The 288,358-nt window shown below is 37.1% G+C and overlaps 2 protein-coding genes across 3 annotated transcripts; both read right to left on the bottom strand.

The window, feature by feature from the left end:
• Positions 1–66,636: 66,636 nt before the first annotated feature.
• On the bottom strand, positions 66,637–134,440 carry CALCRL (calcitonin receptor like receptor). The gene is made up of 14 exons (XM_075153689.1): positions 134,182–134,440; positions 104,117–104,304; positions 98,081–98,180; positions 96,902–97,046; positions 95,303–95,413; positions 94,240–94,352; positions 90,150–90,241; positions 84,437–84,563; positions 82,593–82,746; positions 81,286–81,346; positions 81,100–81,166; positions 77,108–77,326; positions 76,708–76,749; positions 66,637–70,136 (listed from the first exon to the last, which is right to left on the bottom strand). Exons 3-14 carry the CDS (start codon positions 98,129–98,131, stop codon positions 69,915–69,917), a joined length of 1,404 nt encoding a protein of 467 aa, XP_075009790.1. The 5' UTR covers positions 98,132–98,180; positions 104,117–104,304; positions 134,182–134,440; the 3' UTR covers positions 66,637–69,914.
• A 7,307-nt stretch (positions 134,441–141,747) lies between these two features.
• TFPI (tissue factor pathway inhibitor) lies at positions 141,748–186,067 on the bottom strand. 2 transcript variants are annotated; one of them, XM_075153687.1, is made up of 10 exons: positions 185,844–186,067; positions 173,643–173,762; positions 163,866–164,066; positions 154,924–154,962; positions 151,584–151,760; positions 149,908–150,003; positions 149,337–149,429; positions 143,272–143,379; positions 142,379–142,561; positions 141,748–142,035 (listed from the first exon to the last, which is right to left on the bottom strand). In XM_075153687.1, the coding sequence occupies exons 2-10, from the start codon at positions 173,755–173,757 to the stop codon at positions 141,923–141,925; spliced, it is 1,125 nt and encodes a 374-aa protein (XP_075009788.1). In that variant the 5' UTR covers positions 173,758–173,762; positions 185,844–186,067; the 3' UTR covers positions 141,748–141,922. The 2 variants fall into 2 exon arrangements, with proteins under 2 accessions (XP_075009788.1, XP_075009789.1); XM_075153688.1 differs by lacking the exon at positions 143,272–143,379 and having other exon boundaries at positions 185,844–186,066.
• Positions 186,068–288,358: the final 102,291 nt, after the last annotated feature.

The following is a 288,358-nucleotide window of genomic DNA, read 5'->3' as shown; positions in this document are numbered from 1 at the left end:
CTTGGTATAAGCATTTAAATCTCTGTAATAAGATACCAAGACAGTGCATCTTCACTAGGTCTTTGCTTTAGATCAGGAGTGCAGTTTTGAAGTGAATCTCCCTGTTGTTCACCCTTACTGTGCAATGGCTCACATTGCAGAGCAGCCAATGCCTAACAAATAAAATTAAAATGGAAAGCATGCTCCAGAAGCACACTGGAAAAAATTGCTATTGTGTTTATATTTTTATAACCATTTGAGGCCAATGTGTGAGTCCAAGGAGGGGCTGAGAACATTTCAAGTTGCCTGCTGATTCTGGGTTGCTTTGAAACTTGCTGAATAGATAGCCCTGGAAGTCTGCCAAAGTTACAGCCAAAGTTGCAGCAAATGGCTCAGAATATTTTGCTGGAAAGGTACGTTTGTTACTGGAAAAACCAACAGCATATTCAAAGAAAGTAGCACAGAGACAATATACTCTGATTTTGTGGAAAAGCTGGTAGCTTTTCAGGTAATTCATGGGCTGAAAAGATGGTGTGAACATTGAGTAATAAATCCTCTGTCTTCTGTTGTTTATTTTCAGGGAAACAATCTTTGTAAATATGATTTTATTAAGGAAGTATGAAACACTCTTAGCAATTTCTCCTGCTAGTAGCAGTACTATTTCTCCTCTGCCCATAGAACTATGGATATGAGTCAAAGAAGCATATGTGGGCCCAGTCTGAATTGCTTCTCCGTGTAGATCCACACACATATCGTGGGACCAGGTCCTTGTTGAGGGTATTTTGTGCTAAAGAGGTCCTGTTAGCCTCTGACTCTAGCACCTCCAAACAAACCTTTCCTAGCCTAAGTGCTCAGCTAAAAAAGAGAAACTCTCAATTAAAATCAGAACTAAATAATTTGGCTCAGAAAGAAAAGAATAATTACAGAATGATTTAAAAAGAAGTACAGAAGATCTGACTGGTCATTTGCCTTTTCGCTTTTCATTTTTATTCTAGTCTGCCAAAGCAGTTTTGAAACCATATGGCATCTTTTTGACTCAGATGGCAAATAATAGGTCACAGAAACCAAGTGTTGGGCCATGCTTCCTTGCTTTTACTTTACCTCACATGGTGGTCTTCCAAGACCAAGACTATATACAGTTAGATAGGTAAGTACAAAGTTTGGCTCTCTCTTGTATTCAGTGTTTCATAGGGACGTGACTTCTGCTATAGTTCGTTGCCTAATAGCTTCTTCTGAATTTTTGGTGTAGGAACAGGCATGGGGTTTTACAATTGTGTTACTGCACTCCAGTATTCTGGCCAAGCATGAGTGCATGGCACTGCACAGTGCTTGTGGAGGAGAACTGCAGTCTTATGTGCCCCCTCTGCTAAGTCAGCTTGCAGATGTACTTTTATACAGAACCCACTGAATAATGCTTGATAAATAAAATAACAGCTTGCTGGTAACCATTTTTCTGTGTATCTTCTGGTATCTGTGCATCCAGCTCCCATTGGTAAATCTGTGTTTTGTTAAAATTATCCTTTGTCAGTGTCGTGGTTTAACCCCAGCCAACAACTAAGCACCACACAGCTGCTCGCTCACTCCCCCTCCCCCCCCCGTGGGATGGGGGAGAGGATCAGAAGGGTAAAAGTGAGAAAACTCATGGGTTGAGATAAAGACAGTTTAATAGGTAAAAAAAAAAACATGCATGCAAGCAAAGCAAAACAAGGAATTCATTCACTACTTCCCATCGATAGGCAGGTGTTCAGCCACCTCCAGAAAAACAGGGCTCCATCACACATGATGGTTACTTGGGAAGACAAATGCTGTAACTCCAAATGTCCCCCCCCTTTCTTCTTCTTCTCCCAGCTTTATATGCTGAGCATGACATCATATGGTAGGGAATATCCCTTTGGTCAGTTGGGGTCAGCTGTCCCAGCTGTGTCCCCTCCCAACTCCTTGTGCACCCCCAGCTTACTCGTTGGCGGAGTGGTGTGAGAAGCAGAAAAGGCCTTGACTCTGTGTAAGCACTGCTCAGCAGTAACTAAAACATCCCTGTATTATCAACATGGTTTTCAGCACAAATCCAAAACATAGTCCCCATACTAGCTACTATAAAGAAAATTAACTCTATCCCAGACAAAACCAGCACAGTGAGTTAAAAACCTTCAAAGTTTTACTTTTCGCCACTGCTAAAGAGTTAGTGATTTAACTATTTATGATGGGAAGCATATGTTGCCTTTTAGCCAACTGACAATAGCATTAAGAAATTACAATGCAACTATTTTACTTTCAGCACATTGCTCTGAATTAATGTGAGGCAGGAAAATAAAGAACTGACTACAGTAATTGCTTTTGAAACATCACTTTGGATTTAGAACAATCAATGTGACAGAGGATTTCTTGAATACAACAATTTAATTAACAGAATTTATTGGTTGGCTCTGCAATCTGCACTTAATTACTTAATTTGTGTTGGGACCATTCATTAGAAAGAATAATGTCATATTTTTGTGATGCTATTTTTAAATCCTGTATAACCTGTCAAGTAATAGATCTTATCTTAGTTCCAAGATTAGATTTCTTCTGTATTATTACATTATAAAACTCTTACAAAACTTGATATCAAAATTAAATTAGTTAAATGTTAATTACTGTTTGTTCTTTCCTGAAAGAGAATTGTGGACTGGCTCTTTCGGTTGTAAAATTCTGTCTTGGAGAAAGTTAATTTCATTAGAACAGTTCTGATGCATCTTTTGGCTGATAAGTGACGATATCACTTTGAATCTCAGAGGAGAAATCCTTAATATCAACCAAAAACTAAACAAGTGTTCTGTTTAATACCAGATTTACAAGGGGACATATCTAAATATCTTACAAATTCTATGCTGCAGGGTCCTTTGCAATTAGTTCTCCCAAAGAATCTTTCAAAAACAGTCTGTTTAAACTTTTATTGCCATTACTTCTTGTTTGCTTTGTTGTAATAACATCTATGTTTGTGAATGAGTACTGCATATTCACTTTGATAGTCAGTGTAATCATGTAATAAAAGGACAGCTTCTACCCCCAGAGAATTCATCGTAGACCTTATCATCTGCAGTGCTGCATGTGCAGTATGTGCCAAAACTACCTCTCTTCTAGTACAGTCTTCAACCTATTGGGAAACTGAATAGGCATTATTTATAGTATTCTTTCTATTTAATTTCTGTTTCATACTTGAATGTTTGTTTTTAATAATAACAAATACATTTCAGTCCCTGGGCAGTCACTAGGGCTCTGATCCTGAAAAACGTTAGATGGAGTGATCTCAGGATCAACAGTAATAGCAATTAGAAAGATTCACATGAGTTGAATGTTGTCTTTCAAAGCTTCCAACTTTATCCACAGGATTGGTTTCTTTCATGATTTGCAAAAACAAAGAATGAAGCTGGGTATGATTATATGGAGTTTTTAGTCATAGGTGAGCTGAGCTAATTACATTTACCATGGAAAACATGAAAAATGAAAAACAGAAAGAAAATGATAATGTAAGAGATGAATCCTTGGCAGAAACTGATGGCATTTAAGAATCACTTAGTTTCTTACAGAAATGTTAGCTACTTTTGTAAGTCATTTTGCATATTTTAAGTATTTAATGAAGCTGTATAAAAGTTTTTATATAACTTCTGTTTGATTAAACCAACTCTTTGTTCTCTTTTCACTGAGCCAGAGCATGCTATGTTTATCATACACTCACCAATATAAGCAAATTGTATCAAAGAGACTTTTTTTGTGCTATACTTGCAAAAATTCTGGGAGCAGCCCCAGCTCTGAGTGCACTTCCTACCATTGTCATAAATCACTAGCTAGATGTTTTGCCTTACTTGGGAAATTCTTTTGTAAATCAATGGTTGCACTGAAATCTGTTGTTTATGAAAGTATGGTGAGATCTATGCTCTGAGGTTTTTAGTTTTTCTGGGAGTCAAACAACATATTTTTTTGCTTCCTCTCCACCCAGTTTGTGTGATATTTCCATTTCAAAGGAAATTTTAAATACTCTAAACTGCATAATTATTGATGTTTCAGCAATAAGCTTGGAGCAGCTTAATGTTGTGTTCATTTTGTGATAAATTGATTTTTTTTTTAAACTCTTACCACTGCTTCTATTTTGAAATGCAGGCTGTTCTGCTGTGAAATAGCTCTTAATTACAAAGTTATACAGATGTCATATTTTGAGTTCAAATTTCCCATTTCTTTGTTAGCTGACTTTATTTTAATTCACCCACTGTGTCTAAATCCTGGGTAGTAAGCATTCTTGGCAGGGATTATCATTGTACAAATGAAGTTTGTTATTTGTTCATATAATATTTAGCGTTGTTGGGAGGGGTTGTAGAAATTGTACATATTAGAAACAACTAATCACAGTTGATCATATTTTCTGGACAAAAATTCTTGTAAGTCCAGCTATTTGTCTTGCTGTGTCTCTTTTGAAATAATCCTAAATCATACGGAGAGTTCACGGCTATTTTAGTGAAATATGAATAGTAACAGTATTATTGAAATTATTTAAATGAAAGTAAGAATACTATTTTAAAGAATGGTTTTGTCAATTATTAATAGATGTAACTGACATTGGAAATCTTCACTGGTACATTTTTAAATGTGACAAATACTGTTCTCAGTTGTATGTTTGCATTTCCCAGCACATACTTAACAAATATAAAAAAATGTGGCATTACAGAGTTTAGCTATGGTACAGATTGCTATTTTTTTGAGGCAAACTCGATTTAAAAGATAATCTTATAACATTGTCAGCACTTGTTCTTGATCATTTATTCCCCCCCTTCTGAGATGGAGGTCATAGTCCCCTCAGTTCTGCAAACTTGAGTGTTAGCATGAAAATGCTGTGAAACTAATCAGTGAAGTGAGCCTTAAATGAGCTTAAAAAAAGCTCTTTCTAAAAAACATTTACTTGGGTGTTTTATTTATTTGTTTTTTAAACCAGACCATTTGCCTATTCAGTTTAGAGTGCAGCTGCCCAAACCATTGAATCAATGCAACTGAGGACGCAGTAACGTCCGGAAAGGTTGAGTCAGCAAGATGGAAGGCCTTGGAACATGCTTAGTTCAGAATAAAGTTTTATGGGCATAAAAAAAGCCCTTTATAATAACCCGGTTCATCGTAATTACTCTTTGGGTTTATACTGATCAGTACAAGCAAATTTTCCTTAGGGCTTTATCCTGTTTTCTTCAAGATAACAGCAATTCCCATTGATCTCAGGCTTTTCCCTGTCTGTTTCCACAGTGTATTCAGGGATATTATTGTAGCATAATAAGACAAATTGTTTTCCATAGAGAGTTTTAATCTGTGACTTCATAAATTGAAGCGTTTTCACAACGTATTTGTAGATTCATTGAGAGTAAGAATTGACCAAAAAGAAGCGAATAGGTTCAGGTCATTAGAATATAATTCACAGAGCTTCAAATAGTTAAACTCTGCTCCTGATGGTAATTTCAGGAGCTGTCAAACTGACTGTTCTCTGTGATTATATGTACTAAGCAGTTTAAATAATTACTCAGTATTTCTTAAGAAGGCCCTCTTCAAAGGGCAAAATAACACTTTCTGAAAACACTGTAAATCTTACAATGTTCTGACAGACACTATTTTCAAAATGTATATTTCAAATAAAACTAAGAAAAATAAAATGGTAACCTATGGACCCTCCGCAACCTGAATATGTAGGGTATGTTTTACGTGTTGTATGTACTAACATTTACTCCAAATTAATACAGATCTTAAGATATTCTCAGTATAAATATACAAAGTGCTATAATTGTCAGACAAAAGGTCTGTCTAATTATGTACCTTTCTCTGAAGGCACTTAATAGCAGATGCTTGGGAGGGTAGTAGAAAAACATGACAGTGAGTGGAGTGATTCTATCCAGTGTTTGTAAATCTTTTCAAAGATTACTCATCAAACCAAAGTAGCACTTCAAATATATAATATCTTGGTATACATACAACATCTTTACAATCAGAACACAAGAGATAGAGGTCTGTTATGATGGGCCCAAATACTTTTGTGTTAGGCACCATACAAGCACATAACAAGAAAACCTTTACTCCCCTTCCCTCTTCCGTTGAGCATGAAAGCTTTGATATTAACAGCTTAACTCCACTGCCAACGTAATTTATTTTATCAGTAACAATTCTGGAAAACAAATGTGGATAATAAAAAAAATTTTAAAACCCTACCTGTTTTCTGCAGCTTCTGAGAATTTTCTTTAATTCATCGTTGTCCTCATAAGCAGAAATGGAATCTGTAATGAAATAATATAGAAGACTTTTCCAGAAGAGAAGTAATTGAAATCAGCTTTAAAATTCATTATTTTCTTCATTACCACTGCTTCACATTACTTTGAAAATTGTTAGCTTAAAAACATTTTTCATATCACTGCTGTGAACTCCAATACACTAATATAAACATGAAATAGTGCATCTAGGAAAAAGCGGTCTATCCAAATCCTCCACTGAATTGAAATCATCAGATTGTGCCATGCCATTTTTTTGTGTCAGAGCCCAGCTAATAATAAAATGTCAGAATATAGAATGTAGAGCTTTGCTGGCAGAATAAGCCTGAGGCTTATTGATGAAATCTCTGCATTTTCAGGCTCCGTGAGGTTGATTACAGGATAAGAAAGGGCAGAAATTTTCTGTTCGTAAGAAAATACATATATTTGTAAAATACTTCTTCTGAAATATTTATTCTGAAATTGAAAACATTTTCTTCCCAAATTTGCATTGTTCCCTCTCATACAAAATCCATTAGTAAGGTAAGCGCTTTTTCTTACAGCCAGCTTTAAGATTAATCAAAGGGAAAGCATGCTTCTGTAAACTCAGCTGAGTCACATTTGTTCATTTCACGCCAGACCTGCAGCACCATTTTGCCTTATGCTTTATTTTATCAGAAAGGTTTGTGAAAAAATATTCACTCACAGTCTTTCTCTTCTGTAGCAAATGAAAACAGAAGTCTTCATAGAACCATAGAATCATTAAGGTTGGAAAAGACCTCTAAGATCATCGAGTCCAACTGCCAACCCAACACTACCATGCCTACTAAACCATGTCTCTAAGCACCTCATCTACACGTCTTTTAAATACTTCCAGGGTTGGTGACTCAACCACTTCCCTGGGCAGCCTGTTCCAAGGCCTGACCACTCTTTCAGTAAAGAAAGTTTTCCTAATGTCCAATCTAAACCTCCCCTGGCACAACTTGAGGCCATTTTCTCTCGTCCTATCGCTATTTACTTGGGAGAAGAGACCAGCACCCACCTCGCTACAACCTCCTTTCAGGTAGTTGTAGAGCGCAATGAGGTCTCCCCTGAGCCTTCTCTTCTCCAGGCTAAACAGTCCCAGTTCCCTCAGCCACTCCTCATCAGACTTGTTCTCCAGACCCTTCACCAGCTTCGTTGCCCTTCTCTGGACACGCTCCAGCACCTCAATGTCCTTCTTGTAATGAGGGGCTCAAAACTGAACACAGTATTCAAGGTGCAGCCAGTGCTGAGTACAGGGGCACGATCACCTCCCTACTCTTGCTCGTCACACTATTTCTGATACAGGCCAGGATGCCATTGGCCTTCTTGGCCACCTGGGCACACTGCCGGCTCATGTTCAGCTGGCTGTCAACCAGCACCCCCAGGTCCTTTTCCTCTGGGCAGCTTTCCAGCCACTCTTCCCCAACCCTGTAGCGTTGCCTGGGGTTGTTGTGGCCGAAGTGTAGGACCCGGCACTTGACCTTGTTGAACCTCATACAGTTGGCCTCAGCCCATCGATCCAGCCTGTCCAGGTCCCTCTGCAGAGCCTTCCTACCCTCAAGCAGATCAACACTCCCTCCCAACTTGGTGTCGTCTGCAAACTTACTGAGGGAGCACTCGATCCCCTCATCCACATCATTGATAAAGATATTGAACAGGACCGGCCCCAGTACTGAGCCCTGGGGAACACCGCTCGTGACTGGCCACCAACTGGATTTAACTCCGTTGACCACAACTCTCTGGGCTCGGCCGTCCAGCCAGTTTTTTACCCAGGGAAGAATGTACCTGTCTAAGCCGTGAGCCACCAGCTTCTCTAGGATAATGCCATGGGAGACAGTGTCAAAGGCCTTACTGAAGTCCAGGCAGACCACATCCACAGCCTGTCCCTCATCCACTAGGCAGGTCACCTGGTCATAGAAGGAGATCAGGTTGGTCAAGCAGGACCTGCCTTCCATGAACCCATGTTGGCTGGGCCTGATCCCCTGGTTGTCCCGGACATGGCTTGTGAACGCCCTCAAAACGAACCACTCCATAATCTTCCCCGGCACCGAGGTCAGGCTGACAGGCCTGTAGTTCCCTGGATCCTCCTTCTGGCCGTTCTTGTAGATGGGCGTCACATTGGCAAGCCTTCAGTCGTCTGGGACCTCCTCAGTTAACCAGGACTGCTGGTAAATGATGGAGAGTGGCTTGGCAAGCTCCTCCGCCAGCTCCCTCAGTACCCTCGGGTGGATCCCATCCGGCCCCATAGACTTGTGAGCGTCCAGGTGACATAGCAGGTCGTTCATGGGGTGAATGAAAGAGGCAACGTTTCTTAAACTGCTTCTGATTAATTATTTTAATAGGAATCTTTACAATAGACAGTAGGGGGAAACTGGGTTCTTTTGTCTGCCTTTTTCCTAGAGCATTCCCCTATATACGTTCAAGTTGTTAATACTGAAGTACTTCCTTTCTCCATCTTATAAGACTGAACATGAACAGTGATGCTGAGTCCTTTTTGGTAGTACTACTGGTTTTTAGCAGAGCTTTTTTAGCTTTAAATTTGAGAAGAGGAACACCAAATTTCACTGAGAGGACAGCGTAGGTTTGATGAAACTGCTCTATGATTTATTATCTGTGGTTGTTAAGACATCTTGTTTTATACCCATCCTAACTGTGGGTTTGGAAATACATATTTCCTGTTATACTGAAGTCACTGGCTCATTTTGTATTGTCTGACAGCTGTCAATGTGCTGACCTAAAGCTTTATTCAAGGCTGTAGTGACAGACTAGATGTTGCATATTTGTCTGTGATCTGTCTTAATGTATGTTTCTGTAGTGATAGAAATTGCCTGTTGTGATGAAGCTTCTAGATATCTTGGTAGTCAGCTAGGTCACCTGTGGCTGCACCGTTGTTGACAATACAATGTCTGCATCCGAATGTTGTCTGAAGGAGTTTTATGATGTGACTGTTGCATTATTATTATTAGCAGAAGTAAAACAAACAAACAAACGTTTTACAACTATGGAGTTATTGAATGAATGTCAAAGGCATCATTTAATCACAGGTTAACATCCAAGAGTACAACTACCTATTAAGAACCTGTGGTTCTGTAGATCCAGCTGGGAATTTAGCAGGATTTCTAGATTTTTTTTTTCTGGCAAAATCAAACATACACTGAAGAACGCCTTTCTCAAGACATTGCACTGCTGATATTGTTTGGATCCAGCAAGTGGAAAAAATACAGTAAAGTAGCACTCAGTGGCACTGCCACTCAGTGGCCACCTTTCTGACTTTTGTAAAGTCCTCTGTCTCAGTCAGACAGAACTGGTTTCTATAGATAGAGAAAATTATTAGAAAAGGATGAGATACAGATGTATTTTTCTGTGCCTCAAAACTTAGTCTTACGGGAATTTGGTTTGAATATTTATTCTTAGTCCTCTTGGCTTGGTTCTTTTCTCTGTGAAGTTGAACTTGCAGTTGATAAATCCTTCAGAGATCTAAACAAAGACTTAAAGTATCAACGAACTTAGCATCTAATTTAGCAATTACAAACTTGAAAAACATAGCAAAGTGTTAAGGATTTCTCTTCCAGACTAGAGCTCTAGAATATCCTGACCATAAGGTTCAACAGCTAATTAAAAAAAAAAAAAAAAAAGTTTGCCCTAGGAATTATCTTTCTGAAGCTGATTTCTGACTAGAAGTTTCATTATTAAGGTTCTTTTTAGAGAATTTTCTGTTACATCAGTTTGACTTGGGTTTGAACTCTGTTCCAGAGGTGAATATTCAGTGCTGCAAAGTGAGTGCTCCACCCAATGCACTGATTATTCAGGTTCAGGAGATTTGTTTTCCAAATTTTCCACCCAAAGTGTAGGGACAGAACACTTGGGATGACACAACTACTTTCTGTATTTGTGGGAACTGTTGCTATGAGCAGATCCTAATCCCATATGTAATGTTTCATTTGCAGAAAACAAAAAAACCTAACTCCCCACACACTATCCAAATAACAAAGAATTATGTATGACTGTTCTTAAATAATTTGAGTTTGTCCAGAGCACTTGATTGCTTGATAACCTTGAAGCAACTTGAAGATGTTAACTTATTATTTGATAACCTGTGCAAATAGTATTGTCTCAGATTGAGTCCTCACACCAAAGAAATCTGGACCAGAAAACTCGTGTAATTCCTGCTTTAACTGAAGGATTGAGTAGCCATAGTAATAGAAAGTTCCTTTTTGTCTTCAGTGCTTTCTCCTTAGACTGTGGTTGTGAAGCTATGCTGTTGTCATAACTTTGAACTTCTCTGAGCAAAATGCTGACTATATGAAGCTTAAATCAAAATTTATGGCAAGTGCAGATCAGTTTAGCTGAGTAAGGTAAAAGCTTGAAGCTGTAGAGTATGCATCCTTGGAGACAACTGGATAAGGCCTTGGACAACCTGCTCTAGTTGATGCTGCTTTTACAGGAGGATTGGACTAATTGATCTCCAGAGGTCCCTTCCAACTTCAGCCATTCTATGCACCTGTGATTTTATGCTGTGTAATTGAATTTTTTTTTTCCTGTATGGGAATGTGTGAAATTAGACATGTGATCTTTGCAGTGTGGCCGGTGTTACACATAAAGGAAATGTGATGAAGACAGAGAAGTAAAAAGAATGTAGATCATTAATAAAGCATGATTACATTTTATTGTCCAACTTCTTTACTTTTGCTGGTTTTCAAAGTCCAAAATATTTAAGGTGAAAAGTCAGTGTTATCCTCTCAGAGTGACCTTTTGCATACGCAGATTATAGACTGTTTAACACAGTCATATTTGCATGAAGCCCACAACACCTGTTTGACATACAGCCTATTTTAACATACTGAGCCTCGAATCTAAAATATTGCTCTAAACTTACAGCATAATCAGTGAGTTACCATTGTACAAAAAAGGCACAGTTATTAGGAGAACCTGTAGAAATGACCTTGGAAATTGCAATAATGGATATGTCTTTCAGTAATGTTTTGGAAAGCAAAAGTGTGCTAGTAGTGGGAGTTATTTATTAATTTTCATAATTGGTGTCATTTTGTCAGTAGTTAATGCTAAAAAGAGGAGGAATGTAACTAAAAAGGTTGATGCATGTAATTTATGGAACAGAACCCAAGTGTTTAAGTTGTCTGAATATAATGTTTTAATGTGAGGTCTTGGTGTTAGTCCTTTAATTTTTTTTCTTGCAGAGTTCTGTAACTGCAAGTTTGACAGTTACCTTGTGAGATGGATAAATGTCTCAGTGGAAACTGCATGACCTGTATAAACACAATTGAAAGAGGGAAATACAGATTCTGGCTAGTCCCTAATCACAATCATTTTAACATTCCTTCACAGTGTCTTTCGGGCCACTGGTGTAACTTTTACTCTTGGGCAATTCTTCTTTCTCCAGATTCTCAGGGGTATTTGAAATGATCTCTTTAGGTAGTGTTCACTTTAACAGTGTGTGTCAATTAAGTAAGCATTAAAAGGAAGATTTACACTGTGTCAAGTAAATCTAGGCAAAAAGGAGAGTGTTTTGTTGTTTCTGAGTATTTTAGAATTTGAAAAAGTTACCTTTTTAGACAATTTCTCATACTGAGAAATATGTGTTTTAAAGCACATTATGCTTTCAAAAAAATTAGAATAGTTATGATTTTTTTAAAACAATGCTTGCCTGACTTGAATTTCAATGATATTTTACTTACTGTTCCTGATTCCACCTCTACAGGTGTCATTGAAATAAGAAATAGACACTTCATGGGTTTCTTTCTTTTTCCTGATGTTCGAAGTCCCCCATTCAAAACTTTCTTATCTTCAGTATGAGACTGAGGGCAAAATGGGAGGTTATAACAGCACTTATGAGGAAAGAAAAATAAACAGTTCAGATGTGTTTTGAATTTATTTTTGATGCCTGGAGTTACAGGATTAATGCTTATTGTAACCATCTTGCTTCTGGATCTTGCGTGGGTTTCTAGGTTAGGCTTTGTGTGAGAGGTTTGCACCACTAAAGGGTGAGGATTTGCACTGATTCTTAGATAAAGAGGATGTTTCTGGGCTAAGCTTAAGTTGCTACAACCATGGACCAGCTGGTGTGGTATAGGGCTAGTGCGGGATTAGAAATTATTAGAAATGTCTCTTCTAATTAGAATGAGAAAGGTCTAGAGAGTTGAAATATGGAAGCTAGGAAGAGGTACCTTTCTTTCTCCTCTCTTTCAATGGTTTCTGAATTTTCTGTTATATTTCTGTCAGAATGACTCATTAACTATGAAACGCGGAGACATATTTAGATAAAGTTACTACAGAATTTCCAGCCTGTTGCAACAGATTAAAATCAGACCTTTGCCCGAGAAGGTCTGCCAGGGAGAGCCCAAGGCTTTGCTCAGGGAAATGGTAGCTATTGCCAGCAACAGTAGAGTGGTAAAAGGCAGAATTTAGAGAGTGGGGAAAAGGCAAGCCATTCCTGAAATACATCTAACAATAACATCTTTTTACAGATCAGCCTCCCTCAGCGGAGCCTGGAACTCTGAGTGCATCATCTTGGTATCCTTATTACATAAAAAGTTATTATAATGAGGCAAATGAGGATACTTGGAGGGAAGGGGTTATAGGGAAATATATAGCAAGATGGGATGGGTTCCTCTATGTTTGGTACCAATTGTTGAAACCTGACAAGAATTGTGAAATAAAAATTAATGAAGAGTTGGTTTCTTTCCATCCCTTAACTGCAAAGAAAATGGAATACACTGGCAGCTTGAGGTTTCACTTTATTACCCTTCTGTGTTGCTTAAAATAGCAACACTTTTTGCTGATTTCAAGATAATTGAGTTTTTAAATGCACTTATCCTATCTTTTTCCCTTTTTCTGGTGTATTAGGGAAAGTGAGCAATCAAGGAACAAATCATAAAATCATAGAATAGTTTGGGTTGGAAGAGACCTTTAAAGGTCATCTAGTCCACCCCCCCTGCAATGAGCAGGGTCATCTTCAACTAGATCAGGTTGCTCAGAGCCCCGTCCAACCTGACCTTGACGGTTTCCAGGAATGGGATATCTACCACCTCTCTGGGCACCCTGTTCCAGTGTTTCACCACCCTCATTGTAAAACATTTCTTCCTTATATCTAGTCTAAATCTACGCTCTTTTAGTTTAAAACTATTCCCCTTGTCCTATCACAACAGGCCTTACTAAAAAGTCTGTCCCCATCTTTCTTATAAGCCCCCTTTAAGTACTGAAAGGCTGCAATAAGGTCTCCCTGGAGCCTTCTCTTCTCCAGGCTAACTGGAGTTGAATAACCCAACTCTCTCAGCCTTTCCTCATAGGAGAGGCGTTCCATCCCTCTGATCATTTTTGTGGCCCTCCTCTGGACCCGCCCCAACAGGTCCATGTCTTTCCTGTACTGAGGACTCCAGAGCTGGATGCAGTACTGCAGGTGGGGTCTCACCACAGTGGAGTAGAGGGGCAGAATCACCTCCCTCGACCTGCTGGCCATGCTTCTTTTGATGCAGGCCAGGATACGGTTGGCTTTCTGGGCTGTGAGCACACATTGTCAGCTCATGTCCAGCTTTTCATCGACCAGTACCCCCGAGTCCTTCTCCATAGGGCTGCTCTCAATCCCTTCATCTCCCAGCCTGTATTGATAGCGGGGGTTGCCCCAGCCGAGGTGCAGGACCTTGCATTTGGCCTTGTTGAACTTCATGAAGTTCATACGGGCCCTCTTCTCGAGTTTTTCCAGGTCCCTCTGGATGGCATCCTATCTCTCAGGTGTGTCGACTGCACCACTCAGCTTGGTGTTGTCTGCAAACTTGCTGAGTGTGCACTCGATTCCACTGTCTATGTCATTGATGAAGATATTAAACAGTACTGGTGCCAATATGGACCCCTGAATGAATTGTACAATGTATCCAATGCCTATAGAACAGAAACTCAGAGTAGAAGTACATACACTTTGAAGAATATAAAATACCTACATTTCAAAATTAAACAATCAGTTGAAAACAGTCAGTTGGATCAAGATGGGGTGGGGGAGAGAGAAAAAACATTTTTTTGGTCAGATTTCTCTGCACCTTTTAATTATGCAGACCTAGTGTAATATAGTATCACTATATTTGTTAAGAATAATTGAGTGGTTTAAATCTAAGCTCTGCATTTTGTTAATAGTCTTTTATTATTTATTTTTATTTGTTGCCTTTGACGTCATTGCCACTTATGCTGGTGCTAAAGTCTTACACCATTCCTTCCGAACTGGTCTTTGAATAGCTTCTGATCCTGAACTGCAGTAAAATCTTTATATGCAGGTGCTCCTGTGGTCTGGGTATTCATTTATGTGGCTCATGGAGCTGGATTCTCTCATTTATGTCAAAATTCATGATGGTGTTTCATTATGGTGAGATGAATTACCTTCCATCACTCTGTTGCCTGTTAGGGAGCATATATGATTTTTAAGCAGCCTTAGTTAGGTGAGGCATGTGTGATTTCTTGATATTGTGGCATGATTCTTCCAGCCTCTGTGACAACTTAAGTCTCAGAAACAGGAGCAGGCAGTTTTATAAATAATCTCAACCTTTCTGCTTTCTACTTCCATATAAGTTGTCCAAATGAAAGTGAACGTCCCTGGAGAAATGTCCAAAATATTACATTCTATTCTCCCAGCATCCTATTTTTGATAGTATCAGAAGTGTTTTGTTCTTAATGCACGTGAATAAGCTTCCTGCAGACAGACAGCCTCCATTAATGGAGTATTTTTATTTCCTATTTCATTTCCTTTGTAATAGACCATAAGACCAGTAGGTACTGTACCTCGGGTTGTGCTTATTTGATAGTACAAAATGGCTTACTGGACAATAAGAATGTCTGAAGAAGTAACTTGAAAAAGTGTTTTGTCGCATAGAGTAGTGATAATTTGTTCTGGATTGTATGTATTAGTTTTCTGTTTTGAGTATTTAAAGTAGCTTAAACAATTACCTGTTTGCAAAAATGGCCTTTCTTAGTAACAACCACCCTACAGATATCTGAAGCTGAACACACAAAACCAGAGGCAGAAAGCTGCAGGACGTTTCCTATAAGCGTGTCAGAACAGTTAGGGTCATGTTAATAAAAGTAGACTTTCAGCTACTAAACTGAGTTTTGGATTGCTGATCCGTGAGCTGCTTGCAGTCCAGACACTTGAGTATAAAAAAAATATTTTGAGAGAATCCTGAAGTGATTCTTGCTACTGTAACTACTTGGAATTGCTTTTGACTTTTGGATGATTAGCTCTTCTTTAGTACAATGACCTTTGCTTACTGGTGAACAAGGCTGGGCAACAGAGCTTTCCTTTGACTTTTAAAAAATATTTTTAGATCAGATCAAAACTTAATAACTCTTAAAGCTAAGTCACATGAGGGTGATATTTACAATGGAGAAGAACTGGGGTTTTGTTTACATTTTTGAACCTTTAAGTCCTTACCTTGTATATGTTATTTACATTAAAAGCTGAGAAATGCCTGTAGCTGGGCTGAAGAATAAGGAACTTAGTCTTATTCTTCAGCCCAGCTATAGGCAGAAGTGGTGAAATGAAAAATATTCTTTGAACAGCACCAGAATTTTGCCAGTATCTACAGACAATCATTTTGGTCTACATACTGTATCACATGGAAATGTTTCTTTGTTCTAATTTTCTTTAATAATAAAATCTCTTAAGCCGTAATTATATGTTTTCTCCTTCAGCATGGGAAAACTAATTATAGAGAAGAATGGTGATTTCATTGTCTGCTTGACACCTACCAAAGAAAAAAAATCAGTTACATATGCTGTGAAATATTTCTGTCAGAGTGACAATCAGTCCATTCATTTAGTGCACTGTCATGTGTCTTCTATAGGTTAATACTTCATTTATTACGCATTTTTTACAAAAATGAACCTTAATATCCTAGATATAATCCAGATTGAATATATATAAATAAGGAGTACTTTTAAGTGTGGAGTATTTTTAAGTGTGGAATGCATCAGTTTTGAGGATTTTAAAAAAATGCTTCTTGAAAACTATAAGGGTATAATCAGAGTACAAAGGTACATGATCACTCCTCCTCAGTAATCAGTAAATGTGCGTATTTATGTCTGATTATGTCATGGGAAATTCAAGGTCATATCAAGCTTAGTGCTAAAAATAGAAATGTAAGAGGAAGCATTTTCCTTGTTTTTTTTTCCTTTTAACATCTAGCTTTTTTTTTTTTCATTTTCAAACATACTGTAATGCAAGTCAGGCTCATTTTAAGGTTGTAAGTGAAGATAAAAATATCATCACAGTATGCATCTGGTCTCACCAGGGTAGTTTTAATCGTCCTTAGAAGTTGTAGTACTAGAAGAACCAAAGGGAAATGAAAAAAAGAGTTCTTTGACATCAGTTTTAGAACTCAGCAAAACAGAATTCTCCACTGTCCCCGGACTGGGTTTCAGAGAGTTCTTCTTTTAGAATTAGAGTGGTTGAGGTTGCAAGGGACCTGTTGAGATCGTCTAGTTAAACGCCCCTACTCAAAGCAGCATCAACTGGAACAGGTTGTCCAGGGCCATCTCCATTTTGACTGTCTCCAAGGATGGAGACTCCACAACCTCTCTGGGCAACCTGTTCCAGTGTTTGACCACCCTCACAGTGGTTCAGTAGGAGGAACTAAACCTGAATAAAATATTGGAAGTTGGTCTAATGACTATGTATCTTTTGACAAAGAATGTCAATTCTGTATCTATCAGCATATATTCATAGCAATGTTGTGTTAGTTTTGCAGTTGTACACTGTTGTGTAGATCAAACTGTGTGTATGGCAACTATATGCAACCAGTAGCTTGGCTTAAGTTAAATGGTCTTACAAGCAGCCATTTGCCCTATTTGCATCAATGGTAAAAAAGTTCAGTATTTAAGTATTGTTTGAACAATATTTCTAGCATTTTAAAAATTTTTCTTCTCTCTCCAACTTGGCCTTGGTTTATTAGTTACAGGAAGTCAAATTTAATTTCCAAAAAGCACCCAACTTTGCTGTTTATTTGAACTTTATGTCATTATCTGAACTTTTCAAGTATCTTGAGATTGCATAGTTGTACTGTAAACATCATGAGAATAGGCTTGTACTGGCTTTCTTAAGATTTAATACTTTCGACTTCTTATGGTAGAACGTTGATCTTGACCATTGTATTATTCATTTAAAATTATGGTAATTAATTTTATAAATTGCATGTACTAACAGAATTTTCAGGGTCTGAAATAGAAATAGAGAGAAAGAACAAGTCTTTTAGATAAGTTCCAAAGCCTTTGGATAAGGCTGTTTTCTATAATACCTTAAAAGGAAATACACAAAGATGTTCATCATTTTTAGAAAACCTCTGAAATGTCTGCTCTGTGTTCCTTCCATGAATCAATTCTTTTGGAAAGCTTCAAGATCTCCGTAATATGCGAATGCTGTGGGGGTAACTTGTGTGGCCTTACACAGAAGGAAGGTTCTGAAATGCCCCAGGGGAGGGACTTGGCCTGGAACTTCTTTGCATGGTTCTGTTGTTCAAGCAAAGATTGAGCAATCTCAGTATTGTTGAAGGGAGAGATGCTGGGCAGAGTACTAAATTGCTAATGTGCATTCTAACTTGTGTGGTACAATATTGTGGAAAAATTGGTAGCAGTGAAGAAAACTCACTTCACCTCTCTGTGAGGACAAGGAATGTGGTAGACAGAAATCTGGCAGAGCAAGGGTGGTGTTATTTGATAAAAGCCACAGCAATCTCTGTCTCTCTCCCCACTCACACCCCCTGCCCTTCTCCTTCAGTAGTACAACTGCAAGTGTGTAGTTTTATGTCAGTTCTAGGGAGCAACTCGCTCTTTGTGGTCAATTTTGTGGTAACAAACTTCAGGGATGGGCATAGGAATGTATTCTTTCTCCAAAGTCAATGCAGATCTGAAGGCACTAAAAGTCTTTTTTATGGTTTGTTCTTAAGTCTGGCTGTAAATACAACAGAGAAGAACTGAAACTAAATCAAATATTGTTTTAATTTTACAATTTAAAGGATATGCAACTTTAGCGTTTGTGTTACACACGCAAAAATTACACAGGGACATTAAAAAAAAAGAGCAACTTCGTGATTTTATTTAAGTGCATTTTTAACAGCATGTGCTTTTTGGTCAGCACATTCTGGTTTAGATAAACACTGTGTTGGCAAATGGTGAGTGACAAGGAGTGGCCAGTTAGCAGTTAGCATGTAATCACTGAATGAGTCATGAAACCAATATTATAATAATTATGCCACTATGAGATCAGGTTTGCAAAGCCCCACATCTGCAAATACACAAGCCAGTGACTGAGAAGGTTTGTTGTTTGGTTTTTCTTCAATGTAAGTGAATTGCAAAAAGACACCTGTAAAATAAATCAATCACACTGAAATGAGGGATGATAAAATGCAAGTGCCTCCTAGCTGCAGACAGCAGACATGCTGACTATTGGTTTTGTGGGTGATTTATGATACAATGAAAAATACCTGTTGTATTTTGTGGTTACAAACAGGTTGATAAGGGTACAAGGCCAAGCTAGGATTTTCCAGTTGTTGGTGCCATCCTGGCAGTGCAAAAAAATCCACAAGTCTCACATATAAGCAATCTGGACTTACTGTGAAGAAAACCCCTTAATGGTAATAGCCAACAAGGCCCATTACATGTTTGTTTATGATGCCAGTCTGCAATGCATAATTGTATATGATGAACATAAAAGGATGTGTTTAAAGCACTGATGGGCAGCAAGAAGGGACAGTCCAGACCTCAGTACTGGGAGGCCTGGATGACCTTTCTTTTATGATGGTTCAAGAACATCCTATCAGGATTTGACCCTTAGCACTGTGTTTTTATAATCACAGATCATCACACTGTGTGTAATGCCTTAAGAAGGGTCCCAATAGAATAATTGACTCTGTTTATTGTCCTGGATACTTGAGAAGTTTGCTCATCCAACCTGAAACTTTATGCTTGGGTCTGTGTATATTTAGGAGAGCTTTTCATATGTATTTTGATTTTTCTTTAAACAAGGCTTTTCAGAATTTGCCTGTTGCTGTTCAGAATCGAACTCTGATTTAATTTGTGGGAATTTCAATGATGAAAAAAGGAGAAAAAAGTAAAAACCTCCTTATTGATATTGCTATTATTATTATTATCCAAATTAAAAAAATCTGATGGTGTGGGAGTTGGATTTAAACATTAGGGGGGCACAGTTTCAATTTAATTTGCTGTATGTAGGTAAACCTCTTAATTTCTGAAATACGCCAATTCTTTGTGCAGTAGTCATTGCCAATGCACATTTTCAATATTTAGTGATGCAAATGTGTAAAAAGTTGTTGCAACTTTTTAGAAATTTTGAAAATCAATTTACACATCATTTAAAGTTGGGATGGCTTCTCCATGCCTAATTGTGCCTGAAGGATGTAAGTCAGATGTAGAATAACTAATACTAAGCTGGTATGTGGTTAGATGTGAAATCAAAATTAGATATTCTGTTTTAACCCCTCTCTTTTTTTTATGTTTGGTTGAATGCAAGTAGTGTCTGTTTATAAAGAAGTGATTAGTTCTAGAGAACTACTTATTCCCCTCATTAAATCATATTTGTTGAAACAGAATAATTTACATAGTAATTAATTGTGATATTACATATAGTGGGCTGTTATTTTGATTGAGAAATAAGCCTCTGGAGCAGATGCACTGTTGCTGAGAAAAAAGTTTCCCTTTGGATTCGTAAGTAAGGCAAGTGTGGAAAAAATAATGTAGAAAAGACTCACAGAACTGTTGTTATTTACTAAGTTCTTTTACTGAGTTTGTTTTGAAAGATATGAAGAGCAAATTGACCAGCTGCATTTTTGCTTGTTTAATAAAGGATTTCACGGCAACTTGGCTGGCAGGTCAAGTGCCTATTATTTTTGCTTTATCTTAATTCAGCAAAACCCAAAAACATGATATCAAGCAACAAATTACTGTTAGAAAAGTGACTTATATGCTTGGAGCCGTATACATCGTATTATTTGGAGTTTGTGGTAATGTTTCATGACTGATGATTAATTGCATAGGCAAAGGGTTATTAAAGGAAGCAGTAACTCAGCTGACAGTAGTTTGTTTCTTTTCCAAAAATTGCATATAATTGCATATACTTGGGAATGCTGACATAGTTATTCATTGATTGCAAGCATTAAAACTCGACTTAAGTTAATGAGCGCAATTTTTGAAGATTATAATCCCAAGAGCTGCCATTATTTCTGCTGTTTGAAATAAATACATCTATTCACACAGTGACAATAAGTTTTAAACTAGGAAAAGTTCATGAAGGAAGGAATTCAGAAGCAGTCTGTGGCACCACACTAGTTTCTACTACTCAGGAATCTGATTCACATTTTTAAAAAATGTATTTTGTTTGGGGCAATCCATAATTTAAGGAATAGTTAATTGGTAGGTATGAATGAATCTGGTTAAAAATAACATAATGTTAAAATGAAACTGTGAAAACATTCTTGGAATAAAGTGTCTCCCTGCAGCTTCTGGGGAAGCTGGAACTGGTGAAGGAGGTGCTCCAGTAAATAGGAAACAGAATGAAAATGCTTCTCCAGCATCAGTCATTTGGTGAATAATCCAGACTACTTTGTTCTTTTGCTCTGTGTTCATTTTCACATGTGCTATAAGCCAGCAACTATAAAAGCAAACTTAATTGTTTTGCTTCCCTTTTTGGTCAAGTCATTCCCTTAACTTCTCAGGACTGGAGGATGTGCCTTACTTATGATCCACATATTTTCTGATGACAGTTAACCCCGTTCTCTGATCCAGTGAGAGGCAGAAAGCAAGTTTATTTCCAGGTTTATGACAAATTTTTGTTCTGCTGTCTGTCCCTCTTCTTGCCCAAGCAGAGTGGAGAGGCAGGCTTTCCAGCATGTGGGCTGATTTATGCCATGTGTTTGAAGCTTGGAAATTATAGCTGCTTTTCTTCACTGCCTGATTTTCACTTTCCAGGAATCTCGTTTCATAGAAAGAAGCTATTATTTCTTGTGAGGTTTCCATCCTAGTTTCAAATAATAAGGAGATCAGAATAAGAACAGTAGAGACTTTCATCTCCATTTCAAAACCTTGTGTACATAGACATGTCATTACAGTTTGAAATTTCCTCTTCCAATTTTATGAGACTTTTCTTTCATTCCTAAGGGATATGAGGGCTTCTCCTTTCCCTATAATATGAAGAAGGAAAAAAAGTGATGCTATCGAAGTATTTTGAGGTATTCTGGTTGTGAAACAGTCCAGAGAACATAAAGGCAGTCATTTACTTGTCCATGGGGAGGCAAAGAAAAAGAAAGAAAAGTGACTGTAGAAACAAATAGAAACATATGAGCAAGCCTTTTCCAAGATAATTCCCAGATCATAATCCTCTCTGTGACAGGAGAGGCTAGTTTGCTGACAGAGAAAGACATGCTAGCCACAAATGCAGTCTAATAATATATGAATATTGCCTTAATACTTACTTCAGGTCAACCTTTAAAACAAGTCTTCTCAAAATTCAGACTAAGATTTAGGAAACCTGAGAAGGTATTGAAATCTGTTAATAAAATGTTTTATGTAGCTCTGTTTCCAGCTTTTTAATTTATATTATTGTAAACTTTTGAAGGTTTTTTTGTTTGGGTTTTTTTGTTGTTTTTTTAGCATCTTTGAAGTAATTTTGAAGTGTGGAAAACTAATAGGTTGGTTGTTTGTCAAAATAGATGTTTCACCCTTGACTATAAAATGATGATGATTGGTCACATGGAACAGAGCAAACTGCAGAATTCACCTCAGAATGTTTTTGTCCAGAGCACAACAGGAGAAACTTATTGGGATGTGAACATAATCTGGAATTTAGTGGAATGTTCAGTTGAACCACCATTCCCATTTAATTTGGAATATTCAAATACTTTATTCAATCACTTTTGGTTTTAGACAGTGAAGAGGTAAATACAAATCAATTAGTCTTTTTTAGATCAATGATCATGAACATGTTGTTTAGCCTACATGCAAATGGATGAACTACTTTGCTTTAAAGCTTTTTAAAACTATCTAATCCTGGGAAGCTGGAGCCTGCAATTTTCTGCATACCAGCTTTAATAATGACTAATGAATTATAGCTGTGGTGTAGCAGCTTCTTTTGTGCAAGCAAGATATCTTAATATAAACAGCTCACTTTTCTCATTAAAGTAATTATTGAGTCAAAGTAATCGTTTCAAATCTGTTGCAGTTCTGCTCTGGAATGCTGTTCAGAATCAATGCAGCAAAGCACTGAAACATGCTTATGAATGAATTCTCAAAAAAAAATTTGGAGCCTGCCTGGAGAATCCTTACAGGAATGGGGCCGTTTGGGCAGAAATTGTGCATTTCTTTGCAAGCTCCATTCTTCCTTGAGTGATCACCTTTAGTTTCTTGAGGCAGAGATCCATGGAGGTCCATGCAGCCAGAAAAGCTTCCCGCTCCCTAGTCCATTTGATGATTCTACCTCTTTAGATGGGATGCAGAGCAAAGAGCAACAATTCAGGTAAAATTACCTTAGGTGTTGAATTCAGACAAGTTTGGCAGGAGAACATCATTGTGAGGGATGGATATCAATTGGATACTGATGCTCTTCAGATCCAGCCACGTAATTTCCACAGGACCTTAGCAAATATATCTCTTTAAAATGACAGGAAGAGAAGGTTGAGGACACAGATGGAACAGACTTTTTCACTGCTCTCCTTCTCTCATAGTTTTCCAGCTCAAGTTTCTGTGCCATTTTATTTAATCCTCTGTTTAATTTCTATAGCAATAGAAAGCTATGCTTGTCCATACAAGAAACAAAACAGCTTACTCCCTGACAACAGAAATCAACCTCTCACAAAGCATACAGCTAGTTCAACAACTAACACACAGCAACAAAGCATGCAATTATTTCACAAATTTTCAGTTTTATAAACAATATTGAAGAGATAATTAATATTGAAGCTAGTCTTATACAGAAAACACAAGGATGTTCACAAGCAAGGAGGATTCAGTCTTTGAAATACCCAAACTTGTTCTGTCACTTGTTCAGTGCTTTTTTCTTTTTAAATGGAAATGTGCTATAAACACCACTTCTCAGTTGCACATAGGCAGGCTTATTTAGATTGTGCTATTTATGACATTATAATTGGAATAAGAAATGATCAAGATAAATATGAATAGTATGGGTAATAGAATACAATAAATATCTTGAAGAACCTTTGCCATCCTTTGAACATCATTTATGCTTACTGTTGAAAGCCCAATGAAGGCAAAAATAAATATCCGGGTTACAGTATGCAAGTAAATTCTTGGATGGTCTGGAGCACAGGAGGGTAAAAACTCTCTAAAATAATGGAGAAAAGTGTAGCAAAACCCATCATCTGGTACCTGACAAGGGAAAAATTAAAAGAGAAATTAAATGCAAATTATGAACATCAAGGGGTGATGAAATAGCTTATGATATAAGCAATGATTTCTCCCTTCTCTAGTCTCTTCAATTCAAGAGTTGCTGTTTTTTTTTGTCTGGCAGAATTCATTTTTTCTTGTTACAAAAATAAAACTACATGGTAGTCAACCATGCAAATATGTTTCTGATCAGATTGCCTTAAGTGCTAGTTCATAAACTACAGCAAATGAACAGCTGGTTCTCATAGACCTCTGTTGCCTCTGCACTCTTTTGGAGGATGGATGGCAGGTCTTGGTTAACCTTCTTAGCTGCTATAAGCTATGTTCATGAATCAGAACTCTTGAGTTACTTAAATCTGAAATCTCTTCACATTATGTTGCATCTTAGAAATCTAAAGAAATATTACTTCTTCAAAACTCAGATTCAGTCGCATTTCTCCCACAAAGCATCTACAGTGGTCATGTTATTGTTACAAAAAGTAAGAAATCAGAACAGTCTGCTTGAAAGATCATTGAGATGATTAAGGAGAAATGAAGTGTGAAAGTCAGCACAGGACTGGGTACTTGCAATGCGCCCGCAGAGCCTTGCCATGGTAGAGATGTGTATCGGGGTTTGTTTTTTGAGGCTTCATAGATCAAAATACAGTGTTGGCAGTGCTAAGTAACTTGTGAAAAGCAGTATCTGCTGTCCTAGTTCAAACAGGTCATTATTGTCCATGAACAAATATGAAGCTGACAAATAGCGACTGCTAAGCTTCCTTTTAGTTATTCTCTTGGCCTGAATCCTAAAGACACTACATTACTAGTACAGAAATGGAGTCTTGGGGATTGTTTTAAGTGCTGAAGACTCCCTCCCTTAACTTACTTCCTCCTTTATCAGAGACACAGCTGATTAGATAGGAAAGCATGCTGGCTGGCGCCTTCCCATCCCGCTTGTTTTTGTACCTCACTGCTGTGTTGTGCTGGGTCATGTTCCTATTCATTTTTCATGACCTTTCCTCATTACACCGTTTTTAATTGCAGCTTGTTTCTGTGACCTTGGAGTCCTACAAACCAATCCAAAACTGTATTTTTAAGTTACCTTCTGAAAAGGTTGGAAACACGAGGACATTTTTCCGCAAAGAATTTTGTGTGTATGTGTAGCTTTTACTTTTTTATCATATGCTATTTGGCTCAGTGCTGTAGACTGTTTTTGCAGCCTGCTAGCAACTTGATGAATTCTGGTGTTGAATGATTCTCGTTTACAAATGTTTTATATTTGGTATACATGTGGCTGTTTTATAAAAAACTAAATAATCAACTAATTTTGCGTAAATATCTGTCTTTGTTTCAGTCCCACTGCTTTGCTGCTTGTTTCTATACTGACTTTTTGTGTTTATGCCTCTCTCAAAATCATGCTGCTCTAGTGACTTTGAACTCACACCTGTTTATTGCAGCCACAAACAAATTAGATTGTGTTGAACCTATGCTATAGGCAATAAACTAAATTAAAAATTTACCTATATACCTTTTGATGTGCTTTACCACATTTAGATACCCTTGAATAGATATTTTATTTTGATTTTTGGATTTGTTTCATGTTTTATTCACAAGTTCCCTATGCAAACTTTCAGTTGATACTCAAGTAGTTTAAGAAGTATTGTGATCCTTTATTGATGAAGAAATGGATTATTACTCATTAAAACGACTTCCTTCCCATCTAAACCCATCTTCCTATCAGGTTAAGAGCCAAAAAAGGAAGATGTGGAAATTGTACACTATGTTTTGAGAAAATACTAAGTATGTCTACCTGTATAAGAGTACAAGAACATATTGTTATAGATGTGTTCTCCCTGTATTCTAAGTGGGCCGGATGTGAGGCACGTCTGGCCAGGAGTTGTGTAACCTAATTTATGTGGCACTGAGCCTGAGTTAACATACCTTGCCTCTCAGCATCCAGTTAACTTTGCTGCATGACTTCCGGATTGGAGCTTTCTCAGAGCTGATGAGCTGGGTGGAGTGTATACACGATTGTCCGTACACGGTCATGTCAACATGCACTTAATGCTCCCTGGAAGGGATTTAGAGTGGAGGTATGAGCATTCTGTGTGTAGACAGTACAAGCCTTATACAACACTCTTGCGCTGTCTTTAAGTTGCTATTTCTAATGTTAGGGCCTAGCATTAGGTATAACCTTTAGGTTAGGGGTCTGATGCTTGGATGCATTGGGTTCTTACAGCTCTCCCTAAAGGTGGAAGAGAGAAAAAAAAAAGATGGAAAATCTGGATTCATTCAGATGCCTACATTTGGATAGAAGTTGCCTTACCATAGGTATTTAAATCTGTCATTTCTGATGTTCATGTATTTTATTATAAAATCCTGTACTACATGCAGAGGCAGATGCAACCTTGATGTAAATGGGAGGATTCTTGGAGCTAAATGTCCTCTTTAGTTGGTATCCATGCCTCAGAGGCAAATTAGACTTCCTTGTACTTCACCAATGGCTCTTCTTTTCCACATCTCCTCCTACTTTGCTAGTTCATCTGCAGAAGGAAAGGGGCCGGGATGTTTCAGCACCTCTTTGTGTAATTTCAGTTCTTTGGAGCCATTGACTGCTGCTGTAAATCAGAACGGTCTTGGGGTTGAAGTAGAAGGACAGTAGTCACAAGATACAGGGATGCAAACATTTGTTTTATTCTGTGTATCTCCGCTTTCTAATGGCAACAATACTTTGAATCATAATAACATGAATAGTAGAGTACCTAATCATAAAATTCCTTTGAATAAAACCTTGCTGCTCATGTTCATAAAAAAAGGTAGGGTTTTTTTCCCCCCGAATGAATTCAAGTATATTTGAAAGGCAGAACGTTCATTTAGAAGTATGTAGAGCTCCAGCATAATTTAAAATTTTGCTTCTGTTAATTCTAGCTTTACTTTCATGTGGTGATTGCAAAGGTAATACTTCTTTTCTAGAAGGACATGTTTCTTCTTTTTCTTAAAAATAGTAGATGAATGCAGGCTTTTGACACTAATAACTAGTGCTGAGAGAAGTATTTTTCTGTGGTCAATTGCTTTGGAATGAAACATGGTTTTTAAGTTTCTCAGAGGATTCGCTCTAATAGGATAAACAACTGCAGTCAGAGCTAACATTTATGCCTGTCAGCCTTTACACTGCCAAATGGTTAAATATTAGTATATCACATATATCAACTTTGTTTCTTAAAATAATATTGGCTCTTATTACAGTACCTTTGTTAAGTACCTGCTGGCCCCAAAAGATTCAATTCCACTGAGGTTTTGTTACGGCAGCGGCAAAACAATCTTTTGTCTTATAGCTAAAGCACAAATATAAAATTACAGGAAGAATTTTGAAGAGAACTTACGGTTAACAAAAATATGCTGCTACTGAAGTTAAGGGGAAGTTTGTCTTCTATTTCAGCTGAAACATAGCAAGTCCCTTGTCAATAGCTTTTGAAAATCTCTCTGAAAAGATGAAAAGAAAATTATTTAAAAGAAATGGAATTGTATATTCTTTCAACCCTTTATTGCTTCCTTTGCAACTTGAAAAACCTATTAAACCTGACTAAAAACAACAACAACAACAAACTTGGTTCATTAACTGCCATCAGTTCAAGGTCTTTGACTGACTCCCTTAGGCACTGATGCAGGCTCCTACTAATTAAGCATGTAAAGAACATATGATTTGTTCTTAGAAAGTATTTTTCATAATTAATTAGAGCAATCTAATAAAAACATGTAATTTTTCTAGCAGGAGATGTCACTTTTTGAAGTGCTAGGTAACTAAGGGAAGGAAGTAATATTTGATAAATTTTATTCTCTTTCATTTTTTCAAAAGGATCATGAAAATATACCTCTTTAACTTCTCTCAAAACATATAATTTGGTGTAAGTCAAGTTTATGATGAAGAGACAGTGTCTGTTTTAAGGAGATGAAAGCTTCATTCCTTGTAATGACATTGTGGAAGAGGCTAAAAAATGAGTAATTACCTACTGCTTATGGTGCTACTCAATAGTAATCACTGTACCAAAGGATAATCCAAACAAAGCCTTCCTCATCATTCCTGGAAACAGCTCCCATTGTTCTTGTTCTGGCTGCTTCTGATGATGTAAGGTAATAATGGGCAGTAACGCTTTTCATGCTAAATGTTTCTGAGAATCCCACATTTGTGAAACAGACTGAAAGATAATAAGAAAGTCAAAAGAAGTTTAGAGTATTTTCTTACCCAATCCCTGAGCATGCCTGAGCACATCTCCTGTGTAGTCCCTTTTAAGAATTAAAACTATGTTTGATCTCTGTAGAAGACATAAATATACAGCCTAAGAAGAATGGGCTGGACATTGACAACAGCAGGACCTGAGAATAATTTCCTTTAAGTAAATGGGCTATATGAATATGATTTATTTATTCAGTTCATACAGAGACTCTCTTCTTTTCTTAACAGTCACTATGAAAACAATTTATTTTAATATGCAACAAAAGAGGCAAATTTGTTTCCAGTCAAATCTAATGTTTTGTTCAACTTGTATATCTTTTTTTAATGCCAGTTTCAGCCAGCTCTAATAAAAATGAAGAGGTTGCTCAAAACCAACCAGGCAAGGGCGTTTCCTTCTGTCTGCAACATTGTAAATAAGCGGTTAATGGGATGGTTGGGGCGCCTGAGATTCAGTGTCTGCATTAGAACTCATGCTTTCATTCTTTGGTGCAATTAATGCTTTCATATTTTATATAAAATAGAATTATTTCTGCAGGAGGGAGTGCTTTTTTATGGGTACTGTAGAGTATAAGAATCTCCTGTAGGAGACCACGGAATCAAGAGGACCGTTTGATTGAAATATTTGTTCTGACTCATCACAGAGAGGCGTTGACCCTAATTCCCAAATATCCTGGCTGTGCCATTTGAGTTCTGGATTATAAAGTGGAAGGTGAATGGCGACACTTTGCTTTCATTTATTTTAACTGGTTTTGTGAATTTAGTCCCTTAAAATGAGACCCATTTCAACACTTTCCCCCCCATTCCTTCTCTCCTGTCCTCCCCCCTTTCTTCTTTCTCTCCCCTTTTCTTTACATCTTTCTTCCTGTTTAGCAAATTCAGATCAAATACAATAATGTTTTCAGGGAAATTTTTGGCTTTCCAGCATTTGTACTCAGTTATAAAATTATCATGAGAAGCTGAATATAAGCAACATTTATGGTATGTTATACATACTCATACCCAATAGTTATATTGATTTGATAAGGACAGAGTTTGTAGGCAGAGTTGCTTATCTCTTTTTTTTTTACTTCACTTACATTTTTTCTTTATTTTGTTTTATTATTTTATAGTCTATTTCCACCAATAAAAATGGTCACTGGCATACAATGCAAATTGCCTATTGTTCAGATTTTAGGCAGTACAAGATTTAGTTTATTAATTTCATTGAAATGGATGAAACTAATCACAACATAAAAATGTTGTTTGCTTTTCAGTATTAGATGCTTACTTAGTAATTTGGCAGATACAACAAGTAAGGAGGGTATTTCCTGATGGTTGACAATTCATTGAGTTGAGTGCCAACAGCAAATCCGAAATCCCTTAACTGCCATTAATTAATTACCAGGAAATACCCGGCTCGGGTGGAGTGGGTCATTATGCTTCTATTCCATGTAAAACTGTGAAGGGTGAAAACAAATCAAAATAATGTACAAAGTGGATTGTACAAAGCTAGTACAGAGACCAAACTCTGTATATTCACGGTAGTTATACAGTGACACAAATAGGCCGTCACAGATGCCCTATTCACAAGCACAGCTCAGAGACATAAAGCCAGAACTTCAAGGTGCCTTTAGGTTTAGAACTGCAATGGGTGTAACCAGGATGTATGTTTACAATGGAATAGCATTTTCTAAAATGCACAAGTGAACAATGAAAATGTCTCCTAGAAGACTGCCTTCTAACCCATGTTCTTTAAAGATTACATTTTATATTCATGTTTGAGAATGATTTTGCTTGTTGATACTTCAAAGCAAGGGTACTTATTCACACAGGATAAAATTAGGTTACAAAAACTGTTGCAAGATACCAGGATTGCTAAAATGTGTCTCCGAGTTTTCTTTGGTTATTTTAGATTACAGTCTACAGTTGCTCATTTAGTACCGTAAATTGCTTTACTAATAAAGATGAAAGTATAGGCAGTCCGTGATAGCAAATCGTATCTATTTCACTCAAATTATACCGTTATTTTGCAATATTTCAAAGGAAAAAGGAGGGAAAAAAAAGATCTTTTTTCCCCAACATTTCCTCTTCCGAGACCTCCATGTAATCATTAACCAAGAGAAATCTTATTTTTTATTAAATTAGAATCCTAGTCTAAGGCATGAGGAAGATGTGATTTAGAGAGTTTATGGTTCTAAGATAGGTGAGACGTATTACAGTTGTTTCTGCTTATACAAGTCCAAGTCAGATGACAACCAAATTCAGAGGGCTAGTTTTAATTTCTTATAATAAGCATAGCCACTCTTCTGGTGACAATAAACACAGGTAAATAAAAATGGATACAGGTGCATTTCATATTATCTTAGACTACATAAAGATTTTTATTCTGGTTTTGTGGATGGTTTTGTTGGCTAGCTTAGCTTTTCAAAGTAGGTTATAATTTACTATTTTTGTAAATTGTTTTTATTGGTTTATGTTGTAACTTTCAGAGGAGCTTTCCTCTCCCCTCCTCTCTCCTTCAAGAGTGATATAGAGTTTTGGAATTCCATATTTGGAATGTACTTACATGTACATAGTCAAAGTTCAGCATTTCAAATGCTTTGGGAGCCCAAACCTATTTCAAACTAGAATAATAAAGATTATTAAAGGGAAGAAACATATTTATCCCTGACACATTTCATAACAGGACAGAGTATATATGCAGTTATACTGATCATTTTATCATTTCCATTTTTTAAAATTCCCATTAGTATGTACAAACTTGTCTTAAATACAAGAAATCCAGGAGTGCAATTTAGACAACAAGGACATTCTAAGTACTTAGGACTTTCACATAAATTTTTATTAAATAAAATCAGAATTTGGTGAGGATTTTGCAAGATCACTTTGTGTACACCAAGACTCTTCATACTGTTCAGAAATAGATTTGACAGAACATCCGAATTTGCGTTAATCAAGGAACGGTTCCCCCACTGTTCTTCATCTGGATGTGCAATAATTTTTTTCCACGTCCTGGCAGCATCAACACCTGGTGCTTGAGGCCTACAACTTTTGCACCATTGGACTTTCAACAATGCATGTGCAGAGATAGGAAAGTTATTTTAGGCGGTGGTGCAGGAGTGGAGACGCAAATGGTATGGAGAAAGAAAGGGGGAACTGTAGGAAGTGTACAGCAAAATAGTGCATTTCCTTATATTTATGAAATAAGTGAGTTCCCACACATTACTTTTGACTGGAATTGTGTTATATTTTTTGAAGAACCCTTGAGAATCAGTTGACACCAGGGATAGATAACTCATGGAGCCCCTGGAACCTTGCCTTTTCTCTAATAAAATAATTCAGATTTGTTTTTCCAGGGTGCTGTGTCTCAGCAAAATTTTACCACATTAAGGAAGAAAGGGAATTCTAATTTATCTTAAAAAACCTGAAGAATACTACTGTTATTCAATGGCTAGTTGTTTAAATTTAAACAATGTTTAAATGGGACAGGAAAAAACTACCGATAAGAAACAATGTAGTCTAATGGTAAAGATACTATGATTGTAAACTTTTCAGTGATCGTTCAGTGATCACGTACTTTCATAACAGAACAAGATATCTTGTACTTATAAATGAAGGGTGGATATTACTGCATAAATGACATACAATGCCTTTCAAGCTCTTTGTTTAGATGCTGTTTAAATATGCAGCTCAAATCCCACTGTCACTGAAGTGAGTGATATAACTTCAAAGAGAGCAAGAACACACCCGCTTTATCTGATCTAATAGAGATACAATGGGACAATGAATACAAGAACATTTTTATTTTTTCAGATGTAAACTTAAGGGTAAGGAAGGAATGTATTGTATTGCTCTGTTTTCCCTGTGGGACACACCTAGCAAATATTGTAGATTTTGTTTGCAACCAGATCCCTTTCAGGAGATTCAGCCATATTTCTTTTTAACTAGAAGTCTAAATTACATTTCTGTTGAAAAAGCTAATATTATATGGCCTAAAACTCAGAGCTACTGATACCCTAGCCCTGTCCTAATCGGAATACATTCTTAATCAGAAAAACTGACCAAGCATTTGAAATTTAGTCTCTCTTTACCAACACAGTTATCTTTCCTAGAAAATGCAGGGAGAGTCCATTTGAGTACCATTGGAGATCAAAAATAATTAATTGTTTACCTAAACTAAAGGCAAATGATTGATATTATAGTATGCATTACAGAAAAATATGTCCTTCATGTTTCTTGTAGGTGGTACTTTTTTTTTTAATCTTTCCTTATTCAAAGCTGCTTTGGATCTAGTCAGAATAGTTACGTTGTCCCCTGATTATTTTGTTCCATTTTGTTGTATTGCATGTATTGCAGTGTAAAAAAAGGATACTGTCCTTAATATATAGATATATATAGATACTCTGCCAATGTCCTTAAGGACAATTCCATTGGCTTTGTGCAGTAATGAAATAAAAAAGGCTAAGTTTATTCAGGCAGTAAGATAAACTTATTCTTTTTGGAAAAAAAAAAAAAAGTTGTATAACCTCTTGATAAGTCTTTCTGTGAATAGATAGATAAGACGACACATGTTTTACAAGCTTCTGACACACAGCTGTTCTGCCAGACTATTATTTCATGCAGCAAAAAGTGAAGCACTGGCAAGTTTGCACAATGATGCACTTGACCATGACTTAATAAAACCCATTTTGAAGCTCGTGAGACTTTGAGGATAGAAATGGCATATAGAAATATATGCTTTGTAACTTATCCAGTACAATGATTAGGGCTACTGTTACAGGAATAATAGTTCTTGCTGAGACAAGGAACAGGAAAAGGTTCTAAAATTGCTGATAGAAATCTTGGAATTGGATTCTTACAGATTTCTTTGGTCGTCTTGGCATTTTATTTCATTATTGCATACTGAAGCTTACTAGGAAATTAGATAATGTATAGATTTTATTTATTATACCCATTGTAATACAGTTAAGTATGTATCTGATTCAGTTTGCAAATATAAAATGTTTTTTATGTTATTTCAGTTCAGAAAGGTATTGAAGTGTGTGGGAGTGAATATGAGAATATTACTTTAATTTTTTATATGTACTGTTATCCAGTAACTTTCCCATCATATTGATTGTTTGTACATTTAACTTGGACCAAATTACCCTAGCATTTAAATGAGTCTCTGGATGTGAAACTTTCAAGTGCTTTTTTTTTTTTAAACTTAACTTTACTAAAAATCTTTACTAAGATTTTTCAGTTTTAACTTTGTTGTTCTCTTCACCAATATCACATGTTCCCTTAGATGCTGTGTAAGTATTTATTCTCTAGCATAAATGATGATAAATTTAGTAAAATATTTGGTTTTTCTTCTAATCATTGGTAAAGACATATTCTATTCAAAAGACACATACATTTTTATGAGGCTTATTTTTAGACCAGTGCTTTAATGTCCATGTGATAGATCCTTTGCTGGTGTAAATCAGTGGAAATATATAAGATGACATCCTCTGGTGATCTAACACTAGGACCTCCTCCCACATCCCTTATAGGAGAAGGACTTTTATCTTCAGCACCTTTACTACTGCCAAAATAAGTAAGACAGCACACAGCTCAGAATTCGTATCTTGTGGTGTTTGTAGGTTTAGCAGTCATGGGATAAAAGTTATGTTGTTTTCACCAGTAAACCAGACAACTTGATTGTATGTATCATTGGCACATGTTGTCAAGACAATTTCAAGGCAGTTGCATGCACTAAAAAAAATAGTATAGTACTTTACTGAATTCAGTTCAGCCTACTATTTTTATGCTTAATGTATAAAATAATAATTATGAAAAAAATCTTTTCTGTGACATGAAATAATTTGCTATTATACTTGACTTGCACATTTTAAATTCTTTTGTCATTACTCTGCCTTTTTTACTGATTTTCAGCTGTCTTTATCATCTACTATTCATAACTTACTTTTTTGCCTGAAGGGACTCTCCTTGCTTTAGAGACAATGGCAATTGTCTGGTATTAATTCTAACTTCTAAACAAAGACAAGTGGTAGCCTTTCTGCTACCAAAATATTATCAGTATATTTATTGTATGTGGTAGGAAAACTTCAGGTTTAATCTGAAGCTATATCCTGCAGGATTATATGTATGCATATGCACACCAAAGTTAATCCTACTGGAAATAAAAAAAAACGAATGCAAGTCTTCCCATCTCTACGTCAGTCTGTACAGCTCAAAGCAAAAATTTACATTGATATTTCTGAGAAGGTATAAAGTATTTAGATTTTTTCCCTTTTAATGTTAGCTACATGTGTAAGGGCTAGACTGAGTAAGGGGCTAGTTTTGTCTAAGAATTAAGTCCTCAAAGTAGACTCTAGACATAAGGATAATTTACCATAAAATACACACATCTTGAAGAAGGGTCAGAATTAAAGGTTTATTTAAGTGGGCTGTAACGATCAATCGGCTATCATCTTATTCCACCGTGTGAAACGTATTCTTTTTACTCAAAAAGAGAGGTAGAGACATGCTAGCTGCTGTAAAAGCTGAAGCTGAAAGGAAGAGATGCATATTTGAACTCCCATGGTTGGAGGAGAGAGTTGATTGTTATACAAATTCTATATTTGTTCACCTCTATATTTCCTTCATTGAAAATGGAAGTTGCAAGAATCATATTTTGCAGGACTCAGATCTTGTTAGTGTATGTTAGACAACGTTCTGAATCTGATGACTGAATCAAGCGTCAAAAGGTAGAGGACAAACATTTAATTTCTGATTCCTAATTGGGTTTAGGTGAGCACTGCACTGGAAGTGGACAAGGAGTTGCTCTGACCTCTGGATATTCTGGAGCTGGATAGATACAGAAATCTGTCACTTGTGTCAATGCACAAACCACTCTAGTTTCAGCAGCAAAAGTGAGTGTTTGGTATGTCAGTTTGAAATTTGAATGACTTTGTTTCATGCAGTTCTTCCACAGGGTTCGTTAGGCCTTTGTAAGCTTAGCTGTAATCCTTTGTATGACTCTAGAAAATTTTAGTTATTTATTAACTTAAGTTTAGCTTTCCTTCCAAGTAACCTTACAGTTCTAAAAAGGCAAAGATGTCATATGATGGGTATTTTATTCCAGGGATACGTACAATTCAGGTCAATGGAAGACATCACTTTTAAATAACACCTTGAAGAGATTCTTCTGCTTCCACTATCTCCTCTCACCATAATCCTTTCATATGCTGATAAATATGATTTTTTAAATGGCAAAGAAACTATAACATTCATGATCATTATTTGACTTGTTCCCGGCTTTATAACACATTCATATCACCTTTTCATCCCAAATCAGATCCTAAAATTTCCCTCTCCCTTATTATTTCTGATTCTACTTAACTTATTTGTTTACTCAGAATGCAGAGACTTCCATTAATATGTTACAATTGTCATGTAATTGAGGAACACCAGTTTTCAGATACTTTTTCAAACAGATAAAATGTATGTGACTATCTAACACTCAGTTGCAAAGCAATGGAAATGTTCTTTGCTTTTGATTATAAAGTTTTGGGCTTTTGTTTTGGCAGGTTCCTCATCAATATGTAAAGGATCTGTAGCATTCACTGATGATCTCACAAGTGACATATGTCTTATTCTATTCCCTGTGTTTTCTTGCTTTACTTCATCAGTTATGTCATTCTTTGATGCTTTTCCTATTGCATTCTCATCACTTTTCTTATCTCTTTCCACATTTGTTTCCTTGTGGCATTACCTCATTCAGCACATTACACCCTCCAAGTTCCTTGACAGCTTCTAGATTAATTTCTTTTTTTCTTTTATGTAAAGGTTTTGTTTAGCCTTTGATTTATTTTCCTCTTGTGCCAGTTCCTTTCCTGCAATTTCAGTTGTACAGTGCTCTTTCAGTGGTATTAAGAATTCCCTGTGTTTACTGGAATGCACACCATTAGGATATTTCATAGTCACTTTCTGGGATTTTCTATTCCTCTGTTTCTACCATTTGTTATTACATCTGGACTTAAATTCTTGTTAAGCTCAACTGCATTTGATTCAGGACATGCATGATTTTTAAATATACTGAGATCCTCTAATCAAAACTTATTTTTCAAGTAATTTCTCAAGCAAGGTTGTTCTACACCCTGCTCCACGCACTCTGTCTTTCTCCACCCCCCCCCCATATATGACTTGCCCCTTCTTAAAATGCTTTTTATCATTTCTTTAATTCATAGATAAACAGAAGCATAGTTTTCCATACCACTGGTTCTTTTAGCATAAATTATTGTCAAAGAATAATTTTTGAGATTGCCCAAAGTAGGTATAGAGCTTGTGCTAAAAACAAGGGAAGAAATATTTCCCCCATGAAACTCCATTAATTTATAGACAATGACTTTGAACTCTTGTTTCAGAAAATCTCTTTTTTCCCTTGTTATAAATTACTTATTAGCAATGTAAATTTTTCATAGGTTTATTAGAACTTCATTTGAGTCTTTGTGTCATTTCAATGTTAAAGGCATTGTGGATATTAAAGATTATGAAAAAACATGGCTAACCAAACATATTTATGGCAGGAAAGTATGTGAAAATATAACAATATTTGACACTATTTTTGCTAGTGTGAAAATACCACTATTTGAGCGAAATTTCCTGATATTAATGAACTTATTCAAAATAAATAAAACTTTCAGAGGAAGCAGGCTTAGATTGACTTGTGACAAAAACAAAGGGAGATCTGTTTCATTCAGAATTTTGTATTACATTGTTTTACTCTCGGTGAATTAAATGTTTAACATGTCCTACAGCCTTAAAAATAACATAACATGTTTCATATTAAGATACTGTAATTTTCCATTAAAACATCATATATATTGAAAATTAGCACCTTTCCCTTCATTACGAAAGCTGGGAAAACTCACTGGAATTTATAATCTAGGTTTAAATTCAAATAATATTGCCAAAAGGAAGAAAAAGAAAGAAGAGCTGCACTTTCCTATGATGGCTATGAACTTACGCTTTTAAATTGGAATTGCAATGAAATGTCAGTGATGCTAACTGTCTGAAGTGTCTGAGTGATGCTGCACACTAAACCAATCTTTACATATTGCTTGAAACTTCCTAAGTAGAACAGACCACGTTTCATGAATAACTTCACTTTTATTTCTTTCATTTTTAAAATATTGTATGCATTTTTGCAAATATGGCATTTTTTCCTCTTTATTTATTTTTACCTAATTGGGACAGGTGAAATTGCAGTCCAAAAGTTGGAGACAGAGTTAAATCTTCTTTCTAACTGTAGGCACAGAATTTAATCTATTAGGGGAACATTTCCACCTTTTTATGCCTCCATTTCCTCACTCTGAAGATGTACTAGACAAGACCAGCCATGGCTAAAAATGACATTAAATTTGGAATCTTTACTAGAGTTCACCCAAGCTACGCTGAGGTACATCCTTTCATTAGAAAATGTGCTAGTTTCAAATTCTTCATTGCTTTAGGTAGAATTAATACTTTTTTCCAGAAATATATCTTTCTTCTGCAGTGTTTATTTTACTCTCTTTATATTTTTGTGTTTGTATATTTCTTTTCTAAGTTTTGGAAGAGGAACTAATGATTTTATTGCTACGGAAGACAAACTGCAACAACCTTTATGCAACAATCATGTTTGGTTTTGATGTGGTTGTTTTCAGTTTTTATCATTTTTTCCTTTGTCATTGAGTTTTCACAGTGGGAGGGGGGACTATACAGTAAGCTATAATTATGAAGCCTATGGAAAAGCAGGGGTAGTAAAGGATAAACACAGTATCCTGTTAGGAAACACTGCTTTATAGGCAAAAAAAAAAAAAAAGTTCTCCTAGATCAATATTTGACAAAGAATATTTGTTGTGCATGTGTTTAAAATCAGTTTCTAGCAGCAGTAGCACAGTTCACTTGTTCCTGCCTTGGGCTGTATCTTGTCATTTTACATACTGATCTTGCAATGATTTCTATTCAATTTTTTATGCATGGCAATGAAGTCTTATTGGCAGTACTTAAATTTGCAGTGGAGGGCATAAGTCAATTCTTCCCCACTCCAAGCTTCCTTCCAAAGACAGGAAGCTTGTGCCCTGGGATGCAGGAACCTTGTACAGTCAAAGAGGTGCGGGTGAGAAAGCAGATGGATCAGTAGGAAAGCAGAGCAAGCAGTAAGATGTATGCAAAGGTCAGTCTAACTGCAACCTGAGAATCCCTGTTGTGAATGAGGATAGACTCTATTTTCTCTGGCTCTGTGTCAGCACAAAAGAAGAACTTTTGCCTACGTGCCTTCAGTCTAAGAAAACTGAGTCAATATTCTGTCAACACAGCAGGACCAACATGACCCATGTTTCATGCCTGAAAGCCACAGTACTTTCAAGGTAGAAGTGGCTTCACGCTGAACCCCTGCAAGGCTAGTCCTTAATGGGAATATCTGGCCCAGAGAAATATTAGGTAACACTCCACTGCTTTGGCTTTTGTTGTGAATAGTATGTCAGTTGTAAGAAAAGGTGGTGTTTACACCTCTATTAATCCCCTGAGCAAGGATTTAATGAAAGATGTTGATTGGGACGTCCATTAATTTTAATGAGATTTCCGATTGGGAGTGTTAGCCCCAGAAGACACTAATATTTTTAATGCACTCATTCTAATGTTTCTTAAGGCTACTGTCAGGATCCATAATGGAAATATGTTAACAGGAAGCAGGATTCCCATGTATCCATAGTAAGTCTGAAGGGTCCATAATCATTTACAGGTTCTCAGTGTAGGCAGGAAGGTCTTGTCTAGAGTTCACATGAAGCAAAAGTAGACATGCTCTGAAGAAAACCAAATAATGAAGACAATTCTGAGAATGTGTTCTTGAGTGAATTTGACTCTATGTTTGTTTGTAATATGTATAAACATGAAGGGATAAAAGGGAGTGCCTGAATGAGAACTATTGTTAGGAAAAGCAAAACTCTCTGCAGAATAGGAAAAAACAACTAAAGAACTAAAACAAACTAAAAAACAAAGGGTAAGCAGGTGCAGAACCTGGAAAAAGAAAAAATTGACGTTTATTTAAACATTTTAAAATTTAAAAACAGAGATTTAAAAGTAAGTCTCTGTTTCCTTATTGTTCTGAAGAACCAGAATATAATTTACACTGATTTACTCCCCTCCTCTTTGATGCTTTGAACTGCCAGATTGCAACTGGCAGTGATTCATTTTGATGATGAGAGGGTCATTTTCCTCTAACTTTGAATTGTCTTCTTTTTCTTTGCTTCCTCTTACATGGGTCTCTACTTCTTCCTTATTTATGCGGTTCAATAAGGATTTAGGAACTTTATATATTGTAGGTTTTAGCCTTAAAAAATGGATATTGTGATGAATATTTCCATTGTTACTAGTAAAACAAGCAATCGTTTAGAAAACCCAAACAAAATCCAAGCCACAGGGGAACTAGACATATATAGTAAGAAAGTGCTTCTGCCATGAAGATTTTCTATTTTGAAGGGACCAAATAATAAGAGAAATGTTATTATCTCATTTAAGAATGTGGGATGAAGAACAGAGCAATGAAGTGACTTGCCTAATGGTTTAGGTCTGAGCTAGGAATAGAATCCAGACTGCCTGACTCCCCAGTCAGGGCATTAAACCAGATTGCCCTTCTCTCCTCCGTGAGCAATAAGTGAGGGCTACCTGTTTAACAGCCTGGATTTGATGAAATATATACACTGTATATTTTGCCTAATGAATTGTGTTTTACCATAATGGTTTTTTTTTTTAAAGAATTAATGTAACTCATTAATGACAAATTATTTATAGGCTCAACGTGCCACTGCTGGAATGATACTTCTTCCTAATCAAGGTGACTGTATCATGTCAGAAGACACTGGTATTTATTTTTCAGGGAATAAGCACCAGAAAATGCTGCACAGGGTGTTTTTTCCTATGCAGCAGCCCTTGTTAACATTTACCCCTGAAACACATGGTCTAAGCCTGAAGGAGTGAAAATAAATTTGTCACCTCTAATATGGTTTAGAATACAGATGCAAAACTCCATTTTTTTGGAGTTAGTATTGTCTAGTGTACTGCAGAGAACTCATCCTTTAAAACCAGCCATGGTGATATAGCAATATAAGTCCTAAGGAAATATTCTTACAATTTACCTCTATAAAATAAATTATCCAATTATGAATTAGAATTAGAACTTCATCCCTGCTGGAGGCTGAATTAGGTAGATATTAGCTTGAGAAATAAAAAACTTGGAAAAACCTGCCTGGCATGCTGACTCTTTCAACTGACCTTAAGGAAGGTATATCCAAGGCAGAAATTTAAAAATTACCTAAAATTAAAAATTAAACTAAACAATGTTTAGAACACACTGGAACTCCCAGAAAAGAAGAAGAAATTTGTTACCTAATTCCATAGAAAGTGTATAGAAAGGTGAGCTGTAAGATATGTAGAGATGGGGATTTAAGTGGGACCTTCTTTCCTTAGTACAATAACTGTGATAAAAGTTGGAGTTTGCACACTACATATTCCCAGACATGTCCCTCATGATGTTGGTTGGCATTGAGAGAGGAAGGGTCATCCTGTAACAGCAGAAGTTTCACTCAGTGTTTAGTTGGATACTTGGTTGTGGAACCAACAAAAAACCAGATGTGGAACAAGGTTCTCAACCAGCTAACAGGAGGGAGAAGACAAACAAGTTGTTAAAGCTGAGTCCTTGATGTGCTGGCCAGTTCGTCCTCATGTACTGGAGAGGGAGGATGCGGGATATTTCTTTGAAGAACAGGTGTAAATTGTATTTGGCAAACTGCTCTCTATGATCTTCCTAATGGCATTAGCCAGAGAGCTACTAGCTGGGAACATGCGTATAGAAATTAGACCATATTAGAAACCTACTTGCAGTAGTTGAATTTTGATTAAGTTGCTATGTAAGTCCAATTTCTCCCCATCCCACCAGCTCTTTCTCTAAAAGGCTTTCTCTGTTGTTCAAGAATAGGTATTTTCATTGTTTAGGATTATTCCCTAAAACCTTGTGTTTATTTATATGACCGGAAAATGGTAAAAATGAGTAAAGACTTTTACAGGTACACTTTTTTTTGTTCCAGTTATGCCTTGAATATTACTCTTTTGAGTAGACCAAATTGTTCTGCAAATTTTTATCTCTCCTGTGCATTTTTTTTTCTTTTTCACTCAAACTATGGCTCCAGTCTAGCTGCTTTATTTGTTTTCTTCATTAAAAATATACTTTCTACTGTAGCTTTTTTTTGGTTCTAGTTAAGTCTTATAAAAATTAATTTGTTACAAGGAATATATATGTGGTGTCATTGCAAGATAGAAACATAGATAAATTTCCAGCATAGGAAGGGTAGATAGAACCATTCATCATATTAAAGTTTCCTGATAACTCTTCTTATATGATTGCATTTTCTGCTGCTTATAACTTTATGAAACTCTGATTTTGGGTATTTATTTTCTTTTTTAGATGTCTGCCTCAGTCTGAGATTTCATTAAAAAAATACAGCCAAAATGTTTTAGACATTTCCAACGAGCTGGAAAGACACGCTGAATTGCAGAAGAATTTCAAAGGTCCCCACTGGTTTTGAAATCTCTCCAGAGATGATTGCTAATATTGATGAAATGGTAGGTGTTTTTTTTTTTTTTCCTTTTCACAATTCAATGAGGTTTTAACCATAGTCCATTCTGGGAGATGCCAAAGCTAATTACCCTGTGTGCCTTTGTAGCATATCCAACCTGAACACTATTATTATTTTACATTTTCGTTGTGGTTGCACACATAGTCCTCAGCCAATTTGTACAAGCACCAACAATGAGTGTCTGCTGCAAAGAATCATGAAATTCTGAAAGTATGTCCTAAGCCCTCTTAAAAAAACAGGCCTTTTCACAGCACCTCAGAGAGAGATCCCCTAAATACTTAAAATTACTTTCAATACTGTTAAAAAAATCAGAGTAGTTCAACTATTCCTATCATTCTTTCAAGTTTTTGGAGTGGTAATAAGAGACCTCATGGATTCTGTATTCATTTCTTTAAATACTATATTTATGGCAGTGGTAATCAAAACTTCAGAGTTCATATCTGTTGTTCCAAGTTATATTCACCTCTTATGTATATTACTACCTAACATGAGCAGGAGGAGTCACCTTTGACTTTTTTTAATTCTCTCTTTTTTTCCCTTTTTTCTTTTTTTTTAAACAATTCTCTTGTTTTCAACAGCAGCATATGAATTCCTATGAGTTTTGCAGTAATTTTAAAATTTTAACTTTTCTTAAAGACGATGTGAAGAAGTCTCCTGTGATATACACATCTCATGCAATGGGACATTGAGCTGCTGCAGTAAAAGTTAAAGAACTGAAGAAATCAAAACAGCCAGGTAAATGCTATCTTATATTGACAAAGATTGAATTGCAATATGTTGGTGTTTTTATCCACAATTTTTATGATCAAGTTCTTAATCTGATGTAAATCAGTTAATTGCAATGGAGCTATACTGACACAAACCAGCTGTAAAGCTTTTGGTGATTTCCATAAATTACACCCTGGCTTCCAAGTACGGCTGTTTTTAGTTTTATAAATCAAAGCCCAACCAGTGAGTTTTGGCTGCTCTGAGAGATAGCATCGTAAACTCTTGTCACTCCCAAAACATCTTGCCCTGAGCAGAGAGGTGAAGTGTATTGACTGAAGTATATAGAGCAGCTTACAACACATTTATTGGAGATCTAGGATCTGCTCTCCCTTTCATTATGAAATAGAAGTTTTCGTACATTTATGGAAACTCTTTTCATTATTTTTGCAAAGTGGAACACTTTCAACAGGCAAAATTTACACCTACTCAAGGGATAATATTCTGAGAGCTCTGTACATTTCTTACAAGTGGAAAATACCTTGAGATTTAGTCATGGTATTATAGATTATATCAGAAAGAAGCAGGGGTTTGTTGTTAAAGGAGTTGGGTCATCTGTGATAAAAGATAGTCAGAGATTTCATTACAGAGAAGCATTTATGTATCTAAGTTGCTTTACCAAAGTTGAATCTATTGTAGCAGTAGGTTTAAAAACATAAATGAATTGTAAATTAAAGAGCAAGAAAATAGAAAAAGAATTGAAGTAACTGAGTACATTTGTACTTTTTTAAGAACAATGGCACTTTTTCATGCGTGAATTGGCAATATTTCATAAATATGCATATTCAATAACTATATAAATAGTAGGATGGATAAGCCTTAATTTGATTGGATTTCATCTTTTACTGTTATCCTAGTAGTAGTTCACATTTTTTGATGGTCAGCATTTTGGACCCACTTTTATAATCTTTTCCACACTAGTGAGCAATCACCTTAGCAAATAGTTTTGTTGCTGGAGTCAATAGGATTAATCATTCTAACGATGTGCTCAATAAAGAGTTCCAAAATTGAGCCCTTCACCCTTGCACTGTGTGTGACTAGGGAGCTCTCTTTTCTTCCCTTTAAAGAACATTGCAAGCTTTTACTAATTTGCCGTTTTGAACCATTAGGTTCAAAAACCTAATGTATGTAATAAGTAAAAAAGGAAATGTTAAGAAAACAGAAAAATGTTTGTAGATCTGTCAAGTTATTTTAAGCTTTGGAAATGATCTCATAATATTGAAAAATAAAAAGGAATGTGAATGACTTTAGTAAAAGGTGAGAAGTCGAACTGGTATAATTTTTTCTCCTGATAGAATTCCCAATCTTTTTGATGAATGATTCAAAGGAAATTGTTGTCCTTATAATTTAAAACCATAACCAATGATTAATTGTCTGATTTTTGGAAATGATGTTGTTAGCAATTTTCTCATTATGGTGTATCAATATGTCTGACAATGGGTAACATAAACAGAGCAATACAAGAAATAACCCATTGTGCATTTTTTTTGGTGTGTATTTCAGAGCACAGCTCTTGTCCCCACTATCAAAGCATGAGATCATGTTTAACTGCAATCTCTTATTTACCACAGGGGTTTGTTCCAAACAAACCCCATCTTTTCTTCCTTCCAGCATTTGAAGCCGTTTTCATCAGCTACTCTGATGGTCAGATTACTCATCCTCATCTGAGTCCTATTCTCCCTATATCTATGATAACTAATTAAACAGTAAATTAACACATATATTAATATATGACATGCCTCAGTAATAGTGCATGAGGTCCTGTAATTCTTTTTTGTACCTCTGTTCTTCTTCTTGTACTTATTTTTTATTCATTGGATCACTTATCAACTAAGATTATAAATTCTTCTTTGACTGTTATCAGAAAAAAGATTTATTTGATCTGGGGAATTTATTGCTTAATAAAAGCAGGAGAATACTCAGGAGAATCAGCGAAAAGAATCTCTTTTTCCTGAGAGTGTTATGTTGGACAATTTTGAATTTCCAAAAACATAAGTATCATCTGGTTCCTGGAAATAAATCTTGAGGCGTTACAAATTTCTTCTTCAGCAAACTGGCAAAATTCGAACAAAATAAAAATGCCTTTGACAAAGAGAAATTAGTCCCAAAGTTAAATTGCAAAGTTTGAGAAGTACATGTTATTAATATAACAATTCTGCTTTTAAAGTAAATAGTGAAATGATATTTTAGAAATCATGGTTTTTTCACAGCCTTCCTGGCTTCTCTTTTTCTCTACAGCTGGCTTCCAATTGGTTTAGTATTTGACATCAAGCGCATTTCTAAATGAATTCTGAAGAATGACTTGGGAATTGTCAGATGATGGAAGATCAATCTCAGATGCCCTTAATAAAAAGGCAAAAAAGCTTGGGTTTGATGCTTTCTGAAATACAGGTATTGGCTGATAGAGCAGAATTACATTACCATATCAAAATGTTCCAGGTTAAAAGACATGAATGATATCACATAAAATTATATTTTCCTGTTTAAGTAGGATAGCAAATGAAAATTCACTTTTACTTTTGTTCAATTAGACATACATCTTGGGAAAAATTCACCTAAAGTACTTGACCTTTAAAAATCTGGTTCAGTTGTTAAAAAGTCCATTTAGCAAACTCTACTGCCTTTTGTCAAAAAATGGGCTGAGAGTTTTATATGGCACGTAAAGCTCCATTTTTACATTGGATAGCTTGGTGAGTTTCCCAAGAAGTCACTAAGAGCCTGTGAATGTTCAGTAGTTCTATCCAAAACAAGGTTATAAAAAGGGACACAGTTTTGAAACTGATGCTCAGAATTATGTGTACAGTTCTTTGTCATTCTTTGACACAAATATTCCATGCTTATTTTGGATCTTTTGTGATATATGGAGCACTACATATATTTAGAATCAAATCCTTTGGAATCAACATCAAATATAACAGGGCTGATGTAAAGGCACAAACTCTGGCCTTTCACAATGTCAGTTCGTAAGATCAGCTGATCAATAAATTTGATCCAAAGCCTTTAAAGACACTTTCCTGAACATTTCAAAGCAATCTGTTTTTGCACTGACATTGTATACCAAAGAAGCTGTTTTGGTGTGATTCATATCCTGGTGTTTATAAACACTGTGATAATTTCTGCACCAAATGATGTTTCAACTAAATGTGGAAGAAATGAACAATATATGTTCTTAAATATCCTCATGTTAACATGTTCCATCTTGAAATTCAATAATTGAGTGTTTACCATTCTAACTGAGATCAGTCTTTTATGACTCTCTAGTTAAAGTAACTCACCATCATACAGTGCTGTTACTTTGTACTGCTCCATCGGTTTCATAGGCTTTGCAAGGCACTGGCTATACAAACCTATGGACAGATTACTCTGGTTGCCCTAGCCATCCTAATTCAATTTGTGCAGAATGTTGCCAGTAAGATAATTTACTATGCGCATCAGTCAGACAGTATCCTTCTTCTCACTTCTTTCTTTCTAACTTCTCAAATGACACTGTTTTTCAATATGTTTGGCTAACATACCTACAGGCTTTTTCCCTAAGTCAAGTTATCAACTAATTGCTATTAGCTTGAATATGGTAATAAAAATTAGTTACCTTATTATTGGCTAGAATTTTCTGATTTTCCTGATTTTTGTTTCAGTTTGGTTTGGGTTTTTTCCAGTTTGGTTTGGGTTTTTTTTTTTTTGCGGGGGGGAGGGGGAGACGGAGGCAGGGCTGGGTTTTTTGTTTCTCTCTTTGGTTTTGGGGTTTTTTTGTTTGCTTGTTTGTTTTCTGATAAAACTGTAGACTCTCTAGTGTAAAGGCAGTGTCTCTCCAGATTCCTACAGCACGTATCCTGATCTTTTATGGAGTTTTGAATGTTACAGAATACAAATAAATGGTGATAATAAATAACAATCTACTCATTTAAGCACCGATTATCACTATTAAGGTGGAGTTAATAATGGTTTTGTGTGAGAGTTCATTCTGGGTGAAAAAAATCCTAACAATAAAAAGCACATCATCTCTTACTGTAGCCAAATATTTGTAAACTGAAGTTGCTGAGAGCCTAAGTGGTAACAGTCATCTTGCAAACAGATGGACAGTCCTGTGTTTGTGAACTTTTGCCCTAGGAAGCAAGAGGGTAAAGGAAAGGATGGAGGAGAAAATAGAAGAAATGCTCAGTAATTATTACTTAATGGACAGTATTACCTTGCAATTATTGTTTCATTAAGGCACATGTGTATAATAAATCTTTAGAAATAGTCTCAGAGTAATTCAGATACAGCAGGTAGTTGTCATTTTGAAAATTGCCATTCTTAACCACAATAAACAGAGTGACAGAGTGGTGTGCTTGACTATTAATAATGTCATAGATTAAATTACATTCTATAAACAGAAATTTACACTCTGTACTTTCAACAGAACTGAAAAATAATTTAAAATTTGAAATAAAGAGACTGTACTTTTTATCTCTTTAAATCTTCTACTTTGAAGTCTAAATCAATTACATTCATAGGGTTTGTGAAAGTGTCTTAGTGTGGTCTAAAATTTAGGTGAGAAGGTAATGTATTTAAGAATGATCACTTTGCTGTGCAGTAATGTTAAGTGCTCCTCTATTTTAAAGAGTGAACTTAATTGCAGAATATTTTCATTTTTGATGTTCTAGAATTTCCTATACATCTTGGATGCCATTAATGCAGGTTGTTGGTTTCATACAGTTGTGAAACAGGATGTAAAATACCTAACAGTGAATACTAACAACCTGCATTAACGGCATCCAAGATGTATAAGGGATGCCACACTGTTTCATACACAGTGAAATAATTACCACTTTCAAATCTGGTTAGGTAAGAAATATTTTCTACAGAGATTCATACATGAAATCTATCAATGGTTTTGTTCATTACTTTGTGCTTTCTGAAATATGCTTTATTATCTTGCAGCAGCCTAACATGCTCATCACATCTCTCTCAAACTCCACTGACATTATTCCTCCAACCATTACAAATTGTCCACAGGCTATCACCGTAACCACCAAGGCATATCCAGTATGAGTCAGCTGGGAACAACCTGAAATTAGTGACAACGGTAGAGATGCTTCTATACCCAATGCCTCCTGCTTCCAGTACAGAACTTGTTGGGTTCCGTATACAGCCCATGATGTAGCTGGAAACACAGCCTTTTACCGGTTTAAAGTAATCATCAAAAGTAAGTGCTATCTTAGGGTAAGGCTTAACAAATTTGATTCTGGATACTGCTGCCTCTTTCATGGTTCAGTTTCCAGTACCAAACTTAGTGTCTGTGTTTGTTTCTATGCACAGTTTGATATCAGGTCCACTATACCAAACAGCATGAATATTTTAGGTTTAAAAATATTTTTCTGCCTAAAAGTTTTGATGCTAGTGAACCAGCTCCTTCATGGAGTATCACTTTATTATTCAGGGAAACACTTGTTTACTAGGGAATAATTTTTATAAAAACTGTTATTTTACCATTTGTTTGAGTCATAATCAGTTGAGGGCTTCGGTGACCAATGACCTCTAGCTGTCTTCACTGCAGTCTGATCACTGTGCTTGATGCTGTGGACAGGCTCCGGTAATGTTTGTATTCTCACTAATAAAGCCCTGCATTTACACAGTGAGGATTTCCAACATTTTAGAATGCAATAATGAAATACGCTGAGCAATAATGTGATGTACTATCTCAAATACACATTTGCTTGGAAAGCTATTGCTGTTGTTGCAGCCCCTCTGTGTAGCATTCTGCTCATGTGGATATTCTCTTTAAGCACTTCATTACAAAGTCTGGTCACTTGTTCAACAAAGGTAAGTTTAAAGTAGTTTAAGCTGTGTAACCAGGCTCAGGCTTTGTGCCAAAGTAACTGAGGTATGCCTAGAAAGGCCATTATGCCTTTCTTCAGTAGGAGAGGGCCAAGAGGGTGGTAGATTTGGTAAAGAACATTTGTGAATTATTACTTCCACTTGAGAGTCTATCATCTCCTGTAACACAGAAGTTTTTAAACTAATTTAAGAGTGTTCCCATAAAGGATTGATAGCTTTTAAGCATTAAATTGATTATCAATCCTGTTTGTGTAGCTAAGCACTCTAATATGCAGAAACAGAATGCTTTCTAGTCAGCGGAACTTTTTGAGAAGTTTTTCAAGCTTATTGCTCTAAATTCAATGAGCATTTTTAAAATGCAACCAAATGTTCTGAATTAAGGTCATAACATTGAAAAAGTAGTTACTATAAAAGTGAAAAAAAGAAGGCTACTTCCTCTGGCTTGGCTTCTTATAGAAGACAAAGCATGACTACAAAGGTTCATTGACATGATGGCAGAACATGAAAGAAGTTTATCGAGGATGGGAACTACTTCCAATAAAACATCAGGAATGGCTTTAATAGAACTTCCAAAAAGCTTTTTGAGATGTTTGGGGTTTGCATGTTCTCTTTGATTTCAGGTATATTAAGCATATTAAACATATTCAGCACTACTTAGTCTTATATTCTATAAATATAATCATTTGACCGGCTTTTTAAATTCTGTGAGAATAGTCTTATGCTTATTTCATTGTGAGTTTCAGATGGAAGTTGTGGTTTCTTGGGGTTTCTTATATGTACATGTATTTTAAACATATTTTATGAAAATACAATTTATTACTTGCCAAACCTGAGCAGGATTTCACTTTGGGGAGGAAAATAAAAACAAATATTAAGTTTGAAGGTAGTGTTAATATCTTTGACAGTGGTTTGCTGTAAATCATTTTACCTCTTCGAATGTAGAAATCTGAATGCTACAGTAAATTCATAATGTTTTTAGTTGGCTTGTACATATTGTTTAGGAATAAAGTAATAACATGGGTTGTCTTAGCCAGAATAATACTGCATCAATTGTGACCAGCCAAGACGACTGGGTTATTCAAGCTCTCTCACTTATTTATTTTAGAAAATTAGTTTGGCTGCTTATCAGGAAGTGACTTCAGTAAGGAAGCGCAGTAATTCAATTATCAAACACTCCTTTTTCTAACTCTTCCAACAAAATGCATATGAACTCATTGTAAGAAAAACATTTATTTGCAGCTTCTTGTCTTCAATAACTCATTACGTTACGTGCAGCATGATTCACCCTAGAAGGTTTATCTGTCTGGGGGGACGCAGGGGGAAGAATGAAAAATTCTAAGAGCACCTAAAATATATCATTTCGTTGTAGGCAGTGATACTACTTCCAGGCAAAGTTGCTCAGTCATCTGTTTGGAGGAAATTCCTCCAGCCCCTGGGCCTCGTACCCTTTGTTCCTGATCGTCTTGAAACAAGCAATCAGAAAATCTCTAGCTTGGGGACCATATTGTCCCCAGGGCTGCTGTTTGTCAAATATTGAATTTGGATTGCTGAAATTGCAATGTGTCCTTGAAGATTGTGGTTAATACATTTTAAGGAACTGAAATAATGATAAAAATTGGAGAACATTCAGAGCAATTCACAGTCACTGTTCAAAGTTCACACTCTGTTGCTCTCAGTGAGAAGGAAAAGAGCCATACGAGAGTAAATTCACAAAAATACATGAGAGGCAGCACAAGTATCTTTCTTAAGAGGAAATCTAGCTTTGGCGAAAGCTTCTGATGTCTATGGGTAATTTTTTTTTTTTGCCACTTTTTACTTTCTTTACTTCATACACATAAATTCACAAAAAATAATTACCCATACTATGGGTTCAAAAAAACCAGCGTCCAATTAATCTGTATTTTCATTTTGGTAGACAAGTCATCTTTACTCCACTTTCAGTGTTATGCATGGCTTCAACATACAACTGCTTAACCTCTGTGAATAGTGTGACAGATAAGCTCATCATATATTGATGAAGTTGGAAAGAACCCCTTATTTTTTTTTAATATCAATTTAAAGTATAGGGACCATCTGGAAGTTTTGTGACTAAGAACACATAGCCTCTCCAATATACTTTTCATGCGTGGTCAGCAATGTGCCAGCAAGATTTGTTAAGTACCCATTCTGCAGGTAACATGAAGAAAGCTGTAAGCAGAGCCTAGCACTCCTGTGTCTATAGTTGGATATTTATCATTCTGGGGGGAAATACAGAGAAACGATAATAGGCACTTTGTTGTAGGAGAGAACAAAAGCATCCAAAGAGCCGTGTTGTATGAACAAACTCAAAATAATTAAATAAGTAAGAAAGGGAATATTTTCACTTCTTTAAAAAAATATAATTTGAAAGATAGCTACGTCAGATATTTTTCAACAGTTGTTACTTTTCTATACTAATTTAAAGAAACAGGCAGAATACAAACTTGTGGCCTTTTGGACTCTCCTTTGCCAGTAGGCTGCAATTTTACTCCTCAGCACTTCAGATATGTTGCTGAACACAAGGCAAATGTAATAGTAGAGGTATTCAGGTAGAAACCTAAAGGAGGAAACAGGAGATCATCACAGAGGCTCAGAACAACATTGGAAAGAAACAGGCATGTCAGCCTATAGCTAAACGATAATGTAATTTATGATACTGGATATAATAATCTTGGGGAAGAGGTGAATGCGCAAAGATTTATAAGTAGGTCAAAGCAAGCGTCCTGCCTGCCTCAGCTGCCAGAGTGTATTGATTCCTTTGGAAGGGTGCCTTTATGGAGACATATTTGCTTAACCTAGCTGCATGAATCAGCAATCTGACACTGCTGCTTTGCAATGGGATGAAAGCTGGACTGAGGTCTTAGTGACTAGTCTGAGTAATTATGTTACTGGGACAACAAGTGCAAACTTCAGCTGTTTGGAGACCTTTCCAAGAAGAATACTGGCACAGCCCTGCTATAAACAAAGCTGGAGTTTTGCAGCTTGTGCATCACAGACACTAACAAATCTTAGTGCTATTGGACGGGGTGAACCTTAGTGCAGGTTGGACGGGGCTCTGAGCAACCTGATCTAGTTGAAGATATCCCTGCCCACAGCAGGGGGGTTGGACTAGATGACCTTTAAAGGTCCCCTCCAACCCAAACTATTCCATGATTCTATGATTGTGATCAGAAAAAGAAAAATATTTGTAATCTAATTGGGTTGGGCTGGGGGAAAAAAGTCTGGAGTCATGGAAGGACCATGTTGTTTGCAACAGTCTGAAAGGAAAAAAATTCTCTTGCAAAAATTACCCTGGCAAAATAAATCCTTTCCAAGAGTAGACAGATGAGTGTTTTAGATACAAAAGCATGATTTGCAAATTGAATATAAATCTGAAATGGTTTAAGGATTTGAGTGCACCGGCTAAAAGGACAAAGCCCAAAGTATCTGTTTGCTTTGAATGACATCAGAAAACACAGAACAGACCCGCAGTTGTCTTATTTTGGCTAAAATATGAATGCTATATTCAAGATTTCTTGATAAAATCTCAAACTATTGCTCAAGGTGAGAAACTCCAAAATGTTATTAAAGATGTTAAGACAGTTTGCTGTTATCTCCTGAAGGGTGTTACATACATATCATTATATAAGTTAACTGTTATCAGATTGAGAGTACTATGTAAATTGGAGGAGGTGTTTGTTTAAAGCCATTGAGGAGGTATGTATCTTCCTTAATACCAGAAATTAGATACATTTAAATAACCTGCTTAATTGCAAGTCTATGTATGTACTGCATAATGCTAAAATACATGAGAAAAACTATGAAGTAGGCATTAGCTGTTTTTCAGCTGAAATGGGACAGGATACCCACTAGAAGGAGTTAACCAACACAGTAGATCTGCTTTGTTATATCCAGTGTGTAAATAGAATAGTACAGAAACACTGATAACGTGGTTTCGCCGCTGAGAGGCCAGTGTTGTGGGAGGACAGTCAACTTTGTGAGGGCAGCTGGGGCTGGAGCTGTGGGTAGTAACATAAACTACTGAGGCATAATGCTTTAGAGCTCATTCAACACCGCTGTTACAGACTCATCATAAAGCTTAAATAGTGTGTTTGAAGGGAGTTAAGAAAAACAAATCTATCCAGAGCCTTTGAAAGATGGCTCTAGAACCTGAAGAAAACAGCTGGTAGGAAAGTAGGAGTTTGCATTTAAAGCAGATCTGAACACTAGATAAGACTGTGTTATTTATAAGATAGACCTACACTGCAATCAGGGATTTAAAAAGAGGGATCTGCACCAGCAATTAAAGCATCTGTGATGAGAATAGCTTTAATCTACTGAGTTTGAAATGATATGACATGTTGACAAAAGGAAAATGTCAGGGAAAAATAAACCCAACGTATATTGGCTGTAATGACAAAATACCAGAGAGAAGGGAATATGGGAAATTTTAGCATTTCAGAATTTTGCTTTTTGTGTTCCGTATTTTTTGATGAGTGTTACGTATTTTCATTTTGTGTTCCACATTTTATCATAGTCTCTTAAAAATAATGACCTTCTCTCCCGGCAAAATCATTTTTTAGTGAGTAACTTCAACTTGTTCACAAAGTAAACAATTCTTTCCTCACTATTTCCTCAATATTTGGAAATTGCCATGCAGTAAATAGCTTTAAAAAAAAAAAAAGGTTAAAAGGATTCATTTCTTAGAGGGGAGTTTAGTTACTGTATTTCTTCTGGCGCGATGGAAATGGAGTTTAAGCTGTAACATTTGTTTTATTGCCACTCAATTTAGAACCTGATCTTTTATGTACTAACAACCCCCTCTGATGGAGACCCCAGCAGCAAAAGGAACAAACAGCAGCAATTCTGCATCCTGTTCCATATGAAGGGCACTGATTTCCACCAAAAAGTGCAGGTCTGGCATATTTCTGTCAGACTTCTTATATGACAAATTTCTCTCATTTGGATGTAGCCTGGCAGACGACAAAGCATCACATATCAGAAGCTTGCATAGGTAAGGCAGTCTTGAAAATTTCAATGGATTTGATTGCTTAGAGCTTTTTGCTGATTGAAAGCTCATTGATTAATGCATTCAGTTGCTGTTAAAGAAAACCACATCGAATGAGTATGACCTAAATTGAGAAAAGAATGGGTTTGTTTCTTTGTCTCCAAGTAGGCTGCCTCTTGGGTGAAGATTCTGATGTCAGCTATGCTAAAGTGTATTGAGTTCAGAAGAGTTACATGGGAATAAAGCCAAAATTACTGGGGAATTGGCTTGAGTATATAGCCTTCTTTAATGCTCTTGCAAACACTGGTTGCAATTTCTGTGCTTTTGTGCATTTTGTGTCACACAGATTTTTAGTGACACAGTTCTTGAAGGCTTAAATATAAGCTTTCTGCAACATTTGTTTCATTGTGTCTTTCAGCAAACCCAGATATCTTCACTTTTTTTGTCTAGAAAAATGATAAGCTAGTACAGTACACTTTTACTATCATGACTCTTTTCTGAATGGTGGGCCATACCAGATAGGGATTCATGTGGCAATTGTACAAGAACAATAACTTTTAGCACAAAATAATTAAACAAAGATTCTTCAAGGACCTCATATAAGGGATGCTGATTTATAGATCCAAGATATGCCCTGGAGTCTTGGAGAGCCTCATGTTTTGCTTCCCCATTAGCTACTGATGGGATGATTGTGCTTGGAAATTTGACAGAGTAGATATTCCAGAAAAATTATTTATGGTTAAAATGTTTTGTTCCAACATGAATAAAGCAAATTGAGAATAAAAACACACAACCGTCTTTTATTCTGGAGGAACAGTGTCCACAAGGGGAGTTCTGGAATAACTAGTCTGCAATAGCTATTGCGGTAAACTGCCGGTGTATGAACCACTTGCTGATGGATATTATAGTGGCTTTTTAAAAAAACCTTTTTAAAAAAAAAACATTAGATGTTGAAAAGAACATCTTGGCTCTTAGAACAGAGCCAAGATAGACTCAAAGGAGGCAAGAAAACTAAATATTTAAACAAAAGAGGACAAGAATATGTTTGGCTCTGTTCAAATTCACATGAGAGGTGGAAGTCTCAAGGAGCTCTTCTCTTGCGGATGTTCCTATATGGCTTCCAGAAAAGAGTAAGAGCAGCAGACAGTGTCAGCTAAAAAGGATACCTGAACTAGTTTACTGTCAAGATGGCTGGATGGTCACAAACCTTCACTGAACTGACAGGTAAAAATGGATCTTGTCATAAGTATTTAGCTCTGAGAGTTCAGGTCCTGCCTACGGCTTTCAGGAGCTCTGGCAGAACAGGTGCACCTCTGTTACACTCCTATTGCAAGCTTCAGTAGGTCTGAGGCTCACATCTTCTTGTGATTGCAGACTTCAGAGGCAGTTAAACTAATCTGCAGATGAATTGACTTTGAATCTCAAAGCAAAGCAGAATAATTTTAATGACACATAGTTGGAGGGGATATAATATTGTAATTCCCTATCACATGGCCATGCTAAGTATTTACAGATGATGAAGAAAGCTTGCAAAAATAAAACGACAAGTTCAAAGCAAGTGGGGAAAAGCAAGATCTTTTTTGCTGAATTGTGCTTTCTGTCATCACCGAAATGAGAACATGCTGCTCACACTGTCTTTGTTACTGAGGGGGATCTCAAGTTCTCAATTTTTAAACAGCTATTTATACTGAAAAGCAATACTATATATCAGAAAAGTCTGTTCGGCCTTTTTCTGCATTCAAAAGAACATACTGGATCATATTTCATGTATCTTTAGTATATTCCTTAAGCTGCATTGTTTGAAAAAATAGAGTATGAAGATGATGATACAGTAATATCTGCCAGGATGGTCCTTTAAATTTAAACATCATTCTTTCTAATGCAATGAAGTGTAATCTTGGACCTGTAATTATCAAGCAGCAGTGCATTATCTGGACTGTTCAAAGTCATGCTGAGTCCAGAAAAGCAGATTCACTACAGTATCCTGAAGATGGTTGCAATAAGGCAGCAGATAAAAACCCTCTAATTTTAGCAACAGTGGAATACGTTTTTGCCAGGTAGCGCTCTGTTCTTTCCAGTTGCACCCTGAAGCCAGATGTACATATAGTGATTTTAATACATCACATATTTCAGTTCATTGTGGGCCTGGAAACATAATACAATAGGCCTGGAAAAGGTAATAATTTGGGAGTTTTCTGAAAGCACTGTTAATTTGATTTTTCATTGTGTATTTTAATGTACTTCAGAGCATATTCTCTCCCTTTGTGGTAACTCACATTCTCCAGTAAATGTCAGTTATTTGTGACTTGAATATATGATTCTTTAAGTGTATCTTGCTAAACACACAGCCTGTCCATCAGTATGCACAGACAACTATCATGCCCTTGATTAGAGAACACACCTCTATTGTCAGTTTTAAAAATCTGATGTTTTTCCTGCATGTAGGTGATAATAAGCTTTCAGAGGCTTCTTCAAATAAATGCTCTGAAAGAAATGTATAGGACTTCAAACAAGTATAGAGCAGAACCTATAGGAAAGTTAAGACGAACACAGAGACTGCAGGGTCAGCTTGTCAAATGCAATTGAGCACATTAGTTGAAATCTATGGTCTCGTAGTGGTTGTTAAGAAGTTGGTGAATGGAACATGCCAAAAAGGTAGACTACATAGATGCTGCTAATTTGTGAATGTGATGGCAATACTAATTCAAGGGTTAAGTGGAAGCAAGCAGGGCAAATTTGATTTTTTTTTTTAATTTAATGATGCACATCCACATGTATTTAATCCAAACCTGTGATAGTTCTGTACAATTTAGTTAGTTACAGTTCAGAGTGAACGATTGCTAGACTAGCTGTTCTCATTTTATTCATATGTTGTTGTTTTCAGCTGCAACCAAGGGAGGCATCATTAAAAAAGAAAGTATTTTCAACCTTTAAAAAGATCGTGCTCACTTCTAGACAGTTAGGTTGGTCTAGACATCTTATTTAAACTGCTTTACCTAAGTCTATGGGAACTTTCTTACCTAGTCTAGAAACAGGACATAGTATTTAAACTACAGTAAATACCTTCAACAGTAAATATTGCTTTAACAGAAATAGGAATGATTTCTTTATCTTGGCATCCATTGTAGGGAACTGGGCTGAATGGCTAAGGAGTTCATCATGTGGAATCACTGTAGTTAAAGCCAGATGATATTATGTTGTGAATAAAAGAAGGGGCCAGGGGAGTTCAAGTAAAGGAAAAGGAAAAAGAGAAGAACGTGTAGAGTTGCTACCCTACCCTTTCTCTTAAGCATATGAGCTGTGCCCACTGGTGCTAATGACAGAAGCATCAGGCTCCCTTTTAACATTTCCTCTCATCAGCATGTGTGTGCCTGGAAAGCAAGCGGAGAATGTCTGTAAATAGAGGGATATGCAATTTTTCTTTATTCTAAAGTACAATTCTTTTGCAATGATAGAAGAGAGACTCTTTTTGGACTTATATCACCCACAGTCCATATCTGTACAAGTTTTATGTTTGGTGGTTTTTTTTTTTGGTAGCACTGCTCCATAGCTATGCATGCTAATATTATCTTTGTATATTTGCAGTATAGCCACTGGCTCGCAGAGTGTTCATACCGTCTATGCATGTTTAGTAATTTTATGCTTTATTTATTTTATGCTTCTGCTGGACTAGAAATATGATGATTTCTTAGATTTGTCTGGCTTTCAACTTGCAGCTGCCTCTGCATGTAGAAACTGATGGGGATTCCTTCTCCCTTCAGTTGTTTCAACAGCATTAAAAAGGCATAAATGTGGAGTGATTGAGGAGAAGGCCAGAGATTCCACAGCACAGTGAGGAGAGTGCAGCCAGAAAACCATCTCAGTGCATTCTTTGTTGCAGGAAGGCACAATGCCAGTTATTCCCCAGTGCCAGACAAGTCTACTGAGGAAATGGATGTGAGTTAAAGACTCTCTGATGCTTCGCTTCCTTCATTCCTGTGGCAAGTGTACCTCAGCTGAAATGGAAAGTCAGTGAGGGCTAGTGACTGGCCTACTGCCCTCCTCCTGTGGTCCTGGTGCAGCCGGTGGGGTTGGGGAAAAGATGCTAGGCTGGAGCAGCATTACCTCCAGTTCCCAAGACCTTTGAATATAGCTGGTGAAAGGGAAAGTATTTTGCAGGGATGTGGATACCCGCTGGTTGCTGGTCTTTGGTGATACTAAGAAATGAGGGGAGGATTTTACTTGGAAGAATAAAAAAAATCATGCCTCTCAGTGATCTACTGAGATCTGAGGTGGTGGGAAGGAGAGTAAGGTGTAAAACTCAAAATATTTTGCTAGAACTTACATTAAATGTGTATTTTACCACTTTAAGTGCTCTTATTTCTAAAAAAAAACACATTACATGACTTTTCCATTACATAATGAAATAAAATAACTGTATGTAGTGCTGTTATTGTCTGCAACAAAAACACATTTCCAGAATTCTGGTGCTAACATGTTTTCATTTTTGCTTTCAATATTTTTCTTATTTCTGTGAAAGATTCCTGATTCAACTTTCTTCATTAAGAACTGCTTATATTTCAATTACAGATCATTCTAATCAACTTTTTAATTATGGCTAGAGCAGGCTATTTACAGCGCTCCTGACTGTTATAAACAAGTCCCTGTGGGAAAAAAAAAGAAAAAGAAGAGGTGATTAGCTTTAAATGAAAATGAAAAACAGCTATGGTCATTTTCCAGTGTCAAAAAGAAAGGGAAACATTTTCTATACCTCATAGCAAATACAGACCTGGACTGGAAAGGACTGTTTGGGTCAGAGTCCAAACCTTGAAATTATCTGAAATTGAATTAGTTTTACCATAGGTATTTGCTATGAAGGTTTTGAAGGAATTGATATTCTAACTTTCTAAATTCTTGTAGTTAGTCCATTGCATCATCTGGATAAAGTGTATCACAATTATGTTAAACTGAGATGCTTTTTCTAGGAGTTGTGAATATGAAAAACAAGACAGTATCATTGTACCGTATTACAAACCACAGAATAGTAATACAACTTTATTATGATTTTTCAAGTCATCTAAGTCTGAGATCTCTTGCTGTGAATTTTGTTCTTGTCACAGATTCTGAAGTATCCATGGTGATTATCTGCCCACTGAATATTGAAACAGACCCTTGAACAAGGAAACTTCTACTGTCATCATCTGCCCGAAATGTGACGGAAGGAGCCAGTGCTTGAAGACTGCTCCCGGAGTCCATTAGGAATCACAAGATGGGAGTCCCTTGTGAGTAACAGAAACAAATCGGGTGGCGGACACTATTCTGTGGAATATATGGCCAGAGATCCTTCTGGGAAACGTAGCCAAATGCACTTTTGAGCTCTCTGTTAAATGCATGTAGTTAGCTCATATTCAAGGTTAGTTAAGTAAAATGTGATTAAGTATTTGTGTTCCTAGCTCTTCATGATGTTTAAGGTCTCACATCCAGTGGAACTTAGGGGACAAAGTCATTATCATTTCATAGAATCATAGAATCATACAGGTTGGAAAAGACCTCTAAGATCATCGTGTCCAACTGTCAACCCAACACACCATGCCCACTACACCATGTCCCTAAGTGCCTCATCTACACGTCTTTTAAATACTTCCAGGGATGGTGACTCCACCACTTCCCTGGGCAGCCTGTTCCAAGGCCTGATCACTCTTTCGGTAAAGAAATTTCTCCTAATGTCCAATCTAAACCTCCCTTGGCGCAACTTGAGGCCATTTCCTCTTGTCCTATCGCTAGTTACTTGGGAGAAGAGACCAACACCCACCTCCTACAACCTCCTTTCAGGGAGTTGTAGAGCGTGATGAGGTCTCCCCTCAGCCTCCTCTTCTCCAGACTAAACAACCCCAGTTCCCTCAGCCACTCCTCATCAGACTTGTGCTCCAGGCCCTTCACCAGCTTCGTTGCCCTTCTCTGGACACGCTCCAGCACCTCCATGTCCTTCTTGTAGTGAGGGGCCCAGAACTGAACACAGTATTCGAGGTGCGGCCTCACTAGTGCCGAGTACAGGGGCACGATCACCTCCCTACTCCTGCTGGCCACACTATTCCTAATACAGGCCAAGATGCCATTGGCCTTCTTGGCCACCTGAGCACACTGCCGGCTCATGTTCAGCCAGCTGTCAATCAGCACCCCCAGGTCCTTTTCCTCTGGGCAGCTTTCCAGCCACTCTTCCCCAAGCCTGTAGCGTTGCATGGGGTTGTTGTGGCCGAAGTGCAGGACCCGGCACTTGGCCTTGTTGAACCTCATACAGTTGGCCTCAGCCCATCGATCCAGCCTGTCCAGGTCCCTCTGCAGAGCGTTCCTACCCTCCAGCAGATCAACACTCCCTCCCAACTTGGTGTCATCTGCAAACTTACTGAGGGAGCACTCGATCCCCTCATCCAGATCATTGATAAAGATATTGAACAGGACCGGCCCCAGTACTGAGCCCTGGGGAACACCGCTCGTGACCGGCCGCCAACTGGATTTGACTCCGTTGACCACAACTCTCTGGGCTCGGCCGTCCAGCCAGTTTTTTACCCAGCAAAGAGTGCACCTGTCTAGGCCGTGAGCCGCCAGCTTCTTTAGGAGAATGCTGTGGGAGACAGTGTCAAAGGCTTTACTGAAGTCCACAGCCTGTCCCTCATCCACTAGGCAGGTCACCTCGTCATAGAAGGAGATCAGGTTGGTCAAGCAGGACCTGCCTTCCATGAACCCATGCTGGCTGGGCCTGATCCTCTGGTTGTCCCGGACATGGCTCATGAGCGCCCTCAAAACGAACCGCTCCATGATCTTCCCCGGCACCGAGGTCAGACTGACCGGCCTGTAGTTCCCCGGATCCTCCTTCCGGCCCTTCTTATACATGGGCGTCACATTGGCGAGCCTCCAGTCATCCGGGACTTCCCCAGTTAACCAGGACTGCTGGTAAATGATGGAGAGTGGCTTGGCAAGCTCCTCCGCCAGCTCCCTCAGTACCCTCGGGTGGATCCCCATCCGGCCCCATAGACTTATGAATGTCCAGGTGGCGTAGCAGGTCATTAACTTCTTCCTCTTGGATTATGGGGGGTTTATCCCGAAGGGATCAAAAGGGACTTCAGGGCGCTGGGGTGACTGGTGGGAGGATCGGGAACACAGGTAGTGTTTTCCTCGATCCCTTTAGTGGCGGGGAGGAATACTGAAGGGAACAGGAAAACTCATCGGATCAACACGTGGCTTAGGGGCTGGTGCCATCGGCAGAATTTTGGCTTCTTTGACTAGGGGGAGGTTTACACGGCACCGGGCCTGCTGGCGACGGACGGAGTTCAGCTGTCTCACAGGGGGAAAAGGATTCTCGCGTATGAGTTGGCGGGGCTCATCGAGAGGGCTTTAAACTAGATTCGAAGGGGGAAGGGGATAAAACCAGGCTCACTAGAGAAGAGCCTAGGGACCGCATGCCAATGTTGGGGGAGAAATTGGCAGCCCAGCTCAAGTGCATCTATACCAATGCACGTAGCATGGGCTGCAAGCAGGAGGAGCTGGAAGTCATTGTGCAGCAGGGTAGCTATGACTTAGTCGCCATCACGGAAACATGGTGGGATGAGTCTCACGATTGGAGTGCTGCAATGGATGGCTATAAGCTCTTCAGAATGGACAGGCGAGGAAGGAGAGGCGGTGGGGTAGCCCTGTATGTTAGGGAGTGCTTTGACTGTCTAGAGCTCAATGGTAGTGATGACGAGGTCGAGTGCTTGTGGGTAAGGATGAGGGCGAAGGCCAACAAGGTATCCTGTTGGAAGTCTGTTATAGACCACCTAGCCAGGATGAGGAGGCAGATGAAATATTCTACAAGAGGCTGGCAGAAGTCTCCCAGTTGCTAGCCCTTGTTCTCGTGGGGGACTTCAACTTTCCGGATGTCTGCTGGAAATACCACACGGCAGAGAGGAAACAGTCGAGGAGGTTCCTGGAGTGTGTGGAGGATAACTTCCTGACGCAGCTGGTAAGCGAGCCCACTAGGGGAGGTGCCTCACTTGACCTGCTGTTCACAAACCGAGAAGGACTGGTGGGAGATGTGGTGGTCGGAGGCTGGCTTGGGCTTAGCGACCATGAAATGGTAGAATTCTCGATACTTGGTGAAGTAAAGAGGGGGGCCAGCAAAACCGCTACCATGGACTTCCGGAGGGCGGACTTTGGCCACAAGGGACGCCAGCACCTGTGTTCACCTCTTTTTCCTTTGTGGCATTTTTTGGTTTGTCACTGATTGTGCAACCTGAATTTCCAGAAAAGCTTGATCATCTTAAATCAGGAATTAACAATGATGTGTAAGCACTTTTTCAGAAAACATGCTTTAGAGGCTTTGATTTTTCTGTATTTATGTTCTGTTAAATTCACATAAAACAATGTATTAAGCTTTATATGCATTAGCACTAATCAGAAGGTATTTTCCCTTTGTTACAGTTTTCATTTAGAAAGTGCTGAGTTTTGTTGAGGGGAAGAAAACTTTATAATAGTCATCAGGAATTGTAGTTGCAAATATCTTCACAATTTAGTGTGCACATTTTTATTTTGGGTAGTGATAAAACTGAGTTTAATTTAAAAATCAATCCTATATGTCATTTGTCTCAAATAACGCATGAACTCCATGTGGATTAATATAAATTCTTCATTTAGGCAATATGTTTTAGAAGTTATTAAAAATATACAGTGTGGGATGATAGATAATAATTCTAATTATAAACAGGGGGCTGTCAGCTCTGAACTTCCAGTCAGGCTCTTGTTAGAGTTTAGAGACAGGCTCCTGAAAAAGAAAATGTTTACAGTGTATAAGGATGAAGTGACAGGGAAAAAAATTTTGCTTTGTCCATTGATTATTATTTATAGGAGTAGCATATGTAAAAATAGACCTTATTCAGGCTTTTCTGTGAGATTTGAAAAAGGTTAATTGTTTTTTTTTCCTAAGGTTTTTGTGTCCAGACCTGTGTTGGCTTATGTGTTAAATGCATTTTGTGTGTTATTGCTATTTCAATATAAGTAAGAATTATCCTGCTGTTCCTAAAGGGTTCCTAAACTCTATACTGATTGCTTCTGGCCTGGTATAATAGCTGGCATTGTAGCTTTACGTAGTCTTCATAGCAGCCTTCAGCAGCCACATGCCTGTAGACTGTGGAATGCGTGTGTCAGCACATCCACCTGCTTTCCCCCATCCTCCACTTGCCTATTCTAGTTTCAAGTATGGGTTTGAACACAAATTGTTGCACCAAACAAAATGTGTTATGATGCAGAGGTTTGCATTTAGTTTCAGCTTGTCCTTTCTCAAAAGGTTAATAATGACTCTCAATGAATAGAGCCCACACTGTAGTCCAACACTAGCTACAAAGAAGCTTACTCATGTTCACTAGGGTTTTAATTTTAATTCTGTTACTTTAATTCTGTTAATTTATCCTCAGTGCGCAGTAGATCAGTTTGCAGGCTTAGTGTTAACAATAGGAATTATTCACTTTGGCATGTATTTAGTCCACTAGTTCAAAATGAATTTTGTATTTTCTTTGCACATTTTTTTTAGAATCAGATAACTATAAAAAGCTAAAACTTTGGATTAGAACTTTTACTTCAATGGTGACTGCCATGAGAAGACTGTACAAGATATACTAGTAGAGCACTTGGAATATTTTCAAAGGATTTAATCTTCATATCTTGGAGAGAGTGGGCTGGTATTCTCTGGCAATAGGTGATATGAAATTGGTTGGGGTTTTTTTCATTTTATTTTCTAGTGTATTTGTTCGCATGTCAAAATATTACAAGGCTACTTGTTCTGTAAGAGCATTTCCTCTTTTAAAATTATGTATAAAATGTAAGAATCACTGTTTACTCTCATCTACAGAGGTTAGGAGGTTATGTTTTATTTTTCTTTCAGGAGCAAAATACTGTGTTTACATGCTTTTAGGCACATACACTCCAATGGCAAATGCTACTGTGGATATAATTTGTGTTCTAGTGCTGGGCATAAGGACAAAATGTTGTAGGCAGTAACATTTGGATTTGGGGGACTGGCTTTACTTCTCTTTCTCTATAGTTACTTACATAAAAGGATAAAATGATTGTTAAATGTAACAGTTTGAACTCTGTATATGCAGATACAGAGAATCTGTATTACCAAGAAGCAGTAAGTGGTATCAGTAGGTATTGGTAGAAAACAGTAAGCCATATGCTTACCTGGAGTAATAGATATAAATTAGTATTAGTAGAGTCTGTAACAATTCCCACTGACATTCGGTCCTAGGAACTAGAGATAGACAAAGTAACCGGAATTACAGGATCCTGCTCAAAAGTCAGGAATCAGAGTGGGGAGATTGTGCATTTGTGGACTGGACATTAGCATGCTTTAAATATGGGTATCATACACACAGTAGTATTAAGACCCAGTGTTAAGATCCCTGTATGTTCAAATATTGCTTGTCTTAATTAGGCAGTCTTATTTTCTTTTTTTCTTGAATACATTTCTTTAGCTCAGGATTGCTTATATACTTTAGCTGAAATGAGATTTCGGAATGAAGTTGTTTTAAAGGACAATGATTTCTTCCTCTTCCTTCTCCACTTTCAACCACTACCACACATCCTTTCCTGACATCCAACCTCCAAAGGATTCTGTCTCACTTGAAGCAAACAGAGGCACAGTTTTTATTACCTTTTTTTTTTAAAGGTTTTAAAAAATACTGTTCTTTAGCTTGCCAAGAAATACAGAGCTAGGCTAAACAATTGAGTCCAATACAACCTTCCCTAATTCAGTTTCCACATTATTTTGAGCATTTTTTTAAAGTCAATCACCATTCTCTGTTTTGTACATATCTTCCCTTCTAAATTGTGAAGTGACCCTCTTCACTATCTGTCTTCTAGAGTGGTTTCAGCTCTGTGTGCAATGAAAATATATTCTCCTTTCTGTTATTTTGTTTGTCTCCTAAACCCACAACCCCATAAATCCCTTAAGCTCTGTAGGCTTTAATTGTTTTTAAAAAAAGGGTTGATGACCCATTTATGTATTCTTTTGTTTGAGTAATTATTGACTTTCACTTTCATTTTCCCCAAAAAGTAAATATAGGAAAAAATTAGCTTTTCTTCCTTGTTTTTTTTTTTCCCCCAGAGCTGCCAAATAGGTCCAATGAGGTCCTCCATCATTCCTTGTCCTAAGCACAACTTTAATCCATCAATTGGACACAGGCTATGTCACAACATTATCACTGGTTAAACCGCTTAATCCATCTTTCAGCTTTTTCACATGGACAATGAGGTATGAATTCTTACTACTATGTGTAAAGAATTTGAAAAGTTTTAGATTTCAAAAAAAGAATAAGAAGTGCAGTGTACTTACCAGCACTTACTTGCTGTTTTGGTATATAACATATACTAAAGTGATTTATAGAACTTAGAAGTATATAAAAATAATTGAACTAGTCAGTCATAGCTTATTACAGTTATAACTATTGTATCACAGCTCAACAGAACTGAAATTTAATTATCAATTAAGGTAAGACTTCTAGCTGTATTTCTGTCTGTTCTGGGTTATATTACCTCCCATTTGGAAATAAGTTAAGGGTGTAGGGCCATGGCAATTCTTACTATAGCAAGGCCTTTAATAGCAATAGCAAATAAATTACCAAGTGTTAGTTTGGGTTTTTTTTTGCCCTTAGTTGAAATTTTTTGTGCTATCTTAGCTTTTAACCTTGTGTCACAAGGAAACTGTAAACAGAGTTGTCATATCTGCTCATTTGTAAACCAAATCTCTGAAATGAGGAAATTCAGGCTAAGTGCAGTATTGAACTGCTTTTCATGGCTGTAAGCTAGCTAATAGCAAAGAACCATGTTTGTTTGTTGACCTAACTAAGACTTAACAATTCTAAATGGTGATTTCCTGTACGCTTTTTAATAAAAGTCTGCTGAAGGAGAGGAGTCTGCTGGCATTTCTTGAACTGTGATCCATACCTTCAGTTCACCCAGACATAAAGTCTGGGGGCAGCAGTCTGAGACGAAAAACAATGCAGACAGGTTATGGGTTATTCTAAAGTTGTTTTGCCAGTTGTTTAGCAGCTATGGTAGAAACTCACTCAAATAAGTTAATAACAAAAAATTGAAGCAGGTAAGCAGTCCAGCTCTAAATTTAATGGGATTTGCTCAAAGGCATACAAAAAGAACACCTTTCCGGTTTTGGATGACTGACCAAGTTAAACAGAATTCCTGCAGGTTGCACTTGAAAACAGATGCCTAAATTTCATGTGTCATCATTGTAGGTAGAAGCACACTTAACCCGGTTAGCTTAAGAAACTTAGACCTGCAACAGTGTAGAGAGACCCGAGTTGGCCCAATGTAACTACAATTGTAATGCTTCCCCACTAGAGCTGCTACGCCTATAGATTGCTGTGGCTAGTGCCTGTGCTGAAGTGCAAGTTGGGTGAGCAATAACTTGAGTTAAGCTGTAGATTAAGTGCCCGTGTACTTTGACATTTCCCCTATCTATATTAGAGTGGTTTGATCATCAGCCGATGCCATTCAAAAGTTTAGCAATAACATGCTGATATGCATCTCTCTAAAGTCAGATAGGCTTCAGTGTTCAAAGAACAGACTCAATTCTACAGATTTAAAACATACCTGTCATTCATAGCTTTTGGATAGACACCATCAGTTCTAAGGGGGCGGGGGCAGGGTAAATCTCACTCATTTTTTCTATTGCTTTACTTTTTGTAGGTCTGACAGAACAAAACAGCTTCTGCATAGATAAGTCTCTTTGGTTGAGATTTGGTTGAACACCATGTTGAGAGAACTCCACCTAGACTGACAGAATGAAGAAGATAGATACATTTACTTTAGTCTCTACTTTGCTGCCAGCTCATGATGGAACAGAAAATTTGGCTTCTTAGCATAAGTGAGTATTAATAACTTTTTATTAAAAGGCAGATTCAAGAGACAAGAAATAGGAATATGAAGCTTTTGAGTAAATAATTTTAAGTGCAGCCATCTCATGTTAAGTCATCTATGCAAGCTTTCTCCAGAAATGCAACACTATTATGCATTAAAAATGTAAGTATTAAATAAACAAACACTTAAAAACTGAATAATTTTAGTAACTCTATGTAATGACTTTCTCCCTGGGTTAATATTTAATTAACACACACTTAAGACATCTGTGAAAGCCTAGTTTAGATCAGCTTTGTTATTTCTGTATTACAGCACAAGAGATCTGAATAAATGTAGTAATATTTTATTGATCACAAACATAATACTTCTTTCAGCAATTAAAATGCATGATGATTCATATGAACAAAGTGAAAATAAAGAAAAAACAAAAAATAACTTCACATTTTTTCCCTTTCATTCTTAGTGTAAGCAATAAATACAATGCTATAGCTTCTATTAATCTTATTTACATAGTACAATACTTGAATGTTGCCTGGTTTCCAGCCCAAATGTTTCATGACATGAAAAAGAGTATGTGTTGCAGCATTTCTACAGCCAAATACTCTAATAGATCATCACAATGAAGAAATACATAGCATAAATGCTAACATTAAAAAAACAAACAAACAACTGACGGGACCCTGCAATCGAGCGTTTTATTAACTGAAGACAGTAGCATTAAAAAGAGACATTCCCTCTCATAGAATACTAACATGCTGGTATTACAGATACCAAATATAGGACAAGTATTTCTGTAGCCCCTGTAGATTGATACAATAAATCCTCACTAAATAACAAAAAAATAAAGAGCGAATAATAACAGATAACTGTTTGCATGTTCAAAGGAATCTCACAGCCCCACCAAAACAGAGTTTACTTCCATCCTAGAGAATACAGATAAGGACTACAACATTCTGTAAAGTAGAAAATAAGCCATGAGAAATCAGCATAAGGATTTGATTTCATTTTATTGTGACAGAAAAACATTTTAAGAAGCAGACCCTTCTCTTGGTAGTGTAGGAACTGAAGAAGGTGAGGTAGGAAGGCAAAATACGGGATTTATATTTTCCAATGCAAAATAGGAAATAGGTTAGTTAACCTCATGAGGAGGGGGGAAATGTAGCTCTCTTATGCCATGTAACCCTCTACAGCCACAAACATATTCTTGCACATCCAGCTGGATATGTGTTTCTTTTCCAAAGTGAAGACAGACAAGTGCCTAGAAGCATGCTGTGATTGTCCACCTAGAAGTAGGATGATTTCAGTGGAAAAACAAATTTCCCTCCTAAAATACCATTACAAGTTTCTCTAACAGAGGACAGGGAGCAATTAGCAACTACTACTTTGCCTTAAATGATAAAAATTTATAGGCTATTAAATTTGAGCTGCCTAGCTGAGAGGGAAGCTTAATTCAAAATCGAATATTGTATCACACGCTAAACCGTCACATATGTTTTAATTACAACAACCCACCAGGTACCATTGAAATAATTGTCTGATAATATGCCATAAAGGACTTCAAAGCACTTTTAAATGGACAGATGTCTGCCTGGGCTTTGATTCTCAGCTGGTACCCATTGATTCTGAAAATGGAACTCAAGACAGATTTATACCAGTTGATGATCTGGTCCCCCAAATGTAAAGCTGCTATACCAGAGCAGGGATTTTCTGCACCACTAATATTTTCAAAACAGATTTTAGCACAGATTTTAAGTAATGCTACATAGATCAGCAAGCAGAATTGTAAGTAACCTCTAATCATGTTGTAGCAGATACTGTCACTGTATTCTTACAATTTAAGAGATTGTGACAACCGATTGCCAGATTTCACACTATAGTACAGAATCCAACCGATTTTCAAATCATTCCCATCAATGAACCAGACAGCCTTGCAGAAGAACAGAAATCTTGATTTGTGCATCCTAGCTGAGATTCTATATTATGAAACTAAATCATTAATAAAACACTTTCTAAATTCAAACTCCAGACATAAGAACTGTAAAAAACTACAGAAAGGTGCAAGTGGCATGAACTTACTGCATCCTCCTAACGTTTTCCTTCTAAATACAAAGCATTTAAAGCCTTATGAAGTCACAAACCAATAAACACTGTGACAGCAAATTAACTAGATGCTAATGAAGCTTACAGAAAGGCTACTGACAAAAATGTTTAAATGTTAAAATCAAGTTGTTCATATACAAAATTAAGTATTTAAAACTGAAGTGGTCTCAGAAAGAACTGTCTTTCATTTTTTTGACTGGCTTACATGCACCAGATATACATTAATTAGCATAATAGTCTATCAATTCCAGCATCTACTTTTCTTTACTTTGGGTTTTTTTTTTCCTCACTTGAAGTAAAGGAAGTGAGGAAAACTGAAAAATAAACCAATAAACCCTTTTTCTACTTTTGTGACTTTTAGTAAGAATTTTCCAAACTCACCTCATATCATGCCCTCATTCTTGAACATTTTTGTAATTTCACTTAAGAAAACTACTATTTCTTTAAAGCATAAAGATTTACAAAACATAGATTGCTATAAAGACCCATTTTCTCAAGACCTTCCTGACAACCTCCTCATTTTCAGTGAGACCTTTATTCACCAGTAAAACCAAAGAAACAACTGATAAAGTACTGTTCTAAGCTAAGTAACTGAGATAGAGATTCAGAATCAAGCACTCCAAAATAATATTAAAATTCTCAATCCATAATGTTTTGAACCTTTGTAAGACAAACTTTATATTGGATTTTCCAAATAATGACAATTACTAACATTAGTTTGCTTGATTATTCTGAATCTCATACACTGGCTTTAAAGGTAGTATGTCATTTGCACTGCGTTCAGTCTTGCATGCTTTTCTCAGACAAAAAAAGCCACAAAATTAATCAAAACTTTGCCCCAAGAATGAAGGAATAAATTATCAAGCATATGGCCAGGGAAATACTTAAAAATAAAACAAAACAAGATGACTACAACAAATTCTGTACATGATCTTTTCCCAGTTGAGTAAATTCCTTAATCACACAGTGAAGTTCCATCAGCTTCAATTATGTATTAGAGTCTGGAAGGATTTACACTTATTCAGGTTACTACTTTTCTTTCTGGCCTCTTTGATCTTGTCTGTGTTAAAGCCAATAAGAAACTTCCATAAACTTGAGAAGAAGGAGACAGTCCTGTATATGCTAAAATAGTTTAAATAACATTGCTCAAAGCTTGCTGTAAAATATTACATCGCAGTACAGAAGTAAGTAGTGTCTCAGATTTGTACTGATTGACTTGCTTGATTTAAAATAGTGGAAAATACAAACCGACCAAACCAAACCAAACCATCAATATCTTTGACCAAACCAAACCATCAATATCTTTGAGTCTGTTATCTCAGACTACCTGTTGGGCTTTTTTGACAGTCAAATGCTGGACACAAAATTAACCTGGACAATCTATTGTTATTATTGCACCTTCTTGAACCATTTTCCTTTGTTCTGTTTTAGGTTGAATTAAGACAATACGGTATGGTATTTACACTCTAAGATTCTATAGGCAAATGAAGAGGCTTCAACACAACATAGTCTTATACAAACTTCCAAGAAAATAAGAAATCCTTCATTGATTCCCTTTGCAAAAAATTGCCAACTTTGTCTACACAGTAGAAACTGAAGAGGCAAAGTTTGTATCCTTATATAAATGCACATACATATATAGATATATATATGTACAGATGTCCATACTATATAGATACAGAGAAACACAAACATATGTATATATGCATATATATACATACATATGAAAAATGTGTTGGTTTAGTTTGCATCATTCAGGACAATAACATATCCCAAGTTAGGTAAAATCTTCTGGCCGTGAAGTCATTAAATCAAACTTGGAGTTCACAAGGATAAACACACTGGCATATGCCAAGTCAACCATACAGCTTTTCAGTTTTTAAAACAACACTGTCCATGTCATGGTAGCCCTTCCCATTTAAATGTTCACTGGTGCAGTCGTGATTGTAGCTGTAGCCTTGAACATCACTGATTGACGATACGGTGTAGGAAGCAGTGCGCATAGCATCCGAGTGGCTGAAGCTGTGCTCAAATTGGATTTTGTACTGATTCCAGTGTCTTCTCAAAACAGCTTGGACCTATGCCAGAAAACAAAAAGAAATGCACATAAAACACTTGGAAAGATATCATTGGACTTCATTCTTTGATGCCATAATAAATGTGTCTAAGCAAGTTAGGTAGTAAGGCTCAGTAATTCCGGAAAATTGGGGTACCTACATGTGATCTGTCACATGAGATGTTCTGAAAGATTTACAATTTAAATAGCCATTATTCTTTGGCAAATTTGGTGTGAAATAATTACATTTTACAATTCTAGTGTACTAATTGCTCAGAAGGAGCAGCAGCAGCACAGTTTTCTGCTTTCTCCCCTGTGGACTGAAGTCCAGTGTGCACAGGCGAAAAAGGTCATTTATATTCAAAAGGCCACATCCTCAGCAGCTGTAAATTCTTATACTCTCAACAAACCATAATTTACATTTGCTACGGTTAGAATTATAGAATCATTTAGGTTTGAAAAGACCTTTAAGATCATGCAGTCCAACCGTTAAACTAGCACTGCCAAGTCCACCACTAAACCATGACCCTAAGCACATCTACACGTCTTTTAAATACCTTCAGGGATGGTGACTCAACCACTTCCCTGGCAGCCTGTTCCAATGCTTGACCACCCTTTTGGTGAAGAAATTTTTCCTAATATCCAATCTAAACCTCCCCTGGTGCAACTTGCGGCCATTTCCTTTTGTCCTATCGGTTGTTACTTGGGAGAAGAGACCAACACCCACCTCGCTACAACCTCCTTTCAGGTAGTTGTAGAGAGCGATAAGGTCTCCCCTGAGCCTCCTTTTCTCCAGGCTAAACAACCCCAGTTCCCTCAGCCGCTCCTCATCAGACTTGTGCTCTTCACCAGCTTCATTGCCCTACTGGCACAAGAAAGACTGCCTTAATTTCTGACCATACCTTAATCAAATGAATAGAAGGAAAATTTCCCAAACTCCGTATTTCTACCAGGGTTAAAAATAAAGCTGATAAAATAGCTGAAGGCTCCAGCTGGTTTACATGTCTCCAGTGAAAGGATGTTATGTTTATCATCCTTCGTCTCCTACAAGATGGTTAAACACCTGTGCATATTGGATTGATGAAGTGTCACATTCATGAAATTCACATGGAATTAGTCTTTCAGTGAAGATGCCAAGTGAGGAATGCTAAGAATGGTAATAGCTATTGTTGTTGCTTTTTCAAGAGATTTTTTTTTTATGTTAAAAAACCTGCCCACAGATCATGAATATTTAATTTCCTCTTCAGCCACACTTTGTACACAAAATATTCCTCCATTGACTGGCAAGGCACTGACTTTCAAGAAATGCTGGGAGTGACACTGACACTCACTTTTATCCAGTAGTGCACCCTAAATCACAGACCTCATTCACAAGCGTGACCTTCATTTCACTTTGTTACATACAAAAGAACTAAACAATGAACAGTGATTCCCCCAGTTAAATGTTGATATTGTGGGTAAATATTTTTTAGGATTTTCCATATGTCTTCAGGCTTTCTTTTGTTTCCCTAACACAATGTCTTCTTTTGTCTAATTTTACTCTGGCTTTAATTATGGAGAAGAAAAAGAAAAAAAAAAAAAGAAAAGGGATGTAATTTTTAGACTTCCTGCAGTCTAGTATCAGAATCCTCTGTTTAAAGGAGACTTCATATTTCTCAAAATCCTTACAAAGAAAATGTAAAGGAGTAAAGGAAGAAGTATCATGTGAGTAACATAAGAAAGTAGTATTTTAGGACAAAGGAGATGATGTCTTACTATTCATAAAACCATTCCGATCCATTCAAAACAACTAAACACAAATCTACAAACACTGAAGAGAAATCAAATGTTTTAATACTTCTGAGTATCTGATCTTATTGCTCTTCATATCAAAATTCTGTATTTCTTCTGAGTCTAAATGGAGAGTTCTTCTTTCATCACAGGAAGTTTTTGATTAATTAATTTGCATTGCATAGCAATATATAGCCTTAAATCTTCACATGGGTTGAATCCATTTCCTGTAATCCCTCATAAAGCCAAGAGAAGAGGCATATTCAAAATTCCATCTTTCCCAAGAAGGAAGCTTGGAATTTATTTTTAAATCATATCCATCAATCATAATGCATATCACTAAGCTATGTTCCATTTGTTCTCCTTTCCATAGTTAATTAACTCAGTGTTTAGATCAGTGTTTTATTGCAGACGCACACACAAAAAATTACATATTGAGCAATATTTTCACTTTAGAAAAGATGGGCTTGAGATAGGTAAACGTCAGCAACTGCAATTAAATGGCTTAGCCAAGGTCAAGGAAGTCTATTAGCAGAGCTGCGAAATAAACTAGAATTGCCAAGTTGCAAAAAAGCCTCTCCCACACTTCCTCCTGGTTGCTTCAGTAACACTTATTTGTTCATCTTATTTTCAATTGTTAATAATATTTGTAAACCAGTCCTAAAGGATATTAGTCTCCATACCTCAAGACAGCCATCAGTATTCCTGCAAGACAAGTGGCATTGGGCTACTTCTGGGGAGAAAACAGCCTGTTTAGCTTGCTCTCTGGCCAGTGACAGATTACTATAAATAGTGTTTCCTGTATGGGCAAACACTGTTTCCTCTATGCCCGCCCCAGTGCCCATCCTGCTCTCTCGGTGCATTTCTAACTAAGCCATATATTTCTGGCATTCTTCCCAAAGCCTCTCCATTACTGCTGAATCAGTATTTCACCTCTGTCCTACTACATGTCTATTCTTTTAGGGTGTTACATCCGTTCATTTATTATTACCATCTTTCAGTCTTCTCTAAATCGTCCAATCAATCATTTAGAGAAGATGGAAAAAAAAAAATCAATGAGACAACTAATTTTCACCACTAATTATACTCTGTTTAACAATATCCATGTCTACCCATGAAGTGAAACCAGAAATTTTATCACTCTTTCCTCAGCTTTGTGCAGTTGCACAGAGCTGTAAATTCAGCTTAGGAGGGGTAGCGTTTTGTTACTTTGTTATAATAAAGGGTATTAAGCAATGCATTTAATGAAAGAAATTAACATAATAAATATAATTGTATTTCTCAGTCATTAATAGAGATGCCAGTTCCAGCTGGAAGATTCTTGGTTTCTCACCTTATTAGTTAGTAATGGCTCTTTTTGATGATTTTTCATGAAGGGTCCTTCCAATCAGCTCTTTAACATACTAGTAGCTTGAAGTTCAATATAGCACAAATTAAACAGCTCAGTAGCCAACAAGGAGAAAAAAAAAAACACAACACAACCTCACCTATTGATAAAAGGATTGTATAATCCTGCAGACCTGAGACCATAATCTTTACTGCAACATTTCTATAGACCAGTGGAAGGAATGAAAAAAACCCAAACCCCACAAATCTTACATGGATAATGTTATTAATAGCTCAATAGGAATCTTTCTACTGATTTATCAGAGATCTGGGGACAAGTTTTTCCTCTGACTGCAGCCTGTGTCACCACAAAGGCCGCTCTAGTCCAACTCAAACTGGAAAACATGATGAGGTAGTCGAGAAGCATCTTACCCTGCGGGATGCTGGGACATAAGCAGAATGTGAGTGTGCTTAAGGAAGTCCTGTCACAGAAGATAAAGATGAAGGGTTTGCATGTACGCCCTTGTCTACAGGAGGTTTGGGACAAAGAGCTGCAGTGCATGTTAGAACTGGATTTGACAGACTATCCCTGGCTGCGCTGCTCAAGAAGTTTGGAGATGTTCCTTAGCTACAGTCAGCAGGACATACCAGCTATTTTTCCTACATTTCTCAGTTTCTTTTCACTAGAGCTCTCTGCTAGCAGACCACTTTTTTTCCCTTTTTCGCCAGAAGTGGCCTGCAAGCCACCACTTGAACAGGGTTTGGCTCCTGATATTTGGAACAGAAAACATTAAAAGGTACAGCAGCAGTTGGGAAATGCTAAGATTTAGACAGAAAGAAATTAGTGCTTTTAACATTGTTAATTGCTAATATCCCACTGGAAATTCTTTGCCCCATTGTCAGTGTCAATTCCAATATCGGTATTCACCTTGAAACCATAGACTTGCTGAAGACAAGAGTTAACATGACTCTCTGATGCCTATCATTTTGTACAGTCTCTAATGAGGTGTTGCCATGACAGGTGATGATAAAGAAGCATCCTGTACACAATAGCTAAGCCGCAGTTGCAGGCTTTGTTCAGGCATTGTTATGACAGCAACAGACTATAATGGCAACAGAATACCTGTGTGCCTGCAGGCTCGCATGCCAGAAGCAGAATCTTTTAGTAGACAAAGGAAACTTTTTTTTTTCTGTGCAGACATTTTTTCCTAACTACACTGTCATTCCCCCCATGGATTTCCTTACTGATACAGTTGTTTATAAAGCAATAAATCCCTTGAACAAAGTGTAATAAAAAAGAAAGTGAATAGTGGTCATTGAAGCACTGAACCCAAAACTGGTTTAAAAATTAATTAAATTTCCACTCTATATAGAGCAAATACAGACTTGTATGTTTAACTGACACAGCATAGGGTCTAAAAATTAAATGCATACATTAATAAATGTTAAAATGGCTAAATCCATCTTTTAACATTATCCTGCTGGCAGATGTTCAAGAAGTGATTAATCTGTTACCATTTGTAGGAGTTGTGGAAGAGCTCATCTTTTACCACTAATCAGCCCATGGTGAATTTAGGATACTGAATTAGTGGGATGAGTCAGGTTGGCTTTTCTTACACAGCAAAAGAGGATGTGTGAAAATGTGAGTTTGTAACAATGGAATATTAACAGATACAATTCTTACTGATTGTATCATATTTTAAAATTAGGGTTTCAACTTGTTTAAGTAATAAAGTAGCCTCAGAAGATCTACAAGGATTAAAAGGCAGAACTGAGCAGTAGACAATGTTGTTTCATAGAAACTACAGAGATTTCAAGGTTCCCGCCCCCCCCCCCCCCCCATTTTGCACTGGAGCAGAACAAATTCTCTGTTTGATTTTTTCCAAGTATCTGTTTTTAGAAGGCATTCTGAACAATAAAATTTAGAAGGGAAAGAGTGTGTGAAATACCAATGCTGACTGTGGGCAATTGATCAAATCACATCCAGAACGCTTAATGATGTGTTCTGCTTTGAATCAAATACATATGCAGGGACTTGAACCTGGATCTACTTTATGTTAAAACCAGTTCAAAACCACTGCCCCATGCCCACTAAACTGTGAGAAAGCCTCTCTTAATCTTTTCTGCCTCCTTGGCAGGAAAAAAAAAATAATCATTGAGACTCATGCATTTCAGGGGGAATAAAAATGAACCTTGAAACCCCACGGAAGTTTCATGGCAATTCAGTCAGCTTCAGACTTAGGAAGAGAAGGAAGGGGGATCTGCATGAATCAATTCTAGTATTAGCCAAATATTTACCTGTAAGTAAATATTACTGTCCAATAACATTATATAAGCACACTGATACAATTTTATAACATCTGATAAAAGAAACTAAGGGTTCAGTCACATGAAAAGATCTGGTTACTCCCCCACATCTGCTTACAGCCATATACTGCAACTGCACTAAACGTAGAACAAATGAACAAAGAGACATGTAGGAATAGGTGTAGGATTGTAATTGTTCCTCTGCCAAAAATGTTGGAAAAGTACCAATTAGTTTTTTGGTGGGGTGTTTTTGTTCATTTATCGGGTTTTTTTTGGGGGGGGAAGTGTTCACAAGCAAGAGCCATATTAACAATTCTGTATATAAATATTTTCTCCTTTCTACCACTTTGATCTCTGACACTGTAAGGCCCGGTAAGTGTACTCTCAAGTACAGCTTGGGGGCCAGAGTTTCTAGATGAAAGTCATTGTGTGCACTCCAGAGTTACTGGACCTTGATCTATTCAAGATAACAGCAAAGCTTGTTAGCTTCAACAGAATCAGTACTATAGATTACTGAAATACTGAAATCTTCTAACCTAAGAATAAAGAAGTTTGTTCTTGGAATTGACTGATTATGGTTTCTTAAAAGTGACTTCTTATTCACAAAAATTTCTGACCCAAGCACAATAAGCTATTAAGCTCTGATTTTTTGAATTATATTTTTCAGCTGTGCTAAAAAAGAGGTTTTCCAAACTTCAGCCTAAAATTTTCCCAAAAGCTGTCATAACACAACAGTACCCCAGCACAACAACACATATGCAATATGCTCTATTCCTGCTGCAGAAAGACCAAATACAGTGATTCTCCAGTGATATACAGCTTCTAACATAGACAAATATACCTTCTGGATGTTGAATTACATTTTACTTCTATATGATATTTATTGAGGATTTATATCAAAGTGACAAGTGTCTTCAGTTCCTTATATAATCAAGAGACACATATATTGTTCAGCACGAAAGAGTCAGTCCTAAAGAACTTAACGATGCCAGGAATGATGCATAGTCTTTCCCAAGCCCTGCTCTTGGCAGCCAGATTTTCTTTCTTAAATTATTTTTTACCTGACAAAGTTAGATTTAGAAAATTTTAAAAAATTATTTCAAAATTACCATCTCTTTAATTGCTGAAACAAAACAAAAACATATAAAATAGGAAAAGTATTATAAATATATTAAAAACTGTTACTCTACCTCTCCATTAAAGAAGCAGAAAATCGTAGCTACCAGTAAACCCTGTAAAATAAAAATAAAAAGATTCCGCTTTATTTCACATGCATGTTTCCAGGTTTGAGATAATTAGAGGTTCCTGATAAAATTCAGGTATAGATAGCAAAGAAAATGTAGTACAAATCTAAACTTGGTGAATTATTTCTAAAAATACATTACTAAAAAGTATTGGGCCAGCTATCTACCATGATGTTTCTTTCCTTTAAGAAATGAAAATTCAGCATAATGAGAAAGTTAAAGTCATTTATAAGAATATTGCATGAAGGTCTTTAAAAATCAAAATGACACGATCATTTCTCTTATTTGCTTCACATGCCAACTGCTATCTAGCTTAAGTGAGCAAAAATTGTTTAATGCTTCCTACCTGGTAGTGCATAAGGATGTGCATCACATAGTCATACACTTCCTCAGCGATCCGGCCTTCTGGTCGCCATGGAAACAGCACAAATTCAATGCCAAGTAGTGGAACAAGAATCAGGGTAGCTCTCACTGCTTTCATGTACAGATTGGATTCTGCCTTGTGGGTGTCTTTCAGCTTGGTTATGAGAACACGAACGATATTTAGCAGGAAGAAGAGATTCACCTGTCGGAAAAGAAAATTACATTGAAGATAGCCTGAAAAATAATCCTACACACTGTTTTGTGATACTAAAAATCAGAAACTCAGGAAAACTCATACTACATGGATAGCATTGTGATTGTACAATAAACATAAGTTAAAACTCATTGAAAACACCTTTAAGTAACTGAGTGTGGCTCTAACATCTAATATCTACATCTGTTCCTCTAACTTATTAAGCAAGTGTCCATCCAGATAACCGTCGGTCTTCCAGTGTTAACAATCCACGCACCTTTCTCTCTGCTATCACAATAACAGTACACAGGTGAATGATTTGGTTTTTTTAAATGGTTATGTCTTTTTAGGTTGGTCAAGAAAGAGGATGACACTCTTCCCTCTTTGTATTTAAATATGGTTCTTCAAAAAGCTACTCGATGATCTTAGAGGTCTTTTCCAACCTTAATGATCCTATGATTCTATGATTCCTATAGTACACATAGACAATAAATCTTTCCTCCATTTCTAAATTTAATCCTTCTCAAATCTACTAGTTCAACATCAACATGTCTCAAACACAGAGTTTTCAGCCCTCTTGTGTTTTGGTAGCATGGTTATCAGTATTATTCCTGTAATACTATCCTTGAATGCTAACTGAAGATGAAAGTTGCAGCAGCCAGGAGTAAAACACCACCCAGCAAACTATTTCATTTACAACACACTGAAACGCACAGAATTTTTCTAATTTTTCCACTTACCCACCAAAACCAAAAAGCACAAAAATAAGCATTCAGAGAGTTTGCAAATAGATATTAGGGCAAACAGAAAAGATGAATGAGGCAAAGCAGAGGACAGAGTTGAGAAGAAGAGTATAAGTGTCAGTAATGACAATGTCAGTCTGCAGCACCAATTTTTGATGAATATCTCTTCTGTCACAAAATATAGTAAGATTAGGATGAACTGAATTCTTAATTAGAGTGATGAAAATAGGTCTTGATGTTAGCAAGGTAGTGAGTGGATTTTTACATTTAAGCAAAAGTAGGCCAGTGGAACTACTCTCCTATATATTATCATCACATTGACTGTGATGGTTTGGAAAGCCTCACAAGTCCTGTTGTGCTTGCTGCAGTATGAACACATAGTAAAATACCGGCAGCTCCACAGTGACCTGAAAATTGAACCGGGCAAAACGCAACCTATGTTTGCTCCCATTTCCAGTTTCTTTGGCAGGGATCTGACCACAGTTATGTAAAACAGGGAGAGTAAAAACAGCATTATTGTTAACTTTATGTAATTGTAGGATTTTCAGTGATGTACAAGAGTTAAATTCCCATTGGCTCCTGCCAACTCTCCCTGGCACCCACTTGACAGTCCTTTTCATGTTCTTTGAGATCTTGCTCTGCAAGTAGAAACAGTGTCTTCTCCCTTGTTATCTAATTTGCAGTTTAATATTGTTGCTTAAACGCAAGCAGGTCATGCTTAGTAAAGTGTGAAAATTGTATCTGGCAAGCAAGCTGCTTAAGCAAATGAGGGTTCTGTTCACAAAGCCTAAACACATGCATTTCATCTAATGTCTTCATCTCTGGCTTGTCTTTTCTGAATTGACATATTACAATTTTTTGTTACCAGAAAGGAAAGCAACTCCTTTAAGGTACTTTCACATCACAGGCAAGATGTGTAGTTGTGTTTAATCTTTGTTATTCTTACAGGGTTTTCAAATAAATTTACCAATTGTAGTGAGGTAAGAAAAATGCAAGAGAAACACTGTCAGTCAGCTCATGAAATATCAAGTTATGCATATTTGTAAATTGCAAAGAGAATGGACAAAGATTCTGCCCAAACCAACCCCACAGAGGTGATTATTTTGCCTCCCGTAAAATCAAAGGACATTATTAGTGTTGTCTTGAATGGAAAGACGACTTGACAGTTTGGGACTGATCCAGTACATTTGAAACCAGTAGGAGTCTTGCCACTGTTTTCAGTGTGACTTTGTGGAGGCCACTGCTGGGAAGGAGAAAATGATCTTACACCCCAAAATGATGTTACTTCATGGAAGATGGTATAGACTCATAACTTTTACACTAATTTTTCTGTTGTTATTTAAGCAAGCTCTGACTAATACAAATTATATTTCAGCTTTAAAGAGCTTTACTTAAGTGATATATCTGTGAAGAGACACCTGGACAAAAGAAGGAACAACCCACAAGGCAATGCAGAATGGCATACATTTTCTGGGTGAAATACAGCAGCACTGAAGTGAGCAAAAAAACCCTATCCCTTTCTGTGAAAACAGGATTTCACCTTCTGTGTAAATCAGAGAGAAGAAAAGTTGAAAGGATTTAGAATTGGTTTTAAGTTTACAGATTAGAGCACTAGTTGAAGTGTTTTAACATTAACATATACAGCAGACCTAACAGGACAAGGGATTATCAGTAATAATTCACACCCCAAGGACCATGCATCTCAATAATTTCATGGGGACTGCCTCTGGCTTCCCACGCAGAGGAGCTCAGGTGTATCATAGTATCAACACAATCTTCAAAATGTAAGTTCACCAGCTAATTTCACTGTGAATGAAAATGGGAGTCACAAGAACCACAGGATTTATGCAATGATTTTCAGAGAGAATTCTCTATGCACAGAAGGCCCTCTGCAAATATTCATTAACAATTTAACAGAAGAGGAAGTTCATATAGATCAGAAACTGAAATTATTTCCAAAAAGTTACTTAATGTTTTCTTTCTTAATGAATTTCCTTGCAAGAACTGAAAAGTCAGTAGGCATACACACAATACCTTTGCCAGATCAGTTTGAAGTTTCTGTTACAGTAAAAGAGATGACTGTTATATATAGTCAGCATATAGACTGCTTCTACACTGCAACATTCTCTGCATTACGCATTCATAGATATTAATTATATAGATAATTGGTAAGTAGGTACATATTAGTATTTTCTTTTATTATGCACCTATTTCTATTTAGCAATAATCTATTGACTGAATTTCGTAGGTTAAATAATAAGTCCTAGAATAATTGAAGTACAACATTGATTTTTATACAGTGGAGTCTTCAGTTGCTTACTTAGTATTTAATGTCTTCAGTAGCAAACATTCATGTAATAGAGCTGGCATTAACTTGGCGTGTAAGACAGAACACTGTGCTCTAAGAGTTCATGAAGACTAATGAAGCAGAGGAGTTGCCATACCCCGGTGGCCAAAGCACACATTGCTAGATTAGTATCAGACCAGGGGCAGTCACAGATACTTGGCAGAACTATTTTCACTGGTTCTTTTCCAAGGGCCTGCTCTAGTTTCTCTCCATCCTGTATTCCCACCCACAGTGAGTCCTGACATTCAAGAGTCCTCTTTCTGAACCTCAGTGAGGTGCAGTCTGGTAGTTGTTTGGCCACATTAGCACAGTGACACAATGATGCTTGTAGTAGGGTCAACCTGGCAAATGGCCTGGGCAGTGAGAAAGCATTCTCAGCTAAAGGAAGGATTTGAACATGGCCTTCCAGTACTCCAGATAATATTTAGTCCTTCCTTGTCACTAGCATCTAAGTGGAATGATAATCAACATTGCAAAACCTGAGTTTCTCAAAGGACCAGGGGTACAGCTCCTTAATAAGGCCAAGACTTGTTTATCTGATTTGTCTAAGGCACCTACTGGGTTAAATGAGAGTCCTACGAATGACAGTGACCTCTAAATGTTAGCTTTAGGTTCTTACCAACTGTATAAGCCCATGAAAAACAGCCAGAAAACAAATAAGAAAAGCAAATTATTATCTGAAAAATGCCTACCAACAGAGCAGCACAAATAGGGCCATGGATGATGTACAGCAGATGAGTATCAGAGCTGATCCAACAACTAGAGAAAACAAACGGGGAAAGAAAAAAACATTTGGCATTTTATTATCTGTTGTATTCCTTTTTTCCCCCTTAAAGAAAATATAACAGTTTTGCACAGCAAGTTGAGATTCTACTTACTTGTCATTATAATATAAACTTCTAGCAACGGCATGTATGCAGGCAGGGATCAGTGGAAAACCTGTGAAGAAAAAACAATGTTTTCTTCATATATAAACCTGGCTAATAACTAAGTAAACTTGCATCTCCTGCTGGAATCTTCTCTATTTTCACCTCATCCAAACTATATACCTGCAGAGCAAATAAAGTAACAGGGACCAATTCTGTTTCTATTTTCTCAGATTTCTTTCAGAGGAGTGTATGAAACCTTATTCCCATTGTTTTACCAGGAAATCCATACTAACACATAGAAAGAAAAGGCAAATCAAATTACAAATTTTTAGAATGTAACAATCAATTTTCGTTAACACAGATGTTTTTCAGACTGCAATCTTCAATAAAGCTAAATAGGTAAGTAATATTAAAAAGGTAATTGTATATACGACCATAGCTTTAACAGTATGATTAGGAATGTTGACTATGTCCTTGCTGATACTTCTTGGGCATTCAGAAAACAAGGTCACCTGCAAAAAAATTTGAAAAGAGACTCTGGAAATCAGGCCGAATTCAAATTCTAAAAAGAATAAACAAATTAGTTATCTGGGGTTCTTGACACCCTGGTGGTATCTAATTTTCAGAAACTGCTGAGCACTTATGATCTTTTAACCACGTCTCAGTTGTGTCTGTAGTGGGACAGCTAGCGACCCAGGTACCAAGTCACGGTATAGTTGAATGTGCCAATACACTGAAGCTGAGGAGAAAGTCCTCACTTGCACTTTGTGAACATGCTGTTGTGCATTATCTGAAATGACCAGGTTTGGCTTGTTAGTTTTGATGCTGATATTACTTGAGACCTTCAGCTACAGCTATTCTGTATTTTCTTAGTGAACAATACAGGTCAAATGGAACTGCTGAAAAAATAAATCCTTGGCCATCTCTAACTCAGTTCTGACCCTCCACCCTAGACATGGCGAGACTTCTCTGAAAACAAACATTCATTCCTGAATAAACATCTTTGGGATGAGGAACAATGAATAATTACTTCTTAATGTCTTTTTTATAATAGGAGGCTATTTTCTCTATACAAAGGAGGAGTCGCTTCCTGACTCCAGAAATCCATAATCTCTCTTTCAGCAAAGATAGAGGTACATACAACTTCCTACGTTAACATTTCTAAGCCTGTTAAAACATTGCAGACAAAGAAGAGGGGTGTGTCATCGTTGTTCAAAGCTACCAGCTCAGAGAATCAAAAGGACAGATGTTCAAATTCCCATGAAAAGGAGTAAGAATTGCATTAGCCTGAAAATACAGAATGTGAAATTGCATACCCCAGCCAAGAAGGTAATACCACATCAAGTGTTGTTTCTCAGCAAAAACAGCCACCACAATGAGAGTATGCAGGTAAATGCCTTCACACAGCATCCAAAAGTAGTTGCAACCCATTAGGTACAGGTAGATGAACTGTGACACTTTGCAACTAACCTGTAGAAAAAAAACAGAGTACAATATAAATTTTTAAGTTCCAAAAATCTCAGAGCTTTATTTGCAAAATGGAAAAAAAATACTGCTCGAGTCAAATGTTAATGTTTATTCTGTTTTTTACTACAATTACTTTTTTTTTTTAAATAGAATTTTCATGAAATTACAATTCCATACTTTATGGTGACAAAAAAGTTGGTAACTGAGTCTGTATTTTTATTATTCAAACATGAGGACCTTGAGATCCTCAACCATGATAGCAGAAAGCTGTAATGATATTTTCCCTTATTGCAAATATTGCCACATTTGACCATTCCAATCAATAGGGAATCCTTAAATTAGCTGATGGTTACTGCACAAGAAAATGTACTTTGGTGAGGGTAATGCCCTCTCGGTTTTACCAATCACAACATATAACTACTCTAGAGAATGATTTGTATTTAGGGACATGGTGTAGTGGGCATGGTGTGTTGGGTTGATGGTTGGACTCGATGATCTTAGAGCTCTTTCCAACCTTAATGATTCTATGATTCTATGATTCTGTGTATTTTTAAAACGCTTACAATACTTCCAATTTTAACCTAGTCATAACTGCTCTTAGGACCAGTTGAGAACTTGCATAGTAGGTTCTGGAAGGAAGCTCCCTTGTTGGCATATATTTGTATTTAGCTTCATTCAAAAGATATTCTTCAATTGAAATGTTATAACTTATTGTGCAGACTAAAATGTGAGGTTGTGAAAAAGGAGCAATAGGTAACTTGCAGATTCCGACACAGTAGATCCTTTTTTTTCCTCCTTCTGAAATTGCTGTGTGTTTGATTGATCTATTTCACCTAGCTTAAAACAAACCAAAAATCAATATTGTTTTACCATGTTCTGCTACCTAACTCATTTGATGATGATTATTAGCAGCTATCTCAAGCCTATTTTCCAGTACTTTGCTGAGCTTTTACAGGAGAAAGAGAATTTATCTTTTTATTTGATTCAGCTTCTGGAGTTTTGCCTGACTTTCACAGAATTTAAATTTATCTTCCAGGTTTAAATAAAAATAAAGCCATAGTTAGGGATTTGTTTGTTTATGTATTTCATTTTCAGGCTCTTCTGTTGCTATAACTCCTAGCCTTTTGGGAGAGGCTACTGATTCACACTTGCCCCAGTATTATCAGGAAATGAGAGAGAAAAAAATCAGACCTGAATGGACAGCTTTTTTATTTTGCTTTTTACTTTTGGAATATAAGGGTCAGCTTTATCTCCCTTCACAAAAAAACCTAATTCTTCTCATTTCAACTGAAGATGGCAAAGTTAAAGCCATAGGAAAGTAGCTGACATCCAAAATACACTCCAAAGCTTTTTTCACTGCCCTTCCTTGGTGAATTCAACTGTCATAACCTCACTGACATCACTGAGAATAGGCTACTTTCTTGCAGTTGTTTCAGTGCAAAGGTGACTTATACAATTTCAGAAGAGCAGTTCAGTGTGCTCTGTTTCTACTATTTCAAAACCTCAAATGTGAAATGCCCAAATCATTGTTAGACATCTGTTGTAATATGTAACATGAATACATTGTTACTGAACATTTTAACTTCGCTATATACAACATTTCATCAAGTATTCATGTCCCATTTATCTCTTCTGCATTGCTGATGTTTTTCACATACAAATCAACAACACTGCCAAATATACTTTCACTTACTGGATTAGTTGCAACTAACTCCTGATTGTTGGCAACTGCAGTCAGTGAAATTATTGTCACAACAGAGTTGCAAACAAAAGAGAAAAATAGATTTTTATGCAGGGTAATCCTTTGACAACTCAAGCTCCTAGAAAAGAGAAACAAGAACAAATGAATACACGGGGAGACAACTGTGTGTACTTGGGGACAACTGTGAGATTTTTAAATATTAGAGCTCTTTATTTTATTAAGAAGTCTTACATCAATCCTTTCTTCAGCTCCAGTTCAAATTTGATAGAATGATGTGAAAGGTAACATCTTTCCTTAAATGCCAACAGGAGGCAAAGCAAGTACATTCAGTTCCAATATGTTTACAGTGAAGGACCTGCTTTGTAGTGGCTACTAAAAAAGATTTGAATAGCAATAGTATAACATGTTTCAGAAGATTTATACCTTTTTTTTGTTAGTACCTGAAGAATTTCCCAATTAACTATCATAACTGAGCTTGAAGAAGCTGTCTTATCCTATGTTTCCATTTACCCAAACCTATTAAGATTTTCTAAGGATAATTCTCTTTTATTCACATTCTTGTAATTTTTCTTCCTTAATCCTATAGCTATTTACCCAAATAAGTAAAATAACTCAAATCTTATCTTGACTTCTGTATATAACTAAGTTATGAACAGTATATAGAATACAATTACAAAAAGGAATATATAACCGCATTTAATTGTGTTAATTTTCAAGGTTTGCTTTTAATCTTGCAATAAAATTAAAGAGAAAAATATCTTTGGAAGGGCTTTCTTTTTTTTTTAAACAGAGATTCAATAATAGTAAATAATACTAGAAGTTGAACAGTCGCAGCAGATTTCTGTTTATCTGCCATTCTAGAGAAAGCAGGTCTAACTTAGTTCCATTCCAAGAGGCAGGAGTGCTTCTCATTCAAGTTTTTCCAAAGAAATTCAGCTTTACAGACAGACACAAAAGAAGATACAAAGCCTATGTGGATATAAAAACAATTCAGATCATTGGGATATTAAGGCTTAATGCTCAAAATTCCCAAAAGATCAAGTAACATCCATTTTGTTATGAAAGCAGATGATCAGTTTACAAAGTTGGGTAAAAATGATTCTTTTAGATTTGAGCTAGGGGGTGCGCAGCACATATGAGCAAACTGACTCGATCAAAGTCATACAGCAGGTCAGTGCCAGCAGTCAGGAACACAGCCCGGTTTTGCAGGGTTAGCATTGCTCAGAGAAACATCTCCCACATGCAAAGCCTGTGGTACTGTGGTCACTCTCAGGAAACACTAGTTGGTTACTTCGGAGAAAGCATCTACTGAAGCCTGAGTCTGTGCTTTATAACCGCACCTACCTACCTCCATTTTATAGCCAGCAATACGGGGTGTAGTTGATTGACAAAATGAAATGACTAACTGGAGGAGAAAAATCTATCACTTACACAGGCAACTGCTCTTCACTGTTAGAGAAATCAGAAATACATTGACAAGGTCAGCAGGAGACAAGTCTAAATTGTCACATGGGGGAAAAAAAGAAGTTTTCTACCCTTTTCAAATAGCATGCCTGGAAGAAAAGATAAAGTATGGACATTGGTGATTCATTTTTTATTCAGGAGGGCAGGAGGGAGAAGAACTTTATATTTTAACAAAGAAATGCAGATATGGAATAGTCACAAAAGCTGGAGGAGTATATTGAAAACTCTTGAGAACATGACAGATGAAACAAGAAACAAAATGACCCCACTGAACAAAAGAGACAGTCAAAAAAGACTGCACTTCTTGGTTGCATTCTTTGCAATTAGCACAAGAAGAGCGTATGAAGCTCCCTGCAGATACCTGGAGTAAGTTAACAGGTTCAGATACGCACAGTGCAATACCATGAATCAGGCAGAGTTTCTGCAGGTCAAGCCTTGGAGCCCTGAGACATTCTAAGCCTCATGTCACTAAATATGGGGGAAGGAAACCACTCTAGAAACCAGTGCTGCCACGCAGGAACTACCCTACGTGAAACTCTGGTTGCCAAGTGTTATTTATCTGAAGGAAACAGAAAAGAAAAAGTGTCCAAAATACAGAACAGAGGTTTGAATATGAATTAAGTGATAAAGTATATTCCATTAGGCTTTTTTAAATTTTATTTTTGTCTTTCATTTTAATGCCCCAAATGCATAAAGCTTTGATTATTATGATATGCAGTTTTTTATGTTCTTTGAAAATGTATTTTTATATGTGTCTTTTTTTCCTGTATGGTTTATATATGAAAAGAGGGGCAACACTAGTTTCCAGCTAAGAGCTTTGTGTAAACAAGTCCTGAAGAACTCTGGAATTCTGTCTGCTTATTGTTAAGAATCAATGTGCAGACAAGGAAAAGCACATACAGCTAATGGGGCCATCTCTCAGGGTCATCCAGCAGCTGTTCCTGCTGAATATTCAAACACACCCATCCACACCCACCTCCACCCATGCATAAAAAGATTGAAAAGATCACCGGACAAGAAACAAGAAAGCAAGACTAATGACATTTAAAAATGAAGACTGCTTTTGGTAATAAAAGGATTTTTTCCTAAGCCTCCCTACCGTCCCTCTTCTGTTACCCTTCTTATATTCCTTTTTCTGACTGTTTTTCTTAATGACATAATATCCTTTAATCACTTAATTCTCATAATTATGATCTAAGAACATTTGAATGACCTACCCCTGGGTTAAACCATGTGCAGTAAAATAAAAACAGACCTCCTCGTAATTACCTATTTCCCTTCCTATTTTGACTCCTGTATGTCTTGGGCATTAGGGAAAAATTCATTTCTCCAATACTTCTCCAAAAGAAAAAAGGTAACATTTTCAAAAGCCCCCAGATGTGTTTGAGAACTAATTTTTTAAGGTATTCAAATACTGCAAAATTCAACCAGTGAGATCCATATATGCACCTAAGGGAATTATCCGTTCAGCTGAAATTAACTTAAAGTGACTTAGGAACCTCCTATCTCTCTATCAATCTATCATTCAGTTGTTTGCCTGCTCTTTAAGCATAGTGTTGCTATCCTCTGTGAGTGCTGTCATGTGATTTGACATGATGCTTGATCAACAACAACTCCTTTATTTCAGGTGGGCTTTTTTTGTTTGGTTGGTTTGGTTTTTGTTTGGGTTGGGGGAGGGGGCATCTTTAAAATTATAGCTCCCCTTTCTTTGAATTCACTGTTTTTTTAAAGTTTTCTCTTGCCTTGTTTTTCTTTCTTTACGAAAACCATACAACTATTTTAACAAAAGATTCATAATAAACACATGTATGATCTAGAGTATGTAACAGAAGGAGAAAGCAGAGCCACTGCAAGAAGTTACTTTTGTGTGTCATAGATGAATTTTCAGAGAGGAGGATCGGAGTTCCAAGTTTATAGCCCATTTTATGCTATTAAACTAAGAACTCCAATCCATTTGAGGAACACAAGTCACAAACTTGTCCAATGACAGAATTTTCTGAAGAAAAAACAGAATTTCAAATGAAAAAATAAAATGCACAAAAACATTTTAATCTTAAAAAAAAATTCATTCAAAACCCAAATAGTTGATATTTGAAAAGCTGAAGATATTTGAAAAAACCTGTCATTTTTCCTGTGGAGAAAAGTACCACCTTTCTAGTCAAACCTAAAGATATTTTAATGGTCAACAATCCAGCAAATTTTGTCTGGAAACTATGAATCGACTAAAAGAATAAATATTTTGGAAACATGACAAATTCAAAGGCTCCCCCACACAATAGTAAAAAAAAAAGTCCACCTGTTAAAAGTATGAATAATTATACAAGCTTCAGCCAATACATAATACATCCTGGTATTAATCTGGATCCTTAAATACCCTTCTGGTACTAAAAATACTTTAGAGGAACTGTACATCCCAAGAGAACAGCTTATAGAGGACTTTCTTTAGCTTCCTTTAAATTTTGTAATTTCTTTTTATATCCCAACATAACCACAGTCTAGAAAATGTGGTTTGTGGGTCTGGATTAATTCCATGTGGTTCTCTGAGGAGAGATGATCCTTCTACCAGAGGGAGAAAAAAATCCCTGGAGGGTTAGACAAACATGACATAACGGTAGCAAAGCAGATCACCTGCTTTTGCAGTAAGTGACACAAGCCAAGATGAAATCGGCTTGGTTTTCATATTGTAGTACAGAAAAATCATGCTTTACTGTCTCTGAACTTTTAAAATCATATTGTATTCCAAATCTTTTTGTTTTCTCCTAAGAAGTCTATGTCAAAGCATTTTTCCTGTCACATTAGATATTTAGTCTCTTAAACTTTTTGCGACATTTATAGCAACAGTATAGCCCTTTTTTATGCAAAATCAAGCTTCTTAAAAAGACTCAGCCATTTCACATGTTGATTTTGTGGAGGGAAAGTGAATTTGGAAATGGTAAGCATTGTTTTTACAGGTTATATGCAAATAAATTCATTAAAAAACACAAATGTTTTCATTTTTCCTCACGAAAAGAAGTCAGAAAAAGCTGAAAAGTCATCTTGAATATTGGATTTCATAAAGAGATGCTACAAAGTTGAAACACTCCGGTTTGTTGGGGATTTGTGGAAATGTTGTCCCAGAACCTGGGGAAATAATGCATATCTAAATTGGAAACACTATATTCAGCCAGATGTGACTAAAAAGGATAATTTTTAATCAGATATCTGCTACCCCTATGTAATCAATGTCCAGAGCATGAGAAAAGCAAAATCTGAGCTAGCCCCACAGTTGCTGGTGTATATGCTATTCATATTTAAATGTTAGGAACAAAAAAAAAAAAGATGGAGTGAGACAGTAAGGTATAGTGTTAAGAAATAAGTAAGACCGTAGAGCAGATCTATATTGTCCAATGAAAAACAATGCAGAAATAAATGCCAGTTAACAAGGAAAGCCTACACTGTGCAGTGCAGCATTTGGCGGAGATAACAACTTGTCTCTCTCAGCTTTGCTCATGTGGCAACACTCCTGGTTTCACCTCTACTAAGCCTCACCATCTTCTTAAAAAAAAAAAAAAAGTGTCTTTCATGAGAAACAAAACTAAGTTCACAAAATGTGAAGCAATAAGAAGACTAATTTTGAAAGACCTGTGCATTATATGACAGTGGTGATATGGTGATACACTGCTCAAACTTTCTTTCAGAAAGGTAACAATAACTGTTAGTCCATGGATATGACATAACGGCCATAGACATAATACAGCGAATAAAAAAAAAACAGGATTATTTTTATTATTCCCATTCCTACTGTAGCTCTTAGCCTTACTTTCTTTACAATTTATCATATTTTGTGGCTACCTACTTTTGAATGTTACTGTACCTATTGTATGTCATCAGTATTCTGGTTTCCATTTGCTCTTTAGTTTGGTTGATGCTTGACATATCCACACTGTAATTTATTATTAAAGAAAAAAAAAACAAAACAAAACACAAACGCAAAACAAACAAACAAACAAAATTTTTCCCATTTTCCCATTTCCTATTTTCAATATATTCTACACTTTTTGGTTTGCAGATTTGGGATTTTAGGTTTCTGAGAAAGAAACCTAAAATTTTATTACATTTTATTACAATGCCAAACCAATATACTGACTTTCTTCACCTTCTTGCTCCACCTAATTTCATTGGGATGGCTGGTGTGTCAAAGTATTGAAACTAGGATTGTTGCAACCACTGATATGTAGTAAAGGATTTTAAATATACTTACTTAAAATAAAAGAATATGCCAAGAGAAATCAGAAGTGATGCAATTGAAAGACCATGTCCGATGATGGCCAAGTAATACAAATTCAGAGCAGTCTGCAATAAAAGAGCAAAACCAAGCACCTGTGATGCATACAGAACTATTGTTGATAAAGCACATACTTATACATCTCTTCTGCATATAAAAGGAACACAATAGGATTAAGAAAATAAAAACATTACAGATAATGATGAGTCAAGTCTAGAATCCCACAAATCAACATCTTACTAAAATCTCTTTCTGTAGGACAAACAACAGATTTGTTGAAATCATGACTAGAACTTACCTCTTATCAGTTAAAACATTAGGTTTCTAATATGTACTGTTATGTTTTTTCTGAGTATTTACATAAATGTGGCTATTAATGTTACTGCACTGGGTGCATTCCTGTCTGAGGCTTGATTCATGTATTAACACAACTCTTAAGTAAAACATGTGCTTCCTATATGAATTTATGTATTTTTTCCTCATAGAAGGTTTTTTCTTATCATTTAAAGATACTTCCTTCAAAGCAAACTGTGATTATGATATTGGAAATTTAGTTTTCATTTGGCATTTAAGAAAGGGTGTGAAAAAAATTAACAATGACTCAAAAATAGTGAAGACTAAACAGTCTTGTTAAATAAGCCTACAGCCAAATTATAGAATTATGAAAAGCTGGGTAGATACAAAAGCTAAAAATGAGGAACTGGTAAATGAATATTTGGAATATACACAACACGTTATCATTAATTCTTTGAATTAATAAATATATTAAATTCCACTAGTAACAAACCCCTGTTTTCAGTCACGGAATCTGCCTCACAAGATTTCTCTTGTTGAATTAAATGTAAGATTATCATTTTGCACATAAGGAAATTAAGATTTTCAAGTTGAACCTTATATTATCACAATAAGACTATCTGGAGTCTATACGAAGAATTAGAGCACACACACAAATGCTCATGTACTCCAAACTCTATGTATCCTCTGAACATATTATTCCAGTTTAAGATAGACTAACTGCAGCTTGCTACATATATTGACTTTTGAAATAATATAAAAAGATTCCAGGTAAGGCTTTAAGAAGGTTGTAAGATGAGACAAAGGTACCTCTTTGTACATGCTAGAATTTTTCAAATTATTGTTATTTTAAAAAATGAGATAACTTTAAAAAAAAAAAAAAGAAAAAAAAAGCTATGCTTTTAAGTTTAAGTGAAACTTTCATAAAACTTTGGAAGTGAGAAAAAACAAGAGTTACCCCTGAAATGCTAAAGTTTGGCTACATATACATAATGACAGCCTTTCTATGACAGGTCCATACCCCATATCACCGCCTCATTCAGTGACCAGTTTAGGCAAAGGTGCATGTTAAAGATTTAGAAGATTTCCACACAATTTAAACCTGACACGAAACAGTGGTACAGCAGAGACTGCTGATGAGGGCAATAACAATAAGAATTGAACAATGGACAACAGTCACATTTATTGTGCATTATCTAACCTGCCTCCTGAGCAAAATGAAAAGATAATGTTGTTTAATATAACACCACATAGAACTGTAGCAAGTAGTAAGGCTTTCTTCGGAGCTATTATTCTATTTAAACAATAGCTTTTGATGCATAACAGAGTTGAAATATGCCGGCAAAACAGCATGAGGGAAACTAGCTCATTATTCATAAAGAAGGATGGATGCATGGATCTTCTGTCTGAATAATATTCTCTCAGTTTCCAGCCAAATATTAGCAAGAACCAATGAATTATAGCATCTCTGCTAGTAGAATTAAACTGCCATTAGCGTATTCAATGTCTCATGATTTGAAAAAAAGCAATACAAAAGTGCCTTATTATTGTCTATTACCACCTTTTCTCAATATGTTTTTTAGGTAAATACCCTAAAGCAGTCTTGATAACAATGATGCAGGCAGTTAGGATCTCTAATAGATGTCAGTATTCTTGACACAACCTGCTATTATTCTGCTATTATTTTCCACGAGGTCCAAATTAATTTACAGTCTATCCTGACCTGCATTTTATATTCCCAGTTCTTGGACATTTACAGTTTCAATTTACTGCTTCTTCCCATGACTGAATGTTTCACAAACATAAAAAATATCAGTGGGCATACAATTGGGGAGGGTAGGGGGTGTGCAAAATATACAATTTTGCCCATTATATCCTCACTTATCACAGAATATCTCAGAAAGAGGGCATTTGGAGGTTTACCAGATTTTTTTTTTTAATTATTTTTATTTTTCTAAATCTGTCAATGGATGGACATCTTCAAGATAAACTGAAGTCTATAAAAATACCATCTATACATATACCCACATGGTATGTGTGTATATAGAGTCTACCTTTGATACATAGAAACAACTCTCTCAAAGCATTTTGCTGCCTGGCCTGAGATAATTTTGGATGCTTGCAAAATTTCACTTAAATAAACTCGAAGTATAGGTTTTCTATTCATGTGAGGAGCTTAATATCTCAAAAACTGAAAAAATGGCACTTGGGAGCCAGGACACAAGACATACATAGGAAAAGGATCACAAGGAAAAACAAACCCTATCTAACACTTGGAATCATGGAATAGTTTGGTTCAGAAGGGACCTTTAAAGGTCATCTAGTCCAATGCCCCTGCAGTAAGCAGGGACATCTTCAACTAGATCAGGTTGCTCAGAGCCCCGTCCAACCTGACCTTGACTGTTTCCAGGAACGGGGCATCTACCACCTCTCTGGGCAACCTGTTCCAGTGTTTCACCACCCTCATTGTAAAACACTCCTTCCTTATATCTAGTCTAAGTCTGCCCTCTTTTAGTTTAAAACCATTCCCCCTTGTCCTGTCACAACAGGCCCTGCTAAAAAGTCTATCCCCATCTTTCTTATAAGCCCCCTTTAAGTACTGAAAGGCTGCAATAAGGTCTCCCCGAAGCCTTCTCTTCTCCAGCCTGAATAAACCCAACTCTCTCAGCCTTTCTTTATAGGAGAGGTGTTTCATCCCTCTGATAATTTTTGTGGTCCTCCTCTGGACCTGCTCCAACAGGTCCATGTCTTTCCTGTGCTGAGGGCTCCAGAGCTGGATGCAGTACTGCAGGTGGGGTCTCACCAGAGCAGAGTAGAGAGGCAGAATCACCTCCCTCGACCTGCTGGCCATGCTTCTTTTGGTACAGGCCAGGATACGGTTGGCCTTCTGGGCTGCAAGCGCACATTGCCAGCTCATGTCCAGCTTTTTGTCCACCAGTACCCTCAATCCCTTCATCCCCCAGCCTGTATTGATACCAGGGGTTGTCCCGACCCAGGTGCCCAACCCTGCATTTGGCCTTGCTGAACCTGAAAAATGAGGTTCACATGGGCCCACTTCTCAAGCTTGTCCAGGTCCCTCTGGATGGCATCCCATCCCTCAGGTGTATCAACTTCTCATCATTTACTTCCCTTTGGCCTCCAAAGATCCTGTGGTGAATCCACTCAACTACAGCTTCCCTACACTTTTGTAAAAAAGAAAAGATTAGCTCTGCTTTTCACACTGGGGAAAAAAAACCAAAACCAACACATCCGAACTCTGCTTAAATCTGCATTGAAGATGTATTAATCCCAAATAAAATTTTGGTTGTGCACCTGCTGAAAAATCTGTCACTATGAGTTAATTGGATAAACCCATGCACTCAGCATGTCATCCAGAGATGTGCAAACCTCCTGCAGTTCTGCTGAACTTAGACCCTAATGAAAAATTACAGAGCAAAACGTAAAGGTCTGCTCTTACAAGACATACACTTTGCTTACCAGAGGATGACTGTGGATGACCTAGACAAGTACTAGTACCTACACATTTAAAATACCCATAAACAAAAATATGATCACATTATTAAAGCAGTTGAAATCAGCCGTAAAAGACAAAGCAGGTGGGTTGGGTTTTTTTTGAGTCCGTTTTGCACAATTCATCCTTTTTATTCAATATGCTTTCTTCTTTTTGCATTTTGATGTTGCATCAACTTTGCTGCCATTCGAGTTTTGAAACTTGTGAAATTTTTCAGATTAGTTTCTTGACAGTGGTAACATGCATTCATTCCTTTCCTACCTTCACTTTTTCATGCGTATAGATATTACACTGGGTATAGTTTGTCCATGTCCTGTTGCTTTCTGGATGTCTAAACCAATTCCCACTTGGATCACAGATCTTCGTAACTTTTTCTACAGTCAAAGTAGATGGAAAGAAAAACAAAAAAGAAAAACAAAAGAAAAACACAACAGTCAGCACTGAAGTTCTACTTCCTGATGCCTGATATTTAATGAAGAAAGACTGGCAAACAAATAACAGCTTTATTAATATAACTAGATAGACACTGCTTGTTACTATGAATTCTGAGAAACTAGAGACCATTGCTTTTGTTTAACAAGGGCAACTGTTGATGTGTTTTTCTTAAGAAAACAAATAGATTTCCCTCCTCCAACCCAGTAAGTATCAAAATATATCAAACTAAATGTTAGAGAACTACTAGATGAAGTGACAAGAATATTTAAATGGCTTGTTTAACGTCCAAGATCTAAACTGAAGTCTGATATCGTACCACTGTAAATTAGGACTCGACAGGCAGGAAAACATGAATAGAGAAACTGCTCATGAACCAAACTGGAAAATTTGTGGGACTGCATAATGATTTCTATCATCAAATAGAAAGAGGCATGAAAGGACACTGGGAAATACCAAAGGCAGCAGAAAGAGACAAAGCGTGGAAGTCTATGATATTTCCACATGCTCACAGATGCAAAGTTTAGCCTACAGAAACAGGAAAAGATTCACTTGTGGGAGAAACTCTTGTAGACTTCAGCTACTGAATTGAGGTAAAGGAGTAACTCTGCTTGTCTGTCAGAGAGAAAAGCTCATCTCTAAGAGGAAAAAAATGTGATCTAACTTCAATTCCTGTTTCCTAATCTACAGAAACCCTCAAGGACATATTTCAGAAAAGAAAACAAGTATCTTGTCAAGTGTCTTTGTGATAAAGGGAAAATGCAAATAATGGGTTTGGAGGTACTGAAATTCTGGAGCATTAGTGACTTGATTAGGGGATTGGGAGGCATCAAGCACCCAAAACCTCATTTTATTAAGAAACATGTTGATGTAGAAGCCCATGCACACTTACCTGATGGGTTGAAATCCTGAAAGTAGTCAGGACAACGCTGTACTGACACAGTTCCAGCAGCAACATCACTCCAGCACAACCAGCCATCCCATGTCCTGTTACAGTAAGGACCTGCAAACAAGTAGATACCTGATAATAAAATAACAACCCTTCTTCCATAATAGTCTTTCAAAGGTAAGATGTAAGACTGCATAAGGTAAGTTTCTCGCAGCAATGAGAAAAAAAGAAAATAGAAACATAAGAAATAACAGAAATGGTTCCTTACATGTACATTTCTTCAAACACAATTTAAAATCCGTCATCATCCACCTCGAAACAGTCTACCTCTACAATTTACAAACCTCAGATCTAGAGCACGGTAGGCAAAAAAACCTAAATCAATTCAGACCAAATAATGCACATTAACAAAGAGCTTTAAGTTTGCAAAGACCATTTTACTGAATTTATTTATATTTTGGATGTATACCAAGCCTATACATATGTTTACTAGTTCACTGAAAACACAGTGGTATCCTAGAAGCCATCAGAAAGCCTGGCTGGGAGGCAGCCACAGCTCCTCTGCCTCAGGCAGAGCTGAGCCTGCAGCGGTCATCATGGACAAACACTTCTCTAAGTCCTCCAGGGACAGGGAATCCACAGTGTCCCTTAAGACCCTGTTTCAATGCCTCATTGCACTCACACAAATTCTAACATCTAAAATAAACCTCCCTTGAGAATGAGCTGGGGTTTTATAAACAAATCCTTTCCCAAAAGACATGCAGAATGATTGACCCTCTCTACAAATTTGAAGATGTTTTTAGTATCTTCCTTCAGTTTTCTTTTTAACACTTAATAATGCCCTCCATCTCAAAGGCTGGATTTTTCAAACATCGTGTAAGTCCTTCTCTTCTCATTTGAAGATTTTCCAATTTGTCCAGATCTTTCTGAAGCTGATGCCCCAGGCTGGACATAAGCTTACACTCTCATAATCATATCCATTTCTGACCTCCAGACATTCAGTACCTCCAAAGAATCATTTCAGAAGAGAAAAAAACTCATTGTAAAAGAATGCAATTACCTCTTCTTGCCTCAAAAGCCATTCAATGTTGCCAGAAGTTATAAAGTTAGAAACAGTGAATATAGCAACAAGTAGAGTTACTGAAGTTAGCTCTGAATGAGTTATCAGAAAAAGCACTAATGACACTAAGATAATCCTCAGAGCAGGAAAATCATGTGTATCAAGATACTTTCAATTTTTAAAGCCAGACGTGACCAGGGAGACAGAGGTATTATAAGAACATGAAATGAAATAAAGTGGTAAGATTAATCAGTCATCATTTTTTAATCTGGATACCTATTTAAATTAACATTTTCTTATCTCATCAGAAATAAAAGCTTTGTGTTATATAAGAAGTGGTGCTATGGGCAGGTAATATAACATATTACTTTATCTTCATGAATCCCAAAGTGATGTTTCTAAAAAATTGTACAAATACAGTTACAGCCTGAAAAATGATTGCTACCAAGACACGAAATGAATATAACAAAGATCCTGAATTACTGTAATTGTATCTGTTGACCATTTGCCTTTGTAAAACCTTATAAGAAAATAATCTCTACCTTCTTTCCTATGAATAGGATCTTGCATAATTTTCTGGTAGCATTCATACTGTGCTGTCATAATTTTATTCCGTGTAACACTCAGTTGAGTGAAGTCCTCCGTCATATTCTGATGCCCTTCAGATGGTATAGCAGTGGCAAAAAACTAAGAGGAAAAAGACTTTTTTTTAGCAAGTCATGTACAAACTCCAATATAAACTTCTTAAACTTCAGTCTTTTTAAATGTTATATTTTAAATATTATTTTACTGAAGGAAAATTATCTTCAAAACTTATTACTGACAATATGATTTTGGTTTTTTCTGGTTAATTTAGCAATTCTTCTTACTACTGAATCTTGACAAATATTTCCTGAATGAGCATGGGGGAGTAACAATCTGCAAGATTTATAAATAATAATGGAAAAATGCATAGAAAGCACTGAGACAGTCAGAAGCATATAAACAGCTTTTGCAAAATCCAGCAAAATATATCGACATTACATTAGTCTAAAAGGCATTTGAATCAGGCCCAAAATGATCCTTTATGAAGAGCAACTTTCCGTATACTGTATGCATTGAAGCTTTTGGCTTGTTTAGAGCTATTTGGTTTCTCTATAGTCTTGTGAACCGTAAAGTCAACCCTCAGAATACCAAAAAATATTCAAAAGACATGACATCCACTTTTATTGTTATTAAAAATAATAATTAAAAAAAAAACTTAAGAAAGTGGATCTTGATCAAAACCTGAACCTTTTAAGTGCATTTTTAAAAGAAGTTTAATATTTTATGTGAAGCTACTAAACTTCATGGAAAAACAAAGCTGCAGATTGAAATACTGTACCACTGTCATAGAAGGGGTGAAATTAAAAGTTCTGAGATTGTCCTCTGAATCTGAGTTAGATGTCTCCTCCACTCTTCCTGGGGTCTGCATAGTACTGCTTATATGTCACTTGTCAACTGTTACTGTAAAGTTCTCTGCTAGCAAAGGATATGCTGGGTTCAGCAGAAGTAAATACTATTTCTGTTCCTTTACCACAGGAATTAAAAGGAGAACATAAGGTAGATAAAGATCCTGCTATGCAGAAACTACATTTGAACAGAAGATTAGTTGTTTCTGCATATCCATATTAATAATTTCTATGGTATTCTGTACACACTTATTAAAACTGGAAGCGATTTAAAAAATTCGTAAGACTCACCATAGTAACCAATAAGAAGAACAGCAAAAATGTGATCCAGTTTTTTGTCATTTTTATATTCGGTGCAGTGAATTTTGTGTCGTAGTTGAATGAACTCAAACTGCAATGGAAAAAAAGTTGGAAGAAATTTAGTAATTCATGAAAACCAAAACTGATAAAAGATTTCATATTTTCTTTCTGAATTAAAACAAATCAATGGAGGTCCTCTCAATTTTTATTCACGCATAGTGACACCATGTGATATACATGGAGATGCACAATATGATGTGAAAAAAATGCACTCAATTCAACAGCAGTGAATTCCAGCAGCAGGGTTTTTCCTGCACTGCTGCCTCCATTGCCTCAACTAACACCAATTTGCCAGAGGGTTTGTCTCAGTTGGGTAGCTGGTATCAACTCTAACAGATACATAGAAATTAGCCCTGAGATATGAGTTGACTCCTTGACATCTCTGCCTTTGGGCAACCATCGCAAACTGCAATTCAGTTTCCTCTAAAGTACACTTAGACTTTCACAAACACACACACACACAAAATTATTTCCTGTTCTCTTCATACCAGCTGATTTTTGGTTTTGCCATTTCTGGAAGAACTGATCTAGTAAGTAGCCACTTTATCTTGAAGTTACAACTTTGCAAGGATGACAATGGCAATGCAAGAATTAACTGTGAGTTGTAAAATAGTTTCTGTATCTGCAGTAGCTGTAAACTAGTTACTGTATCTGTAGTTTGAAGAAAACCGAACTGCTCAAAACAGCTATGATTGTCTTACAGTACAGACTATTCTTGGAATTGATTCTTGAAGTGTAAAATGCACCTAAAACATAAAATATACAAAATTATTTATTAAGCACCTAGACCATCTATTAAGCATACCCTTGCTGCGACAACTCCCTCAAAAGGAAGGGAAATGTGCAAGAGATTTCTCATGCAGTATTTCACTGTGTCCTAAAGTATCCTGAGAAGATCACAAAGCTGAGTCTGGAATTGAGATAAGAGCTTCTCTTCTGCTTGCATGGTAGCAAAAGACCTTTCCACATTTACATTAAGTTATTACAACTAAACCACCCTTCAAAATCTAAGTATCTCGCTGTACTAGCATTAATGAAGCTATTATCAGTCAAAATAAAGCAGACCACATCTGAGTGAGTTTAGATCTGTTGTACAGATTAATTCATTACAAATAATACACTACATACAATACTAAGCTACTTAAGACATAAAACTCACGTACCCTAAAGGTCCCTCATATACCTGGCTCAAAGATCCCACTGCTACCGAATCAAGAGGGCTGTTGGGAGCCGAGTACCTACATGCAAACCTGCCTCCTGACCCAAGCCACATTCTCCCTTGGATCACACTTGCTCTCGTCTTTGGAAGTTTTTCTTATCCAGCAGTCACGTCCTATGAGAGACTGGTGGATGACAAACAACTGATAGTACGTCGGCCAGCAGAGTTAATTTTACAAAAAGCCCATCCTTTTAAAAAACAAACAAACAAACAAACAAACAAACAACCCAACAAAAAAACCCTGTCTTAATCACAAAAAGCAAACATTCTATATCTACTTTTTTTCTGTTTTTACATTGAGACTGGGTCCTCTTAACACAACTATAATAAACAGCATTTTGTAGAATATACTGACTACAAAATATGAGATCACTGCTGTTTATTGTACAGCTTGATGAAAATATAAGAGATGTGTTGTAAAATCAGTTACTGTTGTGCCTGTTTAACCCAGACTAAAACTGTATCAGTAATCTTCCCTCTATTTTTACCACTAGCATGCAATCCTCTAATACTGATTGCTAGAAATTCCACAGGTAATTTAGCGAGACACTGAAATTCAAATATGCTGTTCTGAAGTCTCTTAAAACATTAACAGGAAGACCAATTAGCATACAGGAAATATATTCTTAGTTTGAGCTAATACTTCTCTGGAAAATCCATGTGTGATGAGAACTACAGTGAATAGATAATTGTAAAAACCACTATCTATTAACTAAAGAAATATCTAAATATCTATGTGTAGTGACTAAAGATTGACTGAAAACCAAATACAAATGGAGATATCTAAATTAGCAAAGAGGCAATATGATTTCAATTCTGCATGATAACTCCAAGGGAGATTAATTCAAACCAATCACAAGTTTCATTTATTTATAGTCGTGTCTGTTTACCTAGGAAGGGAAAAAAACCACTGGCCTTCTAAGGAAATTCGAATTAACTACTTGGTTGTAAAGTAATTGAGTAATCTTCTCTCTCTCCAAAGTATGCCACAGCACATCTGCACAGGGTTAAAACCCATAAATGATGTGCGCAGAACAAGCAAAGAGACCAATCAAGTAGAACATAGCAACCATAATTTAGTGTATGTTTTTCTATATATGTATGTAAGAGCTCAAAATAATTTTCTCTATAATAGTTCCAAAAATCCTTTTGCTAAAACAGATGTTAGAGGGCAAATTTAAAATGCATATTCAAATATTGCCCTCACTTAGCCTTGCTTATTTTTATTTATCTAATAGATACAATATCGTATAAACAAAGGCAGAATTTATCTGCTTTGATTCATGATTATTTCTGTTTCATAATATCAAAAGTCACTCCTTAGCTCGGTTCCTTCAATGGTCCAAATCTTTTCATACCTAGTGGTTTTGTATACATCTCCTATCAACTATTCCAGTATCTACTGCTAAATTATTATTTCTTCCCAAGAGAGAAAAGATTAAGTCAAGTCTATAATTCACTCTATGCTTTCCACTCATTTCTCACAGTTGCTAACGGCAAAAAACTTATATATAAAGAAAAAAAATCCTTTTTCTAAACATCATTACTTTTGGACTTCATTACAAAATGCAGGATGAAGGTCATTCAGCTGCCTATTTGGACTTCAGGAAAGGACTTCATTTCTTGCATCACTACATGAATTCATTCACTCAACGTTTATTCCAGTTAGTTTGGACAATAACTTTCACAGGAAGATTAAAAACTTTCTTAAGAATGGACAACAGAGTAGTCCATTGATTGAGGTAGCAAGCCAGTACTGCTGAGAAAGTCAGGCTGCTTTTATTAATCGTCTGTTCTGATGAGATGCAAAACAAATATAATTCTCAGAAAGTTCTCTCCCTCTCAGAGCTGGGAGGTATTAGATGCACAAGGAAAAGAAAACAATAATAAAAGAAACCCATTCTTAGGTTTCTTTAAGTAATAATGCTTTCCAAGTTGTTCTGCTATTAAACATCTTTGACAATTCTACTGTGGGAAAGAGAGGACAACTGCATTGGATTGAGATTAATCTGAGTGTATTGAATGTTAGCTTGAGGGAAAATATGGTGGAAGCTTAGACAGAATCCCCTGACTCCACTCTGTGACAGTGGGGATCTGAACAAAAGCCAGCAGGACTGTGATTTACATGATAGGTATTGAATGAAACTGTAAGTCAGTGGACACAACACTACAACTGCTAGCAGTCCTCTGGCTTAAGTATTTTCCCAGTAAAAGGAAATGTCAGTGGGAAGAAAAAGGGGAATTGTAATAGCAAATCAGATCTTCAAAATCTCACTTTTATTTTTAGTGCATGTTGTACTGAAGACTGGGATAACTTAAAAAAAATAAAACAGAACTGTCTGTTTTTCCTCTTTATTACATTCTCTGTTACCCAAATTAATGATACTCCAAAGGCCTATATTGTGTTTGTCACTGATAGCAGTGACATCTACTGAAGAAGAAAGAATTCAAAAGGAACTGCAAGCTGAACTTAGGCAAAGCAGTCACTGGTATAGCTTTAACAGATGTTCACATTTCTCTTCCTCCTGCTTTCTCTACAGAGCCATCCTGCCTCATCAGCTGTTTCTGCTTTTAACCATTTCCCATCCTCCCAAGAATAAATGTCATCCTTGCTAAGCTCCAGACACTTCCCATTTCAATGATACAGCAAAAGGGTTAAAAAAAAATAGTCAGCAAGAAAAATCATTTTTTGAACTTCAATCACCTGACCACATTTAGTACAAAAGAAAAAACACAGGCAACTTCTACCTTAAGCAGTTGCCCTTAAGTCTCCCTTTAAGTCAGAATGCAACTCTGTAGGAGTGAGATAAGAGGCAGCATCTACTTATGTCATTGCATGTATATTCATACACATGCACAAACATTTTTCACTAATTGGTAATCTTTGATTTGCCCAAGAAAAGAAAAAAACAAAACACCAACAAACCCCCAAACATTTTCAGTATAAATTACATATCTTGCAGCGTGCTATAATCTTGCAACACGGAAGTTGAACATGTGAAAATATAGATGTATAACCTTCCTCTCTGACTGAAATTGGAGGTCAGAATGGCTATTTTTTTGACCAAGCCCCCTCGCCCCTTGCTATTGTTCTAGCACCCTGATTTTGTTTTGTTGCAATATCTCTCAGAATAGCTATACATGGTATTTTGTTATTTCTGGTTCTTTTTAGATGGAGGCATACAACTCCATATTTAAAACCCCAGGCAATGTTTGGTTATTTCAGCCCAAGATACAGGCAAAACCAACAAGTTGGAAAATGCCCAACCCTTTTCAAGTGTCCCTAATTTGAATTGCTGTAGTACCCTGTTAGAAAAAAACAGTAGTCTCAAATGGAATTACAGATAGAGCCTTCACTTACATCTCCATTCACATAAACTTTCTGGGAAGGGCAGATTCTCTTCTAACTAAAACGGCTTTGCAAGTGGGCAGTACCAGCCAAACATTAATACACACCAGGTTCATTTAGTCCTGAAAGCGGACTACAAAATGTCCGACTTATCTTAGAGAGCAATGCAGGGCAATTTGGAAATCTTCCTAATCAGGTAAAAACCCCTCATTTCTGAGGAAACAATTTCTGCCAGGATTTGGACCAAACTGCTCTGATGGTATCATATAACAACTCACAGCTGTATGTGTGGCAATTACTCCATCCTCCTAATAATTACAGAGTTAAGAAGGCTCAAAAATAATAGTTATGGATCAAATGTAATGAACTCTGGGTAGCACAGTTTCACGACACTAGAATTCCCTACTCACTGCCACTCTGAATTAAGAACCAGGCATCAACCGTTACAGGCTCCTTAAACAGGTGAGACAGGAGATCAGAAGTTTGATCCTTCCTGAGACAATTTTTACAGTACAGAAGAATAAGCTCTTCACAGTTTCCAAAAGATATCATTGCACTATTCTCTTCATTCAGTTAGGGCTTGGTTTTTTCCAGTGTATTCTCCTTCACTTGAAGGAACTGGTATATTACCCAAATATGTCAGATCTGTATGTTGCTGGATTTTACAATAAACAAAATTTAACTTACTATACTGGTTTAACACACTGGTACAGTTCAATTGTGATGCTAATGGAACTGCTATAAGAAGCCATTCCTATCCCTACTGCAGTTATTCTTTCAAACCCTCAGTGTGACCTCCTCTCTTCAAATGAGACGAATGTCAGGAAAAACAGAACAACAACAACAACAAATGCTCCTAATACTATTTTGAACTCATTAGGAGTACTATGATAGATCGTTGTATGTACCACCAACTGGTAACAAGCAGCATCATAAAGACAGAACGCTGCAAAGAGCTCGTCTGAGAAATGCAGTGGCTTACAAAGGGATAAACAGAGATCCCTTCCTGCACTGCAGAACAAAGAGAGCGCATGAAGACCTCCACAAGTGAATCAGTAATTAGGAAAAGATTTGCAATATTTATATAACCACCATGAAAAGTACTATAGGAAATAAATCCCAAGTTTACAAACAAGCCAAGTTTCTTGAACCCACAGCATTGCTCACATGCATGGAGACATTATAAAAAAATGCCACACTGAAACATTCCTCCTTCTACCTTTCTTTCCAGGAGTTTTTCCTAGAGAGCAGTTGTGGCACAATGGCATTTATTCTCTTCCTGAGGATTAAAATAAATAAAGAAACAGAGCGGCATATCTCAATTTTACTGTTCTATTATTTTATAACAACTTCATCATGCATTAGGCAGTAGTTTAGCTCAGTACGAAAAATTACTCACTGTTTATTTCTTGGGCCACATGCTATACATGTCTCAAGGTCCCAGGCTTATTGCACGCAGAAAACCAGGTCTAGTTCACAAAGATGTTTCACATTTTTTATTCTCTCTATTAGCATGCAGTTTTTTTGTTTTTGTTTTTGCATCACTCTAGTTGCTTGCCAGAGGCCTTGCAGAGATTGCAGAACCATCTGTAGATAAGATTACACAGATTAAATTACTCCTGTGTACTTTTTCCCATTAATAGCTTTTGGCTACCGTTCAGCTAAGTTTTGTCTCCTGCACCCAACAGAAATTACTAGCAGCAATTGACAACATTCTTGGCCAGTTTAATAATAGCTAAAACCATACGAACCTACCATAGAGTGGTGGTGGTGCTAGTTTTTCTCAGGGAGGAGGGAACCCTTACTACTTCTGTTCAGTTCACAGGTTTGGATGACAGTGTAAATTATCCTGGGAAGAAACACCGGCTATGGAGGTCCAGTTAAAAACCAAACCAAACCAACCAACCAACAACCAGAAAAAAACCACCACAACAAAACCCTCCAAATGAGGGTTTGGAGGAGGAAACATCCACAAGGTTCTTCCCCTAGAATATTCTGCAGTTTCTGCTTTTGGGCAACGTTACTCTTCTCCACATAGCAGACTGCAGAGCTAAGATGTTTTTGTGTCTTTGTCCACCACACCGATTTTGGCTCTTTAAAACACAAATTCCACTGGTCAAAAAAGGTAAGAGTATTTCCTTCTTGATTTTACATAGACAGGTCTTCTCTTGGCCTCTGTGCTTCCAATGTTTTTCCTAGAAATTATGAAGGCTCTACCCCTCCTTCTCAAATATGATGAACTTTCTATTGACTTAAGAACATATGCAGCCAGCAGTAGCAAATGCTGCGATTGCATGTGGAAGATAGGCAAGGACTCAATTAGGGTTATAGTTACAGTTCAGCAGGATATCTAACTGTGCCAAAGAAACGCATCATATGAATGTTAAAAATATCAAAGCAAAGTAAAATTATTTAGGATAAATAAGAAAGACAATACTCCACACTTCCAAAATAATTTCACAGTGTTTTCTTGGTTATAGTATTTTCTGCCTCAAGTACTGATTATTTTATCTTCTAAACAGAAACCTCTATCAGAGTCTGATAGCGCAATACAGTATAACTTTCTTATTTCTAACCTGAAATGAGAAAGCAAGAGCTGGCAGCTAACATAAAACAACCTTTACTGCAGAAGTCAGTTCCCCAGTAATACACTACTTTACATATTTTATCAAAATACAAAAAACTCAGGATAATATTTCCCCTATTACTTACATTTTTAAAATTATAGTATTTTTTACACTGTCTTATACAGTGATACTAACACCCAAAATGCTTCCCTCTTGAGTAACTAGTTGTTAAATGAAGGCAACTGAGATTCTGGCAAAACAAATCTTTACCAACAGACTGACACGGCTTATTCTCAGAGATGCAATTGTGATTTCCAACAGTTTATATTTATTAATACCTCCAGATTTTTCAGTAAGTGCCATTTGACTATCATTCTGTAAACACTTGTTATACTTACTTTACAAGCTTAATCCTTTTCATTCCATAGCCCTAACCCAAACTGTACCTTGATGTCTAAAATCCATCAACATAGCTACGTATGTTATTAGACATAACTCACCAAGTTCAGTTCAATGTTCTGTAAGCCACGGCATTTAAATCCTGTAGCATTCACTCAAGCACAAAGAAACTTAGAAGGAAGGCTACTCTGCTGAACAAAGTCATAAAATACTGGAGTGTGTAAAAATACTGGAGTGGCCACTATCAAACACCCTAGAAAAGATTATTAACGGAAATGAAGATAACAGCAGAATAATGAATGATTAAATTCCTATAGCTGTTTGATTAAGATGATTTAGTGCTGGTACTTCTCTTTTTGCTACCGTAATAATTTCTTGCTATAGTAATTTAAAAATGTAGTTAAAAACATATTCAGTAAACTTCCCTGAAATTTCTCTTCCTCCAAAGCAATTGCCATGCTGTGGCAAGGATGTTCCAATTAACATGTTATTTTAAATATAAGGGGATTGCTCATGGCATTCTCTCTTTTCCATGGATTTCATGCTATGAAAAAGTTGGAGAGCTCCCACATTCTTCTCAGGTATATTTTAATGCCTCATTACCCTTTGCTAATCTGTATTCCTCATGTGTTCAACACCCCCCCACCCCCCATAATTGAAACTGGAGCAACATATCCAGAGACATACGCAGCAAAACTTCACGGTCCAAACATCAAAATTCATAGGGATGTGTTACTGATGTGACCGCAAACCCAATTACACAGTATAGCAAAGCATCGCAAGTATGCCACTGGAGCTATTGAATCTTCCGGCCTAAGCCCAAATTTTACTCCTTCATTCCAGATGCGTATCAAAAACAGTGAATGTGTTAAAGATTTTAGGAGAGGCCTTCAGGAAACACTGAAGGGTGTGGGGGCAGCCCTTAACTGAAGGCGGACATGGACTTCTTTGCTATGACTCTAAGGGAGAGAACAGAGGACCCTAACCACATGTCCCAATTTAGAGAAAACAAAAATGTTTTCAGTCTTGCTTTCTTCAGCATGCACCTGCTGATACTAATAACAAAAGGGTAACCTGAAAAAAAAAAAAAACAAACCCAAAAACCCACGAGTATAGTTGTGTAGATACTTATATATGGATGATGCTCTTAGTCACATGATTCAGTTTTAGGTAGTCCTACGAGGAGCAGGGAGTTGGACTCAATGATCCTTATGGGTCCCCTTCAACTTGAGATATTCTATGGTTCTATGATATATGTGAAAAATATGGTATATTCCTCCAAAGAAGATTTCTCCACCTCCAAGCAAAATTAACACTGTTCTGAATTAAAACAATGGCAGTATGAATCTATGAATTCATCAAATAGACCTTAACACTTCTATAAAAACCCTTGCTCAGATGTCTGAAGCTTTTTTCCCCAGACACTGCTGCTTAAAGGCTTCAGAGAGTGAACTGCTGCTCTGTGTACTCCTTTCAGTCAGTGTTTTTATTTAAATGACACTGTTTGATGCTGTTTACCAAGTAATGACCCAAAAGAGATCCAAAGGTTTCTTTGTGAAAATGTTTACAGCATGAAGTAATTTTCTCAACTGGCTGAGTTTTAGAAGTTTTTTGTTATTTCTTCATTGACACAGGCTAATTTTACAAGAACAGTATTTCCACAATTCAAAGACTTTTCTCAAGGTCAAAACATGGCAATGGGAATGGGAGAATGGGTTAACCAAAAGGCATCAGGACTTTTGTTTTTTTCAGAGCTTACCACTCAAGCTTTTTCTCACTGGCCCCAACCCAGTTCAGCAATTAAGCGTATTCTATGAAACTCACAGGTTTTACATCAGTTTCTTCTAGCTTCACGTGTAGAAATGTGAATATTTACACACAAATATACACAAACATGCTCTCATTCAGTTATAAATAAATTTTAATAAAGTTTTAAAATACTATTTTTAATAAATTTATTAATTTTTAGGTGGACCATGCCACATCAGCAACTCAGAGCAGGATGGGGAGGGAGCAGGTGGCCAGGAAAGGGAACTGCTTATGCCAGTATAAACATAGTGCTGCTGCAGCCACTGCATCAGAATTGGTGTCCTAACTTTGGGTTCACCATTGGTCAATGACTTGAACAGAACTGATGAACCAAATATAGATAAACTCTCCATGGAAATGTCAGAAGCACTATGGTCTTCCGATTTTGTGTTGGATTTCTTTCTTTTACTTTTTTTTTTTTTTTAAAACATAATACAAGGAATTAAAATACCCCCAAAGCAGTTTTCTTTTCACTGGCAATAATTTTGGTCTGGCTGAGAATGAAATTTCAGGTGGGTAGTTCATACTGAATATCAACATTTTCTCTCATGGGATATTTCTGATGCATTTACTATTCCAAAAAAGTTCACGTAAATTTAAGGCAGCTTTAGAAAAATTCAGCTTGGTATACTTATTCAAAACAAAATAAACCACCAGCTACTTCAAAGCCTTTACCAGGTCAACCTAAGTCACCACAGTTCAGAATGTTTCCTCTTAAATTTAAAATTTCACATGCCAGAAGTCAAAAGTGCAAGATCTGGAATATTTCACCCTTTGAATATTAGACAATACATGTTATACTGTGCTAAATTATCAAAACTACTAATTCATCCTGTAGCAAAAGCCACGAACAAGGAGCAGCCAAACCAACCTTTTGAATTCTAGTGGTCTGAAGCTTGTCTCCTTTGCTTTTAATTAGCTACAGATATTTCCTATCTTTCCCGTGCTTTTTCATCTGTTATATTCCTAAAATGGCATTTTAGCAGCAAGTGTTTTATATTGGGCTCACACAATATGAGTGAGTATGCTAGCCATAAAGGAGTTTGTGAGACTCAAGAAAGTTAAAAACCAGAAGTAGTTAATCTCAACAATATGGAAAGAAATTACCTTCTATATATTTTTTAAAGTCTAAAGCTGCATACTGGCATATGCACATCTCCTTGACACCCACACAGACACAGGTCTTGACTTCCAAGACTTCCAAGGGCCTGTACTCAGTACAGTGAAGAAGAGCAAAAGCTTGTGAATGATCTTCTAATGAAGAAAAGAATGGATGCACATACTCAAATGACAGATTAAGAACACAATGTCAAAGCTTTTGTCTCTACATTTGTAACCGGAGCTTTTCTTTTTATGCATAACTCTCCTTCTCCTCACAGACTAGCTGCAGAAATCATCTTAAGGCAGCCATAAAGTAGGCAGAGTGATAAAAGGTTTTTCTATCCTCTACCTACATCTCCTTCAAGTGAAGACATGTACCAAGATACTGCTACTGCCAATGATATTTTACATTAACATCATTTTCCATCAGTCTGAGTTAACATTAGTGTAGACAAATTGAGGAAAATAACATCAATCAATGTTTCAAAGTCTTCTAAATGGGAATTCCCTTCAGCTTCATCCACACCCTACCACACCCACAGGAATATTGACATAAGCACAACTCTGACACAGACTGAAGCATCCAGGAGTGAAGAAATACTTGTTTTGCTAGAGTTGCTGTCAATTTAAAAATTAATTACAGGATCATAGCAATTAACTAACCAGCTTAACAAAATGAGAAGTGAGATTCTTTGAACAGGAAGCAAACTGCTACCAAGTGACTACACTAACGTCTCATGGTATTTGCCCTATGCATTCCTCATTCTGATTTGAAAGTGTACATGGAGAACACAAAACAACTGGCACCAGTATAAACGCGAAAGTCTCAAAACTTTTCTTGTGTTACATACAATCCAAAAAGCACTGATGACTGTTTGGACAGTTAAATCCATATTCAACAACTAGAACACATTTATGTGGTGATCTTTACCAATTGTCTTTGACAATGTGCACTTACGTTTAAAAGAATAATTTCTCTTTTACATGAGGACAGTCTTTTAGTCTGAATATGGAGTATCTAAGTAGAAATCCTTAGCACTAACTGAAATAATACTTTTGTATATCTTTTCTGAAATACCACTTAGGTAAAATTTCTTCCACCTAAAATTGTATACATCAGTCCTTACCTGAAAGTAAGAAACGAATCCTTTTCTAATTTTCAAATTTCTCCATCAATTATCTCTTGCAAAGTCTTAATTCTTTTTTTGAAATACCAGAGATTAACAACTGCTGAGAACTGGATGGGCCCAGGTCTAAATGGCCTTATATTTCAGTTGACATCCTATTACATTTTCATGCTGTTAATAGAAAAGTGATTCTGTGCCATTGAAAAATTCTACTTGCAGAGCTTATGCTGCTGGGAAAGATGTTAAAACTTTGAAATAGGAAAAGCAGTTGTTGGGTCATCTAACAATTTAGCTGGCATGCAATCTGTAAGCCACACACATATTTGATGGTCAAGCACTGCACTATTTCACATGCTCTGAACGAGAACTGCAAGGATGACCATTACTAGGATTTCGATATTATTGCATAATTGCATTGCATATTACAGTCTTTTTACAATGCATTCCATCTGTTTCACATAGCTGTATAGTAACACTGCAGCAGAATTAAATGTATCATTGCACATTGTCACATAAAATCCTCTGCTCTTTGTGAAGCAGAGATTTAATAGACAGTGCCAGCTGCAATCTGTAGGAAGCAGTGTGAATGTTTCCATGAATTCAGTTAAAGATCATATGCTCAGGGTGTGGTCGTGGGAAAGACTAGTGTATCTTACACACAGTCCCTAAAGTCCAATTAGTGTTCTTTTAATTACAAACAGACTTTTCCATATCCTTTTGCAGTATTCCACCCTGACTTACCTGAATGCAAACCAAAATAAAATATTAGCTATAAACATTAAAAATATTACATAAATTGGACACAAAAATCACTGCCTTGATAAATTCGAGTCTCACTTGGACAAGATACTTCATGAAGATGAAATATTACATACCAAATGTAATAAAACATTACAAGCCCTATAGATACAGCAGAGAAATGAGAATCAAGCACAGCTATTCTGGTCACAAATTACATGCAAATTTTATTTATATGTCGTTTACACATTTAAGCACATTATCTCCCCTCCAAATGTAAAAAATGATAATAATATAAAGATAGAAACATGTAATGGAAAATCTCAGTTAAAGCTTGTCAAAATTGCAAGCAACTGAAAATTTCCACTGCAAGCATGGAAATGGCTTTAATATAGGTGTCCATATTTTCTGCACACTCACATCTTGCATTTATTTTCCTGGAGAAAAAAAACCACAAAATTCTCATACTGATTTCACACTTCATTAAAAAATCCCTGGTGGAAACAAAATGCATGGAATTTGATGGGAAACTTTGGTAAGGATAATGTCTACCAAAATTAAATTAAAACATATTCAATTTAGTTTGTAATTCTACAGACCAGTTCCTGTCATTGGTCTGCCAGCGTCTCAGATGCAATTGCAGTACTCACATTCACTAGTCTTGCTAACTGAGTTTAATAGCAAAGCTTGGACATCGAACTTTCAGGCACTGCTTACCTCGGACTGAGGTACCAAAAGTCACTATGAAGAAATAACCTTTGCATGCATTTTTTTTATTCTTTCCTGCAGCTTTTAACTTAATAAGACACCTTAAAAGGCTCATGTATTTTATGTGTATTTTATGCACATGTATTTTATTCAGAGAGTCTGGACTTGCACCCCTCAACTGTTACCATCTCAAAGCTGTATTTGTGTATCCTGTTCCACAGAGCATGCAAAACTTCAGATTCATCTTGCTGAGAAATTTTGTTCACAGCTGCTTGCTTGGCAGGGATTTGTTTGGGGGGGAGGGGGGCCAGAGAGAGGAGGAGAGAGACAATTTTCCAAGCAATGGGGAAAAACAGTACAAAATTTTCATCATCAATGGCCTTGACATTGCTAGAGCCAACGGAAACAACATCACCCAACTGACTCCATGCAAGGGAACCATTCAGAAACAAACAAACAAAAAATCTCCTGCATTTATTTCTATCGAGGTAGTTTATGCCAAGATTCCTTTGGTGAAATCCAGATTTCTCCTGCATTGGCTTCCTCCTGCTGTTGATAGAGCAGGATATTTGCTGAAACACAGCAGGTAACGAATGTGATATTCTGAATTAATCAGCATATAGGGTGGAGAGAGAACTCTGTTGTCTTCTGAAGCTGTAAGAACAGCTATCTTTTTTTTTCCAATGGAACTATCAAGTGCTTTATTGGTGCGACACATAACGAGCAGACATAAAATTTCTGTATTAATTCTAACTGGATACAAGTCTTGCTGGCAAATGAATTTCATAACAGGTATGTGTCTTACTGACCCTGTAAGAAATTTTATAGAAATAAAAATGCTTGGCTATTACTACAGGTCTACACCACACAAAAAATAGGTGACATTTCATGAGCCAACTTCTCATTGCCTTAACATCTCCAGGTTTCTCAAAAGAAAGGAAAATTTGCAGGAATAAAACCTGGTTGGTTTCCTCCCCACCCAGTAAATATATTTCCCTTTCTCAGGAGAGTATTAGAAAACAACTACTGCACTAGCATATTTTATAACTGCTTAATGATGAGGATAGTGTACAAAAATCACAAAATCATCGTTATTCTTCATGTTATTGTGCAACATCCCAAATCTTTACTGACTGTGCACTGCTAAACATTTGTTGCACATCATTCCAAAACTAGTGGCATTTTAATGATGGCATTAATTATTCTGGACATCGTATAAACATTTTATAGACTAGGAAGCAAAGTACTTTTTGCTTTGTTGAGGTAAAGCATAAAATGGATTAGATACAGACCCTGATCTGTACAACTAGCTATATTTGGTTTGTCCTGTTCTAAAAGACATCATCTCCAAGATATGAATTCAGTAAGTTGTTGAGATATCAGTAAGCATCATTTGCAACCACCAGACTAAGTAAATTCATTCCCATGTCGTTGCTATCAGATGACTTCTAACTTTGAAGTCATTATCAATCCTCAGGCTGTCTCATTACACCACTTTACAAGGCTATGAAGAAGAGAAGTAAACCTTAAATAGATAAAATAAATGGATAAATAAAATAAATAGATAAATAAATAGAACAAAAGAACTTTAAATCTGAAATGGCCATCACCAAAGATCTGAACTCTGAACCCCACTTGGCTGGTCATCTCTGAGGGTCAGACATTACAAGGAAGATGACCGTAAAACATCTGTTGAAAATCAGACTACCAAACTGATGGGAAATTCAGGCTAATCCAAATGTGGGAGCCAAATCAGCTACTGAAACTATATAGTGCTACCAAATGTAGAATGATTACACTATGAAGAAAATGGGTTCAGTTCTAAAATCAAGAAACAAATAAAAAAAACCCCTTCAATGTAGTTTTTCCTTTAAGGTCACAGAGAAGCACCAAGAAAGAACATAAAAGGAAGATGAGAGTAAGATAATTAAAAATACTGATCCTGAATCAAAGAGTTGAGAGTCAGTTGCTATCTTCAGTAAGGGTTTTTGAAAAAATTCCTAAGCAATGTCTGGCTTTTAAAGACATACCTACTGTGAGAGGTATTTTAGCCACCTTAATGTCTGACAGACAGTCCTGAGAATCTAAATGTCTTTCAATTGCTAATACAGATATAATTTTCATTCTCTTTCATTCATAGGAGAGAATACCAGTGAGAAGTGTAGTGTTTAGAATCAGTCTATTTTGGTTTACAGTTTTTGGCCTACAAAAACCTGCAGATAAATTTTGAAGGATATAAGGCATAAAACCCTTGATGTGTCTGAGAAAAAAAAAAATAGACAGAATTTAAGTGATTTGCCCATCACCACATTGCATGTTGTGTCACATCTGAGGTTTAAATATCCACTCAGCAAGTAGAAATGGATTTACCCTCCATTTCTGTAGGGATTGTCATCAAAGGGACTGCAAAAAGACAGTAGAAGTCCTTGGGCTAAGAGAAAATGTGGACAAATGAAAATTCAGGAAAATATAACCCAATATTTCTGCTAATAAATTATCAGTCATTTATTTTCTACACCAGTCTTTCATCTGTAACTGTACTTACCTGTCTGAAAGATGGTCTCAGACCAAAAATCTGTTCTCAGGCTATGGTTTGGACATTAATGTCTGTAGTATTGCTAGGGTCATTTTAGATGTTGGGTTTAAAGGAACATCTCCCACAAGAAATTCCCAGTATTAAGAGTTACTTGAGTGAGACAATCTACCTTAATATTCTCTTTGCACCTAAGAAACATGAAGTAGACTCTTCCCTTACAGTGAAGTGAAGGTATAATCATTACCTAAAGTGACCTCCTGCACCCAGCTCTACCCCTTTCTAATCTCTTGCTACCCATTGCAAGCACTCACGCTACAGATGGAATTGCATATAGTAGCATTGTGGATGTAGGTTTTTCAGCCATCTCAATGACGACTTACATGATGTGCCCCAAAAGCCCAAAATATACCTTCACATTGTGTACTACTTCCAATTTTCAACTGATAACTCAAGACTACCTACTTTGTACTAAATTGTAATGAAACACTAGTGCTACTTTCCACTAAATAACAGTCACCTGCAATATACAGGCATTACTAAAGATGACTTAAATACCTGATTCTAACAATCTGACAATCAGTCACATTGATTTTCCTGATTCCTTCATTTCTCCTGTAAAGCCCTAAGAGGAATTAGAAATCTATTCCTAGACACATAATCACAGAGGAATCACAGCTGTTAATCAAGCCATCGTGACCAATGAGAATCCTGAATGCAGCTCTACAGCACCCCAGACAAAATAAAAGCACCTGAAATGCATTAGGTTTTAAATACTTGTTGATTTTTAAAGTGATCACTTGGTGACAGCAGCCAAACTTATTCTCTTATTATTATTATTATAAATTATACAATTATAGTGCCAGAATGAACTATGGTGAATAAGTAGTGTGATCAGTTAAACATGTGCCAGAGGACAAGAATGTTAAGAAAGGACAGGAACCATAAGAAAATTATTATTACTTGAAAAAGAACATATTCCTAGATTAAAAATGTGAAAAATATTACAATGTAAAATAGAATACAACTTACATTAAAATAGTATGCATAATATACGTAAGAGCTAGATATCCATGTTACACCACAGGAGATTCAAAAACTAGTATCTGATAATTATCATTACTCAATATCAATTTTTAAAAGCTGCAGACATAAGATTCAAGTCTTTATTTAGATTTTGAAGCACTCTCTCAAACTAACAGTGATTTTGAACAACTCTACAGTCCTTTTAGTTGGGGAAATTTGTTCATAGTGGTCACAATACACCAAGGATTTCTCAAATCTCTGCACTCAAAACAAAACAATAGAACTGAAAGCGTGTTAAATTCAGAAGCTAATTATAGCTTTTTAAGTACCAGCACCATTAACAATTTTACCATCCAAAAAATACCCTGGGGGCATTCACACACGTGCTGGTGCAGTGGTAATGGACCTGCCTAGCTAATCATGATCATTCTTTCATTTTTAATTGATCTTTTATAATAGGAAAAGGTGAACAACACATATGAATATTGCAGAAAGTGCAAAAATACTAGAAATAAAATCACTGTGTCTCATTTTGATTTTTCTACAAACTGCTAGTAGCATAATCAGTCCCTAGTATTAACTCCATTTATATCACGGTTGCAATCTGCAAGCACACAGATGTAACTACATACATCCTGCATCTTGCCAATGCTACTCCTTACATGTATAGGTAATGAGAGACATGAAGACCAAAGGCTAAGTTCACTTGCCCGCACATAGGTTCCTAGTGTCCTTTGAGATGCCCTGCGGGTATAAGAGACATTTGGCAAACCTGGCCCCAATGTCTCCGGGGCATCCTGTATGGAGGCAGCCAGGCCTGGTGGGCTTCCCAGGCAGTAACACATGCATGTGTACTGCATAATCACATCCCACCCCAAACATATAACACTAGAAATCCTTCCCCTATTAACGTCTTCCCTATAAACAGCTTAGCTGAAGAAGCAGGAAGAAAGAAAAACAATCAAACAAACAAAAAACACACCAAAAAGTAAAATGAAAATTTGATGAAGAATAAAAAATACACATAAATACACAAAATATTTTGGGTTTCCTAGCAGTTTCACTAAAGTCACTAAGTCATTACATGCCCAGAGCAGAATCAAACACCTCAAAAACAAAGGTCATGTGAAAAGGGGGTCACACTTAAAGACTGGACCACCTCCAAAGACTGCAAAGAAAGGGCAAACTAATAAGCAAAATTTTCAAAGAAACCCCAAAAAGAGCCAGAAGAGCACTATGAAAATTTTGGGTGAGATGCCAAAGAGCTGAAACACCATTGCAGCATGGTTGTCAGAACCCAGAAGACAGCTGGAGAAACGTTGCGAACGCAACTTGTGCAGTTTTCCAGCCACTGTAATCTATTACAGTCATGAGGGCAGATGAGTGCTGTAGGCTGTGTTTAATTTGTCCTGTTTACACAGGCTTTTTTTAAAACAATATATATCAGTAACATGGACAAATGCAGAAATACGGAGTAATTTTTGCAAGAGACAGCTCCTCCCACAGTTTAAGTGACCAAAAGATTCAAATGATCTTGAAGTACAATGAGGAGGTGGAGGAAAGGGTGGTATCCTTTCACAACAGAGATTATTTTTACTTAAGTATCATTATCTGTTGAGCTTAGATGCTTGCTTCTGTGATTGTAATTGACACTGCTGGGCTTTGCGAAACAGTCCTAAAAATGGCAGCTCTGAAGGTATAATCTTATAAAAGCAGTACACCAGCACCCTTCTCTACTTCCAAAAGAGCTCAAAATACAAGAGAAATATATCTTTGTAGAGAAAATATTTGACGAAGAAATAGATATTCAAGAAGTGCCATACTTTGCTGAAATAAGACTAGGCTGTAAATCTAGATAGTCCCTTAAACAATTTGTAAGTTCTCTCATATAAAGTATTTTCACCACATAAGGAAGAGCTGAAAGGACCAAACAGATCTAGCATTAAAAAAAAAAAAAAAAATAAAAAAAAATGCATCCGCATTGCTGTATTAGGTCTAAGTTTTGCTCAAGGTCTCTTCCATGGATCTTTGATGACTGTTCAGCTGGAAATCAAGGGCCCAAGAGATTTTTTTGAAAGCAGTAAGGGATATCCTGAGTTCCAGCCAGCAGCCTAACAATACAGCTGCCAACAGCCAGAACTGTGTGAATTGTGTTCTGAACATCACTCATTACCACACTGTGTGCTTATGGAGCCTTTATATAATTGTATTTTAACTATTAAAAGTGTTTTATTTATGAAAGATGCTACACTTTAAGTAATAGGTTCCTATTCTATAAAAAAACAAACTATGATTTTGAATTACTTTTTAGTTCTCAATATATTCAGGTAGTCAGCTTTGAAAGCTACACTGTGTAATCCTAATGTATTTCTTGGAAACAAAAAATTAGGCTGTGAAATCTCTATTCGGTACTTCACTTTCATATCATTTGCATTTCACATCTGACCAGTATAACATGGAATTTTCTTTACAATAACCTGTTCTAGGCTTCAAGGCAAAAAAAAAAAAAAATCCAAAACCAAATAAAAATTAAAAAACCCACCTGGTTTATATTAAATTCTCATTGAAAACCTATGTATCTCCACTCTTTTCTACCATAAAATAGCTCAAGTGCATTTCTCTAACAACATCCTTTCTCTCCTACAGGACTGTGACAGAGGTGGAGCTGATCACTGTGGGATTGGATTAGTTTCTTGGCAAAAGTTGTTATGACGTGCTTGCTGCTACATCCTAAGGTTTGTTAGCATTCCTCATCCTAGCTGTATCTACCACATCCCATAGGGATAACTAAGGAATTCTTGCAGAAAGCTATTATCTGCGCTATGGATTCAGAATTTTGTTCTTCAGAGACACGCTTTTGCAGCATTAGCTGCATTTATGTCCAAGGGATGCAATGCTTCAATAACTTTCAGTGTTATTTGCACATTATGTCTTGTTTGTACTAAAGACCATGGAAGTAAGAAAGCAGAACTGCTTAAGTTACAGTTCTTAAGTTACAGAAAATCTACAATTTCTAGAGGCAAGTCTTAACACTCTTAACACAATTTCTCTGCCATGCAACTGTTGAAGAGCTATGAGCTGTTTTTAGAACTGTGAAAATCTGTTTGTAAGTCCTGTCATTTTTTGATGCATCCAACAGTTAATTTGGATTGGGGTCTTTTGATTTAACTGCAGAGACAGACTTGTTAAGACAACTACAAATGCGAATCTTCACACATTTATCATTCTCCCTGTGTTACTTCTCTCCTTGCAGCTTGATTAGACATTGGGAATTGACTGATCAATGTCATTTCTTCAGTGTTATTCCGCTTAAGTGCTTCTGTGACTTGTCAGTTCTCTTGGCCCAGGAGAAGCCTGGGTATGATCATGACTCTTCCCTGAAATTTTCTTCATTACAGAAACTGTGATTATATTTCTTTTACTCTTCTCCATGTTCAATTGGCCCTTATGCCATCATGAGAGAAAACAGTCACTGAAATGTAACTACCATGTCGAGGGTGTCAGAAATTATCGAAAAGCAGAATGCTTCGTGGTCACATTATTAATCCAATTCTCTTCTCAAGTTGATGTAGGAAGGAGCAAGATTAGAGTAGCTGGTGAGTACTGATTTTGTCTTCAATAATGCTAGATGCTCCAATGTTCTTTGTACACGTTTCATTACCATTCTTGGAGAACTGAAGTTGTAGTTTTAACAAGCGTACTGCCTAGCTGGCAAACATGAATTTTGTCACTATGACAAATACCATTTATGAGCAAGTAAACTTTAGAAAAATAAAAAAGAAAGTTAGGGAGCTGTTGTTGACCAAGACTTTAAACAAAACACAAGCATCCCTTCCTTTCTGTGCTAATTCTAGGAGGAGAAGGAAGTCAACACAATTAATGGCTGATAATTATAAAAATACTTTGTTACTTTATATAGCCCAGCATATACACTTGCATAAACACTAAAGATGTTTCATTCAATTGCTTTCAGTCACTGGCTTTTTAAAAGTCTGGATAATATTATACTACCTTTGTTAGATAAATTTGTTGTTAGATAAAGATAAGTGAGTTTCACAGTAGCATGCAAGTTCCCAAGACCATCAAGGAGAAATTATTTTTTCTTTATGCAAAGCATTGCAAAAATAAATTCAGTTTTAAGAAACCTTAAGAGGTGATGCATACATTTTTTTCATTTCAGGAAGCACCATGCACAAGGTACAGACAGAAGTCAAAAGAAGGATTCTGAAGCTCACTGGCCTAGATCTGATGCAAGATGGGAAATCCTCCATTTTGAGTGTAAAGTTTCCAGTTCAATTATACCTGTGAAACAACATTAAGTATTCTAAAATAAATGAAAAGCATGAGTTGCATTAGAAAAATATAATATCCCTGTGATATTCCAAAACCTGAAAACAACATGTCACTCTAACAAATCAAAAACATCTGTTTCCACAACATTAATTGGTCTTATGAGCAATTTGTTGTGGAGCCAAACTTTTAAAAACTTAAGAAAAAAAGAGTCATCAGGATTGGAGAGAAGGTGACGGTGGGAAAAAGAGAGTTCCATCCCAGTACGTGTAAACAAACTTGCTCATTTTCTTTAGTTTACTGGACACTTGGCACGTTTGTCAGTTTTACAGTACTTCTCAAGCTACAGCTACAGTTGCAAGGTACAAATATGTATAGAATATGGTATGAATAGATGGTATGATTATATATAGACCATCAGCACCTTGAAACTGCTTAAGCCAAAAAATTTCTGGTCCTCGTGTTATAAAAGTTATCCGATAGCCACTTAAAATTTGTACAAACTAGGCCACTTATTCAGTGTGGTGCGATAGCCAGGAGCAAAATCACAAATTAAGAGCAAAGGAAAACAAAATCAGGTTTATCAGCAAATATAAGCACATACCTAAACCATCTCAGACTTGAGAACAGATTATTAGTAGCAAGTCCTTTCTGACCTGACTTATTTTGGAGGCACGTGGTTTCCATTATGCTGTTTTTACTGCAGCAGATCTGAACATTAAGTGGACAGAAAAATTCTGTACAAATTTATACTAGGCAAGGTGGGAAGTGCTGAGGCTGAAGCCCAAGGATTGGGAATTGGTGAACAAATTCAGTTCATCAAATAATTAGCAGCATAGTTGAACAAGCCATATAGCCTTCTGTATACTTAATGTTCTTCCAAGTGCAAGCAAGTTCTTCCATATTATTAACAGAGTGCACATAGGCACAATAATTTATCTAGTAAGTACAATTTTGAAACTCAACTCATTAATGTTTGCTGAATTGAGGGTGATAAAAGGTGCTAGCACAGGTCTGCTCAGTGCTAAAATACTACCAGTCTACCAAGAGCTGGATTTTCCCCTCCTTATTCACAGTGAACATATTTTCATAAGCCTCTCACCTAATAGAGGAATCTTACGAACATTATTGCTATATGCAAATATTTCCTCAGAGCAGCTGCAACAATACGTAGGTGCTAGAGAAGTACATTTTCCCCAGGAAAATACATGCAACTAAATAATGACAAATTCTAAAAGACCACCCTAATACATTCTGTAGTCACAAGTTGTGCTGACCAATGTTTTTATCCTCAAATTCATCACATAGATAAAGAGTTTTTCCTCCTAAAGGCAAATTAATTTAAGCTTATGTGATAATCAAACTGTATTTTAGGAAAATATGGATGCTAATGTCATAAATAAAATTTAAACCACGCATATCTTACTAGTTTACCTATTATAGAATCAAGGAACCATAAATAGGAGTCACTACTGCATAATAATTTGTCCATATAGGTAATGTATGTCAAATGTATTTCTTTTTGAATGATTATGTTTACTGATTTATATCAGTGAAAGATGAGAAACATTTCCAGTGAGCTCAATCCTACTTCCCTGAGAAAAAAACAAAAACAAGAAACAGCACCAGCTGCTTGGCAGGACTCTGCTAGAATGATAACATGGTCTCTGAGCGCTCTTGTTCGAGCAATGGAATTAATTACCGATGAATACTAACACAGCAATAGCACTGACAACTGCATCACCTATATTGTATAGCAAACAAGCTGTTTGCTCATAGCAGCCACTGCTTTAGTACAGAGCTTTTCCAGAATTATTTTTGCATGTATTGTACTTCTAGAGTAATATTTCAACAAAGTAGTCGACTGTGTCTAAAACTATGAAACATTTATATCTAGAAAATATTTGTTAGTAAGGAGAACTTGATATAGCAATAGCATGCAAACTGATTATTAAATCTACCCGAAACTAAGCACAGAAAAAAACCATTTTCTTAAATAATATCTACCCACCAACTTGGGTTAATCTTCAGTAGTGATACAGTCATAATTAGAAAATGAGTATGAACAGATTCTATAGTTCATTCTGCAAAATTCTCATCACCCTCCACTTTAACAGACTGTTGTTCATAAAAAATGACATTTATTTCTAAAAGAATGGAGAATGATCAATCTGAATAAAAAACTATTAACAAGGGGACAAAGGAAGTTCTTACACAGCTGAGAAGACAAGAGTGAAAGAATAGAAAAGAGCTAAAATTATGCAAAAATCTTTATATAAAAAGTATCAAGGGAAGAACTGCAACCAAAAAAACCCCTAACCCCAAAACAAACAAACAAAACCACCACCAAAAACCACAAAACCACACCAAAAAACTCAACCACAAGCTCTGCTGTAATTGTGTGATTGTATAAGTACCTTCATTTTTTTGGATAATATTCCAGATTTGTTGGTCTGGAAATTTGGACAGGAATCTCATGAGAACAGGCTTTCTGATGATATTTTAGATACTCCTAGGTTATAAGCCTGCCAGAAATAATGCAAGAGCAGCCTTTTTCCATAGTATTTTGGTACTTTGATTCCAAATCCAGCAAAAGAGTAGGAACTGCAGAGGCGTGTGAACTTAAAGAAAGAGTGATCTTTCTTTCCCCGTTCCTCACCAATGTGCAATATGGTACAGCCCGAATTTTGGTGAAGACACAAGAGGACTCTGATTTCATTTGAATCACTTCACTCTTTTCTAGTTTTGAAAAAAGTAATAGTTGGTGCTATTTAAAACAAACACCTGACAGGAGTCACAGCTTTATTCAGTTTGTTACCAAATGGTTTTCTAATAAAGATCAAGGATTTCTGTCTGTCCTGAGCACTGTGTTGTGACTTCACACACAGGATTCCTGCAGCTTGCAGATATGGCTGGTAAATAAAACAGGATGTTATAAAGGTTACCTTCTTTACACAAACAAGGAAAATAGTTAATTCATTGAAAGACTGTGAAAAGGGATCTTCTATCAGTAACAATGATAACACGCTTGCTACATTTTGGAAGAAAAAAAAAAAACAACTCCGATTTTGTGTTAGTTATCCCTTAACGCTGGCTACAAAAATAGAGGTAGTTACATTCCTGCAAATGATCACATAACCAGAATTTCCGCATGTATATGTTGCACTTCTTTGAAAGAGATGCAACTTAGAAACAGGTCGTCTGATAACCATGCTCTCATGCAATCAGGATAAAGTAAGTCAAAAGGTCTACTGGGGGAAGAAGGTTTCTGGCTCAACCACCCTTTGTATTATCCATATAGGTTTGTTGAGCAAGAATTATTCTATGCTTTGTTTTATTACAATATATACTCTCAGGTTACACGTGGAAAACACAGTAAGTTCTTGCAGAGGGTTGCAGAGAAGTCGGAATCCTTCTCCTAAAGACTTGGGGATACAGACAGCTTTGGAAAGGCAACTGTCCAAGACTCTCAGAGCACAGAAAAAGAAAGGGCGCGAAGACATATTTAGAGATTATGCTACATGAAAAGAGAGTCAATAGAATCAGATAGAACACAAAGGAAATGACAATGGAAAGAATTTCACTTCAATCTTTTTTTTTGCTGTTTTTAGCTAGAAAACAAGGTCTAGATACAGGCAAATTCACAGGAGCAGCTCTGTTTTCTCTTTGAAAGCTGAGGTTTTCCAACAGTGGGGCAGGAAAGGCAGTTGAATCTCTTCAAACAGACAGCAGTTGCTCGATAACTTGATGACCTTCCTGTTAAGCCCAAAGGGCCACAAACACACAGAATCCATACGACCCGTGACATCTTCAAACACTAGAAGTTGTTAACCAAGTGCCCAATGTCAGGAAACAACTGTCTGTCTGCGACAAGCTGAGTTCATCCCCCTCTATGGGACTGGAACTAATTTATTTTCTACTAGAGTATGCTTACAATCTCTCTCTTGAGACAATCAAGAGAAAGATTTTCAGCGATCAGTTGCAGGTTACCCCACTGGAAACACAACAGAAATAATTTTTAACCACATCTGTGGTCCCTTTCCTGGCAAGACATACATCCAAGAAACCTAGTGCTCTTTCAAATGGTCACCCTCTAAGAAAACCCCGCTGATTTAAATCATCATCACACGTAATTCTTTTGACATGTTCAATGCTCCAAGCATTTAAGTGTTCACTTTAAAAAGTTACAAATGGATTCTGGAAATCCACATGTATTTCTTGGAGCTTTTTCAGTTCAAAAAACTGCTTACATATATGCACATAAGATCACGTTGTGTTTTAGGAGGAACACATAAACTATTGTAGTGTAGTTAATGTGACAAATATTGCTAATTGGCATTAATTAGTTGCTTTATTTTTACATTAAGCAGTGCACATTCCCCTTCCTATACCAAGTGATATATTAATATTCTTTGTTAAATGGATACACTTAACATTAGGCGTGGTAAATAATCACTGAGCACCCTCTATGTCTCACCTTTCAAAAGGACTAGTAGTGTGGACCCAGTGGACAAAAGACATACTTTCTCTTCAGTATTTTCTTGCCGGTCACTAGCTTTTTTCCCCCCTATTTATAACTCCCTTTAAATTGTTGCTGGTTTTGCAAACCCTTGGCCTTGTTTTGTGCTCTGCGTATCATCCATATAATTTCACTAAGTATGTGGAACTGTGTAAGTATACTACTTGCGACTTCAAGGATTTTGTAGGATTGAAGACTCAAAAGCCAAATGGAGTCAGAGAGCTGAAGAAAAACAGTTGGTGTCTGACATTTCCAATGAGCCATTTATAAAACTGGACAAAAGCTGTACAGTTTGGAAAAGCTTTTGATGATTAGCATTAATTCAAATCTCATCTACTGACACTTCATGTCAGTTAATATGTTTCTTATTCTGCAAGAACCAGACTCACATGTATATTCCTGTAGTGGCGATTCCCCCATCCTCCTTGTCCTTGCATGCAAAAGAAGGCAGCACTGAGACATGCTGTAGGATATTCAGTTGCCAGACTTCCCCCTCACAGTTCTGCTAACCTCAATACTGACCTACAGTACCCTTAGTTTTCCATTCGTTAGCCTCTATTACACAAATATAGCCCAGTATTCCAAATTAGGCTGTGTTTATTCTAAGAACACAAACAAGACCATTTTCACATCTAAGAAAATTATGTGTCTTGATTAAAGATTGAGACATTTTCATACAATGCCGAAAACATATGCAGTTTTCATCAGCATCCCAAATCCCTGTGGACTGGTTTCTAGTCTATTCTACTAATCCCTGGATCCCAATCCCAAATTCATGTCTTCCCAAATTTGACCGAATCCTCCTGCTTGAACTCTTTATTTCATATGAGCTGGAAACCTTCTTAAATGTTTGCAACGGTGCCTATTAGTGGGTGTCCTTCAGCTAGAGAATTGTTAATTTAATCACACATCACAGAAACAGTCCACAGTTGCTTCAAAGGCCCACTAGGTGCTATTTCTTATCTTCACCTTTTACATCAAACTGATGGAATTTGGATTCCAAGTGTTGGAAATTATGGGAAAAATACCCTGTATGTCAAAAAGCAGCACTGCAAATAAGCCATTTTCTTTTCAAACTTCAAAGGCAAAAAATCTTTTTAAAATGATCTATCTAGACTTTCAAATTCAACAGCCCATCATAAGTTTCTGTGATTTCATTTTGTAAGTACACTAGAGCTAATTTGCAGTTTGATAGTGAAAAATTTCCTGGCTCTTTTTCTCATTATCAATGATGATAAATAAATATGGAATACTTAGAAAATATATAAATTTATTACAAATATTGAAAAGCAGCTTTCCACAGAGCTATTAGATAAAATCTGCATTTCATCAAATTGAAGTTTGTTAGAAAATGGGCACTTCGTAGCCTTACAACACTAATAATAGGGTGCTGACAAATGAAACAAGCTGGTAAATATGAAGCTTGTTCATAACAAGATTGCACAAGAAAATATACTGTAATGACCCTGTCTTGAACATCCTGTAATAGCCCATTGTTCCTCTCTATTACTCTCATTCAGCAATTTTTTTTTAATAGCGGATGCATGGCAGCAAAGGAACCAATGTAATGTGGGATTGCACGTGCACAAATCATGGCACATAACAGAGGTGACAAAAAGACCCTGGCACACTAAGAGAAGTTCTGAGTGGGCTATTAACTGGATGTGGAGCCTTACAAAACAACCCCACATCTTTGCATAACTTGAATAAGACAAATAAAAATATTTGCCTATAAATGCCTGAAGGATTTCTAAACACTGAGAAGACAGGAGAATCATTTTACATATGAAGGGCAACAAATGACAAGAAGAATGGGAATGAAAAAGGAAAATCATAGGTTTAAATTCTGATCATGGAGTCTTATAGTCAGTACATTTAAAGTTAGCATGGTAGCAGAAATAGGAAGAATCCTTCCCTTGCATGATGAAGAAGAGATGTGGTAATAAGTATCTTCCATGTGTGACAACTGGATGTTTCACCTTCACTCTGTATGAGAAACAATGAGGGAACTTATCACCACGGTTACTGGCATCTTAACTAGATCACGTACTGAAACCCAGCATCTGCTTTTGTTGCCAAATTAAAATACTGAATAGACAATTAATTTAACTACTGTGAATTCATGTCATACACATAACTCCAAATACAGATTTCTCACCATCTAAAGGAATCTTTCAATTTATCCAAGTGGCTATGTATGTAAAGAAATGGCTTTTGACTGACCACAGGATACCTGACTCAGCTTTGTCTCTGCATTAGAAGGTCATGCTAAAGGCAACATCATTCCATTTGTTCACAGTTTACCTTCCTATGGGAACTACATTTTGAAGTTCAGGTTTTTTTTTCTTTGTGCATTTGTCATTCCTTCCATCATTTTATCTTCCTTGCTTCCTTGCTACCAGACTTCATTGTTTTACTGTTACTTAGTGCTCAAGGAAGGAGGAATTGGACAACCATCCTGTTTAAAAGCTGTAAATGTTTAAAAATATAAAAGCTTGGAAATCTAGGAAACAGAAGGGCTAAAGAAATTGTAGAAATAAAATAAAACAAAACAAACCTCTGGCTTAAGAAGTCTCACATTCCTGCATGGTATAATGCTATTTTTGAACACTTTGTTTTGGCAAATGTGCATTCCCTGAGGAAGCTGAGTTATCACAGATAACTGTCTATCATGCCAGTCTGTCTTCATTGGACAAAATGTATTTCAACAGTATCTTTTCTTCCCTTGCCTAGTCTGACTTAGAAAGTTTATTGTAATTGGTCCCTAAAATCTGCTTTGAATCTGGGCTCTTTTGGTGCTGACTTCACCCTAACCGTATACACTTAATTTTACAGATGGCAGTATGTATTGACATGCTCTGGTACCCCAGTGCCCCCGCAGAGACAGCACAAGTATTTTGCCATCCTTCCAACAAACCCTGAATTACTGCCATGTCCTTCACTGGGCTGTAATGTGACTCTAGGAAAAGCTTAGCATGTCAGCAGACTATTTTATCTCTGTAGCTCTAAATAAAAAGTGTCCAGTTAAACTACATTGGCTGAATTCTACCCTTTCATTGCATGCATAGTTTTTAGAAGAGGGATCTTCTCTAGAGAAGAAACTCCACTTGTACAATCTCTTCTGAAATAATTGGGGGAGAAGAAAAAAAAAAAAAAAAACAAAAAAAAAGAAAAAAGACCTAGGCCCAGCAGCTACCCCAGTGGTTCATGCTAAAATGTTAAAAACATCTGAATGATGTTTTTCTACCTAGTTTCTTAGGAACTCTGAAAATGCTAAGATAGCACATCCAGCACGCAGGGTGGGGGGACATAAGGCTCTTGTAAGACCGTGCTGTGACTTCTGCAATCAATCTAAGAATGACATTGTCAAGATTTGAAGACTGCTCACATCACCTCCTTTAGTCAGAAATTGAGCATTTCCAGTATGAGAAACTCAACATAAATTTAAATGAATATAAATGAATACCCAATGATTGTACTCCAGACAGAATTGTTCGATCTTCCAATTACAACCATTACTCATTTTATATAAAACCTACATTGTAATAGCAAATAGAAATGAACAAATTTTCTATTTCTACTTTGCTCACTGGTGTGTAATTGTGTCAATGTTAATTACACTTATGACATAACATGCAGAAAATGATAGAAGGAATATAACCTTTCAGATCTCCCTTAGTGAAAACTGATGGAGTCTGAGATTCCACAGCTCTGTGGGGCAAGGAGAACACTGCAATAGCAGAGGTCAACTTGATGAGAGTTCTTACTCTAATTTGTGTATTGGTTTCCAAAGTTATTCTTCTCTAGGACTATAATTTTCCCTGTTTGTTTTCAGCAGAAAGGCTTTTATTTCCTGATGCACATACACAATTAACAGATTAGAAACATTTTTCTAAAAATCCCTCTTTACCCACTCCTTCCAAAACAGAGGGAAAAAAAAAACAACAAAGGAAAAAACCCGAACAAAACCCCTCCAAAACCCACACTACACTGGCATGCACATAACCACAAGAAAGGCTACAATTTAGTTCAGTGTTTAAGTGCCCACTTAGTGTAAGCATGTGCTTTTTCCGATTGCTGCTAGCTACATAGAAAAAAAGCACAATCCTGGTGGCCTTCAATGTATTATGATGCAATAAACAACACATTTAATAAAAAATGAAGAATGCAGAATGGTGGCCATGCAAAGAGTACTTGAAGAGCACTCAGGAAAGAGCCTTAATTTTGGCTTTCCTGAACTCGTTTAAACTAACTTTTTCCCGACTAAATACTAAATCAGTTTAAAAAAGGTTACCAATCTTGATACTCTGTTACGGTACACACATCTGTTGTTCCTCTTCAAGGAAGATGACTATGAATTTCAATATAGAGTCATTTATGGAAAGGGTTCTCACCCCCACCTCCCCCTTCCAAGAAACTAGACGTGTGAAGACAGACATTTCTCTCTGAGAGGAAGGATAAGGCAGAGGTTAATTTCATCTGCATGAGCCAGCATAGGATAAGCTTTTGGAAATATTGTCAAGCCACATTCTTTAATGCCTGGCAAAGTGACTCATTCAGAGTCATCACAGGAAAGGAAGTTGAATAGAATAAAAAACGGAACAGGATGGGGGCTTAAACAGGAGAAAGAAGTGAGAGAAAGGAAACCGGATTGTTTAAAGTGGCCTGAGGTTACAAGATCTATAACGAGATGATTTTTTTAAAAAATATATATGTAAAATATATCTATGACCATGTAAAAATACATACGCACATTTATGCATATATAAAATACATGTATGTATGTATGTATTTATAAAACCCAACTTCTTTCTATTTGAAAAGAGACTTGTATTTGTGGGTTGTCTTCCAAAGCTGCCTGCTGAGGTATTTGTTTCAGTACAAGGTGACATTAACACAGTATGGGAAATAAACAAGAATCCCCTCTAGAAACCCACAAGTTTTTAATAGTCATGCTCCTATTCCACACAATATGGAATCCACAGAATATGGAGTTATATACTCATGTAAAAATCCACCAGAATGCAACAAACACATTGTTATACCATTCCCTAAAGAAACGCTCTGTGCAATAAACAAGACTTTTTTCTTTTTTTCCCCAAAAATACAGCATTGACTTTCTTGTACTAGCAACTTGGTGCAACTTGAAAAAGTTTCTCTTCTCCACATATTTTTATTGAGAAACTTTGGATAGTTAGCCACCTATCATGCCAATTTTAGCTAATTCAAACAGAAAACAATATGTAGACTGTTTCAATAAATACATTCACTTGCAGCAGCCTACTGCAGAGCACCTCTTTGGATTCATCATAACTGAAAACACATTACTTGTGCAACTAGAATTTCCATTGACAAAAAGAATAATTTTTGTTCCCAGAGAAGATGACAAAAGCATTTTTTAATATCATAAAGACAATATTCAACTGATTCCCAGCTCTTTGTTTCAAAATTGACACCTGTGAGTAAAAATTCTCATTGTGTAGTCCAATACTAACTACTGTGTCATTTTTCATGTTCAAAGGGATACACAGAAAGATGAATACACCCATTAAATCTCATAATTAAAAAAAGAAATTTAAAAATTAAAAAGGCATGCATGGTCAAAAAATTATCCTGGAAAAATGTATTAGAATAAATACTTCTAAATTCTACATCTCATCTCCCAAACAAATTTATCTCTAGTTGCGAAATGCTCCTTATTTAATCCCCAGAGTGACACCTGCTGGATTTCACTAACAGAAACGAAAGGGCAGATATCCCCATTATACAGAACATTTCAGGATAATCATTGCAAAAATGTGTCCTTTTAGTAATAAAAGTTTGTACAGTATCATATTTTTTTCTCCATTTAGGGCAGTAAATAAATACATAGATGCAATCATAGAGGAAAGAAGTATGATGTCTAAAATTCTTTTTCATTTCTGAAATACATATTTTTAAATTTATATCTAGGAAGGATTATAGAGCACAACATTGGGAGACAAACTATATTCATTTCAGATAATATTAATATGAAAAATATTTTTTAAGTCTAAAACAAGTGAGTTTTGGTATAACAAATATATTCTCAGTACATCTTTTGCTTCACTTTATGAAAGTCTACCAGCATTGCCAGTATTAAAATAATACAAAATGTATTAAAATTAATTTCCAAGATTTTACCACTGTAATGGGGGAGAAAAAAAATGAGGGGGAAATCTAAATAGTAATATAAAGAGTGACACTTTATGCTCATACAAACATCAAGGTTGTATCAAAATCAAGTATTCAAGATTCAAGCTCAGAATTATCAAAGAATATGTTGAAAAGATTATATAGTTTTTAGGAACTAAAAAGATATTCAGCCTAAACACAGCTGATGGCATATCACAGTATATGAGGTAGCTACTTTGAATATAATAATAATAATTAAAAAAATCACTAATCACTGTGTTTCACTCCTTGTCCTTGGTATTTATATGGGAAGTCAGACTGGTACGGGCTTCATTAAACAAAACTCTGCCACTAATTTTGTTTGGCATATTTTTTAAATAAGGCCTGCATGATCCAGGCATAAATCCAGAAATACAACATTGCTTTATTTTCTAAAATTCAATTAGTATCTTAATGGTCAGCTACAGCTTAATAGTGGCCAAAACTGTCCGAAGTCTTGGGTGACATCTATGCTATATTAAAAGGTAACAGCTTCAAAGACACATGCAATTTTACACCAGTTGAGAATCTGTTTTCTTTTCCTGAAGTGAGTACGTTGCTTCTCTCATGGAAAGTCCTTTTTTAATGCATTACATTCAGTTAAGTGCATTTTGAATGCATCTTTCCAAGGAAAAGCAACTCTAAATAAATCACTTCTGTGGTTTTGGACAGCATATACTGCAGCAATGATTGAAAGTGTTTGCACAGAACTAGGGCAGAAAAAGAATGACTTTGCTGGGAAAATGTAAACAGTATAAACAAGCTTGGGAGACTAAGGCAGATATGCATGAGAGATAACTGTGAAAACAAAACTTTGAAAATGCAAAAGTTTAGCCTTCCAGTTTTGCCCAGATTCTAAAATAGGACAAAAAGAAAAAGTATTGCTAAAAACAAATGCTCTAATGAAAACAAATTTAATAAGAAGATCTTATATTGTACGGCGCTGGCTGTGAAATTCTCCATTAAGATAACAGGTAAGTAATAGGCTAATTTCTGCTGTTCTTTGTGCAAGCGTATTACATTGAAAACATCAGAATTGCCAACGTGAGCACAAAAAAAAAAAAAAAGGGTTGTGAACACCTATGGAAAGCTTTCTCCTTTTTCTTTTAAATATTACAAGGAAACAACATTCAAATGTATTCAATTTAAAATATGAACACTCATGACTCATGGTTTTCTAAACAAAGGTTTAGGACTAATTTACTTTGAAAGTCTCTTTAAAAACATACATGTTCTCTCTTTAGTTGATGCATTAGGAATAATAAAAGTCAGCATGATATAGACTCACATATATTGTACATAGGAATAATACATTATACTTATTATTATATGTATAATACACATAAATACATATACAAACACACTTCCAGATTTATTTTACTTCTTAAAAGTTATTTGTTTGTCAACCCACATCTGTTTTGGTAATATAAGTATTCATTCCTTCCTTGACACAGTTGTATCAGGACATAGTTAATTCCAGAGCTCTGACAATTTGCTACACCGAAGACTTAAAATATTTCCCAGCAACAGAACAGTTACATGAGCAAGCAAGAGACTGTTTTCAATAAATGCAAAGTTTAACCGAGGAAACTACTACGTATGAAATCCAATGGCATAGCTATACATGCTTTTAGAACAGAGGTGATCGTAACACTGAGGTAATGCCAATATTGTATATACACTCTGTAGGAATGACAGCTAATCAGAAGCACAAAAGGAATTTTGCTAGCAGATCAAGAACACAGTAAACACATTGGGAACAGATGGGAACAACTTCTTAAAGAGAAATTCTATTTTGTTTTCCTAACCGTGGACTTGGACTTCTCACTGGAGAAATTCCTTCAATTGCTTTCATAAATAGCTTGTATTATGTTCAGTATTTAGTTCTATAGAAGTGACTAGATACATACTTTTAAAATATCACTGTGTACATCTTATTATTAAAAACATATTGATAGCAATAGTTTCTTCCAAATGACTATGGACTGATTTGAATTTTTTATCTGTATGATTGTGGGCCCAATCCTACCCAGCTCTTGCACATACTAGGAATGCTGTTGGAAGCAGCTGATTAACTTGAATGCACAGAATATTGAACTAAATTAGTAATAATATTGGTGCCAAAGGAAATGTATTAGTGTGCTTTCTTCCCTCAGTTTTATTCTTAATTGTATCCTAGTCTAAATCTGGATTGCAATACCCAGACAGCCCACAGAACAATACTGCATTCCCAGAGCAGGCCCCTTTATTTAGCCAGGTAAGACATTAGTCACCCAGAACGAGATACGCAGATTGACGTTTTTCAATCTGAGCATTCAAAAATTATAGAAGTTATCAAAAACCAGCTGCCAACAGACTACAGAACGTAAGTGACTGGATGGGTGATGTATGTATAATTCCTTCAACAGAAAAATACCCACATTTAGGAATATCCTGCCCTTTGACATTCAGTGGAAAAATTCCCACTGGCTCTCAGTGGGCCAGGATTTCAACAATTGTGTTGAAAAGCCTACTCAAAGGTACAAACACTACATTTCTTAATGCAGAGCAAGACTCCAGCTGATCAGGAATCCAGAGTACGGTAACATTTGGAGTTGACAGGACATACATAATGTAATTCTTGAACTTGCAATGCATGTTATGTACCCAGGTACTTAGTTTTGTCCCCTAAAAAGCACAGTCACACTGTTCTACCTCACTATCCTGCCACTGCCTTTGCTTAATCTGCAAATAATGTAGATTCTGGCATCAAACCTGCTAATGCATATATGCCTGACACTTCCTATGTGGGCAGTCCCACCGCAACCTAAACCAGTTACTTGAGAAGAGCATAAAATAAGAATCTAAATCATTTAGCTGAAATGTTTCTGAAGACAGTTGTTCCTGCTGCACTGATCATTAAAACAACATGAACACTTTTTATCTGAAGTGTCATCTTGTTTGATTTAGTATCACCAAGTGCCTTTTGTGCTGAAGATTTTCAAAGTCGGACAAAGACTTTGGGATTGCTTCTATATGCAATGAAGTTAATGAGAGTTTAAGCAGACTGCAAAAGTAAATACTGTGAAAATACAGATCATTATATTTAACTGAGAATTTCAGACAATATCGCAGCATGTGTACTTTGAAAGAAAACACATGGATTCAGATCTGGTCTTATTAGTATTTATCCAGATCTAGCGTGTCTCCTTTTAATCCATTGAAAGAATCTCAGATTCAGAGCACAACAATCAGACTTTTAGCACATCACTGATCTGAATGGGTTTAAACAGTTACATGCACTATTACTGCAAATGAATGACAAGATCCCCAGTATGCACAATATGACTGGAAAGACTGCATTGGCACGTTGTAAAAGCAGAAAAATCTGGCCCCAAGGTATCTGGCATAAGTTTATTAAGGTAGAGAACAAAAAACCCCAGCTATTTTTATTATTATTTCAATCTCAGTCCTTATAAAACATATGGATGACTAAATGAATCATTGTAGATCAAATCCAAGGGTGATTTATAGCCTATACTATTTCTTAACTATCCTTCAGAAACAAGATTGCTTTTCCTGATTCTACAGATCCATTGCTTACACACACAAGCAATTGACTAGATGTAGCAATCTCAGTAATGCAACTGTATTTGTATAAACAGAGGATATCACATCTGTTTTGGAAAGCTGAAGAAGTGGCAAGACTCTTAACTGTCTCTCAACTGATACTGGAAGGCACAGAATCACACACTTCCCACTGTTCAATAGTTTCTCAAGGAAATTAAATAGTGGACAACTACCTTTCAATAAATCAGTTCGGTGTTTGTGGGAAAAATCTCAAACAGTAGTACCCCGGCATGCATACAAGCTTCAAACTCGAGCTAACTTTTTCTCAAACAAAGAGAATGTCCAAACAAAACGGAAACTTTACCTTTTTAGTTCTGTAATTACAATACAAAACCTAATTATGAAATAACTCAAGTATAACCTCTTTCCGGTACAATAACGTCAATAAGATTAAAGGAGTATTCAGTAAGAAAATCTACACCCCTTTATCACCTAATTCAGCCTCTCTTGAAAGAGCTCCAGTTGTATTGAATTAGTCTTAAGGACCCTTTTCAAACCAATGAGCCTCTAATTCTCTCCAGATGCAAAGAGAAATTTGGTTAGCTAATATTAGAGGTTTTAGACAGAATCCTTTAAGTGCTGATTAGGGTATTTTTATCTCCCTTTCTACCTATTTATCGTTGATTACTTCCTCAAGGATATATTATAACAACACCAGTTATAAAATCAGCTCAGCTCACCGAAAATAAACGAAGCTTTTCCTCATACCCCTTTCTCCCTGCAGATTACATATCACGTGCTGAGGTTAATGTAAAAGCACGCACACACGCATAACTGTAAATGCACTGATGGCACAAAAATACTGTTTTTAGGTAAACCAATGAAACTACTTTGATCAGTACTCACCACACTGAGTTTTTACGAGAATGGTTTCAGATAAATCAGTTTGATTTCCCTTTTCAGTGAGGGAGAAAGGAGATGTTTCGTTCCCTCCCTCCCCGTCCAAATCAGAGACCTACGAAAGCCTGATCCTCCCGCTGGGTATAATCCAGTTACCGAGCCTGGTGGCTGCAGGGGGAGAGGTGCCCCCGCCGCGCCGCGCTGCGCTGCGCTCCGCGGAGAAGCGCTGCTGCGGGCAGCGCCGGGAGCGTGTCAGATTGTAAGTGAGGAGCGGCGGCAGCAGCGAAACATCAGAGCTTCCTGTTACATCACCCTGACCCCGCCTGCAGCCCGCGTTAAGTTACTTTTCTTTCTCAAATGGCATGTCCCAGGGAAGCCAGGCTCCTCTGATATTTCTAGACAGGAGCGGGGAGCTGCCTGAGTCCTGATGGTTGCCATCTGCTCTCTGACAGCATTGTTCCTGTCGGGAGACGGTCTGCCCGCACCTTGCCCGAGGTCGGCTGCCGCTCCTCCGCCCGGATAAAAGCTTGCGCTCTGAAACGAGTCGGAAGATACTCATTCGTTCTGTTGGAAAGGAGGAGACCGCGGGACCTGTCTTTTCACGTATCGAGCCAGTGAGATTCGTCCTCCTCCTCGAACTAGACCCAGAGAAATAAACCAGTTCGGACCTTTACTTGGAGACAAATAATATACAATAGCTGCATTCCTCCTTAATATGACTGACCTGACCCACCTCTGCCAGAAACTGCAGGGGCTGCATTATGTCCCATACTGTAAGTGCTGAAAAGCTCTACAGAGAAATACTTTTATTCCTCAAACGTAAAACTGCATTAAAAGTCAGAATCAAATCTTCAAATTCAAGCAAGTGCATAATTTAAAGTGCCACTTTGTTTTATACCCAAGGAAAAACCTGTATTTGAAATATCAAGGGTAGAAAAAAGGCAGCAGGAATGTTACTATTGCTGCACAGAACTCTAGGTTGCATTTTTTTAAATGCCGGTGATTTGAAAGCACAAGTATGAGCTGCCCAGTTTGAAAACTGCTGTAATTGAAGACAAAACAAAATTAATGGCAGTCCTACTAATTTAAAAGAATTTTGTATCAGGACCTAAAAATGTTTTTTTGATAGCATTTATTACTTGTTCTTTGTACAATTGATACCTGTGCTACAGATGGAATCTGTGCGCTCCAAATCAATAAACAGTTGCTGTGTGCACATGACAATACTATGCTGAACAAATGGGGAGTTCATGGAGCATCAAGCTCAAATACTATTAACACCTGTACTACCAGTACTCCTTATGGAAGGCCACCAGGACCTCAGAAAAGTTGTGGTGTCATAAGTGCTCAGCAAAATTATAGCCATTTAATTTGCTCATGAAACCAAAGTATTCTGCTTGCTTCTCACTACCTGGTGCTCATCCACTCTTTTTACCAGCAGAAACTTTTGTGGAACATGTTGTGATCTGGATGAGGGAATTCATCTGGCCATTGAAAATATTTTCCTCAAGATGAAAGCAGCAATAAACACAAAACTAAGCAAAAAAACCCAACCCAACCCAAACCAAACAAAACCAACCCCAAGCCAGGGTCAGGAAAGATCGGAAGAGGGAAAAGAGGTGCAGGAATACTTTAAATCCATATAGCCACTGGATAATACAAATTGTGAAATCACATTCTAGGGTCACTAAAAGAGCAGGCATATGACTTTAATACTTATTTGGCATATGTGAGTGTTGGTGCTTCTAGGATCTTACATCAACAGGAGAATGTTTGAGTTTTATAATCAGTGAAGAACTAAGAACTGGCACTCTAAACTTCTAGGCCATGTAAACAGATATAAGCTGGGGATTAGCTCTGATTCTGAACAGTGATGGAAATTAACTTCTCTGAAATAAACAGTGTCACCTCAGGTAGTGGAATTTCATCAGAAGTGAGCCTGGCTGCATTATTTTAGACCAATTGGGTCTAGGCTGTAGACTACAACATGGTATGTTACACACTGTAACCTAGAAAATAATCCATGTATTCCAGCCAAGCACACATGTTCAAGACAGGCATCTGAATCAGCTGGAGAGATTTATTACATAGGCCATGTTTGATCTGGAATGTCAAATTCGGTGGAGTTGTGGGGGGGTTTGGTTTTTGTTTCTTTTTTTTTTTTTTTTGGGGGGGGTGTTTGTTTGTTTGTTTTTTAGTTCAACAGTCTTCTATTCTACTTATTTAGCTGTCATTGGAACTTTCTTACTCCTACTCCACAGATATTTGAGACATCTCAGCTGGTGTAATTTACACTTCAAAGATGCAGAAGGCCCTCACACTACTTCAGCTGCCCCTTCTTGTCGCTGAAAGGCACTTAAATTACACCAATACAGACTGTCTTGGTTATCAACAGTGTGGGTGTGAGCAGTTCAAAAGGGATCTAAATGAGCACAACTGACTGTACTTTAATCAAAGAAAGCTTAAAACCATGAAAAGAAAAAAAAATCTAATTCTACCTCTTACCAGACTTTGATCTGATCTGAAAAGTTCAAGGATAAATATGGTTTTGCAAATAATGAGACTACTCATGATCGGCTATAAGAATCCCTCTCCCTAGCGTGGCAGTTGTGCCTCTCCCCTAACAACGAAGGGACCGTACAGCAGTACAGCACAGCACAGCACCGCAGTGCCTGCACGCGGCCATGCCCGGGGCAGCAGAGGCGCTAGCCGCGTCTTTCCCGACGCCGTTTGTTGCAGAGGCCTTATTCCCTGTGAAGCTCTTTCCCGCGGTGCCTTGCAGCAGCCCGTCTAGTGCCCCTGGCCCGCGGGGGGCTGCCGAGGCCCCACACCTGCGCCGTTGGCCCGGCGGCGCCCCCGCGCGCCGGTCCGTGGGGCGGCGCGGGGCCCGGCCGCGCGGCGCGGCGCTGCCACCTGGCGCGCGGTGGCCAGGCTGCGCCCGCCAGCGCCCCGCTGCAGCCTGCGGGCCGCCGGCCCGACTCCCACCAACGTTTGCACCTCAAGGAATCGGGCATACCGAGGATATCTTATGCGTATGTCGTGTTCCCCTCGAGACAGGATGACCCGCTCACACACGGTCAGTGACAAAATAGTCACATGAAAAATAACCTTGACAATTGACTCGCAATGCGGCATTACTACAGGTTCACAAGTGATTGCGGGATCAAAACCAAGGAAACTCCTCGCGTTTGGCAAATAAAATATTAAGAGTTCATGTATAAACATGTAATAACCATATTCCACTTTACTTCAACCTGGTTCTTTCTCAAGAGAAGATACCACCGAAAGCAACCAATCATGACATATAATTCTTATGTCCACTTTAATATGTTTGAAAAGTAGAATCTAGAAAGTTGAAGGCTTTCTCAAAATGTAAATAAATGTATCGGTTTTGAAATAGTAGATGGATTGGAGAAACGCTGGTTTAAATGAACTGGAAAGAAAAGAAAAGCAGGGAAGAGAAAGTAAAAAGGAGAAAAAGGAGGACATACCAGTAAAAACGTGAGGAAGAAAGAATGAATAAAAAGACTTCAAATTATTTCTCAAAGACATTTTGCTTCATCATCTGTATGGACTAAGGGCATATACCAAGTTATCGCAGGTCAGATGATATGTGGAAACTCATCAAACTTCTGTAAAATTGCTTCAGCTTGTTGGCTCCCATCATACAAAGTGGGAGAAATTTCACAGCACCCTGCTGTGCATATTTCCTCCAAAGCAACCGGGGCAGATTCTGGAATGAAATGACTGGATGAATGGACTCTAGTTAATTGGAAATGTACAGTCACTGTAACACCTTAGCATAGCTTCATTTTCTGACCTTGTCACCATTCTGCCATCCGATTCCCTATCTTTTCCCTGTGTTATGGCTCAATTATTCCCCCTTCTACATTCATCCTTTAATTATCTTTGAGAAATTCAAGATCTTTGTTTTCTTATTCTTGCATTTGGTTGTTCTGCAGATGTTGAAGATACAGGAATGAAAAGAAGTGAATGAAGAAGAAGGGCACAAAAGAAACTTCTTGTAGAGTTGATGAAGATCAGATCAGATCACACTGCTGTTTGGACTTTTTATGGGAAAAACTAATTCAATGCACTGTAGAGCTATACAAAAAAAAGATAGGAAGACAGTGGCCAAACCTAGTATGGTGGCCAAACCTAGTACGCACACCAAGAAGGGCATACACTCTCACATCAAGTCTCTTATTATAATCAGATCAGTTTTTATACAGTCTACAACATTCCAGTCTTCATTCTCATTGCACATGAGATGAATCACTTCATAATGTGATGAATCACTTCATAATGTTTTCTTAGTCAATTGAAATAGAGGTACTGTTGAGACGCTATAACTATAAAGTCTTTTTCTGTCTCAACAATGACATAAGAGATCCCTCAATGGATCACTTGTTTAATCACTGTTACTACAAAACGAATACACAAGAAGTTTCTTTAGTATAATGTAAGTAGGGGGTGGGAGAGTATGTGGGAGTACCTGTTAGTCCTGTCCTAGCTACAGCAGTTCTGGAAGAAGAGAAGACTGCATAGTCGTGGGGAGCAGCTGAGCACACTCAGTGAGGAGACCCTGTTAGTTTGCAGAAGAGCTCAGGAAGCAGATTTAGAAGAATGGGGAGCAGCCACCCAGCCAGGTTTCTGCAGGGACAGAAAGGATTTTTCCTAGACTTCCAGGGTGAATTTTGTAGGTGTTGAATCCAGGCAGCCAGGGACAAGTCACTGGACCAAGTGGGAGCCTGAAGGAGAGATACTGCCATGAAATGACACAGGGATCACAAGGCAATCTCTATACAAACAAATGGATCTATTCTTTCCTATCTATCTTTTATATCTATTGTCTCATTCAGAATATTCTGTTTTAGAAAGTTTATCATTCTGGCTTAGGATCTCATAAAACTTACAGAGTTTACAAATCCTTGTTTGTGTTCTTGGTGGGACTGCTTTAAGAAACACCATGGGCAAACCCCTTCCCCTTCCTCCCAACCGCTGCAAGGCTCCAATCAGAGTCCCATCACAACTGAAAACACCACCAGGTTTAGAGCTGCAGTCATGGCTGGGCAGAGGACACTGCCTCAAAAACAGATCTGTTCCCATCACCTTTATTTGGGCTTGATGCTGAGAAAAAACTCTCCTTGAAGAAACACTGCCACCAATAATGCAGATTCCTATAAACAATGGAGTTATCTGAATGTTGCACTCCTGTTGCTAAAGAAGGAGTTTCATTCTCTTTTACATGAAAGCTTTAGAAGATGTTTTAGTTTAATGTGAATCATAGTCAAATACCTCAGAATCATGCTAGGGAATACCACGTTTCTTTGCAAAAGGTTTTTAACATGGTACTGCCTATCTGTCAGACATCCGTGACAGAAGGCACCTATTGCAAATCTGTTACTTACCCAGCACTTGACACTTCTTCTTTTTTTTCTTTAATCTGAAGCCATACACTCAGAATGCCTTTACTGAGTCAGTGAGCTGCTGGAGAAGCCAGGTTGCACATCTCAGCTCTGTCTCCACTCCGACGTACATCACACAAGTTTTAATACTGGCAGCCCATGAGAAATTATTATGACTAAGAATGGAAAATTAGATATTTTTAGTGCCTTCATCATAAAATTTATACAAGAAATGGTGCAGACATCTGTGCACTCACTTGCATTCCTAGTATCAGTGTAGAAGCAGGGTAACTGTGGCACTAGTGGAGTGTTCAGCCCACGGGTAAGACCTGACTCTGCCATACCTCGTGTGCCTAAAGCAACCCTTGCTTTCGGAGGCCACGTACACTACTGTGCCAAGGCAGTTGCTATGCTACAAGTGCAAAGGCCTGGGAGCAGTTTAAACCACAGGCTCTCCACTTGTCTGCAATGACAAAGTCCAGCTGGTCCAAGTATTTAACCTACTGCTCTGCTTCTGTGCAGTGCAACTCACATCTACAGACTCGACTCTTAGTGCATGGAGCACAGGCAATACCTGGAAAGTAAGGTTTATAAAAATGATAAACTAGAACGGGAAGACATCAAACTGGAACTGAAACTGGCAGCTAACGACACACCAAATTAATTCTGTGTAGAGAACTGTTGTTACTAGTATTTCAGCAGTCTATGGAGTTTATACGTTTCCTGTCAGAACTGCACTTGTCTGATTTATATAGTTACTGCATTGTAAGTCTGTGGTGCTCATACATTTCATATGACAAGACTCTACATAAATATTTTCTCGTGTACATTTCAGTTTCATGAGCATTTTTCAAATCAGATTTAATAGATCCTAGATTAAAAGAGTCACGAAAGGACTTAGGCACCAGAAAAGAGATTTGGATAGAATTTCTGTATAAAAATCTGTGACTTTTGCTTACCCCCTCACTCAGATATTTAGAATGCACAAATGCTTTCATTTTCAGCAGTAAAGCTGAGCCTTTTGGTGGAGTTAGTCCAAAGTTCATCAGGCATATAAAACATACGTTTTCTGAAATCACACATGTGATTCATAGCACACAGGCAAAGGCAGCTTAGTCCAACAGATCATTTATTATTCTGTCATTGCTGTCCTTACTCCTTGCTGTAGTGTCTGAGCCCCCTGAACATCTATTTCAGCTACTTATTTCCACACCACCTCTCACAAACAGCAGTGTAACTATCCTCCATAGTTTCAAGCATAAAGAGAAAACACGATACATAAAAAAAAGATTTACAACATCAAAGAAGATAGGGAAGAGTTTCAAAAATATCCTGCTATCTTTTGTTTCATAGTCAGCAAGGTGCTTCTAAAAACCTTAATAGGAAAGCAACTACCTTTTTTTTTTTTCCTTTCCTTTGAAAAAATCTCATTATAAAAGATTTACCCAAGATCAGAGAGGTGCCTTGGAGAAGGGCAGGAACTATACCACTGTTTCATGCCAGTCTTAAAAAAACCCACCAAAACCCAACCAAAAAACCCCTCAAAGTCAACTGGAGAGTACGCATAGTGTTATCTCTAAAGCAACTGTATTTATTTCTATGAAAGGAGTTTGTTCTGGTTTTTGTAAAAATTTAATATATATTTCTGGAAATTATGAACTTGCTAGCCATGAGTCTAGAACAAGGATAAAAATCAATGATCCCAGCAAATATATTTTTAAATCTTTGCAAATATCTGTCACCTTGCTTCACACATTTACAACTTTAACACTCTTTTTATGGTTTTTGGTGGGTTAATTCTGATCTCACATTCATTTTACAATAGTGTAATTATATGCACTTTGATGGAGTTAAATCTAGCTTGCATAACCTAAAATAAATCTGATTAAAACAAACCCAGTGTCTATTTTCTCTTTGTAGCAATAAACCTATCTTTGAATGATGATTGAAGCAATCGTGCTTGACAAATAATCACTCTTTGACAAGCATATGCTCTCTTTAGCACAAAAATAGACTTAAAAAAAGAATAATAAACTAATAAAGGGTAATAAAGTAAATTTGAATCTTGTCTACTTTCTAATCATTGAGTTATACATGCACACAGTCTGTTCTGTCCTGTTTCAGCTCTGACAATTATATGCAATCAAACTACAATTTAAGAGCCTTTAACGAAGTAAAAGGTAATGTTTATTAAGATGCATAAGGAATACATAATAAAGATATAAGCAGCTTAATAATATATAATCAAAATAATCAGTACAGTAAATATATTTAAATGGTGTAGACTAAAGGCTTTCATTCACAGGTGAATAGCAGTTTACTTCACATTTCCATAAAAATCAAAGTTGTATTCTTTCAGGGAAGATTTCCTCGCCCAGAGCCTTTACTGACAGTTTCTTTCTTTTCTTCTTGATTTTTATTAATCCTCTTTCACCTTTTTTTTTATTGAATCCTAAAGGTAAAATGAAGAAAGTAAGATTAGATGCTGTATGACTTACGCATACAAGATTATCAGAAATAAGAGACAAGTCTTGTTTTCAAGAAATATTCTTAAAAAAAGAAAAAAGAACATTGTCTTACCTAAAGTCTTCATATGCCTGACCAATGCCAAGTTGTCTTATTTCTGTTCTTGTGCACTGTATTTTACTGTCCATCTTTCTCTCTCTAGCTCTGTCTCTCTTCTGATTTCCATTTTCACTTTTCTAAGACTTTCAACTATTACATTTTATCAGGCCAATACTTACTACCAAAAGTTGCAAGAATGTTTCAGCCTGTGGTAGTATTACTTCCCATACCTTTCTTGCAGATCCTCAAACATGACTTTCTGGAGGTGAAATTATTTTCATTCCCACCACAACCACTGTAGCTAAATGGGCGACATCTTCCAGTTGAGTAGTTGTAGAAAAATCTTAACTCTTTGGCTCTACAAAGTCCTCTGTCCATAGGGGTCATGCACAAAGAAGGGATGAGGGGTGGTTCTAGAAATATCAAGAAAAACAAGGTTAGAGACAGCACTGCAGTCTACCAGTTTTCTGTTATGTTGATATTATAGATGAGATTTGCAGCTCACAGAACTTGGAAATTTATTTGAAATTTACTGGCAAATTTAATTCTGCCCTCCTGAAAATCCAGGATACTTTACATAAGCACTTATCTTTTTATGATTACAAAAAAATACCACAGCAAATGTTATTCTCTCTTTGAATTTCAAAAGCCAGCAAAAGCTTATCTAAAAGCAAGGTTTGTTTCCTATACATTTAGTGATAAAATTGCCACTTCTATGATAGGAGATACTACTCAAATTCAATTAGAGAAGTTTCAAGTGAAGTATTTGTAGAAAGTGAAGTGAAATAAATTAAACTTGGACAGCTTTAAAAGTATGGTAAATATTTACGATAATTAATGGTGAATTTTCCTAATTACTGCTAGACATTCTGAAATCAAATAGAAGGTAAAAGTACCCAGCATTTCCAATGTAAGATTCAATACCTTAATACCGGGTTTGTCGTATAAATATAGAAAGCTTGACCTAAGCTTTCTAAGTAATAGAAGTTGGTCTGTTGGGAAACACTGAGCAACTATCAAGAAATAGCTGGTAACTCGCAGAATAACAAAGGATTGAATGTGAAGAATAAGTGCACAAAGTGACTGAGATGCTGGTGCTTTAGTGCTGCTGTTAGGTTTTTACCATTCCAAGGAGTAGGCTGATGGTTTATTTCTTCAGTGTCGCTGCAAGTGAGAGTATGAGAACTGAAACACTGGAAGATGAACCTGAGGTATCCGAAGTACCTGGGCACTGGAACAAGTTCAAGAAGCAAATCCGTGCCAGAATTCCCAAACCAGGAGAAACTCCATCATCTATCACCCTGGAGTGACTCATATACAAAATCAGAACAGACAGAATTGCTGCACAGGATGCAAGAAACTGAATGGGAGCCATCATATCATCAGTTATGAGGGACCCAAAGGAGTGCCCTTTTCCTTCAAGAAGTAGCAGAATTGAGATAGCTTAGATCTGAATGTATAAATGGAAATGAGAAGCTAGCCAGATGGCCTTCTTGAAGTTACAAAGCCAGGTAGAAGTGGTTCAGAGGAAAAAACAAGTAAAAATTTTAGGGTATAATTTGGATTACAACAGAGCTGAAGACACCCTGTTGTCACAGAAGTGGGAAGCAGATGAGTTGCTGAAAGCAAGAACTTATGAATTAACTTGGGCAATTCAAGAGGCTGACAAGAAAAACAACATATTACTTCTTACTTGTCTTATGCATATTACACCTGCTACAAAAGGTTCATCTGCCAAGTATAATAGCTGAACTGGCATGGTGAAAAAAGTATGAAAAATTGATGGGAAATAAATAGAATTGTGATTCATGGAAAGCTAAGACAGCAAAATGAAATTAATAATATATTTGAAGCTGTGTTAGCAGCATCATACTATTCAAAAAGAATCCTGAAATGCAGAAACTGAGTCATGAGTTGTTTTTTCAAGATAGATTAAGACAGTTTCAGGTTATAAAATAAGCACTACTTAATTTCTTTTTGTAACTGTGACATTATTACAAGAGTAAGGTTCACTCTGGATCCAGAGTAAGAGCCCACAATGTGATACAATTTATATTAAATCTACTGTTTTATTTATAATGAAGATGGTAGTTAAATTAATTAATGCAATGCTTTTGGTACCACTCTAATTGAGAACTCTTGTGCCTAGCACTAATTCCATCTCTCTCTAGCTGGAGAGGATGTTGGCTTTCAAAGCATATGTTCAGCAACATTAAAAAAAAAAGCTTACCTATTTTAACCTGATAATTTCTGAACCTAAAAAGAACAAAGCAGAAAGGCTTGCCAGTGATGAAAGGGCCCAAACAGCATAGGTTTGTTAATTATGCAACAGAATTTAAATATATACTTTGTAAAGTCAATTACTTATCTGGTATATAGAATTTTCCAGAAAGACTCCAGAGTCCCCTCATGAAGGAGTTCTCACAACGACTGTAAGCTTTAGGGGAGCCATGGAGCCAGTGATGTGATTACTGGTGAATAAGGACTACCTATGTACGTATAATGCAACTGGCAGAGCAGCATCCAAATGCTATTCAGAATCCCTCTTGTAGTCTTTCTAAAAATTATGTTGTTCTTTGTCTAGATCATTGCTAGATAAATGCCCCAGATACCAAACGCTATTCCTGTTCATCTTCAAAATATCTGTATATTCTTTACACTCACAGAAGGAACCAGCCCATGAAGAAAACCTCTTAATTTTGCCATATAATAGCCATTTTTTTCAACAAAACAGTATATTAAAATAAAAATGAAATTACTTACCATAATTTCCTGTCTGCCAAGGATCATAAAAATTATGAATTTATTTTAATATACTGATCACTAAAAGACCTGTTAACTTTAAGTTACTGTAAACATAAAATATGTCCTGTGTCATGCCCAGCCCAACATATCTTTTGGCCAGACAGTCTATAAGCCTGTGAGCCAGTATGTTAAAGCAGTCACTGGGAGCATTAGATCTAGGTCAGTTTTCTCTGTTCAGCCCCAGGTTCTAATGCTGTACTTATGTATATGATGTTACAGTAAGTTTAGATATTATGCTTGTTCTTGAGTTTCTCTGTCAAATGTTTTGGTTTTACAACCCCATTTTTCTGAGTGCTTGAAATGTTTTATCTCCTGCTTTTTCTATGGAGGAAAAAAGAAAAAGAAAGAAGCAAATCCCACAAGCCACAAAACTACACAGAGAGGAAGGGCTACTGAAAACAGTAAAAAAATATAGCAATACATGTCCCACTATCAGAATTATTTTTCCTTAATCTAGTCATTACAGGTCTATGAATTACAGGTATCAACTTTATTGAGAGCCTACTTGAGATAGAAATGCTGTTTTTAACTCTACCATTTTTCTCAATTTAGATTACATTTTAGAAATTTTTTTTTCACAATGCAAATAGCATTACTCATTACATTCCATAACCATTACATGTTAACATCAAGTGGATCATATGAACCTAAAAATTAATAAATGTCATTAAATGCTTTCTAACTTTTTTATACATGCAACTACATGGCCTATCCTATGGCCTTTGATGCAATTTCTACAGAAATCAACCAGGCAGCAACAGGCCTTAAGACTCTGGCTTCACCCTTGTGTTCAAGCTATTCTGTTTATTCAAAATATCTGATTTAAACAGGTTTTAAATATCCAATAGCAAGCTCATAAACTTGGTTTTGCGATGTGTATTATTTGTCAAAAATATGCGACATAAGTCAGGTCATGAACAGGCATAGGAAAAAAGAATTTACAATTCATACAGGCAAAGGACAAATGAAAGCTTCCAAGCTGAGTTAGTCAAACATTTCCAGGTGTAAAGTTTTCTTCTGGAAAATGCTGATACAATGAAATACAAAGTGTTCCTCAGAAACATGCCAATTCCATCAAAAACTTTTGAAGGAAATTAGACCTTGGAACCCATCTCAAGTGGAGTTTGGGAACTGAAACTGCCGCCACTAGCTCTGCAGGAGCTTCTCAATCGGGTTTCAGGCTTTACAACAGCAAAATACAGTGTAGATCTTTCTGTTGTCTTATCTTTCTGTTACTTCTTTTTCTTGATGATGCAGATGTTTGGACTGATTTTGTTTTGGTGAGAGAATAAGACCCAAAACTGCAATATTTGATATTTTGTTTCTGAAAAAATAGGTAAACTAATAATATGAAATAAGCAGTAGATAAAAAAGGCTATTGTTCTTACCTATAAAAAGACTATTGTATCTTACCCTTCACTGCTATCTAAACGATCTTCAAATGTGTATAGTTTAAGATTTAATTCTTATAATACAGCCTTTTCTTGAATCCCAGACACCCCCCTCTACGGTGCGAACAGATGACATGATCATACTTTCAGAATCTCTGAAACGTGCATATTCAGATATAGACTCATATTTATGAAAAATAATCCCAACCCTGCATTGCAACAATAATCATTGTCCCTCAGGCTTAGCTGGGGTTGTGTGACAATGAACTGTTAATTTATCACAGTACAAAAGAAGTTCGAAATGATCTTGGTGAGCTGGGTGAGAAACAATGCTTACTGCATTCTCTTTCGCTAGACACAGGTCTGTGACATTCACGAAGCTTCAGATTTATTGCCAGATTTTTGATATATGCAGACTTCAGTATCTCATTTCTGGTTGCAGCAAAAAGAAAATAAAAGAATCTTCAAGTATACAAGCAATTACAAAAATAATGAGTCATCTGCACTTGACAGTACTCTATAGGTATAAATTGGTGCAGATCCATTATAGCGAATAGAACTGTGTCAATTTGTATCAGCAAAAGATATGGCCCTGACTTTGAGAAGTAATAACAGGAACAGCCTCTGTGTGCCATTCCATATTTGCCGAGTTGAAAATTGACTTTTGATCCTGCATCCCACGTAGAGCTCACAAATCAAATGTGGAGTATAGCACTTCCTACCGTAAATCGCTTCATATAATCTAAAAATGAAAGGTTTGACTCTTGGCTTCACTTTCTCTTAACTTTCCCAGAATAAAAGTTATTTTAGATCTTGCAGCAAAGTAAGACCAGAACAATCTTCACAGTCTGCAGAAAGTCCATTGCTGTGAGATAGTGCTAGAAGTTTCATGTTTATATGCAGAAAAAAAAAGTTTGTTTTGTTTAGCCATAGAAGACTTTAATTTTCTGAAGATCAAGAACTTTGTTGGAAATCTATTAATCTGGTATCATTACAGAGGTATACATACCACCAATAATATGTATTTTTTTCTTGAAATCAAGATGAAATACATTTCAATTGTGAGGTAAGGTATTCTATAAGAGACAACTCCTTGCAAATTTTTTTTTAATGGTGGTCATGTATTTAAAAAAAACAAGACCCATAGCCAGGCCAATATACATGCAAAGTAGATGTTACAGTGGCAGACCAGCTACTTTGCCTGGGCTTGAGAAGATGGGCATCAGACACTCCATCACAAACAGTCCATCCCGACCTCATATGTGCACAGCCAGATTCTTGTCCCTCATACTATTATGAGTTTACACCTCTACCTCTAATAATAGCAGGAATGGAAGCTATGTTCTCCACATCTCTGTGGAGAAATCAGCTGTCAGTTTTGGCCCTATCCTTTCCTCCCCCTGTAGTGGAATCGCACAAAGCACAAGATTTTAGTCCATCCCAGCAGCCCGAAAGGTACAGGCTGATAAACAGAACAGCAGCAGGTGGCTGCACGGGGCAGGCTAGTGCAAGACAGACAGAGGTTATATAGTAGGGAAGAACCTATGGGCTCTTCAGACTTTTCACTGAAACACACTGGTCCTTCCAAGGTTACGTTTCTTACCTGACTCATCCAGCCACACTGACTCTGCCCACTCTTGTTCCCTGACCTTTTCTTCCACCAAATTCTGAGTTTTGTCTTCCTCTTATCCTCACCTCTCCCTCCCAAAATCTGCTCTACCAGAAAATTCACTAGTGTTGACATAACCAAGAACCCTTCAGTTTCCTCTGAGAAAAAATGGTGAATCGTGCCCCTTTGCTTGTATAGATTAGTTGTTTTGGGGATTCATATTATGAGTAAAAACCTTCAGGGAATGTGTATGCTATTATGTCCCTAGACATATTACCAGGCCTTAAATCATTCAAATATTTTTCAATGAAATAAGTTGCCAAAAGTTTTACTGTTTTATATTCAGTCATTTTAATAACAGAGTGCATTGATGCTTTGTATGTGGTAAACAAACAATCCAACTATCACAGAAACGTACGTCAACCCAACAATGCATGTGGACCACAGTGCAGGCAAAAAAAAACAGAATACAACACAGATTCAAGCTTTATTAGACATATCATTCTAAGCAAAAAGCACAGGAATGTTACCCTACATGCCCATTATCTTACAGATCATATTAAACACAAAAACTTTAATGAAGTTGTAAGCCATCACTCAATCCCCAAAAGTACAAGTAAGTGTAAATGCAAAAAAACCAACAGAAATACGTGGTAAGAATGCTCAGGCTTTTTCCAACTGTTTCTTGTTTCCTCTTGCATAACTGTGGATCATAAAAATGACATGCCTCAAATTCAATCACCCTTTACAGTGTGAGCAAGTACCAGCAATCTGGACAGCCTCCAGCTGCAGAAACTGTTAAAACCTAGCCCTCTACAGTAAAGGTCCAGATTCTCATCTGCATGATAATACATAGTGCAAAAATATCTTGAAGCAGACAGAAAATTAATTCACACTCACTTTGATTATACTCAAAACAAGAACTGAGTTTAACATGACCTTAGTGAAAATAAAAATTTATTATGATAAATATATTGTGCCATATTCCAAAATCCAAATATGGTCCTTTTTTAAAGGGTAAAAGGAGCTTTAAATCAGCTGCCAATTAGATCCTCATAAAAATATTAATTTTGACTAAAAGAACTCTGCATCACTGCTTTTGCTTTTGGTCTTTAAATTTTTGTATTTATTAGACCTTCAGGAAGTGCATACTTTCAGAAGACAACAAGATGTGGTCAGTCTTCCACTTTCTGATATTTATGGAAGATCTGTAAGTAGCAATATATTTCTTTGCTTTGACTGTCTCTGCTTATCAAAACATTTGACGTACATGGAAGCCCATTCTTTAGTCTCAGGTATGTTGGAAAGTGGGTAGAAATGGAAAAGCAATCCAGAACGCATATAAAAGACTGAGAGCTAAGAACTGCAAAAGTGAATTCTTACCAAAAAAGATGGGAAACTTGTTGCGCTCCTCCTTTGGGGAACTACTGTTCAGTGTGTTGGACTTCTCATTTGGAGCAGTTGGCAACAAATTGACTAAAAGGAAAAAAAAAGGGGTGAAACAGTAAGTGACGGGTTATCTAGACACAGCAAAGCTCTAAAATAAGCTATGATTAGCACCCATTTGCCTTGCTTCATGCCAGTTTTAACACCACTAAAAGGCAGCATTTCTTTAAGTCCCAAAGGCACAGGACATTGATGTGCTGATGCAACTTTGGGATGGATTCCTTTTTCTTCTTTGATTTTACTGATGTAGGATTTAAATCAAACATGGTTTGGTAAGGTTATTTGTATATCACTAGCAGACATTCTAATCTTTGCAATTGTAAGCCTCTTTCAAAATATATACTACTAACAACAAAATGGCTATGAAGCTAGTTTTAATCTTACTGAATTCACTGTGTTTAGGTATTTCAACTAACATACCTTCAAATAAATGGGAAAATGAGTGGACAAGCCAAGGAGTGTCTGCATTAAAAAAGGATAACTATAAACAGCAAAAGCAAATTCTTACCAAAAATCCCAGGAAACTGGTTGGGTTCTTCCTCTGGGGAGCTAATATTCTCAGTGTTAGGATGCTCTTCAGCTGGAACAATTGGCAATAAATTTGCTAAAAGAAAAATGAAAGGAAAACAATGAGGAAAAAACACAAAAAACAATTGGTATCGATGATTAAATACTACTAAAGTAAAAATTTTGATCTATTTAAACCATGGTAATGGCCTCTAATCCTCTCTTTCTTCTTGCGTATTCATACAAATTTACGTGGAGGTGTTATTTCAGATTAAAGTCAGGAAAAAAAAGCATTCTGCAACTTCAAGTCCAAAAGACAAAAGTGGAATCAGAGCCCAGGAAGAAATGCTTCAGCGAAGGTAGGGGAAAAGCACATGGCTCTCTATATATATTTAAAAAATCTTTAGAAAAGAACCATAGTGGGTCTTGTCTTTTCTAAATGTGAATAAGCTCAAGTTCCCCTTGCCAAAATGACAGATTATGAAACAGTTCTGGAAAAGGGCCCATTAGGGAGAAGCAAGACAAAAGGGTCTGGAGGCTCTGGGTGGGAAAATGTATTTGTTCTATGAATAAAATGAAGTACTTTGTGAAGGGGAGAGGAGTTATGAAGGTTACTGTGTTCTGCTATAGAACAATTCATAGGAACTAGTAGGATGAAGAAGTGGATGAACGATCTGTGGTCAGTCCGAGTGGCTGTTTTGTAGCCTAAGCTGCACAGCCAAATCATTCAGAAGTAAGGGACAGGTCTCCCATGATTCTTTGGTGTAAAGCTAGCAATGCACAATAAGGAAACAGTAAAACCAGAAATTCCTATAATGGCACCTCTTTTCATTACAAGACTTGGTCTGAAAAGAGATGTATGGGTTCAGATGTATGGGTTTAAAAATATATATTAACATTTATGATATTATAAAGCCAAGCAGCTGGCAGATTTTAGATTACAGAAAGAGATTTACATGGCTGTAACCAGAAGAGGTTCATTTCTTCATTCCCTGTCGTTATAATCTCTATTACTGTAAACTCTCTGCCTTCTTCAATGTAGGTACCAATATTTTTACAATATATTTCAAACCAAATTTCCCCAAATTTCTGTCCTAGAAAGTGCGTTTATAAAATTTTTCCCCTAAAGGCAAGTTTAATGGAGAAATGTGATGCTCTGATGACGAGGTATGACCAGGAAACAGTACTCATTGTGGACCAAATTCCCTCTTCGGTTGAAATTGATGTCACTTTAATTACTTCATCTGTCGGTATTGCTTCTAACATTCTGTTACAAATTATAGATCACAGACTATTTGTTTCAACTTAGATATATTAAACAGTATGCAGATTTCTGAAAATTAATATAGTGGTCTTTCTTACACAGACAGGTTTAATATATATTTTGCAGAGGGTTGTAGAATTAACATATATGCAGGCAACTAACTGTCATGAGAGAAGTAAAAACGTAGGAGTCCTGTAATACTCATTAAAATTAATAGTACCTACTAGTTTTTGAAGTTTATATTTTTCATTTTTGTATTTTTATTTTAAAATATACATAATTAATGTTAATTTCAGACATAAATTATTGCCACCTCAAGGTACCCTAAGTTGCCTTTTTTTCCATGCAAGATACCTTCAAAACACAACATTGTTTATACAAAAATAAAACTAAGAATAATGAGGATAACTTACAGTTGCCTTGGCAGGTAGTCTGGCATTCTTCCAAATTCCTGAAGTTGTTCTGGTTTCCTAGGCACCCACCATACTTGAATACTTCACATATCTTTGTCTCTTTGTTATAGAAATACCTGGAAAAATAGCCTCGGCAGATTCCGGGGTCTTTTTCATGAAAGCAGAAGTTGGGCTTTTCTACGAACAATGGTAAATGATGAACAGGGTGGGGGAAGAAAAAAAATCAACACACATTCTAAGATAACAGTAGAACTGGAAGAAGTTTATAAAATAAACCTGTAACTTTGAACTAAAGGCCAACTGTAAAATAACTGCTGCTTTATTCTACTGCTTTTGTTCTACATATAATACTCCAATATTATGCTGGAGCATTATTTTTACTGCTTTTTTTCCTCTTTTCAAGTAGCCAGTAAATTATATCTTCAAAAATGAAGACTAATGATTCTTTTAGGTGTCCTCCTACATTGAAGCTCTAAGAAGAAAATTAGTTTTTACTCTGAATTAAAACAAGCCTTGAATCTCAGATGGATCATTTGAATCTAAGTACACATTCTTGTCATTTATGCAGTTGTTTTTGTCAATGTTAGTGTGAAATATACAGAAAGCAATGTTAAAATAGAAGGAAAAAGGAAATAGTTTTAAAATAAGAACAGAAAAAAAAATCTAACAATGCATCTTGTCTGGGACAGTCTACTGCTATAAAAAGATACAGGAAACTGGGAGACAGAGCATCTATTCTATCATTTTTCAGTCCCAGTTCCCAGTTTGCAATCAGTAACTACAATATCAACGAAGAAAAAGTTAACAAATGAATACTGTGTAATTTGACTGAACATCAAGGCATGATATAATGGCTTCTGGCAGAAAAGAAAAACACATAGTCATACAATAATCCCCAAATGTCAATTTCTCACCATATTCAATTTTTTCCTCGAAATTATATTCTTAAAAGGAAATAATGGAAACAATAATGAAATATATGTGGAGGTATTCTCAAATTCTTGCTAGTAGGTACTTTGAAATATGATTCTTGACTGAGCTGTCTTGCAGAGGAAAGTGTATTTAGCCATCATATAAGACAATCCTATCAGATGTGACATATAAAGGCCTTCCTTACCTGTGAAACCTTAATAGCATATTGAGACTAAAACAGTGTGCAGTCATTACTATAGAACAATTACTTTGAAGTCCCTAACATTTCTGGAGTAGATTATGGAGTTGTAAAGAAGGTAATCCCATTACATCTATTTCAGCCAAGTATCTATTAAAAATCATTGCTAGAACAAGAATATTATTAAATTCAATTGATGCATATAATATATTTATATAAAACATTATAATAGCTCATAATGAGTGTTTTTCCAAGAAATAATTGTCAATATCTTGTATTTCAACTGTTATAAAGCTTCATGAACAGCAAAATGTCATTTTCAGAGATCATATGTAAAATTAAACCATTAAAATGTTCTTGCATAAAGTAACAAAATCAACTATTTTAAGCATTCCTTTAATTTTGATTTTTCATTACAAATTGCATTCTCTGTGAGTAAGTATATGTATTCTACAGTTCAGATATTTCACGTTTCTTACTATTCAAATGCAGCACCTATTGATGTTCACAGATATACAAAACTAAGTCCACATAGACCAACAAATATGAAAGGTATGGCCAAGGCATATGATATGCTTTCAGCTGAGAACAGAAATGAGACAGTTATGTAGACAGGTAGCAGGCAAGAATCTAGCAGAGTAGTTATCTATTCCATATACCACCTATTAGGAGCTCAAAGACAATAGAAGCTACAGAAACAATTCTTTCATCAAACATTGCATAATATTGTGAAATAAGAGAAAAAGATTATTAGATATTAACTGAGAAAGGCAGGCAGATAATAATAAGGGTATGTAAAGTAGACTACGGGATTATGACTGATTCTTAAAACCAGCTGCTCTTCATTTAGAAAATCCTTATATTAAAATGGTTCTTCCAGAAAAAAGAAATTAAGTCCAAATAGTTGAGCTCGCAGCTAACTTTTATAGCCACTTTTGAAGAGAGAGGTCATGAAGGCAATATAATCCTAACTATGCAAACTACTATTATACTTCTAAATGCCATGTCTTTCTCCAGAGATTCAAGACTACATTACTGGAAACAATAGTAAACATTTAATGATGTTGATGATAGCCATGAGCTGAATTTTACAGGTTATGTTCTCTTTTGTCATTAAAAGCAGGGAACTAGGGTCAGACCTTAAAGGAAGTAGTGCCAAACGTCTGCAGCATCTGTGGAAAATCAACTTTAGTAACTTCCACAGCATAGAATCACGATTTTTTTTTTTTTTTTGCATTAAGAATGGAAAAGACAGTAGACAACAGGAAAAGAAAACCATTATCTCAGTATGAAAATATTCCAGAATACCATTCTGCAAAGATAAATGATTTAATTAGTCTATTTCAAAATGTATGTGCAAATATTGGTATTTCTGTGAGGAGTTAAATGCACACCAATTCAACAGGAAGCAAGTGGAACGAGGGATAAGGGAAGGAGGGTAAGCAGAGAAAAAGGAGCTGACTTGTGAAGAAATTTACTCAAGTCTGTATTTGGGGAACTCTGGCTACCAGCATTGGGCCCAATCCAGATAAGTCTCTAATGTGGAAAGAGAGGGTAGGGTGGAATAAGTCTTCACAAGCTCTATTGTAAGTGTCAGACTTAAATATCCTTGTTAGGAACAGAGGTTACCTCAATAGACCAACAGTGTTTCAGTCAAGTGATTCTCAGCGCTCAAGCATTGGTTATTTAGGAAGTCTGGGTATCAGGCATTTAAGTTTCTGTAAACAGCCTGCCCCTTCAGGGGTGGGAAACATGCCCCCTTGCTCAATGAGTAATTAGGGGATCTGCCCTAACCTCTGTTAGCTCCCATGCAGGCAATGCTTGAAAAGTTCTTTTTCAGAGTGATTTTTTCCTATTTTTGCTAACAATGGAGGAAGCACTTAGATTATTCTCAAAGCACACAATAAGAGTTCCACATGATGGCTAATTATAACGCTTGAATCTCTGCAGAGTCCTTCTTTTCTCTTCATTGAAGACAGAGAAAAAAAGTGTCATGATGTGTTTATTTTGTGGAGAAGAGATTGCAGCTACTATCTTCAGTGACGACAACTGTCCTCAAAGTCTTTGAGGAATACAGAAGAAGAAGATTGGGAATAAGAACTCACGTTAGTCTGACATTCTTGTTTTTATTAGGAGATAGCTTGGAACAATACATAAAGAATTTATCAAAAGAAGCTAAATCCCTTATTGTTGTATAAGAGTCTTAGATTACTATGTAAACATAATTACCTTTCTTAATTTTTGCTAACATCATCTTTCGAGGCAATTCTGCAATATAAATAAAAATAAAAGTATTTAGCAAAAGCAGACATGTCAACTCTCGCCTGTGATACCAGGGTGCTTAGCAGTGACTATGAGCACTAAGGAGGAAGAATACAGCATCTTTTCCCCTTCTTTCTTTTCTTTATTAGAGAAGTAGCACAAAAGCTTGTTGTGGAGGACTGAAGTATCATTTCCTTTGTATGAGAAGACCTGCTATATTGGAAACTTGAGGATATGAAAAGTACTGGAATCAAATTATGCCAATATTGAATTCAACAGAGAAATTCCTCTTCATGTTACTGGAACCAGAATCCTGTATTATGTAACCTTACTCCTCAAAAGAGGAGTAATTAGCAGACTGACTTAGCCCAACTGCTGTAGCTACTGATACTAATAGCTTCAGAAATGATCTAGTTAGCAATAAAGACCTCTCTCATGCTATCTAATTCCCTTTGCTATGCTATGTAGTGTCTGAGTAAAGTGTTCATTATGCTGTTTATGATATTAAAGCCCATTCAGCCAAGTATCTCCAACTATCTTTAGGGTAGCATAGATGACAAACTTGTTTGCACTGTTCTTTTAGTGCAAAGATGACATCAGCAGTGATGAAGTTGCTATTGTCATTTTTAATGGAGAAGCCTGGGTTTTATTGTACTTGCTCAAGAAGCTGGGTATCTGAATTCAACCCCTTTTCAGCGATTGGAAACAAACCTTCTTCTCCTTCTAGGAGACTGCCTAATCATAAAACTACAAAGGAGTCCAAGGGGAGACTGACTCAGCCAATGTGTTAATAAAGGCTGAAAAATTTTCGGCGGCTGAGAGAGAGAAAACTGGCCAAGGATCGCTTATATATTTTCTATTACAGAGATATTTTGCAAGGCACAATAGTAGCTTCTGGACTTCACTTAAGTCATCTTAATTGCATTGCTTCATAATTCTTGTTTTGTACTTGTGTTTTTCTTAATGGCGTTATAAAATGCTAGTTTCTCTAAAACTCCTTTACCTACTGACCTCTTGCATCTGAAAGAAGGGATAGAGTGGTACAGCTAATGCTTTGCTTGAAGTTGTCTGCTGGAAAGCAAATGCAATTTTATTTTGCATTTTGCTCTGTCAGGCAATCAAGGATACTATAATGAAGCAATACATTTGCCTGACCCTGGCCATTTACGTAGCTACCACAGTCCCCCCTTAAGAAGATACCAATTCCCTATAGTACATGCCAAGAGTAGCCATTCAGTAGCAGAAGCATATTAAAACTACTTTCTACTGCTGATGGCTCTTCCTGCTTCAGTGCATACATGTCTTCCAGAGACCTGCTCATAAAGCCTCAGCGTAACCCATGGTCTAGCCTTCTTTGAAACATGAAATGAAGGGGAATTCAAAGGGAAGTGTAGATTTTAATCTGAATTTAAATCACATGCATTAGTCTCTCGTACCATTTTTCCCAGAAGGCCTCTAAGTCATACACATAAAGACATCACTGCAGCCTCTCTGTGACTTCATGTGTGAGATACAGTTGATCTGCCCAACTGGGGAGGGTGAGGGATACAGGAGCGCTGTGCCCTATCTCAGCTTGGAGGTACCTCCTAGCAAGACCTCAGACTGAAAACAACTCCTGCTGGGAAGTAGAGTTGCTGCTGTGGCCTTCCTTGTTATGAAAGCAATAACAGAAGATACTTGAGCCATCTGTATCCTCACCTTTTCTGTAATTTGTAATTTTAATAAGGTCCCCTCCCCCCCACTATTTATAACAATCTCTTCACAGTCCAAAATTGAAAGGAATATTAGCCGTTTATTCTCCACTTATATTCCAGAGCAAGTGTTTCTAACCATCCTTTATATAGTGATATACGTTCTGTGGCTCCTATTTTAAGAGGTGCTGATGATGACTAATAAGCTTTTAGCATTAGCTGTACTGCCCTTGAGTGCCATAATCCTACCACATTTTTTTCTTTTTCTTCTGGAAACATGGCCTGTGTTATATTATCAAAGTAAATCTATTGGGTAGAAATTCTATCATGATACATTTTCCTTCCATCTCTGGGACAATGCAGCTGGCACCCTTAAAAAAATATTATTTAAAGACATGACATGCACTTTAGAGTGACATATCATTTGTTTGAATATCTTTCCAGTGCTTCCTATTAGTAGGAGGCTGTGCCTTCGGCATTTAAACCCAGGACCTAAACCAGGACACTCACATCAGGCCATTTCACTAATTTCACTCAGTTGTCCCCTTCAGGCCAAAATCAGCAATCGTACTTTGGCGTACGATCCCTATTCTTCTGGCATAGAACAGGAAGAATTTATTGTGAGAATGTTTTAATCTTACTACCATGTCAACAGTGTCTTTTTGCTTCTGGTTTCAGTCAAAAAGCCAAATCCACAGCTGAGTTAATTTCTTCTTTTTAAACAAACTGTATTTCTCGGTAGATCTGCTGTGTAAATAATAGACATTAGAATTGCTGTCATGTTCAGAACCTTTTATCAGTAGGTATTTTCCCATGTTAGAGGCTTAAATAGCCTAAGATATATATTCACTGCCTTGAAAATTAGGACCTTTGTGCTAGTGATGACATTTGTGATTCTACTCATATCCAGTAAACAATGGAGGCAAACTCCTCTTAAAAGTAATATTTTCTTCCCCAAAGTGGTGAGTATTGGGCACAAGAAACAAAAAATGCAGCTGATTTCTAGGAGACTTGAGTCAGAACTAGGCATCTTGAATCTGAACACTGTCTTAGAGAGTCTTGGAGTGGCCAGCCTGTTATTGGGCTCTCTGAACTCTCCTGTACGGACTTCAGTCAGTTCTGGGAATTACTCATTTCTATCTTTGATGGCTTATTAATTTAAAAATTTCAAAAGGTTGTTCTGATTTAAGGAGCCTGGAAATTCACTCATGTTGGCTCATTTATTCTTGTATTTGTGTTTAATATTGGAAAATCAAACACTTTGACTATTCACGTTATTTCCTTTGAATTTGTATATATCTCGCATAACTTCCCTTTAGCTTATTTTTAGCAATCTTGACCTTCACATTCTTCACAGTGATAATTGTCTGAGTATCTCTTAGATTTTTCTTTACTTTTAAGCATTTTCCTTCACTCATACTGTCTTTTCAGTCTGATTTCTACAGTTACTAAATAGTGATCTTCCTGCAGTAATAAATACTGAAAACATTAATTTAGATTAATATAATCATATACTGCAAGACTGCACAGAGCGAGCCAGATTTAACAAACAGAACCTACTGAATTATATATTTTTTTACTGAATTGTGTTGGCAAAAGTGAGTTAACTTATTAGTTTACTTTGTTTTATGGCTGATGGTTGACAGCACACTGTGTGCCACCAAACCATTTTATCTGCTATTATTCATTCACAGAATACAGAAATAATGAGCCTTTATTGCTCCAGTTCCTCATAGCAGATTCAACACTTGCAGATTCTTGTATCACTATTATGCATATACCAAATCCTGTACTTGGGCTGAGTACCAAGATGTAGACACTAAGCCAGTTCTCATTTTAAAAAACTTTCAGTTTTATTCTATGGAGTTATGCCAATTACATGCTTGTACAGGATTTGGTCCAGAAGATCTGTTCCAGATATTGATGCAACATATATGTCAGAATCAAAGTAACAGTATTGGTCAAAATAGCAATATTAGATTGAAAAAATAATTTTATAGAACTTCACTCATGGCACCTGATCATGACTTTTGGACACTTTTCATTCCAAATTCTGTATCTATCAACCCTGTCTGTTTCAGTTTAGCCCTCTATCTTAGCCTTTAAACTGGAATTTAGGACAAACACTCCGAATTACCATGAAGTCGCATGTTTTGGATGAGATACTGGCAGCTGCAGTCCTGCAAACAATCCTGCTCCAAGCATGGCAAAAATGCTATGGGTCCAGCTGAAACCCAAAACCAGATACCAGTCGTAAAGTACCAAAAGCCAGTCTGGTGACAGAAAAAGAAGAGCTGTCTTCACATCCTAGATCCCAGGTCTTTCTGACACTGAGTGCTAGTCAAGAAAAATAACTTTCCATTTTTTATCTTGAAGGATTGTATTCGTTAAACTTTGTGGAGCCATAACTAGAAACAGATTAATCACGATTTTCTAAACAAAACACTGTAGAAGTAAAGAAAATGCCTTTTAAGGAAGGTTGGTCTCTTAGAATGACATTGCCAACATTCATTCATTCATTTTTTAAACTTATATGTATGTATTAAGTCTGGAGTTCAGTTGCAAGTTTCATTAATTTCTGTGCTGAAAATTTAATAAATATGTAAAGAAACTTTTAAGCTTGTTGTCCATAGGAAAAAAAAAAAATAGGTTAAATCCATGATACAAACTTATGACTCATGGAAGCCATATGACAAAGGAAGAATTTTAAGTCTAGAAAGGCCATTTGTCAGATAAACAGACAATTACTATGCAAAATACTAATGCCACAATTTGAATAATTTTTAACTCCTTAAGCTTATATTAATTTGCCTTGAATCCTCATGAAAATATCATCATTCAATTCTGATAGAGATACCTCTTCTGGATAACCATACAGAACAAGTAATATTAAGTAATACTCAGAAATCTGCCCAGGCTGGGTTAAGTAGAGGAAGGACATCAGCCTCTTTAGTCATAAACCTTTATGGGGGTGAGGATTAGCAAATGCTAAATGTAAGTCTTTTGCACCCAGTTTGGTGAGTGGCAACCTTCAGCCCAAGTTAGAAGCAAGACCAACTCCTGCCTTTTAAGCCTCAAGCACTACATTCCTACCTTCTCTACTAACAAGCACTAAAACTGGCATATTCTGGTTGGAGAAAATGACCCAGATATAGCGATATCAGAATTATCACTTAGGCCTTGATACAAGAAATCTGAAATGTACTACTGATTATAAGCTGTGCTATAACCAGCACAAGGCTATTTGCTCTCCTTAAATATTGTAGGGTTCAGTTCCCAAACAGCTAAAACTTTTGATAGGACAATTTGTAGAAATGTAAGAACAAAATATCAGAGGTAGAAAAGGAGCAAAACGTCATTTTTGTGTTAGTTTTGTATACTGTTTAAGCACAGCCCTGATCTTCTATTCCTCTGTAATGAATTTCTGCCTTGTTTGATCTTCTGCCAAGAACTGTCATCAGCTCCTATCCAGTAGTTTCTTACGAAGATTTAAAAACATATTACTTGAATTCTGTCTTACTTTTGTATCTTTTTTTTTTACTCAAGTATGAAGAATCCAAGACACAAATAGTATAGCCTAGAGAAAGAACAGTATTGTAAACAGCTTTTATCCTAATTGATTTCCAAAGAAACAAATATAGGTACATGAGCACCAAAATAGTAATCCGTACTTCTAGTACTATCTGAGACTTCAACATGAAAAGAAACTGAATCACTGATGTAAATGTTCTTTCCCTTCTCAGCCAGTTCAGTAAGAGTTGGCTTAAGAACCAATTCAGATCCAAGTAGGACAGAGTTTCATTGACTTTATGTGTCCTTTCATTTAGGGCAAGATGTTTATATTCTCTATGTCACCTCTTTTTTGACTTGAAATGCTAGATTATGTTATTTTGTAACTAAGGAATTATGATTTCCATATCATTTTTCCTTGATGGGATGTCATTTCAAGATATACCTTATTTTAACATCATTAGCACTATGTTTACCCATATATGACTCCTGAAAACACAGCGAGACTGTGACTGATTCTCGCCACTTCCTCCAGTCTCTGAGGCTCATTAGTGGATCTTGCCAGAAGCTATCAAAAGACAAGTTTCAGATTAATCCTTAGAGTAAAATGCACTGAAAAACTGCCATTCACTTAAGGAATGGAGTGATCTGATCTTTTTCACTTTGACAAGTTTTTAGTGAAGTTTTGTAGTGTTTTTTCCATCCTGATAGTTTTATAAGCATGCAATTGTTTGAAAGTAAAGCATAACTGATTAGAAAAGTAACTGAAATCTCCTTTCACTCTAAAATTTAAGGTTCATATTTGTGTTTATTCTTTTTTTTTTTTTTCTTTTGAGTGGATTGTCTATAGTGCCAGGCACAAAAACAGAAATGCATGGTGGCACATACGGGTAGCTGAAAAGTAGTATAAGGAAACACAGAACCTGCAAAACCTTTTTAGTAATTTTTCCTCTCATTTTAAATGCCTGTAACTATTTGAAAAACTTGATCAACCTTGTGGAAGTGGTTTTAATAAATAAATAGGTATTAAGGCTATATAATATAGTATCAAGACTACATAGTTCATACAGACAGAAGAGATTATACCTACTAGTCAAGTAAATGCCAGACACCCTGAGCTGTACTCCCTGCTCCAATTGTAACACAGTCTATGGACTTCACTTATTTTTCTATTACCTTACCACCTTTCTTTTTCTGTCAGTAAAAGTGTTATGGTTTAACCCTAGTCAGCAACTAAACACCACACAGCCGCTCGCTTACTCCCCCCACCTCAGGTAGGATGGGGGAGAGGATCGGGAGGGTAAAAGTGAGAAAACTCATGGTTGACATAAAGACAGTTTAATAATTGAAATAAAATAAAGAAAGTAGTAGTAGTAGTAGTAATAATAATAATAATAATAGAATATACAAAGCAAGTGATGCACAATGCAATCGCTCACCACCTGCCGACCAATGCCCAGCCAGTCTCTGAGCAGCGATTGCTGCTCCCCGGTCCCCTCCCGCAGTTTATATACTGAGCATGATATCATATGGTATGGAATACTCCGTTGGTCAGTTGGGTTAGCTGTCCTGGCTATGCTCCCTCCCAGCTTCTTGTGCACCTGGCAGAGCATGGGAAGCTGAAAAGTTCTTGATTTAGTGTAAGCACTACTTAGCAACAACCAAACCATCAGTGTGTTATCAACATTCTTCTCATACTAAATCCAAAACACAGCACTATACCAGCTACTAGGAAGAAAATTAACTCTATCCCAGCTGAAACCAGGACAAAAAGGGAAGTTAAGAGCTTGCTTACAGTACCTGGTTTATTGGTATGATCAGTTAATGTTTGCAGATCCTGAGGATTAGAAGCATTATAACTAACAAACATTATTAAAATATTATTTAGAGTAATGTACACATCAGCCCCAGTCATTACTCTGACACTGGGATGAGAGACAGATACTTACTTTGATGTCTAGAATAAATTTAGTGACACAATTCATAGTAATTTTTATCAGGAAATACAGATGTGTTGTGAAACAGACAATGTAACAGATTTAAGGCCTGATTTAAATACTACATAGATGTGAATTCTGGAAGGGATGGGAGATGGCTAACAGAGACATTTACATTTATTACAGGCAAAGCACCATGCTATAAATCAGCTTGTCTTTATATATATATAGTCTGTTTGGGTCAGAAAACCCAAAAAGGAGCTTCTGAAATAAATTTTCTAATCTGAAATGTCTCGAAGTATTTTTTGTAACATATATAAACTTGCTGTGCTTGGAAGTGACCTATGCTAATCCTAGAAGGTACAAATTTATATCCTGCAAACCAACTCAATGCCTATAGCACATCAGCAGATTTCCAGTTCTATGGAAATGCCCAGGGCTAGAATAAATTATGAAAACAGGGCAAACAAAGTGACACCTACTGAGATCTGCATAGCAGTAGGATGCTACCAGAGTACATCTCTAATAGGCAGGAGAGATTAACAATTTTCATCTGATCGTGTTGTCCATCCTCACAATAACCTGTAAACTGTTCTCTACTGCAGGATTGCCCAGCATCACTGTCTTGAGCTCATTAACACTTAATGACATATTTTGCTGCTGGGCAAGGCATATATGACTGAAAAGTACCTTCTATTGAGAATGAATCCTTCTAGCTTACCTCAAAGTCTAAATAAATGAACATCCAATATATGAATTCACTTGGGAAAAAACCCACATAGTTGTATACTAGCTGAGGGTTATCACACACCTTTGAGGAGTTCTTTATTCTGGAATTTTCTTTCTATTTCTATTGCCCCCCCTCAGTACCTCGCCCACTATCACTTCCTGTTTACACAGCCAGACACATTCCATCTAATTCCCATGAAAGCAACATCCATATTAAGTATCCAGAGCAAAATCTCAATAAGAGATTCCTTCCTCTTGAATTCCTTCAGTCTCTAAAAATATGAACTTGTCAAATTTCTAGCTCCACTGGCATAACTTCGAATTCTAAGAATGTTCTAACTTCCTGTGAGGAGTTGATTACTTTCACAAGGCTGAGTTAATTACAAGGATCATTTTTAATAGCAAAAACAGCATTCACAAGGCACTTTCTGCATATTCTGCTGTCTATCATATTTTGGATCTCATTTTCTTCTTTTTAATGATTAACTGATGCGGTTTCAATAAAACAGTTCTTTTATGACAAATAGGTATAACTGACATTTTTAATGAGAATTATTTACTACTGTAGTTCTAATTATGTTGAATCATAGCAGATGTCCAAGATTTTGGACAGCTTCTATCAGCTTCTCATGTGAAGGAAAAACCTGGGATCAAAAATTTCGGATACTCTGAAAGCAATAAAGAACATCTACACTGCTCACCAGCTTAGCCCAGCCTCAAAATGAATTTCACTTTAAGAACTCATTCAAAACAGGGCTCTAGGTAGAAAATAAGCTTTCTTGCATCGGTCTCTCTATTCCACAGGTCCACTAAAAAATGTCACACTTATCTTTACAAATCCTGAATGTTTGCTTGCACAATGTAAAATAATTCAGATAACTACGACATAGTATAATACTTGGGAACATAATTAGAGGTATCAGATTACTGTATTTACAGGAACTGGAGAGGGCCTCTACTTCTAAAATTAATATGGTTTGTGGATGAGAAGTAACAGATGCAAATGAAGAACTGATAGGAAGATAAGAGAATGGATACTGGCCTGTTACCACACACTTCTTCTGACATTCTTCCAGTGTTAGGAAGTTGTTCTCATTGCCATGGCATCCACCATATTCAAATATTTCACACTCACGGCTTTGAATATTGAAGTAATAGCGCATGTGGATTGCTTTGCATGGACCTTCATCTGCTTTCATGGCACAGACTGAATGCCCTAGTTTCAGCGGTGGCAAAGCAGCACCTGTAATACAGAGGAGAAGTAGAATAACTTATTAAGTTAGTTTGCTTCACTGCATAGCATAACTTCAAAATGAGATTGCTTGCGTCGTCTGCTAGAGAGGCACTGCATAACATCTGGTTGTAAAGCTCTAAACACACTAAATGTAGATGTTAAAAGAAAATAATCATCTGCATTGGAACACAAATTCCATTCAATCAAACCAAATGTGTGTTTCCAATTTTCAGCCAAAACAGCTCATATTATAAACTTTAACTCCTCATCATAAATCTCTAAATAGCTATGGGTAGTGGCTTATTCACAGGACCTAGTGAGCAATTCTGAACAACAAATACACTGAGAAAATCCTAGTAGCTCCCAAAGACACAATGACTACCCCTGCATAAAAAAAGGCTGAAAGAGGGTTCCTTGTGCTCTCTTCCATGCACTTCTGATAGTGAACATAGCTCATAACGACATCTCATAGCAAACAGCGTGGGATGAACTAAGCATGAGTGCCCTGCAGAGGGCACCATTCCCTATCAGATTACACTTTACTGGTACATAAATCCATCCGGTACAACTGAAAGGTCATCATATTGTCTTATTTTCTTCGGTCTCACTGTTCTTGCATTAGAGCTTTCAAGAGCTAAGTAGTACACAGCGGGAAAGTTAAGGTGAAAAAAACTCTCTTTTCAAATCATGTCATTTCTATGTCTTTCAATACACGTTATTAGGTCAAGGAATGTTGTGTACAAATTGTCATATATATTGTGAAGAAGAACACTAGCAAAGTTTTACACTGTCAATGTCTATAAGGAAATTCTGACTGACAATCTAGTTTGTGATACTGTTCCCTTATCAATATATGGTTTAATATCTTTTCCTGTTTTGCTTTTCCAAGGAACTATTTTACCCTAGAGGATTTTGAAAGCTTTACAGAGCTTGTGTGCTTGCAATAGCAGCCAGAAGAACAGACCTGAAATTTTTCATTCATTCTCCCAGAGCTAATCAGAACATTGATGACTCTTAACATGTATATGCAAAAATATCTATCAGTGCTCTTTGCAGTGGCCCAGGAAACTGGAGAGGGGAAAAAAAAAAAAAGGACGAGGACAAGAGTTTACATGACCATTGCATAGCTTCCTACTACTAACTAGATTAAGTTTCCAGTTTTAATTAAAAGAATCCACAAAAATCAGGTTTTATGACATAGTAAAAAGGAAATTGGTATAGCTACTACCTACCTGCTATGTGGATAACTTTAACATACAAAATTGGCCTTAAATAATCTTTAAATGAAATGCACAGCTGAGATAAATCCTCATAAATACTAAGGTCAATGGAAGTTTACTAATTTTATTCCATCTGAGCCATTGATAACTATTAAACTTACAGGAAAGAAACAAAGTTTTCAGTAACTTTTGGAATAACTCCTGAAATTATAAAATCAAACATTCAGAGCTCCACAAAAACAGATCCAACTCAAATGTGGTTCAGGTGAGGGCTGGCAGCTGGTTTATAAACATGTTATTTTCTTGGCACACAAGAAATGAGATCTCCTACATGACTTGTGTCAGTGATCCAGTTCAGTCTAGAAGAGATTTCCTAACTACTGGAATTTCAGACATGGGGTCATGTCAGCTCATTTTGCTTGCTACATTATGCCACACCAATGTTGCGGGCTATCAAAACAAAAATAGCGTGCAAGCATAGTTGCAAAACTGCACAAAGATGATGAACAAATGGCTTAGTAGAGTTTATCTTAGGAACTTTCTGGTCTCAACTCCTAGCCTACTTCCCATCAAACCCACAGAACTAAACCGTTGTTCTGCTTACCTCCTAAGGCCTTTTCTCTGCAGTCACAGTGACACTGTTACCGCTGTCAGATGCACTGACATCTGCTGCAAACATAATGACTATCTGTGTCACACTTTTTGGCAATCATTTATTTTCTTAGGAGTGCTAGGAAGTTACCATACTTTGACTAAAATCTGTGCCCTGTGAAACCCCTAGGGGCCAAATCCTCCAACTTTGAACAATAATTGAATGACTTTGAAGAAAGAAGTCTCAAAGGGATTCATGGGAACTGAATCATTCCTGTGTCTGGGAACAGTGAAAAAATTTCTCCCCATTATTTTACACCTGGGAACACTTAACTCACACAGATGATATAAAATTAACTTTCCTTCTCAGATTAGAGCAGCAGATGAGATGGCAAGCACGAGCGTTTGGCCAGTAGATCTGCATGGATACAAATCTGCCCGTACTCATTTCACATGTGGAATATACCTTGAGAAAACGAATTCTTAGTATAAGGCCTCCTCCTCTGCTCTTGAACACTGGAACAAATTGTTCCTATTACATTTTAGGTGCTGTGTGAAGAGCACAGGATATGACACTTAGGGAAGATGTCTGTCAGGAAAGTCAGTGAATATTCTTCAATAGAAACACGGGAAGTTAAAACTGGAAGGAATTTTAATAGAGTTTTGGCAAGTTCTAATGGTATAGAATCATAGCATAGTTGGGTTGGAAAGACCTTTAAAGGTCATCTAGTCCAACCCCCCTGCAGTGAACAGGCACATCTTCAACTAGATCAGGTTGCTCAGAGCCCCATCCAACCTGACCTTGACTGTTTCCAGGGATGGGGCATCTACCATCTCTCTGGGCAACCTGTTCCACTGTTTCACCACCCTCATTGTAAAACACTCCTTCCTTACATCTAGTCCAAGTCTGCTCTCTTTTACTTTAAAACCATTCCCCCTTGTCCTGTCGCAACAGGCCCTGCTAAAAAGTCTGTCCCCATCTTTCTTATAAGCCCCCTTTAAGTACTGAAAGGCCGCAATAAGGTCTCCCCGAAGGCTTCTCTTCTCCAGGCTGAATAAACCCAACTCTCTCAGCCTTTTTCTCATAGGAGAGGCGTTCCATCCCTCTGATCATTTTTGTGGCCCTCCTCTGGACCCGCTCCAACAGGTCCATGTCTTTCATGTGCTGAGGGCCCCAGAGCTGGACGCAGGACTGCAGGTGGGATCTCACCAGAGCAGAGCAGAGGGGCAGAATCACCTCCCTTGACCTGCTGGCCATGCTTCTTTTGATGCAGCCCAGGATACGGTTGGCCTTCTGGGCTGTGAGCGCACATTGCCGGCTCATGTCCAGCTTTTTGTCCACCAGTACCCCCAAGTTCTTCTTGGCAGGGCTGCTCTCAATCCCTTCATCTCCCAGCCTGTATTGATACCAGGGCTTGCCCCAACCCAGGTGCAGGACCTGGCACTTGGCCTTGTTGAACCTCATGAGGTTCACAAGGGCCCACTTCTCAAGCTTGTCCAGGTCCCTCTGGATGGCATCCCTTCCCTCAGGCGTGTCGACCACACCACTCACTTGGTGTCATCTGCAAACTTGCTGAGCGTGCACTCAATCCCACTGTCTATGTCATTGATGAAGACATTAAACAGTACCGGTCCTAGTATGGACCTCTGCAGGACACCACTTGTCACCGATCTCCATCTGGACATTGAGCCATTGACCACTACCCTCTGGATGCGACCATCCAACCAATTCCTCATCCACCAGAGTCCACCCATCAAATCCATATCTCTCCAGTTTAGACAGAAGGATGTTGTGGGGGACCGTGTCAAAGGCCTGACAGAGGTCCAGGTAGACAACATCTGTATCCCTTCCCATGTCCACTGATGTAGTCACTCCATCATAGAAGGCCACTAGGTTGGTGAGGCAGGACTTGCCCTTAGTGAAGCCATGCTGGCTGTCTCAAATCACCTCCCTGTCTTCCATGTGCCTTAGCAGAGCTTCCAGGAGGATCTGTTCCATGATCTTCCCAGGCACAGAGGTAAGATTGACTGGCCTGTGGTTCCCAGAGTCTTCCTTTTTTTCCTTTTTAAAAATGGGGGTTATGTTTCCCCTTTTCCAGTCAGTAGGAACTTCACCAGACTGCCACGACTTCTCAAATATGATGGATAGTGGCTTAGCAACTTCATCCGCCAGTTCCTTCAGAACTCACAGATGGATCTCATCGGGTCCCATGGACTTGTGCACCTTCAGGTTCCTTAGATGGTCTCAAACCTGATCTTCTCCTACAGTGAGCAGCTCTTCATTCTCCCAGTCCCTGCCTTTGCCTTCTGCTGCTTAGGTGGTGAGGCTTGAGCACTTGCCAGTGAAGACCAAGGCAAAAAAGTCATTGAGTACCTCAGCCTTCTCCATATCCCGGGTAATCAGGTCTCCCATTTCGTTCTGGAGAGGGTCCACATTTTCCCTAGTCTTCCTTTTACCACCAACGTACCTGTAGAAGCTTTTCTTCTTGCCCTTGATGCCCCTGGCCAGATTTAATTCTACCAGGGCTTTAGTTTTCCTAACCTAATCCCTGGCTGCTCGGACAATTTCTCTGTATTCCTCCCGGGATACCTGTCCTTGCTTCCACCCTCTGTAGGCTTCCTTTTTGTGTTTGAGTTTGTCCAGGAGCTCCTTGTTCATCCATGCAGGCCTCCTGGCGTTTTTGCCTGACTTCCTCTTTGTTGGGATGCATCGTTCCTGAGCTTGGAGGAGGTGATCCTTGAATATTAACCAGCTTTCTTGGGCCCCTCTTCCCTCCAAGGCTTTGTCCCATGGTACTCTACCAAGCGTATCCCTGAAGAGGCCAAAGTCTGCTCTCCTGAAGTCCAGGGTAGTGAGCTTGCTGCGCACCCTCCTCGGTGCCCTAAGGATCTTGAACTCCACCATTTCATGGTCACTGCAGCCAAGGCTGCCCTTGAGCTTCACATTCCCCACCAGCCCCTCCTTGTTGGTGAGAACAAGGTCCAGCATAGCACCTTCTCCTCGTTGGCTCCTCTATCACTTGGAGAAGAAGTTATCATCGATGCATTCCAGGAACCTCTCGGATTGCTTATGCCCTGCCATGTTGTCCCTCCAACAGATATCAGGGTGGTTGAAGTCCCCCATGAGGACCAGGGCTTGTGAACATGCCAGTAAGATCGTAGCCCTGCAGGCGTGCACACGTCTCTAACTCCTCTTGTTTATTCCCCATGCTACGTGCGTTTGCATAGAGGCATTTAAGTTGGGCCCCTGATGAAGCGGTCTTACTGGCTGGAGTTCCTTTGTGCTGCTCTTCAGGTGCTCTCCTGCTGACCTGTGATCCTTCTCCAGGCTTTGGGCATCTATTGCTGGCACTGGCATCAAACTGGTAGGAGTGGGATGGACTGAGGTTCTCCTCCCCCGGCAACTTTAGTTTAAAGCCCTCTTCACCAGCTGGGCAAGCCTATGACCAAAGATGCTCTTCCCCTTCTCTGACAGATGGACCCCATCAGCTCCCAGTAGGCCAGGTTTCTCAAAGCGAGTCCCATGGTCTAAGTAGCCGAACCCCTTGGATGTCCAAATTGTTCTTAAAAAACTCCAGTGAAGGAAAATTCCCGCCAACCTGAAGCAGCCAGTTCCAGGATTTCCCTACCCTTCTCTCTCGCAAGACAGACCTTTTTTGTGATATACAGCCTAAATATTTTTTACTACACATTAAATCATTTTTTACTTCTTTCAGTGCATAGACAGAATAATTTAAAGTCATCCAGTCTTTCCTTCTTTCTTTCAGAAGACTTTTGTCTCCTCTTAATTATCTCTATACTAAATAAACTCCCTTTTTCCAATCTTTTTATTGGCTTTGTTTTCTAACCCTCTTACAACTCTCCTTTGGATCTTTTCCTATTGGTCTGGATTACTGTTAAAGTGTGCTGCCCAGAGCCGAACATAATTGTCTACCTGAGGCATTACTGGTGTCAAATAGAGTGGAATAATTATCCTTTGTTTTTTTCTTAATACATCACAGAATTACTTGCCTTTTTTTCAAAAACATTGTGTTATTTTTGTAATGCTCTGCAACTTCCACTTACTTTCCAGCAAATATAACCTTGTTATGCAGGTGCTTCAACAGTTATTTTCCACCTTGTATTTATGAATGCATTGACTCTCTTTCTTAAGTATATCATGTTGCATTTGTCATTTTAAAAATAAAATTAGTTTAATCCTCTACATTGGATCTGGCCCTGTTGGATATTTATTACTCATCCAATTTAGGCACTTTAAAAAAAAACTTAGAAAAAACTTAGAATTATAGGACTGTACTACCCTAGACCAAGAAAATTGAGTTTGTTTTGCTAGAAATACATTAAGTAATGGTCACAGCTGATGCTCAATGTCACATGAAAGTGTGACATACTTGACATACTAAAAACGAAATAAAGCAAAGCAAAACCTCCTCTCCTTTCCTTCTGTGTCATCCCGCCCCCAAGTTTCCGAGTTTTTAATGTAATGACTTTATTACATCAGCTACACAGGTTTTCAAAACAGAAGGCATCAGGTGTCCACTGCTCTGTCTTAACAATCTTCCCACCCCATAGTTTCTGGTAAGTGCAAAGTAACGTTGATAAAATGGTTCACAATGAGCCCAAGTTTTGTGCAGATATTTTATGTCACTACCTTCTTCCTCCATTCCTTCAGTCTTCCTACTTTTGGCAACTGCCAGAAACAGGATACCAGCCAAGACTGTTCCTACACAGCACAGCCATTCTCACATTTATTGTCATTCACATGGCAACTTTTGCAACTCAAGACATGGCTGTTTAACACATGAACAGCTGCTATCAACTAACATGCAGTAATTCCATTGTGAGAGCTCTAATAATTGCAGTTAGTCATGCTGTAGCCCTGAGCACATGGACCTTACATGATCAATGCAAAGCACTGTTATCACTTTACTAGTAAGCAATATAATATTACATAACCAGAAGTGGTGAATAATGTTTCTAATCCTCTTACATGAACACAAGTAAAAACAATACTTTTTCTCCTGGCTGTACACATAACACAAGACTCTAACTTGACTTTCAGACTCTGCAGGGCTGGTTGTTAAAAATACATTCTTTTAATTAGAAAGTGAACTGATTTCTGTATTATACCTACAGCACAATAGATATGAAAGACAACAGTATTATTGCACCATTGCTTTTCAGAACAGAACTATATAAATTAAATTGGGAAAATAAAACTTGGTCAGGAATACTTCTGACTTTTTATGTAAAATACTTTCTGGTTTTGTTTGCTTAGGTTATGGGTTCTCAACTTTATGTGACTTTCCGTGGCCATCCTTAATTATAAAGATATGCTGTCATCTTTTGAGGCTTTCTTGTAAATGTCTCTCTTTGATAAGTGATATCAATACTAAGCACCTTGTCACTAATGAATAGCTGTTTCTTCTCTCTCCATCTTTGTCACTTTGACAGCTTCCCACCCGCACACTGTTCAGTGCTCTTCCTACCCATGTGTTTCCAACCCTTTCTTTAAGCAGTCACATTTATTCTTCATAAAATTTCACATATGAATAAAAAGCATATTCAACTTGTGAGTCATTTTCTTCAGCCTTTGGAACATCAACTAAAGTGCTCCCAAACACATAAGGTATTACTGAACAATATACATAAACTAGTTATTTTTATATCTTTTATTTTTGTTATCACCCTTACTTATTGGTGGAAAAATGACACTTTTTGCTAAAAGAGAACAAACCGAGAATCCTTTTTATCCCATTGGACTTGACTTGCAACCATAATTATTACTGTAATTTAAATAGTAATAGACACCCCCCCCTCCCCTTAGATTCACGAAGCACTTATACCCAACATAATCCAAAAATATGACATTACGAATAATGGATGCACACAACTTATTTTATCCTTTAAGACCTGAAATTTATTGAATTCTAGGGCAAAATATGTCAACGTTTTGTAACTGTCTAACTCAGAAAATAAATGCTATCAATGACATTGCAGCCTACAATATTTCTACAGTTAAATTCACTGAGATCAGAATTTCACTCTTAAGAAACCACAAATATAGTTTTAATTAGCAACAATCTAATCATTTGATAGAAACAGAGTACTGCAAAAATATTTTTTTGTAAACACTGCAACTGAGTCTTCAGTAGTCACAAAAACAGGGTCCTCGTTTAATTTCTAAGCATCACATTTGATTATTTTTTTTACTTTGGAATACAAGCCCAAAAATTCAGCAGTGTTCCTTACACTAAATCAGTTACTGATTGTATAATCTTAAGTGACTGGTTGTAAAATAATCAGTGATAATATAATGCCCAATAAAAAGGCTATTTAATTTCCTTGAGATTATTTTCTTATTGTCTTTTATAAACAAAGTAAGTAAATAGAGGAAAAAATTAATCCAGCAGATTTCTTGTTCTGGTGTTAAAGTGTGTTATTTTAACAAGCAAGACAATTTGGCCTTCATGAACTGCAAGCTTAGGCTAAGGATTTTTATAAAACTAAGAGTTGCAGGGTAGAGCAAAGATAAATGAGACTTTGCCCTCAAACAAGAAGGGCATTTATGTACTTCAGCGTTAAAGAGAAACAAATTCATTCTGTATGAAACAGTCTGGACTACATAACCACGCTAAGCATATGCTTAATGTGGAACTGTGCGTATCTTAAATTGCAGTGACCAATTGTGACGAAGTCCTAAAGCACTAGCTTCATTTGTAGTATAGCCATGATTGTGCACAATTAATATTTTTGTCTCAAGGAACACTGCTGCAAACGACTGATAGAGAGAAATAATCTGGGTGGAAATCGGACAAGACATGGGCAGATTAAGTAGAGTGCCCACATAAAAGAAAAAAGTTCCCCTTAGCTGCATTCCCAGTTAGGCTTCAAAATCAGACCTGTCAAATGGGAGAAGTATCAACTGCATAGTTCTCTGCAGCTTAAGAAAGAGATCACAGTTGTAAATCATTCTCTCAAAGGAAAGAAGAATATTTCAGGATGGCCCAAAAAGTGTATTTTTGCCTCATCTGCTTTCTCAAAACTGTTTGGGAGGAAATTAAAATGTGTTTCACAATGATATCCAGTATAGAAGTTTGATCCACCTTACTTAATTTCAGTGAAGTGAAAGTAAACAATGATCTTACAATGGTAAGAACCTGAGAACCTGTCCAGTTCTAACAGTCACACTTCCGACATTATTTTTCTTAACAAAAAAACTGGTGAATTTTTATTTATCTAGCAATATCAAACCACTTGGGGCTACACAAAGAGCTTCTTCAGGGCCAGAAAAACAACTAAGGCAGTAATTGCATCATCTTTACGCCAAACCTTGCCAATTAACTGTGACTCAAGAGAGCTGTGCACAGGACAGAGTAACATCAATCTACAACATTATTCATCATGTTTCTGCTCCATTTGCATTGGGAGATAGAACCTGAATTTACCAGCTGTATGTTCTTTTCCCTAAACACTGAATTTTCCATGGGTCCTAAAGCAGAGCTTTAAGGAAATAATCTTGATATTATTAGAATTAGAAGTTCCAAAAAGCATGAGAAACAGAAGCCTTTATAGAAGGCAATTTTGCTAGAGCTTAATGCAAAATTCTGAGCATCTCCCTGTTAGTCAGAAGCCAGTGCATTTTTAGCTTAGTTCCACTTTCAAATGTTTCCCAGAAAAGTTCTCAAGTACAGAATTACATCTACAGTGCACTTTAACATAGTGGGTTTTGTTATTTGAGATAGTTTTATGTGTCATTTTCGTTATCTCTTACCCAGAACATCCTCCTCTTCGCTGTCGTCTAAGTCAGTAGTTGCATGCCCAGCGATACAGACGAACAGCAAGATAAAGGTTAAAGGTAAGGAACATCCCTTCTTTCTTCCTTTCATCTTTCCTGCATAACATATAAATGACACCATACACTTCAATCAAATTCTTTGAGTGCTCTGCAAAAGTCATTAGCAGGGTAGTGCATAGCCATATGGGCAGATATACAAACTGGGAGCTTTGGAAATAGTATGAGAGTTATGTTAGTATAATTACATTGTAAGCACAATGAAAAACAAGACAAGATTTATAGTTGTGCTCAGCTGATTGCAAGTCTCCTATCCCATCTCCAGTACAGATTAGAGGCACTGCTATTATTTTTATTTTAATCCACAATTGAAATCACCTCCCAGAATACATAATGATACAAAATGTAACACTTTGTACTTTTAATGTCCTGATCAGTTTTACACTATGTATAGTTGGCTGGCATGTCCAATCCTTCCAAATAAGTTTTACTCTGTCTGCAGACCCTAGATTCATTGCCACAAACATAGGATTCTATTTTTAACAAATATTTAATCAATGTATATTTACCAAGTTCCTGGACTTTTGCGTAAGTTGCATTTCACAGGAGACAGTGAACTTTTTGCAAAATGGGCTTCAATGCTTTAAGAAGTATTTTGTATCTTGTAGATTCCTTTAACATTGAATACCTCACTTAAGTGCAGAGCTATTATTTTTCACGTAGGATCAGTGCAACCATAGTCATTCACACAAAGAAAATACTTCTATTCCATGGCAGCTGGCATGTTCAGGTTGCCAAAGATGAGGTTATGCATGCACATATGAGAGCACCTCTGGAAAACTTTTGCTTTAACTTTTAAAGAAATACATATTTTCCAACTAACTAAAAGTTCCTTAAGGATCTCTTAATTTTAATTAGAGCATAGGCTCAGTATCTCCTTCAGCTACCAACAGATAGATTCCCTATAGATATCCTCTTTTATTAAAGTATGATACTAAACTTTGGCTAATAAATATTAACTTAATAGAAATTAAAGATCTAGGGACTAGGAAGTTTCCTAGCCTTCAGACACTGTTTTGTCTTTCGTGTTTTTGTTTACATGCCTGTGACATGTAATCTGCATGTCTGCATCACCTAAAACAGTGAGGGCAGGAGGGCCTATGGGAGGAGATGAGATGACCTGTCACTGTGCTTGGGATACAGCTTTATAGTAGGAAGGCTAAAGAGATGATGCTGAAGTGGCAGGTGACATTAATAGAAGTCATCTTTAACAGATTAAACTTTTCTCTGAGTGATATATCTTTCTTTGTGAAGTTAGAAGTAAATCATAGCTATGTTATCTAGGAAAACACTAGCAAGCAACGATGTCTCAGAATGTTTTCTTTGTGTGAAATTTGCACAAAGAGAGATTAACCAATTTGCCACAGCCACTCTGAACTGTGCCAGAGCCAGAAGGTGCAGTTATATCTTCAACACCAAATCAGAGCCAGAATTTTCATTTCTCTCTTGATAACTTACCAATTTTTCCTTCCTGCATACTTAGTGTTTTCCTAACTTGCAGCATGTGTAGTAAAAAAGAAACGTGTTCTTAAAAATAAGTCTTAGTGAAATTACAGACCAGACCATGAGTAGCACTAATTAGTTAGATAAATTTTTAAATTGACAATTCCCTTTAGAAGGCTTCAGTAGATATTGTAGTGAAAAACACTGAGAGATGTCTTCATTCTTTTTTTTTGTAAAGGAACACAATTTGGGGATCAAAGGAACTTCTATTTTAGCCGGAAAATATGGCAGCGTTAATTTTTTCATCATAATGCTTTCCTGCCAAAATAAACAAAAGAATGCATTTGTCTTTCATTCCATTTAAGCTAAAATTTTAAGCTTAATTTCTACATTCACATATAAAATTCTTCATCCAGATAAAGTTTGGCAAAATGTTTGGCAAAATAATTCAGATCTCATTTTCTGCTATTAATCATGATTTTTAAACAAACTTTCCTCAAATATTATTTTTTACTTCTATGAACAAATTCAGTAATTGTTTCTTTCTATTAGAGATGTAATAACTACTCTTGCAATAGAAACCAACTTGTTACAAATTCTAAAACACTATGTAAACTAAGAAAACATGCAAGAGCTACAATTGCTCATTTTCAGGTATTTTTCAAAGAAATAAAAATAGTGTCCTTATGCATGTTTCTAACTAGAACTCCAGTTTTACATTCCTATACTATTTTACATATTAAAACTTAGTCTAAGAAGGTATTATTTTTCTCCTTTCCCCAGCAACAAATTTCTAGTGATCTGTTTGCTCCATTCAGAGTGAGTAATCCATAAATAATTTTTCCCCAACCTTCTTACTGGAGGAATTACTTATAGGCCGTCTGGCTGACCACAGGATATCCCTACAATATCGTTAAAACACAGAGAAAAAAAAACCCACAGCACTGTGCTGTGGATTTATCAGTTATCAGTTCACTCTAACATGCCAGACATTTAGACTTAATTACATTCATTAATGCTACTGTCTACATTTACTTGTGTACCCCATCTGCTCTCTTACTCTTGTCAGTCTGTTTGGAAGTCTCTTGTTTAGATCTGATAATAGTGCTAGTTAATTATTTCCATTTTCTAATGCCATCCTCCTCCCAGCTGTTGTCCCAATGTTATCTCATCACTGACTTTTTAAAAATATTACACTATTAAAGGAAAGGAAGAGTCTTTTCTGAAATGCTCATTGCTATCCACTAATACTTTTGAGTTACAGCACCCGACATTAGCATTAGCATGCTCTCCTTTTGGGATATTCTCAACATTTCTTGTCAGTATTCAGGTAATTTTCAAGTTTTCCAATCAAAGAACAGATATTCCCTCTCCATTTTTTTCAAAGTACAGTACATACTATAACTTAAATTGAAAGCAGAGTAACTGTTCCAGACCAAGGGCAATGGCCAACCTTGACATTACTGTCACAGCTTCAGGAAGTTTGCCCTGAATTTGATTAGCTTCTGTGAAAGTGGATGAAGTTTAATGCAAAAAGATCCACAGAAATAGATCTCTCTATACACTACCTGGCAAAAATAGTGTCTTAGACTTCAGACGCTAGAAATAAATCACATATGTAATAAGCAAAGTTTTTAACATATCAAAATAATACCATGTAAGAGTATAACACAAATCCAAAATAAACCAAGAAAAGATCTTAAAAGGGAGTTCTATTGGCTATATTTCTGCACAAAGTGAATAGAGGTAACAATATGTCTTTTCAGTTTTCAAAGTCCATTCTATGACTGCCAGAAACAGACTACCTCTTACGATGCATTTGGCCTGATACCAGATTTTCATGCAAAGTTTTGTGGTATATGGCGTTGGAAGAATTTTACTTTTTTATCCAAAGGTTAGAGAAATATTTACGGCAAATCTTTTTATTCACTGCTGATAAAAAGTCCAGTTATGCTTTAAAAGAACAAAGTAACTCTGTACAAGGTAACCTAAAGTTGTCTAAGATTGTCTTTCTGATTTGAGAGACACCTGAATTATGATGTTAGTTTGACACTAACTAAAATTAAAATAAATCCACAACTAAGAAATTTGTATAGGGAGAAATATTAAGTAAAAAATTTCAAACAACTGCACAAGTGTAAGTATCTAGCATTATGATGTAAATAAAGGCGGTGATAGTTTGACATCGTCTAGGCTGAATAAAAGCAGAAATATCATCAAATATTCAGATTTGATACTTAGATAGTAATAACGGATCCTAAACTTTCACACTTTGCCTGGCTGCTGTGAATTCACGGGAATGAAAAATTACAAAATACACTTTCAATTTTGGTTTTTGAAATGACATGGGAACGGGTAATTCTCCAAGTAGTTTGTCTTCCGTAGAAGTTTTAATTCGTAATCATTGGCACAGTTGCGACCCTTCATAAAGGAACTTGCAAATTATCGCCGACCTCAGTTGCCCATGGATTAATTCCAAGTTTGCTTCTGGGCTCTCATTTTCTATATTTGAGTTTTTCCAAACACGATGGCAAAACTCTCACTATTTCAGAAAAATTCTATTTGAATTTGCTTTTGGATCACTCAAGCTGAGGCCTTGGTCCTTTCTTCCAGGACTGTGCAGAGTATAGATTTAGATTGCAAAATTTAGTAATCCATTTTTACGTAGTCATCCAATATTCCCAAAAGCCTACTCCCAAATAGAAGAAAAAATAGGAAACAATCAGCCAGAAATGGAAATCCTCAATAAATTTCTATTTTTAATTTGAAGATGACTCTTTAAAATAGAATTTTGTATATCATGAGCTACTGTATATAATTGTCACTGTGTGATTATGTGGTTAAATTAGTGCATTTGTACAGAGAACAAAAATCTTACCAGGGTATAGTATTTCTATTCTTCCACTCAACTCCTACATTTCCCTAAAAAGTGTATCTTGTGAAGTAGGGCTTCCTGATGCTTGGACAATTTCCCAAGAGGAAAAATTTAGGCTATATAACTGCATATCTGCAAGGTCTACTGACCAAACATAATCTCCCTTATCTTCTTGCTAACCTTCCCCCAAGGTCACACATTCCCAGAACATTGTGTCAGGTATGGGTGGAGGTGGAATGAAGGGGGTGAAGGTTTTAGTAGTGAAATGCTTAAATCCTTCTGTAGCTTAGTTATTTCTTACAATTCCTAAAGGAAGAGTGAAATCCAAGATCAAAGTGAACTTGGCATTCGTTTTTCAATTAAAAAACCCAAACCCTCTAGAAAACTCAAAGTTTTCTGATTTAACGTTCAGCTGCCCAGTAACAGAACTTTAAAACTGTAAGCCTCTTACGATATTGATTTTATTTCCTTTTTTAATGCATTCTGTTTATTTCTTATTGTATTTATATGGAAAGCACAATTCAAAATACTTCATTTATGACATTTGGCTCAGCAAAATATCAAACGCACACATTAGTGAAGGACTGTCTGTCATAGGAAAGACAGGAAATGTTTTGAGTTTAAATAATTCATGCTAAACAGTTTGATTATTTAGGCCAAATTCTGTAAATCTCTGGGAGTAAATATAGCCCCTTACTCCAGAAAAGTTCCAATTTAGGACAGCCAGGAATCAGTCCAACATTAGTACTGGCTTTTCTCTACATCAAAGTGTCATTAATGCAATTTGCATAGATTCCTAAGACATTTCCTTAAGAACTGGCACTCTACTGCTCCCAAACTAACCACCTTTTGAATGAGACATTTTTATATCTAAAACAGACAACATCTAAGTTACTTGACAAAGGGGATCAAAGGTCTATGGGTAATAATTGACACTGATTTATTTACTGGTTTAATTAAATGCCTTCGTTTGTGAATAATGCCATTAGCTTCCCTCAAGCTGGAATATAGGTAGACAAAGCAGACCACAAGCAATCAAGGAAGTTCCCAGTAATAGATCCTTATTACCTGATCTTATAACCAGGCTTTTTTTATCCTGCCACCTAAACACAGAAATATGCGAAAGCTCTCAAGACTTTTTTTGCTAAAGACAGGCAAGTATAAAACTCGGTGTGTTCTCCATGCGAACTCAGACACACACACACACACTAGAGGCAAACATTTCTTCAGCATGGTATTCATCTCTAACTAGCTAACTGGAAAAGGCAAAACAAAAGCTAGCATTTCCGGTAGTAGCCAAAACCAGACAGTTTTAGAAAACGGCATAAAGTGACACTGTAATGACTGTAAAAGTGACTCATTCACACTGACAGCCCAGGAAATGGAACCACACATTAAAAAAAAAAAAAAAAAAGGGCAAAGAATATGAGAGGATATAACTCAATAGAGCAATGAATAGCAGGAGATAGGATGTGCATAGTCAGGGTTTGAATTTAGCACAGCCTAAAATTAAAGATAAAAAGGACTAATTAGACAGGGTTATAGCACCTCCCATATAAAAGCAGACCTTTTTCAGTTCACTATACTTCACAGGCATTATATTTGCCCTATAATATCTTGTACTACCTACTAGAACTTGTATGACAGAGATTTAATTAGACTGTACCTGTAGCATTGTCTCCCAGCTGGCAGAGTCAGTGAGTTCCCTTAAAAACCATTTTATTACATGTGCTATTTTGCAGCTGTTTGAAGCATCATGTTTTCTCATTTACTTTGGAGTAAGTATGGAGAATGAAGTAAGTATGAATTCTATCACCTCCTGCTTTGATGCAAACTGAACAAAGAATGATGATACATGCCCTAGTCTTATAAGTCCCAGAGTCAGTGCTGGTCTCATTCAAACTGACTTCCACCAGAGCAATGCCTTGCACTGTCACAGTAACTTAATAAAAAGGGAGGGAGTCTACTGTGGATCATCAGCACACAAACATTACTGACTGAAAGCACGAGCTACGGAAATTCCACCCCACCCTCAAGTTACCTCCTTCCTGTGCTGTGCAGTAGCAGCCCTAACAGTTTGTATCAGTCCTGAGACCACAGACTCCATCAGATTCCTCCAAGAACATCAAAATTCCTTGTTATGAAAGAGGATTTTGGTTGGTTACCTACCTTTTATCATTTAACATTAATGTTGACTTGCTGCTGCACTATTCCAACCTCTCAAATTCCCAAGTGAAAACTGGGAACTGAAGTGAAAATTGGGAAATGAAAATTTAGAAAAACAAACCCACTTTGGTTCTGTTTGCATTAAGGTTGTAAACGCTGCTTTGCAAACACAACTGATAAACTAATTGAAAAGAAAACCTTGATATGTTTTGAAATTGAAACAAAAAAAAAACCCAAATTAATAAGCCTACCACAAGAACACCCTTCTTATTTCACATAACTGTAGACCTCTCTTGCCTTTTCACTTTTCTTTGTCAACTCCTTTCATTTGTGCTTTAAAACTGTTTTCCATTTTCCCAACTTAGCTCCAGGACCTATTTATTCCCTTCCCCTAGTCAGCTCACACCTGGCACCGGGTACTTTTGCCATCCTGTCTCCACTCAACTTCTCATGTGAGACAGCTCCAGACCCTAATTTCCTCCTCCATTGAGTTCTCCTTCTCACCTGTCTCAGTCTGGGCCTCAAATCCATGATATCCATCACCCAAGAGCTGGGAGTTGGATATATTCTGGAAGGCAGAGAGTTGGTAAGCGTATGCCTTGGCAAAAGTAGCCTGCAAGTAATTTTCCTAACTCCCCGATCGTGCAGTGCAGAGCACCTGATTCAACAGCCCAAGTAAATTATAAACTCTGAAATTAAGGGGGATTTTTAAAAATAGCTGCACCTTTCACAGGAACCCTGAATTTTCCTACATCAAATCATAGAACTACTAGTGATATTTTTATGGAGAATGACGAAAGATTTTGTAGCTACTTCTACTAGCCATAGGGAAAAAAATCCAAAATAAAACACATGGCACAGGATCCAACATTATGAGCTTATCATAAAGCTCATATTGAGAACATTATTTGAATTTCAGAAGACTGATTCAAACAGAAATAAAGAAATAAGCCAGTTATTTATTTAGACATGGCAACTGCATCTATCTGACATGCCACATCCCAGTCTGAGGTAAATCTCTACTCCACATATACAGCCTGTTTTCATTGTGATGTAGCTTTCAATAGGGAAAGGAAATATTCTTTTGCTCCTACCAAACTATTTTTTATATGTGGACTAAACCAAATTACTAGTTTACATAAGTTCATAAATCTTAAAAAACAAAACACGAAACCCACCACACTCTAACTTGTACTACTTGGACAGAAACTACCTGTTTGTAGCAAAAATATAGGTCTCATAATCCTATTTTCAAACAGGGAATGCCTTCAGCATCCTAATAATAGCTACTCTCAGAGCACAAAAGCCACTAGCAAAACAGATAAGCAGCAATATAGTTATGGTTTTAGGAACACAGCATGGCAGTCCCAACAGTAGCATTATAAAGCCTCTAGACTCTTTTTTTCTAGCAGTTTGGACTGGAAGAGTGTAGTATATGTTTTCAAATCTCAGCAGTGCTTATTGATAAATAGTCGTGTATTTAGAGGTCAGTTAACTTACCACAACCTTCTTTTCTAATGGAGAGAGTAATTTCAGTCCTGTATATTTGTTATCAACCCAGCTGTTTGTAATTTCACATTGTACACATGACAGAAACACAACCACTTGATTCCACTAAAGTGAAGCTGTCAGTTACTGAAAATACAACAGGCAGGTATAGGAGGAAACTACCTGCCACACTGATACCTCTCGTCACTGACTTTGACCATATCTTACTATTCCTCTTTTGTAACGTCATCATCACATAGATTAGATTTTGCACAAGTTTCCTTGCTTTGTCAAGCAAGTTTAGCTCACCCTGTCTATCTTCCCAGCTGGAGACGCCACACAAATTTTTACTGCAATGGATGTACAAGCTTTGGATCATCACACAGGTCAGAAGTGCTGTAATTGTCATCAGTGGGAATACCCCCAGATCCAGCCTGCTTCAGATTATCACCCTACAAATACTTAAAACCAACATAAAATAACACTGCCATAGACAAAAAAAAAGATCACTTTCCCTTCATCTCCCACCATAGCATAGGTAGTGCTGCTTATTCTAGTGGCAGTGCCAGCTTCTGTGAACCTACAACATTCATCAGATGAGGCTCAGAGCACAGAAAACTTCAGCCTCACCTTTCTACACTACCTGTTCTCTGACTGATGAAAGCACAAATCATTGTCCAGGACCTCATTATGTTAAAGATTGTACAAATATAGAAGAAAAAAGATTGCTTCTCGGCCAAAGTAGAAAATGTTCACAGAAAATGCTAATACACTTCTGCAGACCTTTCTGTGATGTTCATAAAAACTGCACCAGCTAAGTATTTCCTTCATATAATACTTGTATTTCTAATTTACTTGCTGCAATTGCTATTTTCAATAAAAATGTTTTAAAACCAGTTCTTTCGGAATGATCTATTTTCTGGAAGAAGGTTGAACTTTCTTGAGTTTAGATCATATCCTGGGTCAGCATCTTCAAATGCCTAGTTTTATTTTTTCACTAAACAGTAAATCAAATTAACCAGTTAACTTCAGAGATATAGTCAGTTATGAACAGCACATGTCAGGGAAGATGGCAACAACACTAAAGATAGAAAATGAAGAGCTGTATTAACAGCAACAGGAAAGAATTAAGGAAACCGAACAAAGGAGTTATGAGAGAAAATTAAAAGGACTAAAAATGAGTCTATTTTGCTGTGAAATAACTATGAGAGGAAAGGAATTATACAATTCCCCATGTGGTTTTGCTTCATTCTGTCCCCAGGGGTACTCTGTCCCTATTGTAAACTAAAAACAGTTTCGTAAGAGAAACACACAGAAGTAGGTAATTTGTTCCTGTTTTTTAAGACAGCTCTCCCTGGTTTCAGTGTGAAGAACAGCTTTAGATATCAAGATCCCATCTTCAGTCCTTACCAAAACATCTATCCAGTTCTGGTTTCTTTAGGAACTGTCAGCTTCTCCTAGTTCTTAGAGAGAAAATATCACTGTTCAGAATGTAGCCCAAACAAGGAGCAATAGAAAGTATGGAATTAGACAGATTTTAAACAGTTTGCTCCAAAATTGTGAGATATGAGAGCCACGTAATTCTTGAGGCTCCTAAGCTCTACTGATGTTCTACTTTTTATTTTTAAATTTCTTTTCTTGTACCTATACACACGCTCTGACTCCCTCTGGCAGACATTCTCAGAATATGCTGAATGCACACCAACAAAATCATGATAGTTACAGAACACTTCAAGCAGCTACCACTTTATTTTAAAATGTAGGACAGAGTTATTGCCAGAATCACCTTTTAAAAGTAAATGTAGGTGCTAAAGCAGCTTCCCAGAATGCGAAAGACAGTGTCAATGTTTCTTTTTTTTCCAGAGGAGATTTAATATTCATGTTTCCAGAAACTATCCTAATCCCATTGATATATCTGTGAGAGCAATCTGTGTTCTCTGCCCTAAAAGTAATTCAAGATCCACAGAGTCAGACGAATAGCAGAAAGGATATCAGTGCCCTTGTACTGGAGGACAGACAATCTGAATGCAAGTATCTGCTCCTGTTTATGCACTTAACTTGGAAGGGTTATTGGAGAAACATGTAAACAGTCCTTGAAGCTACATCTGGAATCCAGTAACTCTCTCTCTCTGACTGTGGGTCTGGCCTAGCTAGAGGTGAGATTTCAAACTCACTAAAAGCTCTGGACATGTCCAGCTCTGGACTGAAAGCCTGTTAGGAAGCTGGTTCTTTTACACCTTTGCTTTGTTTCCTAGACACACTATATCTTGGGAGACTTTTCCCCAATCTCTTAAAATTTCCTCTCTGACAGAAACTCTTCCTCCTTTTTGTACACTCTCCCTCATTGCCCTTTAGATCGGACACTAAACCCTAAAATAGTTAAAAACAATTTAAAAGTTTTTACCATTAGACTTTCAAAATTAACTCTCTGATGAGATTAAAGAGAGAACAATTAATGGCATTGAATTTATCTATCTGTCCTGGTCAAGAAGATCATAAAACTTTAGCTTACAGTTATACTGCACTTACAATATTAGCTAGATGAGTTTTCATTAGCAATATTAGTAAATGTGGGCACTGCACTGAGAGGCTAAATGCACTTTAAATGTCATATAACTACCGGACAGCTGAAATGCATTAAATCTCCAGATTGCAAACTATGCAATGCACAACGTAAGGATAAACTTAAAGATTACTGAAAGTCAATTTAAAGCACGCTTGGAGATTCTGCAGCATAAAAGTTATAAAAATTTTAAAGGTACGGATTTATCAACCAATTGCCCACATGCCTACTTTTTAATGAACCCTTTCATGTAGGACATATTTGACAGGAGAAAAGCTGGACAAGAATGTGTTTTAATCACCTTTATCTCCTCAATATTGCTTTAATTGTGTGCATTACATACAAAGTAAACTTGATTACAATTCTCAAATTCAGCTTAAAAAAGAATCCAAATTAATTTACTGTGGATATAGATACTTGCTGCCTTCACAGACAATCACAAACTCTCTCCTAGTAGAATTAAAGAATGAGCAGAAGATTACAGAGGGAAAAGGCTGACAATTTTTCCCAAGTAGGTGCCTAGCAATTCCTACAGCATGCCTTTGCTGTTCATATCTATACTGACAGCTGGACTTCCTGTCTTTGCGTCTGTCCATAAGACATTCAGGAAGGAAGGTTTATATCTTTATGTTTTCCATGAAATACTTTGATGACTAATTTCTAGAGTACTGAGTCACATTGACCTTTCACATACTCCCCCCCATCCAAATTGTTATTGTTCTCCCTACTCCACTTTTCCCATTGTTACATGCCTTTTCCTCATTTAAATTGTATTTAGATTTTCTAAAATATAGTTATTTAAATTTTAGCTAACTTTTGTTTTTAAAATACAAGCTAGTATCACTGTTTTTCATTACAGAGTTACTGAAAATGAAGTTTATGTATGTCAACTCTTCCAAGTAAAATATTACAAAAATCACCAATAATATTCTGCGTTTTCGGGGGTGGGAGGGTGGTGTTTGTTTGTTACATTGGCACAACTGTAAGCCTCAGTCACGACCCCTCCTTATTGTTCAAGCATTTTTAGTTTCTTGAGAATTTCAGTATACATTGTGCATGAAATTGGCTTATAGTAGCATCAGCTTAATTTGTTTCTCCTAAAATGTTCCTGTACTTCTCAAAATATTAATTGCTTCCAATGTTACATGCCTTAAAAAGATTTGAAATAGCTTGGCAGACCACTCTGCCTGAATCCATAGAGCTACTGCAGTGGAGAAATTGTTTTAAAAAACAAGAGCTTTTTTCTGAACTCCAGCTATGGATCAAAATTAACATATTCACCTTTAGGATGGCTTTCCTTCAAAGAACTGTCTTGGAGCTCAAAATACCTTATTCTGACATTCTGGCAACCAAAGATTAGTTGTATTAGTAATCATAAAAGTATATTCATTGTCCTACTGTTTCAAAATTACAGAGAAAAAAAGTCTCCCTTTTCGTAGCACTCAGTGCTGGACTTTGAATCTAAACATCTGACTACTGCATCTACTACATTCTAAAGAAAACATAACAGTAGATACTCCTTTCTGTCAGCTAAAGAAAAAAAAACCTCTCATGTAAAACTGAAAGTCTGTTACAAAGTACTCACCAAACTCCTAGCAAAAGTTCTTGAAGAATGAAAGAAAGAATTCCTGAATCAGTGCTGAATGATCCTCCCCTACTAATTCACGTTGAAGGGGTGTGGTGTAAAGCTACAAAGGCAGGATTGCAACCTGATCTTCCTAGAGCAGGCTCCTGCCTGTGGCTTAATCAGCTACTCGTTGCTCTTGCTTTTTGCAGAGCACATGGGTTCACTCTGGGTAGAAGTCAGAGATCTGCAGCAACGGCAGGGACACTTCCTGTTTAAAGTTTTCAGATCTGCCTGCAATTTAGAGCAACTGTTTTCTAAACAGCACTAGCTAAAATGAAATGCACTTTTAAAGATGAGAGACAGTCTGTAGGATATTCTATTCATTGTATCTTGCAGGCTTTGATATGGCTCATAAGGATGCCATATTCACTGCCTATTTAAGAGAGCTATGTTGTAGTTTACTGTTGTTTTATGTTTGTCTGTTTGTTTTTAAATAAAGCCATGCTCTTCACTCTAGATCTGGGCTGCGTTCATCACAGTATCTGGAGCTGTACTACAAAGGCTATTCTGCCTTCAGCTAGAACATACCACCTATTTACAAATCACGCTAGTATGGGCTAAAACTAAAGTTAAGCATGATTAAGAGTACCATGGCTGAAGAAAGGGATGGGGACTCTAGTTGTAAGACTGAGACCTTGTTACTTGTGGATGTAGAGACAGACGACCAGAATCCTAGTCCTGGACACACAGGATAAGAATTTCCCAGATAATGAATTAAACAGCAACAGAGACAGAACTAACAGCTGAAGAACAGTAACTTACACAGTTAGTAGCTGTAACTAATTGCAATTATTTCAGGGCAAAGACAACAGGTGAGTTAAATCACTTTCATTGAAGATTTATATTCATCTTCATCACCGTCCTGAAACAGATTGGAAGTTTTTCATAGTCCGTTAATGGGTTAACTATCTTTGACACATACAGAAGTGCTCCTGGCAGCTTCTTAGATCTCCTGCCTGTTGTTCCTGAGTGTAAGAAAGTCTGTAATACTTTTCAGGGCAAAGTCAGTAGTCAGCTGAGTCTACTGACTATTAACTGGGTGAATACTCAAACGGCTTAACTGTTCTGAAATGGACTAGAAGGACTCACAAAGTAAAGGGGCAGTTTAAATGCTGGGGGTGGGAGTCTACTATGTAGTTACTAATTACCAACTTCTAGCTCAGATAAAGCGAGGAGCAACCCAGCTCAGGAGAAGTCAGTTAAATGGAAATGGTCAGTCTGTCATTTGTGTGACACCAAGCCACTGAAAAACATATTTCGGGGACCCATGAGTTAAGAATTGGTATCTGGCAGAACTATCCAGAAATCTCTTTAAGGGTCACAAGTAAGACAGCCCCAAACAGATGTATTAAAATGACATCACGATTTAAAGAGATCTCAGTTTGTTCATTTGTAATAGAAACAAAACCAACTAGATTTCAAAAAAATGAAATACTTCTTCATTTTTCTTTTCTTAAAATGCATCTATGTGGATGAACAGAGATAGTTTCAAATTTGCTCCACTCTACAAGGCATTTACAGAGGAGCTGCTTTATTTTTAGTCATACTGGATGCTGAATGGTCTGAATTTACCAGTCCATAAAAACATATTCCTAATCTAGGGACTTGACCTGGTCAAAGCTTCAAGTGGGCTTTTTTTGTTTTAATAAGAAATATATATTTTTTAAAAACAAACATTCAAAAAAGAATTTTCAAAGTTTGTGTCATAATGTGTTAGCATCATTTCTTCTTTTCCCGCAAAATCTCACTTAAGTCACTCAGATTTGATGTGCAGAATAATAAAGTAATTCTGAAAGAAATAGTCCACACAGACATGAAAAACAACAAAATGCTACAGTCTTAAAACATATTTTGTCTTCGTACGGTCAAATAAATTGAGAATCACATATAAAGAAAAGCATTTTGGGGGACATATAAGAGAATGAAACCCCTTATTTTGATTATAAGTTAGATTAAGAAATCTTTGGTAAATAATAAAACAGGATGAGAGTAAAAATACCAGCATGTGTATGAAGAGTACATATCCAAAAGAAGACTTCAAGGGAAACAGTATTTCATTTTAAGATTAATATTTTTGTTTTCTATCCTGTTAATGTCTCTCCAGATCCCATGTGCAGTCCTCCTAATTTAGTTGTCAGGAGGGGACTCCTTTGCATTGTAACTACAACATAAAAAGCTTCAACTGAACTGGAATCAAACTTTGAAGATGGAAACAAAACTCTTTTGAACCTTCAGTGGGATCAAAGAATTCCATTCAGCTGTGACCTGGGCTAGACAATCACACTAACCTCTGGCTTGCCCTGAAACCTGCTGATAGCTTAAGACAGTTGTCAATAGGTCCACAGTGGAAAAAGTCCCTACAATTCTAAAAAACATTTTTTATTCCTTTCTAGAAGTAGCTTTCGAGATGAGCAAGATGAAATCTGTGAGCTCTAAAACTAGTCACTGAAAAGCACTTTTCTAAGGTCCTATGGAAGCCTAGAAATCTCTCAAAAAGTAAAAACTGCAAATCACAGAACTCACCGACCTAGCTTCTCGTTAAGAGGTCATTTAACTGTGGTTATTTTATTAAGCTTTGTTGCTGTTCTGAAGATCCTGAGAATCCTTACTTGGGGAATTTCTAACCTTGGAGTATGTGACATTATCATTATATTCTCTCTTCATGTTTATTTACAGCATGTGCTACATGAATCAATTGCCAATACAAAGATTACAATTCGGAAGATCACCATTTCACATGACTTCTGAGGTCAACCCACAGAGTCAAGCTCTGGCCAGTTATGCAATAGTAGGAACTGTACACATTATTGAATCAGTGTGAGAAAAGACCATACATCAGACATCGGCAGGCTAGCTACCAAATTCTGCTTGCTTTTCACAGATTACGCTGGCATGCAGCAGGGCCAGTACAAGCCTAATATTCCAGCCCCCTTACAAGCTGCTTTCTGCTGGCCTATTTTGAAATTACTTGGGCTTGACAGTCAAAGGAAAGTCCAGAGAGCACTTATATGATTCTTCTCCTATAGCCAGGATAGCTTTACTCAGGGATTACAACCCCAGAACATCACAGATTGGAGAGGGGTAGAGAAGGCCCAGCAGGAAGGTCTGAAGAATAGTAGACAAGACCGGTGCTACTGAATGTATTCCAGATCATTCATATCACTGAGAACTTCCATAAAGAAGTTTGACACGAGCACAGTTTATACTGCATTTTGATCAAAAAAACCCTTTGACTTACAGCTCCATTTTTCATGACCTCTATGCCTCACTATGTATCAGTAAACAGATATATGCAAAAGTACAGCTAAAGTAAACTAAAACAGAGATACCATAAAAAAATACCTTGTACAAATTCTTGGAATACTCAAAGGTAGTTTCGCTCTGGAGAGTTCAAAGTTGAGATGATTAGATTTTAGACTTCTGACAGTGCATAGAATTGATACCCACAAATTGGGAGATCAGGGAATGAAAATGGGGGAAGTTTTATGTGAGAGGTCAGCATCATTACAAACCTGATGAATGAACAGACACTGCTTGAAAAAGCACACTGGCTACCATCTGAACACAGGAAAAATCTTTCAACTCCAGGTTCTCAACTGGTAGCTCTCACTATGGACCTCTTTCTGGTGAGCTCCATTTTTTCCAACAGCTAAAACAGGAGAGAATGTGCTATATATCGCAGAACACCCCCTAGCTTAGAGCTCTGTCTTGACTAATGGTCTGCAGAAGGTAGGCAAGGATAACAATCCTAATGGTAAAAGTCTTAGGATTTGAAAAATGCTTACAACTCACAGGTCAAAAACGACTGACTCGAGTCACACCAGTGACTAGGTCAGATACTCAATCCTCCTCTCTCCATCATCTGCCATGGTACTACCACAGCCTTCATTTCCACTGCAGTGTGGCAAGCTATTAGTGGTTTTACACTGGGAGTATTGTCAGTGCCAGCAAGACATCAGAAAAATGGAAGACAAGGGCTAATAACTAACCTAATAGCTTCAGAGGACTGGGGCAGTGTCACTGTATTCTGGAATGTCTGTCATCAGTTTGGGTTGGTGGTCGAGACTGAAAGGGATGGAGGGAAAGACAGTGAACTTCAAATTCAAATTCTCCTATACTGTGCATCTTTATTTGTACAAAGTGGATGTGCTTTAGCAGAATATGTTATACTTAATCATAGTGCTAAATACATGGTGTTCAGAAATGAAAATGATGCGCAAATGTCCAATCTTGTTATTGTTTTACTATACCAGAACAGAGATAAAGCAGCACAAAGCTATATGAAAATTTTTGTGTGTGTATATATAAGATTTTTCTTTTTTTTGAGCTCTATCATCCCTGAAGCAAGATCTACTATGTAACACAGTTGGAAAAACACAAAAGCATTTGCTTACACAAGCTGTTCTTCAGGTCATGACACAAATGCCTCTCTCAGTGAGGGTGTGACATTGCTTGGTCTTTAACAACATAGATGTTTGTGATGTTTTGTTGCCCCCTAGTGATACCATTTCATTCTTCTACTGCTTAGGTCTTTAAAAATTTTCATAGAGCAAGAGCTTCCTGTCTCCTGCCTTCAACAAACTACATCATAACTTAGTACTTCTACCTGGTACTTGAATTTGATGAAAAAGTATGGGTATTTCTGAATCCTCATAAGGAACTAGATAGCAAGCTTATGGGAAAAATACCACTAGCATAGTTGGCTTGCCCGAGTGATTTTAAAGTCAGAGCTAAGATGTAGCAGTCACTGTTACCACACAGGGCAAAAGCTCCCAAGGGCCTTTTCCTCAGCGCAGGCACTAATCATCTTACACAGTGCAGAATTCCTGAAAGCACTGAAAGTTGCTGTTTCCCATGTTACAATGGCACACCACAGCAAACACTTACAGGAGGGGATAGTCAGCTATGTATCACAAACTCCACATTTGCATTATCAGTAGTCAGTTTTGTAGCTAAGTGTTACATTACCTTAAAATTAGCTTATCTTTTTGGGGCCACTGAAGTATATGCCTGCTTTTCCAGCTGAGGTCATCTACACGTTGATGATATACAACTTAAAAACGCCAACCAGGTTGTAAAAGAGGAACTTATCTTAAGTTCCTTTTAGTAAGAGTTTTGCAAATGGTTCTATTACTGTTTTATATTACATCTGTTGTATTATTTTTATTGTGGTCTTTATAGCATTTAATATTTAAAGCCCACCTAAAAATACATGAAAGGAAGTGAAAGTGAAGGATCTTCTCCAGTGAAAGGAAGATCAGAACCCAGCAGCTGGCCCTTGAAAACCTGTCTCTATAATACACTCCTCTTTTCTGCCTTGTTGTTCTTCTTTTTCTTGTAACTTCCTGTTCTTATATAAAATCCATGGCTATCTCAAGTGTTTTCTAAAGACTAAAATTAGAATGAACAGAGACAGTAGCTGTTGTTGCTGATAGCAGAATATGGAGATAGTACAATGAGGAAACTCTAAAAACACAGGCTTATGTTGAGCAACTGAGTCTCTTGAAATTAAACTTCTGTTTTGCCCAGCAAAACTACACTGGTTCTGTAGTCAGCTGATGCCACTGTGCTTGCTCCTGGAAAAAGTTTGTATTCTTAAGTTATCCTTCCATCAAATCCAGGACTAAAAAAAAGTCCTTCTTTTGTTTTAAAAATTATTCTTTTCTTTAAGTTGAACACTGTTAATCTTCTTCTATCCTACAGAAATCCAGTGTTGGCATACTAGCAGAAAATAACGTTACTTTGTAGATACCAGATTAAGGGTGTTTAAATACATCATATTTTTAGTAATTTCAAAACTGCTTAAAACAAGCAGGGAGAAGCAATGCAACTGTGGCTAAGAGTTAAATTTTTGTTCTTCTCCCGGTATCACTAGTCAAACCGTTGCGTGTTGCTAAAGGACAGATGTGACAAACTTTCACATTTCTTGTTCTAAGCAGGGTAGTTATTTCCTTTACAATTCTGTTAAAAGTATTACTAATATAAAGCTGCTTTTCAAGAGAAAAAAAGATCAACTTTGAAACAAAAAGACAATATTGAAACAAAAAGCTTTCCCCTGAAAATCTTGAGCTGAATCAGAGCTCTTGTTCAACTAGTGCTTCATTAGAATCCATTTTATGATAAACTACCTATACTTATGCAGTGCACTCCCTCAGTCTACTTAATGAACTGAGTTTGCTTGTGGACCACACTTCTGATGAATGCAGTATGTGTCCCATTGTTTTGAGCTGAAAGGTGTATCAGAGTAAATTTACTTCCGCACTACTCTAGAAATGACCATTATATCCTTTTAATACATTTTTTGTATTTTCCCACTCTTTTAGTCCATACCACTTTAAAAACAAATTGAGAGTAAGTCTGATGTTATATTCCACTTCCCAGTAATGTGAGGCAGAAGCCTAGAACAAATATTGCATCTAGAGCAATCTAGACACATCATGATTTCCATTTCATGAAGTTGTAAGCTCGTTCTTAAAACTGTGCTTTTAGTTTTTAATCAGTTTTTCTGTGCATTTCTTTTTGCTTATGAGCTTACATAACTCATACTTATTTCTTCATTCATCAATTTCTTAACAGTAAAAAAAGTGGGCAACTCGGACCATGCTTTGTAGTTGAAATCCTAAGGAATAAGTTTCTATTACTACCTTTTTGAAAAGCGCAGAGTTCTATAGTACAATTACAATAATCAGAAAGTACGGAACATATCATGTAACATTTTGAATAATGTGGAGATTTCAAGACTCAGTTCCAATGAAAAAACTTTTGGATAACTGTGAGGAGGTAGGGGATCAGGTCAGTACCAGATGTCACTCACTTTTAGAGCCAGAAGCTATACGAGGTTTGAATTTCATCATAAAACTCACACTGACTTCAACAAAAACAGAATAAGGGACTTCTCATGTAAAAGCATTTTGTCACCTTCCCTACAAAAGGAAGGTTTCTTAATTCTTTTTGGTCTTTTTATTTCATTAATTTGATAAAAATTGAAAGAACTTTGCATCATACAGCTATAATTCAATCTGAGGTAGATCATATCTGAAGCAAAATATAATGGAAGTACTACCTATGAATTCTGTTGTTAAATAATACAAAAGGGTATGAAATGCTGAATACTCTTATTAAACAAATTGCCTCACTGGACAAAGCATTTCTTTTAAAACAATTTATTCCCCACTTGGCTCAGCAAATGTCTCATTCTGAAACAGATATGGGTTAATTAAACATTTATATAATTTTCCTAGATTAGCTATTTATCATGTTTTGCATTCTCATGCGATATCTTTATCCTCTCAATGAGTCCAGTGCTTCACTAAGTATCTTAGTAAAAAAGCCTTCCTTACCATCCATGTCCTTTAGCGTTCATTCCACATGTAGATCAAGTCTAGAACTAACTGGCTTAGTCACTGGATGTCACTGTTGCAGCACTAAGCTTAGGTATTTTATCTGGAAACAGGAGGCAAGTATACGTGTATGTATTTTATTCCTTCATTATTATTAAAGGGTTGCATTTCTGCTCAGGTTGAAGTCAGTGTGAGTTTTATTATAGGTTGAGTACTTTGAAGTGTTCAGGCCTGAGGATAATTTATGCTTTCAGGGGAGACTATTCTACCAGTGGCGTTTCATTTAATTTTTAAAACACTGTTTCTATTTTAATTTAAAAATGTACCCTTTCTTAGTTCTTTGTTTCTGCTACTCTGAGAAGAGTTTTATTTCTAAATATATTTTTATGTATACACAATGTACATAATTCCGGTACTACATATACACACACATATATGTACACACCAGTACCAGAATTATATACATATTTATGAGTATGTATGCACATATAACGTCAACATAAGATTTCCAAAAACATTCCAAAATAATTTTCTTGGTAGGTTCATATAAACAATAAATTTAAAGGATTAATTACTGCAAAAATAAAACACCTACCCTTGGACTTAACCAGCCTGAGGGAAAGCTGAACAGCAAGAGAAATGCCCATCTACATGTTCATAACTTTGAAAACTGAGTAACTTAAGCATGTGTCTAAGTAGCTTACAAAGTCAGAGTCTTATTTCTTACAGGGGCTTTTCCAAAACCCCTTGAAAAGTATTATGTCAGCACCAAAGTTATCAACTATAAATATACTATCACGGTATTATTTAACTGTTTCCAACTCTCATTTAAATGAAACAAAATGAAACTAAATGGAACCTGGTTTTAGATAGACAACCAAAAGACCAAGCTGAATTCCTATTCATTGGACTTTCTACTGATTTCTCAGAAAGTTGTGAGCGTGCCTGTAGTTCCTTTGTCTTGACAAATGATTAATAGAAGTGAAAGTTATTTTCTCCACAGTGAATTTGACTGGGAGACACTAGTTATAGATGCTCCTATGAACAGAGCCAGGTCACCTTCTGTGCCGTTTTTTTTTTTTAATATGCCAAGTTCTCACAGGTTGAATCCTCCTCTATGGTATGGCTGGGGAATAAATAAAGAAGGTACAGGAGATGCTCAAACCATGACATAAGGAACAACAACAGGAGTTTCACAATATGCTTTCAAAAAAGTATTTTGAGGGAATGAGTAAATGAAGGAGATTTCAACTGAGGACATCGCTATCTGCTGCCAGTTCTGGGAAGTCTGAGCAGCTAGTAATATGAAGCATTTACCAGCAGACCTGCCAAACCTGTATCCACCCCTCAGCCCCTGCAGCTGCAGTGTCAGATCTGCTTCCTTCTGTTCACCCCACCTCAACACTGTGCCGTACCCTCTTGCCAAGAGTGGCTCTCAGCATCCTTGTCCCAGTTGTCATTTCTGTTCTATCACCTGCTGACTCCTAAAGTCTAAACCAGACACAGAAAGGCAATCCAAGCACATAAGCAGGAAACCTGTTTCCCAACACTACTGGGCTGCTAAAAAAGAAAACAAAGCATTACCAACAACTACTATGATAAAGACCTGCACTCCCTGGGGCTGGCTGCTTCCTCACCGACTCACTGGCTTGCAGCCTGCCAGGTGTTTATTTGGAGAGGAAAAGGCTTCTCTGGGAGATAGAGGGCAAATGTTGCTTGGGAAATGCTGCATAAGCTTTGGCTGTCTTCAGCTGCTATCCAGTATCTAAGGCAACATCTCTAAGCTCAACAAGCTCTTAAAGTGTTCTCATGAGAAGTCATTAGATGACTAAAACCAGCCAATTGTTCCTGTGTGACAGTTATTGCAGTGCATGTGCTTACCAGAGAATGAAGGACAATTATTTACACAGTGTTCATAACTCCTAGAAGGCACAGAACAATTGTCTGCCCTTTGCCATGTTCCTGCTCTCCAAAAAGCTGGGGACAATTCGTGTTTCGTTCCCAGATGACAGAACACTAATCTGTCTTCAGCAAAGCCATGCTGCCTTCCAGTATTATTAATATTTTTTCCAGTAATAGAGAATAAGTAATAAATAATTAGCAGATTAGGCATAGGTAGGAAGTCTTAATATCAGTCTGTACTTCAAGAAAGGGGGAAGTACTGGATTCAAACTGCAAAAAACAAAGCATATTCAAAGTCCAGTATCATACTGTTTCAAAGATAATCAGTCAAGAGAAGACTATGTTGAACATGGAATATTTTGTACACTGTAATACTGAAACTCATGATGTGATACTAACAAGTTGTGTGTCACAGGTCCTGTGAGACTACTCTAGGTGGGAGACCCCTTTCAAACTCGTTAGGTAAGATCTACCTTAGATGACTGCTATATATCGAATTATTTACTGGGTAATATCATTTGTTCCTTTCTTTAGTAGCAAAATTACTTCAACTAATACGCAGGATTCAAAACATCTCTTATGTGCAACAGTTTCATGGCACACACACAAAGCAACAAAAAACCAAAACAGATCCTTCACAAGATTGTCTGTCTTGGGAGGTAGGAAATGGAACATAATGCCTTTCACAAGAGTTTCCCATTTGGGCTTGATCTTTTCAAAATGAAGAGTAAACATCTGGGATGCTGGCCAGCCAAAATCATTTAGGCATGTGCCTAACTCTAAACACATAAGTAATAACACTGGAATAAGGAAGTATTTTTAAAAGGAGAAAAACACATAACAGATTGCTACATAAATTTGTACTTACTGCTGCATTGTTATCTCATCTAGCAAGTTCAGACATGTTGGTCTGGTCAGTAACTGGATGAATGAATCAACTGAAACTGTATCCATAATAGTTCTTTAAAGAAATGAATTAAATTAATGACGGTTCACGTGAAAGATTTACTAATAGTACTACCAGAGGACAAGTCAGACAGGAAACGGAGAGTGTAGTCTATGGAAGACTAACAACAATGCAATGATCCTGTTTCACTCATTAGAAAAAATAGTATTTATAGGTGTTTCATGGAGACTAAGTACATCCTTAGTACAGCATAGTTCAACACAATTGTTCAGAATACTCACAAAAGTTGTATGGAAATTTGTGTGGCTTCTATGGAAAAATCCAAATTTAATTTCTGTAAAATCCTAGTTTGCTGAGTGGTAAATTTTTAAATGGCAAGTATCTCCCACTGCAATATTCTGATTCCATAAACAGTTTTTTCATAATCACTATGAAAGACGATATAAAATCAAAAACCACCATCACACTTTTGGGTGCTTCTCTGAACCAAACCTACAAGAGGTATGTTTTTTACAGGTGAGATTTCCTTCTGATGCTGATTTTGTGAGGCTTTTTAATAATGCATCTTTTTCATTAAACGTCATTATGAACCTGGATCAAGGGTTGAAGACTCTGTCTATCTTCCTTGAATTAGCCCATTTTAATAAGAAAACACGTGAAGAAGGAAGATTTTTCATAAAGCTCATGTGCTGTTGGTAAAAGAAGATTAAGAATTACTCTGTATTTTCCTTTGATCCTCTGCAATCTCTTTCCAGCACCATACAAATCTCCTCTGGCAGAAACCTGACAACTTATTTGATTTCTTTACAGCATATGGGATAGCAAGGGTGATATTTTTTGCTTCCTTGCACTACAGGGTAACAAAACCTGCTCAGAGCCAAGACACTATAATACACACACTCTGCTCTAATATATTCTGGATAACTATTCTAACAGAAGCATATAAATTTCTTTCACAGAATAACCCTCATACAAACAAGTTGCTATTGCTTACACGTATGTTTCAAGAAAGCTCTTAATACAAACTACTTGCAATAATTCAAACACTGAAAGAGTTTCCTTTCAATAACTAAATGTAAGCTGAACAAAGGTTTCTTAGAGTCACCAGAGCACTTTGTTGGGCCATATTTAATTAAAGATATTTAAATATTCCCCCCAGCAGATGTTTTTCCTCCAATACTCTTTTTTAATTTTGATGCCTGTTGGAGAAATAGCTGATATATATAGATAGAAAATACCTGTTTATTGTGGCTTTTCATCATATCTAGAAATTCACATAAAATTCAACCTAATTAGTTTTTCCTTCAAATACTTCATAATTATATAAAAAAAAAAAAAGAAAAACCAAACAAAACCACTTATACAAAAATACTACAATTATTTAAATAGAATAAGCAGCTTACTCGGAAGCTATATGCAAAAGAAAGTATGTCACTATTAGACTGATTGAAAGATTTCCAATTTCAGATCTTTTTGATGGAAAGCCAGGTTTTTATTACATACTTCCCTCCTTCCCCCCACCCTGAAATTCTGGAATTGTGGTGGTGCATTCACACACGCCCTTTCTTCCCTGGGCCACTTGTTGATCTGGGCCACTCGTTGATCTCAGAAATTTCAATGAAACCTCGGCTTTGGTGTATTGAGTCTGGCAGTTGAGCGCTCCTTGACTGTATCAGAAACTCTGCGTAGCTGAGGCTGGGAACATACTCCTACTGTCTGGCCCAGGTGTCCAGTAGAACAACACCGAAACCTTGAGAATTTTTTGGTAATTACCACCTGGGACTGTGGCCAGGATGGAAATTTACGGATGACTAAAGCCAACCATTTTGCGAACCTATAAACGGTGGTCCTAAGTGAGGCTCTTTGAGCTCTCTCCTGTACCGCAGCGGCTGCACCCAGCATCTCCCTCTGAGAGGGAGCCTCTCAGAGCTGGCGATCTTGCGGGCCTGCGATATTCAGAGGACCACTGGGTCCTGGGCTGAGTCTCCTTCGAAGCTCAACCCTTTCGCCCGTTGAGAAGGAATGCCTAGACATTCGACGTGAATATTTCTTCACTGAAATCAAGGGGAATTTTTAACAGGTATACTTTCTGTATATATTTTTATATATATATATGTTTCTCTGTGTGTGTGGACTGATAGTAAACATAATCTGCAATTAATTTGTGATTGTAGTAGACTTACTAACTCACTTTGCAAATATTGAATTAGTTAATGATGAAACATTACTAAGGTTTGTAAATGATTAGTTGATAATTAAGTGTTGCTAAATTGTGAATGAAACCTAGACTGCTGCCAAACACATATAGTCACTGAAATATAAACCCTTAGATGATTTTCCTTTATATGTTTCATTCCTGTAATAAGTAATAGAGTGAACCTTGCCATCGAATTCTGTTAGGTCGCACCTTTATAAATCTCTATTAAAATCACTTTCTGCTAATATCTTTGATGGTGATTCTTTAAGCGACCTCTAAACTACTCACTCGTGACAGGAATATGCTGACATGCATAGATTTCAGCCAGGAATGAAAATTAAGAGAAAAGCTATATATTCAGAGATACAGATTCTGAATACCAACTTCCTTTAAGAAAGCTCTGTTCATTCTGTTGTTTCATCCAGTTTGATTTTACAAAAGCTAGTTGTGAAGTAAGATCTTGTCCATTGTACGGATGGATCACAATCTAAACTGGGTTAGTAAAATAACCAGCCTGCATGATCTTCAAAGCGTATTTCACGTTAATCTTTCTTAGCCACCATTTGCACCACAACCAAATTAATGCTGGTAAAATTAAACTCAGTGGGGCACACTGACTGAGTCTAGAAGACTGGCACTTGTCTCAGCAGGTCAGTTCAGCAAAGGGAACGTCGACTAAGGAAGCATAACGAATAGTTGAGCAAGTCAATTGAGAAAAGCAGCAAAATAAATAACGTTGAAATTGGAAGCTAACTGGCACCACTTTTTGTTGCAAAGTAAAGGTTAGCCACCTCCAGCAATGAGAGGTTGGTTATATTTTAACACATCTGTCTTTATGAACTGAGATGCAACCTTGATCTGCTGTGCAGAAATACAGCAGTCGACTAGTACATGTGTTTCATATAATGATTCTCTTTATGCACATTAATGTTTGCATATATGTATGGCTGGGTTAACATTCATTCAAAAATAAAAGGGCAAATCAGACACAAAATGTGAATTCTTTCAAGTCTAAATAACCTTTGTTGACTATCTTTTCTTGTTAAATGCCCATTTCTGTACATGCAGTTCTGTGCTTCTGGATTCTTGTATAGACTAGAAGTGCCAGGGAAGAGCACTGTTGCAAGACGTTGAACACGATGAAGAATTCAACACACTCTCCTCTGGGACACTATGGAGATTGCAGTATCATTCTGTACTTAGAAAGATGTCACAGGTCTGTATCATACAAAGCATCGTAAGGATTGAGCTATAATAGTATGCAGTGTATTTCCTACTTGGTCAGGACAGAAGAACTTCAAGTTTTGAGGGTGAATCATTCTCAGAAACTCTTTAGGTTAATTTTGCAGACTAAATTAGCATAAATATTTTAGTTATGCTTTAAAGAAATAACATCTCTCCTTTTGTATCCTGCAAAAGGGAACCATGTGCAAATAGAGATCACCCAAGTATGGAAATCTTCTAACTGCACTGCACTACCATTTCATATATCAACTCCACTCTGATCATTTAATCAGCAGTTTTAAATGACAAACTTCCCTCTTATTTTTGTTCCCTTACTGCTGAACTGATGAAAATAGGTAGAAGTGTGGATGCTTTCTAATTAAAAGAGGCTTGAAAAGGTTACAGATACAGAATAGGGTTAGAATTGTTCATACACTGAAATGTAAGAAGAAAATGAAGTTTTGCAGGACTTGTTCCAGAGATGTAAAATAATGTGTATACAGGCAAAAGCATTTTTAAAATTCAAGGTTTTTCTTCATTTCTGTTAGCATGGTGCAGGGAATGGAGGATGAGGTCAAATTTAACAAAAAAGCAAATCGGAGTGTTCTTTGGAGTAATCAGTTGTTCATGAGGAAAAAATTTGTAACATATGCCCAAGAACATATAATGATTTACTTAATCATTTTCAACCTAGGCATCTTTAACTCTATTACATGATCTTGTTTCTTAGCGCAAAGACCATTAGTTCAATCAGTGCTATTGATCAGGATGTGATTTTTTTATTTTTGCAGGTTATGTCAAAATTTTAGAAATAATGACGAGCACAGGCATGATTATGACTGCTTTGTTCCATTTAAAAAAGACAAATCCTACTGGTTTTTGAACTGTGCTTTTTGGATACAAACTGTAAGCAGGTGGACAGGCCAGCTGGAAAGCAGAAGGAAAAAAAGTAACCCAGAAAGAAGTTACAATTGCTCAAAGCAAGAGACACATTTATTTAAAGATGAATCCCTAGGGAGGTTTTGTAAGTATTTTTGGAAATAAAAATATTCATGCTAAATTAGGCTCCCCCTCAGTAAACAGCATTTTTTTCTGAAACTAAATTGCTTTTTGCTAAACACAGCTGATTCAAATCATCAAAAGAAGGTCCTTTGATTTTTACAGAGAATATTCACTTCTCTTATCAAAATCTCATTCTCAACTGTTAATCCTTTGCTCACAATAGACAGCAGAAAAATTATTAAACCAAATACCTGTGTGAATAATGGGCTACCAGTTCTTCCTGTTTATGGAATTAAGGGGGCACTGAATAATAAATTAAGTGATCTACTGAGTAAATACCTTGCCTGGCCATAAGGCATATCAAGGAGCATGTGCTTAAAACACCAAACAGTTTCTTGGTGATTGATTACCGCTTTTTGGTAAAAAGAATGAAACTTCACAGTATTTAATTTGATTACTTGCTAATGATTTTGCAGAAGCATTTGTGACTTAGGTGGTAGCTTTTACTACCATTAAAGTGGGAAAATGATATTTCTTCCTTCATTGTTGCATACCAACCTACTCTTTGTGCCTTTGAAATCAAAGAAAGTAACTGCAGCTCTATAATAATAAGCATGACTGTACTGAGTACAATGAGCCTGGAGTTTTTCTCTAAGTTTGCGGATGGGCCTTTATGCTAACGCCTGCAAAGTGTCTAGAAAGAACCAATTTACCTTTTATTTCAAAATGGACTTGAAAACCGTCAGTCTGCTCAGTGTAGTTTTATCATTAGGTGAAAAAAAAAAAACCAACTGCTCTACTAGAATATACACATCTAAGGTTAAACAATGGAGTATGTTCTGGATGAAAGTAGAATTCGTGATTTGTTTACTCACTCTCTGATATATGCAGATTTTCTGTTTATGTACTTTGATTTTCAAAAAGATTAAAAAAAAAACCCCAAACCCCAACTGTTTTTTCAGATTTACTTTAAAAGGTTGTCCACCTATAAGTGACACAGCAAATATTCTGTATGTGTGGTACTAAGCAACGGCTGTGGAAAAAAAAAGTCACTTCTCCACCAAGTATATTTTTGTAAAGTATTTATAATATGAAAGAACCACACTAGTTCTCTGGTATTACAGTGGATACTTGTGGGAGCATTTCTCTTCCTCCAAAACAAGCAGAGTTTAAATAAAATGGAATGCTGAATATTTGCCACCTCACAGGCATGGAGATACTCCAATATCCTTTGGCAAATCTCTGCAGGTGTTTGGCTCTGGCAGATTTTGAAGTCCACTGCTCAGAAAAGCAGCTCAACCACTACAGGGTGGGGAGGTATTCCCAAGGGTTGGGTTGTGCCAGTGCATGGTCATATTTTATGCAAATCATTAACATCACAGTGTCATAGCATTTGCTCAATACTTTAAAATTTTTAATCTGCATATCCTATACCTTCTTGGAATTAAACTTATTAATCAAATTATAGAGGTGTTTCAGTAAACCTGTGAGATATGGACGTTCCTATTAATCCCAAAGTCCAAAGTATACAGAATCTCTAGCCAGTATTTACAGCACAATCATTTTTTCTGGAATGACACAAATAATATAACTTGATAAGGAACTATGTTTTAATTACTGCCTTTGAAAACATAACCAAAACAAAACTAAAATTAAAACCTGATGACTTGTTATCTCAGCAGACCTCAGTAGTAAATAACTCACAGATTTGCTCTATATTTACAGAATGCTCTACTTAGTATAGACTATACTTATATATTGACTGCTTTAAAAAGCTTTCTAGAGGACCTTTGGTATCTCTTTAGAAATAAAGCGGTTACTCATTTGGTCACTATCACCAGAAAATTATATAAAATTCATCTCCCTTAGTCCTAAATTTGTCTGTACATTATTATTAAAGTCTTTGCAACATAGTTAATGTTTTCTACGTGAAGCAGTCTCCAATTTTAACAAATGCTTCTGACTTAATCTTTGGAATCTGCCATAGGAAACATGCATGATGTCATGACTAACTATAAAACCAACCCAAATCATAATTCATGGCTCTTAAAAGCACAAACAAAAATGCCACATACAGAACATCCAGCAGTTCTTCCAACAAAAGGGGCTTTCTGCATGAACATAATTTCCATTCTGCAACGCACTTTTTGCAGGATCATTTTCCGTGAGCTCTATGTGCAAGTTTATACATGAAAACCCAGTAACCCAGTATTTAGTGATCCATGCCAGTGGAGGTCATAACGTTTAAAGGTCATCTTCAGTCAGAATGCTGATATCGTTTCCTTAGGACTGTTTCTTCCTATTTTGTCCAGTATTAGGAACAGTTGTCACCAAGAGTCATCCATCCACAATAACAAGAAAACTCTGTTTAGAGAACTGATATTATTTGAGAATAAGAGAAATTCTGGAAACACAGGTTCCCCTTACAAGGCCCTAACTTCTATAATTTTGAGAACTTATCAGCAAACCTTATCAGTAATTCAAAGGCAAAAGAGAAATTAAGATGATTCCACATTTCTAACGTAATATTTAAAGAAAATGTGTGAATTGATTTTACAGATTTTCCTACCCTGGAACCAGTTGCAGAATTAGCTCAAAGAGAAGGCATTCCACCACTTATCTTCAAGTATGTTCTAGATCTCTTTTTCTAGTTCACTACTATATTCTATTATCTATTCTGTTCAATCACTAAAACTGCTTCACAAAGAAGAAACAATCATTTATTAGTCTAACAGTAGCGAATAAAAGGTTTTGTCTGCAGTATACATTTAGGCAAATTCCTCTTGTAAGATGGCGTTTGGCTCATTTAAATTAAAGACAACAGAAAGAAAATTCTAAATGAATACTGCAGCTAATGGGGATATAACTCATTTGTGTTTTGCAGGATCAATCCACAGGTCACTACTCTATTTGCCTGTACATTTTGTGGCTGACAAAGAGGATTTACTGTTCCGATTAAAACGAGAAACATCTTTCTTCTTAGCAGAATGACTTTTGCTAACTGTTCCTGCCCATAGTTTTAGATCTGCAGGAGAAGAGGAAATAAATACCTGAAAGAAGGAATCTTTTTTTTTTTATATGAGGTGCGCTGTTTATCCATGGCTGCTGCAGCATAAAAACCCAAACCCCCCCAAAACCTTTGTTTGACATAACTTATTTTCTTAGCGTAAGCAACAGATAAAAGATTTCACTCTATTTTCTACGATAAGAAGGTCAATGGATGCCTATATTCATATTACTATCAACTCACTTCTGAAAAGTAAAAAGAGGTGATTGAGGAATAAGTTTTTCTGATTGCTAAGTCCTCACTCTTCCCCTGCCCAGTCACTGTAATTTTTGACTGGTTTTGTTTGTTTATTTGTTTAGTTTTTTTAAGACTGAATTATAACCATACAAATTCCTTGGTTGGGGGTAAGTCAGGTCTTAATCAGTTACACTGAGTAAACTTCCACAAAAGACAGGCCTTTCTGACAATCAGAAAAAGGAAGAAATAAATAAGGTTGAAAAAGAATTGAAAAAGAAAAGCAGCTATGCAGCAGTATATTTTAAGAAGCAGCAGATCAAGTGTATCATTAAATTAGACTCCATTTTGATTTATTCATGTTGCTTATTTTCAAAATGAACTCTTGAAGTGTTCAGTGCTTCCAGGGATAATGCACGGGTTTTTAGAAACTATGTGTCAGTTCAGGGGTTTTGAATACCCAGACTTAATTAAGATTAACTTCAGCAAGATACAGTTATTTAACAAGCTATAGAACAAGCTATCCTAGCTGGTAATACAATATAAAGTTTTATAAGACAAAATAAAATTAGAGAGAGAAAATTGGAAAAGAAAATAACCACTGATATCAGGGTAAGTATAACGTATAACCGCTGAGGAATTATGAAGTTAACCTTCAGCATTATCTGATGCTGTTAAAGTACAGAATAGACCTGCTTTGCATGAACAGGATTTGAAAGTAATAATTGTACCACAGGCTTTCATTCAGCATGGAATATGCAAATTGAAGTCATTAATAAGCAATTTTATTCATAACCAAAATGTGATGTAAATGGAGCTAGTCTTAAGCAAAGCAAGCCAACTCTGTCACTGTGCAGAGGGTGAGCCCATGCACTGCTTTTTGCATGCTTAATGAGGAAGACCAATCTGATAGCCAAGGAATTAAGTAACTTCTGTGCTCCACAGCTCTCAAGCTAAGTAAAAAGGAGGCTCATAATGACACAGTCCTGGACAACTGCAGCAGAGCTTTAGGAAATTTTCTATTATTTCATTGGAATAATATGTTGTTCATTTCCACAAACTCCACAAGGCTATACAAATACACATTCTATTTCAGCAATGCAGAGCAGAGAACTAGGCCCACATTTCCTAACTGGTTATTTTTACAAAGGATGTTTTGAACAATGTGCTCGCATTGCTGTCTGGTTATAAAGAACCATATTCTTGACACACAACCAAGCTAAAAGGTAATTTTCGTTAACTCTTTGCTGGATCCTTTACACAATTTAAGTAGAGGATACTGTAAACTTCAATAAACATCACATTTATGAAGCAAAGTCTCACTGGTTGTTGCTTGTCACCGTTAATGACAGCAAATTCCTTGAATCACTGTTGTAGCAGCTTTGTTGGCTGGGAACTAACTTATACACTTTTATGATCAGAGAGAAGTATGTTTTAATTGCTAGGCATTTAATTATAGATAATGAGTCCCAGTGATCATCAAACAATGATTAAAGAAACACCATTGCTTGCCATGGTCCAAGAAAAGGGAAGATACTGACAAATCCTGCTGACATAGAGTGTTCAAGCTTACGGATAGAGAGTGTGGTATCAAATATTTCTTTGGCTCCTAGGAGGCCAAAAGCTGTGATGAATTCTACAACACAACTATCATTTTTCAAGCCTCATTAATGCTGAGGCATCAAACCAGGAGCAGAACAGACTACTTCCTGGCCAAGACTCTAACGTTCCTTTTCCTCAGTCTTGGACTATGGTACAAGGTTTATTACATAGGTCTGATCCTGCACAGGCTCCCCAGTGGGGCCTTTCCTGCTCCACCCACAGCAACATCCATTCTTAACTAGGCATTAGAGAGATTAAGGAAAAGGAGTACTTCTGATTTCAGTTAGAAAAGTGTCATAGATTCTTGTTGGTGAATAACCTCATCCTTTTTATTCTTGGCACTGGAAGGACCATTTAACTCCCCATTGCCACTGTGTCCTCAGCCAGCATTTCAGCGGAGTCAATAATTTTTCATTAAACTGCCAAGAAGTCACTGAAATTAACACACAGAAAAGTCTGAGCCAATATGGAGTTTATAAGACTTACAGGTAACAACAACCCTGTAATTAAACCTGGAATATTTGGAACTGGAATAAAGGTAGTTCTTCAGGAAACACAAAGCATGTCAGAAACAAAGAAAATTTCTTCCAGCTTACATCCACAAAATGAACTTTTTGCATAGCTTGTAATTTATCATTATTATTTTATAGAGTTCAGCTGAAAAGTTCCAGCTTGCAGAGTTTAACCTGTGTTTCAGTTTGTGTGTCTGGAATGTAATTTTCTTATTAAAATGCAACCCATGCTGCTAACTTCAGGGTTTACCTACAGTGTCACTGGACTTCGAAATTAACCCCAGAGCAAAATGCGAAGCTTGAATTACTTATAAAAAACCTTGATACTTGGAAAAGCAATAAACTACCAGCTAACTGGGGCCAATTTTTTTTAAATGGCCTTTTTTTTTTTGTCCACAGATCATTGATCACTTCAAGTACTTTCAGCATTTGATTTACCTAAATTACATTATAAATTATATACTAATGCTAATTTATACCAAAAGAAATTACAAGATCAAGAATGAAAGCTGGAATCTTAAAGCAAGACAATGCCTGGCCCCATATACTTCTATATGCCAATATTTAAGTAGCCAGTGTATGTGCTGAAGATAGTGTTGAAGTAAATTGAAAACCAGTGATCAGTTACTTTAATTTCAGTCTCAGTCCTAAATGGCATCTCATTGTGGGGGGAAGTCCATTAATTCCAGAAAACCAGCCAATGATTAAAATGCAGATCAAATGTTACAAGCATATTTTGAAAAGTGCATTTATACAAACTCTCTGCCTTCTAACATATAAACACACAAGTAATTACTTATATCATTTCCACATGATGTGGATTTCCTTATATGATTCATAAATACATTAGAGATAAAATGTTACAGACTATGCCTTAGAGTTCTGAACATTTATTTGATTTCAATGCTACTGTAAGCTTTGTCAGGAATATCACCTACCATCTAAACAAAATATAGTTTACTATATGCTATTTCTATGCATACACTATTTCTTAAGTTAGAACAGAAAAAAACTTTAGAAGTTATTTCTTTCAAAGTTATTTTGGAGTTATTTCTTTCCATTTTTGCTCAGACAAGTTAGCAGGAAGATTCTACTTTATTCAAATACCTCTCATAAATTGGCAATGGTGTAAAGTGACATAAGTGTCAAAAGAAAAGTAAATATTATTTAAATTGTGACAATAAAAACCTTAATTTTAACCCCTGAGACTAGTAGCTCCAGCTGAGATGTTCATCACCTAGAGAAAATGTTTTGTGCCACTTACAGCCCGAAATAAAGGAAAGGCAGTCCTAATCCCAGAAAGCTATCTGTAAGCATGGGATACATTTTGAGTAAAATCCACTAGCATAGACTGAAAGAATAAACCTGGAGGAACAAGATTTCCAACCTGAAAAAATAGGAATAAGGAATACAAATAATAGCACCAGCCTCACACTGACTCTCTATGTTTTCTTCTCTTGTATTATCAGCTGTACCACACTTTGGCTTTTGCTTCAAATCATCCTTTTCCACATTAGCAATTCAACAGTATCAGCAGAGAAAGTGAAACTCAGAACACCAAACACACCTGCTATTCAAATATAAAAAATGCTGCAGAAGCCCAAAAGTTATTTAAAGGAAGTGGATGACATCAATAGATGGAAAATATCAACACCAACTGTCATCATTAAGAATGTTGATGTATTAGGAGAAAAATCAGTATAAAGGCGTTTCCTCCCTGGTGTTTTATTCTTCCTTTTTATGGATAATCCTAAGAGTGTGATAATCTCATACTTAAAAAAAAAACCTTTCACTGTCACTACTTTCACTAAAACAATGCTGTCATTGATGAGGTCACTTAATGATTTGCTAGAGGCAGATATGTATGTACCCTGGTGTGTAATACTACTGTATTGTCTGTTTCACTATCCTGGTATAAGAACACGACCAAAATATAGAGGTGAAAAAACATTACAGAAGCACGTGAATAATTTTTGCTGAAAGGCTAGGCCCCTGTAGTCACAAACAGATAGGTCTATCTAGAGCAACTCAGCTAATCTTCAGTCCCATCAGTTCCTGAGTGACAGGACTGAAAAACTGGCTTTGCACCAAGAAAGCTAGTCAGATTTTACCCATCTACTAAAATGAAAGCAAGATTGAGCTCTAAAACCCCAGTAAATCATACCTTTCACAGATTAGGCCCTGGTTTGGGGCTTTGAGCCAAGGAGTCTACTATGCTCTCCCACTGTTAAATGGTTTTATGAATTCTTTTATTCTGTTGTATACTCAAAAAACCTGACATGCTTAAATTCTGAAGAGCATATTTCCTCTGCTTTGCAACTGAAACATGCACTACAGCTTTTATTTTCTTTTCCATTCTCCAAGGAGAAACCTGCAGGGTTGCTTTATCAACTAACAGATTATAAAAACAGAAAAAAACATTTTCACCACCTAATTTGTCCTTTTGTATAATTCTGACCACAGAATTTTGTTAATTCTTTTACTAAATTCAGTTACTGGCAATACAATATTTTTGAAATACGTATCTAATCTTGATTTAAAGAGTTAAGATCACGAAGGGTATCCAATGTACTTTCACAAATACATCCAGTGGCTCATCATCCTCACCACATGCATCTTCTAAAAACAATTTACTATTCTTGGTTCTCAAAAAGGTAGCCTTACTATGAAGTCAGCTATCAGAAATTTCTTCCCAAGCTACTATAGGTGGACAAAGACAACATAATTTTGATTGTTATTAGAATACAAATTATTTCATTTCTCATCTTTAGTCGCTCATTTCCTCCCCAACCAATGACCAGCTAATAATTAAAGTTACCAGGGGTATTGTGAGTGGCACTGCAAGTGCTATCAAAAGCCTAATCATTTTTCAAATCAATCTACCAAAAATACAAAGCAGAGCCACACAAATGTGCCAGCTACAAAATAATGTTGTAACTGATTTACCATGAAACAGCTTTCAATCAGAAAATGCCAATGCATTAAAACTTAACCTTTTCTTGGGAATATACCAATAGAATGCCACAATCAAAGCTATGCAGAAAGCCAGAAACTGAAGACAGATGCCAGAAATGCTAATATCTTTGCAATTAGGGCCTTACTTGAAAGGAGAAAATGGTATCGGGCAAGTGCTCTACTTACCAGTCTGCTTGTCATTTTGTCCTTTTTGTTCTGTGACTTAGAAATGTAACAGCAGCAGCAACATGAGAGGTTTGGGCTTTCACCTGCTATAGCAGAACAAAATTCTGAAATTCTCTTTAAAAAAAAATTAAAAATCATTAAATAGGAAACTCATCTCAGTAATTAGATAAACTTCTGTAAACTGTTGTTCCTTACACAACACAGAAAATTCTTTCCTTCTTTCAAAGCTTCCTAAGAGCTCGTACTTAAGCTCCAGAAAATTATAACTTATCCAAAGAGAAAAGGATGTGTGTTCCTCCAGCTAGGTACTTCATTATTTCAAAGGAATCACATGTCTACAGCAGCAAAAAATTATTGCTCTCTGGTATATGTCATACTTATATGAAGCCGAAACAGGAGAGAGAGTATTGAATACTTAAAGCTTTATCTTTCTTTAGTTTTAGTGATATCATCACATAACACTATGTGAGACATCTTCAGTATTTTTTTATATATTTACATTTCTAACATTAGGTGGTGAACGGGTTTAGAAATCATCGGGAGTTGTAATGAAGCTAGTGAAAATCAGGTGGCCTTTTGCCTCTCTCTTTGCCTGAATTTACTGTTAGGACTGGAGAATGGAAATGTAGAAATCCAGATGTGACTATAGAGATGGCAAGAATGGAAACTATCAAAGCAAATGAAGTTAGCAGGACATATGTCCCTAGAGCCATCTCTTGATGAAAGACTGTAATGAGTTACAAGCAACTGTATCACAGGGTACCTTATGCATGACGGAAAGATGAGGAGATGGATAACAGCAAAGAAGTGGTCAAGATTCTTAACGGAACTGAAATGGAAGCTGAATGCCAGTGCATGTCTCTAAGGAGTTAATAATCACTTTGCAACAAAAAAGTGTCCTTTTACATCCTGTCTGCCTTGGACTAAGGTTAGGATGAGAAAAGAGAAAAACAAGAGACATTCTAAGAATGGGAAAGAATAGGAGTTGTCACAGAAAATGCAGGACAGGAAAGCCCTGTCCCCTTTGGGCAGGTGTCTGGGATGGACAGACAGGAACGGAGTTGAGTTAAGGTGAACATGGAATGGGGACAGAAAAATGGGGTAGATTATGGCTGCCTTATGCAACCTGAGGGCTCACAGCATTGATTTCCTACACTTTAGCTCAAGCTTGGCTGTTTCTGACACCACATCCTCATTTGCGTAATAACTTTTTGTATCTTTTCTCTTAACACAATCCCCACAACCCTTATGTGGTCTGAGTTTCTCCTGCTGGACATTTCTAAAGCTAATCCTGTTACCGCATCTGCTCAGTTTGTAGCCAGCTGTGCTACAGACCTCCCTTTTCTGATATACATGTAGGTCAAGACAACCAAAACTGCTGCCTTCTCACAAATATCTCTGCCTGAAATGTGACAGCTGTATGTGATACTTTCACCTGGCACAGAATGGATTGTGGTCAATATACTTCTCTGCCTCTTTGAGACAAAAAAAAAATGGTAGCTCTTAATAACCTTGATAACTTTTATAACCTCGTTTTTTACTTTCAAATAAAATTTGTTTGCCATCCTTTGATCTCTGAGGTTGTATTTATGTCCTTCTCCAACATGAAACAGTAAATGAAAATCCTCTAGTGACCCCTAAATCATTCTCATTCAATATGCTTTTGCTATGCTCTTTGTTACTACTCTCCTATCTAAACTGAATGAACATATCTTTGTGATCTCTTCTTTTAGGGAAATCTTTCCTTGTTTAATCTTATTGATTGTCCACTTGTGTCCTATCTGATAGAATGTGAACTGGGCATTGTATTCAAGGCAATGCATCCCTTTAATTTATATTGTTTGCACTGTGTTTTCATTAATTTCACCCCATTCTTTCATCATTACAATCTAAATTAATTTTGAGTCTTTCCATCTTATTTTTTTAATAATATCTTCTTAGAACAACTTGTCATCAGTGTTTTGCCTCAAGTATGGTTTCCTTCTCCCTTATTTGTACACAAAGCCCATGGCTTCACAAAGCTACCCTGGAGAATTACTGCTGATGGGATTGGCTGATATTGTTTTAAACCTTAATCTAAACCCAAATATATTTATCACCTGTTATTTCCTAGAGGTTTTAACAAACACTTTAGACTTCTCAGTAAATTTGTTTTAGCAAAGCAACAAACAAACCAGAAAATACAAACAAATCTTGGAACCTCAATTACATACTCGGTATCTTCAAAGCACATAATACATTAAAAAAAATCAATTATAATACAATACCGCAATCCACAAATAAAGACACAATTTATTGAAACTTAGCTTTCTTAGGTAGAATCAAGAGACATTATTAAAAATCAGTAATGCTTGCAGTATCAGCAAAGTATGTGAAGATAACTTGTTCATTCAAAAATGTTCATTAATGTAACTTGATTCTTGAAGGTAATTATAAGATAATCCTGTCTTCCTCCTACCCTCTAGTAATTAATCTGTCTGGGTTTTTTTGCAACTTGTCTCATCTGACTGTGTCTCCCTGGAGAACCCTGAGACCCATGAGCTTTTGTGTGAGTGCAGTGGTCAGTCAGTGCAGGTCTCACTCTGGGTCAGAGCCTAAGGGCAGATTAGCAATCAAGAATTTTACTGAAAACATGATATTGAAATTTTATCATGAAAACTGAACATGCCTGTTAATAATATGAAAAGCCTTTGAATAGTTAATTCAAAGAAAAACCTTGCACTAATAGAATCATAGAATCATAGAATCATAGAATCATACAGGTTGGAAAAGACCTCTAAGATCATCGTGTCCAACCGTCAACCCAACACCACCATGCCCACTACACCATGTCCCTAAGGGCCTCATCTACACATCTTTTAAATACGTCCAGGGATGGTGACTCCACCACTTCCCTGGGCAGCCTGTTCCAAGGCCTAACCACTCTTTCAGTAAAGAAATTTTTAATAGAATCTGTCTGCCAATTTACTCCAGCAGAAGAATTGTCTCATTTCATTTATTACTACCTTTTTCTTCTCTACTTGGTACAGCTGGAGGAGGATTAAAACATTCAGACATGGGAAAAAGGAAACCAATCTAAGCACTCGGCATAAAGGAGACCTATGTCCACTTCCACCCCCTTGAAGAATGCTACTGAAAAATATCCTTTCCTATTCTTCTAAATTCCTTTGCTGCCTTCTCTCTTTCTGAAGAGTTCATTCTCACAGAAGGTAGGCATGCTCTGGTTGCTCTCTTCACTCCAGAGAAGCTGCTTTTCTGTATCAGTCGAGCAGACTTAAAAAGCAAGGATTCCCCATGACCCATTAAATATTGAGACAGACAAAGGAAGTGCCTGAATTTAGAAACTTTTCCACACAGCTTGGAATTATATAGCACAGAAACAAACCTCTGCAGTCTGGCATTGCTTTGTTTGTAGTGCTATGAAATATTTCAACTGATCATAAAAGAAATGCTACTCTGTAACAGCTACCCAAAGCCTCTTCTCATTTTGGAAGTTGTTTTCTTTATGCTGAAACCTGCTCCACAGGAAAACAGATGATTTCAAATTTTGCCTGGCACAAATAAAAATAGCAAGACAAACAGACTTCCTCAGATTTCATTGAGGTATTTATATCTGCTAATACAAAAGCCAGATATGATCTCTTTGCTTATTTTTTGGATAGAGAAATGTGCTGCAGGCTGCATGAAGAAATAGACTATCAGGAAGGTTGATTTCTTTGAAGAGTTGGAGATGGAGACTGCTGCATCTATTTACCTGTATAAATTGACTCATATTTGTAATAGTTGGCAATGACAAATAATAACCTGCAGTGCCTTTTCCATAAAGTTGTTTCCAACTTAAATAAAAAGAAATTTTACCCTTCTACCAAAGACCAAAATTAAAATCTACTAGTGATCTAACAACTGCTTTTTTGTTTGTATGCTGAATGGTGTTCTTGACTGGAATGCCACAAAGTGAGAAAATAACCAGCTTACAAAATAGCATATGATATACAACCCATGACCAATTGTGATCACCCAGAATACTGGTCATTCTTCCTTTACCCCCATCCATCCTCATACAAAAACTCCGCTTTTTCACATGATAGTTTGACTGGATTCCTTTAGGAAATAAAGTGTCTGTTTCACTTCAGTTACATCACTTACTACCTTGAGTTCTAGTCTCTGTTTAGCTGGCTTACTCATTTAAATCACACAGCTTGTTACACTGGATTTTTCTGGGTGAAAGGAGGAACACATTACTAGTGTCTGGAAGCCTTGTGTCTTTTTCTGGGTAAAAAGCAATTCCTATAAGGTGAACGCCATTTCACCTTAAGCTTTTTTAGTAGCAAACTTAAAAAAAAAAAAAACAAAACAGAAAAGGCTTAATTTCCTTTGATGGATCTCATTGTTACATTCCATTTAAAACTTGAATAGTATCTTAAAGGAGAAGAGAAATTAATTTATCTTTTCACTTTCTTGCTTGAGATGCACCATTCTTGATCAAAACTAGAAAGATTTTTACAGACTATATAATAAAATCTTGTCAAGACACAATTTTGTTCTGCTGTGGCAGGTGAAAGCCCAGACCTCTCATGTTGCTGCTGCTGTTACGAAAAGGACAAAATGACAAGCAGGCTGGTAAGTAGAGCACTTGCCTGATACCGTTTTCTCTTTTCAAGTAAGGCCCTAATTGCTAGGATATTGGCATTTCTGGCATGTCTTCTGGCTTTCTGCGTAGATTTGATTGTAACATTAACACATGTTAAACAGGCAAGGAATAATAGAATATGTGGAAAGACTACAAAAGATTAAATAAATAATTCTTGCTTGAATCATGTGGTACCACAGCTATAATTTGTTATATTTTTGAAGTGAGGTAGTATAAGATTTATTTTATTGTTCATGTGGAAATTGGAGCAGAAGCATGCTCCTGGAGCATGGAAATAATATAGTAGGAAAAATAATATAGTAGGGAAAAAAAAAATATAGTAGGAAAAAAAACTTTGGCTAGGTGATGCATGGAACAGTATTGGGAAGTATAAGCTGTGCAGTATAAACCAAAGTCAAGTAAAATCTACCTAGCTGTATTTTCTAGAGACTCAGAGCAGTTAAGCCTCATCAGCTGCGACTCATGTCTTCTGTAAAGGTTATGACAAGCTACCTTTTCAACTCCTCCAATCCTAGACTGGAACAGCAACTGAAAATGCCAAGAGCACAGCCTTTGAAAAGCCGAGAGATGAGGTGCATCAATTTGCAGCGATCACTTAGCAGTGACACAAGATTACATTACAAAGGAATTAATATTTCCATTGCTTTCCTATCCCTTCATCCAATCCCTGCTGTGTTCTGCTTACAATGAAGTTTGACCTCACTATGTAGAAGGGACAATTATTAAACAGCTTTGCATTGTAGGTTCTCTAATGTAGAAAAATTTGGTCAATAATATTTTCACATTCAGAAATACAAGCTAGAAAGCCCAAAGTACAGTCAAAGGCCATCCCTGCTGCATTTATCAATAAATCAGAATGCACAGGTCTTCACTTTATAAACTAAATTGCACATGGAACTGTCATTAGCCAGTTATACAGAGAAACTGTACAGACACAGCAAGAAGCTTCTGCTTCGTAAAACAAAAAATAAAATTACAGCCCATGCAGTAAGTATTCTCTTCATATAGGCAGAACTACTTGCTCTTAGTTTATTATTTCCTTGCACTGTTGACAAAATAAAGCAAAAACCCCCACCCTCTTGGGCCTTATGTCCACAAACAGATTGACAGTATCTTTCCACCCTACCCTGCGTGGCACTACTTACTTTATGTAGAGAACAGGGTAGAAAAGGAAGTATCTTAATTGGCCTGGGGTACAGGTTTTCTGAATGATATGCAGGAGGCATTATTGAGCTATATTTGACATACGGTGTATATCTCACATATTTAGGGTGTATTTGGACTGTGGTAGTGCAGCAATAATTACTGGATGAACATAAATCCACTAGTACTATTTACTAGCCTGGAAAACCTAGGCAGTCATAGAAGAGCCCCTAACAAGTTCTCTTCCCCTCAAGTAAATCCAGTGCTAGGATCAACTTAGTGTGACAATGACTCTGAAGAGCCAGCCTGTATAGCATATATTGTTTAATTTCTGCAGCAATATTTAAACCGCAGCACGGATTAATTTCTAAAAATTCACTCAAGCAAAGCACAAAATATTGTCCCTTTTTCCCCCCAATTAGATATTCTCCATTCCAGGAAAATACAAAATTTAATGCAGTTGAATAGTTTTTACCTTAGACCTAGTAATGTATTTTAAGGCTTCAGGTTTTGGTATACATTTTGTATGGCTTATCTGAGACAGCCTGATTTACGATTAAAAAAACCAAACAGAAAACCAAACAAAAAACCTTTTTTAAGCTATATGTAAATTCCAGGTACTGCACAAAATATTAAAATGAAATTCTGTTGGCACTCGCATACTAGTACATTTTCTATTCAAAGAGTTCACGCATTTGTTACTTTTGAGATACTTTCTCTGGGAGACCTAGGCAACCTGAGTTCTCACATCTTGCTCATTTAAAAGGCCAGTAATTGCACCACTCTTGCCCAATGCCAACATATGAATAATTCCATATAAATGAGAGACTGGATCAAAATTGTACTAGGTACTTAGAACTCTCAGCCACGTTTGCGTAAGTTTAAGGGTGAACACTGATTCTGTTTTTAATCAGTAAAAACACACTTCCAAAAGTATAGAATATCCTTCTGTGAATAAAAAGGTAATTTTACAGTACAAAAAACCTTCTATTTGTCTCCCAGCCCTTTAGTTACACAAAAAGGGGCAAAACCTTGCAAAACTTTTACACTATTTTTGAAAACTGCATCTCATTAAGGTTTCTGTCACGCTCTCTGATCATTCAGTTTCATACTAAATTTATTTCTTACTATATTTATTCATACTAATATTTATTTCTTCAATAAAACAGAGTGTATTATAACAAATTTTTGATCTAAGATTGAAAATTCAAAATATTTGTAGGAGCAGCTATGCAATTGTCACAAATAGTCTTATTTTCCATAAATATGGAATCCATTTGCTAATCTTGGTCACAGATGTAAATATATTTCCTTTAAATATCTATAGGTGGTGCTGAAATTGTTTCTTAAAAAAAGTGATAACCACAAAGTAACTCTGTAGGAAAACTACCCATGAAGATAGATAGCCCTCCTAGTTGTGCAGATTTACTTCAGGGAAATGTAGCTGAATCAGAAATCAGATTGAAGTTCATTATTTGTGTTTTCCTCAGGTATTTATTTGAACTGATTTTCACATATGCCCATGTCTTATAGCCAAGACTGTTTCCAAGAGTGAAGTTGCAAAATATAAAGGTATTTTTTAATCGTTGGAAATACCCAATAATAACAACATAAGCTGTAAAATATAGGTGTCATGAATATGGCATAACTACAAAGAAAAAAAAACATAAACGTGTTTCCCCAAGAATTTCCCTTTCAGGTTGCATATTTCATCCTGATAATCATAAATTTTGCCATTTGGTATAAATTATGACAATGCAGTTACTAATAATAGCTCTCTGGGCATCAGCCCAGTTTGCTGAAATGAAGCAGAACTAACTAGCTTCTCCACAAACATATAATGGAAAAGAACAAAATCTTTGCCAGACATAATTAACATGTGGTAACATGATAATCAACACCAGATGAATCCATATTTTCTGGTTTCAAAAAATACATAATAATTCCACATTAGTGATTGTTTATAGAAAAACTCTGAAGTGTTTGCAATTATGAACATACTTTATGGTAAAAGTCATAGCTTGAGCCATTTCCTGTAATGCTAACACTTTACACTTAATTTCCAAGCTCTATTGAGCCTTTTAAAATTACAAAACTTAAGAAAACAAGTTACATAAGAAAATAAACAACGTTAATAGTTCTAGAATTTTTTTAAAGATAAATAAGGCACAGTAAAAAATTTATGTCAGCAAAGATTTGTATAAATAATTAAATGCTTATAATGTTTATGAACAAAGTTTTATGCATATCATGTAAAACAACTGAACAACACTAAACATGAAGGGGAAGGGACACCTTAGTCCCTGAATCCAGCTCCATCCATTTGAAAAGTAGCTACAGAACAAAAGTCAAAGCATGCAGAACATCAAATTGCCTCTCCCTCCTCTTGCAACATAAACTGCAAACCACAGATGCGCTTTTCCTCAGTGCATCATAAAACACAAGGAACAAAACAGAGAAAGCTACATTTACCCGGCAATTAACAAGAAAAGAGCGAGAAAGAAATTATATGACTGATACGTTAAGTTCCTAAAAGAACAGGAAGTTTATTTGGTAAAAACAGTATGCAACCTGACATTTATTTATTCTAGCTTTCCTTTAATTGCAAAGTTAAGCTACTTTCAGTTGCATGGGAAGTAGAATTCATACAAAAAGGAAGACTTTTTACACTGGAGTTCTTCACAAAGAGGTACACCACCCTTTCACTTAGCATGTTCTTTTGATTATAATGTAATCCATGGTTTCTTTTTTTCCCCCACCATCTTCCAGATGTTAACCTCTTCCTTGTAGCTAATTTGGAAGTTTAAATAAAATGTAACACAATTAAGATACAGTAAGGCAGCATACAAAGACAGGTGTAAAATGGAAAACGAATTCCATAGAGACCAAGCCGTAACTTCAGAGCTAATGCAGGCTCTTGCTCTAAACATGAAAGGACATTATCTTCAGGCCTCCAGAAAATATAAACAAATATCATTAAATTTGGCAAGGCATCACTCTGAAAACAAGTTGAAAGCCTGCACAGGATGAACAATGCAGTTATTTCCTTTGGCAAATTTTCAGCTACATTTGACCACCTCTTCTCAGAGATCTTTTCGGATTAGAGGGCATCTTTAGTATTCACTTTTGCTTCCTAATGACTTCCTGAACCTGGTGTCACATATTTTAGTGGCAAAAACAGGATTACAAATTGGTAGTAGTACAGAAAACTAATTCTTAAGAAAAACAAGAAAAGGATAAGTAGTGAAGTCCACTAACTACTGTCTGATCTTTGACAAATTTCTATATAGCTAAAGGTGAGCTGTCCTGGTTCTGGCTGGAACAGAGTTAACTTTCTTCCCAGTAGATAGGGTGGGGATGTGCTGTGTTTTGGGTTCGGTGTGGAAGGAGGGTTGATGGCCCATTGATGCTTTGGCTGTTGCTGGGTGATGCTTGCACCGGGAGGGGGGAGCACAGCCAGGGTGGTGGACCCAGCTGGCCAATGGGGTATTCTATACCATGTGACATCATGCTCAGTATAAAAACCAGGTGTGGGGGGGGCTCGCCCCCCCGTTCGTGACACGCGGTCGGCGAGCAGTTGCGTTGTGCATTGCCTGCTTTGTGTATTCTGTTATTGTTGTTGTTCTCATTGTTATTATTACTGTTCTACTTAGTTTTATTTCAATTATTAAACTGTTTTTATCTCAACCCGGGAACTTTCCTACTTGTGCCCTCCTGATTCTCTCCCCCATCCCACCGGAGTGGGGGGGCCGTGATCGAGCGGCTGCGTGGGGTTTATTTTTATTATGACCATGGAGAGGACATGAGGAAATGGGATGGAAAACCTACCTCAGTCCTACAGGCACGGGTACCTGAGTTGCAAGGAAAAACAACCACAAAAGGGGATTCTTCCGGGAAAAGTGCTGCTCCAGTCTCCAGTGAGTTCCCCAGACAGAGTAGAAGGGCTGATTCCACTGCTGACCTTAACAAAGGGTCTGATTCATACTTACAAGAAGTGGATAGTGAATATGATGACCAGGACTAGAGGGGCCCTGCCTCTGGCCAGGTGGAGGAAAGGGACAACCGGGTTTACTGGACTGTGTGGATTCGATGGCCTGGCACATCAGAGCCACAGGAGTATAAGGCTCTCGCAGACACCGGTGCACAGTGTACCCTGATGCCATCAAGCTATAAAGGGGCAGAACCCATTTGTATTTCGGGAGTGACAGGGGGATCCCAAGAGTTAACTATATTGGAGGCCGAAGTGAGCCTAACTGGGAATGAGTGGCAGAAGCACCCCATTGTGACTGGCCCAGAGACTTCATGTATCCTTGGCATAGACTACATCAGGAGAGGGTATGTCAAGGACCCAAAAGGGTACCGGTGGGCTTTTGGTATAGCTGCCCTGGAGACGGAGGAAATTAAACAGCTGTCCACCTTGCCCAGTCTCTCGGAGGACCCTTCTGTTGTGGGGTTGTTGAAGGTCCAAGAACAACAGGTGCCGATCGCTATCACAACAGTGCACCGGCGGCAATACCGCACCAACCGAGACTCCCTGATCCCCATCCATGAGCTGATTCGTCAACTGGAGAGCCAAGGAGTGATCAGCAAGACTCGCTCACCCTTTAACAGTCCCATTTGGCCAGTGCAAAAGTCCAATGGAGAGTGGAGACTAACAGTAGACTATCGTGGCCTGGACGAAGTCACGCCGCCACTGAGTGCTGCCGTGCCGGACATGCTGGAACTCCAATACGAACTGGAGTCAAAGGCAGCCAAGTGCTACGCCACCATTGATGTCGCTAATGCATTCTTCTCCATCCCTGTGGCGGCAGAGTGCAGGCCACAGTTTGCTTTCACTTGGAGGGGTGTCCAGTACACCTGGAACTGACTGCCCCAGGGGTGGAAACACAGCCCTACCATTTGCCATGGACTGATCCAGACCGCACTGGAACAGGGTGAGGCTCCGGAACACCTGCAATACATTGATGACATCATCGTGTGGGGCAACACAGCAGAAGAAGTTTTTGCGAAAGGGGAGAGAATAGTCCAAATCCTTCTGAAGGCTGGCTTTGCCATAAAACTAAGTAAGGTCAAGGGACCGGCACAGGAGATCCAGTTTTTAGGACTAAAATGGCAAGATGGACGTCGTCACATCCCAACGGATGTGATCAATAAAATAACAGCTATGTCCCCACCAGCTAGCAAAAAGGAAACACAAGCTTTCTTAGGCGTTGTGGGTTTTTGGAGAATGCATATCCCAGATTACAGTCAGATCGTAAGCCCTCTCTATCACGTGACCAGGAAGAAGAACGACTTCAAATGGGGCCCTGAGCAACGACAAGCCTTTGAACAAATTAAACAGGAGATAGTTCATGCAGTAGCCCTTGGGCCAGTCTGGGCAGGACAAGATGTGAAGAATGTGCTCTACACCGCAGCCGGGGAGAATGGCCCTCCCTGGAGCCTCTGGCAGAAAGCACCAGGGGAGACTCGAGGTCGACCCCTGGGGTTCTGGAGTCGGGGATACAGAGGATCCGAGGCCCGCTACACTCCAACTGAGAAGGAGATATTGGCAGCATATGCAGGGGTTCGAGCTGCTTCGGAAGTGGTTGGTACTGAAGCACAGCTCCTCCTGGCACCCCGACTGCCAGTGCTGGGCTGGATGTTCAAAGGGAGCGTCCCCTCTACACATCATGCAACCGATGCTACGTGGAGTAAGTGGATTGCGCTGATCACACAACGAGCTCGAATAGGAAACCCCAGTTGCCCAGGAATCTTGGAGGTGATCACGAACTGGCCAGAAGGCAAAGATTTTGGAATATCGCCAGAGGAGGAGGTGACACGTGCTCAAGAGGCCCCACCATATGACAAACTACCAGAAAACGAGAAGCAATATGCCCTGTTCACTGATGGGTCCTGTCGCCTTGTGGGAAAGCATCGGAGATGGAAAGCTGCGGTATGGAGTCCTATATGCCAAGTTGCAGAAGCTGCTGAAGGAGAAGGTGAATCGAGTCAGTTTGCAGAGGTGAAAGCCATCCAACTGGCCTTGGACATTGCCGAATGAGAAAAATGGCCAGTACTTTATCTCTATACTGACTCATGGATGGTGGCAAATGCCCTGTGGGGGTGGTTGCAGCAGTGGAAGCAGAACAACTGGCAGCGCAGAGGTAAACTCATCTGGGCTGCCGCGTTGTGGCAAGATATCGCTGCCCGGGTAGAGAACCTGGCTGTAAAAGTACGTCACGTAGATGCTCACGTACCCAAGAGTCAGGCCACTGAAGAACATCAAAACAACTAGCAGGTGGATCAGGCTGCCAAGTTCAAAGTAGTTCAGGTAGATCTGGACTGGCAACATAAAGGTGAATTATTTATAGCTCGGTGGGCCCATGACACTTCAGGCCACCAAGGAAGAGATGCAACATATAGATGGGCTCGTGATCGAGGGGTGGACTTGACCATGGACACTATTGCACAAGTTATCCATGAATGTGGAACATGCGCTGCAATCAAGCAAGCCAAGCGAGTAAAGCCTCTTTGGTATGGAGGACGATGGTTGAAGTATAAATATGGGGAGGCTTGGCAGATTGCTTTTATCACGCTCCCACAAACCCGACAGGGCAAGTGCTATGTGCCCACCATGGTGGAAGTCACCACAGGATGGTTGGAAACATATCCTGTGCCCCATGCCACCGCCCGGAACACCATCCTGGGCCTTGAGAAACAAGTCCTGTGGCAACATGGCACCCCAGAAAGAATTGAGTCAGACAATGGGACTCATTTCCGAAACACCCTCATAGACGCCTGGGCCAAAGAGCATGGCATTGAGTGGGTCTATCACATCCCCTGCCATGCACCAGCCTCTGGAAAAATTGAACGATACAACAGGCTGTTAAAGACAACACTGAGGGCAATGGGTGGTGGGACATTCAAGCATTGGGACACACATTTAGCAAAGGCCACCTGGTTAGTCAACACTAGGGGATCTGTCACTCGAGCTGGCCCTGCCCAGTCCAAACCCTTACGTGCTGTAGAGGGGGATAAAGTCCCTGTCGTGCATATGAGAAATATGCTGGGGAAGACAGTCTGGGTTGCTCCTGCCTCTGGCAAGAGAAAACCTGTCCCTGGGATTGCTTTTGCTCAGGGACCTGGGTGCACTTGGTGGGTGATGAAAAAGGATGGGGAAGTCCTGTGTGTACCTCAAGGAGATTTAATTTTGGGTGAAAATAGCCAATGAACTGAATTGTACGATGTTAGTTATTACATAGTACTGTATGTCATCACTTTTATGGTTACCATATGCCATATTAACAGTATTACAGTAAGAATCACCCAGATTAATGTAGGATGAACTCCGATGAAACTGAGCAAGGTGCAACGATGATAGAACCGGACGAGCGCCCAGAACTGGGCTCCGCATGCAAGAGCCCAACACCACACACCATCTCTCCTGCCCTGAAAGACTGTTATGACAGGTGGAACCCGAAGTCATGGACTAAATGAACTCAACGGACGTTTTAGAGGGATGGCCCATGGACTAAGGGAATGATATCCCTGTGTGCGTATATATCAAAGGCAGGAAAAGTAGTGGTGACTAATTGGAATGTATGGGAAAATGTGAGACCTGGGCATGATGTAGATGGTATAGAATAAGGGGTGGATATTGTCTTGGTTCCGGCTGGAACAGGGTTAACTTTCTTCCCAGTAGCTTGGGGGGTGTGCTGTGTTTTGGGTTCGGTGTGAAAGGAGGGTTGATGGCCCATTGATGCTTTGGCTGTTGCTGGGTGATGCTTGCACCGGGAGGGGGGAGCACAGCCGGGGTGGTGGACCCAGCTGGCCAATGGGGTATTCTATACCATGTGACATCATGCTCAGTATAAAAACCAGGTGTGTGGGGGGGCTCGCGCCCCCTTTGTGACACGCGGTCGGCGGTCGGTGAGCAGTTGCGTTGTGCATTGCCTGCTTTGTGTATTCTGTTATTGTTGTTGTTCTCATTGTTATTATTACTGTTCTACTTAGTTTTATTTCAATTATTAAACTGTTTTTATCTCAACCCGGGAGCTTTCCTGCTTGTGCCCTCCCGATTCTCTCCCCCATCCCACCGTAGGTGGGGGGTGATCGAGCGGCTGCGTGGGGTTTATTTTTGCTGGCTGGGGTTTATTTTTGCCTCCCCCCCCTCCCCCGTTTTTATACTGAGCATGATGTCACATGGTATAAAATACCCCATTGGCCAGCTGGGTCCACCACCCCGGCTGTGCTCCCCCCTCCCGGTGCAAGCATCACCCAGCAACAGCCAAAGCATCAATGGGCCATCAACGCTCCTTTCACACTAAACCCAAAACACAGCACACCCCCAAGCTACTGAGAAGAAAGTTAACCCTGTCCCAGCCGGAACCAGGACAATTGCATAATATATTTTACTCACATCTCTAATATGATATATAATATCAATATATTATAATTATACTATCAATATAATATGATTGTCAACAAATACTAATTATGAATGTGTTCCCAGTGAGGAAAATTTGTATAGAGTCCCTGAGGGGAGGATTATTGATTATTGCTAGAGCTGAAAGTATGTAGCAAGTATGTTAAATAAATTAGGAATCCATTATACCAGTGCATTACTGCCACAAACGCTTGAATTTTTTTTTTCCGAACAGTATAATTGTTGCCATCAGGATATTTGTCTTATTGCTTATGCAGTGGTTTCCACTCCTGCACCCTTTGGAAAAGCTGCAGAGTCCCCAGGGCAGTACATAGTCTTCTGACCAGTGACTGAGGCTGAGAGCAGAGGTCTAGGACTCAGAGCATGCTTTCTAGGAGTGGGACATGCAATGATAGGAAGGAATTTCTTCCGTCCTCACAGAGTCTTCCTTCTGTCCTGCTCACTAAAGCAGCCAAAACCAAGGCATAAAGAGGGGACATCTCTCACCCTGTTTTACAAAGCTGTCCACATTGTTCTATCCTTCAAAGGGCTCCCCTTGTCCCTCCATAGGGAGGGGAGGGTGTTGGGCCCATGGCATCCACCCTCATTAAATGGCTGCCGTGCTGGCTTGTCTGCCAACAGGGTATGAAACCCCTAAGGAAGGGAGCCAAACCCTGACAAGAGAGGGCCAGCTCTGGGGTCTGAGGTTACAAGAGGCTCCGTGCATCCCACAAAGCTGAGTCTTGTGACAAAAACCCTCACAGGCAAGGGTAGGCTGTGAAGCTGGCTGACAAGAGGACACTGATGCGCCACAGGCCTGAACCCTTCTTACAGGGGGGTTGAGGTGCTATTTGCACAAAAAAGGGCTGCCCCATTGTCCCACAAGCATAAGCATTGTGAAATACCCGCTCCGCAGAGGGCACCCACTCTCTCTGTACTGCACTGCATGAAGCCCACAGGATAAGCGTCCCACCCCAGAGACCTCAGTAATATGAACAATCCCCATATGACTCTCACCCTCCTTACAGGGCCTTCACTCTCACTAGCCAGTTGAGGATGCACAAAGACCAGAGGCAGAGAGAGCAGAGCCCCAAGCCCTGTCTGCAGGGAGGTTGCCTGGATCAAGGTAACAAAAGTAACCCCCTCCCAGCCACTCCAAAATGCCCTGGGACCAGGATCTCTTTGCTCAACTCACTAGCTAGTGCTTATAATGATTCGGCCTCCATGGGGGGAAGCTGCCCAGCTGCCTTGACGAGAGCTGCGGCTGCAGAATTCAAGTTGGAGTTGAGGCTGCACTCTGGGCACGTTCAGCTGGGCAGGAAAAGCAGTGGCGGAAGAGGCTTCAGCCCTGCTTACAGGGGGCCTTCTGGGGACCCCAGGGCACAGGCCAGTCCCTAAATTACAGGGCAGCCCTGGTGCTAAAGGGCAGAGAAGGCTCCTTTGACCAGATTTAAGGGGTGCGCACACCAAGCAGGCTGCCAGCCGGGCAGGAAGCTGCAGAGACCTGGACCCTCCGTACAGGCAGGTAAGTGTCCGGGTGGAGGGGGTCAATGAGCTCTACCGTCCCCCAGAGCAACAGGAATGACTACCAACAGCCAGGCAGCAGAGCACAGTGGCAAAGGCCACCCGAAGAGCTGGGGCCCTAGTCCTGACTGCTGGGAGAGCACTGCCTGCTCCCCAGACCTCTGCCCCGTGCCTCTGAAAGGCCGGGGCAGGAGTCGCCTACCTGCTTACAGGGGGCTGCTCCAAGCACCTCCAGCTGAGCATAGGGGACGCACAGCACCCTGCTGACAGGGGGGTCACCCTGGCTGCTCAGTGCTGGCACCAAGCCCCCCACAGTGGGAGGCTCCGGCCCACACCCACAGGATGGGCTGGCTATCCTGGCTGCAGCATTATGTGTCTTAAGGAGTCCAGGCAGAAATCTTGACCCCATTGGTGGCGGAGCAGTCATACCAAGACAAAAAGCAGTACAAAATCCTGGACTGTCCCTGCTGGTATGCAGCAGTGGTTCCTCCACCTGCCCCGTACTTACAGGTACAGGGGCCATTGCTGGCTAAAGCAGCAGGCTGCAGCACTGCAGCCCCTGAGCCCTGCTTACAGGGCACTCAAGCTGCTCCAGGTTCACAAAGGACTCCATGGCATTACAGATGCCTTGCTTACAGGGCTCGCACACTGACTGAGCTCCCAGAAGAACAGACAGCCACATAGGCAGATACTGTGAAGCCCTGATTACAGGGAGGTCCCATTGCCCGGGCTATTATGAAGCTGCCTACGTCTGTCCCACAGGAAGAAGAGACCTTGAACTCTCCTTCCACTCAAGCTGCAAGGCAGGACCTCCAGCACATAGGGTTCTTCTCCCGGTGTTGGGAAGCCTCATTTTTCTGTACTGCAGCAATTTTGAAACTCAATCAAAAGAAGCTCACACAGGCAGCCAGGCACATACACCTAAAAGGCCTTCCCAACAGAGGAAGAGAAGCCAGGGCAGCCAGCGTCAAGGCAGCGATGCTATTGCCCATGAGCAGGAGGATGAGGTCAGACCTGCGCCCAGGAAGCGTGGAGGCTAGGCTGCTCATGATGCCCACAGGGAGCTCCACAGGTTGCACACTGGCCAATGCTGTGAAACACTTCTTACAGGGTGCTCACTCTGGCCACATGGCCAGCAGGTGGGAAGCCATGGGGGTAAGGGCTCTACCCTGCATATAGGGCAGGCAATGGGATCCAGAGAGCTCAATGTCCCCCACCAGTGAGGACAAAAGGATATTCACCCTCCTTACAGAGTTGTCACTCTCCTCAGGCAGCACTAGGAGCAACAAAGCAAAGGGCCTAAAACAGGCCAAGACCCCAGCCCTGATTACGGGGTGAGCACCTGGCTCAAAGGCAGGCAGGCCATCAATGGGGCCAGCCATGCTCTTAAGTGACCTGTGCCCTTATTACAGGCTGTCCCAAGTGCCATTCTCCTTTCTTCTTCTTTTTGCTCTGCTTTCTTACATATTTTCTTTATGTCTTAGCCCCATATTTTTTTCTTGTGCTGTAAGGATACAAAATAACAAAAATTTTAAGTTTGGGAGCTAAAGGCTTGCTTTCTCAATTTTTTAGGAATTATTGCTTTTGTAAGTATAATTCAAAATCCTTGTCCCCAGCTGGTCTGAAAAGTTTGATGAGACTGCTTTCTTTCCTTGATGCAGCACTATCGTTTTCTAAACTGTTTCAAACAATGAGATATGGCCCTTGTTTCAGCTCTAATATTTTTTACCTAGCACCTAGATTTAGAACTGTCAGTAGCAGTCAGGAAAGCTGCTTTTGCATTTCCTACTGAAATCTTCATCCTGTCTCCTGCTTTGTACACTTACCAGCTCAGACCTGTCCTCTCACACGCTAACTTATATTTTCTTTCCCCTTTCCAGCAAAGATTTTCCTCAGCTTTTTGCTCCTACTCATACTGTTCTTCCTTCAAGGGCTACCTGTTCCATGCTACGCCTTCACCCAGAGGATTAATTTGATTTCTCATATAATTCTTCAGATCTTTTTGCCCAGTGAATCAGCTGGTATATTCTTTATATCAATTATGTACTAGCTGTCACCCAAATGTTTTTGCAGTCCTCAGATAACTCAGTATTTCCTGCCTAAACACAGTAGTACCACCTCAGTTCCTCATGCTCAAAACATTCTGTTCGCTGCACAGAGGTACCTCAGGGATTCCCACTCAAATTCCTCTGTTCTCCCTGTTGAGGAAACTCAGGGCTTCCTGCCCAAACCCTTCAGCTGTCCTCACTGACATACCTCAGGGCTCTTCTGCTGTCCTTGCTGAGGTAAACCATAGCTTCCCGCCCAAACCTTTCTGCTGTCCTTCCAGGGGTACTTCAGGGCTTCTCTCTCAATCTCTTCTGCTCTCCTCACTGAGGTACCTCAGAGCTTCATGCCAAACCTTTCTGCATTCCTGCTGAGGTACCTCAATGCTTCTTTCTCAAAATCCTCTGCTATCCCTGCTGAGATACCTCAGCTCTTCCCAACAAAACACTGGAACTGCTTTCATCAAACCACCATTTCACCATGACGCTGTACCCACTCAGGCATCACAGTGTTTCCTACCTAGACACAGGAATTGTCCTTGCAAAAGTACCTCTGCTCTCCTTGCTGAGGTTCCTCAGGACTTCCCAAACAAACCTTTCTGCTTTCCCTCTTGAGGTACCTCAATGCTTCCATCTCAAACCTCTCTGCTCACTTTGCTGACTTCCTGCTCAAACTGCTCTGCTCTCCTTGCTGAAGTAGTTTCCTACCAAAACACAGAGGAATTGTCCCTGCAAAAGTATCTTAAGGCTTTCCACCCAAACCTTTCTGCTGTCCTTCCTGAGGTACCTCAGGGCTTCCCTCTCAAAATCATCTGTGCTCCTCACTCAGGTAACTACTGAAACTGGCTAAGTGCATATGCTGCCCTAGAGGATAGTGTAAAAATCTTACTTAGTTTCTTGTCATTTTCTTCAACTTTTTCATCAAAATGAGCATTATGCTTCTACTTTGATTTTCAGGCACACATGCAAATGTATTCACTTGATTATTTAAGTACGGGAGATTTCTCCAGACTCAAGACTGGCAAGATAATTATTAAACAGTAATTCACTCCAACGCAAGCAAACACAAATGAGTGTAGAGCCTTACAATATTATCAGCACAACTGCAAATGTATCATTATTTGCTGACCAACAGAAAAAAATTGCGGTTCCAGGGATTATTCCCTCCTTGGTGTGACTTAAGTTAGGATTGTTGGGTATTATTGAGCCAGTTTTCAACTTCAAGTAATCTGACACAGCTTTTCTAAAAGTATGATCTCCACTTGCCTGGCAGTGTATGCTCTCTGGCACATTCAGCCATTTTAAAGACCTAAGCATAAATATATGTTTTGTTTTCCCAAATGGAAAATATTTTTATTTGTGAACATGGAAAGCAAAGCCCTTGTTCAGAACCAAAGAACCCATGAATGTTATCTTGCTTGCAGATTGGACAAGAGGATGTGAGGTGAAAGCAGGGAAGGGAGCGGGCAAGGCAATTGTCTCCCTCATGTCATCTCAAATATTTTGGAGATCATCCTGAATGAGCAGGAGAAAGAATCAAGCCCAGGGGCAGTGATAAAAATGGAGGAAACAAGAGGTGCTAAAGGGGGTTTAAATATGTAGTTCGACAACTGGGTGAAATCCATTCTACTGAACAGTATTTAACTACCTCTGAAATACTCCTCCGCTGAACTAATTCTAAGCAGAGCTGGCCTGTAACAGAGAGCAATGACAGAATGTGCTTTGAACATTATAAACAACCATAACACATTGTGAGAATACCACCTATGTAGTGGAGCCAAACTGACTGCAACTATTACAATAATGAGATGTTATTAGCGCTCTAAGATATGTGTGAAATCCAATCATCAGAGTACTTGTATAATTAAAACTTCAGTTATTCATCGGACATTTGAGTGCTGTAGTCCACTGTGCTAAATGGTGACATCTGAAATGTGTTTGCAAGAAGCAGCTTGTCTCTGTGGCACGGTCAGGATCACACTGCTGTGTGGATTGCTATGTTGATATTCATTTCAGGTGAACTAATTATGGCTTACAGAAACTCAGAGAACTCAGGAGAAAACAATAACAGGACAAGTCAAACTGAGCCACATAAGTACAGTGCAACTGCTCTTGTATTCTTTGTTCTCTGTTCTGTGTAAAATACACCACCTTCCCAGAGGTGTCAAAACATTTAGCAGTCTTATTCTGTCATTTGAAACCTTGATTCTTTGAAAAATAACCCTTAATCCTGTGAGAAAGGGATCTCTGTCTTACCTTTGTGCATATTCCATAATTTGGTTCCTTCAATTTGAAGAGCGTTACAGCCTACATCGAAACCATCGCTTCTGTGACTGGGGAGGTTTTGCCTATTGAACTGTAGTCATTCTTGGCTAGGTGTTAGCCCCCTCAGAGGGAGACACTTCCAGGAGGAAGATCTGTATTATCAGCCTCCTTGCACCAGACCGCACAGGCACATCCAGTGTATCTCTAACACTTTCTGCTTTTCTCCTCTCTTGCCAGCTTCAAGTCAGTCGTGATGGCTTGCCTGACATTCCTGTGTTCATGCTCGTCTCTGCACAAATTTTTTGAGCTTTATTGCTTTGTCTATATTGCTCAGCAAGCAATTTTGCCTATACTTTTTTGCCTCTATTGTTCCAGATGACTGGCCCAGTTTGCCCAGAGGGGCCTTGAGTCTGAGGAGCTGGGCTAAGGTGCGCGGCATTGCCTTTAGGAAACTACACAGACAACAAAAGGAAAGAGTAAGCTGCGCAACATGCCTGTACTGTCTCCAAAAGAAGGGCGACTTTCTTAGCACAAGTGATTCAGCTTAAGCAATCGGGGATCATCCCAAATTCATGATGGCCTGCCCGCCCATGAGTAATTGTGGTAACAGGTAAGTGACTGTTGGTCACGTAAGCTGCAGTGCTGCACGCGGGCTGCAGCCTGGCGCGTGGCACAGCCATTGCTCGGAGGCTTGGTGGTTGGAGGCAGGAGTGCTGGCAGGTGGGAATGGGCTGACGCATTCGTACCCTGGCTCTCTACGAAAATCTTTTGGCGGACCCAAAAAGGGGTGCTTTCAGAAATACTGCATTTAACTTATGAAAAGAGGGTTTGTTTTGTGTTTTCTGTATGGTTTTGTGGGGTTTTGTGTTGTTTTTTTTTAATTTAACTTTAAAATGTGGGTTGCTTTAAGTTCAGTAGCCTTTCTTTCAGGTTAATACAATGTTATGGAAGGAGCAGGGCCAAATAATGAATGATTTACCAATATCGTGATCAATCTTTTACTCAGTGTGTAGAAAAAGTAGTAGTTTGCTCACATGTTTGAAGCTGTCTAAAAATTTTGTCTTTGTCATTACATTACAGATTATTTTCAGAAGAGCAGTCTTGCCCATCACTCAACACACACTGGTGGAGGAGCATCTAAAATACTGGAACAGTCACAGCTGACGGGCAGATGGAAACTGCAGGAACTTAATGTGCCACGCTCATTTTCAGGTCAGATTTGCATGGAAATGGGGGCTTTCTGAAATACGGGAAATGTTAGGGTCAACTTAGAGTGCTTTTCACTGTGACAGACTTTGTTAGCTGTGTTCAGTGACTTAACTGGTGAGTATAGTAAGTACACAAATTTTTAAATAATTTGGAGATGCAGTGTATGTTGCATCTTGATAGGAGAGGGAGCAGAATTGTGTATGGTTGGGAATAAGTTATTAATGAAGTAATTACAGAAACAACATTGTACCTCAGGAAAGCTATTAGCTTATTTGTGGCAGGAGTAGAAGGAAAGGGATGTGTTCATCAGTAGGTGTAAACAGTAGCTGCCAGCACCACAAAGTGCTCTTTGGGTACTGCAACTAGAACATATATATTGCAGAAGAGATAACGGATGGTAAAGGTCAAACAAGTTTGCTCTGTGCCTCTCTAGATATCATCACAGTATGTTATGAATAAATTAGAGTAGCAGCATCTGTTTGCCATATATGTAAACTGCTAAATAAACTCCTTGAAGATAAGAAAAAAATGCTGCTTCTTCCTCTGGGTCTGCTTTGAGTATGAAAACACCTTTTTGTCTAGGTGTTGATATCATGAGCCAATCTGAACTTTGAAAAAAATGGCATATCATTTGTATCTCTTACTTCATATGCTTTGTTAATAAATATGCAGTGGTTCTGTCATGTTTTGAGAGCTGTTTGCCATTGATGATACAGATTTCTTGATTCAGCAGCTGATGTCTATATATAGCATAAGTGTAGGTAAGGTAGCAGGAGGATTGAAGACAGGAGTATGACTTACAGTTTTTATTGCTGATCATAGTCGTGTAGGAACTCTTTAGAATGGGGATGTGCAGAAAAGGTAGATGAGAGTTTCAGGATATTTCTGAAAGCAATAAGGAAAAAAACTCACTGTTGTTAGAGGGAAAAGGATGGTGAGAAAGTCATGTTTCTGCTCATTTTCAGCTGCAATTACATTTAAAACACCGGTGTTTTCTTTGTTTTTTGGTGTCTTTTTAAAGATTTTATAGTGGCAGGTGAGGACTTGCAAGGTTGAGAATTAGGTCTTGACTAAAGGTAAATGGAGAATTAAGATACACTGTGAAATAAAGAAACTGAAAGTGAAGTTGCTGTTGCGGTGAGCCAGTGCAGCAACTCACTGTCACCAAAAGGGGAGAGTCCCTTCTCCTTCCTTCCCTCACACATCCACCTGGGTATGTGATGACCTCCCCTTTCTCTGAACAAACTTGTTGACTCCTTTACTGAGCATTAGTGAGTTGAATAAGAAGGACAGAAGGGTGCAAAAGAAGGGTGGCTGTGATGGCTGGAAACAAAAGGAAGAAGAAATGTAGGAGGCTGGGAGAGAATAGAATATCCACTTTTTAGAGGTAGAGGGCTTTTAGACTGTAATATGCATTTTAGCTGTAAAATGCAATATCCGCTGAAGAAAATGTGCATCAAGTTGTCAGGAAGCAGAAAAGGCAGGTTGTTTCACAAGGGAAGAGAAACTGAGAGCCAAGCACAATAAGGCAGGCAAGGGCAATGACCTCACCAGTACAGTCCCACAGTATGAGAGTAAGGCAAGCTGGGCAGCCCTGGTGATGGCAACCAGCATCAGCTAAGAGTCCAGATCATCAGACAAGTCTGTGGTGATGAGGCAGGTGCAAGGTCAAGTTGGGAAGTCAAGTCAGCAAGACAGGGTTGGGATCAGGTCTGGAGAGAATAACCAGGGTCAGATACAGCCCAGTGATTGCCAGGCAAGTTGCATAGTGATGAGATGGGTCTGAGTTCAAGAGAGAAGTCAGTGTGTGGGTCGGGGTCTGGATCAATGACTGCGCACAGGTATGGCTGCGACACTGCTGCAGTGTAGCTCAGGTGGGAGCCAAGGGTAAGAGCTTCAGCTTTAAAGCAGCTCCCAAGGGAGAGGGGCAACCTGCACTGAGGCTTCTATCTTCTGTATGAAGATCCAAGAATAAAAACTGGTTTCCCAGTACCAATATGTAGTTGGTCCTAAGAAGTTTTGAAACCCTGTGTCAACAGAGCTGTGATCTTGACTTGTTTTTTGACAATACAAGCTAGGCAAGACTTAAAACTCTAGATTCTGATATATGCATAGCATACAGTAGGAATAATAACTTACCTCAGTTCTGTCCAGTACCAAGCAGCTTCAGGAGACATTGAAAAAGAAAGTAATGAGTCAAATATCCTATCTGAGCTTCTGCAGTGAGAATTTGACAAATGAGAACTCTAGTTCTTTTATAATTGGAAAAACAGTGGGAGATTGGATAAAGTTTCAACTTCAGTGCTGATGGCTCAAATCTGGTTGTAGTTACTTTTTTGTTTCCCCTCAACTTCTCAGAAGAATGGCTACATATATGCCAGATGTTCTCTTTTCCCACCCTAAATACATAGGGAAGTACAAAAAAGTAGCACACTGCCAAAGACAAGTAGGACACACAGAATGGGCCAAATGAGAAGTAGCCATTCATGTAGGATGTGGTATTTGGAAGGGGAGTCAAGTCAGAAAAAGGATAATTTATAAACAGCCAATTAAATGAGACAATTAAGACAATAACTGAGCCTCCTCTAAGTCTCTCAAGATGTGTTTATGAACCCTCAGAGGTATAGAGCTACATCAGATTACCACAAATGTCTTAATGCATGGTGATTGTCTTGGCTATTTATATAATTCACATAACCAAATTGGCTTTTTTGCAGATGTTATACTTAAGCAGGGCCAATTTTTGCTTTTGACTTTTTAGGGTGTATTTGGAACATGTAGCTCTCAGTTCAAAGTTGGCTTATGTGCTAAACTGATAAAACAGGTTATTGAACCAGGTTTCCAACCTATCATAGAATCATAGAATGGTTTGGGTTGGAAGGGACCTTAAAGATCATCTAGTTCCAACCTCCCTGCCATGGGCAGGGACATCTTCCACTAGATGAGGTTGCTCAAAGCCCCATCCAACCTGGCCTTGAACACTTCCAGGGAGGGGACATCCACAACTTCTCTGGGCAACATGTTCCAGTGCCTCACCACCCTCACAGTAAAGAATTTCTTCCTAATAGCTAATCTAAATCTACCTTCTTTCAGTTTAAAACTGTTACCCCTCATCCTATCACTACAATCCCTGATAGAGGGTCCCTTCCCATCTTTACTGTAGGCCCCTTTAAGTACTGAAAGGCTGCAATAAGGTCTCCCCGAAGCCTTCTCTTCTCCAGGCTGAACAACCCGAACTCTCTCAGTCTTTCCTCATATGGGAGGTGCTGCAGCTCCCTGATCATCTTCGTGGTCCTCCTATATAAATTAACATTTATTTTCATTAATTTCCACTCATATCAAAGGATCCAAACTGATTTATGCCAAAGTGGGTCACATTCTTATACAATTGGATTATATGGATGGCCAAATTTACCTTTCTGTCTACACTGGTTGCTAAAAGATGCTGTTTAAATATATCCAAAATTGCAGGGGAGAGATAGTGCCATTATGAAAAACATTATGACTCAAATTCAGGTTCATACAAGTAGAGGTAAAGTAACACCACAGTAAATACTGGCTAACAGTTGAGGGAATTCACCATACAATTTCAAACTTGTTATGTTCTATAGCTCTCAAAAAATTATACATATGGAGTCTTACCCTATGTAGGTAGGGTATGACCAGACTACCCACTGGGTGGTATATTGCTTAATTTACTAAACGTCCAAGTTGAGGAAACCTTGAAAGATGCCTAATTTAAAATGAACTGGTCAAGTTCAGCTGTATCTTTTTGAGTCAGTAGGGCTTGAAATTTACTTTGTTTTGGAATTTTTTTGTTTCAGTTTTTCTGATTTTAATGAAAATATTGAGCTACATTCTCAGTTAATACATATAGAGCATTACACATGTCTGCATTTTGATGCATTGCTGTCTGCCTATGGAATGATTGATGCTTTGTGTATTCTGTTATTGTTGTTGTTCTCATTGTTATTATTACTGTTCTACTTAGTTTTATTTCAATTATTAAACTGTTTTTATCTCAATCCGGGAGCCTTCCTACTTGTGCCCTCCCGATTCTCTCCCCCATCCCACCGTAGGTGGGGGGTGATTGAGTGGCTGCGTGGGGTTTATTTTTGCTGGCTGGGGTTAAACCACGACAGCCATACTTCATAAAGCCTGTATGCCACATAAAACAAGTGTAACTCTCAGTCATGTCACCTCCCATAACTCAGGCTGTGAAAAGCATGACAAAATTCCTCGATTCTTGTTAGTCCCAGTATTAAATACTGTATGAACATATGAATAAACCAAAAAAATCCGTATTATTCTTGTCCATGCAAAGTACACATTCGAGCCCTAAAAGCTCTATTCATTTATTTTCTTTAGATAATCTTACTCAGTGTTTGCCCACTCCCTTTTCCTGACGGTATTTGTGAGCCCTTGAAGATCACTGACTTTGAGACACAAGAGTGTAAAGGGCGGCCACCACCGTAGCTCAATTAGCCAGTGCCATAATGTAAGTATTTTGACCCTGGCCAACTGTTTACTGAAAATGATGTTCCCAACCTGGGTTTACACCTAGTATAAGCCTCTTATTCAGTTTGAGGGTAATTCTCCTGTGGTTTTTATGCATCTAATAGAGTACCAAGAAATGCAGGGAAGACTAGTAATGACCTCTGCAGTAGCAAGGGAGTTGCCAACAGTTTCCCTTCTCCAATTGTGGGTTTGATTCCCATATTCTTAATATGTTCACTTCTGCTTCTTAAGAACTGGTGGCTATCTTGAGAGCTATATAATGAATCCCTAAAAGGTGTTAAAACCAGCAAAGTTGTATATGTTAGCCTACAGCATTTTGAGCTGGAGCATAACAGTTGTTCTGTTTCCATTAGATACAAGAAATATCACAGTGACAAACTGTTAAAAAAACCACTAAGCCCAAGCAGCACACACATTACTCCAAATCTATGTAGCTTCATGCTAATAAAATGTGTCTTAGTGTTAACATCTTCGTAGAGAAAAACTACTGTGAGAATAAAGGTAAAAGAATGCTGCTATGGGACCCAGACTGGTTTTAAAATGTAAGGACTATTTACTAACAAAATACTAATAATGCCACATGGAAAAGGCCCAGGATAAAACACATTTTTAATGTATTTATCCTCTTCCATACATGCAGAGCTCACCATCACAACAGTTTGATTAGAGTATAATGGGGAATAAATATGTTTGTATCTTTCTTCATTCACCAAGCATTTCCCAGTTACATGACACTGACAGTAAGTTGGCCACTTGTGCTGTGTTTACTAGTTTTGATTGATTTCAGATGAAGAATAATAAATACAAATTATCTCTTTCATATTCCTTCTCAGCATGTTTGAATATTACTGCTCTTACTCTGAGAATTTACTCTGTGAGAAGAGAATGCTTGTGCCATCCATACATTTCACTGTGAGAAACGTGAGTTAATATTATTATCAAATTACTTGGTATGTGCTATAGAAACAATGCCATCTAATTTTGCAATAAATACAATCTACAAGAGGGAAGAGATAGGAGTCTCTATTTACATATTATGTTTTGAAACAGCAATGAAAATGATACTTTAAAAAAGGTAGATTGGCAGTCTTAAGGAATAGAACTCCTCTGTCTATGAAGAAGATAGAGGGTGAGAACCACACTGTTTTCACAGTACTCTTCATTCTTGCTCAATTCATTTAATAGGAGCTATTCATAGCCATTTAGTCATTATTAGTCTCTGTAATATTTCGACTAGCTATATAAAGAATAAAATTATAGTTGTTACAGAATTATCCACTAAGTCATCTCTCCAGAAATTAGTTTTTCATAGCACAAGTGCTTGAGGTAAACAATTGCTTCATTAATGTAGTCCTCAATTTTTTGCCCTTCAATTTTGCTTTACTTAATTAGGTAATGCTCAGATTGAATGAATCCACCTTCGAAGGATTTGTCCCATCAGCTTGTCCTTATTGGTTCTTACTGAAATTCCCCCCACAGAGAAGACACTGCTCTTGATTGTGCAATCTCTCATACACAGTAAATCTACCAATTTAGATGGCCTGTAGAAGGTCAAGCAAGTGAATATCACAGTTATTCTAGATTAGATAGTATTACACACCCCATGTGAACACATAGGGTATACACAGTAAAGAAACTTTCTCAAACTATCCTCTTTAAGAAATGAAAGCCTCATTAAATGGTGTAAAATAAAGATTTATGTATGTTGTTTCTTGAGATGTCTAGTAAGTCAAGGTGAGTGTATAAGTGTAAGGTGAGTGCAAGTAAAAATGAAGCCCACGTTGCTGCAATAAAAGTGATCTATTTATTGTCGAACATAGCCCGTGCCAATTTAGTAATCTCTTTTGTTCTGTTGGCTAGTAACTAGTGATTTTCAGATGTTTCTTGGTTCCATATAAGACCCTTTGAAATAATCTGGAACTAAGAGCAGCTGATGATGATGCAGCTTGGGAACATTTGCATTAAAAGTTGGTTGTGTGTCAGTATACTAGTGAAAAAAGTATCTTCTGTAGAGTTTTAATTAAAGATGGAATGATAGTCTGTTAGAGTACACCTTTTGAACAACTTTTCATATACCATAATGCTGGTATAACTTCAAATGCCTAACTAACTTTCTGACACTAGCAGAAAAGTGTGCTATAATGAGTACAAATTAATATGGCTTTGGATTTATTTGGTAGAAAAAATGCTGTGTGAAAAATTCATTGCTGAAAGTGATTATCAGTTACTGATAAGCAAAGTGAAGCAAATAATTTGAAACTAGGACAAATGGCTAGCTCAACTTTGTGCAGAGTAGCTTATCTGGTATAAAACCAAATTCTGCTTAGACTGCAGTACATTATCTATTTTATCTCTGAATTTACAAAAGATACTATCGCTGTTGCTGAAATTCTGCCTTTTGTCAAGAGATTTATATTAGCATTTAGAAGGCAAACATGCTGTCTTTAATAGTACTGCATGCTAACAAATATTTTTTGTACTTATCTATACACTACTTTAACTAGAAGCTAAAGTAAACTTGTATTTATGCTGCATGAAAATAGCAGTAGCCATTTCATTTTCCATGAGGTATTAGAAGATAAGAATAATCTTTTAAAGCCTCATCCAAAGCTCATTCATGGTCAATGGAAAGATCTCTTTTTTTCCTGATGGAAAACTGCTATTATATAATTTAAAACAAAAGCAAAGAAAATTCAGGGTTTTTTTTCTTTCTCTTTCAAGATGACAGATAATGCACTGAGTAAATTACTATTGTGGTACTCAGGATGACATCACAGACTTACTAACTAATATAATAATTATTTTATGTGGGATAAGACATACACTTTCTGCATTTTGGTTACCTTTGGCAAAATGAAGACAATATAACTTTCCTATTTTCCACGACACTTCTGTATTGTTAGGATAATTAAATTGAATATTGTATTAAATAGATCACCAACTACATTTCTAAAGTGATAATAATAACATAAAGACTGCTATACCTGCATTAAATTTATAGAGGATATGATGGATTCAGATGCCATGGCTACCCTGAGAGAGAGACATTTCCCAAACTTCCATGAAATCATATAGTAAATTTTCAGGGGCAGTTCCTACTCCTAGCCCAATAAGTAGCATAAAGAGCTACTTTTTTTGCCCAACTGTTCATAACCTTGAGAATTTCAATTAATTGTGTATTGGTTGAAATGCTTTTTATAAACACAAAATACTTTATTGTGTATTAAATTTAATCCAGCCTATATACATCTAGAAGGGAGCACAGTGATATGGAACAAAAAGTGGGTAGAGTAAAAAAGACCAAGTGAGAGATAAAAAGCATTACATGAGAGTCAGGCTATATAATAAAGGAAATATATCTATGTATGAATTTTCTGTCTGTTTATTAGAGCATGCATCTGTGTTCTATAATGGAACTAAAATTGGGTGCAGGAGGGAAGAGAAGTAATGCATGTTATTAGGTTAAAGTTTGTGGAAGTAAGCTACAGAAACAGATAATTCATAAGACAGTGCTCCAGTTCAGTTAATGCTAACTTTTGATTTTTCTGTAGCTTCTTCTCTGCCTAAAGTTCACATTAATATTTTCTCACTCTTAACCTCTTTCCATGGCAAATATTTTCATAGGCTCTTTGATAGTATCAGCAATCACTGATCCTGGCACAGGAACTGAGGAGCAAAAAGATATTGTAGTGTTTTCCATTGACATAACCACCTACTGTCGCGGATGGAGTGAGAGAGAGAGATGCATTTCACTCCTAAGAGAGAAGTAGCAATATGTTTATTGATGTAAGACAGCGATTTAACAAAGTTTGATAGCAAATGCGACAGTGAGTTAACAAGATTCGATGGCAAGGTACGCTTGATTATATACTGCATGGAGGACAGGATCAGACAAAACTGTCAGGGAGATCCTCCTGTTGAGTCATGAGGTTCAGAAAGGACCCCCTTGCTTTCTAAACCTCTCAGAGAGGAGTCTAGGTGCAGCTGGATCCAATTTTAGTCCCAGACTTGGTCATGGTTTATGTCTAAAGGATTATATATGCACAATCAATCCTTTATACCACTTAGCTAAGTTTTCCAAGTTTAACATGCTATTAGTCACTTACGAAGGATCTGTTGCAGCAAGGAATCTCTCAACCTCAAGAAGTAACCTTGAGAGGCATCCCTACTCAAGGGGAGATCCTGGCATACAGCCCACTGCCTTGCAGGAGAGCTTAAAGGGCTCCTGGGCTGCCCACTATTTATGGGGGTAAGATGATTGACTCATAGTCATATTTACATACCAACTGCAGATGTTAGTTTCTTCCAAATTTGGCTTGAGTCAGACATTGACCAGTACTGTGGTTAGGTGAATGCCTTGCCTATTGTGTTGTTATCTGTCTCCCCCGAATCCACTTTGAGCTGGATTCATCCATCACGACCAGACACATCCATCACAGTTGCCACAGGTGGTTATCGCCTGAGCAGAGATACAGGAAAAGGTCAGATCAGGGGCAGGGGGAGCACACCATCACACCTATGCCCTATCTTTCTTGGCAAGGACTAATTAAAACAAAAAACAAAACAGTGACTCAATCTAAAAATTCTCAGTTTTTAAGTAATTTAATTTCAATACAGCACTAAGAACATTTCTCTTTCTGGAGATCGATGCATTAACAAAATTAAAAAAAAAAAAACGGAGAAAGGTCAATAATTTGTGGTTCTTGCTACCGCTTTGCTCCCCAACTTGCGCTATGTATAGGAAGGTCAAGCACTGCTATATTAGAGCACAGCAAGTTCTCTTCCAACAGAGCTTACAATTTTTGGACTCTTCTCCACTTACAATTGAACTGTTTTGGTAATAGGACAAAGAATATAACCAAAGTAAGGGCAAGAAACAAACAAAATAAAATGATGTCCTACAGAGTGAATCTCTGGTACAAAAATAATATTTACTGTAATTATAAATAATAAATAACTACTTGTTTCTAAATTTGCTATCCATAATGAATAGAAGAAAAGATAAAAACTTCAGGATGTTATTCTTATGGGATAGATAGTAAAACCAGATTCACTTCTTGTGAACTGAGTCAAAATTCAAGTGATCCCCTACTTTGTACTGAGTAGAAATGGCCAGTCAGAATAAAAATGATAGTCTTTTTTTAGATCAATGTGCGGAAAAAAATCAGATTTACCAAATATCTGTTGCCATGCAGAGTCTATTTCAACAAGCCACAAGTGATACTATCGGATGAGAAAAAAAAACCCACAAACTTTCTCCCTTTTAAAAGAGTTTCTTCTCAAGTATCCTTATTTTCACAGAGACAGATCAAAACAGAGTTCTTTATATTATCTATTAGTATTTAATGAGTATTTTTAGGATGACCATTTTAGCTTCTTGTCAAGAACCACATTGTTGAAAACTGTGAGCATGCATAAACAGCGCCTCTCTCAAGTCACTAAGTCTTCTACCTTTTTCATGTTGAAACTGTCTGGAAAATCATTCCTTTATAGACCATTATTTGCCCTGTAACTGCATATATCCAACATACAATTATTCCACAGATAGAAAAATGCCAGGCTTACATAAAACATTTTGGCAATAGATCTAAAAGTCTTAGCTCTGCACTTCATCCATGGCTACAGTCCCTCCATGTCACCAAAGATTTCGTATTATTCAATTTATACATTGACCTATCATTACATGAGAACAATAAATTTCTTTAACCAGCAATAACATGTACCATAGCAAATCAAAATACTGTTTGCTGAAGAAATATGCTCCCTCTTTAGCATTTCTTTCCAGATGAATTTTCCTTGGTTTGTTTTGATACTGGTTCATTGATTTCTTGAGAACTGAAGACTTGATAAAATGTTAATAATGCTAATCCTGATAGTACATAATAGTAGATAGGCACACACAAAGTATCACAGACAGAAAATACAGAGAATAGCAGATAAATACATAATCTTCTTACTGCTATTATTCTACTGTTTGTTTATCATTGTTGCTTTACTATAGTATACAAAGCTTAGCAGTACAGGAACAGTTATATAGATGGTAAAGTAGCTAACCAGGTACATAGTAGGGAATTTTACAGTTTAGCATCCTAGTAACTAAAAAAAAAAAAAAAAAGAAAAAGATACATTTAAAAAGTTTGTTTTCTCATATTGAAACCATTTCCCCGTATTTAGATCTCCAGTGATTTCTTTCATACATGTAACTGTCTCAAGAAAGATTTAAGCAATTATGGAGTAATTTCAATTCAAAGACCCTATACATTATTTAATTCCCCCCCCCCATCTCTTTGTCTACCAACAGCAGCAGCTCAAGGAATGCGTATTTTAGTTTCTTTGAGTATCTCTATTTGGGAAGCATGGTATTCATTTCACAAACTACTTACAGATAAAACTGAGGCGATTCAATCAAAATAATGTTGGAAATGAACACAGGCACATGTTTAACAGCAACAAATAGCTCAGGTTTGAGTTTTATTTAAAACAAATAAATTGAAACACAGTTTAGTTTAATGAATGCCTCATTAGTGGTTGTGAGGTCTGTATGCCCCTTTTTACCACTAATTTATTGAATGATTGTGGCTGAATTGCTTTCACTTTTATTGCTGCTGTTCACCCATCTTTTTCCCTCTTTCTCATTCTTGACTATTTAAGACTACAAGGTCTCTTAGTGTGGTGTAGTCTGAGTTCTGAAAGCTATAAAGCCTCAAACTTACATTCTAGTACTGTAATAATTTGACTTCAGAGAAAAAAAATCAATTTAATGAATTCCATTTCCCCCTCTCATTTGTCTCGGTCACCTGTTCTTGCTCCTGACTGATCTCTCATTGGGCCAAAATATTGTTTTTGTAGCTGTGATGTGAACTGAATTTGGTTAAAAATAAACAAAAAAATGGAATTTTAGAGAAACACTTTAAAAGCTAAATCAGTTCAGTGATCCAGTATACAATACCACATTCCAGTCTCAATAATTATTTTGCAATAGGCAAAAATAATAAGCAATTATTTTGCCTATACATTCTATAGTGGTATTTGAATATCCTACTCCCCATTTTCTATCTTGAACTTCTATATAACCTTATAATGAAGTGCTAAACTTTATTAATTTCACTATGAGATTCACCAGAGTTATAAATAAGGTATACAAACAGTGATCAATGTATCAGAGATGTTGCCAACATGATATTTCCAAGTAAGTTATATGTGATAATCAGACAGAAATTTATATTTCCGGGGATTTTAACTAGGAAATTTCCCCAGGTGCTGGGGGGTAATATAAGATTATATTAAGGACCTTTCCTCATGACATGATATCCAACAGGATTGTCCATTATTGTTAACCTATGCATAAAAACATTAAACTTCAGCTAATAGGATGTAAAAAAATTAAGAGCTAAACATATAAAAACCTTTTTCCTAGATCTTCAAAAAGAATTTATATATTTAGTCCTGTTGGATATCATGTCATGAGGAAAGGTGGTTAATATTGTTGCTCTTTATCTATCAATTACAATGTAAGAAGCAGAATGAGGCATTTCTACTGACATTTCTTCCTCATTCTGAAAATCACTAATTTAGAGCTATTTAAGATACTTATGCTAATGGACATTGCTGGCACAAGAACAAATGAATATAAATTATCTATAATTAAATGGTAACCTAAAAGCTAAATTTGCCTTGGATAACATAGAGCAAAGCATTCTCTTTTTAATTCCACTGCTCCTTTAAAGCTATTTATCTATATACATCTATTGTAAACTTATGTAGCATGTGTCTACGATACATATTTGGCCTTATAAAATATTCATCATATAGCTTAGCTTTTGTACAGTGATACTGATTAACACAAACTGAGGTCAAATGTGACCATACACAAATAGTGTAAAATTCTGTTAACTGATTTACCTGAAAAAGTTCAGAATCCAAAGACCAATTGGTTCAATTTTAATAGATGAACACCAGAAATAGTATCTCTCTCAAGGTATTATGTTACTATTTTCTGTACTTGTCATGCATACATTTCTAAAGGACAGAATAATTTCTGTATGCGTAACAGAGCATGATTCGCTGCTAAACTTCTTGACAGCTACTGCTAGTCCATTTCATTGCAAAAAAATAACACCATGTCATTTTTAACTTTTGTTGATTTCACTTGCACCCTAATGGAAATAAAAAAGTTAATTGCTCTAGTAATTGCAACTTTGATCAAAAGGAAAATAAATCAATCTGTCATTTACAAATGTTTTTCTCTATTATACACCAAATTAAGTCATATTGCTATTCTGGAAAGAGTGGGTCTTTTATTGCAAAGAAGCAACTGATCAAATAGGTTTTCTTGTAGTCTTCAGATAGTAATTATACTTTAGCATTTAACGTATCACAGCAATTACTTTCAGTTCTGTAAAGTTACCTGTCATTCTTCTGTGAAACACTGGGTTACAAGATGAAGGAGGGAAGAATTTTAAATTAGAAGCATGCTTTGTATGATTAAAAAAAAAAAAAGAGAGACAAAAAGTGTTTTTTTCCAAAGAACACTGAACATCACTGAGAAAGGTCTAAGAGGACAATTTTAGAAGCAATAGGGTGAAACAGAACAAATGAAACATTTAGGATGAACATTAGGAATGTTTTACACTGAGATCTGCTAAATTGTAAACAGTCTCCCTGAGGAAATCGCTGCAGCCCATTTAATAGAAACTGGACAAAACACTTGATAACATATCGTAACGAACAAGTCTATCTTGAATGTAATGATGAAAATGTGTTTGTTCTGTTTTTAAATATCTGAGAAAAAAGGAGAAAAAAATAGACTCTTGTGATACACATTAGAGCTTCAAGGATGGCTGGAGTAGATTGATCTGCATACCCAGAAATACATAAGCTCTTCCTCTGCACTTGCGTGCTTCAAAATACTCCTGTGCTTGAAGACAAGCAAGAGAGTTGCAGGTCTCAAAAGAATTAATCTCAGCATAACTTTCATAATTTTATTTTGAGGAATCATTTCAGATTAATGACTTCAAGCATCATTATATTAGATATTTTGTAATACTATCTGTACTGCAAAATTTTATCTTTCAGCATAAGTATACACAGTCATTAACTTCATCCAGCCATTATACTATACTCTTTAATGTTCTGTTTTATATCACAGAAATTTACCTTAAAAATAAACTTTAAAAAAATCTTGAATTACAAAACTACTTAAGTGACACTTGAAAATCAACTCTCTAAAGGTAGGTTTCCAGTCTGTGGTAGATAGGTTCTATTAAAAAGAAAGGACAGAAAGCTAGATTCAAATGTTCCTTTCAAGAAAGTGAATGTTCTTTCATTGTGTGTTGTTTCTAATAGAACCGCAAGAAGTGTATGAAGAATACATGCCAATAGAACATTATTATACTTAAGGGAAGATAGCCCTCTAACATGAATGATTATTTCTCTGGTAGTGATTTTCATTGACCCTGAGGGATGGTTTTTCTTTTAATTGCACTTAATGAGCTAGCTAGAATATCAGTTCTTTCATTTCCACACAAATTAGCTCTTGTATAACTAGAATGCTGAAGGGATGAGAGGGAGCATAAACCAGCTCCAATTTCCACATCACCAGAAGTAGCAGAAAACAGCACTTTCATTTAGGAAAGATTTTTTTAAATTAGAATTTTACTGTAAAATAGTAGAAAGCAAATTTAATGGATAATTTCTCACAGGCACTTTCTCAAATTTGTATGCAAAGAAGAAAAAAGGAAAAGGAAAGGTGAATGCACGTAGAGTCTCTTATTTTTAGATGCATTTATATGTTGCTGGATGACATTTTACTGTCTCTTCAAAGCAAGGGATTTATTTTTGCCATTGCCCCAGTGGAGGGTTACTAACACAGAACCAGCCGTATGCTTACATAATGAAGACTGTTTTTACTCCAGTGAAACTGCTCTAAAGACCAGCTAAGGATATGATTCTGATCCCAAATCCATTGAAGTCAGTGATACAGCACTATGACTATTATTTGAGTTATAATATAGAGTTAAACGTCTTGTCTAAAATGACACAGAAAATGTGTGGTAGCCAAGGTCTGGATGTGAGTAATTTAAACTTTACATCAGCATCATTGGCATCAAATTTAAGATTTACTACTTTTTTTCTTTACTTCGCATAAAGATCAATCACAATCACTAAAGAACAAAGCAAAAGCTCACGCTGATCTCTCTTCACTTCTCTGGGGAGTGAAATTAAACCATAATGAAAACTCTGTAAAAACATATGAACTCAGACACAAAAGTATCCTGAAATACAAGGGAATTCATGTAGGAAATCAAGACAAATTGTCCCAGAGACAAACATCTTCAGATCACTTCTTGTAAAGGATTTAGACTGTATACAGAAATTTTTTTGCCTACTTCAGCAGTGGCTTCGATGTGAAGGTACCTATCAAAGACATTAATCCTGTGGGATGATAACTGTCTTCTTGTTTTAATCAAGGGTATGGAACTTCAAATGTTAGGTCACTCTTGGAAAGAATATTTAGCTCTGGACTTTAGCATAATTTTTTCTGTTACTTTAGGACTGTATGTACAACTACTAAGTGATTCTGAGGTTTATACTCAACTTTCAAATCATGCACTCACACTGTAAAATAACCTCTGTATTTCCAGGATTTGCTGAGTCCTTTTTAAATTTGGTTATGTCTAACTTACACTGGATTTCTATAAATAAGGGCATGAAATCTTCAAATAATTAAACTAAATGCACAGTCTCCTCCTCTATTTGATCATTTTAGCTCCTTGTTTTTGTCAGAGCCTATGAAACAGAGACCATTGATCTTGACTTTTGACTAAAAATACTCCTCTCAGTAGCAGTTATTGGCTGTCAGTTCTGTGCTCAGTAAATACTTCATCAACATTGTCTTTAAACTTATCTAGCTTTCCAAACCCTTTATTGGTATTTGCAGTACTATCTGGACAACATCATATAGAAAATCTCTCAGGTTTTTAAGTTCTGATACAAATACTGCAATACAGTTTACCATATCAAAAATGTAGTGGCATCTCCTGGGTATTAGTCTATATATGTTAATGAGGACCTTGGTTCCAGAGTGATCTGTTGTAAAATTTTCTACCTTCATTTCTCTGCTGAATGTGTAACTTTTGCCATGCTTAATTATGTTTTGTTTTCATTTACTTTTAGCTTAAGCATTATTGAAATATTCCCAAAATTTGGGTGAGAGAAAAACTGCTAAACAAAGATTGATGAAAAAAAAAATCATACTATGAATGAATAAAAGCAAAGGTTTATTGTAAAGACTTTTGCAAATTCAACTACCCCTGCTAACTGTTTATGGAAAACTGAAGATTTTGAATGAGTGTGATTCAAGCTTTGGAGAAAATGGGAGCATCTATGGATATATATTTGATAGCTAATGACTCAACTGGAAAAACAGATGTTTAACTGATTGTGTGTACGAAACACCGCATTAGCAAGTAAGATTAGAGGTCTCACTCTGTTTGAAGCAGACTTATCAGCTAAAATATTCTTCACTGACATAAGCAGTGATAAAATCGCAATCAAACTGTATCTCTTCAACTTACCAGGTTTTAGAAAACTTGGTGACATAAAGCCACCTATCCAGGAGATGAAACTTTCAGGGTAAGTATATATAGCAGAGAAAGTGAGTATGAATTTATTCCAGAACACAAGTCAGATTACACTAGTGAAGAATGGAGTCCCTACCGACTGGTGTAGTGATTTGTGCGAGTCCTCAGGAACGATAATGTGATATAAAAACTTGTCATGTAACATTCCTCATTTATAATAAAAAGCAGGAAAATGAAAAAAAAAAAAACTTGGTCCTAATACAGTAATGTATTTAATGCGCTTTTTGCAATAGTATTCATCTGTGATATGACATCCATCTATGATATCATCAATGACATTTTTGATACAAAAGGCATCAAAATACATTTCCTGCCTTCAACAAACTTTGGCTTAGGCTCATTCTCAGCCAGAGATGGTGTCTTTACAGTTAGCATCCTTTGATGCATGGTTTTTTTCCATGAATAAATCTGGGCCTTCACAGTTTAATTACATGCTCTGTGTAGCACACCTAAGCCACATTTTTCATAGTGTTCATTTATGATGTTTGGCAGTAGCAGTACTACTACACAGCAGGTTTGTGTGGAGTCAGGTAGTACCTTTCTGAGTAGGAATCATTACATGTTGGGTACTACTAGGGCAGATGACTTCTGGGAGCATTGATACCTCCTTATTTGAACATTTTTCAAATACCTTAGCTTCAGAGACACTTACAGAAAACCTCTTCTGTGAGCTGCAAACTCTGCAGTTCAAGCAAATTCTGAATCATTGCCCCCAGCTGTCCACTTCAATAACTCAGAAAGACTGAATGCACACACACACAAAAGGTTGTCATTGACTACCCAGGAAATGGTTAACTTGACTGGTCCCACAGAACTCAACAGCTGACAGAAGACACAAGAGAAAGGATGGACTTTGGTCTCTCTTATTATTTTAATTAAAATATAAAAAAATCACAGAATATCTTCCCTTCCTTCAAAGGACTTATCAAATTAATGAAATTACAATTACTTCCTTGCATTCTACAGTTTCTTTCTTTACAGCTATTTAAATTTTTTCTTTAAAATGGATCCTTTTAAAATCAAGTACACATCTCTCCTGTGCAGAATGTGCTTATTAAAAATCAAGCTGTCTAAAATACCTCATATAGCTCAAAATTTCAGAATACCCTATGTCTGAAAAGGTACATTTATCAGAGCTGAATGCTCCATCGATCCCTGTGCAGAAGACACAAAAGAAATTAAATGTCAGTTACTTAGAAACTGGAATTGATCAACCTCATATATAATTATACTTTGAAAACAAAAATAGGAATAAAGCACGCCTTTGACATTAGGTTTTGGGCTGCAAAGGGGCTTATAATTAATAATGGAATATTCTTTAAAAGTTGGTTTCATATGGCACAGAGAAGAACAGGCATACTAGATTAGGAGTCCTGTTAGCTCAACACTATCTCCAAAAAAAGATAGGCCTCTGCAGGTAATGATCTGTCTTGTTAAGGACCACCAGACTTCATTTGTTTTGGATCTACTATTAGCTAGTTTCACTTTATGCCTCTTGTTTTTTGCATCTGAAAGGAAAGTAAGAGTTGTTTCCTATTCACCTTCTCATCCTTCTATTGCTTAAAAAAGAAAAAGTGCATATGCTATCCAAACTAATCCATCTTGGTAGTATGGATTAAATTCATTTAAATTTTAATTTAAATCTGTGGTGCTGTTTCACAGTATTTCTGCTTATTCATCCCCCTACAGGCATGACCTTCTCCATGAAATACATAGAGGAAAACTTACAGAAATTCATTGATGAGAAAAACTTACAGTAATTCATTGCTAAGGTTACCTTATGTCATAGCTCATTTCTGTAAACCAAGCTTTGCTGTCTGTGATAATGAGAAGAGAGGCTTGCAATCTGTAGGGAATACCATTTCCTTCAGCAGCTCCCAAGAGTAGTGCTGTATTGAGGAAAGGTAAAGCTCCTTCAACAGTTTCAGGTAATCTCAGCCGTTCTTGGTAGAAGATGAATTTTGTCACATTTCCTAGAATAAAAGGGAAGGTTTGTCATGTTTTTCAGTCTTTTTGTCAGAGATTAATCTGTGCAAGTAAGGGAGAGAGACAAGCAAAATCTGAGTCCCACAGTGAGAGAGAGGCTTGCAAGGGAGCTGAAACTAATCTCCAATTTAAGGTTCCTGTGACTTTTTTTTTCTACAGATCCAATGTGAAATGGCAGCTTCAGGAAGCATTAGGAGATCCATATAGCTCAGGCCCATGTACAGTTTTGCCATTTCAGCGTATGACTGGCTTACATATATTTTTGAGTCTTAAATCTGCTTCATTTAATCGCTTACAGTTATATCTAATTCTAGGCAGATAAACAACTCCACTAAAGTTGTTGATAGCATTGTACACACAGTTGCATACTTGATGAATAGGAAGGCTTTCCATGAAAGAGAGAACTGACTTGGCTTCAAATGCTGTTGTAATCATTTATCTTCATCATAAATCATATTTCACTGACAGGAGAGGTGATAGAAGTCTTGTGGAAAACCCACTCTAGGGGGTCTCTTGTACCTAGAGACAAAAAAAAACCCCAATCCACAAAGGTCTTTGATATACAGAAATATTTTCAAAGATATTGAAACTGACTACTTGAGAGCGCTATTTTTTACTTTTTGTCTTTTAGGTGAATGTCTTATTTTTATTGCCACTGGGTATCCAAAAGGACATCTGGTGTGCTCAGATGCCAATGCAATCAGACAGTGCTCTCAAAGGAGAGACGCTAGCTGTCTCTTCCTGTGATACAGTGTGGGAAATGGAAACAAACTTGTTTTCTAATTCTTTTCAGAAATAATGTATTTTCTGGCGTGGTGTCAGAAGAAGTATGATTTGAGACATCAGCATCTTTATTCAGAACATAACCAAAAAGTTAGTTTTATTTTTGATATATTCATATAAGTGTAGAGATTCGGCTTGAGAACTGTAATATATATTAATTAATACCCATTTTATGCATTTAGATAGCGTGGTAAAAGATTAGTGAAAGAGGACTGAAAAGAGGTTAATTTACTATACGCACAGCTTGAATTGCTAACAATAAATGTAATTGATGAGGACCAGCTCATAAAGAAGCAGAACTACAGTAAGCATAGCCATTATGAATTAACTTCCAGTTTCTTCCAAGAGGGAAATAGCTTTGTGTCCTACTTCAGCCAGTTGGACTCTGAAAGCTTTATGATAAAAGTCTTTCACGCACTGACTTTATTTTTCTTCACATATTCTTGTTTCAACTCAAATGGCTGTTTATAAAAACAAAAAAAAACTGAAAAGAAATTTTAAAAAACAGTTGAGAGATTCACTAAGGTACATAAATTCATTTTTAACTCCATACCCATTTCTTGAGAGCACTGAACGGCAAATATTATAATTAGGCAATAATAATCTGTGTGAAAGTCATAAGAAACGTAAAACATAAATAACAACAGCCACATGACAGTTCAGAACTTTACTACAATGGACGTGCCTAAAGATGCCATCCCTAAGGAACGGCTGCATTGTGACCTAGGAAACTTTAGGACAGCATCTTCTCCTTGGATTCTGCCAAAGAGCACTTGGCAGGGAACAGGAGGACTGAAAATGTAAACCTGTACTTCACTTTTCCATTCTCCAGATCTCTATGTTCTCCACAGACTAGTTCAGACTCTAGTAGTTAGTTTTGACCTGTTAAGAAGAGTTACAAAACTCTCTAGAAATTTTGAAATTCAAGAACATTTTCTCCTGCATCAACGTCATAATCTGTAGAGAAGCAAGAGAGCCATCCCTGTCAACTTGTGATTTATTCATGCCAAGGAATGCAATTCTCCAGTAACAGCTCTATACACACTCCCTCCCCTCCAAAAGGGGAGTTACTATAAGCAGAACAAAACAAAAATACAAACTTTAAGGTGAGAGATGCGAAAGAAATGGAAAAAAGTTTAAGAGACACCAATATTTCCTTGTCAATCCACTGAACATAACTCTAGCAATGGTCTTGGCATCAAAACAGATTGAGAAAAGAAAATACGGTGTTTACCAACATCACACAGGGCTCTGTGAACAAGCTAGAATACAGGCACAATATGGTGAATAAATACAGAAGCCTGAGTTTACCTTTAAGCAGTTGCTCTAACATGTTAGACTAGACCTACTTTAAAGCTGAACAAGGATAAAAATTGATTTTGTGTAAACAGAAACAAATAGGAACCTGAATGGATGTTCCAAGCTAAAGGGCACCCTTTTAAAAACTGTGGAAAAAACCATTGACAACTATTATACTATCCAGAGAACAATCTACAAAGAGATCAGACAGGAAAACTCTGGGTTTTGGCTCCAGAGAAAACCACAAGATTATAAAAATGGATTGCAGCAATCATTCAACTTTAATGAAAGACATAGAAATAACATCATCAAAAACCTGAAAGACCAGCTTTCACAACAGGGAATGAGAATCTGTAGTGAACTATTTACAGATTCTTTCTAAAAGGGACATACATTGTGTACAGCAAGACTGAACAATATTGTTGACAGACTATGAAGATTAAATTCTAGCACTGCAAATGAAGCACTCCGGAACATTTTTTTCTGGCACAGTTAGGGAGGCCAGGAGCTGCTGTTCAGCAGAGGCCCAGAACAACAGCATAGCTGGTACAGATTCTGGTGGAAATGTATATGTGCCAACCTGGCAGCTCAGAGAAGTATTTTATAATAGCATTGTTATAGATTAGTGTGTGCAAACTGTTTGCATTGTCCTGGGCTTCTGGGAAAAGTGGTATAGAATTAAAAAACTACAAGCCTGAGTAAAGCCTTAAGAAGTTGCCTTCATCTGCAACACACGTGCCTACAAGTACTAAAACACTGCACTGAACTGGCTCATCATCGCAACCATGCAATTCCTCTCCATTTTGCGAATTTGTTTATTTGTTTTAAGGCAGCCACAGGTTTACTCAGGTTTACCTAGTTATAGTCTGTGCCATTTCAGGGAAAACTTGATTCTTCTCTGCCATAAGAGCTGCAAAACTTTTAAAAATTTAAATGCCTTCTGCTACAAAGAGATATTACATTAGTTTGACCTGCTGACAGAACATATAAACCCCCCCACATTTTCCATGTCACAAAAAACTTTTCAACAACAGGTAAGTTTCTATTACTGGAATAGGTCAGACTCCTGAAAAATGTTCAGAAAGAGCAGGGAACAAGACAGATTGGTGGCTATAATAAAAATACAGTACGAATACAGCAAATTCACCCATGTATCAATTAGCAATTTCTTGCTTTCCTAATAGATTTATATTATTTCTGAAAATGTATCAGCCTGTGATATTATTAACTGTGTTTGTTTAAATAAGTACATAAGCAGATATAGCATTCATTCCAGTTATCCGAAAATGGTACCAGAAGTGAAACAAGAAATGAAACATCTCTTAAGTCCAGACTCAGAGAGCAGTAGTCACACAGTTAAGAAAACAAATGCAAAAGGAAAAAAAACCCCATCAATTTACAAGGGAAAATTTCTGTTGACTAATGTGGGAGTTGGACAAGAAAAATGTAACAAAAATACTCCAATGATGTGCTGTCCTTATTCTTTCCCGTGAAAACAGGAAACCTTTTCAGGAGGTTACAAAAGGTTGTGTTCACACTGTCTGTCTGAAGGGCAAGGCTTGACGTGTGAGCCAGCTCTCACTTTCAAGCTGAGCTTTTCCCATGAAGCTAGTGAAAGTGTGGGTCCAAGTCTAGCCTAAGCACACAGAACAACATACAGGTTTCTGAGATTAGTATTTGCACATGAATTCAAACCCAAACAAAATGACAAAATAAAAATAATTTGCATTTTTGACATACATAACATATGCAAATACCTATGTGCAGAAAACACACCTTTTGAAGCATATAATACTGTTTATGATAACAAAAAGACAATTTATTATTTCAAAAAGACAGTTTATGATAACAAAAAGCATTGTCTCAGCCTTTGTTATTCACCTCCAAGCACCTAAACTGAAAAACATAGGAAGCACAGGTTTTAAAAGTATTTCAATAACAGCAAAACATATATACTAGTTCAAATGCCAGAATCCCTGCTAGTGTGACCCTCTGAGCCCCAAAAACTAGCTCTGTGCAGTAATACTGATTTTTTAATCCCATAAACTTTATTATTATTTTCACTGTTGACCCTTAATTAGGAAAATGACCCTTTTGATCTTGGTTGCATTCTGAAAAAACATTTAACTTTGACCACTCACATACAAAGATTAAAATCTCTGGTTTTTACACTAAAATTGCATGATTGCAGATTCAGCTCTGTGTTGTGTACAAGCAAATCTCTCACTGAAGTAAGTCTCTCAGTTTATTTGGCAGCAAAAGATAGTGAGGATTATGCCCACATTGCTTTTGGAAATGATTCTACAATCTTTTTGCATGAAATAAATGAGAATTCCAATCCTTCTGTTTATATTGGTCTATTTTTTTCTCACTTTGCTCACAAAATAGGACCATGCAGGCAAGTTGGATGATATATTGCTGCACTTAAGCTTTCAAAATCCTCTGCAATTTTTTTCTTCAGTTTTAAAGAGCAGATTTTTCTCCCAGATACATGTTAGCAGCTTTCCCAGAAGTTGTAAAAGTCACATGCTTGTAATGGAGGTAAAAGGATTTTGCTATAGAGCATAAGCATAGAGAAGAGTTTGTGTGTATTTTGGAAATTTTAGATGCTTGTGTACAATTATAGTTTGTGACACTGGTGCAATATGCTTCTCGGAAATTCTGTGGTTAACTGTGCCAGATATTGTAAAGTCCATCTGAACTCATTCACAAATAAATATACTCATTAGTTTAAAAAAATCCTTTCAATTTGGAATATCAGGTTTGTATTCCACACAGTTTTCCAGATAAATCACAGCGTTTCCACATAGAATTTTTAACAGAAATAAAATTAAAAGCATATGAATTAGGCACAATAAAAAATAAGGGAGTTATACACCAAACATCAAGTTGGAAAATGAGACTATCTGCAAATAAAGCACACAAAATTGACCTTTTTGACCTTAGATGAACTCAAACATAAGCCCCTTTTCTGCAACTTTGAGAGCTAAGAAAAATCTTTAAGGCAAATACCTTATAACAATAAAAACCTCTTTCCCAACCTTCTTTTTGAATGAACTGCTGGGATGTTCCTCTGTTGTACTAGTTCCTTATCTGCTGAACCCCAATTTTCTGAACAATATCTGAGGTTTCTCAAGCAGTTCAGAAAGCTGAAAATGAGAGGAGAATTTAATTTAATGTTCTTGACATCACAGTGGTTCAGAAATGCCTCACAATAGAATAATACATAGCTCTTACTTTACTACATATCCCATAACTCTGAGTCTCTGATGGTTGTTAAAAATCAGCAGGGACCTGAAACTGGCATGTGTTACTAGGTCTCGCATTTAATACGTGTGCAGTCACATTCCAAACAAATAGCTATACTCAAGAAACAACCTAATAATTCTTCTGAACAAAAGTGTCTGATTCTGTACTTACAGTCCACTTCGTACAGCAGAAGAGATATTCCTTGGAAAGATTGTCTATACAGTCTATCACTTCTGTTTAGACATTCAACTTTTCTACAAAATCATAGATCTTGCTTTTTGCTGGGAACTCAGTGCAATACTGAGGGCAAGATTCTGCTTTTTATGGCACAGTAGTGCTGCGCTGTAAACAGAACTAATCATCCAAATTTTTCAATTAGTCTAACTACTTTATGGCCACATTCCAACACAACAATCAGATAAATTCAGCAAGCAACAGGAAGCTGGGCCAGATGCAAGCCCAGTGCAAAAAACCAGTTTGTTCAGTTTGAATCTCAGGCAAACCTTGAACTACGCTTTCATGTCAAGTGCTACCTAACAGCTAAGGGACACTGTGGGGGATATTCTCCCACGCTAAATAGGAAACCTCCAGAATGTTCCTAGACAAACAGGGCCGGGCCGGGGCGGGGGAGGATCAAACTTCTGAAAACCAACCATTTGGCAACTTTTCCTAAAAACAAAACAAAAATATTTGTTCCCTGAAAGATAACCGAGCCACTTTCTGTGCTACATGACTGCATGTATCCATTCCATTTGTGCTGTTCATTATGCAATACCTTGGAGAACTGGCAAATACCAGGTGGGAGATGACTAAAGAGTTATTATATAATCTCCACCCTATGTGATACTTCCCAAAGTTGCAGTAAATCTCAGGACTGATTGCCAAGCCTGGAAGGTAGCAACTTTTTAATAGCTTAAAGTAGATTGAAAGCTTTTACGTCTGAGCTATAGCAAGAAAACAGCAAAACTGTATAATTTATTAGCAAACCAGGTCAGAGTAATATTTCTTCTGTTAAAAGATGCATTCTAGTTCCTCAAGACATGATTAACAAAAATTCCATAACATCTTAGTACTCATTAGGTAAGTTAAAGTAAAAGTAAGTTTAAACGTAGTTGTATTACATTTAAGATCTGTAGCCTTTCATAAAACCATTCCCACTTTATGGTTCTAGATATAATTTCTCACACATACAGCACAAAGAATACCTTTGAAACAAAAAGTTCCCAAGTAAGGTTTAATGCTTTCAGAACTCAGTTGCTTATAGACTGATTTTCAGTGGTGCTCAACACATGACTTCTTCACTGTAATTGGTATAAGCACAGGACCAGTGAATCAGATCATTAAATCTCATTGGTGAAAATCTAGGAAAATTCTTATCTACTTCTACCTAAGAAAAGAAAAAATTTCCTTTTCTCTGTATTTCTTTAAAGGGACATTAAGATGTTACTTACTGATAATTCTGGTACAAAAAGGGAATAAGCATATTGACACTTATTCCAGCAAATTAATATACCTGATATCCTCAATGTATTAAGCCTTAAGATTTACCAGTTTATTTGTACTTTCTTAAAAAGTAATTGTTTTCCCTGTGTGCTCAGATATGATGCTATGAAACAAAGCTATACCTGTGAATATACTCACTAATTCAATGTCCCATATATTCATTTTTCTTTGGCTAATTCACAGTGAGCATACACCATTCCTTTACTGACAGATAATATTATTAAATATTTAGCTCACATAGTAGATAATTTGAGCATTTCTGCTGTAAGTGTTAATTTAGTCATGCTGGTAATTCATGCTGATCCATGTGAGAAAAACTGTAACTAAATTCACACTTTAAGCCACAGGAATCAGCAGATGAATCAGAACAAAAAATTGCCATCTGACCTACACAGTTGTGGAGAGATGGAACACAGGCACCTAAAAAATTGGTCATATTGGCTTTATCCACGTTTTTATTTTTTATGCACTTCCACTTGCGATGCACAGTACATTGTTGGATTGTATTACGTTATTTCCTTTTTCAAATTCTAACTATTAAAAAAATAGTATATTCCTTAAATTGAAAGTTGACTTAAGCATTTTAAATTGAAGAAGTTTGGGGACTGATTCATAATTCCACATATGTCCATGTTTCATCCAACTTGTCATGCTTGGAACATGCATATAATATCAAAGACTTCATGTGCTATTGACCCATGACAAATTCAGACTATTACCTAGAGAAAAAATCTAGTATAACAATATGCAAATTCTTAAGTGTGTTAGTTTTCATTAATACTTCGTAACAAACCAGTCTCAGATTCTCCTACTTCAGTTCCACATTTACTCAGTCTCTTTAGGGTACCTGTGTTATAATATAGCTTGAATACAGCTCTGAAAGCTGTGTCTAACTAGTATCAGAAAATGGAATGGATTTTAATTCTATAAAGCCACAAAACAAAAAAATTCAGCCTACACATAATCTAACATGCTCTCTATGGCATGGATGAATTTGAATGTTGTATACTAGGAATTGACATCCCATTCCCTCCTCTCAGCATATTGCCTTTTTTATATTCAACTGTAATAAATGCAACAAGCAAAACAAATAGGATAAGCACATTCCAGCCATTTTTCTCCATAGTATGAAGGTAAATCTTTATCTGTTCAGCATATTTTTTTTTAAAACTAGATGCATAACAGATTAAGCAGGTGCCATAGTGTCTCTGCAAGAGCTAATAGCTCCTGACAAGTGAGGCAGCAAAGTCTCTTCACCTGATACACATTTTCATGGTAGCTGAACAGGCAACTGCAGTTTCATGATTTGTTCAATTTTCACATTATATTATTCGGAAAGAATATCAATACGACATGTATTAACATCTATAGATTTAATAATTTTTCCTAATTCTCATAGGTTGTAGAAAAACAATACTGATATTTGAGCTATTTTACTACAGTTTCCACTAAAAGTAATTTTGGTATGAGGACTGTGGCAAATGCCTAGAAAACTCAGGAGAATATCTGATGCTGCTTTTCATATGAGGCTGGTGGAAATATGCTTGATTTCACTAAGATCCGTGGAGTTACACTGACATATAGCAGCAAAAGACTGACACTTAGGTGATGAGAAGTGGAATTAGGAAAATACAAAATAAAAATTTTCCTAGAACTCTTCAATCAGTAATGCCATCTACAACTTGACTACCTGTAAGTTGGTATATATGTTGTTATATATTATTTGGAAGTGTCTATTATACCCTCCTGCTGTTTAGACACTGAGAATACATGCAAATGACTGAGTGAAAACATGGCTTAACAGCACTACTTTTCATAGAGATATTGTGAACACCTTGTGTTGCTAGTTAGATGTCCCTCTGTACATAAATGTTACAAAACAAAAGATAAACTCCAGTTCCTCACTTGATTCCCCTCTGTTGAATAGAAATCAGTTCAGTGTTAATTTGGGCTTCTTTCAGAATGAAAGAAAAAACAAAACATTTTTTAATTGTTTGGTCATCTGCCCTGTGGATGGTTCCTTCATCCTTTTCACACATATTCTGCAGTCATGGTTTATGAACACTGCTAATCAACACAACTACCATCTACCATTTCATTTTCATCAGGTGGTTGGTATACTGGGATTGTATAATCTTGTTTATGTATTGATTTTTTTTCTTGAAGTTAACATCATTCTATCAAACAATCGTGAACCTGCCTTTTCATATTTAAATAACTGCAGAGTCATTAATGAAAAAGTAATGCATGATAGTAATTTAAAGGGAACAGAAATGGATGTTTGAATATTTATGTACCTCTCTGAACTAGAAAGTGATGATACAACACTCATTGTCAGAGATTTTTAATTTAATTTGTGGATTTTTCAAGTTAAGATTCACCAGATTAAAAACTAACAGTAAAGAACAAAAAAAAAAAACCAGCTGCAACTACAATATCTAGTAGCCACTTCAGCTTGACTTTCCCTAACATGTATGTGAGATCACATCCATAACTTACAAATTACATAAAATATTACATTAAAAAAATGTGACAAGTTGCGCAATTGTGCAGGGGGAAAAACAGAGAGAAAGACAGTGCTTAGGAGGACATGAATTACTTAACAACAGATTTTCATTTGAAAAACAGCAGGTGCCAAAGGGTAATAAAAATTGTGTAGAAAGCTGAAATGAATACAAATGCTGCAAATATACTGGAAGTGTCTGGCAGTTCTATTCTGCAATGAGTCTACTTGACAAACATTGCTCTGCAGCTAGCATAAACTATTCATCGGAATTAAATATTTAGTTCTGCCATATCTGAGTTATGGGCCTTTGTAAGCCCACCTTTTAGTAAATTGCCAGTTCTAAAGCAATACCACAATATCATTAATCTACTATGGGCAGGTGGTGCCCCCATCACAATTTGAGTTTTGCATTATGCAGCAGAACGTTCACAAAAGAAGCTTTATGGTTTCAAGATTTAGGTTATCTTTGAACTGTATTACCACTGTGCACAAAATATGACATCTTTAGAAAGCCAGATTATAAAGGTGGATGCACTTTAAGGTCAACTGAAAACGTTTCACTGCAGTGGCACATGTTTAAGCCTCTTAGATAAATAAGCAACAGCTCAAAGTAAATATTACGATTAAATGAACAGCTCTGGAATGATATCTACTTTGGAATATGAGAGAAGTATTAATGTGCTGGGAGATATACCACTCTCCATGTGTTTAATACTATATATGTCAAAGTATGACGACATATATGTCAAAATACCATACGTGTCAGAGAACTTGGATAGTATCAAAATCTGTAAGCAGAGAATTGCGTCGGATAAGACACCTAAAAAACCATTTGATTTGTTCTAGCTAGAAAATTCTTAATTTCTGAGAAAAAGAGAATGCACAAAAGTCTGCTTAAAACAGAAAAGTTGTAATGTGTAACTAAAGGAAAATCAGTGTTTGTAAGCTATGAGTGTATAAAAACAGCAATATATTCAGGAAAAAGGCATTCCCTTGTTTTCCTCTTTCTGAAGAAAAGTAAAGTTTCCTACACAGAGTAAGTGTGAGATTTGATCATAAAATGAGGGAAATAAATGGAAAAGTATTTGTTATAACAACTTTTGCATACAGCAAAGTCAGCTATGTACAGTTTTAAAGGACTGTGATTGACTTGCTCTTGACTCTGTATTACATGTGTGTTAATTGTTCCCTTTGGAAGTGGAACTGCCTTTTTGGACAAAAAAGTAAAATAGCTTTTGCATGTTTTATACTACAGTTGCTCTAAAAATCCCCAGCAAACTATTTCTCTTTTTGATACTCTGAATTGACATGGGGATCCAAAAAAGTATACATATTACAGCAATTGATAGTTACAGATAGTTACCCAAGCACAGCTGTCAGAACTGCAATTCCTTCTGTGGAGATTAAGGAAAAATATATGAGTTACGCCTGCAAAAATTAAAATTATTTTAATAATTCAACACTTACAGTGATAAAACATAGAACTAAGTTATGTTCTACAGTTGCAAGACATAAGAACAAGTCATAAATGTACCTATATTAATTCCCTATTTCTTTTTTAGTCTAAAATAATTTAAAAGACATAGAAGTAGTTGCCTTAAGGAGAATGTATGCATGAAAGAATGCATTACTAGGTCATGAAATTTTTTTCTACAAATTTGTATGCTGATGATATTAGATGTAAGAGTCAATCTCAGCTGGAAAACGGAGGTCAACTTTCTTGGCATGAGTTTCATACTTTTATTTTTCTATCCAATCTACAATAAAAATAGTGTTGCATGACCAGCCTTTAGTAATCCGCTTTTCATCCCCTACCTCAAAGTCCTTAAAATTTTTATGTTCTTGGAGTGTTTGTTATAGTCTTAGAGGTTTCTAAGTCAAAACAACAGATCAATAGTTTCCTACCTCAGTATATTTGTTAGCTACCTTTTATTTAATACTACATCCAGTTTGATAGATTTCTTAAATTTTTTTTTTCCAAAGAGCAGTTTCATTGCAATTTCAGTATTCTAGAATGGAAATTGTCTATCTCCCGTTCATCCTTATTATGACTCAATTAATTTCTTTTTCTTCAGATATGTTTATTTCCATTTCTGCTAGTTACCTTGTTTCCATCCTCATGCTCCATGTTATCACCCTTACTGAAAACTGAGTTAATGTATTCCTTTAGTTCAGGAGCATTATCTTGATCAGCTCTAATCTCATCCTCATTGTCAAAGCACGAGACACCATTTTATCTTATGACTAAAAGACTATTTTTATCAGTTTTAATTTCCCTCCTAAAATATAATTGTGTTTGTCTTTTGACAATTATTGCTTAAGTCTGATAGTCCCTCACCTTCAAAATATAGCTTTCTGGGACATATCTTTCTCTGTAGGCAGCTTGGTTTTTTCCTAATATCCTTTCTGGGTTGGTAATTCTTCCATTTAGCATTACAACATTTCCCTTCAAGGGTCCCTTCCCACCGCCTCTTTGACTACAACACAAAAATGTGTTATTGTCAATGTTATGCTCCCACTACAAATATTTGCTATGTGTCACTCGTAATAGTCACCAATGACTAAGATTCGTGAACAAATAATTGAATTATTTTAAAACAGAAAAAATAGAAATATATAAAATGCACTCTGAAATAATAGCAAAACAAAAATAAAAGAATGACACCACCATATCATCCATCACAAAAGATTATCATCATTCAGATGACATATTTTTGAATGAATACAGAGATGTAAAACATCCAGTGCTCAGTTCTCGGCTACATTTGGCAGGTTCAGTAATGAAAACTGTTTTGAATAAAACCGCTACTTTTATTAAATAACGTTTTCCAGTTTTACAAACATGATTCCTCTTAATTTTTTCACTTTGTAGCAAAATACTATTCATGTTAAAGTTGCTGTAAGAAAGCCTTAGAAGCTATTTTCTCTGAACTGGAATGATAAAAAAAAGAACCCCAAACCCAAACTACTACAGTTGTTTGTCTTTCCTTTAGACATAAGGCAGCAGAAAATAACTTTGTTAAGTAGGAAGTTGTAAAATAATAATAATTATAAAAATAACTACAGAGTTTTGATTTACGACTTTATATTTTCCTCCAAAATAAAGCATTTTTACAACTCTTCTTCTACACATTTCATCTGACTTCTGGAAAGAAAATAGCAACTTGCATGGACAAGAATTTATCAAGAGATAAGGACAAATGTTTGTATACCGTTTTTTCCCCCACTGTGCTGGCTCAAATAGTATCTTCAGACTAAACAACTCCTCTTTTTCCCTGCATCAGGATAAAGGCAGCGTATTGCACCAATCTAAGAAGAAACAAACTTTTCCTAATCTTCTAGAGGAAATGTTATCTTATATTACATTAAATAGAAAAATTATTTTTACAAAACAAGAATCCTTGCACAGGAGCTGTGTAGCTAAGGTCTCATATAAGGAACATAAACATAATCTCCTGACACTTCAGAGATAATGAAGATGTTGAGGCAATAGATCTATTGCATGTAAAATGAGAAAACTCTACTTTTTATCATGATCTGTAATGGAATAGTCCAATGACCAGCTCAGGAGTATTATCAGCCATAATCATTCTCCAGAACTACATCTTCATTATTTCATACTGAAGTAGTGCTTCTCCCCTTCCTACGAGGGGCCAATAACTCTGAAATATCATGCACCTGATGCGGTGGCCAACTGTTTTTCTGGCTGAAATCCTGTATTTTGCTCCCTCCAAATATCTTGCAGCTATTTCACTGTAACAGCCAGTTTTTCTTAAAATTGAACCAGCCTTAGCTTCTGCATACAAGGTAATATTTCAGTTTGAAAACTGATGGTCTTTTTAATGGGTTTGTTGCTTGATTAGATTCCCAAGACAAAATCAGTTAGGATGCACAAGATATTTCACTGTGAGAAGCTCTGGAAGGAAGAGAAGTTTTTGTGAGCATAATTTAGATTTTACTGAATTTAGATTTTACCACAAGGACCTTTAGGTTTTAGATCTCATTTCATAGCTGATCTTCAGTATTTATTCCAGTTTTGTCCAAGTAAAAAATATTGACTAGCATGGCAGGGGAAAAGGTTGGGTTTCTTCTTTTTATTGCTATTTTTAACATTATGCTTATGACTTAAATGCAATTCTACAGCACGAAACAGAGAAAATATTGCCCATACATTTTTAAAATAAATATCCAAGGAGATTACCCAAAGAAGCTTTTGTAAGCAAATAAATAAATAAATATCATATGAGTAAATACAGGAGGATTCTATGAATTTCTTTAAAGGTCCATCATGATGCACAATGACCCCCTAGGAATTGTCAGTTCTACTGGTCTCAAACCAAAGTACAATACTGCCTCCTCCCTCCTCTCCCCTGCCACCCCTGTCACTGTACTAATATAGAAACCTAGTTTTGAGAATATACCTTTCTGAAATACTTCTCTTCAAGGTACATTGTTAGGGTTTCTCTCCCATTTAGATTTGTGCCATAATAAAACTTTATAACTTCAGATGCAAACAGAGATGCCTTTACTGAGGAGTTAATACCATGGGAAATAAGATGTAAACAATTGAAGATACATCTACGATAGCATTTGTTTCTTATACTTTGCAATCTTGTATTACTAAATGAACATCTAAAAGTGAAGCTAATTAGAAACAACAGTTAAAATTGCTATTATTCTATTATCTTTCAAGACAGAACAAGATCAACAAAAAGAGAAGTGGGGAATTATACAGCATAGATTTTTAAACCTTTGCAAATTTCAGCTTTGAGAGATCAGAAACTCCCTAAGGTTTCGGCCATTATTAAGAAAGAGACATCAAATAGGCAAAATGCCTGCAACATTGGCAGGCCTCCTGCCTGCCTCCTCACAGCTCTTAAATAACCTGCACCTGTTCAGCCCACCTTTGCAACTGACTTGCTAGTTTCAGCCAGAACATATTCAGAAATTGTGTTAGCAAGAAAATTCCAGTGTGCTCTTTTCCTATTTATCATTAACAAATGCATTGTTGTCTGGTCTTGAATGTAAGATTTAATTTCTAAAATCTTACACATTTTAAAAGGAGTCTCAAAAAACAGTAAATGATCAAGTGAGCCTCAGATTAGATAAACTCTGCAGAACTTTGCAGTAATGCTTATATATGGAAATATCATCCATGTGCAGTCTGTGATAAAAAATTCTGGAATTTATTGTTCTTTTTAGCCTTTCTACAATATCCTTGCATTTTCATTTAGTTTCTATTCTTCAGAGAAGCTTATAATTAAACTAATAGGATCTCTCAAAAATCTATGGAAATACATTAAATTTCTATGCATTAATCCATGAGAGATATCCCAGATTGCTATATTTGATGCACACCAATGCTAACTTCATGCAAGTCATTTAAAGAATGCATAGCACACTATTTCTGAACTGAAGATTGTGGCCCAAGCTGATAATTACTTTATAAAGATATTCTGTTTGGTTACAGAATATCAGTGTTTTTCTCCCTGTGTTGTATATTACATTTTTTTGTTTCAGTACAGACTGGGCTGGGTCACTGACAGGTTACTGCACTCTGCTCAGTCAGGTCCATCCTTGAGAATACTACAACAGGGAAGGACCTAACAGCAAAGTTCAAGGTCCCCACAGCAACACAGGCTGATTCCAGAAATTCTGAGAAGAGTGAGAAGGAATTATATTCTTCCTAGGGACTCAAAAGGAATTCAAAGGTTTGCTGTAATGTGGGAAGCAATTAAAAAGTTGCTAAACGGAGAACAAACCTATAGGAAGAGAAATGCCCTGAAAAGCCACAGTAAGCAAGAGGGAGATTTCCTTTCAAAACATTTTATTTTTCTAGAGTCTCATTAAGAATTTTCTGTATTTCAAGAATTCGTTTTTCCAATGGCACTTTTATAAAATTTATTTTTAGAATGGCATGCTGAGAATCGCATGCCCCACTGTATAAAATCATCCTCACTATGTATTTGTACACATATATATGTCTATATTTCTATATATTTTCTAATTTATAATGTGTATATATATTTATAATTTTTAAATTTATTTGTGGAGGAGTGTGCTTTTCTGGCACGTTTGCACAACTGAAACAAACTTTGAAAACAGAAGTCGTCTTTCAAAAGATGTTTGATTCTTAGGACAGATATTCCCAAAGCAGTCTTAGATATCTTAGCTTCTATAGACACTTTACGCACTATCTAGGTGGAAAAAACAAAATTTACTTGCACATCATTTAATTACTCATCAATCTGAGAACATCCACAGATGAGGCATGCAGTGGAAAACACAAGAGCATCGCAATAATGCAAAAATCTTTCTGGTTTAGTTCATTTAATGTGTGTCAGCAGTTTAAGTTAAGCTAACTGACCTTACGCACAGTTAAGTCGACTACCTTCTGTAAAATGAATTTGTTAACCTCTGCTAGACGTCCTGAGCCATAATCTGAACCCAGAGAAGAAAAGCGTGAGAAATAACCCCTTAATAAAAACATTCTAAATCCAGATTTTGAATGTTTGTTACATACTACCTTTTCACTTACAAATTACCTATTCCCCTCCATTCTACCCCCAAGTGCTAAAGGCATATTGGGTGCACAGACCTCACTAAGTTGGAGGTAAGAGCTTCCCCGCTATCAGAAGTTCTCTGTCACTTTAAATCTGGTACTTTTTATAACAACTAAACCCTAAAACATTATTTAGACAATCAAAGACACCATGATCACAGGAAGGGGTGATTTAATGAATCACCATAGAATGAAGCTACAGTAATAGTCCTGTATTTTTACACTAGAGGCTCTGACTGGGAATTGTGAGCTAGATGCAATTTTTCAGAAGGTCTTCAGGGTGCACAGGAATTGAATCTCCAGCTGTTGTTGCTAACTGAGCGTTTTTATCAGGTCCCACATACCGAAAAGATGTCCTTTTAATATGATGTTGATATAACGTCTTAAACAAAAATACCTGGCTATAGCCTATTGGATAGACAAGATCATATCTGAGAACAGCTAAAACTCATATAATTTACTATTCATACTTACTCTGCTCCAATAATCAGAACCAAAGAATAAGTGATGAAGGGCTGTCAGTCAAGGAGAGATTTACTCTGAAGACTTGTTTCCACCATAAAACTCATGAATAAAACACGAATAGAATGACCAAGGTGTTAAATCAATATTATAATTAGCAGGGGTCAATTTCTTCTCTCAAAGACTTTCCTAGTGACAGCACATTCAATACCAAATATCTAAATGCAAAAATCCTATAAAACAAAGTTTGCCTTGCTTTTAAAAACTATTATTTTTGTCTTTACAATATACTACAGCTCAGGTACCATAACACCTCTTCTTCACAATATTATGGATTTTTTTTTAAAAAGAATTTTAACAGGTTTTTTTTAACATTTAATGTTGTTTTTTTTTTTGTGGAATGCATAGATTTTATCTAAAAACTGTAAAAATATATTAAAATCCACTGAATTAACACAGAAGCAGTCCTATGGAATTCTAAAATGTTTATATATAGTCTTTATCAAATCCAATTTCATGAAATCTTTTGAAGAATGAATAGGATAACATCCACCAAGTAGAGGCTACAAATACAACTGATAATGCTTCCAAGCTACTAACCCTGAAACCAACTAAATTGTCAATATTACATGTTTATTTCAACATTTGAACTCTCTACTGTTGTATTTGCTTTTCTTGAGACCATTATAATCTCAAAGCTGGAATACAATGGAAAAAGGGGAATACAGTTTAGATATTTTGCCCTTGGAGTTAAATTGTGATGACATTCAGGTTTTTTTTTTCCACTAAACTTAAAAAAATGCAAAGATAATGAAACTAGAGAAATGCAATGGGGCAGCCCATAAATAAGCATCAGTTTCCTTTTATACCTGGAGAGTATTTTCCAGGAGCACCATTCTCAGGTTTTACATTTCATTTTTTCGAAGAATCGTGTTCTGTCAACCAGAATCATGTAACAGATCTTCAGTACAAACTGTTACAGCTCCACTGAGAACACAACTGTTTATATGGGGCACCCAAGACACTTCAAATCGAAAAACACTGAATTTCCTTGCATTTCTCCTACAACCTGACCTTCAGTTAGTTTGCAGAGGCGCCAAGATCATCTAATCCACAATACTATATCCTGCTTTCTCTCTTGTGTTTATAATTAAGTTACACTTTTAAAAGCTGCAAAATCTTTTTTATTTAGTTATACCACTGTGCTTGCTTCTGAAATTGAAGCATTTCCTTTTTAGACTCCTCTGGTCTTTTCATCCCATTCCAGTACCTACTGCAGCATCTTAGCAGGATGATTGTTTTCTGAGGACCTTAACTAAAGACATTTACTGCTCATGTTCGGATGACTAGTTCATTAATAGTCGTATGTCCTTCACAGAAAGTTGTTTTTATGTTCTAATCATCTTTCCAGAGACCAGAAACATAAACCAGGTCATTATGAGTTAATTCAAATCAATGTCCAAAAACTTTCTAATTTTCATTTCACACTTGATAGCCTTAACACCTGCTTTTGGCAACAGTTCTGCTGAAATACTCTTTTATCAGATATTTTGGGAAGTTTTTTCATCTTTCTGAAACCATGTCTAATCAAGAGGGCAGCAGCATGAACGCATAGCACCATTTCATAGGAAAATGCCTGGAAGTTGGAATTCTCTTCAATTTAAACATCTGTGCTCTAAAGCTTCTCTAGGATTTACACTGAAAAAATGCAGGACAGAAAAATTCCAATAAACATTTAGGCTTAAATTTCATTCTAAGCATGCTTTCAATTTTGTTTACTTGCAGAATTATGCTAAGGAGCAACACCATCATGAAAAAGATGAATGCATTTATTGCTTACATAGGTAGTAAGCATAGACCATACAAGGACATTCAACCTCAAAGTTTTGGTACCTACTGAAAACAACTGTGGTTTTGGAATTAGTGTCTGAAGAAGGCATTAATCCACTCTGCCACTATGGCATTTTATTTTCCTTGTGTTAAGTTGGGCAGTACATAATGATACCAAAGTAAAACTTCCCTTCCTAACAGGATTTTAGTGATTAATGACTGCTATACTCCTCAAACAAGCATACGTTAGTTTATTCTATTTGGAAAGAATAAAATTTTATTTTGGTGGTGTTTCTCCTCTAGCATTCCCACATTAAAAGGATATCTAGTTACCTCTTTCTTGATTTTTGTTTACTAAATAATGGCTGACTGAAAAATTTACATTTTTGTGGTATACTTTGAGCTTTACTTCCGGATTTGGTTTTTTGGTTTTTTTTTTTGTTTTTTTCTTCTCTCCTAATCTCACTACAGGCTGGGGAGATGCAAAGTTTTATTTCCCTGAGCTGTGTATATCCGATATTTCCATCTTCTGCTTTCTGGGTGCATCTTCACAGTTCAGGAGCTATGCATTCATAGGCTGTCTCAGCAATACATTACCCTGTCACATTTCAAATCTTGAGAAAAACTAGGAAAAGCAAGAAAATGTACCCTCCAGCCTTGTTATTTTCCACTGAAAGTGATCAAAATTCTATTAAAGATCCTTAATGGATGGATACATGAACAGTTTGCCAAGTCATACCCAAATCTTCATGCATATGATTTTCATTAACTTTTACATGAGTAAATGTACTCCTGAGTGTTTTAAGGTAGAGCTCTCAGAGCTCTGTTGTACATAACAGCTCACGTGCAACATTGGCAGTCACGTTATATCATGCTTGTCCTGGAATTTATCAGGAGAGATATTACAAGAGACATACAAGTGGTTCATATCACTGTCTTTTAAATTGAGGAAGCCATGCTGATCACATACATCTTTTCCTGCATACTATTTGCATGCTCTGATCAAATCGGTTCTTTCCACCAGCCAAAAAAGGGAAATCAGGCATATCCAATTTCAAAAGTCTACTTAAAAGAAATTATTTATCTTCCTCTTTATTTAACTTAGATCCTGCTTCAGTGTCATAATCCTACTGACACTCCTGTCTTGCAGAGTTCCTCAAAAATCTATGCAGATCTCTTTAAAAAAAAAAAAAGTAAATTAAAAACAATTCCCTACCTACTTATGTATCCTTGCATAAAATCATAAGCAGATCACAAAAAAAATACTGAGATTATGATGAAATTCCTGACTCACTGATAAGTAAGTAGCTATTATTTAAAGAAGATTCTGGGAAAACAGAAGGTGAAACAAAATTGGATAATCGCATCATTTAAAATAGATAACTATTTTAAATTACTCAAATTAGGAGGTTGGAACCAAGAGTTCAGAGTCCCTGTTGGCCATGGATAAAGCTGATGCTCTCAGCTGGAGAATTTAAAACCCAGCGTGGTGTTTTGACTGTTTAGGCAACTTCTGCTAATCTAAAGGAAAAGGGTTGGTAATGTCCTCTGAGAGCTGTACTGAAATCTGCTGGTTATTTCAGATAACCTCTACTCATCTCGTTCCTTTATCTATCCCTTATTCTATAGTATTCCTGCCCAAGTCACTTCTAAAACAAAGGAATATAATTTGTTTTCATTAATTCTATCCTTACACTTCTAGACAAACCTTTAATTATTCAATGGTAGTCTGTCGCTTCTATTTGGTTTCAGACTCACCCAATTAAGAATGGTGGTTTGGATCTGAGGCTCCTTGAGGATTTTATTTTCCCCGAACAGAAGAATCACAGCTTTTATTTAGATTCTATTGTATCTAGAAATCATCATGTTATCTCAACAAGACAAATTCATGATTTAGTACATAATGATACCCAAGTAGGCTGTTCACACAAATTTAATTAGTGCTTACAGGCATAACATGAATCAGTGTGTTGGTTTATTATTGTGCTGCTGTCTGTATTTTTTCCTGTTTAAGCACACATTACGTTGCTAAATGTTTGACTGACACTCTGTATGCTAAATTTACACTTAAGCTCTACATAATTATTTCACTATCAGTTCTACATTCTATGTTTTTTTCCAGTTTTGCTTGTTTCTTATAGTCTAACAGTCCTTGCTTTCCAAATTGCTGTATTTTAACCACTATCATGTTTCTGTGGAAACAAAGGGTTTTCAGCCTTTACAAAATTTTGAATCTCTCCTCTATTCCGTGTAATCCTTTCTTTTTGGCTGTTTGAAAGAAAGATGCACATCTCCTCAACATTAATCTGAAAAATACTTTGGCAGGAATTGCTTCATTGATTCACACAAACTTCTCATAATATAGCCTCAATAGCAGATGTATAAATGAACAATATTAACAAAAATGTTATTTGCTATAAAAATGTTTGGACACAACTGTTGCAAATGTTATATATTATTACTCTATTACTTGGATATAGATTCAAGATCAGAAGCAGAACAATCAAATGCTCACTTGAAAAGACTTCAAGATGAAAATAGGCAGGTACCAAAAAAACCACCCCCAATTCTGTTTATCATCCAATTCTGCACCCCCCCCCCCTCCATGATTATAAATTTAGGGATCCAGACTGCAACGATGAATTAACCCTGTAAGTGGAAGTTTAATTGAAAAACATTGAAAAACAGCAGATTACGCTTTGGGCTTTCTTCTCCCAACAGAGTATAATTATTTGTAAAGTGTATCTTATTCTAAAGTTATGCTTCATTTCTGATTACTGATAGCATATTCAAAGACAAGATCATAACATCACCAGCCCAGGACTTAAACCTGAACGTACTTTACGCAAATAAATTCCAACTCCCCCGTCTCTTTCCTCCCTTGCCAGTTTACATAAACCATCAAGTTTCATTGTCCAAGACTTTACAGAAATATTGTTTTCAGTAAAAGTATGTGAATGAAGAGAGAGTATTTTTTTTGCAAACAGGAAGGTACAGAAGAAATGAGAATCAGAGAAAACAGCTTTCTAACTGGCAGAGAGCAAATGTGATCACCCACTCTGATTTAAGTTATATCCATGTATGTGCTTTACTGATTTTTTTGTTTTGATTAACTGCCATATTTGACATCTGTCTTGATATGATCTGGACCTCAATAATTTGATTTTTTTCCTGGAATTTCTCATTTTTACATAAAGTAGCTATTCCTAGTTTCTCTAAAGTGTTGATATTTCATTTCAGACCTAAGTATATATTCCTAATTTCAGAGGGATGCATAAAGCCATAAATATTTCAAAATCCACTTTGCTTTAATTTTGATATTTTTGTGCCTAAGTATTATATCCAATAGTGATGTTCAGAACAAAAAATACCCATAAGGAACAATGCCCTTTAGAAGCAATGGGAACCCAGTGATATAAAAATAATTAAAAAAAAAAAATCATAAATTTACCCTTTTAAGATACAGACACTGAACTTTATGGTCAATAAAGCACTCCTCTTTAACTTAATGTCTTGGAAAATTATTCTGTTAAATCAAGGAAACATACTATAGTGAATATTTCTCTGCATGTTACTAATGAAGAGCAAGTTCCTCTGCTGCGTAGAGGTTCTGTCTTCTTCTACCTTGTGTTAACTGCATGTTGCCTTCTTTAAATAAAAGGTTGGGTTTCGGTCACCATCCATTAGACTTCCCTGTGAATGATAAAGCTGCAGCACAACAATGGGAGTTTAGGCCTCAAGATATCAAGATTTCCATCAAGGACATTTGAAGCAAACGTTGCATCCACACGAGGTTTACTTATGTGTAAACAGTTTTGAAATAATTTAGTATACATCGAAGCCTTATTTATTGTGAGATTTTTCATAATAAAACCTCTAAACTCTCTTTCATGCCTGTAGAGCATGAAAACTCCCTGCCTCCTGTGAAAAGCCTGGTCTTCAAGGATAAGTAATTTTCAGGAGTCTTCTATACTTATTTTCTTCCAGGCTGAGGAACCAGATGGCTTAGATCTACTTATTTATAGAAGTCCAATTCCTTGCTTCTTATAAGTCATTAGGTTTAGTATTGCAAAACTAGTACCACTAACTAGTACTGAAACGAGCAAGACTTGAGACTGCTTTGCAGCTTGTGGAAGGATTCTTACTACTGTGCTGCTAAAAACTTAATCAGACTTTTCATTAATTATAAGACATATCCACAGCACAGCTCGTCTTCTAAACTACCATGACAATATGATAAAATGCTGTTCAGGACAAATAACAGCATAATACTGAATTTTTAAAATACCTACTGTGAGAGAACTCTTAGCAGGGAATGCAAACTGTGATTCAGTGGACAGATTTGCCATATGGTAAGCTTTTAGTGCCAGCATTAACTGAATCCCCCAAACAAGCATTTTACTTTTCAACAATAGAAAAAAGAAAAACTACTTGTATGGAGAGAGAAAAACCAACACCAACTGATGTCAGAACTAATCTCAGTCTAAATTATCTATACCGATATCAAATCTTCTTTTCTGATGAAACTATCCTTGCAAGTATTTTCTGTCATGAGTATTAGGTATGTACAGATGCTTTCAAGCAGTAGTGAAGGATTTCAATACTATAATCTCCAGTGCTTTTGCTTTGCTTCTAGCACTTACTGCTCCATTGCTTTCTCTCACCTAGCTAACAAAACAGCTTCTCAGCACCTCTTCTACAGAAGGCTCCCCAGGGCTCTGGCCCTCTCATTTCCCTTGCTTTATTGTGGGCATATTCTGCAAGGCCAGAAGTAAAGACATATTCAATCTCTAACCTACCATGTCACAATTACCAGATCTATAGAAAAGTATCAATTATATCTATGCATATTGTGGAAAGCACTGATGTCATGGAATGGATCATGTGCTACATAGCAACTTTTATATCCCACTACAACACTAAATTTCTGTAATACGTGCCCTCTGCAAACATCTGGCTGCAAAACAAGAGAGCTAGTCATTACCCATTAAGTCTAACTGAGCAGAACAAGGTCCCTCTGAGCTTTTCTTGGCACACAAGAAATTGAAATGCATCTGTGAAGGCCTGACCTTGCTGTCCCAATGAGTTATATAGAAAAATTTTGTTGACTCCAGTGGAGTTTCATCCAACTCTTGATAAAATCATAGGTTTCCTTTTTTTTGAAAGTGCATCTGTTCTAAGTACTATCCCTAAATACATCTACCACTGAACATGTTGAACCTCACTTGTAGTATTTCTTAAGCCACAAAGTGGGCAATTGCATTTAATTTCCCTCATGAAAGAGTAGAATATACCAGAACACCTTCAACATTTTCAAGACATAGGGCAATATGGCGCTGCTAGCTTAAGAGAGAGCTCCCCCCAAAATCAATACTTACTTCAGATACATCAGGAAAAGAATCAGTTACAATTTCTAATGTTCTCCAAATCAAAAGGACTATGAAGCACAGCAATTCCTATAAAAAAAAAAAAAAAGAGAAAATTAATCTACTGATGTCTTACCTGTCTTTGACTTGTATTAAGAATGCTATATAATGAAAAACTTAAAATACATATTACAGGATGACTTACACATGTGCTGTATAAGTAAGACTGTTTTACAGGGAGAACGAAGAAAGTGTTATCTGCTCCAAAGAGCAAGACACTGAAAAGGAAACTCTTAGAACACACATTCAACATACAACAGACACTATTAAACAGCTCGCAGATTCATGCATTTTAGTTAATCAGAGAAATGTTGGATGCTCAATACTGGAGATTTCATTTATACAATTTTTATAAAAGTTTTGCATGCATGATCAACATGAGGAGGAATATACCTAAAAGGGAAATGTTTCTCTTTAAAATAATCTTTTTTTTTTTGGGGGGAGGGGGGAGGGGGGGAAGGGAGGGTGCGGCAAGGAGGAAAGACTAAGGCTTCTTGAAAAATTAAAAATCAAAAAAATACAGGTCATGCATTTCTGAATCTTAAAAACTTTTTCAGGACATTTTTCCATAACTTAAAGTATACTGAATTAAGGTTTAATTTTGGATACCCATTAAAACACATGGAACTTATCAAGCTTCATGAGTCCACTAAACTGGAATGTTAAGTATCTTGAGAAAAGCCAGTCCAATGACATTTCTGTTTCGACCCCAGGCCAAGACAGAAACTAGAGAGAATTAGACTATTTAACTGAATGTTTCAGAATTTTAAAGGAGCGTTAGTTTGGCTGGAAAAAAAAGATTACTATTCCAGGCATAAGGGGATCCTACATTACAGGAAGTGTTTCATGCATCTGTATTCATTCCAAAGTTTCTTCTGTATAATACATCTGTCTTGTAAATGCAAAGTCAGCCCTGGGAATGCCTGGAGATGCTGGAAATAAAATCAATTTCTATTTTATTCAAAGGAAGAAAATAAGAAGAGAGAAGGCTTTAGAAAACCTACTGTTGTGGAAAGGGTCAAGAAAAGCAGAAACACCCTAAATATAGCCTACTAAGTGGAGAAAGAATTGAAATCAAGAAACTGGTTTGCCATTCACATGAGACAACATTTGTGAGCTTGTGTCCTTAACAAATACTGGTCTTTCCTTTCCTTTGACATAAACAGTGACCATCAGGATAAATTGATTTTTTTCTCCTGTTGTTGATGTGGGTGTTCCCCTATATAGAGTCTGTTCAAGGACATTTTCAGTTTCATGATCTCAGAGTTCTGTGACAGATGAACATAGCTAGCTCCAGGGAAGATATTCTGCTCCCACAGTGCCAAACAGGTGGGGTGAGCAGTATTTTTCAAACTGTGTCTCAAAACCCCTTAGGGAGTAGAGAAGAATTCAAACGGCATTGCAAAGGATTAGGAAAAAATATAAATAGAAAAAAATTGTAAATAAAAAGCAGAAAAAATTGAAAGCAGTGGCTCAGCTTTCCTGGACTAGGGCAAGGGGTTGGAGAGTGAAGTGCTGCAATTTCTCGGTAGTGGATGTCTCTCTGAGCCAGGAGTTGCTGACTTCTTTCACCTGCTGGTGATTTTCTAGATTTTTTTTTCTAAGTCAGGGGACTGGCTATGTATTGTGGTAGCCAAAAATTACACCTGGTTCTGAATCTGCTGTGCTAGGGAGGGTGGTGTCTTGACTCAAAATACTGCAGGAAGAGAGGTAAATCAAGATTTGGACTTTTGGAAGTTGTGGGAAATCCTGGTGTAAAGGGAACAAGAGGTATGACCAGTACCAAAGACAGTAACTGTTTTGTTTTTCACGGACATAGAAGAGGACAGAGGCTCAGTCTTCTCCTCTCCCTTGACTTTCACAGCCCCTTTTCCTGTCTGTGTTTGCACAGCCACAGGACTTGCCTGCTCAGCCTTGTGGGGTCTCTATCAACTAAGGAGAAATGCTGATCTTTGAAGTAATCAGGTCCAGCATTTTTGTCTGTGTTGGGGAATGTCATCCAGAACAGTTTGGGTGTCAGTTTGGTCAGCAAACACGAGCTAGAGCACAAGGAATAAATCAGCCAAAATGAAAACAGAAAATCAGGCCTATGAGAGAATTGATCCTGGGGAAGAATTGATGGGGAAGAACAGAATTTATGAGTTTGGGAGTGGAAGTTATGTTTTTTACCCATATCTAATAAATAATTTTCTTTTCAGAATTCATAACTCACATGGGCTTTGAGGGAATGATATAAAGAGACAATGCTTGGAAACCAAAACTGAGAAAAGATTTCTGTAAACTGTTTAAACTGGAAACTGCTGGGTATGGGACCACTCTAACCTCAATGCAGTTAGAGAAGTTTATTTCTTATAAGAAAATAAGTTGCAATTCAAAATTATTTCCAAATGCATTAAGCACTCAGCACGTTTCCCAAAGGGCTTATTTATTTTACAAAAACTAACAAACTATACAGGGAAATCAATCAGGTATCCAGCTTACAATATTTTAGGTTTTCTGCAGCTGAGAATAAAGGGCTACCAGTTATTGGAATTGTTTTTCTTTTGAGTGATGAGAAAAACATCTGTGTATAGAGCAAGCAATGAATATATTCTGGTAGCAGAATTCTCCATGTTTATTGTGGTTTAACCCAGCCAGCAAATAAACCCCACGCAGCCGCTCGCTCACCCTGCCCCCCTCCAGGAGGATAGGGGAGAGAATCGCGAGGGCACAAGTAGGAAAATTCGTGGATTGAGATAAAAACAGTTTAATAAAACAAAGAACAGTAATAATAACAACGATAACAACAACAATAGCAGAATATACAAAGCAGGCAACGCACAATGCAACTGCTCACCGACCGCGTGTCACGAATGGGGCGCGAGCCCCTTCCCCCCTCCCCCCCCACACTGGTTTTTATACCGAGCATGATGTCACACGGTATAGAATACCCCATTGGCCAGCTGGGTCAACCACCTCGGCTATGCTCCCCCCCCCCCCAGCTTTCCCTGCACGTGGCAGGGCATGGGAGGCCAAAAAGAGAAACAAAAAGTCCCCGGTGCAAGCACCACCCAGCAACAGCCAAAGCATCAATGGGCCATCAATGCTCCTCTCATACCAAACCCGAAACACAGCACACTCCCCAAGCTACTGGGAAGAAAGTTAGCTCTATCCCAGCTGGAACCAGGACAATGTTCTTATTGAAGTTTATAGAAATAATAAGATTTACAAAACTGACACTAGTATAAGGTAAACAACAATTTTGTGTAAAGAATGTTTTTTAATGACCTGTTTTTCACTTTGAATGGGTGCATGCACTCAGGTATTCATACCAGCACGTAAGCCTCAGATACATATTTATTTTTAATTACTTTGATGCAGCTTTGAATATTACAGAGCTGGATAAGAAATTGCAAATAGTTGCCAAATCCCAGTGATTTCATCAGGAAGGAATTTCAGTCTCTGAATCAAGTGTAAAACTATAAACACAGTATCTTGATTTTAATGAAGAGAAATAAGTTCCTACTCGGCTTGTGTGCGAGCTTATACAGTGTATTGACTTTCTCTAAACTATACTTCATGTTTGAACACAGAAACTTTTGGCCTAATGTCACTTTTTTCAGAGTTTAAATCAAATCCCTTGAGCCCTTCTGGAATAGCTAGAAATTAAAAATAGTTAAAAAGATGGTTCTTTCATTTTCATCTATCAATAGCAAATCATTAAGGGAAAAAAAAGCAATTGAAACTCAACTTCCTGGCTAGTGTCGATGGGAACTGCTTAGCATACCAAACAAGGGAAAAAAATGGAGATAAACACCAGGAGTTGTAAGTTTGTGATTAATACTGAAATACCCAATCAAATTTCTATTTAATTCTACTAAATTCATTGTGTCACTCTAGAAGCAAACACTATATCCAGTTTCCCTGACACTGCAGTCAGTAGCTAAACACAAGAACAAGATCAGATTGAAAGCAATTTTAAAAGTAAAGTTCATTTGTCTTGTAAAATGCAAAGTTCAGTTCTTATAATTTAAATGGCTTCAGACAACGCTGATGCCTTGTGCTTTTTGCAGGCCAGGAACAGATATAAAAGATTCTCTGGGCTAACTCTATTAATCATAACTTCTAAAGAAATTAAAAACATGCACTTGAATATTCTACTGCTCTTCCCTGCATTTATTCTTTTGATAATGGTTTTTCTTGAGAAACCATTTATAAAGTTCTAATTATTCACAGTTCCATTTATGAAGTGAGTCTGAGGCTCCAAAATGGCTAGCGCTTTTTATGATTTTATAATAGCCATTGTACCATTTCACAAGGCATTGTACAAACAAAAGGCAAAGAGCCCTCTGCCCACAAAGCCACAAGCTAAATGTTCTTGACCCTGAAGTATATAAAAGAGTTGAAAGACTGCTGCAAAAATAGTATCAAAATACTCCAAAGAAAGCTCTGTATACTGTTTCTTTTCCTCCTAGACAAATCGATCGTAGTGTCACAGAGCAGTGTTTGGAGACCACCCACCCGCAAGCTGACCAGTTTCTCCTCCACTGAATCATCAGTGAAAATATATGCACTGAGGCAGAATGCTCAGACCTTCGTGCTTAGCCTCCCCAGAGGCCAGGAGGTGTTGGTTTGAACACCATTAGCAGGTATAGGAGCCAGGTCTCCTCCACTCTGGAACACTGCTTTAATCCTGAATATACTGCTCTTCTTCCACCACCATCTTCTTCAAAAGTAAAGAGTTCAAGAATTCCTTCTTTGGAAGAAAGGATATAGTCCTTCAAGTAAGGCAATCTTTCAGGAGGTGGAGGCTATTTTCTTGACACCGGAGAGAAGTTGAAATCTCAAAGGGGCACTGACTTTCAAACCCTTCTGTATCCTTGCACAGATAGCTCCAAGGAGCCTTGTCTGGGTCAGATAACTGGCCTCTTTTGACCCCATCTTGAGGTGCCATGCCCCGCACTGGGCACTATGCAAGCAACTGGGGTTGAACATACTACGTAAAGTAGGCTTTTTACTCATCCCATTTCAGTAAGGTCATTTTTGTACACTGAAAAATTATCATTATGTAATTTGGATGCATTAGCTTTTGGCTATATCTTCAATGCCTCTGAAAGGGAATGGTTAGTGTGCTATATATGAAGCTATATATTAACTCAGATTAAAGAGGGAACTTGGCAGGTACAGCACATACACAAGATGAATTTTTATTTTGAAGCTAAGAGCAACAGTGAAAATTCTCATTTGCTCAGAGGTGATCATGTCAGATGATATCATGTCAGATAGCATCAAATAGCAATCAAACATTATCTGACACTATTTTGCTACACTTACATAGCAGCAACTCAAATGATAGAAACAAAGTCATTGCAAAAATGGGAACATACTGAAGTTATTTGAGAGTGTGAGCAGGTGTCCTTAAGTGTAATTTGCACTTCACAGCCCTCTTGTTCCTTTACACTAATCTGCCTAGTAATGGCATATAGCTTATAATGGCATACAGCTGCTGAATAGATCTCCCTGCACATGCCATGTCTATCAACCCAAAATCATTCTCAGTTTTATGAACCAGCTTGAGAATTAAGAAAATACAAATTCAAACAAGAGAATGTGTACTTTAAATATTTCTTAGCATTGTTCCTTTCCTCTAACATGCTAGCTGACAAGTTAGGCTGAGTTTTCTAATGGTTTCTACTTTTCACATTTCAGAAATAATTAGGAATACATTTCACATCCCATTCTCCCCAACATCCTTTTTAACCTATTTTGAAACTGAGCAATCAAAGCATCATGTGGCAGATACAGTTGAATATCCAGTGTCTTGAACAGAGGAACAACAACAACAACAACAACAACAAAATCTTGATTTATGGTCAAAATCTAGTTTTCCATCTATCCTCAATTATTTTCCCAATTCAACCTTTATGTAAAAAGAAATAGGGCTCATAATTTAAAATGTTTAAAAAGAGAGACATGGGCTTCTGGATTTTTTTCCTGAATTCAACTCTGATAAGCCTATTATGTATTGTCAAGCTAAGAGTCAAACCTCAATTCCAACACACCTTTTAAAGCTACAGATAACATGCTTCCATTTAAATCTCTAGGTTAAGATTCCTTTAAAACCAACCATCCAACATGAGATAGTATTTAAGATTTTGTTCACTCACAGCCATCCATTCTCCCCAGAACAAACATTAAACACAGACCAAAGAATTGATTTGCAAATTGGTTTTAGTCAACATCAATCTATTTTTCAAGAGAAAAACAAAAGTCTGTATAAATTCTGCTGCAAGAGGAGATCTGTCAAGGAAGAGAGTTCTGCTCTACCACAGGATGAGTTAGCAATGAGATTAAAATTAGAACTACAAGGCCACATTTTCCAGTAAATATTATAGAGGAAAATCAAGATTTAAAATGTTACAAAAATGAGTGACCAGAGTTACCAAAAATAAATATGAAAACAAACATTACCAGAAACACCTGGCAAATGTGTTTGTCAGACTTATGTCAATATTGCTAGTGTTGAAAATAGAAACATTATTTTGTTTCAGTTTCTTCGTTTCAAAATATTTTGTTATTAAATTTACTTCTATTTAAATTTAACACACCAGTAAACAAGATACTGAATAGTTGGCTCTTTTCTCTGTGCTGTGACCAAAGTTTTGATTAGAGTGAATTTGCCATGAAGCTGTTGGGGAATTCAGAGCAAACTCTCCAGCTGCCACAGCAGCATGCAGTGCCAAGCTAAACCTGCCTGGCTTGAGAAATGGAAAGCAGATTTCAAGTCTGTTAGGTTCTATCGAGAAAACTGTCTAAAGTAAGTCCGGTTAGTCTATACAGACTAAACATTTTATCCTGCTTGAAGAACTTCCATTTTCTGATGTTACAGTTCCTTGGGAGAAGATACCTTATTCATAGCTCTGGTTGTTAAACCTTGAGTTCCACAAAAGAAAACAACTGTAATCCATCCCATAAAGGAGAAGGCAAATCATGTACTACTTTCACGTAGCTATAAAACAGTGTGTGTTAGCAATTCAGTAAGCCATTAAATAATCTTGTTCCTGGGCTTGAATTCCTTAGGGTCCCATTTAAAAGAAATTAGGATCTTTTTATATGCAGAAAATTCTAAAGTGCATACTAAAACAACGTGTCAAAAACTGTATAAATTTAGAAGCTGTTGGTTGACTGCAACAGCTTTGCCAACAATACATTTATAAATGTATGGGTTGTTATTAGAAAATACTACAGCTATTACAAAAGTATACGAATACATTAATAAATCATAGCAATTACACAGCATTTTACATCTTTACAGTGTCGTGCAGAAGTGTCGTACGCAAATATATGTCATTATTAGACTTTTATTGTTTAGCTAGATGCTTTTCCTCCCACTGCTTGTGGCAAACCTCACAATTGGCTATTCCCTCAGACTCATCCATCTTTTTCCAGCTGTCCCTCACATTAAGCCACTCTCTCATTTAACCCTCAATGCCACCTTCTTGCTTGTAGCCTCAGTCTACAAATTCAGCACACCTGCTGTAATGGAATCTCCTACAAAAATTCTCAGGATAAAAAGACAAAGTTTCCTGGGAATTCTCTAACTCTGTATCAGAAAATACTGACTCATTGAATCAAATAATTTTCCGAGCACATAAGGAAAATGGGAAAGACTTTTTCAGGCCAGGATAGAATCTTTTGGTCAGACTTTATATATTTATACAACAAAAAAACCAGACCCACAAAAAAGCTACAGCCATTTCCTGAAGTTTACAATATATAGGTTCAAGTAAAATAGAGCCATGGATGCAGGTTTTTCGTCTTATTGAATCAGTTTATTTTGATACAATTAATCTAGACATGTCTCAGCCAACAACTTAAAAAGGCTTAAGTTTCTTTGTAAAGCAAAGTAGGGAACTTCAAAATCTCAAAAATTATGAACCAATTTCAGGTTGCAAACTATTAAACTTTCTTTGGAGAAAAAAACAAAACCAAACCTGTTCTACTAATGCCTAGGGTAAGTTCCTTTTGCCTTCAAAATTTCTTTCAGACTAAAACTTTGTGGTCACGACATGCAGAATGCAGCTTTTTTACTTCAAGTCTTCTGAAGTATTCCTTTAACATAAAAGATAAAAAGAAGGATGATAAGGTATCTATTAACAATTAAAAAAAATTACATTGTTTAGCCTTTATTTACAATAGACATTCTCTTGGGCAGATGAATACTACAGGTTACATTCACTCAAGCAATACTTGTTTCTGTGAAAGGAATTTTCCTAGGAGTCCGTAAGCAAGCAGTAAGTTAGTAAACACATACTGCTCGGATACTTTTCTTTCCAAATTGCTTTTGCAGAGTGCTCAGAGAATCATAGCTCCATACAAACAATCATATTCTGGAACAGATAAGCCTTGTCTTGTCCATGTTCTTAATCTCTTAAACACAACAACACTTGTTTTGAAACTATTTTATGTGAAAAATCATGAGATTTTTGAAAACTGTCAGGGATCAAAGAACCGTTGATTCAGACTAGACATGAGACATTTGGATTAGACTACATATGGGATTGCTCTATGTCAGCAAAGCAAAGACAGTATAAACCTGCAGGAAAGCTCACTGAAGTTCTAAACCAGACTCAAGACAGAAGAGAGTCAGTGCATAGACCTCTGACAAAATGAATTTGACTAAGAAAGTAGGAAACCTACTAAGGGATCAGCATAAACAAACCTAACCAAATAAGCTGTTCTCTTCAGTAATCTTCTGTTTTTTTCAATGTAAATTCCATTCTTGGCAACCAAAACAATATGAGTCTGAATGAAGTCATTTATGGACAGCTGTGGCATGTATTTTTTCACCTAGGCTCTAGAAGTTGAAATAGAAATCCTGTTCAGTATATATGACCAATATGAGATGAAATACAGACAACAAAGATTTTCATACTCCGTGGAAAAAACCATACATATTTTATAAGTCTCACTGCAATCTAAGTAGTTTCACTGTTCCCTCTAGATTTGTTACTGTGATCATGGAAGTAATCCAATTTTTTCAATCAGCTGTCTTGGTATCAAAGGATTAAAATATCTCATTCTACATCACAACTTCTTTGTGTACAGCCTACACAGGCCTATCCACCACACCTGAAATGTAAAAAAACCTCCACAAACTGAAACATTAAAATAGCCATTTTCTTTTTTTTTTTTTTTTCAAAAGAAAACTCTGGGACGTCCTGAAATATAGATCAAAATTAGCTACAAGCTTGAATTTGACAGAAATTTTATCACAATTGTGAATTCATTCTATTATATGCTACAGCAAGATACCTGTTAAGTACAATGGGATCATATCAAAGAATCCAAAAAAATAGAATCCCATATCCCATCTTTGCAATTTTGAATTGACAACATGTAAACCCAGATCACATTCTCACAAGGAGCTCTAACTAGATCAATCCTTTTTGAACCTGTGAAAAGCAGACTGTAGGAATGAAGACTTCTCAGCTATACAGAACTCCCACAAAACCTTTCCTGAGATTCCCCTGTAATAGACTGTAGACATCTTAGTTCTCTCACCTTTTTTTGTGACATACGTTTGATTGATCAGTTTGCCTTTGATGACCCAAATGCTACAAATCTTCCTGGCATATACTGATAACAGTAGAACTGAACAGCGACCTGTCCAATGCTTTTCTGATACACTCCATGCACTATTTTTTTTCTAGGTGCCACCTGCCCAAGGCTTAATATTTTAACAATTCCAAGGCTCCCAAATATGATCTTAGGTGAAGACACTTGAAGAAAGTTGAAGGGAGAAGAAATCAGTATCAGATCATAAAGTACAGAACCTGCATCTCTAAGGCGATGGGAGATGCTTTGCTGAATATCAGAATATGCTTTTACAGCTCACAGAAGACGACAGGGTCTACTTGATTTAGTTTTAGGCATACCAGACCATATATACTGATCTTTGGAGTTTGCTTAAGTAGATGATGTTGCTGACAAGCTGAATAAAAATCTACATAATTAAATGACAAATATGATGGGAACATGCAAGTCTGAGTTGATATGGCTCAGGCTGGATTTCTAATTTCAGAATGAATGCCATAAGATAAATAAATCATTTACATCTACATTATTCACCATCAGAGACATCAAATCTCATTAACCCTTAAGTAAAATAAGCCTCCCTGTCAATTCCTTTCTTGTGTTGAAAAAGAAGTTCAGTAAAAGTGTTACTGAGCCCTTAAGCATTCATGCACCTGTGCAATAGACCTCAGTAGGAATTTTGCTACCTGTCCAAAACTCAGTGACTTATGGGGCAGCTTGGGCTAAGAAAAAAAAGCGCACGTAGAAAAATATTAAAAGGTCCTTTACAAGATAATGGATATGTTTTCTGTTTACAGATTTATTATGCTTATCTTATTAATATTATTTTGATAATTGATAACGTACATACTGTTCTTGATTTGTACAACAGTGTTATCTTAAACTCAGGCACACACATAACATACATGTCTTATCTGACAAAGTCTGTGGTGAGTGATTGGACTGATGTTGGGCCCAATCCAGAACTTTTCCTTGGTCCTCCTGACTCCTGCTCCTTTTACATTTAATTTAGTAGAAAGTCTAGGACTGCATCTCAGCTGTCAGTAGCAACTAAATGCTGCAAATCAGAAAAAAGTGACCTCTTACACTGTCTATGCCTACATGACTCCTCCTAGTGCAAAGTTAAACAAGTTTGCTTAAAGTGCTATTTGACAATGCAGCAGAGTGAAGGAAGAGCTTAGGTGAAACTGTTCAACCTTGTGCTGGAACAGAAAAGTATTGACAGATCATACAAAACTAGGAGTAAGCTTAGTGTCTCAGTGGAGACATTAAACAGGACTGTGTGGGCACTGTGTCAGCATTCCCACACAAAGCCACCAACAAAAGCTCTTGAAGGCAAATCGCTTGACTTTGCACCAAGTAAGGAAGACACACTCAAAGGATCAGTAATATTTAATAACGTGAGCAATGGCTTTTGGAAGCCAATATTTAGTGTTTTTCTTAGCCTGAATTTCTGATGATTTTTGTGTTATTCCACCATCTTCTCTGACCCAGAAGGTTCTTTGCCATAAAGTGCAAAATATTCCGAACTATAAACAATGTAGAAAAGTGAGTGACACTGGCTGATGTTCAGATGTGAATTTAATTGACCATGAAGACATTGGTAGAATCATGCAGCTCTGTCATCAGCATCGCTTTGCTGAAAGAGAAGTCAAAAGCAGAAGTTTTCTGACAGAGGATTCCATGTAGCCAACAGAAACCTAAATAGCAGTGCTTATTCAGCCCAAAAGAACATTTAAGAAATCTGTCAGCTTGACACAAAAATGCTCTGTGTATTAATACACAATGAGGAATGAGAAAATGCAAAAGCGTCAATACATTTTACTATGAAATTATGAGCTTACCTACTGCTCTTTCAAATACTTTGTTTTCCAAAACAAATCTGTATATGATGAAAGCTGTCTTAAAAAGCATATCCACCGAAACAGTGTGAATCAACTAGCACATATGATTGCGCTAAGGCAGCACAGGAAATTGCCATCTGTAAGAGACAGCAGAGGTAACTGTACAGGCTTAGCTTGCTTACAGGGTGAGTTGAAGAACACTTGGTCAATGAAGGTGCTTCGACAAAAAAAAAAGCATTGTTCTTATCACATTTGGGATCAGCAAAAAGCATGCATATAGTCAGTTACAGTAGCTCAGCTGACAGATGGTAACTGGTTAAGCTCTGCAGTTTAGTTGTGCTTGTTTGTGTCTGTACAATGCAGATATTCAATCCTACATTTGAGACTAATTAGATTAAAACTAAAGAAAATTTGAAATGTATCTTTAATCCTTCTATTGCCAGGAGGAATTGTAAAAGCACACACAGACTACTGCTCTAATAGTTGCTATTACATTGTCCAAACAACAGTAAGGTAAAAAACCATAAATTATGCTGATAAGAAAGCATTGAAACCACTTGAGATTTAACTCTTTGCATAGTAAAGAATGGCAGTCTTAAATTTCTTACTCTCATGTTATTTTTGTGGGTTTAGAGTTTTTCTTTTAATGGAACATGGTTATTAATGTTCACAAGGTTTGTAATCACTTGCTTTTCTCAGTTTCAACTTCTGTTTTTTATTGCTACATTTTAATAAAAATAGTGTCCTTTCTTCTATCACAAAAGATAAAAATCTGGGAAATACAGAAAAATATAGAGAGAATAAAAAGAGTAATTTGTAACCTATCATGAGGTATGTCTAGTGAAAGCTTGTATTTGTATTGTAAATTTTTTTAAAAATACTTTAATGTGTTTAGATGGCTAATGATGCAGAGGTGCATTTCTCAAGTGAAATGAGGCACTGACATTGAGGGAATTTTCGTAATAGAAAGGAAATTACTTTTTTTATATCCTTCTTGGAGCGATAAGGTTACTCTAAGAAACCTGAACACAGAACACATTTGTTTTTTCCTTTCTTCCCTGTTGAACTTTAGCTACTTTACGCCAAAATGTAACAAATTAAAGAGGAAAGAGTTTCACATACAACTTTTCATGCAAATTACCTGTTCTGTGAAAAGAAATTATCATAATGGCAGTAGTAAACATCTTGGTTGGTAAAAGCTTTCCAGGTCTCCACTTTTCAGTAAAAAACAGTTGGAATTTTAAAGGAAACTTCTGACAATTTCTTTTTTTTGTGATTTCCATGGTACTTTATAGATAAGTTCTCTATTATGCATATGTACTGTATGCATATTTAATGTAAAACCAAATCATGTGTATACATATGTTCCTTCTCCATTTGCATTTATATTTTTGACAGAAGATGAACTACCCCTTTCTTTCTAGTTCCATCTTTTCTTTTTGCTTTTAAAGAAAGTACTTTAAAATAGCATGGTTGCATCTATCACTGGCTATTTTCCTCTCAATGAGATAGGATATCACCGGCACTTACATCTGGAAACGCAAGACAAAATGAAAGCTTCATTATGAAAAAACAGAGGGAATGCACATTTAGCAACCCAGCTGGAAAGATTTTCAATGCAGAAATAAAACTAAAGTTTGAAATAAGGTTCATTTCCTTTTAAGTCGATTTCCAGTAAGAAATAGGAAACATATTATGAGTATACTGAATTGAGAAAGAGCTGTGTTTTTAGCTTTTTAATATGTTCTCATGCTCCTGAATTTTTATACATGGTCCAACACCAATTGCATTGGTCTGATTTTTTGTGCAGTCTGTCTCTTAAGGCATTAGTCTATTGAAATAAAATGACAGAAGTGTTGCCAAATTCTTGTCAGCCTTTCAGCAGAGGTTTTGACTTGTGACATGAGTGACAAAGTGACTGCATAAAGTTGGGTATTAACAAGCAGTTTTAATAGTGTTTGCAGGTACATTAGTACCTGATCCACTGGCCATTTTTGTGAAAACAGTCCTATCTGTTCCCAGAACCCTGAGTTTGAGTTTATTCTCCTTTAAGCTGTCAAATAAATCCTTAAACTTTTCTCTTTTTTTTTTTTTAACCTTCTGTGAAGGAAACTCAGAGAAATTTAAGATTTTTTTTTTTTTTTAAGAAAGAACAAATACAAAGGAGCATGGAAAGGTATTTCTTAAGCTCCATCTGACATTAGTTCAAATTGCTACTAGAGACTGAAGTTTAGGCTTAGAAGCCTGGATCCAAATTGGAGAAGCTGAATTGTTGCTGACAATAATTATCTGCAAGATATGAAAAGGTCTGACCAACTTCTGCAGCTGTGCTGACCACATTTTACCCTTTTCATTACTGAAGCCCTAAAATATTCAGCACTGTCCCAGAATATTTTTCACAGCATATATAAAAGGAGATTGGAACAAGCAACTACTGTTAATTGCTATACCACAAACTACTACATAGAATAAAGTCCTCTAGTACTTGCATATTCAGTTAATAGTTCAGACTTCATCTGTAAAGTCTTCAGTTTGTTATTTATAGATTATAAACCTGCAAGATACACACACACATATATACACATCTATATATAATTAAAAATTGAAAAGTGAGAGTTAACTAACTTTTGGCAGCCTCTTAAAAATGAAAAACTGACACAAAAAACTTGAAAGCTATGCATAATTTGTATTCTGTAATATCATTTTTCTGCAGTCATACACACAGACAGGGCAAATTTAGCCTTTTTTTTAGATTTGCTTGGGGTTTTTTCTGTGGTATTTAAGATGGATAACTTAAAAAAAACAACAGATAGTTGGTGGTCACTGCCCAGATAGTAGGGGACAAATAAGGAACTTTTTGCTATTTTTTTCCCTTTTACAGTTTCAAGCTTTCAGTCAGCATGTGAATCTGCTCACTAAGTTTAATGCTTTGTTGGGAATAGAAAATCAATTACTATTTGAGGTAAACTGTAAAAAGTGTTAGCATAAACCATAAGAACACTTTTGCTTGAAGGAGTGCTGTTAAGGTTCAAGGAGATCAATATTTTCCAGCAGGTCCTGCAGTTCTGATAGACCATATTCACTGATTTTAGGAGGTAATGAAACTGCCAATGGCCTTGCTGTCATAGAATCGTAGAATCATAGAATTATTAAGATTGGAAAAGACCTCTAAGATCATTGAGTCCAACCATCAACCCAACACCACCATGCCCACTAAACCATGTCCCTAAGCGCCTTATCTACATGTCTTTTAAATACTTCCAGGGTTGGTGACTCAACCACTTCCCTGGGCACCCTGTTCCAAGGCCTGACCACTCTTTCAGTAAAGAAAGTTTTCCTAATGTCCAATCCAAACCTCCCTTGGCACAACTTGAGGCCATTTCCTCTTATCCTATCGCTAGTTACTTGGGAGAAGAGACCAACACCCACCTCATTACAACCTCCCTTCAGGTAGTTGTAGAGCGCGATGAGGTCTCCCCTCAGCCTCCTCTTCTCCAGGCTAAACAACCCCAGTTCCCTCAGCCACTCCTCGTCAGACTTGTGCTCCAGGCCCTTCACCAGCTTCGTTGCCCTTCTCTGGACACGCTCCAGCACCTCAATGTCCTCCTTGTAGTGAGGGGCCCAAAACTGAACACAGTATTCGAGCTGCGGCCTCACCAGTGCCGAGTACAGGGGCACGATCACCTCCCTACTCCTGCTGGCCACACTATTTCTGATACAGGCCAGGATGCCATTGGCCTTCTTGGCCACCTGGGCACACTGTCGGCTTATGTTCAGCCGGCTGTCGACCAGCACCCCCAGGTCCTTTTCCTCTGGGCAGCTTTCCAGCCACTCTTCCCCAAGCCTGTAGCGTTGCCTGGGGTTGTGGTGGCTGAAGTGCAGGACCCGGCACTTGGCCTTGTTGAACCTCATACAGTTGGCCTCAGCCCATCGATCCAGCCTGTCCAGGTCCCTCTGCAGAGCCTTCCTACCCTCCAGCAGATCAACACTCCCGCCCAACTTGGTGTCATCTGCAAACTTACTGAGGGAGCACTCGATCCCCTCATCCAGATCGTTGATAAACATATTGAACAGGACCGGCCCCAGTACTGAGCCCTGGGGAACACTGCTCGTGACCGGCCGCCAACTGGATTTAACTCCATTCACCACAACTCTCTGGGCTCGGCCGTCCAGCCAGTTTTTTACCCAGGGAAGAGTGTACCTGTCTAAGCCATGAGCCGCCAGCTTCTCTAGGAGAATGCCATGGGAGACAGTGTCAAAGGCTTTACTGAAGTCCAGGTAGACCACATCCACAGCCTTTCCCTCATCCACTAGGCGGGTCACCTGGTCATAGAAGGAGATCAGGTTGGACAAGCAGGACCTGCCTTCCACCAACCCATGCTGGCTGGGCCTGATCCCCTGGTTGTCCCGGACATGGCTTGTGAGTGCCCTCAAAACGAACCGCTCCATAATCTTCCCCAGCACCGAGGTCAGGCTGACCGGCCTATAGTTTCCCGGATCCTTCCAGCGCTTCTCGTAGATGGGCGTCACATTGGCAAGTCTCCAGTCGTCTGGGACCTCCCCTGTTAACCAGGACTGCTGGTAAATGATGGAGAGTGGCTTGGCAAGCTCCTCCGCCAGCTCCCTCAGTACCCTCGGGTGGATCCCATCTGGTCCCATAGACTTGTGAGCGTCCAGGTGGCGTAGCAGGTTGTTAACTTCTTCCTCATGGATTATGGGGGTTTATCCTGCTCACCGTCCCTGTCTTCCAGCTCAGGGGGCTGAATACTCTGCGGATAACTGCTCTGACTATTAAAGACTGAGGCAAAGAAGATGTAAGTACCTCAGCCTTATCCTCGTCCTTGGTGGCAACGTTCCCCCCCACATCCAATATAGGATGGAGATTCTCCTTGGCTCTCCTTTTGTCATCAATATACTTGTAAAAGCATTTTTTGTTGTCTCTCACGACGGTGGCCAGATTGAGTTCTAGCTGGGCTTT

The sequence above is a fragment of the Calonectris borealis genome, chromosome 6 (genome assembly GCF_964195595.1).
Source record: "Calonectris borealis chromosome 6, bCalBor7.hap1.2, whole genome shotgun sequence".
NCBI classification, from domain to species: Eukaryota; Metazoa; Chordata; class Aves; order Procellariiformes; family Procellariidae; genus Calonectris; species Calonectris borealis.
The sequence above is the reverse complement of the archived record's forward strand: the minus strand, read 5'-3'. Positions and strand labels throughout refer to the sequence as shown.

What these genes read in the sequence shown, in the direction of transcription:
- TFPI (XM_075153687.1), bottom strand. Translation starts at nt 173,757, where the DNA reads ATGAAAGGAAGAAAGAAGGGATGTTCCTTACCTTTAACCTTTATCTTG. An exon ending in CGAAGAGGAGGATGTTCTGG is followed by an intron (nt 164,067 to 173,642) that starts GTAAGAGATAAC and finishes TCTGTATTACAG; the next exon opens with GTGCTGCTTTGCCACCGCTG. An exon ending in GTTAGCAAAAATTAAGAAAG is followed by an intron (nt 151,761 to 154,923) that starts GTAATTATGTTT and finishes CATTGTTCGTAG; the next exon opens with AAAAGCCCAACTTCTGCTTT.
- CALCRL (XM_075153689.1), bottom strand. Translation starts at nt 98,131, where the DNA reads ATGACAAAAAACTGGATCACATTTTTGCTGTTCTTCTTATTGGTTACT. An exon ending in TCAGGATTTCAACCCATCAG is followed by an intron (nt 94,353 to 95,302) that starts GTAAGTGTGCAT and finishes CTTTGACTGTAG; the next exon opens with AAAAAGTTACGAAGATCTGT. An exon ending in AGTTAGTTGCAACTAATCCA is followed by an intron (nt 82,747 to 84,436) that starts GTAAGTGAAAGT and finishes TTTTTTCTACAG; the next exon opens with GTTAGTTGCAAAGTGTCACA.